At 49.1% G+C, this 282,340-nt stretch overlaps 1 protein-coding gene across 1 annotated transcript; it reads right to left on the bottom strand.

The window, feature by feature from the left end:
* Positions 1-75,970: 75,970 nt before the first annotated feature.
* fgf24 (fibroblast growth factor 24) lies at positions 75,971-241,884 on the bottom strand. Its single transcript, XM_086004960.1, has 5 exons — positions 241,058-241,884; positions 240,847-240,883; positions 133,047-133,224; positions 94,587-94,693; positions 75,971-76,608 (listed from the first exon to the last, which is right to left on the bottom strand). The coding sequence occupies exons 1-5, from the start codon at positions 241,087-241,089 to the stop codon at positions 76,342-76,344; spliced, it is 621 nt and encodes a 206-aa protein (XP_085861086.1). The 5' UTR covers positions 241,090-241,884; the 3' UTR covers positions 75,971-76,341.
* Between the last annotated feature and the right edge of the window lie 40,456 nt (positions 241,885-282,340).

Raw genomic sequence — 282,340 nt, 5'->3', positions numbered from 1 at the left:
ACCACCACTTGGGCTCGCCATGGGCTGGTGCTGCCCTCGATAATCCCTTCCCTCAGGAGTCTTTCTACTTCTGATTTAATAAAGCTCCTATCCCCGGCACTGTACCGCCTGCTTTTAGTAGCAATTGGCTTGCAGTCTTTGGTGAGGTTAGCGAACAACGGGGGGGTTTGACCTTCAGGGTGGACAGGCTGCATACTTTGCGCGGCACCGTGTTTAAATTCTGCCGGCTGCAGACTGTAAGTGGGGGCAGGGGACCGCCATATGCCATCGTGACGCTCTCCAGATGGCACTGGAAGTCTAATCCTAGCAGTACGGGAGCGCAGAGCTGTGGCAGGACGAGGAATTTAAAATCTCTGTACTCCACGCCGTTCACTGTCAGAGTCGCTACACAGTAGCCGCCGATGTCCGCCGTATGGGACTTTGAGGCCATAAAGACCTGGTGGCGTGTGGGCATAACCGATAGGGAGTAGCGTCGCACCGTGTCGGGGTGGATGAAGCTCTCCGTGCTTCCGCAGTCGAAAAGGCAATTTGTGGCATGGCCATTTACCTTTACGTTCATCATGGACCTGGCTAGTTGATGGGGCCTAGATTGGTCCAGGGTGATGGAGGCCATCGTCGAGGTCGGTGGGTCACTGTAGTATTCACCCGCGCCGGGGGCCTGGTCCCGAAATGGTGTCCAAGATGGCGGCTCCCCCGCGGCTGGTGGTGCCCAAAATGGCGGCCCGCACGGCTCACACGTGGTTGGTGGGGTCCAAAATGGCAGCCTGCATGGGTCACACGCGGCGCTGCTGGAATTGGGGGTCGATTTCGCCCTGCACACTCTCGCGTAGTGGCCTTTCTTGCCGCATTTGGAGCAGGTCGCGTCCTTTGCTGGGCATTGCTGTCTGGGGTGCTTGGCCTGGCTGCAGAAGTAGCATTTCTGGCCTCTGGTCATTGCAGCTGTAGTTGGGCTGCTGGCGGCTTGTGGCCTTACTGGGTCCCAAGATGGCTGCTCCCGTGACATCCACGTGGCCACCCGGTCAGGGGGGTAGGCGTCCATGTTCTGGAGGGCCACGTCTAACGAGTTAGCGAGGGCCACCGTCTTCTGCAGGTCGAGTCCCCTCTGTTCCAGCAGCCTCTGCCGAGTATAGTTGGACCTGATGCCGGCTACGTAGGCGTCTCGGATCAGGTCTTCCGTGCATTCCTTGGCCGTCACCGCTTTGCAATTACAGGCCCGGCCGAGGACTCTCAGTGCCAGTAAATATTCGGCGCCCGATTCCCCGGGGCGCTGTTTTCGGGTAGCCAGGAGGTGTCTGGCGTAGACCTCGTTAACAGGCCTCACGTATTGTTCCTTTAGCGTCGCGATGGTGGCCGCGTAAGCTGTGGCATCTCGGATGATCGAGTAGACTCGGTGGCTCACCCGTGAGTTCAAGACAAGCCGTTTCGCGTCATCTGTAGTGACGGTAGTGCTGGAGGCCTCCAGGAAGGCTTCGAAACAGCTCAGCCAGTGTTCAAAGTTATTGGCTGCATCTGCTGCTTGAGGATCCAGGTCTAAACGTTCCGGCTTCAAGATTTGCTCCATGTCGAAAATTTAGTCAATAAAATTGATGCACTATCAACAACACCAAAGACTACGAGTTGAACTTCTACGAAGTAGGCTTTTATTGACTAAGAACTGGAGCATGCCTCTGCTAGTGGATCCATCCTAAGAGCTCCCGGGGGAAGGGTGGTGAGTCACCTTTATACCCGGGCTTAGGGGTGGAGCCAGGGGCGGAGACATGCCCGGACCTGTACAGAGTTAACAGTGGTTTACCACACAGACATGTACAGAGTTAGCAGTGGTTTACCACATTGAGAATAAGCAATTCCAGCACATCAATGAGAAACCGACAAGGAGCTTCAATGTAGGGCAACCAGTCTTGACCCACGACTACCGAACAGAGAAATGGCAACCAGGAACGATATGCACACGGCAGGGGCCACTAATGTACACAGTGGATGTTGGGGAGAACAGTGTGAGATGCCATGTTGACCAGATCCTAGAGTCACAGGAACGAGTCAACCCCAGGTCTCGCATACCTGGTGATGAACCCGACATACAGGTAGCATCTACCCCAGAAACAGTAGCATCGGAAGCTGATGAACCAACCGACGACAGGGGGCCAGAATCACCTCCGCACCAAGAGCAGGACACTCAGGAAAGGCGCTATCCAGAAAGGATCAGGAAGCCGCCCCAAAGACTGAATTTATAAATGGACTATTTGCAGTTAATGTTGCATGTTAAAAGTGTTCATTGTTAAATGAATGTTATGGTACTGTTAATCTAAAAGGGGAGGAATTGTAGTGTATGTACCTTTAAGGGGAGAACTACTTTTTACATCTCCTGTATACTGTAGTACCAGCAGTGACCACACCTGTATATAAACACTGAGTAGGGATCTGTACTTTAGTTTTAGAGTAACCTGCATCCAGTAAATACCTGTTGATTGTTCCTCTGCAGTCTCTGTCGATTTATTGAAGGACACCATACATCAACATTCACGGATTTAACACCATCAAACACTCCCAGATCAGGTACAGCACGGGTTAGATACAGAGTAAAGCTCCCTCTACACTGTCCCATCAAACACGCCCAGATGAGGTACAGCATGGCTTAGATAAAAAGTAAAGCTCCCTCCGCAGACGTGACTCCAGGATGGTATGTTGCCTCCCTGGTGCCAGGGTCAAGGATGTCACTGAACGGCTGCAGGGCATTCTGAAGTGGGAGGGCAAACAGTCAGAGGTCATGGTTCACATTGGTACCAACGACATGGGTAGAAAGAGGGATGAGGTCCTGCAACAAGAATTTAGGGAGCTAGGTAGCAGATTAAAAAGCAGGACCTCAAAGGTTGTAATCTCTGGATTACTCCCGGTGCCACGTGCTAGTGAGTATAGGAATAGGAGGATAGAACAGATGAATGCGTGGCTAAAGAGTTGGTGCAGGAGGGAGGGCTTTAGTTTCCTGGATCACTGGGTCTGCTTCTGGGGAAGGTGGGACCTGTACAAGTGGGACGGATTGCACCTGAACCGGAACAGGACCAATATCCTTGTGGGGAGGTTTGCTAGTACTGTTGGGGGAGGTTTAAACTAATTTGACAGGGGAATGGGATACGGAGTGGAGCTATAGTAGGGGGTGATGCACAGCCAAATATAGAGGAAAAAACAAGTCAGCCTGGAAGGCAGAGCAAATATGTAATGGCACAAGGGAGTATGGCAAGGCTGGATGGCATTTATTTTAATGCAAGGAGTCTTGCGAGTAAGGCAGATGAATTGAAGGTGTTGATGAACACATGGGAGTATGATATTGTTGCTATCACAGAGACATGGTTGAGGGAGGGGCAGGACTGGCAGCTCAATATTCCGGGGTATAGAATCTTCAGGCGAGACAGAGGGGGGTAAAAGAGGAGGAGGTGTTGCAATATTAATCAAGGAGTCAATTACTGTTGTAAGGAGGGATGATATCTTAGCAGGTTCCTCTAATGAGGCCATATGGGTAGAACTTAAAAACAAAAAGGGGGCAAGCACTTTGCTGGGAGTGTACTATAGGCCCCCAAACAGTCAGGGGGAGATAGAGGAACAGATATGTAGGCAAATCTCAGAGAAGTGTCGAAATAATAGGGTAATTATAGTAGGGGATTTCAACTTCCCCAATATTAACTGGGATAGTCAGAGTGTGAAAGGCTTAGAGGGTGCGGAATTCTTAAAGTGCATCCAGGAGAGCTTTTTGAGCCAGCATGTAGAAAGTCCTACAAGAGATGGGGTGGTACTGGACCTAATTCTAGGGAATGTAGCTGGGCAAGTGGTAGAAGTGTCAGTAGGAGAGCATTTTGGTGACAGTGACCATAATTCGGTGAGATGTAAGGTAGTCATGCAAAAGGACAAAGATGGACCGGCAATAAAGGTTCTAAATTGGGGGAAGGCCGATTTTAATATGATAAGGCAGGATCTGGCCAAAGTGGACTGTATTATGTCCGTGAATGATTGAGACACGGACAGCAGGAGTTGAACAAAACAAGCCTTTACTGATGGGAGTCAATAGTGAAACTGAAAACAACAGAGGCTCACTAGCGCCTTTTATACAGGGGTGGTCACTGCCGGTACTGCAGTCTGAGACCAGTTATTCTCTTAAAGGTACATACACAACAATTCCTCCCCTTTTAGATAAACAGTACATAACATTCATTTAACAACTAAATGATAACTAATTACAATCACAATTACGGTTGCTAGATACATTGGTTAAGTTTAAGCAATTATAAGTTCAGTCTTTGAGGAGGCTTCCTGATTCTGTCCGGATAACGCCTCTTTGGGGTATCAGGTTCTTCTGGCAATGTTGAGTCGGGATCAATGTCGTTGTTTGGTTCATCTGCCTCCAATATCACCGGTTCTGCGGTAGCTGCAATTGGTACGTCGATTTCATTGCCAGGTGTATCAGATCGTGGTGTGGAGTTGACGTTTTCCAGTGACTCCAGAATCTGGTCAGCATGGCGTCTTACAATGCTCTCTCCAATGTCCACGGTATACATGAGAGGTCCTTGCCGTGTACAAATCGTTCCTGGCTGCCATTTCTCAGTGCGGTAGTCCCGGGCCAAAACTGGTTGACCTATCTTAAAACTCCTGGTCGGCCTTTCATTCATATTCTGAAACTGCCTGTTCTCCACATCTCTTCGGACGTTTGGCTTAACCAAATCCAAGCGGCATCGTAGTCTTCGATTGAAGAACATCATGGCTGGAGTTTGGTTGGTAACCGCATGTGTCGCATTCCGGTAGGCAAACAAGAAGTTGTCCACCTTGTGTTGTAGGGGTATATCTTCATTACACATTGCCTTGATAGTTTTCTTGAATGTTTGGACAAACCTCTCGGCCAATCCATTAGTGGCTGGATGATATGGGGCAGATGTGTAATGCTTAACACCATTGTTCTTTAATAACCTCCGGAACTCTTCAGACACAAACTGTGGTCCATTGTCAGAGCAAATCTGTTCAGGCAGCCCATTCCTGGCGAATATGGTTTGTAAAACTGTGATAGTTTTTTCCGTGGTGGTTGAGGACATTTTTATTACCTCTGGCCACTTTGAATGTGCATCCACCGCAATTAAAAACATCGAGTCCATGAAGGGACCAGCAAAATCAATGTGCACCCTTTGCCATGGAGATGAGGGCCACTCCCATGGATGCAGAGTAGGTTGTGGTGGGGCGTTTTGGACCTTCTGGCATCCTGCACAGCTCTTGGTCATCTCTTCGATTTCTCTATTGATTCCCGGCCACCACACAAACGCTCTGGCTAAGTTCTTCATTTATACCCCACCCAGATGACCCTCATGAAGCTCATTGAGTACTCTATCCGTCAACTTAGGTGGAATTACTACTCTGGATCCACACATCAAGGTTCCTCTGCACACTGACAGCTGTTCTCTTCTCGGCGAGAATGTTGGCAGCAGTGGTTCGCCATGTGCTGGCCATCCCTTCACTGTTAAATCATAGACCCGTGATAGTGTCGGGTCATTCCGTGTTTCCTTTTCTATGTTTGCATTCGTCACAGGGAGACATTTGACTATGGTCGAGTGGAATATCTCCATTGGATCCACTGCAAGGTCTTCTTCACCATCGGCAACGGTAGGCGTGACAATCCATCAGCATTCCCATGCTGTTTAGTTCCTTTGTACTCGATGTCATATTGGTGTGCCCCTAGGAAAAGGGACCACCTCTGCAGCCGTTGTGCTGTCATTATCGGTACGCCCTTCTGAGGGTTGAAAATGGAGACAAGAGGTTGATGATCGGTTAGTAGAGTAAATTTTTGACCGTGCAGGTAGTGATTGAACTTCTTCACCCCCCACACTAGGCTGAGGGCCTCTCTGTCAATCTGGGCGTAGTTACGCTCGGCAGAAGTTAACGAGCGTGACGCAAAAGCTATCGGCCTCTCTAAACCATCAAGGAATTTATGTGACAGTACCGCCCCAATGCCGTAGGGAGACGCATCACACGCCAGTCTGATCGGCAGTGCTGGGTTGTAGTGAGCCAATACTTCCCTTGAAGTGATTAAGTCCTTACTCTTCTGAAAGGCCCGCTTACAATCATCGCTCCATTTCCATGCTACCCCCGTTCGTAGCAGGGCGTTCAGTGGGTGCAGAATTGTCGACAAATTCGGCAAAAACTTATGGTAGTAATTCACCAATCCGAGGAATGACCTCAGTTGCGACACATTTTCAGGTGCTGGGGCCTTAACAACCGCTTAAATTTTGTCAGGGGACTTATGTAACCCCTCTTCATCAATCACGTGGCCACAATACAATATCTGTTTCTTAAAAAACTCGCACTTGGGGCGGTTGGATCGTAGCCCATGTTCCCGTAGTCTAGTGAGCACCTGTTCTAGGTTGTTAAGGTGTTCACTGTCATCTTCACCTGTCACAAGGATGTCGTCCAAGTAACACTGAGTCCCCGGAATCCCTTGCACGACTTGTTCCATCGCTCTTTGCCATATCGCCGGAGCCGATGCTACTCCGAATACCAATCGATGATACTGGTAAAGACCTTTGTGAGTGTTTATCGTGAGATACTTCCTAGAGGACTCTTCAACCTCCATCTGCAAATATGCTTGTGCTAGGTCAATTTTTGTAAAACGCTTCCCTCCAGACAGTGAGGCGAAGATGTCTTCTATCCTTGGAAGAGGATATTGTACTGTGTGAAGGAATGGGTTCACCGTCACCTTGAAATCCCCACAGATGCGAATCTTCCTTGGCTCCCCGGACTTACTGCTTAACGTTTTCTTCATGACAGGAATGATGGGTGTCGCCCACTCGCTCCAGTCGACCTTAGACAACACGCCTGCCTTCTCCAGATTCTCCAGCTCTGCCTCGACGGCTGGGCGAATTGCATATGGTACCGGTCTTGCTTTGAAAAACTTGGGAACTGCACTCTCTTCTATTTTTATCGAGGCGGTTACGCCTTTAAGCGTGCCCAGTTCTTGTTGAAATACCTCTTTGGCGTTAGCTAAGATTGTTGACAATCATCCAGGAGTGACGTCTTCATCTTTTTTACCGTCCACCGTCATTGCGTGAATGGAGTGCCAATCTAAGTTTATCTTCCTGATCCATTCACGTCCCAATAATGGTGGTCCACCATTTGGCAGTATGTAGAGATACAATTTCCGTATTTTCTTGCCGTTGTATTCGACAGGCACCCTTATTTTTCCTCTGGGGTATACTTTTTGCCCCGTATACGTCGTCAAGACGATGGATGTCTCTCTCAAGGGTATGTGTGAGAATAGCCGCTCGTAGTCTCGTCGATTCATGACGGTTAGCGCTGATCCTGTATCCAATTCCATTTTAACTTGGGACCCTGCTATCGTGAGGGTGACCCAAATGGTTCGGTGATCCTCTTTTGCGATTACATTGTGAAGTTTGAGACAGCTTAGTCTCCTGTTCCCGGATTCACTATCGCTCATCTGGTCTTCGGAACTACTGTCCGTCATCTTTTGTACTTTCTTGTACAGTCCCTTAGTAGCCTTTTTGTTGTCGCTGGTCTTCTTCCCAGACCTGCAAACTCGTGCAATGTGTCCCATCTTTCCGCATTGCCTGCATATTTTGTCTTTGGACCAGCAGTCCTTCTGGTCATGGTTAGTTCTGCCGCAGCGATAACATTTTGCAAACCCCCGTGTCATTTCATGGGTGCCGTATTCCTGTGGCTTTTGTTGAATTTCTGCAGCTCCCCTGGCTGCTGCTTCATACGATACTGCCACGCTGAAAGCCTTATCTAGCGTCAGCTCTTTCTCTGATAGTAACTTCTTCTGTGTTCCTTCACTCAGGAGTCCACAGACAAATTTGTCCCGTAGGGTATCTGCCAGTCCTTCTCCGAACTGGCAGTGCTTTGATAGCTTGCGTAGTTCCGTAAGGTACTCAGCATTGCTCTCATCTTTATGCTGAGTTCTCCTGTGGAATTTAAATCTTTCTGCTATCAACAGCGGTGCAGGGTTTAGGTGTTCCTGTAGGACAGCAACAATTTCGTTAAAACTCTTCGCCTTTGGTTTGGCTGGAGTAATCAGGTCCCGCAATAGGCCGTACGTTCTAGCGCCCATTAAGTTTAGCAATACCGATGCCTTTTTCTCATCAGCTATTTTGTTTGCCTCGAAATATACCTCGACTCTTTCCACATACGTGGTCCAGTCCTCTATTGTATTATCAAAAGCAGTGATACAGCCAGTCTTCGGCATCTTGCAAATCTAAAATGGCGCCTCCCGCGCTTTGCCTTCTTCCCCGATTTAACAAAATGGCGCCTCCCGCGCTTTGCCTTCTTCCCCGCTGTTGCTAGCGCTGCTTTCCGCGGTTCCCGTTGCAACCTGCAGCTCCTCGCGGTTTCTTGCGCGTTTAATATTTCTTTTTTTAATTATTTTCCCGTTGTGGAACAACCCTGTGGGACTCTTGCCTCCCTCTTCTCGGGTCTATACACAGCCTGGCTTCGTAGCACCGGCCGCGCCCTGTGTGCTCCACCCTCTCTCTCTCTTCTTCCCGACAACGCTGCTCGGCCCCGTTGCAAGCCACCCGCTCGAGTTCGCGACCGCCGCAGCCCAGGAAGGATCAGTGTACTACCTGCCACCAGCCCGATTAGCTGAAGCACCGTCGACAGGAACCAAGCCCCGCTTCCGACAGCTTCTCCAGCAATCTTCAACTCCGCTAACACAGGGGCGGATGCCCACGGTCGACGCCTGTTTCTACTGCCTCTTACTTTCTTTCTTTTCTGGCCTCGACCTCTGCTCACTTCGCTGTAGGAATGGATCCCAGGAGGTGGTGCAGACTGTAGGTAGGTTCGTATCTGCTCGTCGCCAGTATTATGTCCGTGAATGATTGAGACACGGACAGCAGGAGTTGAACAAAACAAGTCTTTACTGATGGGAGTCAACAGTGAAACTGAAAACAACAGAGGCTCACTAGCGCCTTTTATACAGGGGTGGTCACTGCCGGTACTGCAGTCTGAGACCAGTTATTCTCTTAAAGGTACATACACAACAGACTGGGATCAGCTACTTGTAGGAAAATCCACATCAGAGCAATGAGAGTCTTTCAGAAAGGAAATAGAGAGAGTACAATGCCAACATGTTCCCGTAAAGATCCAAGGGTGGGACCAACAAACCCAGGGAACCCTGGATGTCAAGGGATATACAAGAATGGATTAGGAAAAAAAGGGAGGCTTTTGGCAGATACAAAGGACTAAAAACAGTGGAAGCCCTAGAGGAGTAAAGAAAGTGCAGGGGGGTACTTAAAAAAGAAATTAGGAGAGCGAAAAGGGGGCATGAAAAAACACTGGCGGGCAAAATAAAGGAAAATCCCAATGTGTTTTATAAGTATATTAAGGGCAAGAGGATAACCAGGGAAAGAGTAGGGCCCATTAATGACCAAAGTGGCAATCTGTGTGTAGAGCCGGAAGATGCAGGTTTTAAATGAATATTTTGCATCTCTGTTCACTATAGAAAGGAACTTTTCCCCTTAGTAGAGGGGTCAATAACCAGGGGGCATAGTTTCAAGGTAAGGGGCAGGAGGCTTAGAGGGGATTTGAGGAAAACCTTTTTCACCCAGAAGGTGGTTGGAATCGGGAACTCACTGCCTGAAAGGGTGGTAGAGGCAGGAACCCTCACAACATTCAAGAAGCATTTACATGAGCACTTGAAACACCATAGCATACAAGGCTACGGACCAAGTGCTGGAAAATGGGATTAGAATAGGCAGGGCTTGATGGCCGGTGCGGACATGATGGGCCGAAGGGCCTCTTTCTGTGCTGCATAACTCTATGGAGAAGGGTGATGTAGGCATAGAAATCAGGTAGGGGGATTGTGATATACTTGAACAAATTAGTATTGAAAGGGAGGAGGTACTAGCGGTTTTAGCGGGCTTAAAAGTGGATAAATCCCCAGGCCCTGACGGGATTTGTCATTGGCCCAGGCAGTAGTCCCTACATGCTTCAAGACTGCCACCATCATTCCTGTGCCTAAACAAGCGGCTGTGACGTGTCTGAACGACTATCGACCTGTCGCACTCACACCCATCATAATGAAGTGTTTCGAGAGACTGGTCTTAGCCCACATCAAAGCCAGTGTTCCTGCCTCCCTTGACCAACACCAGTTTGCCTATCGTGCAAACAGATCAACGGAGGATGCAATCACAACTGCTCTACACTCGGCACTGAATCACCTAGATGGTAAGGAGACCTACATCAGAATGTTGTTTATAGACTACAGCTCAGCATTCAACACTATCATCCCCAACAAGCTGGCCACCAAACTCCAAACTCTTGGCCTGAACACTTCCCTCTGCAACTGGACCCTGGACTTCCTAACAAACAGACCCCAGTCTGTCAAATTAGGTAACCACACCTCCCCCCCCCTGACCCTGAACACGGGGGCCCCACAAGGATGTGTGCTGAGCCCCCTCCTCTACTCCCTCTTCACCCACGACTGTGTGGCTGTTAATGGTTCCAACACCATCATCAAGTTTGCAGATGACACCACGGTAGTAGGCCAGATCACCAACAACGATGAGTCAGCCTACAGGGAGGAGGTCCAGCATCTCGTGAAGTGGTGCGCCGACAACAACCTGGCCCTTAACACCAAGAAAACAAAGGAAATAATCGTGGACTTCAGGAAGTCCAAAGGCGGAAGTCACACCCCCATCCACATCAATGGGGCGGAGGTGGAAAGGGTGGCCAGCTTTAAGTTCCTCGGAGTCCACATCACGGAAGACCTCTTCTGGTCCCTCAACACCTCCTCTCTGGTGAAGAAGGCCCAGCAGCGCCTATATTTCTTGAGGAGGCTAAAGGGATGTAATCTGTCACCCCTGATCCTCTCTAACTTCTACCGCTGCACTATAGAGAGCATCCTGACAAACTGTATCACAGTATGGTATGGCAACTGTAGCTCCCATGACCGGAAAGCCCTGCAGCGGGTAGTCAAAACTGCCCAACGCATTACCGGCACCCGGCTACCGACCATAGAGCATATATATCAGAAATGCTGCCTACGGAGGGCACGGCCCATCATCAAAGACCCTACCCACCCCAGCCACAGTCTGTTCGCCCTCCTACCATCTGGAAGACGCTACAGATGCATTCGCACCCGTACGACCAGATTTAGGAACAGCTTCTTTCCCAGGGCTGTCATCCTACTGAACTCCACAAATAAACACTAAAGCCTGCACATCTGCCAATGCACTTTATTATGGTCATATTTATGCTAATATACTGCAAGCCAAATGTATAAATGTATGTTGAATGTTTAAGTGTCCTAATCCAAATTGTACACTCTCGGGAGCCGCAAGCCTACATTTCATTGTACTGCACTTGTGCACTAACAATGACAATAAAAGTTGATTTGATTTGATTTGATTTTGGGATGTATCCCAGGCTGCTGGGTGAGGCAAGGGAGGAGATTGCAGGGGCTATGACACAAATTTTCAGAACCTCTCTGGCTACAGGGGATGTGCCAGAGGACTGGAAAACAGCTAACGTAGTACCTGTACCATTGTTCAAGAAGGGTAGTAGGGATAAACGAGGGAATTACAGGCCAGTGAGCCTAACATCAGTGGTAGGGAAATTATTGGAAAAATTCTGAGGGACAGAATTAGTCTCCACTTGGAGAGGCAGAGATTAATCAGGAATAGTCAGCGTGGCTTTGTCAGGGGGAGATCATGTCTGACCAATTTGATTGCATTTTTTGAGGGGGTGACTAGGTGTGTGGATGAGGGTAGTGCAGTTGATGTAGTCTACATGGACTTCAGTAAGGCTTTTGACAAAGTCCCACATGGGAGACTGGTCAAGAAGGTAAGAGCCCATGGGATCCAGGGCAATTTGGCACATTGGATCCAAAATTGGCTTAGTGGCAGGAGGCAGAGGGTGATGGTCGAAGGTTGTTTTTCTGACTGGAAGCCTGTGTCCAGTGGTGTACTGCCGGGATCGGTGCTGGGCCCTTTGCTGTTTGTAGTGTACATTAATGATTTAGATATGAATGTAGGAGGTATGATCAGTAAGTTCGCAGATGACACGAAAATTGGTGGAGTGGTAAATAGCGAGGAGGGAAACCTCAGGCTACAGGACGATATAGATGGGATGGTAGATGGGCAGAACAGTGGCAAATGGAATTTAACCCTGAAAAGTGTGAGGTGATGCATTTTGGGAGGACTAACAAGGCAAGGGAATACACAATGAATGGCAGGACCCTAGGAAGGACAGAGGATCAGAGGGACCTTGGTGTGCATGTACATAGATCCCTGAAGGCAGCAGGACAGGTAGATAGGTAGTTAAAAAGGCAAATGGGATACTTGCCTTCATTAGCCGAGGCATAGAATATAAGAGCAGGGAGGTTATGATGGAGCGGTACAAAACGCTAGTTAGGCCACAGCTGGAATACTGTGTGTAGTTCTGGTCGCCACACTATAGAAGGGATGTGATTGCATTGGAGAGGGTGCAGAGGAGATTCACCAGGATGTTACCTGGGCTGGAGCGCTTCAGCTATGAAGAGAGACTGGACAGGCAGGGGTTGTTTTCCTTAGAGCAGAGAAGGCTGAGGGGGACCTGATTGAGGTGTACAAAATTATGAGGGGCATAGATAGGGTAGATAGAAAGGAACTTTGCCCCTTAGTAGAGGGGTCAATAACCAGGGGGCATAGTTTCAAGGTAAGGGGCAGGAGGTTTAGAGGGGATTTGAGGAAAAACTTTTTCACCCAGAGGGTGGTTGGAATCTGGAACTCACTGCCTGAAAGGGTGGTAGAGGCAGGAACCCTCAAAACATTCAAGAAGCATTTAGATGAGCATTTGAAACGCCATAGCATACAAGGCTACGGACCAAGTGCTGGAAAATGGGATTAGATTAGACAGGGCTTGATGGCCGGCGCGGACACAATGGGCCGAAGGGCCTCTTTCTGTGCTGTATAACTCTATGACTATGACTCTACACTGTCCCATCAAACACTTCCAGGGCAGGTACAGCACAAGTTAGATACAGAGTATAGATCATAAGAACATAAGGTGGTAAGAAATAGTAGCAGGTGTATACCTTTTGGCCCTTTGAGCCTGCTCCGTCATTCAACAAGATCATGGCTGATCCTCTACCTCAATCCCACCTTCCCGCATTATCCCCACATCCCTTAATTTCCTTAGTCCCCAAAAATATATCAACCTCTGTCTTGAATATACTCAACGACTGAGCATCCACAGCCCTCTGGGGTAGAGAATTCTAAAGATTTACAGCCCTTTGAATGAAAAAAATTCTCCTCATCTCAGTCCTAAATAGCCGACCCCTTATTCTGAGACTGTGACCCCATGTTCTAGATTCCCCAATCAGGGAAAACATTTTCTCAGGATTAACCCTGTCAAGCCCCTTAAGAATTTTATATGTTTCAATTAGGTCACCTCTCAATCTTCTAAACTCTAGGGAATATAGGCCTAGTCTGCTCAATCTCTCCTCACAGCGCAATCCCCTCATCTCAAGCAAGTACGCCTTTCCTTAGGTAAGGAGACCAGAACTGTACACAGTACTCCAGGTGTGGCCTCACCAATATCCTGTATAATTGCAGTAAGAGTTCTTGGCTTAGAAATTCGTCGCGGTCGGTGGCGCAAAACGGACGGTATCGGATCAGCCGCCCGTTATACGCAGCGCCTGAGATTCAGTTCCATTGACTGCAGTAGAACTGAATCTCAGGCGCTGTGTATAACGGGCAGCCAATCCGCCACCGCCCGAGAGGAATTTCTAGCCCCTTTACTTTTATACTCTAATCCCTTTATAACAAAAGCTAACATACCATTTGCTTTCCTAATTGCCTGCTGTATCTGCATGTTAACTTTCTGTAATTCAGTGTACAAGGACACCCAGGTCCCTCGGAGTGCAAACATTTGCCAGTCTCTCGCCATTCAAAGAATATTCTGTTTTTTGTTCTTCCTATCAAAGAGGATGGGCTGGATTTTCATTGAGAATTCGGGTAGGAGGCGGGACCACAACTTTCGGGGTTGTAGTCCCGCCTCCATCGAGTTCTAGCCAACCCACGCGATTTTGACTTGATTAACCTTGTTGAGCCCGCCCAGCAGGCTCAGCAGGCCAATTAAGGGCCACCCAGCAACAGGTGATGTCACAGATTGATATTTCATCTGTTAAGACTTTTTGACAGATGAAATATCAGCGTTTCACAGCTGTTTGAAGCTGTCAAACACTGACAACCTGTACTCCAAGTTAATTCCTTCCTCAGGATGATTTAGAGATCTCCCCGAAACAGAAAGCTGAATGATGCAGATTTTGACAGCTCGCGTCCATTCTGCTTTCTGTGCCAGTGAGATGAGGGACTCCCAAGACCTGAAGGAAGGAAGGGCGTAATGGTAAGTACATGTAAGTAAAACTTCTTTAAACACTTTACACACACCAAACACACTTACCTTTGCACTCATGTACCCATCACTCACCTGAACACCAGACATCTCGACCACTCCAAGCCAAGTTAGCGAGGCGGGCCGTCGGGAATCCCACATTTCACCAATGAAAATAGGGATTAGGCTAAAAACAGCCTGTTAACTACCTGTTAACAGGCAGTTAATTGGTACTAATCCCCTTCACGCCTCGGGGAGGCGGGTCCCAGTGCCTCCTTTGAAACTGGCATGGAGGCAGGTTGGGGGCGGGATGGGTTCGTGCCCCCTGATTTCAGGATTTTAACCCCCCACACGCCTCCAATCCCGCCTCCACGGTCCAATGAAAATCCTGCCCGATAACTTCACACTTCCCTACATTCTATTCCATTTGCCATGTACTTGCCCACTCAGTCAACCTGTCTATATCTCTCTGCAGCCTCTTTGCGTCCTCCTCATAGCTTACTTTCCCACTTAACTTTGTATCATCAGCAAACTTGGATATGCTACACTCAGTCCCCTCATCTAAGTTATTTATATAGATTGTAAATAGTTGAGGCCCAAGCATTAATCCTTGCGGCACCCCACTAGTTACAGCCTGCCAACCCGGAAAAATCCCGTTTATTCCTACTCTGATTTCTGTCCATTAAATAATCCTCAATCCATGCTAATATATTAGCCCCAATCCCATGAGTCCTAATTTTGTGTATTAACCTCTTGTATGGCACCTTATCGAATCCTTTTTGAAAATCCAAATACGCTACATCCACTGGTTCCCCTTTATCCATCCTACTAGTTACGTCTTCAAAATACTCTAACAGATTTGTCAAACACAATTTCCCTTTCATAAAACCATGTTGACTCTGCCTAATCATATTATGATTTTCTAAGGGCCCAGATACCACGTCCCTAATAATAGATCCTAGCATTTTGCCTACTACTGATGTCAGGCTAACTGGCCTATAGTTTCCTGTTTTTTCTTTTCCTCCTTTCTTAAATAGCGGGGTTATGTTTGCTACCTTCCAATCCTTGGGGACTGTTCTAGAATCTAGGGAATTCTGGAAGATTAATACCAGTGCATCCACTATCTCTGCAGCTACCTCTTTTAAAACCCTAGGATGCAGGTCATCAGGTCCAGGGGATTTGTCGCCACTTAGTCCCGTTAATTTCTCCAGTACTATGGCCTAGAAATTGAGTATAGCCCCGTTTGGGGCGCCAGCCTCGCCAGGGCGCTAAAAGTAGCGCCCCGGAAGCAGTCGCGGCCGCCCGCCGGAAATTCAGTTGACGCGCCCCAAAGGGAAGTGCGGCGGTACTGGAGGCACCCTGCATCCCTCTTGGGGCGCTGCGACTGAATATCGCTGCACAATGTGCCGCAGCGCCACACGCTGCGGCACGTCATGCTGCGGTACTGCAGGCCTTCCTCCCCTTCTTAAAGGGGAGGGGCCTTGTTCAGCGCGATCTGGGGCCGAGCTGGGCCCCCAAGGATCGCGAGTGCCGGCAAAAGAGCCCGGCACCGAGGAGAAGTGCCGGGCTCTTGGAACGCAGTCGGCACTCCGCGGGGGGGGGGGGCAGCGCGGAGAGGTGCTGGCAGGCCAGCAACAAAAATGGCCGCCCCGCACCTCTCCTTTAATTTGCGCCTCTACTGCCGCAGGAACGCCACCCTGAACCGGTCGCACATAGCGTCCGGCATTAAAGCAGGGGGTGTATCTAAATATCGCGATCGGGGCGTTAGCGGGGCGCTGCGCACACCGATGACGTCATCGGTAGCGGCGCAGCGCTAACGGCTAGCGCCGCCATTAGCGTCCCGCTGAATTTAGCGGGAGGCGTGGCCAGTGGCTTCCGCCCCACTTAGCGCCCTCTTAAGGTGCTAACGGGTGGCACAGCCCACTGAATTTCTAGGCCCAGGTCTTTACTTATACTGATTTCTTTAAGTTCCTCATTCTCTCTAGAACATTATTTCCGGAATGCTTTTTGTGTCTTCTACCGTGAAGATTGATACAAAGTATTTGTTTAATGTCTCTGCCATTTCCTTATTGCCCATTATAATTTCTCCTGTCTCTGCCTCTAATGGGCCAACGTTTACTTTCACTAATCCCTTCCTATTGGCATACCTATAGAAAAGCTTGCAATCCATTTTTTATGTCGCTTGCTAATTTATTCTCATATTCTTTTTTCTCTTTCATTATAAATTTCTTGGTCCTCCTTTGCTGAATTATAAAATCCCCCCAATCCTCAGGCTTACTACTCTTTTTGGCAATGTTATCAGCCTCTTCCTTTGATCTAATACTATCTTTAACTTCTCTTGTTAGCCACGGTTGGACCACTTTTCCTGTGGGATTTTTGTGCCTTAAAGGAATGTATATTTGTTGTAAATTATGTACTAATTTTTTTAATGCTAGCCATTGCTTGTCTACCGTCAGTGCAGGTCACTCTACATTGTCCCATTAAACACTCCCAGGCCGGGTACATCGCGGGTTAGATACAGAGTAAAACACCCTCTACACTGTCCCATCAAACAGGTACAGCACAGGTTAGCTAAAAAGTATAGTTCTCTCTACATTGTCCCATCAAACACTCCCTGGACAGGTACAGCATGTGTTAAATACAGAGTAAAGCCCCCTCACCACTGTCCCATTAAACACTCCTAGGCAGGAACAGCTCAGGTTAGATGCAGAGTAAATCTCCCCCTACACCATCCCATTAAACACTCCCAGGGCAGGTACAGCATGGATTAGATAGTTTAAAGCTCCCTGCTTCAAGAGGTTATTAACCAAAATTAGGGCTCATGGGATGGAGGTAATATACTAGCATAGATTGAGAATTGGTTAATGGACAGAAAACAGGGAGTAGGAATAAACAGGTATTTTTTGGGTTGGCAGACTGTAACTAGTGGAGTACTTCAAGGATCAGTGCTTGGGCCTCAGCTATTCACAATCTATATCAATGATTTGGACGAGGAGACCAAATGTAATATATCCAAGTTTGCTGATGATACAAAGCTAGGTGGGAATGTAATTTGTGAGGAGGATGCTGTAGTGATCAATAACATGTCATTCTGTGGTGGACACTAGGTGGAGCAGTAGAGCTGTATAGAACTGTATGTATAAAACTACACTACCCAGCTGTATAGATATTAAGACTACATTACCCATGAGGCTAGGCTACCCACAAGGCAACAATTAAGATGGCAGCCTGCACACAAGAGCACAATGCTGCATCTCTACAGATACTGCACCAAGTCCACATGGCTCAATAAAGTAACTAGCAAAAGCTAGCTGTGTTCATAATAAGAATGTCTAGTTATTAATGAACATAACATGGTACCAGGGTGGTGAAGATCTGCTGAAAATTGTGAAAAGCGACATGGAGAATTTGAAGCCACCAGAGCGTTTGAATCTCACAGAAAAAATCAACTACAACTGGCAGACTTTTAAACAGCAATTCGAACTCTACATTGCAGCCATCGGATTCAGTACGAAGCCAGACGCAAGGAAGATAGCGTTGCTGCTTACGGTTGCAGGCCCACAGGCGATAGAGGTATTTAATACATTTGTATTTAATCCAGCGGAGAACAGAGAAAAATTAGAAGATGTGCTAAAAAAATTTGATGCACATTGCTCTCCCAAAAAGAATGAGACGTATGAAAGATACATCTTCTGTTCTCGGACACAGCAACAAAATGAGACTTTTGTTAGCTTTATAACTGATCTGAAACTGAAAGCACAGACATGTAATTTCTCTGAGCTCAAAGCATCCATGATTCGTGACCAGATTGTGTTTGGTATTCATGATAAAAAAGTCAGGGAACGTCTGTTGAGAGAAACCGAACTAAATTTGGAAAATGCAGTGAAAATATGCAAAGCCAGCGAGCTAACTCGAAATCACGCGAAGACTTTCAGTGAAATCAATAATGATGCGAATGTAATGAGTGATAATGCTGCTGTCGGTGCTGTGTCCTACAAGGGGAAGAAACGTGGGCAGAACAGAAATGAAAAGCAATCGGAGGATGACATTTTTAATTGTAAATGCTGTGGTTACAAACACCAGTTAAGACAATGCCCAGCGTTTGGAAAAATGTGCACAAAGTGTAATGGAAAGAATCACTTTGCCAAACAATGCTTTTCAAAAGTAAAAACGACGAAAGGGCAACGAGTTAATGTGATTGAGGACACTGATGTAAGTGAGACATTTTTTGTAGGAATGGTGTCATGTGACGATATCAAAAAAGATACAGAAAATGTGCAGCCCTCAGAAATAGACAATGCTGAACATAAAGTTAATGCAGTAAAAGAGGACAAATGGATGATCCCACTGCAGATAAATGGAGCATTAGTTACATTGAAACTGGACACTGGGGCAAAAGCAAACTTAATCAGTATGAGTGACATTAACAATATGAAAGAAAAGCCCAAAATACAGAAAAAGTCAGTACTACTGAAGGACTATAATGGACAGAAAATAGATAGCTTAGGTGTATGCAGACTTAAAGTGACAGTCAAAGACAAAGTGCATCATCTCATGCTTTCTGTTGTGGCTGAAAGGCTTGATTCACTACTGGGTGACAAAGCTTGTGAGGACTTAGAACTGGTCAAAAGAGTGCCATAAGCAGACCAGATGACTCAGGTGATGAAGCAGAGAGCCCATCAAGGATGAAAAGGCCAATGGGTATCCATGTCTTCAAAAAGCCTAGTTTCTCCAAGAAGAAAGAAAAAGACTTTAAGGTCAAAGAAAAGCAGTGGAAAGAGAAAAAGAAAAAGAAGAAGCCAGCACCAGAGCAGGAAGCAGTTCTGGTGGATACTCCTTCTTCCCTCAGGCCAATCTTTGGTGTTCCATTAGCCGAGGCTGCTGAGAGGACTATGCTGTATGATGGGATCCAGCTGCCAGCAGTTTTTCGAGACTGCATTGACTACATTGAGAGTTATGGCATGAAGAGTGAAGGAAACACTGAAACCTTCTCCAAGCAAAGATCACAAGGAGACCTCGATCTATACAAGAGCAGATTGATGACAATGCCGCAACTGCATCTTGTCATTCACCGCCAGAACAATCTCATGAAGACACATCAGACTTACCAGTGTTGAGAAGATCCACACGTGAAGCAAAAGAGCCTCATAGACTTAGGCCTAGAAATTCAGTTAGGGGCGCCCAGCTCGCCTGGGCACCGGAATTACCGCTGCGCGCGGAGCCACTTGCGCCAGCGGGAAATTCAGTTTCAGCGCCCCAAGTTGAAGCCGGCCGCTAAACAAGGGTTTCAGCGCCCCGCTTGGGGCGCTGAAACTGAATATCGGCGTGTAAAGTGCCGCAGCGCCACCCGCTGCGGCATGGCAGCCTGCGGTACTGCAGGCCTTCCTCTAATTCTTAAGGGGGAGGTGCCTGCAACAGCGCGATCCCCGCTCGCGAGTGCCGGCAAATGAGCCCGGCACCAAGGAGAAGTGCCGGGCTCTCTGGAAACAGCCGGCAATGCCGCGGGGGGGGGGTGTAGGAGGCCGGGGAAGGAGGTGCGGGCAGGCGGCCGCCGAAAAAGCAGCCGGCCGCACCTCCACCTTAAATCGCCCCACTACCGGCACAGGTAGGCCCCGTGTACCGGACGCTGTTTGCGGCCGGCACGGGGGAGGCGGCAGCAACCAAATATGGCCAGCGGGGCGATAGCGGGGCGCTGCGCACACCGATGACGTCATCGGTGGCGGCGCAGCGCTAATGGCTAATGCCGCCATTAGCGCCCCGCTAAATATCACGGTAGGTTTGCACAGTGGCGCAAAAGCCCTCTTTGGGCGCAAACTGGTGGCGCAGGCCACTGAATTTCTAGGCCATAATCTTTGAGTACAATGTAAAGCTTTGAAAATGTGTTGACTTTTGAAAATGTTTATGTTTATAGAGCACTAACAAAAGTGTTACTGATATTATCTTTATTGTTTTCTTGAAAATTGATTGATATTGATTTTGTTAAACCTCCAAAGAAAGGGAGATGTAGTGATCAATAACATGTCATTCTGTGGTGGACACTAGGTGGAGCAGTAGAGCTGTATAGAACTGTATGTATAAAACTACACTACCCAGCTGTATAGATATTAAGACTACATTACCCATGAGGCTAGGCTACCCACAAGGCAACAGTCACGATGACAGCCTGCACACAAGAGCACAATGCTGCATCTCTACAGATACTGCACCAAGTCCACATGGCTCAATAAAGTAACTAGCAAAAGCTAGCTGTGTTCATAATAAGAATGTCTAGTTATTAATGAATATAACAGATGCAAGGAGGCTTCAAGGGGATATAGACAGGCTGGTGAGTGGGCAAGAACATGGCAAATGGAATATAATGTGGAGAAATGTGAAGTTATCCACTTTGGTAGGAAAAATAGAAAAGCAGAGTATTTTTTTAAATGGTGAGAGATTAGGAAATGTTGGTGTTCAGAGGGACCTGGGTGTCCTTGTACATAAGAACATAAGAAGTAGGAGCAGGAGTAGGCCATACGGCCCCTCGGGCCTGCTCCGCCATTCAATAGGATCATGGCTGATCCGAACCTGGACTCACGTCCACTTCCCTGCCCGCTCCCCGTAACCCCTAATTCCCTTATCAGCTAGGAAACTGTCTACCTCCGTTTTAAATTTATTTAATGTCTCAGCTTCCACAGCTCTCTGAGGTAGCAAATTCCATAGATTTACTACCCTCTGAGTGAAGAAGTTTCTCCTCATCTCAGTTTTGAAAGGGCAGCCCCTTATTCTAAGATTATGCCCCCTAGTTCTAGTCTCACCCATCAGTGGAAACTTCCTCACTGCATCCACCCGATCAAGCCCCCTCACAATCTTATATGTTTCGATAAGATCGCCTCTCATTCTTCTGAATTCCAATGAGTAGAGGCCCAACCTACTCAACCTATCCTCATAAGTCAACCCCCTCATCTCCGGAATCAACTGAGTGAACCTTCTCTGAACTGCCTCGAGAGCAAGTATATCTTTTCTTAAATATGGAAACCAAAACTGTACGCAATATTCCAGGTGTGGCCTCACCAGTACCCTGTATAACTGAAGCAAGACTTCCCTGCTTTTATACTCCATCCCCCTTGCAATAAAAGCCAAGATTCCATTGGCCTTCCTGATCACCTGCTGTACCCGCATACTAACCTTCTGTGTTTCATGCACCAGGACGCCCAGATCCCTTTGTACTGTAGCACTTTGCAGTTTCTCTCCATTTAGATAATAACTTACTCTTTGATTTTTTCTGCCAAAGTGCATAACCTCACACTTTCCAACATTATATTCCATCTGCCAAATTTCTGCTCACTCACTCAGCCTGTCTATGACCTTTTGCAGGTTTTTTATGTCCTCCTCACTCACTGCTTTCCCTCCCATCTTTGTATCGTAGACAAACTTGGATATGTTGCACTTGGTCCCCTCCTCCAAATCGTTAATATAGATTGTAAAGAGTTGGGGTCCCAGCACTGACCCCTGCGGAACACCACTGGTTACTGATTGCCAACCCGAGAATGAACCTTTTATCCCAACTCTCTGTTTTCTGTTAGATAGCCAATCTTCCACCCATGCCAGTATATTACCCCCAATCCCGTGATTTTTTATCTTGTGCGGTAATCTTATGTGGCACCTTGTCAAATGCCTTTTGGAAGTCCAAATACACCACATCCACTGGTTCCCCTTTATCCACCCTGTTTGTTACGTCCTCAAAGAATTCGAGCAAATTTGTCAAACATGACTTCCCCTTCATAAAACCATGCTGACTCTGTCCGATTAAATTATGCTTATCCAAATGTCCTGTTACTGCTTCCTTAATAATGGACTCCAACATTTTACCAACCACAGATGTTAGGCTAACTGGTCTATAGTTTCCAGCCTTTTGTCTACCTCTCTTTTTAAATAAGTGCGTTTCATTAGCAATTTTCCAATCTGCTGGGACCTTTCCTGAATCCAGGGAGTTTTGGAAAATTACCACCAATGCATCCGCAGTCCCTACTGCTACTTCTCTCAAGACCCTAGGATGTAAGCCATCAGGTCCAGGGGATTTATCCACCTTAAGTCCCATTATCTTACCGAGTACCATCTCCTTAGTGATTTTAATCGTGTTTAGCTCCTCCCCCCCATAGCCCCCTGTTTGTCCAGTGTTGGCATATTTTTAGTGTCCTCTACTGTAAAGACTGATACAAAATATTTATTCAGCATTTTTGCCATCTCCATGTTCCCCACTACTAATTTCCCGGTCTCGTCCTCTAAGGGACCAACATTCACTTTAGCCACCCTTTTTCTTTTTATATAACTCTTGCTATCTGTTTTTATATTTTTTGCTAGTTTACTTTCATAATCTATCTTCCCTTTCTTAATTAATCTTTTAGTTATTCTTTGCTGGCTTTTAAATGCTTCCCAATCTTCTATCCTCCCTCTAGATTTGGCTACTTTATATGCCCTTGTTTTCAGTCAGATACTATCCTTTATTACTTTACTTAGCCACGGATGGCTGTCTTTTCTTTTACGCCCCTTTTTCCTCAGTGGAATATATTTTTCTTGAAAGTTGTGAAATATCTCCTTGAATGTACACCACTGCTCATGTACCGTCTTACACCTTAATCTATTTTCCCGGTCCACTTTAGTCAACTCTGCTCTCATACCGTCATAGTCTGCTTTATTTAAGCTTAGTACGCTGGTTTGAGATCCAACTCTCTCACCCTCCAACTGAATTTGGAATTCAACCATGTTATGGTCACGCATTCCAAGGGGATCCTTTACTAGGACATTTTTTATTAATCCTGTCTCATTACACAGGACCAGATCTAAGATTGCCTGCCCCCTGGTTGGTTCAGTAACATACTCTTCAAGGACCCCGTCGCTAATGCACTCTATGAACTCTCCCTCAAGGCTGCCCTGCCCAATTTGATTTGTCCAGTCAATATGAAAGTTAAAATCTCCCATGATTATAGCTGTTCCCTTATTACAAGCCCCAACTATTTCCTGATTTATACTCCGACCAATAGAGTTGCAACTGTTAGGAGGCCTATAGACTACGCCCACTAATAACTTTTTCCCCTTATTATTCCTTATCTCCACCCAAACTGTTTCACTATCCTGATCCTTTGACCCAATATAATTTCTCACTATTGCAGTGATTCCATCCTTTATTAACATAGCCACCCCACCTCCCTTTCCTTCCTGTCTGTCCTTCCTTATTGTCAAATATCCCTGGATGTTTAGTTCCCAGTCATGGTCACCTTGCAGCCATGTTTCTGTAATGGCCACCAGATCATACCCATGTGTAGTTATTTGTACCGTCAACTCGTCTATTTTGTTACGAATGCTGCGTGCATTCAGATAAAGAACTTTTAAATATGTTTTCTGACAATTTATTCCTGCTTTTACCCCCTTTACTACTTTACCTTTATCTTTATATATTCTGTCCCTTCCTGACACGCTCTGGTTTTTAATTCCCCCACTGCTACCTTGCTCTATTGCCTTCTCCGCTGACATTTTTATTTTTCGCTCTCTTGAAACCTCCCCCCCACTAATTAGTTTAAAGCCCTCTCTACAGCCCTAGTTATTCGATTCGCCAGGATTCTAGTCCCAGCACTGGTCAAGTGAAGTCCGTCCCAACGGAACAGCTCTCTCCTGTCCCAGTACTGATGCCAGTGTCCCAAGAAGCAAAACCCATTTCTCCCACACCAGTCTTTGAGCCACGCATTTTACCCTAGCCAAATTTGCTCGTGGCTCAGGTAGTAATCCTTGTGGTTCTGCAGTACAAGAATCACTGAAAGTTAACATGCAGGTACAGCAAGCAATTAGGTAAGCAAATGATATGTTGGCCTTTACTACAAGAGGATTTGCGTATATGAGTAAAGACGTCTCACTGCAATTATATAGGGCCCTGGTGAGACCACACCTGGAGTATTGTGTACAGTTTTGGTCACCTGACCCAAGGAAGGATATACTTGCCACAGAGGGAGTGCAACGAAGGTTCACCAGACTGGTTCCTGGGATAGGGGGATTGTTAGATCCGTGGTTCAGTGGATAAATAATTACACGGATGCTGTACATAAACAAATAACAGTTCTTTACTGGAGGAGGGCCATCTCTAGACTGGAGTACAGAGGCATGCGCACAGCTTATATACCGGTGTGGTTACTGCCGGTACTACAGTATACAGGAGCTGTCAAAAGTAGTTCTGACTTAAAGCACATACACTACAATTCCTCCCTTTTTAGATTAATAATACCCCCTTAATATTCAAATAACAATTACATTTTTACATGTACATTCAATAACAAAAGTCCATTTATAGATTCAGTCTTTGGGGCGGCTTCCTGACCCTTTCGGGATAGCGCCTTTCCGGAGTTTCTTGTTCTTGGTGCAGAGGCGATTCTGACCCCCTTTCATCGGGTAGTTCATCGGGTTCCACTGCTACTGGGTCTGAAGTAGATACTACCGGTATGTCGGGTTCATCCCCAGGCACTCGAGACATGGGGTTGACGCATTCCTGTGATGCTAAGATCTGATCGACGTGGCGTCTCACAATGTTCTCCCCGACATCCACTGTGTACATTAATGGCCCCTGCCTTGTACATATTGTTCCGGGTTGCCACTTCTCTGTTCGATAGTCCCGGGCCAAGACTGGTTGCCCTACATTGAAGCTCCTTGTCGGCTTCTCGTTGATGTGCTGGAATTGTTTGTCCTCAACATTTCTTCGCACATTTGGTCTGAGCAAGTCCAGACGAGATCTCAACCTTCGGTTAAAGAACATCATGGCCGGGGTCTGGTTGGTAACTGCATGTGTCGCGTTTCGGTAGGCTGATAAGAAATTGTCCATCTTATGCTGTAGTGGAATTTCCTCGTCGCACATGGCCTTTATCGCCGCCTTAAAGGTTTGTACGAACCTCTCAGCCAATCCATTGGTGGCTGGATGATACGGGGCGGATGTGTAATGCCTTACCCCATTCCTTTTCATGAATTTTTGGAACTCATCGGACACAAACTGTGGTCCATTATCAGAGCAGATCTGCTCTGGCAACCCGTTTCTGGCAAATATGGTCCGTAGGACTGCAATCATTTTCTCTGTAGTGGTTGAAGACATCTTTATCACCTCAGGCCACTTTGAATGAGCATCCACTGCTATTAAGAACATTGAGTCCATGAATGGACCAGCGAAATCAATGTGCACCCGTTGCCATGGAGAGGAGGGCCACTCCCATGGGTGTAGAGGGGCATGTGGTGGTGCATTTTGGACATTCTGGCATCCTAAGCAGCTCTTAGTTAGGTCTTCGATTTGTTGATCGATTCCCGGCCACCACACATAAGCCCTAGCTAGGCTTTTCATTTTCACTCCCCCCAGATGACCTTCATGTAGCTCATTTAGCACTCTCTCCCTTAACTTGGGTGGAATCACCACTCTGGATCCACACATCACTGTCCCCTGGCATACTGACAGCTGTTCTCTTCTGGATGAGAATGCTGGCAACAGTGAGTCGCCATGTGTTGGCCATCCCCTCACCGTCAATTCATATACCCGTGACAGCTTCGGATCATTGCGAGTCTCCTTCTCTATATCCGCGTTTGTTACTGGCAATCGTTCAATTATCGACAAATAAAATATCTCGATAGGGTCCACTGCTGGTGCTTCCTCCACAGTAGGCAGTGGCAGGCGCGATAGCCCATCAGCGTTCCCATGCTGTCTCATGCCTTTATATTCTATTTCATATTGATTCGCCCCTAGAAACAGGGACCATCTTTGTAACCGCTGTGCAGTCATTACTGGCACGCCCTTCTTAGGATTAAAGATGGAGACAAGTGGCTGGTGGTCAGTCAGCAAGGTGAACTTCTGTCCATGCAGATAGTGGTTGAATTTTTTTACTCCCCATACTAGGCTGAGGGCCTCCCTGTCAATCTGGGCATAGTTGCGCTCGGCTGAGGTTAGTTCCCGAGACGCAAAGGCTACAGGCCTCTCCAAACCGTCCGGGAATTTGTGCGACAGCACCGCTCCAATGCCGTAGGGTGATGCATCACATGCCAAATGAATTGGTAGTGCTGGGTTGAAATGGGCCAACACCTCTTTTGATGTGATCAATTCTTTACACTTCTGGAAAGCTCGTCTACGTTCGTCATCCCACTTCCATGGTACCCCTGTTTGCAGTAGGGTGTTCAGCAGGTGTAATACCGTAGACAAATTTGGTAAGAACTTGTGGCAATAGTTTACCAGCCCGAGGAACGACCTCAGTTGTGACACATTTTCCGGTGCTGGAGCCTTGACTACTGCCTCTATCTTGTCAGGGGACTTATGTAACCCCTCTTCATCAATGACGTGGCCGCAATACGAGATCTGTTTCTGGAAAAACTCGCACTTGTGGCGATTAGCTCGTAGCCCATATTCCTTTAATCTGGCGAGCACCTTCTCCAAGTTAGCGAGGTGATCACCGTCATTTTCGCCCGTGACCAAGATGTCGTCCAAATAACACTGGGTCCCTGGAATCCCTTGCAGGACCTGATCCATCGCCCTTTGCCAGATAGCCGGAGCCGAGGCTACTCCAAACACCAGCCAGTTGTATTGATAGAGACCTTTATGGGTGTTGATCGTAAGGTAATGTTTCAAAGCTTCTTCTCCCTCCATTTGCAAGTACGCCTGGGCTAGATCAATTTTGGTGAAGCGTTTACCACCAGATAGCGAGGCGAAAATATCCTCAATTCGTGGAAGCGGATATTGCACTGTGTGAAGGACTGGGTTCACTGTCACCTTAAAATCCCCACAGATGCGGACCTTCTTTGGTTCACCAGGCATATTACTCAGCGACCTCTTCATTACAGGAACGATGGGTGTAGCCCACTCGCTCCAGTCCACTTTGGACAGTACTCCTGAACGTTCCAACCCTTCCAGCTCTGCTTCAACCGCTGGTCTGATCACATAAGGCACTGGTCTGGCCTTCAGAAACTTTGGGCTTGCATTATCCTCTATTTTAATTGTTGCTGTTATTCCTTTTAGTGTTCCTAGTCCCTCCTGGAACACTTCTTTTGCATCAGTTAGCATTTTTGACAGTCGGCCAGGTGTGACGTCGTCATCTTTTTTGGCCTCCACCTTCAGTGCCTGTATGGAATGCCAATCTAAATGTATCTTCCGGATCCATTCACGTCCTAGCAGTGGTGGTCCTCCATTTGGCAATACATATATATCCATTTTAGGTATTTCCTGACGTTTATATGTCACTTTCACCCTTATTTTTCCTTTGGGGTAGACTTTTTGTCCCGTATACGTCTTCAAGACAATCTCTGTAGCTTTCAAGGGTATGTGTGAAAATAGCCGCTTGTAGTCTCTTTGATTTATGACTGTTAGAGGTGACCCTGTGTCCTGATGCGCTATCAATTACTCATAAAAGATGGAGAGTTAGGAGAGTAACTAAAGGCTTTTATTAGCAAAGAACAGAGCATGCCTCTTGTGGTTGACTGGGTTCCAAGAAGGCAGGGGGCTGCAGGTCAATCACCTTTATACCTGGGCCTGTGGGTGGAGCCAGCCGAGACATGTTGAGGCATGCATAGGTACAACAGTGTGCAGCAACAACAACAACAGTGAATAACAATAACAGTGGGTTACCACATTCACCCCTTGTTTAAAATTGAGTCCGGCGGGGTGAAGTGTACTAAAGGTTCGTGTAAGTAAGTCTATCAGGTGGCCTTGTATGCCGTCCTGATCGTCGTGGTGGCGGCGGTGATGGTGCAGCATCCAACGTTGAATCTGGCGTCTCATTGAGTGGTTGGGTGGTCAATGACGGGTCCTGGGGCTGCGGCATGCCGTCTAGCGGGGTTGGGTTGTGGGTAGTGGTGGATGGCAATGGTAGTGTTTCAGGGGCACCCAAAGGTGCGAGATCTCGTGTGGGGGCTGTGTCCTCCCGCCCGTCCGGGTACGCTACGTAAGCGTACTGGGGGTAGGCGTGGGTAGTGGTGGGTGGCGAGGGAGGTGTTTCGGGAGCACCCGAAGGTGCGAGGTCTCGTATGGAGACTGTGTCCTCCCGCCCGTCCGGGTACACCACGTAAGCATACTGAGGGTTGGCATGGAGGAGGCTCACCCTCTCGACCAGGGGGTCCGTCTTATGGGACCTCACGTGCTTCCACAGTAGGACAGGTCCTGGAGAAGTCAGCCATGTCGGTAACGAGATCCCCGATGTGGACTTCCTGGGGAAGGAGAACATTCTCTCGTGAGGGGTAGCATTGGTGGCTGTACAGAGCAGTGACCGAATGGAATGGAGCGCCGCAGGGAGGACTTCCTGCCAGCGAGAGGTCGGAAGGCCCTTAGATTTCAAGTTTAAAAGGACTGCCTTCCAGACCGTCGCATTCTCCCTTTCCACCTGGCCATTCCCCCGGGGGTTGTAGCTGGTGGTCCTGCTTGTAGCGATACCTCTCGAGAGCAGGTACTGCCGGAGTTCGTCGCTCATAAAGGATGAGCCCCTGTCGCTATGAATATAGCTAGGGAAACCGAACAAGGCGAAGAGGTCATTCAGACATTTAATGACCGTGGTACTGGTCATGTCTGAGCAAGGGATGGCAAACGGGAAACGGGAGTACTCATCAATTATGTTGAGGAAGTACACATTGCGGTCGGAGGAGGGGAGGGGCCCTTTAAAATCGACGCTCAGCCGTTCAAAGGGGCGCGTGGCTTTGATCAGGCTGGCTCTGTCTGGCCTATAAAAATGCGGTTTGCACTCGGCACAGATTTGGCAGTTCCTGGTCATGGTCCTGACCTCCTCGATGGAGCAGGGCAGGTTACGGGATTTGATGAAGTGAAAAAACCTGGTGACCCCCGGGTGGCAGAGGTCATTGTGGAGGGTCTTCAGTCTATCGACCTGCGCGTTGGCGCATGTACCACGTGATAGGGCATCTGGGGGCTCATTGAGTTTCCCGGGCCGGTACAAGATATCGTAATTGTAGGTGGAGAGTTCGATTCTCCACCTCAAGATCTTGTCGTTCTTGATTTTGCCCCTCTGCTTATTATTAAACATAAAAGCTACTGAACGCTGGTCAGTGAGCAGGGTAAATCGTTTTCCGGCCAGGTAATGCCTCCAATGTCGCACAGCTTCCACAATGGCCTGGGCCTCCTTTTCGACAGAGGAGTGTTGAATCTCGGGGCCCTGGAGGGCCCTTGAGAAAAAGGCCACGGGTCTCCCCGCCTGGTTAAGGGTTGCAGCTAGGGCAAAGTCGGATGCGTCGCTCTCCACTTGGAAAGGGATGGACTCATCCACTGCGTGCATTGTGGCCTTCGCAATATCTCCTTTTATGAGAGTGAAGGCTGCACAGGCCTCTGCTGTCAGGGGGAAGGAGGTGGACTTGATGAGGGGTCTGGCTTTGTCCGCATAGTTGGGCACCCACTGAGCATAGTACGAGAAAAACCCTAGGCATCTCTTCAGTGCTTTTTGGCAGTGGGGGAGGGGGAGCTCCATAAGGGGGCGCATCCTGTCGGGGTCGGGGCCGATGACTCCGTTCTCCACTACACAGCCAAGAATGGCAAGGCGCTTGGTACGAAACATACATTTGTCCTTGTTGTATGTTAGGTTCAGCCGCTGGGCCGTGCGGAGGAATTTCTCTAGATTAACATCATGGTCCTGCTGGTCGCGGCCGCAGATGGTGACGTTGTCTAGATAGGGGAAAGTGGCCTGGAGCGCGTTCTGGTCAACCATCCGGTCCATCTCCCGTTGGAAGACTGAAACCCCGTTGGTGACGCCGAAGGGAACTCTGAGGAAGTGGTAGAGGCGACCGTCAGCTTCAAAAGCTGTGTACTGGCGGTCCTCAGCCCTGATGGGGAGCTGGTGGTATGCCGACTTCAGATCAATCGTCGAGAACACCCGGTATTGTGCTATCTGATTGACCATGTCAGATATGCGGGGGAGTGGGTATGCATCTAGCTGGGTGTAGCGATTGATCGTCTGGCTGTAGTCAATAACTAGGCGCTGTTTTTCGCCAGTCTTCACTACCACCACTTGTGCTCGCCATGGGCTGGTGCTACTTTCAATAATCCCTTCCTTCAGGAGTCTTGCTACCTCGGATTTAATGAAGCTCCTATCCCCGGCACTGTAACGCCTGCTTTTGGTAGCGATGGGCTTACAGTCGCGGGTGAGGTTAGCGAACAAGGAGGGGGGGGGGGACTTTAAGGGTGGAGAGGCTGCAAATGGTGCGCGTCGGGCGATTTAAAAGCTGCTGGCTGCAGGCTGTGAGTGGGGGGAGGGGTCCGTCGTACGCTAATGTGACACTCTTAAGGTGGCACTGAAAATCCAACCCCAGTAGAACGGCAGCGCAAAGATGGGGCAGGACCAGGAGTTTAAAATTTTTGTATTCTGTGCCCCTTACTGAAAGGGTCACTACACAGTAGCCACCGACGTCTGCTGACTGGGCTTTGGAAGCCAAAGAGATCCGATGTCGCGTCGGCAGGACCGGGAGAGAGTAACTGCGCACCGTGTCGGGGTGGATAAAGCTTTCCGTGCTCCCGCTGTCAAAAAGGCAGGTAGTGGCGCGGCCGTTTACCGTAATGTCCATCATGGACCTGGACAGTTGATGAGGGAGAGATTGGTCCAGCGTCACGGAGGCCAGCGTATGGTCGAGCGAGTCGATGTGGTCGTCAGATGAGGCGGTGGTTGAGTCCGGGTCCCCCGTGGTTGAAGTTGGAGACGTCCGAGATGGCGGACAAAATGGCGGCGCCCATGGTCCCGATCCCCACGCGGCTGGGGGAGCCCAAGATGGCGGACAAGATGGCTGCCCCCACGGTTCGCACGCGGCGCTGCTGGCGTTAGCGGTTTTACCTTTGCAGGCGCTGACATAGTGTCCTTTCTTCCCGCAGCCGGAGCAGGTAGCGTTTCTCGCCGGGCAGCGTGCTCTGGGGTGTTTTGCCTGGCCACAAAAATAACATTTCTGTGCCTTGGACATCGCAGCAGCAGTTGAAGGTGGCGGTCCCATGACCCAAGGTTGTGGCGTCCACGTTGCGGAGCGGTTAGGGGAGAAGGTGTCCATATTCCTGTGGGCCGCGTCGAGCGAGAGCGCGAGGGACACTGCCTTTCTCAGGTCCATTTCTCCCTTTTCCAACAGTCTCTGCCGGGAGTAGTCGGACCTTAGACCCGCAACGAAAGCATCTCGGATCAGTCCCTCCGTGTGTGCTGCGGCTGGTACTTCTTTGCAATCGCAGTCTCGGCCGAGTATCCGTAGTGCCCGTAGGAAGGCCTCCACCGATTCCCCGGGCTGCTGTCTGCGGGATCTTAAGAGGTGCCTGGCATAGACCGTATTTACCGGGTGTGCGTATTGCCCTTTTAGCAGATCGATAGCCGCCGCGTAGGTCGTCGCGTCCTGGATTATTGTATAAACTTGGTGGCTCACCTTTGAGGCCAGGATTTCCAACTTGTTTTCGTCCAAGGTCACAGTTGAGGCTTGCAGGTAGGCCTCGAAGCAACGCAGCCAATGCGCGAATTTGGTAGCCGAACCCGCTTCTTGGGGGGTCTAGGTCCAGGCATGTTGGTCTGAGGGCTCGCAGCAGCTCCTGCTGCTCAGCGTTTGGTGCAGCAGCCTGCTGTTCAGCGTTTGGTGCAGCAGCCTGCTGTTCAGCGTTTGGTGCAGCAGCCTGCTGTTCAGCGTTTGTCGACATTTTGTTTTTGCTAATAAAATTGATGCGCTATCAATTACTCATAAAAGACGGAGAGTTAGGAGAGTAACTAAAGGCTTTTATTAGCAAAGAACAGAGCATGCCTCTCGTGGTTGACTGGGTTCCAAGAAGGCAGGGGGCTGCAGGTCAATCACCTTTATACCTGGGCCTGTGGGTGGAGCCAGCCGAGACATGTTGAGGCATGCATAGGTACAACAGTGTGCAGCAACAACAACAACAGTGAATAACAATAACAGTGGTTTACCACATGTCCAATTCCATTTCCACTTGGACTCCGTCTATCTTGAGTGTAACCCAGATAGTCTGGTGATCCTCCATTTCGGTTACATTATGTAGTTACAGACAACCCAGCTCCTTGCTTCCGGAGTCTGTGTCACTTTTCTGTTCATCTGAACCACTGTCCATCACCTGGTGTACCTTTTTGTACTTCTCCTGTGGAGATTTCTTACTGTTGGTTTTCTTCCCAGACCTGCAGACTCTTGCTATGTGTCCTGCTTTCCCACATTGTCTGCACACTTGGTCCTTGAACCAACAATCTTTCTGGTCATGTGTTGTTCTGCCGCAGCGATAGCACTTCCCTGTTCCATAGGTCATTTCGTTGGTGCCATATTCTTGCGGTCTCCATTGTATCTCTGCAGCGCCCCTTGCGGCTGCTTCGTGTGATACTGCCATACTGAAAGCTTTGTCCAGCGTAAGGTCCTTTTCTGATAGAAGCCGTTTCTGGGTTCCTTCACTTTGTAGCCCACACACAAACTCATCCCTTAACGTGTCTGCTAGTCCCGCTCCAAACTGGCAGTATTTCGATAGCTTGCGCAGTTCCGTTAGGTACTCAGCATTGCTTTCGTCTTTGTGTTGGTTCCTTTTATGGAACTTAAATCATTCTGCTATCAGCAGCGGTGTGGGGTTTAAGTGGTCCTGTAGGATTTCTACTATGCTTTCAAAATTCTTGTTTACCGGCTTCTCTGGGGTTATTAGATTTCGCAGTAACCCATAAGTTTTTGCACCCATGGAATTTAACAGAACCAGTGCTTTATTAGCCTCTGGCACTTCATTCACCCTGCAGTACACCTCAATACGTTCCACATATGTCGCCCAATCTTCGACTTCATTGTCGAACGTAGAGATACTGCCACTCTTCGGCATCCTTGGTTGTGCGTTAACTATCACCAATGGCACCTCCCGCGCTTCCCCTTCTTCTCCGCTGGCACAAAATGGCGTCTCCCGCGCTTTACTTCCTTCCCATGCTCGCCCGTCTTCTCCGCTGCGGCTTCGCAAAATGCCGTCTCCCGCACTCTTCCTTCTTCTCCACGGCTCAATGGCGCCTCCCGCTCTCTCCCTGCTTCTCCACAGCTCAATGGCATCTCCCCTTGCTAAGCCCCGCGGACCCTGATCAGCCCGTGATCCCTGGCTGTGCTCTGCGCGTTCTTCTCTTGATATTTGTCGACGCCGCTCAGTCTAGAACCCGGCTGTTTCTTACCCTCTCTCTCTCCGGTTTTGCAGTATTTTCCTCGACGCCGCTCGGTGATCAACCCCCGGCTGCGCCCTGCTCTCTTCACCCTTTTTCTTACCCCGTCGACGCTGCCCGGCTCTCTCTCTCTGCCGTCGGTCGGCTCCAGCCGCTGCTGCTCGGGAAGGGTCTGCTCTGGACCTGTCGTCGGTCTCTTACTGCTCGTTGTGGCTGGGGAACCAAGCCCGGCTCTCCACAGCCTCCCCAGTGAAGTTGGATCTCTGCCTGACTGCTGGGCGGTTGCTCGCGGTCGACGCCCATGTTCCTGGACTCGACTATTTTTTTTTTGTTTAATGTTGCAGGTAGATTCGCATCAACACTCGTCGCCACTGTTAGATCCGTGGTTCAGTGGATAAATAATTACACGGATGCTGTACATAAACAAATAACAGGTCTTTACTGGAGGAGGGCAATCTCTAGACTGGAGTACAGAGGCATGCGCACAGCTTATATACCGGTGTGGTTACTGCCGGTACTACAGTATACAGGAGCTGTAAAAAGTAGTTCTGACTTAAAGCACATACACTACAGGGATTGTCCTATGAGGAGAGATTGAGTAGACTAGGCCTATATTCTCTAGAGTTTAGAAGAATGTGGGGTGATCTCATTGAAACATACAAAATTCTTACAGGGCTTGAGAGGGTAGTTGCAGGGAGGATGTTTCCCCTGGCTCGGGAGTATAGAACCAGGGGTCACAGTCTCAGAATAAGGGGTCGGCCATTTAGGACTGAGATGAGGAGAAATTTCTTCACTCAGAGGGTGGTGAATCTTTGGAATTCTCTACCCAGAGGATTGAGGAGGCTCAGTCATTGAGTATATTCAAGACAGAGATCGATAGATTTTTGGATATTAAGGGTGTCAAGGGATATGAGGATAGTTCAGGAAAGTGGAAATGAGGTAGAAGATCAGCCATGATCTTATTGAATGGCGGAGCAGACTCAAAGGGCCAAATGGCCAACTCCTGCTCCTATTTCTTATGTTATGTACCACACTGTCCCATTAAATACTCCCAGGCCAGGTACATCGCAGGTTAAATGCAGAGTAAAGCTCCTCTACACTGTCCCATTTAACACTCCCAGGGCAGGTACAGCATGGGTTAGATACAGAGTAAAGCTCCCTCTACACTGCCCCATCAAACACTCCCAGGGCAGGTACAGCACGGGTTAGATACAGAGTAAAGCTCCCTCTACACTGTCCCATCAAACACTCCCAGGGCAGGTACAGCACGGGTTAGATACAGAGTAAAGCTTCCTCTACACTGTCCCATCAAACACTCCCAGGGCAGGTACAGCACGCGTTAGTTACAGAGTAAAGCTCCCTCTACACTGTCCCATCAAACACTCCCAGGGCAGGTACAGCATGGGTTAGATACAGAGTGATGCACTATCAATAACACCAAAGACTACGAGTTGAACTTATACGAAGTAGGCTTTTATTGACTAAAAACTGGAGCATGCCTCTGCTAGTGGATCCATCCGAAGAGCTCCCGGGGGAAGGGTGGTGAGTCACCTTTATACCCGGGCTTAGGGGTGGAGCCAGGGGTGGAGACATGCCCGGTGTACAGAGTTAACAGTGGTTTACCACACAGACATGTACAGGGTTAACAGTGGTTTACCACACAGAGTAAAGCTCCCTCTACACTGTCCCATCAAACGCTCCCAGGGCAGGTACAGCATGGGTTAGATACAGAGTAAAGTTCCCTCTGCACTGACCCATCAAACACTCCCAGGGCAGGTACAGCCTGGGTAAGATGGAAAGTAAGGAGAAGCTTGCATTTGTGTAGCATCTTCCATATCCTCAGGACATGACTGTTGAGGTGTATTCGGTGTTATTCAGTCACATGCAGCAGTCAATTTGTTCGTAGCAAGGTCTCACAGACAGCATGTAAGATAAATGACCAGTCAGTTTCTTTGATGATGTTGGTTGAGGGATGATGGTTGGCTAGGACAGCAGAAGATTCCCCTTCACTTCTTTGAATAGTGCTGTGGGTGGGGTCTTTCAATGTTCATCTGAACAGGCCTCAGTTAGACATTGCAGCTGGAAATGGCACCTCGACAATGGAGCGCTCCCTCAGTCAGCCCATGTTAGGCACTCAAGTGCTGGGTGTGGCTTGAACCCACAGCCTGACTCAGACAAATGAGGGCTGCCAATTGAATCCAGTTGGCACTAAACTGCACTGGCCTGAAAATGTACCTCAGTCCCATAAGAACGTAAGAATTAGGAGCAGGAGGAACACCACCACCTCCAAGTTCCCCTCCAAGTCACACACCATCCTGGCTTGGAAATATATCGCCGATCCTTCATCGTCGCTGGGTCAAAATCCTGGAACTCCCTCCCTAACAGCACTGTGGGAGCACCTTCACCACACGGACTGCAACGGTTCAAGAAGGTGGCTCACCTACCACCTTCTCAAGGGCAATTAATGCTGGCATTGCCAACGACACCCACATCTCATGAACGAATAATTAAAAAAAATCTCTTCTGACCCCATTTTCACTTCTGACTCAGAGTGCTAACTGAGCCAATCCAACACTTATGAAACAGCTGGATACTGTGATGAAGAGCTTATAGGTTATTGTAGGCTGAATAATGTAAAATGTGAGGTTAATGAAAGCAAAAAGTAACTTTCGTATAACACCTTTCATGACCTCAGGACGTCCCAAATGACTTTACAGCCAATGAAGTACTTTTGAAGTTTAATCACTGATGTAATGTAGTGAAGGGGCAGCCATTTTGCACACAGCAAGTTGTCGCAAGCAGTAATGTGACAATGACCAGATAATTGTTTTTTAATGATGTTGGTTGAGGGAAAATTATTGGCCAGGACACCAGGGTGAACTCCCCTGCTCTTCTTTGAAATAGTACCATTGGATCTTTTACATTCACCCAAGAGGGCAGACAAGGCCTCGGTTTAACGTCGTATCTGAAAGACGGCACATCTGACAGTGCAGCACTCCCTCAGTACTGCAATGAAGTGTCAGCCTAGATTATGTGCTCAAGTCTTTGAACCCGCGACCTTCTGACTCGGAGGCGAGAGTGCTACCCACCGAGCCACAGCTGACACCTAAATACGTGTTGTCATCGGGTGAGATACAGATTAGGCTCAGGATTATTCCCCCGTCCAAGCGTTGGTCATTTCGGAAGTGGAGAAGAGAAAATTGTACGGGAGGGGTGAGGGAGGGAGTGGGAGAAGAAATGAGAGACACAGCAAGGAAACTCCCTGGGAAGAGCTTGTGATGTGTGAGGGCCTTATCTGATCAGTTGCTTCATATCTGATGCATTTCAAAGGCACCTACCTGACTGAAAATATCCTTTGAGATTCTTAACAAAATTGTGGTGAGACAGTTTCAGCAGCATCCTGCATCGATGAAATAATTCGTGATTCGAAATGGGTGAGTTGGTCATAAGGCAGAATCTATAAATGTGCTACACCCAAGATAAACATCACCCTGCTTGTCAGCACATTAGAGTTATAGGACCACCTCGATTCAGTCGTCACCAAGACTGAGTGACGCAGGTAGTCAGGACAGGCTACCAGGTTACAACTAAAGGGTTCTCACTATCACAGTGTCTCACATTGTGTCAGCCATGGCTCAGTTGGTGGCACTGTTGCCTCGAAGTCAGAAGGTTGTGAGTTCAAATCTAGGCTGGCGCTCCAGTGCAGTGCCGAGGGAGCGCTGCAGTGTCGGAGGTGCCGTCTTTCGGATGAGACGTTAAACCGAGGCCCCGTCTGCCCTCTCAGGTTGCCGTAAAAGATCCCGTGGCCACTATTTGAAGAGGAGCAGGGGAGTTATCCCTGGTGTCCTAGCCAATATTTATCTTCAATCGACATCGCTAAAACAAATTATCTGGTCATTATCACATTGCTGTTTGTGGGATCTTGCTGTGCGCAAACTAGCTGCCGCACTTCCTACATTACAACAGTGGCTACACTTCAAAAAAGTACTTCATTGGCTGTAAAGCGCTTTGGGACGTCTGCTGGTCGTGAAAGGCGCTATATAAATGAAAGTATTTCTTTTTATGACTGAACCTAAATGCAAGTCTGTATTTTTCTCCCACTACCAGTTTCCCTTAAACATGTGGTCTCACCATCATTGTGTCTCACGGTGAGATCCCCTGTTCAGGGCAGGGGAGCGGGACTAATTGGACAGCTCTTTCAGAGAGCCGGCAGAGGCACGAAGGGCCGACTGGCCTCCTCCTGTGCTGTATGATTCCATGATTCTATGATTCCCTGAATGGCAAAGCCAGTTCAGGAAAACTGGTGATGGGTTCAAACACCAGCACTGGCCACAAGATAAAGACGAGGAAGCTGGCAGACAGACGGGCAATCAGGGGCACTTCCTAAATGAGGAATAAATCCATGGAGTAAGTAATGAGGGAGTGCGGTGGGGGGGAGGGGGGGGAAATATTGGCCCTCCAATATTTACGTTAATGGGAAAATAATCCAAGAGAAATGGTTGCTGATGAAACTCTGCTTTGGTTCTCAAACGGTTAAGCATGCAGAAGTAAAAACAAACCATATCTTGTTGGAAAAGTCCAACCTCACCAGATGACTGTAGCCTTCCTGTGTAAATACTATCGCACAGGACACTCTCCAACCAGATGCAGGCTGGCAGTGTCACAATGGTGGGGAGGACTTGGCTCACGTGGATTGCCTGCGTTCCAAGTGTGATTAGGGCAACTCAGAGAACTATTCTGAGCGCAGGCGATGAATGAAAAGTTACAAACTGTTCAGTTTTAGACCATAATTGTGCCAACTCCCGTGTCTAGAGACTTGAGAGATTGAACTGGCCTCCAATCCACCCCCCACCCCCCCAGCCCACCACCACCCCCCTCACTGCGAGTGACCCCAAGGGAATGAGTGTAAGAACAAAGGCCTAGAAATTCAGTGGCCTGCGCCACCAGTTTGCACCCAAAGAGGGCTTTTGCGCCACTGTGCAAACCTACCGCGATATTTAGCGGGGCGCTAATGGCGGCGTTAGCCATTAGCGCTGCGCCGCCACCGATGACGTCATCGGTGTGCGCAGCGCCCCGCTATCGCCCCGCTGGCCATATTTGGTTGCTGCCGCCTCCCCCGCGCCGGCCGCAAACAGCGACCGGTACACGGGGCCTACCTGTGCCGGTAGTGGGGCGAGTTAAGGTGGAGGTGCGGCCGGCCGCTTTTTCGGCGGCCGCCTGCCCGCACCTCCGTCCCCGGCCTCCTACACCCCCCCCCCCGCGGCATTGCCGGCTGTTTCCAGAGAGCCCGGCACTTCTCCTTGGTGCCGGGCTCATTTGCCGGCACTCGCGAGCGGGGATCGCGCTGTTGCAGGCACCTCCCCCTTAAGAGTGAGAGGAAGGCCTGCAGTACCGCAGGCTGCCGTGCCGCAGCGGGTGGCGCTGCGGCACTTTACACGCCGATATTCAGTTTCAGCGCCCCAAGCAGGGCGCCGAAACCCTTGTTTAGCGGCCGGCTTCCACTTGGGGCGCTGAAACTGAATTTCCCGCTGGCGCACGTGGCTCCGCGCGCAGCGGTAATTCCGGCGCCCAGGCGAGCTGGGCGCCCCTAACTGAATTTCTAGGCCAAACTCTTTAAAGAGCTGGCAGTGTATTTGTAGGGCGTGATTTAAAATATCCCTGGCCCCGAGTGTCTGCAATTGCCGGAGTACACCCAGTGAAGCTAAGGGTTAATCCAACTCTGCTGGACTTTGTCACCTTCCTGACAGCATCACTAGGTTGTGTTAAAGTTAACCTAACTCCTTCATACCAAGAGCCTCCAACACTCCCCCACCTAACCTACCAACCAGTACCTACCATGGTTTGGGTCTTCAACAACAACTACTTGTATATTTATATAGCACCTTTAACGTAGTAAAATGCCCCACAGGAGCGATTATCAAACAAAATTTGACATCGAGCCACTTAAGGAGATACTCAGGCTAAAGTGAACACAGAGCTTGGTCAAAGAGGTAGGTTTTAAGGGGAGTGTTAAGGAGGAAAGAGGTAGAGAGGCGGAGAGGTTTGGGGAGGGAATTCCAGAGCTTGGGGCCTAGGCAGCTGAGAGAGAAAGTTGTCAGGCACCTTGAATTCCAAGAGCACGGGGATCCAATTAATCCATTAGTTGGCAGTTGATCCATTAACGTGAGAATGAATCTAATAGATAGCGATGACAGCAATTCACCCCCCACCCCTCCACCCCACCGTCGCCCACCCCATCTCCAATGTCCTCTTGGAATATTAAACAGGCTACAATTCTCTGTGTTCCCAGCTACCAAATTCGAATACCCCGCAGGCAATGACTGTCTCGTCTCACACATGAAGAATGACCACTTGGGTGAGATCGCCACAGGGCAATCAGCTACAGTGAAACAGTGCCTCAGCGTCAGTTAGACAAGGCGAGGGGCAAGGGGAGGAAGAAAAATGAAGAGAAAAAGTGTTTGGGGGCCTTATTTTCTTAACAATAATAAAACATGATGTGGGAGGTAGAGGAGTTAGTTACCTCAGGCCTCAGCAAGGTTCTGTTGTCACTAACCTGATGGCTGTTGCTAAGCCACCAGGGAGGCAAGGCCTGGGATTCTCTGTTGAGTACCATGGCGGTTACTCCTATGATGGATAGACCCCGGTCACGTTCTCCAGCCAGGCCTGGGCAAGCCAGCAATCTCAGCTTCGTCCCAAGCTTGTGTTGGTGTGAGGCTCCTTTAGGCTGCCCCCTCCCCTCACTACTCCCCAAATCTTATAGAATGATACAGCACAGAAGGAGGCCATTTGGACCATCGTGCCTGTGCCGGCTCTTTGAAAGAGCTATCCAATTAGTCCCACTCACCCTGCTCTTCCCCCACAGCCCTGCACATTTTTCCTTTTCAAGTATTTATCCAATTTCCTTTTGAAAGTTACTATTGAATCTGCTTCCACCACCCTTTCAAGCAGTGCATTCCAGATCATAACTCACTGCATAAAAATATTCTCCTCCCCCACCCTAACATTTTTGCCAATTATTTTAAATCTGTGTCCGTTGGTTACTGACCCTCCTGCCAGCGAAAACAGTTTCTCCCTATCTACTCTATCAAAATCCTTCATAATTTTCAATACCCATATTAAAATCTCTCCTTAATCTTCTCTGCTCTAAGGAGAACAACCCCAGCTTCTCTAGCCTCTCCAGATAACTGAAGTCCCTCATCCACGGTACCATTCCAGTAAACCTCCTCTGCACCCTCTCGAAGGCCTTGGCATCCTTCCTAAAGTATGGTGCCCAGAATTGAACACAATAGTCCAGCTGAGGCCTAATCTGTGATTTATAAAAGTTTAGTATAACTTCCTCGCTTTTGTACTCTATTCCTCTGTTAATAAAGTCAAGGATCCTGCATGCTTTTTTTTAAAAAAAAAGCCTTTTCAATTTGTCCTGCAACCTTTAAACATTTCTGTACATACCCAGGTCTCTCTGTTCCTGCACCCCCTTTAAAATGGTGCCATTTAGCTTATTATAGAATCATAGAAGTTTATGGCACAGAAGGAGGCCATTCAGCCTATCGTGTCTGTGCTGGCCGAAAAAGAGCTATCCGGCCTAATCCCACTGTCCAGCTCTTGGTCCGTAGCCCTGTAGGTTACGGCACTTCAAGTGCATATCCAAGTACTTTTTAAAGGCGATGATGGTTTCTGCCTCTACCACCCTTTCAGGCTTTACCCTTTATATTACCTCCTCATTTTTCCTTCCATATTGAATCACTTTAATCTTCAATTGGTTTTCGTCGGCGGCACCTCCCTTGCCCGTGACCTCCACCACATGGAAGGACAATGGCAGCAGATGCATGGCAGCACCATCGTAAAGAACCGACAATGTAGGATTGGCGATATATTTCCAGGTCGGGATGGTGTGTGACTTGGAGGGGATCTTGAAGGCGATGGTGCTCCCACAACATTGCTGCTGTGGCAGAGGCCACAGGGGAGGGAGCTGACTTTTTTTTTAATACCATAACAAAGCACTGTACGGATTGATTCATAGATTGGTCTACAATAACCTCGTTGGATTGGTAATGGGCTCTACGGTTGAAAATATGGTGCGCTAACTTGAGATTATTTTTAAATACATTATGCATCTTATAATATGAATTAATCCTCACACAGCCTGTATTGTGAACACATCAATATGTTCTCTGCTGCCAACGTGGATGGCCAATAATTTGGGCGAGGGGCAGTGGAGCTTCTCGCTGTATCCTAGCTCGCACCAAGTCCCGTTCACCCATCACCCCTGTGCTCACATATTGGCACCCGGTCTGGCAGTGCTTCGATTTTAAAATTCTCATTCTTGTGTTCACAACTATCTATGGCCTCGCCCCTCCCTATCTATGTAACACCCTCCAGCTCCACAACCCTCCGAGATATCTGCGCTGCTGCAATTCCGGTCTCATGCACATCCGATTTAATTCACCCCTCCATTGTCAGCCGTGCCTTCAGCTACCTCGGCCCTAAGCTCTGGAATTCCCTCACTAAACCTCTCCGCCTCTCCATCTCTCTCTCGCTCCCCGCCTTTAAGACGCTTCTTAAACCAACATCTTTGACCAAGCTTTTGGTCGCCTGTCCCAATGTCTCCTTATGTGTGGGTTCGTGTCAAATTTTATCTGATTACGTGCCAGTGAAGCACCTTGGGATATTTTACTACGTTAAAGGCACTGTACAAATGTTGTTATTCTCAACTGACCACCCCCTGAGGACTGGTAAATGAGTCTCTTCGGTGGTGTGGGCGGTGTTGCATTCACCACACCCATGCTATGGTGAGGAAGCCCCGCAGCCAGTGGTAGCGAGCACCGCAATGTGTGGGGGGGGGGTTGCGGGTTTACAGGATGACCAGCTTCCTGGATCTCCCCACCCAACAGCGCTATTGGGAGCACGTTCACCATACGGGACGGCAGCGGTTCAGGGAGAAGGCCCACCGCCAACACCACCCCTCAAGAGGCAACTAGGGATGGGCCACAAACCCCGGCTTTGCCAGCGATGCCCACGTCCCCAATAATGAATAAGTAAAAAAAAAACACTATCCACTGGTAACTGTGGAGGAGCAGGACATTCAGCTCACTCTCCCTTAAAACCCAGACCGCAGTCTAAAATAAGCGCCTGTTCCATGGCTAGGAAGGGGTTAATGGCGTTCAGACACAAAGGCCCGAGACTGTCTACCTGGAGATTCAGGAGGCTTATCTCTGCCAAAACTTTACTGGGTTTAATTGATGATGATTCCCGAGTTCCTTTTTTTTTTGCCAGCTGCATACAAAACTCGGTCTCACCAATCATCTGTGGGCCTGTATTTACAGTAAACAGGATTCAAACTCTACCAGCTCGCTTCCTTCCCTCACCACCCCCCAATACCAGCCCCCACCACCACCCCCTGGGCCTGTCCTGATAACAGATCCTGCTCCATTAGAAGATGAGACAGGTACACACGACTCAGATTACAGAGAGAGATAAACTCGCCGCAGAACAAAATATCAATCAGGACACTTAGTCAACATGTTATCACCCGGAAGGCATCTAACATTCAGGCTGAAGAGGAAGGAAGGGAGAGAAAGAGAAGGGGAGGCTGAAAGAAAGGAAATATCTTGCATTCATATAGCACCATTCACGGCATCCCAAAGCGCTTTACAGCCAATGAAGTACTTTTGAAGTGTAATCACTGTTGCAATGTAGGAAACTTGGCAGCCAATTTGTGCACAGCAAGCTCCCACAAACAGCAACGAGATAACGACTAAATCATCTGTTTTAGTGATGTTGGCCAGGACTCCCCTGCTCTTCTTCGAAATAGTGCCGTGGGATCTTTTACGTCCAGCTGAGGGTGCAAACAGGGCCTCGGTTTAACGTCTCATCTTAAAGACGGCACTTCCGACAGTGCAGCACTCCCTCAGTAATGCGCTGGAGCATCAGCCTGGATTTGGTGCTCACATCTCTGGAGTGGGACCAATGTTCCCTGCAATTTTTTTTTGGTGGGGGGGGAGCGGTGGTTGCACGGCCCCTCTAGCGGGCTGCGCGGCCCAGTCAAAATTTTGCGCATTTGTGGTTTTTTCCAAATTAAAAAAACCGGCTCACCGGGACCCCTGGAGCGCTGCGTGGCCACACAGCTTCAACGGAACATTGAGTGGGACTTGAACCCACAAACTTCTGACCAAGCTACCCACTGAGCCACAGCCAACGCCTAAAGGAGGTGACAAAAACACAGAGAAAGAGAATGAAAGAATATGATAAAGAGACATATTCAAACAGGGTACCAATCAGCGGTTTTCTCCCTCCCACTTCGGAGGCCATGAAGATGGAGGCCAATATTAGTGTCCCTACTGCCTTTCCGGCTGATACACTCCAGCTCAAGGGTTGCCAGCCCTCCAGAATTGCCCTGGTGTCTCCAGGAATTAAAGACAAATCTCCTGGACACGGCTGCAAGCAACACCCAGGGAAAAAATTTAGTTTCTTTTTACATTTTCTTTGAACCCTTCCGTTTACTACTTGTAAAAATATTGGACGTGGGGAAAAAAAAAAAGAGGCTTTGACTGACAGTGAAGAATCATCCAATGACAACTCTCTTCGCTGTCCAATTTTTTAAAAATTCATTCATGGGATGTGGGCGTCGCTGGCAAGGCCAGCCTTTATTGCCCATCCCTAATTGCCCTCAAGAAGGTGATGGTGAGCCGCCTTCTTGAACCGCTGCAGTCCGTGTGGTGATGGTACTCCCACAGTGCTGTTAGGGAGGGAGTTCCAGGATTTTGACCCAGCGACAATGAAGGATCGGCCGATATAGTTCCAAGTCAGGATGGTGCATGACTTGGAGGGGAACTTGGAGGTGGTGGTGTTCCCATACGCCTGCTGCCCTTGTCCTTCTAGGTGGTGGAGGTCGCTGGTTTGGGAGGTGCTGTCGAAGAAGCCTTGGCGAGCTACTGCAGTGCATCTTGTAGATGGTACACACTGCAGCCAAGTTGCACCAGTGGTGGAGGGAGTGAATGTTTAAGGTGGTAGAGGGGGTGCCAATCAAGCAGGCTGCTTTGTCCTGGATGATTTTGAGCTTCGAGTGTTGTTGGAGCTGCACTCATCCAGGCAAGTGGAGAGTATTCCATCACACTCCTTACTTGTACCTTGTGGATGGTGGAAAGGCTTTGGGGAGTCAGGAGGTGAGACACTCGCCACAGAATACCCAGCCTCTGACCTGCTCTTGTTGCCATAGTATTTATGTGGCTGATCCAGTTAAGTTTCTGGTCAATGGTGACCCCCCAGGATGTTGAGGGATTCTGCAATGGTAATACTGTTGAATATCAAGGGGCGGTGGTTAGACTCTCGCTTGTTGGAGATAGTCATTGCCTGGCACTTGTGTGGCGCGAATGTTACCTGCCACTTATCAGCCCAAGCCTGAACGTCATCCAGGTCTTGTTGCATGCGGGCATGGACTGCTTCATTATCTGAGGAGTTGCAAATGGAACTGATCACTTTGCAATCATCAGCAAACATCCCCACTTATGAAGGAGGGAAGGTCATTGATGAAGCAGCTGAAGATGGTTGGGCCTAGGACACTGTCCTGAGGAACTCCTGCAGCGATGTCCTGGGGCTATGATTGGCCGCCAACAACCACAACTGTCTTCCTTTGTGCTAGGTATGACTCCAGCTAGTGGAGAATTTTTCCCCTGATTCCCATTGACTTCAATTTTATTGGGCTCCTTGATGCCACACCCAGTCAAATGCTGCCTTAATTCAGCTGTTTTGTCCATGTTTGGACCAAGGCTGTAATGAGCTCTGGAGCCGAGTGGTCCTGGCAGAACCCAAACTGAGCATCGGTGAGCAGGTTATTGGTAAGTGCCACTTGATAGCACTGTCGACAACACCTTCCATCACTTTGCTGCTGGTTGAGAATAGGGAACGGTAGCGTCGTGGTAATGTCACTGGGCTAGTAATCCAAGAGACCTGAACTAATGATCCCTAAAACATGAGTTCAAATCCCACCATGACAGCTGGGGAATTTAAATTCAGTTAATTAAATAAATCTGGAATTAAAAAGCTAGTATCAGTAATGGTGACCATGAAACTATTGGATTGTTGTAAAAACTCTTCTGGTTCACTAATGTCCTTTAGGGAAAGAAAATATGCCATCCTTACCTGGTCTGGCTCCAGACCCACAGCAATGTGGTTGACTCTTAACTTTCCTCTGAAATGGCCTAGTAAGTCACTCAGTTCTAACTAACCACTACAAAACAAAATAATAAGAATGAAACTGGACTGGATCATCCTTGCAGCTGAAGATGTTTGCAAATGCTTCAGCCTTGTCTTTTGCACTCATGTACTGGGCGCCACCATCATTGAGGATGGGGATATTCTTGGAGCCTCCTCCTCCCGCTAGTTGTTTAATGGTCCACCACCATTCACGACTGGATGTGGCAGGACTGCAGAGCTTTGATCTGATCCATTGATTGTGGGATCGCTTAACCCTGTCTATAGCATGCTGCTTCTGCTTTTTAGCATGCATGTAGTCCTGTGTTGCAGCTTCCCCAGGTTGGTGTTAAGTCCGTGAATGATTGAGACACGGACTAGCAGGAGTGAAAACAAACTGATCTTTACTGGTGGAAGTTCATAACGAAACTAAACAACCGAGGCTCTCTAGCGCCTTTTATACAGGGGTGGTCACTGCCGGTACTGCAGTCTGAGACCAGTTATTCTCTTAAAAGGTACATACACAACAATTCCTCCCCTTTTAGATAAACAGTACATAACATTCATTTAACAATTAAATGATAACGAATTACAATCACAATTACTGTTACTAGATACAGTGGTTAAGTTTAAGCAATTATAAGTTCAGTCTTTGAGGAGGCTTCCTGATTCTGTCTGGATAACGCCTCTTTGGGGTAACAGGTTCTTCTGGCAATGTTGAGTCGGAATCAATGTCGTTGTTTGGTTCATCTGCTTCCAATATTACCGGTTCTGCGGTAGCTGCAATTGGAACGTCGATTTCATTACCAGGTGTATCAGATCGTGGAGTGGAGTTGACGTTTTCCAGTGACTCTAGAATCTGGTCAGCATGGCATCTTACAATGCTCTCCCCAACGTCCACGGTATACATGAGAGGTCCTTGTCATGTACAAATCGTTCCTGGCTGCCATTTCTCAGTGCGGTAGTCCCGGGCCAAAACTGGTTGACCTATCTTAAAACTCCTGGTCGGCCTTTCATTCATATTCTGAAACTGCCTGTTCTCCACATCTCTTCGGACGTTTGGCTTAACCAAATCCAAGCGGCATCGTAGTCTTCGATTGAAGAACATCATGGCTGGAGTTTGGTTGGTAACCGCATGTGTCGCATTCCGGTAGGCAAACAAGAAGTTGTCCACCATGTGTTGTAGGGGTATATCTTCATTACACATTGCCTTGATAGCCTTCTTGAATGTTTGGACAAACCTCTCGGCCAATCCATTAGTGGCTGGATGATATAGTGCAGATGTGTAATGCTTAACACCATTGTTCTTTAAGAACCTCCGGAACTCTTCAGACACAAACTGTGGGCCATTGTCAGAGCAAATCTGTTCAGGCAGCCCATTCCTGGCGAATATGGTTCGTAAAACTGTGATAGTTTTTTCCGTGGTGGTTGAGGACATTTTTATTACCTCTGGCCACTTTGAATGTGCATCCACCGCAATTAAAAACATCGAGTCCATGAAGGGACCAGCAAAATCAATGTGCACCCTTTGCCATGGAGATGAGGGCCACTCCCATGGATGCAGAGGAGCTTGTGGTGGGGCGTTTTGGACCTTCTGGCATCCTGCACAGCTCTTGGTCATCTCTTCGATTTCTCTATCGATTCCCAGCCACCACACAAACGCTCTGGCTAAGCTCTTCATTTTTACCCCACCCAGATGACCCTCATGAAGCTCATTGAGCACTCTATCCGTCAACTTAGGTGGAATTACTACTCTGGATCCACACATCAAGGTTCCTCTGCACACTGACAGCTGTTCTCTTCTTGGCGAAAATGCTGGCAGCAGTGGTTCGCCATGTGCTGGCCATCCCTTCACCGTTAAATCATAGACCCGTGATAGTGTCGGGTCATTCCGTGTTTCCTTTTCTATGTTTGCATTCGTCACAGGGAGACATTCAACTATGGTCGAGTGGAATAACTCCATTGGATCCACTGCAAGGTCTTCTTCTTCCACCGTCGGCAACGGTAGACGTGACAATCCATCAGCATTTCCATGCTGTTTAGTTCCTTTGTACTCGATGTCATATTGGTGTGCCCCTAGGAAAAGAGACCATCTCTGCAGCCGTTGTGCTGTCATTATCGGTACGCCCTTCTGAGGGTTGAAAATGGAGACAAGAGGTTGATGATCGGTTAGTAGAGTAAATTTTTGACCGTGCAGATAGTGATTGAACTTCTTCACCCCCCACACTAGGCTGAGGGCCTCTCTGTCAATCTGGGCGTAGTTACGCTCGGCAGAAGTTAACGAGCGTGACGCAAAAGCTATCAGCCTCTCCAAACCATCAAGGAATTTATGTGACAGTACCGCCCCAATGCCGTAGGGAGACGCATCACACGCCAGCCTGATTGGCAGTGCTGGGTTGTAGTGAGCCAATACTTCCTTTGAAGTGATTAAGTCCTTACTCTTCTGAAAAGCACGCCTACAATCATCGCTCCATTTCCATGCTACCCCCATTCGCAGCAGGGCGTTCAGTGGGTGCAGAATTGTCGACAAATTCGGCAAAAACTTATGATAGTAATTCACCAACCCGAGGAATGACCTGTTGCAATACATTTTCAGGCGCTGGGGCCTTAACAACTGCTTCAATTTTGTCAGGGGACTTATGTAACCCCTCTTCATCAATCACGTGGCCACAATACGATATCTGTTTCTTAAAAAATTCGCACTTGGGGCGGTTGGCTCGCAGCCCATGTTCCCGTAGTCTAGTGAGCACCTGTTCTAGGTTGTTAAGGTGTTCACTGTCATCTTCACCTGTCACAAGGATGTCATCCAAGTAACACTGAGTCCCCGGAATCCCTTGCAGGACTTGTTCCATCGCTCTTTGCCATATCGCCGGAGCCGATGCTACTCCGAATACCAATCGATGATACTGGTAAAGACCTTTGTGAGTGTTTATCGTAAGATACTTCCTAGAGGACTCTTCAACCTCCATCTGCAAATATGCTTGTGCTAGGTCAATTTTTGTAAAACACTTCCCTCCAGACAGCGAGGCGAAGATGTCTTCTATCCTTGGAAGAGGATATTGTACTGTGCGAAGGACAGGGTTCACCGTCACCTTGAAATCCCCACAGATGCGAATCTTCCTTGGCTCTCCGGACTTATTGCTTAACGTTTTCTTCATGACAGGAACGATGGGTGTCGCCCACTCGCTCCAGTCGATCTTAGACAACACGCCCGCCTTCTCCAGATTCTCCAGCTCTGCCTCGACGGCTGGGCGAATTGCATATGGTACCGGTCTTGCTTTGAAAAACGTGGGAACTGCATTCTCTTCTATTTTTAACGAGGCGGTTACGCCTTTAAGCGTGCCCAGTTCTTGTTGAAATACCTCTTTGGCGTTAGCTAAGATTGTTGACAATCGTCCAGGAGTGACATCGTCATCTTTTTTACCGTCCACCGTCATTGCATGAATGGAATGCCAATCCAAGTTTATCTTCCTGATCCATTCCCATCCCAATAACGGTGGTCCACCATTTGGCAGTATGTAGAGATACAATTTCCGTATTTTCTTGCCATTGTATTCGACAGGCACCCTTATTTTTCCTCTGGGGTATACTTTTTGCCCCGTATATGTCATCAAGACGATGGATGTCTCTCTCAAGGGTATGTGTGAAAATAGCCGCTCGTAGTCTCGTCGATTCATGATGGTTAGCGCTGATCCTGTATCCAATTCCATTTTAACTTGGGACCCTGCTATCGTGAGAGTGACCCAAATGGTTCGGTGATCCTCTTTTACAATTACATTGTGAAGTTTGAGACAGCTTAGTCTCCTGTTTCCGGATTCACTATCGCTCATCTGGTCTTTGGAACTACTGTCTGTCATCTTTTGTACTTTCTTGTACGGTTCCTTAGTAGCCTTTTTTGTTGTCGCTGGTCTTCTTCCCAGACCTACAAACTCGTGCAATGTGTCCAATCTTCCCGCATTGTCTGCATATTTTGTCTTTGGACCAGCAGTCCTTCTGGTCATGGTTAGTTCTGCCGCAGCGATAACATTTTGCAAATCCCCGTGTCATTTCGTGGGTGCCGTATTCCTGTGGTTTTTGTTGAATTTCTGCAGCTCCCCTGGCTGCTGCTTCATACGATACTGCCACGCTGAAAGCCTTATCTAGCGTCAGCTCTTTTTCTGCGAGTAACTTCTTCTGTGTTCCTTCACTCAGGAGTCCACAGACAAATTTGTCCCGTAGGGTATCTGCCAGTCCTGCTCCGAACTGGCAGTGCTTTGATAGCTTGCGTAGTTCCGTAAGATACTCAGCATTGCTCTCATCTTTGTGCTGAGTTCTCCTGTGGAATTTAAATCTTTCTGCTATCAACAGCGGTGCAGGGTTTAAGTGCTCCTGTAGAACAGCAACAATTTCGTTAAAACTCTTCGCCTTCAGTTTGGCTGGAGTAATCAGGTCCCGCAATAGGCCGTACGTTCTAGCGCCCATTAAGTTTAACAATATCGATGCCTTTTTCCCCTCCGCTATATCGTTTGCCTCGAAATATACCTCGACTCTTTCCACATACGTGGTCCAGTCCTCTAATGTATTATCAAAAGCAGTGATACAGCCAGTCTTCGGCATCTTGCAAATCTAAAATGGCGCCTTCCGCGCTTTGCCTTCTTCTCCGATTTAACAAAATGTCGCCTCCCGCGCTTTGCCTTCTTCCCCGCTGTTGTTAGCGCTGCTTTCCACGGTTTCTTGCGCGTATTCTTTTTCTTTTATTATTTTCCCGTCGTGGAGCGGACCCTCTGGGACACTTCCCTCCCTCTTCTGAGGTCTGAACGCTGCCCAGCTTCGAAACACCGGCCGCGCCCTGTATGCTCCACCCTCTCTCTCTCTCCTTGCTTCCCGACTCGCTGCCCGGCCCCGTTGAAAGGCCACCCGATCGAGCTTCAGCCCACCGCAGCCCAGGAAGGATCAGAGCACTGCCACCAGCCCGATTAGCTGGAAAACCACGGACCGAGGAACCCAGCCTGGCTCTGGAAAGTCGCTCCTGCAAAGCCTTGAACCCGATGATTGACGGTCGACGCCCGTTTCTCGAGTTTCAATGGACTCTATTTTTTTTTCTCTTTCTTCTGGCTCCGACCTTCAACAACGTCGTCAGAGCTGCTGCTGAGTTGCAGGTAAGTTCGTTTCTTACTCGTCGCCAGTGTTAAGTCCGTGAATGTTTGAGACACGGACTAGTAGGAGTGAAAACAAACTGATCTTTACTGGTGGAAGTTCATAACGAAACTAAACAACCGAGGCTCTCTAGCGCCTTTTATACAGGGGTGGTCACTGCCGGTACTGCAGTCTGAGACCAGTTATTCTCTTAAAGGTACATACACAACAGTTGGCACCTCATTTTTAGGTACACCTGGTATGCTCTTCTACTCTCGTTGAACCAGGGTTGGTCCCCTGGCTTGGTGGTAATGGTAGAGTGATGGATATGCCAGGCCATGAGGTTACAGATTGTGGTGGAATACAATTCTGCTGCTGCTGATGGCCCACAGCGCCTCATGAGTGCCCAGTTTTGAGCTGCTAGATCTGTTCTGAATCTGACCCATTTAGCACGGTGGTAGTGCCACACAACACGATGGAGGGTGTTCTCAGTGTGAAGACGGGACTTCATCTCCACAAGGACTGCGGTGGTCACTGCTGCCAATGCTGTCATGGACAGATGCATCTGCGACAGGTAGATTGGTGAGGACGAGGTCAAATAGGTTTTTCCCCTCATGTTAGTTCACTCACCACCTGTCGCAGGTCCAGACTGGCAGTTATGTCCTTCAGGACTTGGCCAGCTCTGTCAGTAGTGGTGCTACTGAGCCACTCTTGGTGATGGACATTGAAGTCCCCCACCCAGAGTACATTCTGTGCCCTGCTACTCTCAGTGCTTCTTCCAAGTGGTGTTCAACATGGAGGAGTACTGATTCATCAGCTGAGGGAGGGCGGTAGGTGGAAATCAGCAGGAGGTTTCCTTGCCCATGCTTGACCTGAAGCCATGAGACTTCATGGGGTCCGGAGTCAATGTTGAGGACTCCCAGGGCCACTCCTTCCCGACTGTATACCACTGTGCCGCCACCCCTGGTGGGTCTGTCCTGCTGGTGGGACAGGACTTACCCAGGGATGGTGGAGTTCGGAACACTGGCTGAAAGGTATGATTCTGTGAGTGTGACTGTCAGGCTGTTGCTTGTCTAGTCTGTGGGACAGCTCTCCCAATTTTGGCACAATTCCCCAGACATTAGTGAGGAGGACTTTGCAGGGTTGACTGGGCTGGGTGTGCCTTAGTCGTGTCTGAAACCTAGGTCAATGCCAGGTGGTCTGTTCGGTTTTATTCTTATTGTTTCTTGTAGTGGATTGTTACAAGAGGATTTGAGTATAAGAGTAAAGACATCTTACTGCAATTATATAGGGCCCTGGTGAGACCACACCTGGAGTATTGTGTACAGTTTTGGTCTCTTTACCCAAGGAAGAATATACTTGCCATAGAGGGAGTGCAACGAAGCTTCACCAGACTGGTTCCTGGGATGGGGGCTTGTCCTAGGAGGAGAGATTGAGTAGACTAGGCCTATATTCTCTAGAGTTTAGAAGAATGAGAGGTGATCTCATTGAAACATACAAAATTCTTACAGGGCTTGACAGGGTAGATGCAGGGAGGATGTTTCCCCTGGCTGAGGAGTCTAGAACCAAGGGCCACAGTCTCAGGATAAGGGGTCAGCCATTTAGGACTGAGATGAGGAGAAATTTCTTCACTCAGAAGGTGGTGAATCTTTGGAATTCTCTACCCCAGAGGGCTGTGGAGGCTCAGTCGTTGAGTATATTCAAGACAGAGATCGATAGATTTTTGAATATTAAGGGAATCAAGGGATGTGGGGACAGTGCAGGAAAGTGGAGATGAGGTAGAAGATCAGCCATGATCTCATTAAATGGCGGAGCAGGCTCGACGGGCCGAATGGCCTACTCCTGCTCCTATTTCTTATGTTCCTATGAGTGGCTTGCTGGGCCATTTCAGAGGGCAGTTAAGAGCCAAGCACATTGCTGTGGGTCTGGAGTCACATAGGCCAGGCCAGGTAAGGACGGCAGATTTCCTTTCCTAAAGGACATTAGTGAACCAGATGGGTTTTTAATGACAATCCGATAGTTTCATGGTCACCATTACTGATATTAGCTTTTTATTCCAGATTTATTTAATTAACTGAATTTAAATTCCCCTGCTGCCGTGAACTCACGTCTCTGGATCATTATTCCAGGCCTCTGGATTACTAGTCCAGTAACATAACAGCTATGCTACCACTGCCGACAACCACTATGCAACCATTCCCGAAATTGGTCTGGGAAGGCGATGCGTCACAAGTATCGACATGTTGGGCGGCCAATGGTAGGAGTGTGGGGGTGGGGCGGTTGGAGACAAGAGGTCACTTGACGACAGCTCCAGGAATATGTCCAATCAGATTTGGCAACCCCGTCCAGCACACACTCGGAACAAAACCAACGGGCACCAGTGCACTTTACTGGGACACTTCTCTTGGAAGGCGACCTGACCAACAGTCTCCCTTGATAAGTCCGTGTACTCCTCTGTCCCCAACCAAGAGCTTGCCTCTTGACAACCTGAAAGTAAATCAGCGTGAAGTTAGCCTAATGCTTCTCTTTCCTCACTCACCCATGACCTCCTGCCATGTTTGTGCAACCTTTCACCTTGACCTTCAGTCCTAACATTTACTGTGCATCATGTCACGTGTTCACAGTGATCTTGAAGCAGATGGAACAAAAGAAAGACAGTGGCTGATGTTGCAAAGTGCAAGAGCTTAAGTGTTTTCTCCACACTTGCCAAACGAGTGACTGCCGACCCTAGGTCACTGCCTCAGCATCAACACACCACAGTCACTTCAGCAAAATCCATGGGTAATCGGCAATGAAGCAGCCAGGTGGGCTTGTGTAAAACTCCACAGTAAACTTGGTGCTAATTGTGGCATTGACAGGATAAAGGATCTGAAAATATTAGCATTTAAACATTTAAAGACATCTGATTTCTATGCGGTGTTACTGGGTGGGGGGGGAGTGGGGGTGGGGGTAGGCGATCGATTGCTGTAGTAGTATAGTTGGGATGGGATCTGATTTCTAAAGAAAAAGAAAGAACTTGCATTTAAATAGCTCCTTTCACGACTTCAGGACGTCCCAAAGCACTTTACAGCCAATGAAGTACTTTTTGAAGTGTAGTCACTGTTGTAATGTGGGAAATGCAGCAGCCAATTTGCACACAGCAAGCTCCCACAAACAGCAATATGATAATGACCAGATTATCTGTTTTAATGAGGTTGATTGAAGGGTAATGTTTGGCCAGGACACCGGGGATAACTCCCCTGCTCTTCTTCGAAATAGTGCCATGGGATCCTTTACGTCTTTAGTAATCTCAGGATTGCTACCAGTGCCACGTGCTAGTCAGAGTAGAAATAGCAGGATATTTCATGATGAATACGTGGCTAGAGGAATGGTGCATGGGGGAGGGATTCAAATTCCTGAGACATTGGAACTGGTTCTGGGGGAGGTGGGACCAGTACAAACTGGACGGTTTGCACCTGGGCAGGACCGGGACCAATGTCCTGGGGGAGTGTTTGCTAGTGCTGTTGGGGAGGGTTTAAACTAAAATGGCAGGGGGTTGGGAACCTGCGCAGGGAGACTGAGAAAAGGGAAACAAGGATAGAAGCAAAAGATAGGAAAGAGAAAAGCAAAGGTGGAAGGCAGAGAAATCAAGGGTGTAAATCAAACAGGGCCACAGTTAAAAATAATTCTAAAAGGACTAAGAGTGTTAAAAAAACAAGCCTGAAGGCTTTGTGTCTTAATGCGAGGAGCATTCGTAATAAGGTGGATGAATTAGCTGTGCAAATAGATGTAAACGGATATGATATAATTGGGATTACAGAGACATGGCTCCAGGGTGACCAAGGCTGGGAACTCAACATCCAGGGGTATTCAATATTCAGGAAGGACAGGCAAAAAGGAAAAGGAGGTGGGGTAGCATTGCTGGTTAAAGAGATTAACACAATAGTAAGAAAGGATATTAGCTCGGATGATGTGGAATCTGTATGGGTAGAGATGCAAAATACCAAGGGGCAGTGGGAGTTGTATACAGACCCCCAAACAGTAGTGGTAAGGATGGGGATGGCATTAAACGGGAAATTAGAAATGCGTGCAACAAGGGTATAGCAGTTACCATGGGTGACTTCAATCTGCATATAGATTGGGCTAACCAAATTAGTAAAAATACTGTGGAGGAGGAATTCCTAGAGTGTATTCAGGATGGTTTCCTGGATCAATAAGTCGAGGAACCAACTAGAGATTAGGCCATCTTAGACTGGGTATTATATAATGAGAAAGGATTAATTAGCAATCTTGTTGTGCGAGGTCCCTTGGGGAAGAGCGATCATAATATATGATAGAATTCTTCATTAAGATGGAGAGTGATGGAGTTGAATCAGAGACTGGGGTCCTGAATTTAAATAAAGGAAACTACGATGGTATGAGGCACGAGTTGGCTAGGATGGATTGGGGAATGTTACTTAAAGGGTTGATGGTGGATAGGCAATGGCAAACATTTAAAGATCGCATGGATGAACTACAGAATTTGTTCATCCCTGTCTGGCATAAAAATAAAACAGGAAAGGTGGCTCAACCGTTGCCAACAAGGGAAATTAGGGATAGCATAAGATCCAAGGAGCAGACATATAAATTGGCTAGAAAAAGCAACAAACTTGAGGATTGGGAGCAGTTTAGGATTCGGCAAAGGAGGACAAAGGGATTAATTAAGAGGGGAAAATAGAGTACGAGTGTAAGCTTTCAGGGAACATAAAAACTGACTGTAAGAGCTTCTATAGATATGTGAAGAGAAAGAGATTAGTGAAGTCAAGCATAGGTCCCTTGCAGTCAGAATAAGGTGAATTTATAATGGGGAACAAAGAAATGGCAGACCAATTAAATACATACTTTGGTTCTGTCTTCACAAAGGAGGACACAAATGACCTCCCAGAGAGGTCGGGGAACATAGGGTCTAATGAGAGGGAGGAACTGAATGAAATCAGTATTTGTAGGGAAATGGTGTTAGGGGAATTGATGGGATTGAAGGCCAATAAATCCCCAGGGCCTGATAATCTACATCCCAGGGTACTTAAGGACGTGACCCGAGAAATAGTAGATGCATTGCTGGTCATCTTCGAAAATTCTATAGACTCTGGAACAGTTCCCATGGATTGGAGGGTAGCTAATGTAACCCCACTATTTAAAAAAGGTGGTCAAGAGAATACAGGTTAGCCTGACATCAGTAGTGGGGAAAATGCTACAGTCTATTATAAAAGATGTAATAGCAGAGCACTTGGAAAACAGTGACAGGATCGGACAAAGTCAACATGGATTTACAAAAAGTAAATCATGCTTGACAAATCTCCTGGAATTTTTTGATGATGTAACTGGTAGAATTGATAAGGGAGGCCCAGTGGATGTGATGTATTTGGATATTCAGAAAGCTTTCGACAAGAGATTAGCATGCAAAGTTAAAGCACATGGGATTGGGGGTAAGGTACTGACTTGGATAGAGAACTGGTTGGCAGACAGGAAGCAAAGAGTTGGAATAAACTGGTCTTTTTCCGAGTGGCAGGCAGTGACTAGTGGGGTACCGCAGGGATCGGTGCTAGGACCCCAGCTATCCACAATATATATCAATGATCTAGACAAGGGGACTAGATGTAATATCTCCAAGTTTGCAGACGACACAAAGCTGGGTGGGCGAGTGTGCTGTGAGGAGGATGCAGAGAAACTCCAGTATGATTTGGACAGGTTGGGTGAGTGGGCAAATGCATGGCAGATGCAGTATAATGTGGATAAATGCGAGGTTATCCACTTTGGTGGCAAAAACAAGAATGCAGATTATTATCTGAATGGCAATAGATCGGGAAAAGGGGAGGTGCAACAAAACCAGGGTGTCCTTGTGCACCAGTCGCTGAAGGTAAGCATGCAAGTGCAGCAGGCGGTTAAGAAGGCAAATGGTATGTTGGCCTTCATAGCGCGAGGATTCGAGTACAGGAACAAGGATGTCTTACTGCAGTTGTACAGGCCCTTGGTGAGACCACACCTTGAGTATTGTGTGCAGTTTTGGTCACCTTATCTGAGGAAGGATGTTCTTGCCATGGAGGGAGTGCAGCGAAGATTCACCAGACTGATACCTGGGATGGCAGGGATGACGTATGAAGAGAGATGAGGCTTATAGTCGTTAAGAGTTTAAATGAATGAGAGGAGATCTCATTGAAACGTATAAAATTCTAACAGGACTAGACAGACTAGATTCAGGAAGGATGTTCCCGATGACCGGGGAGTCCAGAACCAGGGGTCTCAGGCTAAGGATAAGGGGTAAGCCATTTAGGACTGAGATGAGGAGGAATTTCTTCACCTAGAGAGTGGTGATCCTGTGGAATTCCCTACCACAGAAGGCAGTTGAGGCCAAATCATTAAATATATTCAAGAAGGAGTTAGATATAGTTCTTAAGGCTAAAGGGATCAAGGGATATGGGGAGAAAGCAGGGACAGGGTACTGAATTTGGATGATCAGCCATGATCTCATTGAATGGCGGAGCAGGCTTGAAGGGCCAAATGGTCTACTCCTGCTCCTATCTTCTATGTATCTATGTCCACAGACTATATAATCTGTGTCTATAGGCATCTCTTCACTTCACCTGACGAAGGAGCAGCGCTCTGAAAGCTTGTGATTTCAAATAAAACTGTTGGACTATAACCTGGTGTTGTGTGACTTCTTACACTTGAGAGAGCAGACGGGGCCTCAGTTTAGCAACTCATCCGAAAGACGACACTTCCAACAATGCAGCATTCCCTCAGTACTGCGCTGGAGTGTCAGCCTAGATTTTGTGTTCAAGTCTCTGGAGTGGCACCTGAAACCACAATCTTCTGACTCAGAGGTGAGAGCCCTAACAACTGAGTATTAGCTGACAAAGCCAAAAAGTTATGTAGTTCTACAGTTGGTGTGAGGTTTGATTTCTGCAGTTTATAATTGGTTATTTGACTTGTTAGAACAACTGAGCAGATTGACCTAAATCATGTAAGATCTGATGCCAGATATAAATCAACTTTTTTTTGTGTTAATTTCAACAAGCAAGGTTATACATCTATATACTTACAAGTAGGAACTGCATAAGGTCATCAAACCAGCAACCAATCCAAGCAAGTTCTCTGCACAGAATACCAAACAATTACTGAAAGTCAGCCTATTTATACACCAAGTTGAACAATGTCAGATGACTTGCTCTGAACCTATCCATTCGAAGATTATTGTCATGTGATCTTTATGTGTCATATGCTGCTACACCAGTAGATGGAGATGTTGCACCACATACAATCCATTCTCACCGGAATGTGGGTGACGTTTATTTCTTATCTCTAGAAGACGAGACAATGTGTGCACGGTTATAACCATCACACCTCACCAAAATATTAACAGCCAAAACCTGGACAGGTTGGCCTAGAAACTGGGCAGTGTGGTGCATGTTTTTCAGGTGCTACATGGCCAACTTTCTTTTTCATTCACGGGATGTGGGCATCGCTGGCAAGGCCAGCATTTATTGCCCATCCCTGGTCGCTAAGGACCCAAAATCGCAGGTTAGACGCACGGGCTCACTTTCCACCGGAAGTGCGCCGCCCGCACACTTGCTACAGGAGGGAGCACTCGCGTTGTGATCGCACGCTGGCAGCATTTGAAGCCAAAGGTAATTTGTTCCAATGTTGTGTGCAGGATGCACTCACCATTTTGGACTGCTCATCACAACAAGACACAAACCAGAATGAAGGACCCCTGCCCCCCACCCCCCCTCCCCCACCACCGCCAGCAATATTGAAAGGGAACGTGTAGTACTTTCAGGTTAGTCGCTGCTTCACAACTTCTGGCTACTGTTTCAGTTCTAGGCGTTTTTTGGGCTGTGTTCTGCCGCTCAGCAGACTTCACTTTCTCTACACAGAGAGAGGTTTGGCTGCCTTTGCCCTTCTCTCACTGTTAGCCTCACAGATAGTCCACCTGCAAAGAAATGGTTGGTCTGGTAAAGCTGCCTCTGGGCATGGAGCACCACTGGGAGCACCAAGGAAGACACTACAGAGCAGGACAAGTCGGCAGAAGAGGGAGGAGGAGGAGTAGGAGGGCTCTCAACAGGAGGCCATGGCCACAGAGGATCTTCAGGGAGCATTTCTCCTACCTCAACTTCAGTGAGGAGCAATGTATGAGGCACTTCGCTTAACCAAGGCGGTTGTTACTGAGCTATGTCACCTGCTGTAGCCACACCTGCAGCCTCACACCTGTAACTGTCACGGTCACCGTCACTCTCAACTTGTATGTCAAGGGCTCCTTTCAGACTGAAACAGGTGACATTAGCAACATCTCTCAGTTCACAGTGCACCAATATATCAAGAAGGTCATCTAGGCTGTCCACACTAAGAGAAACACCTACATCTCATATGATGTATAGGCCCATTCTCCTTGTAGGACAGCCCTCTCCGCATCTACCCTGTCAAATCCTCCATCCCAACTGTCGTGCTGAAGACTTGTGCTCCAGAACTAGCCGTGCCTCTAGCCAAGCTGTTCCAGTACAGCTACAACACTGGCATCTACCCGACGATGTGGAAAACTGCCCAGGTATGTCCTGTCCACAAAAAGCAGGACAAATCCAATCTAACCAAGTCCTCTAAAAATTTTACATGTTTCAATGTCATCACCTCTCGCTCTTCTAAACTCGAGAGTATAGTCCCATTCTTCTCAAACTCTCCTCATAAGAACATAAGAACATAAGAAATAGGAGCAGGAGTAGGCCAATTGGCCCCTCGAGCCTGCTCCGCCATTCAATAAGATCATGGCTGATCTGATCCAAACCGCCAATCCACTATGACAGGACTATCTCCTGAATCTAACAGAATTAGACACACGAAACAGGAGCAGGATCAGGCTACACGGCCCCTGGGCCCGCTCCGCTACCCACAGGGCCATGACCGATCCGAACCTAGACTCATGTCCAAATTCCTGCCCGCTCCCCGTAACCCTTAATTCCCTTTTCTTCTAGGAAACTGTCTATTTCTGTTTTAAATTTATGTAATGATGTAGCTTCGACAGCTTTTTGGGGCAGCATATTCCATGGACCTACCACCCTCTGAGTGAAGTAGTTCCTCCTCATCTCAGTTTTGAAAGAGCAGCCCCTTATTCTAAGACTATGCCCCCTAGTTCTAGTTTCACCCATCATCTGGAACATCCTCCCTGCATCCATCCGATCCAACCCCTTCATAATCTTATATGTTTCAATAAGATCGCCTCTCATTCTTCTGAACTCCAATGAGTAGAGTCCCAATCTACTCAACCTCTCCTCATATGTCCATCCCCTCATCCCCGGGATCAACCGAGTGAACCTTCTTTGTACTGACTCGAGAGCAAGTATGTCCTTTCTTAAGTATGGACACCAAAACTGTATGCAGTATTCCAGGTGCGGTCTCACCAATACCTTGTACAACTGAAGCAATACCTCCCTATTTTTATATTCTATCCCCCTAGCAATGAAAGCCAACATTCCATTGGCCTTCTTAATCACTTGCTGCACCTGCATACTAACCTTTTGAGTTTCGTGCACCAGGACCCCCAGATCCCTTTGTACTTCAGTACTTTCCAGTTTCTTGCCATTAAGATAATAACTTGCTCTACGATTTTTCCTGCCAAAGTGCATAACCTCACACTTTCCAGTATTGTATTCCATCTGCCAAATCTCTGCCCACTTACTTAGCCTGTCTATGTCCCCTTGCAGGTTTTTTATGTCCTCCTCACTCACTGCTTTCCCTCCCATCTTAGTATCATCTGCAAACTTTGATGTGTTACACTCGGTCCCCTCCTCCAAATCGTTAATATAGATTGTAAAGAGTTGGGGACCCAGCACTGACCCCTGCGGAGCACCACTGGTTACTGCTTGCCAGTCTGAGAATGAACCATTTATCCCAACTCTCTGCCTTCTGTTAGATAGCCAATCCTCTATCCATGCCAGAATATTACCCCCAATCCCGTGATTTTTTATCTTAAGCAATAATCTTTTGTGTGGCACCTTGTCAAATGCCTTTTGGAAGTCTAAATACACTACGTCCACTGGTTCACCTTTATCCACCCTATATGTTACTTCCTCAAAGAACTCCAGCAAATTTGTCAAACATGACTTCCCCTTCATAAAACCATGCTGACTTTGTCTTATTAAATTATGATTATCCAAATGTCCTGTTACTGTCTCCTTAATAATGGACTCCAAAATTTTACCTACCACAGATGTTAGGCTAACCGGTCTATAGTTTCCAGCCTTCTGTCTGCTGCCCTTTTTAAATAAGGGTGTTACATTAGCAGTTTTCCAGTCTGCCGGGACCTTTGCTGAGTCCAGGGAGTTTTGGAAGATTATTACCAGTGCATCCACAATCCCTACCGCCACTTCCCGCAAGACCCTAGGATGTAAGCCATCAGGTCCAGGTGATTTATCCGCCTTGAGTCCCATTATTTTACCGAGTACCACTTCCTTAGTGATTTTGATCGTGTTTATCTCCTCCCCTCCTATAGCCCCCTGCTTGTCCAGTGTTGGGATATTCTTGGTGTCCTCTACTGTAAAGACTGATACAAAATATTCATTCAGTGTTTTTGCCATCTCCATATTTCCCACCATTAATTTCCCGGTCTCATCCTCTAAGGAACCAACATTTACTTTAGCCACCCTTTTTCTTTTTATATAAGTATAAAAACTCTTACTATCTGTCTTTATATTTTTTGCTAATTTACTTTCATAATCTATCTTCCCTTTCTTAATCAATCTTTTTGTTATTTTTTGCTGTCTTTTAAAGTTTTCCCAATCCTCTATCCTCCCACTAGATTTGGCTACCTTATATGCCCTTGTTTTTAGTCGAATACTATCCTTAATTTCTTTACTTAGCCACGGATGGCTGTCTTTTCTTTTACACCCTTTTTTTCTCAGTGGAATATACTTTTTTTGGAAGTTGTAAAATAACTCCTTAAATGTGGACAGTCCTCTCATCCCAGGAATCAATCTAGTGAACCTTTGTTGCACCGCCTCTAAGGCAAGTACATCCTTCCTCAGGTAAGGATACCAAAACTGCACACAGTACTCTCACCAAAGCACTATATAATTGCAGCAATACTTCCTTACTCTTATACTGCAACCCCCTTGCAATAAAGGCTAAGATACCATTTGTCTTCCTCATGCACTTTAGGGAAGGAAATCTGCTGTCCTTACCTGCTCTGGCCTACATGTGACTCCAGTCCCACAGCAATGTGGTTGACTCTTAACTGCCCTCTGAAATGGCCTAGCAAGCCACTCAGTTGTCTAGATGGCGGCTCACCACCACCTTCTCAAGGGCATTTAGGGATGGGCAATAAATGCTGGCCTTGCCAGCAACGCCCACACCCCGTGAATGAATAAAGAACATTCCAGAGCTGCCATGGTGGGATTTGAACTCATGTCTCTGGATTATTAGTACAGTAACATAACCACCATGTTACTGTACCCGTCCGAGAGACTTGAGCGCATAAAGCTAGGCTGACACACCCAGCACAGTACTGAGGGAGTGCTGAACTGCCGGGGGTGTTATCTTTCAGATGAGACGTTAAACTGAGGCCCCGTCTGCTCTCTCAGGTGGATGTAAAAGATCCCACAGGGTCTATTTCGAAGAAGAGCAGGGGAGTTCTCCCCGGTCTCCTGGGCCAATATTTATCCCTCAACTAACATAACAAAATCAGATTACCTGGTCATTATCACATTGCTGTTTGTGGGACCTTGCTGTGCACAAATTGGCTGCTGCGTTTCTCACATTACAACAGTGACTTCACTTCAAAAAGAAGTACTTCATTGGCTGTGAAGCGCTTTGAGACGTCCGGTGGTCGTGAAAGGCGCCATATAAATGCAAGTCTTTCTTTCTTTTCTCAACCAACATCCCTAAAAAACAGATTATCTGATCGTTATCTCATTGCAGTTTGTGGGATCCCGCTGTGCACAAATTATCTGCCGAGTTTTCCTACATTACAAGAGTGACCACACTTCAAAGGTGCTTCATTGGCTATAAAGAGCTTTGGGACGTCTTGAGGCTGTGAAAGGCGCTATAGAAATGCAAGTTCCTTCCTTCTTACTTCTCTCCTGCCTCATGCAGGTGGTATGGTTCCACGGGCAATGGCAAATTCTGGTACCTGTCAATATGCCAAGTGTCAGTGTTTGCCGCGAATACCCTGTCAAATCAGCACTGATCTCCCCAGTCCCCCAGGCTCCTTTCTCCTGCTGCTGCTGAACAGCATTGCACACATGATGTGGGAATCCTGACAGGTCACCACCCTGACTAGGACATAGATTGTCGTCGCTGGGTCAAAATCCTGAAACTCTCGAGTACCTACCAGCATTGTAGGGGGCTTGAAGCCACAACCTTGTGACTCAGAGGCGAGACTGGCACCGCTGAAATTCTGCTTGTTAATTCGACTCCAGGATATCGCTGCTTTGAGGGGAGGGGTACGGCGTGCTGATGCTGCTGGTGGTGTAGTAATTACCTCCAGGAACCAGACAGATATGAGTGGAATGATAATAAAGATGATAGATAATTTCTGCGCAGTTACTTCAAAGCTTTCGGTGGTTTTTAAGGTCCCTCTGTGCACCAATTCAGCAATCCCATAACAACAAACCAAAGCTGGTCGGAGGCCCAAGTTACTCACCGGGTTTCTGTGCATCGCAGGCACTTTCTTTTCCATCTCTGTTGAAAATCCCTGGTGGCTCAGCTGATAAATGTGCTGCCCCCTTCCCTATCTCTGCAACCTCCTTTAGCCCTACAACCTTTACAGAAAACTCTATGGCCTAGAAATTCATTTTGGGGCGCCCAGCTTGACTGGGCGCCGGAATTACCGCTGCGCGCGGATCCACTTGCGCAAGCGGGATATTCAGTGTCAGCGCACCAAGTGGAAGGCGGCCGCTAAACAGGGGTTTCGGCGCCCCGCTTGGGCGCTGAAACTGATTATCGGCGCGCTAGTGGCCGCAGCGCCACCCGCAGTGGAGCGGCAGGCTGCGGTACTGCAGGCCTTCCTCCCTCTCTTAAGGGGGAGGTGCCTGCAGCAGCCGGAGCCCCGATCGCGAGTGCCGGCAAAAGAGCCCGGCACAACGGAGAAGTGCCGGGCTCCCAGAAACCAGCCGGGGGGGGGTGGTGGAGGAGGCCGGGGAAGGAGGTGCGGGCAGGCGGCCGCCGAAAAAGCGACCGGCCGCACCTCCACTTTAATTACCGCCACTACCGCCACAGGTAGGCCCTGTGTGTACCGGTCGCTGTTTGCGGCCGGCGCTGAAGAGGCGGGCGCGACTTAATATGGCGTTCTTCGCGGAAACGGGGCGCTGCGCACACCGATGACGTCATCGGTGGCGGCGCAGCGCTACAGCCTAACGCCGCCATTAGCGCACCGCTGAATTTCACCTGAAGTTTGCAGACTGGCGCAAAAGCCCTCTTTGGGCGCAAACTGGTGGCGCAGGCCACTGAATTTCTAGGCCTATGATCCTCCAACTCTGACCTCTTGTGCGTCCCCCGCTGCTTTCACTCCACCATTGGCGGCCATGCCTTCAGCTGTCGAGGCCCTAAGCTCTGGAATTCCATCCTACAACAACAATAACTTATAACTCTATCCTCTGACACTAGGGATCAACTACAACACCAACTTGCATTTAACTTGCACTTATATAGCGCCTTTAACGTAGCAAAACGTTTCAAGGCGCTTCACAGGAGTGTCTTAAAGGAGGAGAGAGAGGTAGTCTACTAGAGAGGCGGCGAGATTTAGGGAGAGAATTCCCGAGCTTAGGGCCTCGGCAGCTGAAGGCACGGCTGCAAATGGTGGAGCCATTAAAATCGGGGATGCTCAAGAGGCCAGAATTAGAGGAGCGCAGATATCTCGGGGGGTTGTAGGGCTGGAGGAGATTACAGAGATAGGGAGAGGCGAGGCCATGGAGGGATTTGAAAACAAGGATGAGTATTTTAAAATCGAGGCATTGCTTAACCGGGAGCCATTGTAGGTCAGCGAGCGCAGGGGTGATGGGTGAACGGGAGTTGATGCAATTAAAATCTACACCTCTCCACCTCTCTCCTCCTTTAAGACGCTCCTTAAAACATATCTCTTTGACCAAGCTTTTGGTCACCTGTCCTAATCTCTCCTTATGTGGCTCGGTGTCAAATTTTGTTCAATAACACTCCTGTGAAGCAGTTTCTGACATTTTACTATGTTAAAGGCGCTATATAAATGCAAGTTGTTGATGTTGATGTTGCCTGGTGTGGCACTGGGCTAGAAAGGACAGGAAACCATAGGTTTCCATTCCTAGTCTGCACTGAGTCAGCTAATCTCAATCGGGTGGGGTAAGAAAGGATCTACAGTGGGTCTGAATGGTCTTGGAATGGGTTGGGGGAGGAAACAATTCTGATGCTGTTTGGTGCATGCTGATCCCTACTGAAGGGTATGCATTCAAGCAGCTGGTTGAGGAAATGACCGGGTATCATCTCCCAAAACACAAGGCCACATGGTTAATTAGTCTGCCAATTCCTACTCACATGTGAAGGCAGGTCTCTTGTGCCAGTCAATAGAGGGCTACTGCCACTCCAGTAGGAAGCTTGACACCATCCAGGACAAAGCAGTTCGCTTGATTGGAAGCCCATTCACCACCTTAAATATCCACTCCCACCACTGTGTCTGCAGTGTGTACTATCCATAAGATGCACTGCAACAACTCGCCAAGGCTTCTTCGGCTGCATTCCCCAAACCCTCGACCTCAACCACCTAGAAGGACAAGGGCAGCCGGCGCAGGGGAACACCACCACCTCCACGTTCCCCTCCAAGTCACACGCCATCCCGACTTGGACACATATCAACCATTCCTTCATCGTCGCTGGGTCAAATTCCTGAAACTCCCTCCCTAACAGCCCTGTGGGAGTACCTTCACCACACGGACTGCAGCGGTTCAAGAAGGCGGCTCACCACCACCTTCTCGAGGTCAACTAGGGATGGGCAATAAATGCCGGCCTTGCCAGCGACGCCTGTATCCTGCAGAATGAATTTTTAAAAAAGAGAAGAGGGAAGAAATTTGTGTGGACAAAAATAAAGGGTCACCGTGTTTATGACAACTTGTTTTTTATTTGTGTAGAATACACTGTGATGACTTTAATTGAAGTTGTGTCAATTGGGTCCAATGGAATGATGACAACGACACACTTTTCTGACTCTCCTTCCTTACGCAAAAAAAACTTTGCAAACACTTTGCTCACAAAGTGGGAAAAGCAAGAAGAAAACACATAATAAAAGTCACACCCTCCTACACCGCAACTCTCCCATTATATCTCTCATCTATCTCCCGCTCCTCTTCCACCTGACGGGCTATTCCAAACATGTCTTACTCTTTGAGCAAAGATAGTTCTTCCTGAAATTGCGATTGCTAGATTTTGGTTCAGTAAGGGTATTAAGGGTTAGGGAGCCAAGGCGGGTAGATGGAGATGAACTACAGATCAGCCATGATCTAATTCAATGGCGGAACTGGCTGGACGGTCTGAATGGCCTCCTCCTGTTCCTGAAATCTGCTTTAAAACCATGGGGGCCGAAATTGGTCTTGGGCGGTAGCAAATTGACAGGCTGTTTTACACCCATTGGATTCAATGAAAAAGCAAATGGTGCAGAACATAAGGTGGGCTACTGATTCACTAGTGCCCGTTTTGTGTTACTGCCCATGATGAACTTCATGCCCCATTTCTTGCTATGATTTAAATGTGTCTCCTCTGCTTCTGCAACTTTGGTTTAACTTATTATTCTGGATTTCTGGTCCCTTTCTACTTTGGTGCACTTCCATGAGCTTCGCCCTTTAAGCCTTTTCTTTCTCTCCTCCTTTAAGAGGCTCCTTAAAACATATCTCTTTGACCAAGCTTTAGGTCACCTGTCCTAATATCCCCTTATGTGGCTCGGGGTCAAATTTTGTCCGATAACACTCCTGTGAAGAGCACTTCGGGATGTTTTACTACGTAGGACTACAAATGCTTTTGTTTCTCTCACAGCTCATGCTCCTTTATGCTCAGTATCGGTCGTGTTGCTCCTCTCAGCAGTGTCTTTAGTGTGTTTGCTGTGGAATGGTGAGCAGGGTTGAATGGAGAGGATGGGAGACGAGTGGTTTTGGTACTGGACTAGCAATGGAGAGGCTTGGGAGTTCACATCCCACACATGCCAAGCTGTGAAATTTAATTCAATAAATCTGGTCATTTTTAGACTGGCATCAAAAAAAACTACCATGAAAGCTGCCGATTGTTGTAACAACACAACTAGTTCATTATCATAGGATCTCACAGCACAGAAGGAGGCCATTCGGCCTATCGTGCCTGTGCCGGCTCTTTGAAAGAACTCTCCAATTAGCCCCACTCCCCGCCTGCTTGTTCTCCATAACCCTGCCAATTTTTTCCTTTTCAAGTATTTATCCAATTCCCTTTTGAAAGTTACTATAGAATCTGCTTCCACCGCCCTTTCAGGCAGCGCGTTCCAGCTCACAACAACTCGCTGTGTAAAAAATATTTCTCCTCATCTCCCCCCTGGATTTTTTGGCAATGATCTTAAATCTGTGTCCTCTGGTTACCGACCCTCCTGCCAGTGGAAACAGTTTCTCCTTATTTACACTATCAAAACCTTTCATAATAAATACCTTATAAATGCAAATCTATCTATCTTTTGATACATTTTGGTAGGAAGAATTAGGAGAGGCAATATAAACTGAATGGTATAATTTTAAAGGGGATGCAGGAACAGAGATCTCTTCCCTTATTCTTTCATTCCTTCCCCCCCCCCCGCCATCCCGATCTTTTTTCCTGGCTCTGTACTTGTTTAAAAACTGGTAAACTTCTAACTGCTTCCAGTTCTGATGAAGGGTCATTAACTTTATTTCTCTCTCTCTCTCTCTCTCTCCAGAAGCTGCCTTCCCTTGCTCTTCTTTGCATAATGCCACGGGATCTTTTATATCCACCTGAAAGCCAGCCCCTCCAACAGTGCAGCACTCCCTCCATACTTCACTGGGGGTGTCAGCCTGGATGTACGTGCTTCAAGTCCCTGGAGTGGAGCTTTCGAACTTGCAACCTACTCACTCAGAGGGGAGAGTGCGACACACTGTGAGCCACGCCTGACACCGTAAGGCAGTGAAGATATCCTGGCCCTCATGTCACGGCACCCTAACACCTCCAGGACAGAACATATGGGAAACGAGGGCACGTGGGCTATTGGAAACAGCCCAGCCTGCCCCGAGCTCTGCCAGCACGGATACAAGTCCTTTCGCCAGCTGGTTCGGACGGTGCAGGGGGTTAAGGGGGGACATTTCCTTCGAGAGGCCCTCGTTCTCCCATCCTTTCAGATTCTCAGTAGGGAGAGGCCTGCACGTATTTTAAAGCAGTCACTCTGACAGAATCTCAAAAGACAAAAGAGGTAGATGGTTCCGGGAGATTGCACTGAAAATATGCAGTGTTCTAATGGAAGGGACGGTGGGGACACTTCTCGGGAGAAATGACGTCTTTGTACATACTGCATTCCTTGTCTCCACAGAGGTGTTACTGGGCCATGACATTCCAGACATTTGTGGACTGGGCAGTCTTAACTGTCTCACGCCAAAAGTGTTATCATCTGAGGAAGTTAATTGTAGTTCTTGTTTCCCACTGTTTTTCCTCCAATTCCTCTTCCCACCCTCTCACCTCCTCCCCCCACCCCCCCCCCGCCCCACCGGTACTTTTCCATTTGGATTCAAACAGATTATCCATTTGCTGCTTGTGGGGAGCTTGCTGTGCGCAAAATTGGCTGCCGCGTTTCCCACATTGCAATGGTGACGGCCCTCCAAAAAAGTGCTTCATTGACTGCAACACGCTTTGGGACTTCCCGAGTTTGTGAAAGGCGCTGTAGAAATGCAAGTTCTTTTCTTTTTTTCTTTCAGAGGGAATTTCCATCCCGTACAATCACAATCGGTTAAAAAAAAAGCCATTTGTGGCGAGTGGAATGAGGCGTAATGTGCCTTTAAGGCGACTGTCCAACACAATACCTTTAATACAATACAGAAATAAATCAATACGGAAGAAGGAGAAAAGGACTGCAGCGCAGCTCTGGGAGGGGGGGGGGGAGGGGTGCTTGAGCAAAAAGCTTTTGCAAGTGACTTGTTTGCAAATAAGTGGTATTCAATGTTAAATATTTGAAAATATTTGCGATTCCTTGGCGTCACTCAGCTCGGTGACGTTGCATAACACGGCTGTGGGTGTATATTTTCGAGAATACATTCCTTGAGTTTAGAAGTTGGAAACATTTCAGGCAGTTTCTCATTGATTTTCCTGAAAATCTCTGTCTGGAGGCCACTAGGGTCATAAAACAAGATTTGTGTTAGAAATGGGCTTTTTAATCCAAAAGCACCCTTCTCCCCTACCGCCCCCTCCAAACACCAACCTGTTTAAAAGTTACTGTGTAAAAAAGAGCCGGCGCAGACTCGATGGGACGAATGGCCTCCTTTTTAAAAATTAATTTGTTCCTGGGATGTGGACGTCACTGGCAAGGCCAGCATTTATTGCCCATCCCTAATTGCCCTGGAGAAGGTGATGGGGAGCTGCCTTCTGTGAATCGCTGCAGTCTTTGCGGTGAAGGTGCTCCCGCAGTGCTGACTCTGTTGTAGCGGTTTGTTACAGGCTAGGCCATTTTATAGGACAGTTAAGAGTCAACCACAACACCCGGTCTGGCCTATATGTGTCTGGAGGACAGCAGATTTCCTCCCCTAAAAAACATTAATGAACCAGATGGGCTTTTACAACAATCCGCTAGTTTCATGGTCACCATTACTGAGACTATCCTTTTCTTAAAATTCCAGATTTATTTCATTAACTGAATTTAAATTCCTAGCCGTCATGGTGGGAATTTGAATTCACATCTCCGATTATTAGTCCAGGCCTCTGGATTACTAGTCTAGTAACACAACCACTATACCAACTTGCCCCTACTGTGTTTGCTTCTTTGCTGATTTAATGATGGTTGTCACTGAAGCATCGGATTTAGCTGAATGTTAGTTTGTTGGTCTCAGCGCTCTAAATGTACCAGCTGAATTGCTGACTGTTCTCGCTGACCTGTATTGGCTCCCGGCCCAGCAATGCCTCGATTTAAAAATTCTCATCCTTGTTTTCAAATCCCTCCGTGGCCTCGCCCCGTCCCTCCCTATCTCTGTAATCTCCTTCAGCCCTACAGCCCTCTTAGATATCTCTGCGCTCCTCCATGTCTGGCCTCTTGTGCATCCCCGATTTTAATCGCTCCACCATTGGTGGCCGTGCCTTCAGCTGCCGAGGCCCTCAGCTCTGGAATTCACTCCCTAAACCTCACCACCTCTTTTTCCTCCTTTTAAGACGCTCCCTAAAACCTACCTCTTTGGCCAAGTTTTTGGTCACCTGTCCTATTATCTCCTTATGTGGCTCGGTGTCAAATTTTGCTCGATAGTGCTCCTGTGAAGCACCTTGGGACGTTTTACTACGTTAAATGTGCTATATAAATACAAGTTGTTGTTGTATACAATATATACAGGAGTGAATTACCCAGCAACATACAGGAAACTTTCTGGTATCCGGCACGGACGGGACCGAGCTGGTGCCGGTCTATCAACAATGCCGGATAACCGAACGCTATAGTTAAAACATACGGAGCTTCTGAGCTCCGTATCTAGCAACAAACCCTGTTGCTTAGCAACAGCTTCAGTTAGACACTTGCACAGCCAGAAATTAGTTTAAAAAAAGTAACTAAAAGTAAAAAAGGTTATCTGAACCGACTCCTGAATTTTGCCGGTTAACCGACATTTCCGGTTATTTAGTGGCCGGTTAGTCGAAAGTTTCCTGTACAGTGTATTATGCTATAATATAGACTGTGGGTGTTATACCCAGTAACACTATTATATATAATATATAAAGGAGTGTTATAGATAAGAGTGTTAGACAATAACACAGTGTGTTATTATATAGTAAATGTACAAGATTTTTAAACCCGTTAATACCACATCAAGATATTATATAACATATACAGGAGTGTTATACCCAGTAACACACGGTGTGTTATTATATATACAGGTTGAGCGTCCAAAATCCGGAGTTCCGGAATCCGGGACGATTGGTGGCAGGGTCGTCCAGAATCCGTAAAATGTTCCGGAATCCGGACACCCTCTCAAACCGCAACCTGGGCCCAGGCATTTCCGGACTCGGAACGTGTTTCTGATGTCCGAAGTCCGGAAACGCCCGAGCCCAGGTTGCGATATTTCCGGACTTCGGACATCAGAAACACGTTCCGAAGTCCGGAAAAACACGAAAACCGGCTCGGCCTCGGTCCCGAGGTTGCCGGATTCAGGACATATTCTGGAGTATTATAAACAGTTACGCACAGTGTGGAATAAAATACACACAGGAATATTATGCCCAGTAACTCACAGCGTGTTGTTACGTATTGCTAATAAATTTCACCCAGCATTACCCAGGGTCCGTTGATGGATATAAGTTGTTTTACACACAGGATGTCAGCAGAGTTCTGTGAGAGATTTCAGAGCCACCGAGTTGCCATAGCCTGTGACAACATGCTGGAAGCAATTCTGTCTTCACATAGAAACATAGAAGATAGGAGCAGGAGTAGGCCATTCAGCCCCTCGAGCCTGCTCCGCCATTCAATGCAATCATGGCTGATCATCCAAATTCAGTACCCTGTCCTTGCCTTCTCCCCATATCCCTTGATCCGTTTAGCCTTAAGAAATATATCTAACTCCTTCTTGAATATATTTAATGAATTGGCCTCAACTGTCTTTTGTGGTAGAGAATTCCACAGGTTCACCACTCTCTGGGTGAAGAAATTCCTCCTTAAGTTCTATTCTGCATAGGTTTGGTCTGGCTGCTGATGAGCTGTGCACAGACGACTCTGCTTTCTTGTTCTGCTCTGACCTGAATGGTTTTCCCACAACTTTCATATTTTGAATGCTGGAAACATTATGCAGTATTAATTCCCGCAGAAATAGAATTGAGGTACAGATCGGCCATGATCTCAATGATCGGCGGAACAGGTTCAAGGGGCTGAATGGCCTACCCCTGTTGATACCTCCCATGGGTATGGCTTAACCAGCACCCCATGACTCTCCTCCCCTCCCACCATGAAAATACTGTCCAAACCGGAGCTTGTTGTGTGCCGAACCTCCGACACGATGCTGGCACGTGATCTGTGTCAAAGCGCCACGCTACTTAAACAGGTGCTTTAATGTTGCTCTTCAGCAAGTAGTGAAATCAGGGCCTTTGGTTTACGGAGGCTGAATAAAATCAAATTGTATTTCCTGGTGATTGAATTTGCAAAGCCAGTAAGTCAGTGGCCTTAATTATCACCGTACAGTCCTGGAGGGTGCCAGGTTTGATTGCCGGTTTGTGCTGAGTTATCTGATCTCAGTTTAGGACATTAGGACTAGAAATTCCGTATCGCCCCGTTTTGAGGCGCTAAATTTTCAAAAGTTGAAAAAGTAGTGCCAGGCCCTAATCCTTCTCTCCTACTGGGAACTTCGGCTTTAGCGCTCCAAGAGGGGAGTGGAGCGCTAAATCAAGCGCTATTACTTCCCATAGAGCACTAAAGTGTGTGAGAGGGGCGGCAGCGACAGAGAGCTGCACCATGTTCCGTGCAGTGCTGCCGGCATCAGAGGCTCCGTCCCTCGCTTAAAGGGAAGGGCCACTGATGGGATGCAAGATTCCTCCTCGTGTTTCTGTGGGGCCACGGGGCCTGCGCGACTTGCATTACAGCCCCAAGCACTCTCAGAGAGTTGGAGGGCTGAGTAATCGAGCATCAATCAGGTGTGAAAAACATTCAGCCAGGCCCCAGACTGGTGCGAAGGATAAAGTTTGCCCTAGCTGACCGCCACTGCCTTTAAATATCGCTCCCCAAACGGCCGGCCACGGTGACGATGCCTCCTGCAGCTGCCGTTGTTGACGCCCGGCGATGCCGCAGGGGGGCAGGAGCGAATATCCGATCCGGGGCGCTGTGCACCTGATGACGTCACGATCTACGGGGCACAACAGAGCGAGGCGGTAAGTGTTAGCCAGGGAAGTTCGCGGGCGTCGGTGAATTTGCCGCGCCCGGTCGCTAACCCCTTAGCGCCCCGTTACCACCCCCTGCAGCGCTAACGGGAGGCACAAACCAGGTGAATTTCTCCCCCTAAGCGTCAGCTGTGGCTCACTAGGAGGCGCTCTTGCCTCTAGGTCAGACAGTCGTGGTTTCAAGTCCCACTCCAGAGACTTGTCGCACAAAATCTAGGCTGACACTCCCAATGCAGTACTGAGGGAGTGCTGCAGTGTTGGAGGGACTGTCTCTCAGGTGGATGTAAAAGATCCCATGGCATTCATAGAATCCTAGAATCCTAGAAATTTATGGCACAGAAGGAGGCCATTCGACCCATCGTGTCTGCGCCGGCCAAAAAAGAGCTCTCCAGCCTAATCCCACTTTCCAGCTCTTGGTCCGTAGCCCTGTAGGTTTCGGCACTTCAAGTGCATATCCAAGTACTTTTTAAATGTGCTGAGGGTTTCTGCCTCTACCATCCTTTCAGGCAGTGAGTTCCAGACCCCACCGCCCTCTGGGTGAAAGAAATTCTCCGCAACTCCCCTCTAATCCTTCTACCAATTACTTTAAATCTATGGCCCCTGGTTATTGACCTCTCTGCTAAGGGAAATAGGTCCTTCCTATCCACTCTATCTAGGCCCCTCCTAATTTGATGTGAAGAAGAGCAGGGGAATTCTCCCTACTGTCCTGATCCTTCAAGCAACATTTAGAAACAGATGATCTGGTCATTATCTGGACATTGCTGTTTGTGGGAGCTTGCTGTGCGCAAATTGGCTGCCGCGTTTCCTACATTACAACAGTGACTGCACTTTAAAAATACTCCATTGGTACGAAAGCGCTTTGGGACGTCCTGAGGCCGTGAAAGGCGCTATAGAAATGCAAGTTTTTCTTTTACAAGTGGCCTCACCTTGCCCTGTTGAGGGAAGGGGAATAAAAGTCAACCAACGTCCCTACTCTTGGAAACACCACGTGCTATATAGGTTTTCACATAAAGAATGGTCAGTAGAGCAAGGTAGCAAAGGATTCCCAGTACTGCCTGAATAATAACTCGGCATAAATCACCACACACAGGAGAGTAGGGGTTAAAACTTGAGGCAAGATCAGGCGGGGGCGAAGGGACAATTATCCACAAAGGGGATCACAACTTCTCTCAGCCCACAAAGCATAAAACGGCGCATCACATACTTCCATGTAATCCTCATTCTTTAATCATGAGGGCACGTTAATCTCCTCAAATTGTATTTTACGTACAGATGCAATAAATAGCGATCTTTATAATAGTCATAAAAATTATTTTCATACACTTTACACTGTATCTAAATGAATCAAGCTGTTGCTGGAAACTATTTTCCAAGCCAAGGTTGATGAATGATGGCCGAGATGTAAAACTTGGGGACGATCTGGGCCGTTGGTTCCAATGATAGCAAGCCATGGTACAACTGTACCAGTCCAATAACAAACCAACCAGTTCAAATCCTTTCAGCAGTTTTTGCATTGCCCTTAATAGAGTTGCTGACCATTGCACCAGTTCTCAAAAAGAAACGACTCCTTTAACACATCAGTGTCCATTTTTGATACCTCGCTCCGGCTATGTCCTTTCACAATCGACCATGTGAATCTCTTGCCGATAGTTCTGCAATAGTACCATTGAGCACTATCGCTATTTCCTCAGGGCTTCTTCACCGTATGTGTGTACAATGGAACCTAGAGCAATAGTGTGCCCAAAGGAAAGCTTTATCCTAGGATTTGTTCACAGTTGGTCAAGAACCTCCTTCTCAGAAGGCCCTGTTTGTAGATCTGAAGATGTGCAGAAAAGAATCTGATCTCTTTCACAGTAAAAACATTTTCATCTAACCACCTTTCTAGTATCTCCAAAGTATCTCCACACATTGGGCACTGTCGTAGCTTTTCGTTGATCACCTTCTGAACATGCCCAGAGTACAGCCTGTTCTCTAGACTCCTTCCCAGCACGTACACAGTGGAATCCTCCCTCTAAACAGCTCGGCGATGCTTTCCACCCTGTAACATTTGGGTATCCTGGCAGTTTTTCCACGGTGGAATCTTTCCCTGTGGACAGTTGGCCAGCGATTCCATCAACCCATTGCCAACACTTCCATGGCAAGCTCTTGTGTGGGCCTCTTATATTTGCAGGAGAGCCTTGTCAGACCAAAGACAGTTTACACAGCTTAAAATTATGTACAGAATTGATGATTCTTTTTTTTTCCCGAACTCTACTATCCCATGGCCTCTCCATAAACGGGAAAGCTTGAGAAGATCAGCTCTCAATGCGAACAGATATAGCCACATAGGCGATAAGAATCCTCTCTTTCGAAAAAGGGTCGTTAACAGAACTCAAAAGGCAAGCAATACTCCCTTACTCTTAATCCAGCCTTGACTTATTGTTGATCACATTAATGTAAATAATAATAATTGAAAGGAGATAATATGACTACAATAAAAATGATACATATTTTTACAGATTCTGTACAATTTGTTTTCCTGAATTAAGTCTAAACATTATCAAACAGCAGAAGGTCAGAGAAGGGATGGAGAATGTTACAGCAGCAGTAGACTAGAGGCAAAACGTTCGAGGTGGAACTTGTCTATTTTTTGTCATCGGGAAACCTCGGTGAAGGGTCAGGGGTCAGAGTGCAGGACACCACCAAGATTGAGAAAAGGTGGGGAGAGAAGACAAGCAGGAAGTGGTGATTAGGTGACGCCAAGCGTGGGTTTAAAAAGGATATAGGAGGGAAGGAAAGACTGATTGTCGAGGAGAGGTCAAAACACAGCGAAACCAGCCTGAGATGAAATTGAAGGGAGAAGCTCACTGTTGTCACTAGGCCTCAGTGTGTTGATACCAATACACCATAGGCGGGGGGGCGCGGGAGGAGTCACACTTCAGCCACTATGTTTCAGCATTTGTGCACGGCAAATTTCTCCCAACACTACCACTGTAACAACCAGTACTTCACCCCAGTGCTTCACAGTTCAAAATGCTCTCTGCAGAGCGCAGCCCAAGTTTGGAAGGATGCAATTCGGAATTGCATTACTGGGTGTTTTTCACAGTTCAAGCGGACTCAGTAGAAATTTAAAAAATGACCCCCCTCCCTCCCACCCCCCGCCCGACTCCACCACTGTGTGCTTCACTGTGGATCCTGGTGACAGAATTTGGATAAGAGCCGAATGCAACGGAGACATTTTTTTTCATGGTTTCCGTCAATCTTTTAAACTGCAGCCTAGCTGCAGGCCAACAACAAGAGGCACTTATCCTTTTCAGGACACTGATAGAGAAATGGCCATTTTATAAATAACCTACGCACACACACACACACACAAACACACACACACAGCCACGCCCAGTTTCCCTTTAAATATAGGTCAGTTCAGAGCAGTTCCTTTCACGAGTATAAAAATAAAGTATCTTTAGTTTTTTAAAAAAAAAAACCCAAATGCAAATATTTATCCGAGGCAGCCAGCAGGCCGTTGATAAAGGTCCCTTAGGTCCTAGCTGGTCTTGTGGTGACGAGCTCGCTTAGTCCTTTTAGTGACTGTGGTGTATTTGAAAGGTCTATGGTGGTCCCCTTTGTCTTTGGGGAGTCTTTTCATGAAGTGGACCTCCCTCTGGTTCTGCTCGGTTTTCGATCCCTTCCTGGGACGTCCTTTCCTGGTGAAGCCCAGGTACCAGCCTTTGTACTTGGCAGACATCAGGGCCGTGTAGTTATTCTCCAGGACCTCTTCCACAAACACACACTCCCGGTTCTTCCCATTGAGCTGTAAAGGGAAATTAAAAGTGTTACTGGACAGAGAGAAGGAGAACTAAAAATGGGCAGGTGCCCTCAAAGGCAGCTAAACTATAACGCCCTGGTCAGACCTCATCTGGAGTGCTGCGTTCAGTTCTGGGCACTGCACTGCACCTCAGGAAGGACATATTGGCCTTGGAGGAGGTGCAGTGCAGATTCAACAGAATGATACCAGGGCTTAAATAGTTAAATTATGAGGTCAGGTTGCCTAAACCTAGCTTGTATTGAGCAGAACGGGCCTATATTCTCTGGAGTTTAGAAGAATGAGAGGTGATATCATTGAATTCTTAGAGGGCTTGACTGGGTAGATGCTGAGAGGCTGTTTCCCCCTGGCTGGAGAGTTCAGATCTAAGGCACATAGGCCTAGGAATTCACTTTGGGGCGGCCAGCTCGCTCACGCCCAAAAGTTAGCGCTGGGCGGGGAGCCATTAGCGATCGTCAGATATTCAGTGTTTGCGCCCCAATTCGGAACCGGGCGCTATACCAGGGTGTGCCCGCCTCCGCTTGGGGCGCTGACACTGAATTTCAGCGCTCTTGGCGCCGCTGCGCCAGCCGCTGCGGAGCGGCAGGCTGCGGTACTGCAGGCCTCCTCCTTCTCTTAAGGGGGAGCTGCCTGCAACGGGGAGATCGCCGCTGGAGAGTGCCGGCAAATGAGCCCGGCACCACGGAGAAGTGCCGGGTTCGCGGAAAGCAGCCGGCAATGCCGCGGGGGGGGGGGGGGGGGGGTGGTGGAGGAGGCTGGGGAAGGAGGTGCGGGCAGGCGGCCGCCGAAAAAGCGGCCGGCCGCACCTTCCCCTTTAAAGCGCCCCACTAAGGCTACAGCACGGCCCCGTTTTCTGGTCGCTGTTTGCGGCCGCTTCGGAGGAGGCGGCCGCTACTAAATATGGGGATTGGGCCGGTTTCGGGGCGGAACCGAGGCACTGCGCACACCGATGACGTCATCGGTGCCGGCGCAGCGCTAACGGCTACCGCCGCCAATACCGCTGTGCTGAATATCAGCGCAAACTCATTTTTGGCGCAGAAGCCCTCTTTAGGCGGTAACTGGCCGCAAAGCTGGCAGCGCCTTAATGAATTTCTAGGCCATAGTCTCAGGATAAGGGATTGGCCATTTAGGACTGAGATGAGGAGAAATTTCTTCACCCAGAGGGTTGTGAATTTTTGGAAATTCTCTACCCCAGAGGAGTATGGATGCTCAGTCGTTACGTATATTCAAGGCTGAGATCGATAGATTTTTGGAGACTAAGGGAATCAAGGGATATGGGGATAGTGCAGGAAAGTGAAGTTGATGTAGAAGATCAGCTATGATCTTATTGAATGGTGGAGCAGACTCAAGAGGCCATATGGCCTACTCCTGCTCCTGTTTCTTATGTTCTTATGTATTTCCTTGAGTTTACAGAATTGAGGGGTGATCTGTTTGAGGTGTTCATAATCTTAAAATTAGAGCTAGGCCGTTCAGGGGTGAAATCAGGAAACACTTCTTCACACAAAATCTGGAACTTCCACCCCGAAAGGTTATGGATGCTTGGGGGTCAACTGAAAATTCAAGACTGATATTTTTGTTGGGTAAGGGTATCAAGAGCTATGATGGGTAGATTGAGTCAGCCATGATCTAATTGATTGATGGAACAAACTCGAGGGGCTGAATGGCCTACTCCTGAGATAGTGACCAGGGTGGAGGATGGAGTTGGTGGGGAGGGTATAGAGTTGCCTAAGATTATGGCTTTAGTCTTCCCAATGTTTAACTAGAGAAAATTGCAGCTCATCCAAGACTGCATGTCAAACAAGCAGCTTGACTACACAGTGGCCGTGGAAGGGTTGAGAGAGGTGGTGGAGAGGTTGGGAGAGGTGGTGGAGAGGTTGAGGGAGGTGGTGGAGAGGTTGGGAGGTGACGGAGAGGTTGAGGGAGGTGACGGAGAGGTTGAGGGAGGTGGTGGAGAGGTTGAGAGAGGTGGTGGAGAGGTTGAGGGAGGTGGTGGAGAGGTTGAGGGAGGTGGTGGAGAGGTTGAGAGAGGTGGTGGAGAGGTTGAGGGAGGTGGTGGAGAGGTTGAGGGAGGTGGTGGAGAGGTTGAGGGAGGTGGTGGAGAGGTTGAGGGAGGTGGTGGAGAGGTTGAGGGAGGTGGTGGAGAGGTTGAGAGAGGTGGTGGAGAGGTTGAGGGAGGTGGTGGAGAGGTTGAGGGAGGTGGTGGAGAGGTTGAGAGTGGTGGTGGAGAGGTTGAGAGTGGTGGTGGAGAGGTTGAGGGAGGTGGTGGAGAGGTTGAGAGAGGTGGTGGAGAGGTTGAGGGAGGTGGTGGAGAGGTTGAGAGAGGTGGTGGAGAGGTTGGGAGGTGGTGGAGAGGTTGAGAGAGGTGGTGGAGAGGTTGAGGGAGGTGGTGGAGAGGTTGAGAGAGGTGGTGTAGAGGTTGAGGGAGGTGGTGGAGAGGTTGAGGGAGGTGGTGGAGAGGTTGAGGGAGGTGGTGGAGAGGTTGAGGGAGGTGGTGGAGAGGTTGAGGGAGGTGGTGGAGAGGTTGAGGGAGGTGGTGGAGAGGTTGAGAGAGGTGGTGGAGAGGTTGAGGGAGGTGGTGGAGAGGTTGAGGGAGGTGGTGGAGAGGTTGAGAGAGGTGGTGGAGAGGTTGAGAGAGGTGGTGGAGAGGTTGAGGGAGGTGGTGGAGAGGTTGAGGGAGGTGGTGGAGAGGTTGAGAGAGGTGGTGGAGAGTTTGAGAGAGGTGGTGGAGAGGTTGAGAGAGGTGGTGGAGAGGTTGAGAGAGGTGGTGGAGAGGTTGAGAGTGGTGGTGGAGAGGTTGAGGGAGGTGGTGGAGAGGTTGAGAGAGGTGGTGGAGAGGTTGAGGGAGGTGGTGGAGAGGTTGAGAGAGGTGGTGTAGAGGTTGAGGGAGGTGGTGGAGAGGTTGAGGGAGGTGGTGGAGAGGTTGGGAGGTGGTGGAGAGGTTGAGAGAGGTGGTGGAGAGGTTGAGGGAGGTGGTGGAGAGGTTGAGAGAGGTGGTGTAGAGGTTGAGGGAGGTGGTGGAGAGGTTGAGGGAGGTGGTGGAGAGGTTGAGAGAGGTGGTGGAGAGGTTGAGGGAGGTGGTGGAGAGGTTGAGAGAGGTGGTGGAGAGGTTGAGAGAGGTGGTGGAGAGGTTGGGAGGTGGTGGAGAGGTTGAGGGAGGTGGTGGAGAGGTTGAGAGAGGTGGTGGAGAGGTTGAGAGCTGGTGGAGAGGTTGAGGGAGGTGGTGGAGAGGTTGAGGGAGGTGGTGGAGAGGTTGAGAGGTGGTGGAGAGGTTGGGAGGTGGTGGAGAGGTTGGGAGGTGGTGGAGAGGTTGAGGGAGGTGGTGGAGAGGTTGAGAGAGGTGGTGGAGAGGTTGAGAGTGGTGGTGGAGAGGTTGAGGGAGGTGGTGGAGAGGTTGAGGGAGGTGGTGGAGAGGTTGAGAGAGGTGGTGGAGAGGTTGAGGGAGGTGGTGGAGAGGTTGAGAGGTGGTGGAGAGGTTGAGAGAGGTGGTGGAGAGGTTGGGAGGTGGTGGAGAGGTTGAGGGAGGTGGTGGAGAGGTTGAGAGAGATTGTAGAGAGGTAGAGAGAGGTGGTGGAGAGGTTGAGAGAGGTGGTGGAGAGGTTGAGGGAGGTGGTGGAGAGGTTGAGAGAGGTGGTGGAGAGGTTGAGAGAGGTGGTGGAGAGGTTGAGGGAGGTGGTGGAGAGGTTGGGAGGTGGTGGAGAGGTTGGGAGGTGGTGGAGAGGTTGGGAGGTGGTGGAGAGGTTGAGAGAGGTGGTGGAGAGGTTGAGGGAGGTGGTGGAGAGGTTGAGAGAGGTGGTGGAGAGGTTGAGGGAGGTGGTGGAGAGGTTGAGAGAGGTGGTGGAGAGGTTGAGAGAGGTGGTGGAGAGGTTGGGAGAGATTGTAGAGAGGTAGAGATGGGTGTCGTCAGTGTACATGTGGAAGCTCACCCCATGTCTTCGGATGGATGGTGTCACTAAGGAGCAGTATTTTGATGAGGAAGAGGAGGGGCTAAAGATAGATCCTTGGAGGACGACAGTGGTGACATTGATTGGTTAGCTAAAATTGGAACCAAGTGAGAGTTGGACAATGGAGGAAAGGCATTGGAGGAGGATGGTTTAATTGACTATGTCAAAGGCAGCAGAGAGGTCGTTGTGGACAAGGAGTGATAATGTACCATGGCTACAAGCACAAAGAATGTCATTTGTGAGTTTGGTTCGGGCTGTGGGAGGGGCAGAAACCTGATTGGAAAGATTCAAACAGGGACTTGCAGGAAAGGTGGGCACAGACCTTGGAGGGGTCAACACATTCAAGGACGTTGGAAAAGAAAGAGAGGTTGGAGGCGGGGCGGTCGTTAGCAAGGGTAGAAGTGTAGACCATGGTATTTTTTTGGGAGGGGGTGATGACAGTGGCTTTGCAAGCGAGGAGGACAGTAACTAAAGGGAGGGAACCACCTACAATGTTAGCTAGCATGGGGGCCGGGAAGGGAAGTTGGGTGGTCAACAGTATGATGGGAATGGGTTCAAGGGAGCAGTAGGTGGATCGCATTGATGAGATGATCTCAGAGAGGGCATGGGCGAGCTGGGAGAGAAACTAGAAAGAGATGGGGGTTTAGGGCTGCGGTAGCACGAATACTTGGGGGGAGGATTAGCTTGGTGGGTATAGAAAATGGGGGGAAAGCAGCAGGATAGCTCAATGATGGTCTCAATCTTGGTGATAAGGATAGTCATTAGCTCCTGACACTAGTTGTTAGAGGTAATGATGGAGGGAATGGGGAAAGGCACTCAAGGGAGTGATCAGTGGTGGGGAAAAGAAGCCAAGGGTTATTTTTTTTATCTCCAAGTTAATTCTAGAGAAGTAGGCTGATTTGGCAAAGGAGCTCCAGGCCCATTGGAACATGATGTGGTCGAGCCAGATCTGGCGATGGATGGCTAAGTCAGTTATGCACTACTGTAAAGAACGAACGTGCATTTATACAGCGCCTTTCGCGATCTCAGGATGTGCCAAAGCGCTTTACAGCCAATGAAGCACTTTTTGAAGTGTAGTCACTGTTATAATGTAGGAAACGCGGCAGGCAATTTGCGCACAGAAAGAGCCCACAAACAGCATTGTGATAATGACCAGATCATCTGTTTTAGTGATGTTGGTTGAGGGATCAATATTGGCCAGTACACCGGGGAGAACTCACCTGCTCTTCCTGGAATAGTGCCATGGGATCTTTCACTTTCACCTGAGAGGGCAGGTGGGGCTTTGGTTTAAGGTCTCATCTGAAAAACGGCACCTTCGACAGTGCAGCCCTCCCTCAGTACTGCCCTGGAGTGTCAGCCTAGATTATGGGCTCAAGTCTCTGGAGTGGGACTTGAACCCACAAACTTCTGAATCAAAGGCGAGAGTCCTTAGCCACTGAGCCACAGCTGAAACTAGAGTACGCTCTGTAATGATATCAGCAAATAGAGATGGTATTTGCCTGTTCGATTATGATGCCTTAATTGCATGTATTGATTGCTTGTGCCTGACCAGCAGAGGGCATGTGACCGAGAGAAGCAAGGCAGTTAGTTTAGTTTCGGTTTCGTTCTAGATGCATCACAGCATCGTGTCTCCTGTAGAAGCTGTATAAAAAAGTTGAACAGACTTTAGATTAAAACTCATTCTCTTTCATAAATGTCTCGTCATTGAACCCACAAAGAAATCAATACACGCTCAACCTCACGACTCATGGACGTGAGGAAGTTAGGGAGGCAGTTGTCCCAGAGATGGTTAAGCCTTGCTGGGAATGAGGGCCTCAAAGGTGGAGCTGAGAGACTGGTTGACTGGTTGAGCAAATCAGCAGCTGCAGAGATATTGTGGCAAATGGAACAGGCAGTTTAAGTTTATATTTACTCCACTGCTCACCATGGGCAAAGTAAGTTGCCAGTTTTAAGACAGGAAGTAGCAGGGAAATGGAAAGAGAGAGGTACCAGGAAATAGTTATGGGCAATGCTATCATTACTTCGACCTAATCAATGCAGAAACCAACAGTGCTGAACCTTTGCACAAATAGCGGTGTTGTGCCAAATGTGACTCTAGTATGCCAAAGCCCATTTGTGTACAATATTTGAATTTCCATTGTAGTATCATGCTGGGTCTTAAAGAAACACATTTAGGGTCGAGGGTAAAAAGTAAGTAAGAGAGATTTACATTTATATAACATTTTACATTGTGTTTCAAAATAAGCTTCACGTACAATTTATTACTTTGAAGTGCAGTAATTGTTGTGATATAGGCAAACATGGCTGCCATTTGTGCACAGCAAGATCCCACAAACAGCAATTAGATGAATGAACATTTTTTTAAGTGGTGGTTGTCAGTTGAAGAATGTTGGTCAGGATACAAAGAGAGCTCCTGGTCTTCTTTGAATAGTGCCATGGGATCTTTACCATCCACCTGAGCAGGCAGCTGGGGTCTCGGTTTAACGTCTCGTCCGAATGACAGCACCGCTGACACCTGGGAGGTGCTCAAGGAATTCAAAACTTCTATTCTGGAACTGAGGACTTCGAAATAATGAAAACATTCAGAATATGTAGTGTCAGCTGTGTCTCAGTGGGTAACACTCTTGCCGCTGGGTCAGAAGGTTGTGAGTTCATCGTTCCACTCCAGAGACTTGGGCACAAAAATCCAGGCTGATGTTCCCAGTGCAGCGCTGAGGGAGTGCTGCACTGTCGGAGGTGCCATCTTTCGGATGAGACATTAAACAGAGGCCCCGTCTCAGGTGGATGTAAAAAATCCCATGACACTATTTCGAAGGGCAGGGGAGTTCGCCCCGGTGTCCTGGCCAATATGTATCCCTCAATTAACATCACTTAAACAGATTGATAGCAAAATACTGCGGATGCTGGAAATCCAAAATAACAACATAAAATGCTGGAAAAACTCAGCAGGCCAGGCAACATCCGTGGAGGGAGAAATAGAGTCAACATTTCAGGTCGAAACCCTTCATCAGGACTGGCGAAGGGTTTTCGACCCGAAACGTTGACTCTATTTCTCTCTCCATGGATGTTGCCTGGCCTGCTGAGTTTTTCCAGCATTTTATGTTGTTATTTCACTTAAACAGATTATCTGGTCATTATCACATTGCTGTTTGTGGGATCTTTCTGTGTGCAAATTGGCTGCCGCGTTTCCTACATTACAACAGCGACTACACTTCAAACGAACACCAGTGCTTGTAAAGCGCTTTGGGTCATGAAAGGCACAATATAAATCCAAGTCTTTTCCTTTCTTTCTTAATACATGCTAAACACTTACTTGGCTCAATCATCCTGTTTTTACCGACTGTCTCTTTATTTATCCAACATGGAGCCAACTCTAGTCATACACCACAACCTCATACCTTGGCTCGTGCTGTGTGCTTTAGTCAGCTCAACTTTCTCCTCATTAAACACAGGACCATTACATTCAGCAGCTGCTGCGTTTCGAGCCTCCAGGTGAACAGGTGAGTTAGTCTGAGCAGACATTGTTTATTATCAGGGTTTCATTGGAAAGCCTTTGTTGAATTACAGATTGACTTAAAGACAAGTTTGTGTTAGTTGGCAACCATTGTGAAACTCTTAAATATGCCTGACTGTACTGGGCCTTGATGATTTTCATTAGGCTGCCTTAATTATTCTGTTTTCTCAGGACACTGCCTGGTCTGATCCTGACCGATGTTCCCTCTAATTTTTTTTAACGGGCTGCGCGGCCCATTCAAATTTCCACGCACTCGTGGTTTTTCCATTTGACAGCCGGCTGCACGGAACCTCCAGAGCGCCGCGCGAATGGGAACATAGATTCTGACCCGCACGAACCTGAAGGGACCAGATTCAATCCTTCCAGTGCCTGCTGAGACAGCTGGTCTCAGTTTTTTTTTAAATTCATTCTCGGGATGTGGGCGTTGCTAGCCCTGAGAAGGTGGTGGTGGTGGTGGGCCTCCTTCTTGAACCGCTGATAGCGGTCTGATACAACTGAGAGGCTTGCTCGGCCACTTCAGAGGGCAGTTAAGAGTCAACCACATTGGTGTGGGACTGGAGTCACATATAGGCCCAAACTGGGTAAGGACGGTAGGTTTCCTTCCCTGAAGGACATTAATGAACCGGTTGGGTTTTTAGTCCAATCCGACAGCTTTATGGTCACTTTTACCGACACCAGCTTTTTATTTTAAACCGGATTCAAATTCTCAAATGATCACGGTGGGATTTTTCAGTTCAGACGAGACAGCGTCATCCCTGGGTTGGGAAAGAGGTGGTGGGGTGGGAAATCAGCTTGAGTTCCTGCTGATTGCTACCCATGGACCCCTGCTGTATAAGTGCAGACGTGGTGACGTCAAGGTCAGGTTTTGAGTGTGTTTGCCCAGGATGGGCTGCCGACACACCCTTGGCCATGTGGAGCACGTACCAGAGGACTGCTGGTGCGGGCGGGGATGTGAAACAAAGTCAGATAGTTAGGGGGACTCACAGACAGAAAGGATAAGTGATCAAGGAATTAAACAAAGTCAACCACACTTATGCATGCGGCTGTGGTGGTAAGAAATGGTGATCAGGGGCCATCATGAGTAGCGTAAGGCTGAGTCCCACCTCACCCATTGTTGCACAGCCACTGATAAGTGTACAGCTAGTTGCTGCAGTACAAAAAAATACACTGCGGTTATTGAAAGGATACCGAAAAATTACTCCCGAGGTCCCCACCATCACAGAAGCCAGTCTTCAGCCAATTTGATTCACTCCACGTGATATCAAGAAACAGCTGAGCGCACTGTATACAGCAAAGGCTGTAGGCCCCGACAACATCCCGGCTATCGTGCTGAAGACTTGTGCTCCAGAACTAGCCGCGTCTCTAGCCAAGCTGTTCCAGTAAAGCTACAACACTGGCATCTATCCGACAATGTGGAAAACTGCCCAGGTATGTCCTGGCCACAAAAGGCAGTTCAAATCCAACCCGGCCAATTACCGCCCCATCAGTCTACTCTCAATCATCAGCAAAGTGATAGAAGGTGTCATCGACAGTGCCATCAAGCGGCACTTACTCACCAAAAACCTGCTCACTGATGCCCAGTTTGGGTTCCGCCAAGACCACTCGGCTCCAGACCTCATTACAGCCTTGCTCCAAACAAAGGAGCTGAATTCCAGAGGTGAGGTGAGAGTGACTGCCCTTGACACCAAGTCTGGCAACAAGGAGCCCTGGTAAAACTGAATTCAATGGGAATTGGGGAAAACTCTCCACTGGCTGGAGTCATACCTAGCACAAAGGAAGATGGTTGTGTTGATTGAAGGTCAATCATCACAGCCCCAGGACATCGCTGCAGGAGTTCCTCAGGGCAGTGTCCAAGTCCCAACCATCTTCAGCTGCTTCATCAATGACCTTCCCTCCAACATAAGGTCAGAAATGGGGATGTTTGCTGATGACTGCACAGTGTTCAGCGCCATTCACAACTCTACAGATAATGAAGCAGTCCATGCCCGCATGCAACAAGACCTGGACAACGTTCAGGCTTGGTCTGATAAGTGACAGGTAACATTCGCGCCACAGAAGTACCAGGCAATGACTATCTCCAACAAGCGAGAGTCTAACCACCTCCCCTTGACATTCAACGGCATTACCATTGCCGAATCCCCCACCATCAACATCCTGGGGGTCACCATTGACCAGAAACTTAACTGGACCAGCCACATAAATACTGTGGCAACAAGAGCAGGTCAGAGGCTGGGTATTCTGCAGCGAGTGTCTCGCCTCCTGAATCCCCCAAAGCCTTTCCACCATCTACAAGGCACAAGTCAGGAGTGTGATGGAATACTCTCCACTTGCCTGGCCGAGTGCAGCTGCAAAAACACTCAAGAAGCTCGACACCATCCAGGACAAAGCAGCCCGTTTGATTGGTACCCCATCCACCACCTTAAACATTCACTCCCTCCACCACCGGTGCACCGTGGCTGCAGTGTGTACCATCTACAAGATGCACTGCAGCAACTCGCCAAGGCTTCTTCGGCAGCAGCTCCCAAACCTGCGACCTCTTCCACCTAGAAGGACAAGGGCAGCAGGCGCATGGGAACACCACCACCTCCAAGTTCCCCTCCAAGTCACACACCATCCTGACTTAGAAGTATATCGCTGATCCTTCATCGTCGCTGGGTGAAAATCCTGGAACTCCCTCCCTAACAGCACTGTGGGAGTACCTTCACCACACGAACTGCAGCGGTTCAAGAAGGCAGCTCACCACCACCTTCTCAAGGGCACTTAGGGATGGGCAATAAATGCTGGCCTTGCCAGCGACACCCAGATCCCATAAGTGAATTAAAAAAAAGATAGAATTTATAGCACAGAAACAGGCCATTCAGCATTTATGGTGCACACAAACCGCCCTTTTTTAAATTCGTTAAGAGAAGCCTTGGCAAGTTGCTGCAGTGCATGTTGTAGATGGTACACACTGCAGCCATGGTACGCCGGTAGTGAATGTTTAAGGTGGTGGATGGGGTGCCAATCAAGCGGGCTGCTTTGTCCTGGATGAAGTCGAGCTTCTTGAGTGTTGTTGGAGCTGCATTCATCCAGGCAAGTGGAGAGAATTCTATCACACTCCTTACTTGTGCCTTGTAGATGGTGGAAAGGCTTTGGGGAGTCAGGAGGTGAGACACTCGCTGCAGAAGACCCAGCCTCTTGTTGCCACAGTATTTATGTGGCTGGTCCAGTAAAGTTTCTGGTCAATGGTGACCCCCAGGATGTTGATGGTGGGGGATTCGGCGATGGTGATACCGTTGAATGTCAAGGCGCGGTGGTTATTCTATTTACTTCATCTCACCCTATCAACATATCCTTCTATTCCTTTCTCCCTCATGTGCTTATCCAGCTTCCCCTTAAATTCATCTATACTATTCGCCTCAACCACTCCCTGTGGTTGCGAGTTCCAGATTCTCACCACTCGCTGGGTAAAGAAATTTCTCCTCAATTTATTAATGAAGAGATCAACCAGAATGATTGAGGGGATGAAAAGGGGGGGGGCGATTATATGAATTGAACATGTTCTCACTGAAACAGAGAAGGTTGAGAGGTGATGTGATTGCTGTTTTTAGGATTCTAAAGGGACTAGATGACGCCGACCATGACGAGCTGTTTCTCCATTTCCAGGACAGTAGAACCAGAGGACATGGCCTGCGGTTGAAGGGGGGTAAAATCAAAAGTAATCTGCGGAAACAATATTTCAGTGAGTGAGTGGTCAATCTCTGGAACAGGCTCCCTGGAGAGTGTGGAAGCAGTTAGTATTGATTCATTCAAATGCAAAGTAAGATAGATTTCTTTCAGAAAATAATATCTTGGGATCCGGTATATGAGTAATTTGGGATGTGACGTGTGGTGAGTGTAACGTACTTGGGAGGAACAGGTGACACTGGACCTATGGTTCCCAAAGCTCTCCACCACTGGGGTTTTCCTTGCCTCATGTCTGTTTTAGGCTAATTGATAGAGTTTGATTGCTATAATTAGCCAAGAACTTCATTACCATTGTATCGTGCGACTACCAGGAATGTAGAAGGTGGTCTTCTTTCGTCTCACAATTCCTATGTTCTTATGTCAAAGGATGCCTGGGCAGAAGGTTAGCCTAACATCAGTAGTAGGGAAAATGCTAGAGTCTATTATAAAGGATGTGATAACAGGGCACTTAGAAAATATCAATGGGATTAGACAAAGTCAACATGGATTTATGAAAGGGAAATCGTGTTTGACAAACCTACTGGAGTTTTTTGAGGATGTAACTGGTAGAATAGATAAGGGAGAACTAGTGGATGTGGTGTATTTGGGTTTTCAGAAGGCCTTTGATAATGTCCCACATAAGGGGTGAGTATGTAAAATTAAAGCACATGGGATTGGAGGTAATATACTGGCATGGATTGAAAATTGGTTAACAGACAGGAAACAGTAAGAATAAATGTGACTTTTTCAGGGTGGCAGGCAGTGACTAATGGGGTACCGCAGGGATCAGTGCTTGGGCCCCAGCTATTCACAATATATATCAATGATTTGGATGAGGGAACCAAATGTAATATTTCCAAGTTTGCTGATGACACAAAACTAGGTGGGATTGTGAGTTGTGAGGAGGATGCAAAGAGGCTTCAAGGCGATTTAGACAAGTTGAGTGAGTGGGCAAATACATGGCAGATGCAGTCTAACATGGATAAATGTGAAGTTATCCACTTCGGTAGGAAAAACAGAAAGGCAGAGTATTATTTAAGTGGTGATAGATTGGGAAATGTTGATGTACAAAGGGACCTGGGTGTCCTTGTACACCAGTCACTGAAAGCAAACATGCAGGTGCAGCAAGCAGTTAGGAAGGCAAATGGTATGTTGGCCTTCATTGCAAGAGGATTCGAGTACAGGAGCAAGGATGTCTTACTACAGTTATACAGGGCCTTGGTAAGACCACACCTGGAGTACTGTGTGCAGTTTTGGTCTCCTTACCTAAGAAAGGATATACTTGCCATAGAGGGAGTGCAGCGAAGGTTCACCAGACTGATTCCTGGGATGGCAGGACTGTCGTATGAGGAGAGATTGGGTCGACAAGGCTTGTATTCACTAGAGTTTCGAAGAATGAGAGGGGATCTCATTGAAACGTATAAAATTCTGACAGGGCTAGACAGACTGGATACAGGGAGCATGTTTCCCCTGGCTGGGGGGTCTAGAACGAGGGGTCACAGTCTCAGGATACGGGGTAGGACATTTAGGACTGAGATGAGGAGAAATTTCTTCACTCAGAGGGTGGTGAACCCGTGGAATTCTCTACCATATAAGTCTGTGGAGGCCAAGTCACTGAAAATATTTAAGAAGGAGATAGATAGATTTCTAGACGCAAAAGGCATCAAGGGTAATGGGGAGAGAACGGGAATATGGTATTGAGATAGAGGATCAGCCAAGATCATATTGAATGGCGGAGCAGGCTCGAAGGGCTGAATGGCCTACTCCTGCTGCTATTTTTCAATGAGAACATGGCTGATCATGCAAACTCAGTACCCTGTCCCTGCTTTCTCCCCGTATCCCTTGATCCCTTTAGCCTTAAGAAATATATCTAACTCCTTCTTGAATATATTTAATGAATTGGCCTCAACTGCCTTCTGTGGTAGAGAATTCCACAGGTTCACCACTCTCTGGGTGAAGAAATTCCTCCTCATCTCTGTCCTAAATGGCTTACCCCTTATCCTTAGACTGTGACTCCTGGTTATGGACTCCCCCGCTATCGGGAACATCCTTCCTGCATCGAGTCTGTCTAGTCCTGTTAGAATTTTATAAGTTTCAATGAGATTCCCTCTCATTCTTCTAAACTCTAGCGAGTATAAGCCAAATCGACCCAATCTCTCCTCATACATCATTCCTGCCATCCCAGGTATCAGTCTGGTGAATCTTCGCTGCACTCCCTCCATGGCAAGAACATCCTTCCTCAGATAAGGCGACCAAAACTGCACATAATACTCAAGGTGTGGTCTCACCAAGGCCCTGTACAACTGCAGCAAGACATCCTTGTTCCTGTACTCGAACCCTCTCGCTACGAAGGCCAACATACTGTTTCTATGATGATACCAGTTGGTACAAGGGCATAGAGAAGAGGGAATGCCGTAGCCACCGCCCTTGCCCCTCCTGGTGAGGTTGTTTTTTATTTGTAGCCATTACTTTCGGGCAGCGTTGTTGGCATTTATACTTCCCGCCACCTCCTGCGATGCTCTTCAGCCCCTTCCCCTCCTATCATTGAGACCACGCGGTCGATTGATTGTGATCAATCGTCATGATTAGTCAACAACTCCAGTATCGTTGTAGCATGTGACTACCTGGATGGTAGAAGGCAAACTAGATGGGCGCTGGTCTTTTTCTGTCCAGCAATTCCTATGTCCCTAAATAGAATTGGTGGAAGGCATGTAACAGGTCACCTGCATAATGGATGGGCTGAAGGCAGCGTATGGCTAGTGGAGATGAGAAGAACGGAGAGAAAAAGGTTACAATCTCTACCATTCCTAAACAAACAAGGTTTAGTTAATAAATACGAGAAGCAATTGATAACTCACTATATTAGGAGCTTCCATTGTTATAATTTGCTTTGACACAAGGGGAAGCCAAACTCTAAGTGGGAACTGGCATAGTAATTCCTCAGATACACACACCTTTGCTTATCAGATCCCACTACAGTAAATACTCAATCAAGCAAAAATTCTCATTGAACTTGGATCTTTAGTCAATGAGTGGCTGGGTCATATGGACTAGAAGGGTCCCGTGTTTGATTCTCTTATCTGTGCTGGGTTGACTGATCGGGAAATTTTCAGAATGCTTCCCATAACTTTCCATCCATGTGCGAGCCAGAAGATCATGTGTTCAAGTCCCATTCCAGAGGCCTGAGCCCATAATCTAGGCTGACACGCTAGTGCAGTACTGAGGGCTATACAAATGCAAGTCTTTTCTAATGGGCAAGACTTCTTGACGCGAACATGATACCAATGTTGGAAGGACAAAGAGTCACATTTAGGACAGATGTAAGGATGGTTTTCTTCAGAAAGAGTGATCAGTAGGTGGAATGGACTTTCGGGAAGAGTAGAAAAAGCAAACACCTTGGAGTCATTTAAGAGATGGTTGGAGAGTTTGGGGCGAAGAGGAGGGAAGGGAGGTTCTTTCTGGATGCGTGGTGTTAGGGGGATTAAATACGTGGGTTTACGGGGATAGGGTGGAATATGTGTTGGTGTAGGGGTTACAGGGATCGGGTGGGATATGCGTCAGTGCAGGCTCGATGGGCCGAAATGGCCTCTATCTGCACTGTGGGGTTTCTGTGATTCTGTGATCTGTGGGCTGAATAGCTTCTGTCATCAGTATCGATCTTAAGATAAAAACAGAAAAGGCTGGAAATACTCAGCAGGTCAGGCAGCATCTGTAGAGAGAAAAACTGAGTTAACATTTCAGGTCGACGACCTTTCATCTCAACTCAAGATCTACCTTGAGATCTTATTGATCACTGAAACGTATAAAATTCTGACAGGGCTAGACAGACTGGATGCAGGGAGGATGTTTCCCCTGGCTGGGGGCTCTAGAACGAGGGGTCACAGTCTCAGGATACGGGGTAGGACATTTAGGACTGAGATGGGGAGAAATTTCTTCACTCAGAGGGTGGTGAACCTGTGGAATTCTCTACCACAGAAGGCTGTGGAGGCCAAGTCACTGAATATATTTAAGAAGGAGATCGATAGCGTTCTAGACGCAAAAGGCATCAAGGGGTATGGGGAGAGAGCGGGAATATGGTATTGAGATAGAGGATTAGCCATGATCATATTGAATGGTGGAGCAGGCTCGAAGGGCCGAATGGCCGACTCCTGCTGCCATTTTCTATGTTTCTTAGGGTAGATTCATCGACCTAATGCTCCCAGTGGGAAGCTATGTTCAAAGGGAGCTCAAGTCAGAGACAGGGCTACAACAGCGTAACATTGATTCTCTGACCCATGCTCCCATCAAATGTGGCCCCCCCCCGGAAGTAAACAGAATAAGTGAATTTTCCCATTTGTGTCATCTCACGGGGCATTTTAACTAGCGTGCCATGATGATTGACATAAGAAAACTACTAGGCACTTGGTCTAAGCGTTAAGCAAAGCTTTAATTGACTGTTTTACAACATGGAGGTCTAGTTGTGTCCTTCACTAGTTCCTGTTAAGAATGTCCTGCGCAAGCTGGGCCCGTGCCCGAGTATTTATACTCTCCCTGGACAGCGCCACCCGCAGGCTGCTCAGTTGATTCGTGTCAATGATGTTTAGCATTATAGTTCCAATCTATTGTGCCACCTGCAATCTAATAGGGTTTAAAATTTTAACATGAGTTTTATCTAGAGTGAGAGCATGAAGTATTTGGAATTGAGATCCAATGATGTCTGTCTGGCTTCAGCGTAAGAGCCAGCTTCCCTTGGCTCTGGTAACAGCACACACTGTTTGTTCCTTCTCACTTTACTCAGGCATTTGCAGTGAGCCTTAACACAAATGGGCACAAAAAATGTTGATCTGGGGTTTTACATTTAACTCTGTCGGCACCATGTTCCCTCATGATGATAATTCTATAGTAAAAATTTTCCGCCGGGAATTTCCTCAAGAGTTACTCCTGATCTTCCTAGTGGAAAATTGCCAGAAACACTAATTATCTCTGTATTTGGGAATTCTGCCTTAGTTGTGGCGCCCAATCAGGACTACTCCCGAGGACTACTCACTTGCCTGGATGGGTGCAGCTCCAACAGCACTCAAGAAGCTCAACACCACCCAGGAGTCGGTGTCAAATTTCGTCTGATAACGCTCCTGTGAAGCGCCTTGGGATGTTTTACTACATTAAAGGTGCTATATAATTGCAAGTTGTTGTTGTACTGGATGAGCAGAAATTTTCCCGAATTAAATATTGGGAAGACCAAAGCCATTGTTTTGGGGCCCAGCCACAAACTCCGTTCCCTAGCCACTGACTCCATCCCTTTCCCTAACATCTGTCTGAGGCTGAACTGCACTGTTCGCAACCTTGGTGTCATATTTAACCCTGAAATGAGTTTCCGAGCACACATCTGCGGCATAACTAAGACCGCCTACTTCCACCTCCGTAACATCGCCCGTCTCTGCCCCTCCTCAGCTCTTCTGCTGCTGAAACCCTCCTCCATGCCTTTGTTAACTCTAGACTTGACTATTCCAATGCACTCCTGGCCGGCCTCCCACATTCCACCCTACATAAACTTGAGGTCATCCAAAACTCGGCTGCCCATGTCCTAACTCGCACCGAGTCCCGTTCACCTATCAACCCTGTGCTCGCTGACCTACATTGGCTCCCGGTTAAGCAACGCCTCGATTTCAAAATTCTCATCCTTGTTTTCAAATCCCTCCATGGCCTCGCCCCTCCCTATCTCTGTAATCTCCTTCAGCCCCACAACCCCCCGAGATATCTGTGTTCCTCCAATTCTGCCCTCTTGAGCATCCCTGATTATAATCGCTCAACCATTAGTGGCTGTGCCTTCAGCTGCCTCGGCCCTAAGCTCTGGAATTCCCTCCCTAAACCTCTCCACCTCGCTACCTCTCTTTCCTCCTTTAAGACGCTCCTTAATACCTACATCTTTGACCAAGCTTTTGGTCCCGGAAATTTCCCGGAGATTTAGCAGGTCGGTTGGACCCGGCTTCCAGACACACTTTGATTTTTTGCCTATTTTCCCTCACTACCCCCCACCCCCTCCACACTTATCCAATCCCAACTGCTCCCGTATGTTAAAATTCCCCCCATTGCGTCTAATTCTGCGTCCACTTTAGGAGGGACATGAAGGCTTTGAGCCATAGGTCGGAAATTTCCTTGGAATAGCTCCTGCTCCGCCGCCATAATTTTGTGCCAGATTTGTGCCAGATAAACCCCAGTTACGCACACGTTTCCAACCCACTTTCGGCAAAGTTGCGGTTTCAGAACGGGAGCTGCTCCAAGTAAATTCTTGGCCATAAGGTCGTGGTGTTCTAGCCTCTTACCAGGGATAAGGCTACATAATCTAGGCTGTCACTCAAGTGCAGTACTGAGGGGGTTGCTGCAGCTGAGACATTAAACCAACAGTACATCAGGTTGGTGTTAAAGATCTCATGTTAAGAGAGTTGACCTGGCCAACATTACTCCCTCATCACAGATTAACAGAGATATCCTATATCGATAGGTCTTTGCTCGCCACGGGTATGAAAGTATATGGAGCCAAGGCAGGTGGATGGAGTTAAGATACCGATCAGCCATGATCTAATTGAATGGCAGAACAGGCTGGAAGGGCTGAATGGCCTCGTCCTGTTCCTATGTTCCTAACAGGTCATTCAAGTCCCTGTTTTGGGGACACTGATGGTGCAGAATGACTGCCGTCTTAGTTTACATAGTAGTGCTCTCTCTGCTCTGAAGGAAATTCGTCATGTAAAGGGTTGTTTCAGTGAGATAAGGCGATATATTATTTGAGGACTTGATAGTAGGACCACCTTTCACAGGATAATGGTTACCTTGCCAAGAATCTTTCCTCGCTTGCTCATACAGATGTAATGACCTGTCTCTTTCCCCTTGATTCTCACATGGCTGCCGAACGTGTCTGTCTCCACCACAAGAAGAGCTGGATGGAGAAGGGAAGAAAAGACATGTTGAATAAGAACATAAGCAAAACCAAGGATGAGACAAGTCTATTTGGCCGATTGAAGATCATCCCATTAGTACCTTAACTACCCGATGGAATCGCATCCCTCTCGTACCCTAATTATCCCATTAAGGCCATTAGTATCCTAACTATTCGATGCCACCTCATCCCATTAGTCCCTTAACTACCCTATGGAACCTCCTCCCTCTTGTGCCCTAATTATCTCATTGAAACTCATCTCTCTAGTACCCTAGCTCTCCCACTGAAGCTCATCTCTCTAGTACCCTAGCTCTCCCATTGAAGCTCATCTCTCCAGTACCCTAGCTCTCCCATTGAAGTTCATCTCTCTAGTACCCTAGCTCTCCCATTGAAGCTCATCTCTCTAGTACCCTAGCTCTCCCATTAAAGCACATCTCTCTAGTACCCTAACTCTCTGGGGTACTAGAGAGATGAGCTTCAATGGGGGAGTTAGGGTACTAGAGAGATGAGCTTCAATGGGAGAGTTAGGGTACTAGAGATATGAGCTTCAGTGGGAGAGCTAGGGTACTAGAGAGATGAGTTTCAATGGGAGAGCTAGTGTACTAGAGAGATGAGCTTCAATGGGAGAGCTAGGGTACTAGCTCTCCCATTGAAGCTCATCTCTCTAGTACCCTAACTCTCCCATTGAAGCTCATCTCTCTAGTAGCCTAGAGCACAGCTGGGGTACTGTGTGCAGTTCTGGTCGCCTCACTATAGGAAGGATGTGATTGCTTTGGAGAGGGTGCAGAGAAGATTCACCAGGATGTTACCTGGGATGGAGCGCCTCAGCTATGAAGAAAGACAAAACAGGCTGGGGTTGTTTTCCTTGGAGCAAAGAAGGCTGAGGGGGGACCTGATTGAGGTGTACAAAATGATGAGGGGCATAGATAGGGTAGATAAAGAGGAACTTTTCCCCTTAGTAGGGGGGTCAATAACAAGGGGGCATAGATTCAGGGTAAGGGGCAGGAGATTGAGAGGGGATTTGAGGAGGAACTTTTTCACCCAGAGGGTGGTTGGAATCTGGAACTCACTGCCTGAAAGGGTGGTAGAGGCAGGAACCCTCACAGCATTCAAGAAGCATTTGGATGAGCACTTGAAACGCCATTGCATACAAGGCTATGGACCAAATGCTGGAAAATGGGATTAGACTGGACAGGGATGGATGGGCGGCGCAGACACAATGGGCCGAAGGGCCTCTTTCTGTGCTGTAAAACTCTATGACTCTATGACTCTATGACTGAAGCTCATCTCTCTAGTACCCTAACTCTCCCATTGAAGTTCATCTCTCTCGTACACTAGCTCTCCCATTGAAGCTCATCTCTCTAGTACCCTAGCTCTCCCATTGAAGCTCATCTCTCTAGTACCCTAGCTCCCCCATTGAAGCTCATCTCTCCAGTACCCTAGCTCTCCCACTGAAGCTCATCTCTCTAGTACCCTAACGCTCCCATTGAAGCTCATCTCTCTAGTACCCTAGCTCTCCCATTGAAGCTCATCTCTCTAGTACCCTAGCTCTCCCATTGAAGATCATCTCTCTAGTACCCTAGCTCTCCCATTGAAGCTCATCTCTCTAGTACACCAGCTCTCCCATTGAAACTCATCTCTCTAGTACCCTAGCTCTCCCACTGAAGCTCATCTCTCTAGTACCCTAGCTCTCCCATTGAAGCTCATCTCTCTAGTACCCTAGCTCTCCCATTGAAGCTCATCTCTCTAGTACCCTAGCTCTCCCATTGAAACTCATCTCTCTAGTACCCTAGCTCTCCCATTGAAACTCATCTCTCTAGTACCCTAGCTCTCCCATTGAAGATCATCTCTCTAGTACCCTAGCTCTCCCACTGAAGCTGATCTCTCTAGTACCCTAGCTCCCCCGTTGAAGATCATCTCTCTAGTACCCTAGCTCTCCCATTGAAGCTCATCTCTCTAGTACCCTAGCTCTCCCGTTGAAACCCATCTCTCTAGTACCCTAACTCTCCCATTGAAGCTCATATCTCTAGTACCTGAGCTCTCCCATTGAAGATCATCTCTCCAGTACCCTAGCTCTCCCATTGAAGCTCATCTCTCTAGTAGCCTAACTCTCCCATTGAAGCTCATCTCTCTAGTACCCGAGCTCTCCCATTGAAGATCATCTCTCTAGTACCCTAACTCTCCCATTGAAGCTCATCTCTCTAGTACACTAGCTCTCCCATTGAAGATCATCTCTCTAGTACACTAGCTCTCCCATTGAAGCTCATCTCTCTAGTACCCTAGCTCCCCCATTGAAGATCATCTCTCCAGTACCCTAACTCTCCCATTGAAGATCATCTCTCTAGTACCCTAGCTCTCCCATTGAAGCTCATCTCTCTAGTACCCTAACTCTCCCATTGAAGCTCACCTCTCTAGTACACTAGCTCCCCCATTGAAGATCATCTCTCTAGTACCCTAGCTCCCCCATTGAAGATCATCTCTCTAGTACCCTAACTCTCCCATTGAAGCTCATCTCTCTAGTACCCTAGCTCTCCCATTGAAGCTCATCTCTCCAGTACCCTAACTCTCCCATTGAAGCTCATCTCTCAGTACACTAGCTCTCCCATTGAAGATCATCTCTCTAGTACCCTAACTCTCCCATTGAAGCTCATCTCTCAGTACACTAACTCTCCCATTGAAGCTCATCTCTCTAGTACCCTAACTCTCCCATTGAAACTCATCTCTCTAGTACCCTAGCTCTCCCATTGAAGCTCATCTCTCTAGTACCCTAACTCTCCCATTGAAGCTCATCTCTCTAGTACCCTCACTCTCCCATTGAAACTCATCTCTCTAGTACCCTAACTCTCCCATTGAAGCTCATCTCTCTAGTACCCCAATTCTCCCATTGAAGCTCATCTCTCTAGTACCCTAACTCTCCCATTGAAACTCATCTCTCTAGTACCCTAGCTCTCCCATTGAAGCTCATCTCTCTAGTACCCTAGCTCCCCCATTGAAGCTCATCTCTCTAGTACCCTAGCTCTCCCATTGAAGATCATCTCTCTAGTACCCAAACTCTCCCATTGAAGCTCATCTCTCTAGTACCCTAGCTCTCCCATTGAAGCTCATCTCTCTAGTACCCTAGCTCTCCCATTGAAGCTCATCTCTCTAGTACCCTAGCTCCCCCATTGAAGCTCATCTCTCTAGTACCCAAACTCTCCCATTGAAGCTCATCTCTCTAGTACCCTAGCTCTCCCATTGAAGCTCATCTCTCTAGTACCCTAGCTCTCCCATTGAAGCTCATCTCTCTAGTACCCTAGCTCTCCCATTGAAGCTCATCTCTCTAGTACCCTAGCTCTCCCATTGAAGCTCTCCCATTGAAGCTCATCTCTCTACTGCCCTAACTCTCCCATTGAAACTCATCTCTCTAGTACCCTAACTCTCCCATTGAAGCTCATCTCTCTAGTACCCTAACTCTCCCACTGAAGCTCATCTCTCTAGTACCCTAGCTCCCCCATTGAAGATCATCTCTCTAGTACCCTAACTCTCCCACTGAAGCTCATCTCTCTAGTACCCTAACTCTCCCATTGAAGCTCATCTCTCTACTGCCCTAACTCTCCCATCCCAATTCTTATGTTCTTATGTTATGTTCATTAAGGATGTATTTATTTCAACATTTTTTTAATAGGTAGTGGGAGAGTATTTGAACAAATAGCACACCCAATGGACTTTCCATCCCCTTTTAACAACAACAACTTGTATTTATATAGCACCGTTAACATAGTAAAATGTCCCAAGGTGCATCTTAAAGGAGGAAAGAGAGAGAGGGAGAGGCTTAGGGAGGGAATTCCAGAGCTTAGGGCTTCGTCAACTGAAGGCATGGCCGCCAATGGTTGAGCGATTAAAATCAGGGATGCTCAAGAGGGCAGATTGGAGGAGCGCAGATATCTCGGGGACGTTGTGGGGCTGGAGGAGATTACAGAGATCGGGAGGGGCGAGGCCATGGAGGGATTTGAAAACAAGGAAGAGAATTTTAAAATCGAGGCGTTGCTTAACCAGGAGCCAATATAGATCAGCGAGCACAGGGGAAATAGGTGAATGGGACTTGGTGCAAGTTAGGACATTGGAGCTTATTAATGAGTTTAACAAAGAACTTGCATTTATATAGTGCCTTTTGATTGCTCAGAACATCTCAACACAATTCATAGCCACCGATTGCTTTTGAAGTCTAGTCACTGTTGTTATATACGCAAATGCGGCAGCCTATTTGTGCACAGCAAGCTCCCATGACCAGCAATGAGTTGAATGGGCAATTAATCGTTATGCTGATCTTGGGCAGGACACTAGGTAGAATTCCCTGCCCTTCTTTGAAAAGGAGCAATTGGATCCTTTAGAATCATCTCCATTTTTCCCTAAACCCCTCTGACTTTCTACACCTCTCCCATTTTTCAAACCCCCCCTCAAGGCGTACCGCTTTGACCGCAGGTCAAGTCTTCTTCCAACTCTTGCTTGATATCCTGACTTCCCTCTTCCCCTCTGCCCTTGTGAAGTCAAAGCCATAAACACTATATAAGTGTACGTTATTACAAGCTGATTGCAGGAAAGATAGAAATTAGAGACCTTTTAGAATACAAGTTGACTGACGGGTTTAACCGAGAGAGCACTGACAATAAATCAGACTGTCCTGTAAGAGAGTCTCCGGTCTATTCTCGTCCAAAACCTTCCCCTCAAAAAAAAGTTAGCTTTTTTAGCTCTGAAAGTATATTTATGCAGCTCTTGTGAGCTGGGAAAACCTTTCCGATATAGGTCAGGTAGAATAAAATTACCGAGGCTATTAAATGATTTTAAAAAAACATTGAGAAGAATTTCCAACCAAAAATTAAAATAGATTGAAGGAAGCTAGAAAATTGTTGTGCAACTAAAAGTCAAATAGAACTAAGTTCTTTATTTAAAAACAAAATAGAGGAGATACTGTAGGTACAAGACAAGTTCAGGACTGGCGCCAGGAAGGGTGTCTTCATGCAGTGATTAATACACGGATTGGGCTCTGGGTATGGGAGTGGTGGCAAAAACGTTGGATTTCTTCCAGAGCAGTTGATGCGGGGTCGTAGGTGTCAGTGGTGGAATGAGCTAGGTGGGCTGAAATGGCCTCCATCATCTCTACTTATCTCTGTGATATTATCTGCTTATCTCACTGACCTACATTGGCTCCTGGTCCTAGAAAATAGACCATGGGGGAAAAATTTTGTCCCCGTAGCACCTCCCATTAGCGCCATCTGCTGGCGCTAACGGGACGCTAGAACATTATCACCGGGGCGAGGCGAATTTAGCGCCGCATGCCAAATCCCGCGCCCCCGTAGCGCTGCTGCTAACAGTTATTGCCGGAAGCGTCAATGCGAGATGGATCATGACGTCAGCGAGTGTGCAATGCTCACTGACTGACTGATCTGCGAAATTGATTGTCGCCACCTACCTTAGCACCTGGAGGAAACAGTGACAGGGAGAGCTGGTGTGAAGCAGCAGGAAGCTGGCTCCATAGATGTTATTTAAAGGGATCATCAGTAATCACTCGCAGCTGTCAGGTTAGTATAGTTTCAGTGGTTTCTTGTCAGTATCACATCCTCCAACAATTTCATTCAGTAATTTGAAGTTTCTTTTGTATCAGGAGTGTTGTGGCAACTAAAAAGTAGCTACATTTATTCTTCAAAAAATCAAACTGCTACTCATTAGTACGGTGGCATAGTGGTTAGCACTGTTGCCTCACAGCGCCAGGGACCCGGGTTCAAATCCGGCCTCGGGTGACTGTCTGTGTGGAGTTTGCACATTCTCCCCGTGTTTGCGTGGGTTTTCTCCGGGTGCTCCGGTTTCCTCCCACAGTCCAAAGATGTGCGGGTTAGGTTGATTGGCTATGATAAATTGACCCTTAGTGTTAGGGGGATTAAATACGTGGGGTTACGGGGATAGGGTGGGATATGTGTTGGTGTAGGGGTTACGGGGATCGGGTGGGATATGTGTCGGTGCAGGCTCGATGGGCCGAAATGGCCTCTATCTGCACTGTGGGGTTTCTGTGATTTCTGTGATTAATGTGGGGCTGTACTGGCATGCCAACTCGCCCTCCAGGCTCTTCGGCGGAGGGAGTATAGTCAGCGAGAAAGACAGGAACGTGTGCGCAAAGAGATGAAGAGGTACATCAGGGCTCTCACCAGGAGGCTTTACCCTCCGAGCGTATTCCAAAACCACTTCTCCAACCTCAATGAAGCGAGGAGCAGTGTATTAGATGGCTCTGCCTCACCAAGGAGGTGGTCACAGAACTCTGCCACCTCCTCCAAACAGACCTCCAGCCTCACATCAGGATGACTAAAAGCCCACATCCCTTTTGCTCACCACACCCCCAACATTCCACCCCTCTCACAGGCCCTTTCACACCGCAAAGCTGAAATGACAGACACCACAAAAGAATGATAAATGAATGAATAAATTTATCAAAAATTAGTGAACACACATGTACAACAAAAGTATTAACTATTCACCCTTGTGCAATCCCTGAGTGCCTCTCGTTACTGTACCTTTGCCTACTCTAGTGCTCCTACGAAGTGTTGGCCCAATGGCTGCAGCAGGACTGGTGGAAGGCTGCTGAGTGTCCATGCGGGAGACTTCAGATGGCCACGAAGGACACCCTCGACCAGCTCTGGGCCTGGAAGGCCCGGCTGTAGACAGCACCACCTCAGCATGGGCGGCTGCAGTTTGGGCTGGCTGGCTGACAGGCGACGACAAGGGCAATGGCGGAGTGGCAGTTGTGGGAGCAGGAATGCTGTAATTCTGAGAGAGGACAGCAGGTTCCTGTTCCACTGACCCATGGCCACTCCCCCAGGGCAGCACCTCAGCATCCTCAGCAATCTGTTGGAGCACGGATTGCTGGCCTGCTGCAATACCGTGAAAGCCCCGTCAAACGATGGTAGACCCAGCCACGATGGCAGCAGTCAAAGCTTGTGTGGCATCAAGCTGAGACTATATGAGAGCAGTCTGAGATTGGATGACACCACATAGACTACATTACAGCAGTAAGGCGTTGCATCGCTTCAGCCTGTGCTGCAAAGGAAGCTGCCAGATCGCCCATCACACGCGGCATCAGGTCTGGGTGGCCGCGGTCTCTCTGGGAGTCTACCAACCTTTGCAGACTGGAAATGATGGGCTCCATGGTGTGCGCAGAACCTTGTGCAATGTTGGAGGTGGACTCCTCCATGCTCCTTACCATTGCTGAGAGGCTCTCGGGCACCCTTGCCATTGCACTTATCATCTCTGTGTGCATGCCCATCACCCTTCTTCTAAATGCCTCCCATTGAGGTCCTCATCTGAGTCCTGTGCAGCAGAACGCACGCGCGAACTCGCCCTCCAGGGAGCTGGCCCCGAACTACCCTTTCCCCCTGGACTTGCTGCAGCCCCCTCGACCCCGGTGCATCACCCTGTGCAGATCCCACTACTATACTAGCCTCTAAAGAACGCCTAGTGCCAGTATCTGAGCTGGTGCCTGCGGGTGAGACATGCAGTGACGCGATGTGTTCTTCCTCCTCCTCTTCTCCCGCCTCGCTCTCTACAGTGCCCTCAGAGACAGGCTGCTCAGGTGCTTGCTCATTATCTGAAAGCATAAAGGCACAAGAGTCGGGTTAAGGTGAGGGGATGGGGGCAGGAAGGGAGAAATGCATGCATTCAGCATGATTAGCTGGAAAGTGGGGAATGCTGATGGGGTGAGGGGGAAGTGGGATGTGATAAGAAGGAGTAGGGATGAACATACCGTTGCTGTTCCCAAGGAGGTCAATGTCGCCGGTGGCCATGGCGCCCACCACCTGACGCCCAATAATCGGCAGCACTCTATTCTCCAGTGCAGACAGTGATTGGGTGTCAGCTTGTCCCCCACCTGTGTGCTCCCGCTCCCTCCTGTTGTGAGCCACCTTGATCTGCAAGAGAAAGGAAAGTGTGTGAGTGAGTGTGGAGCAATGTGTTTGGGTGATGTGCCTGCCATAGTTGAATAGCTGTCATCGTGTGCAAGGTGTGAGATGTGGGTGTGAGTGTTGGTAGGTAGAGATTGTTGGTGGGTGAGTGCTGGGGGTGTGGTGCTTTGGGCAGTGTGTGAAGCTTGTGGTACAGATGGTGGTGTGTAGCATTTGTTGAAGCATTGACTCACCCTGACCACCCGAGTGAGGTGGTTAAATTTCTTCCTGCACTGTGTGTGGGCCTGGGGACCACAGTGCTGCCCGAGACGTGCTGCGCTACCTCCCTCCACATGGTGCAGAAGACATGCGGCGAGAGCCTCCTGCCACTTGCCGGGTAGAGCGCCGCCCTCCGTCTCTCCACAGCGAACACCAACGCCTCCAATGCATGATCGCAGAATCTGCGGGGGGCTGTCTCCCTGGGGTGTGGATCTGCCATGAGTACAGCTGGTTCATTCCTCTGGATCCTTCTCCTTGTCCTGCTTCTGCTATAGCAGACCAGGATTCATCCTTTGGAGAGAATTTAGCTTTCCAGAGAGCTAAGAGTTGTTAGAAAGGAAGAGAAGCGTTTGGCACGGAAAAGGAAACCGAGGATATAAGAAAAAATCATTTCTGTTCGGCAACTGCTCTCTTACGTCTAGATTTGAACCCCCGTCAGCCGTAGCTCAGTGGGTAGCACCCTCGCCTCTGAATCAGAAGGTCAAGTCCCACCCCAGAAACTTGAGCACAAAAATCTAGGCTGACACTCCCAGTGCAGTGCTGAGGGAGGTGCTGCACTGTCGGAGGTATTTATTCTCGCCAATATTTATCCCTCAACTAACATCACTAAAAATGATTATCTGGTGATTATCACGTTGCTGTTTGTGGGACCTTGCTATCCGTTCATTGGCTGTAAAGTGCTTTGGGACATTCTGAGATCATGAAAGGTGCGACATAAGTGCAAGGTTTCTCTTTCCATCACAGCCTGTCTGGTCTCTTCCTGTTTCAGTGATACTGCTTTGATCAGCGTTACCAGTGAGCTGCAAATCATAGAATCATAGACGTTTACGGTAGAGAAGGAGGCCATTCGGCCCATCGTGTCTGTGCCGGCCAAAAAAGAGCTCTCCAGCCTAATCTCACTTCCCAGCTCTTGGTCCGTAGCCCTGTAGGTTTCGGCACTTCAAGTGCATATCCAAGTACTTTTTAAATGTGATGAGGGTTTCTGCCTCGACCACCCTTTCAGGCAGTGAGTTCCAGACCCCCACCACCCTCTGGGTGAAATTTTTTTCCTTAACTCCCCTCTAATCCTTCTACCAATTACTTTAAATCTATGCCCCCTGGTTATTGACCCTTCTGCGAAGGGAAATAGGTCCTTCCTATCCATTCTATCTAGGCCCCTCAGAATTTTATACACCTCAATCAAATCTCCCCTCAGCCTCCTCTGTTCCAAAGAAAACAACCCCAGCCTATCCAATCTTTCCTCATAGCTAAAATTCTCCAGTCCTGGCAACACCCTCGTAAATCTCCTCTGTGCCCTCTCTAGTGCAATCACATCTTTCCTGTAATGTGGTGGCCAGAACTGCATGCAGTACTCTAGCTGTGGCCTAACTAGTGTTTTATACAGCTCAAGCATAACCTAAATGCTCCAACCCTGGCTCTCCTGCCTCTTCCCTGCAAATCAAGACTCATTGCGCTGTGTCCTACTGTAACTCGCCCTTCTCAAGGCTTTAGAGCTGTGGAATTCTTCCCTCCCTCAGCCTACCCTTTCTCCTACAATGTTTAGATTTGGGAAACCCAGGCATGGTGCCGCTACATCGTGATTGACCTCACCTTCTTTCCAAGCTTGCCGGTGTCCTGCTACTGTGGGCCATGGGCTTTTCACTTGGGTTACCCAGCTGGGAAAGCGCAGGCCCAAGTAACTGCCGGCAGTTATGGGCAAACCCATTTTATTTTTGTTTTCTGTACCGCGGTCTCACTATCTAAACAGTACGGTTAAGTACACCAGTGGTATGTGTTTCTTTATACTGTAAACAGTCAAATACTGGCTGAGCCGCAATTTTTTTGGTCAGCAACTTCTTGTAACCGGCGTTCACACAAACACAGGCAACGTTCTGTAGCCAAGCTGTCGGCATGGTGGCATTCCGCCTCTCCAGTCCTGCTGCTAGTATTTGATGATAGAAGGGGGAGATGGTGAAGCGTCACAATGGGGCGGACAGGGAGGGAGAAGAAAGTACTTTTTAATTCATTCTGGGGATGTGGGCACCACTGGCAAGGCCGGCCTTTATTGTCCATCCCTGGTTGCCTTGACTGAGTGGCTGGCTGGGCCACTTCAGAGGGCTTTTAAGTGTCAACCACGTTGGCAGTGGGACTGGAGTCACATATACGGAGTGCAGGTTTTCCTTCCCTAAGGTGACATGAGTGAACCAGTTGGGTTTTTACGACAATCCGACAGCTTCATGGCCACTTTTACCGAGACCAGGTTTTTATTTCCAGATTTTCTTTTTCAAAACTGAATTCAAATTCTTAAACTGTCACAGCGGGATTATGAGCTCACATCTTCCTGAGTTACTAGTACAGCTCTAGTGGATTATTAGCCCAGTAACATAACCACTGCACTATCGTAATCCCTATGAAGTGTCACGGCATCTGACGGGGCCTCGGTTTAACGTCTCATCTGAAAGACGGCATCTCCGACAGTGCGGCACTCCCTCAGCACTGCACTGGAGTGTCAGCCTAGATTTTTGTGCTCAAGTCTCTGGAGTGGGACTTGAACCCACGACCTTTTTTTTGTATTCGGTTATGGGATGTGGGCAATTGCCCTTGAGAAGGTGACTCAGAGGCGAGCATGCTACCCACTGAGCCATGGGTGATACTGCCCCTTGTCATTTATTGTCAGCTTGCCTCAGTTAGTAGCACGCTCACCTCTGAGGCCGAAGGTTGTGGGTTCAAGTCCCACTCCAGAGACTTGAGCATGGAATCTAGGCTGACACTCCCAGTGCAGGGCTGAGGGAGTGCTGCACTATCGGAGGCGCCGTCTTTTGGATGAGACGTTAAACCGAGACACCCCCGACCAACACTCCTGCTAAGATGGCGGTCTGGAGGTCCCGCGCAGGCCACTCACTGGCTTTTCAATGGAAGAAACCACGTCTGCCTGAAAATTTGAATGAACCGCGCACGAAAAAAAAATTAGAGGGAATATAGAAACATAGAAGATAGGAGCAGGAGTAGGCCATTCGGCCCCTCGAGCCTGTTCCGCCATTTAATGAGATCATGGCTGATCATCCAAATTCAGTACCCGGTCCCTGCTTTCTCCCCATTGCCCCTGATCCCACAGCGCTGTTCGATGGAGAGGAGGGGGTTCCCTTGGTGTCCTGGTCACCATTGTAGAGTCATCTGAAGGGCCTCATCCCTTCAGTACTGCACTGGGGTGCCAGCTTGGATTATGTGCTCAAGTCTTCTGGTGGCGCTGAAACAACAGGCTTCTGACTGAGGAGCGAGAGTGTTACCAACTGAGCCAAGCTGAATTTGGTGGTGGGGAAATGAAGTAGCACATCACCATCAGCAGTGTAGATTTCCCTTTACGAAGTCCCAGAGTGCCACAATACGATTAACCCACTTAATTCTGTGATGAGTGAGTGTTTTCATGAACCTAAATGGCCCAGTGTAAATATATACAGCTCTAGGCACACACCTGAAATCAGCGCACACACCTGACTCAGCCCTGGCTTCCCAGATACACACTGTTGATTCATGCCACAGGAACTGATGTTTCATTATTGGGACTGGCCGACTTATAATAAGCTGCCAGAGATCAAAGTGCACACTGGGTGCGTTAAAGTGAAACGCTTCCATAATAAATTAAAAAGGGAGAAAGGCAATTGTGCAATATCGCACTGGGCCTACTACTGAGGAACGAGCCAAATGTGGCCATCTTTAGCTGTTTCTATGTTGCCCGTTGCTACCAAGCAGGTCTCGGGTAGCCGAGGTGACACTTGAAAGTTAAACAGACTGGGAGTCTGGAAGATCGCCATTGGTCTCCTGAGAGTGGGAGTGGGCTGTAAAAAGGCAGAAAAAAGACTTGCATTTACATAGTGCCTTTCACAACTGTTGTAATGTAGGAAACGCAGCAGCCAATTTGCACACAGCAAGATCCCACAAACAGCGATGTGATATAATCTGAGTTCTTTTAGTGATGTTGGTTGAGGGATAAATATTAGCCAGTACGCCGGGAAGAACTCCCCTGCTCTTCTTCGAAATAGTGCCATGGGATCTTTTACGTCCACCTGAGAGAGCAGACGTCGGTTTAACGTCTCATCCAAAGGACGGCACCTTCGACAGTGCGGCACTCCCTCAGCACTGCACTTGAGCGTCAGCCTGGATTTCTGTGCTCAAGTTGCTGGCGTGGGACTTGAACCCACAACCTTCTGACTCAGAGGCGAGGGTGCTACCCATTTAAAAAAATATATATATATCATTTATTGAATATTAAAAACAATTACATCAGCGTGATCATTCCATTGTATCATACAAATCGCTGCTCTGCACGGCCATTCCTCCACCACATATTAACATCAAAACCTGAAGAGGGTGCTACCCACTGAGCCACAGCTGACCCTGTACTGAGCAGCAACTCTGTCAAAAGCTTAGTTAGGGTTGCCAACCCTCCATGATTGTCCTCGAGTCTCCAGGAATTCAAGGTGTATCTCCTGAAAATGGCTGCGAGCAAAAACACGGGAGAAAATTTAGAGGAGCAGTAAAAATATTTAGATTTTTTCATTTTCCTTGAACCCCACTTTTGTTCATTAATTATAAAAAATATTGGAGGGAGGTGGGGGCGGGGGTGGGTGGCGGTTGTGTGGAAAGCTGTTTGGCTGGGTGGGGGCAGTTGGAGGTGAGAGGTCGTGTGATGAAGAAACACAGTTGGCAACCCTAGGCTTAATGCAGTCATTAGGGGAAGGTCCCAGATTGGGTCTTTTTTTAAAATTCGTTCATCGGATGCGGGCATCGCTGGCAAGGCCAGATCCCTAATTGCACTTGAGAAGGTGGTGGTGAGCCGCCTTCTTGAACCGCTGCAGTCCGTGTGGTGAAGGTGCTCCCACAGCGCTGTTAGGGAGGGAGTTCCAAAATTTTGACCCAGCGACGATGAAGGAACGGCCGATATATTTCCAAGTCAGGACAGTGTGTGATTTGGAGGGGACTTGGTGATGGTGGTGTTCCCATGCGCCTACTGGTGGTAGAGATGGTAGAGGTCGCGGGTTTGGGAGGTGCTCCCGAAGAAATCTTCAATTGTGTATCTCAGTTTGGGTGATGGTAGGAGGACTACCATGAGCCTCAGCATTCCCAGGCTGGCCGCCAGGGTTCCCTTTCTTCACCACTATCCAGCGGATCCTATCATATGTATATCGGGATGAGGAGAGGAGCGGCTTCGCTACGGGTCCCCCTCACACGAGGAATGGCCACGGGTGAGTTACTGGAGGGCAGCGGGCATCTGTGGAACTGTAACCCTAGGATTGAGTCAGCGCCTTCAAGAGAGTAAGGGAGAAAAAACAGGCAGGAAAATAAACGGATGATACCTTTATTGGTAAGCAGTGTGAAAAGGTTGAATCGCTGGCTAAGGAATGTTAAAGGGGAGGATATCTCAGTGGCTGAGCCTTATTAAAGGAAAGGTTAGTTCTATGGGTAAGCACTGTTGAAAGAAGGTTGGCGCTAGGCGTAAACAATGTTAAAGGGGAGGTTGGTTCTGGGTAAGCACTGTTAAAAGGTAGGTTGACTGTAGGTAACCGTTGTTAACAGAAAGGGTGACTCTATTGATAAACACTCTTAAAGGGGAAGGTACTGTAACTATACATCAATACTATTAAAGGGGAGGGTGGCTCTACAGTTCAGAACAATTAAACAGAAGAGTAACTCTATGGGTATTAATTATTGGGGGTGGGGGGTGATGCTGTAGCTAATCATTGGAAAAGATGTGGCTGTTCCCCCTGGCCCCACTAAAATACGCTTTTGAACTTACGCTTTGGTGCCTTCACTGGGTTTCCAGAAGCTTCTACTGAGCAATGTGTCCATGTGGGACTTTCCACTCAGTAGACCTTTAAAATAATAGAGGAGAGAACCAAGCTGAATATAGAAAGTACAGAGTTGATCTAAAAAAGGGAATAAGAGGGGCAAAGAGAGAGTATAAGAATAGATTAGCGGTTAACATAAAATGGAACCCAAAAGTCTCTTGTAGTAAAAGGGTCGTCAAAGGAAGGTGGGGCCAATTAGGGACCAAAAAGGAGATCTTCTTGTGGAGGCAGGGGGCCTGGCTGAGGTACTAAAGGTGTCCTCTGCAGCTGTCTTCACTAGAGAAGAGAATGCTGCCAATGTCTCAGTGAAGGAGCAAGCAGTAGCGATATTGGATAGGATAAAAATAGATAAAGATGATGTACAGGAAACTCTCGTTTAAACGGCACCTAAATATCCAGAATTCTCTATTAACCGGCAAAATTCTCACTCCGAAAACAACACCTCAATAACCGGCAATGTTGCCGAGTCCGAGCCTCCCGCAGTGGCCGAGTTAGTCAGTGGGGGTAGTTCTCCAAACTGCCACTACTCGGCTTCTTGGCGCCGTCGGGAGTCGGAACACCTCGATACCCCTGTAACAGGAGTTTGACTCTCCCGCGCTGCCGGTAGTCTCTTCTGATCCCCCATTTTACAGGGGTACTGTGTGTCTCCCGTGCTGCTGGTTGTCATTGCATTGCATTACCCTCAACTGGCAGTACTGTACTTAATCAAGCATCTTCCACCATCCATTTAACACAACAGTCTGTAGGTGAGTACCCAATTACTTAACACTGCACATTTCTTAATTTTTTAATTTTTCTTTGTTAAAAATAGCCTCGGTAGATAACCCTCTCCGTCATCCAGAAATGTTGATAAACCGGCAACACACCGGTCCCGTCGGTGCCGGATAAAAAAGAGTTTCCTGTACTTAAAACGTTAGCAGTCCTCAATGTAGAAAAGTCACCCGGTCCAGATGGGATGCATCCTAGGTTGCTGAGGGAAGGAAGGTTGGAAATTGCGGAGCCTCTGGCCACAATCTTTCAATCCTCCTTAGATATGGGGGTGCTGCCAGAGGACTGGAGGATTGCAAATGTTACACCCCTGGTTAAAATGGGGAGAGGGATAAACCCAGCAACTACAGGCCAGTCAGCCTAATGTCGGTGGTGAGGAAACATTTAGAGACAATAATCTGGGACAAAATTAATTGGCATTTGGAAAAGTATGGCCTAATAAATGAAAGTCAGCAAGGACTTGTTAAAAACAAATTGTGTTTTTAACAAGTCCGTGCTGTGGAGGCTCAGTCGTTGAGTATAATCAAGACAGAGATCGATAGTTTTTTGAATATTAAGGAAATCGAGGGATATGGGTGTTAGATCCGTGTGTTAATGGAGACACGGAATGCAGGAGTTGATTTAACAAGTGTTTACTGAACAAAGTCTGGAGGTGAACTAACTATACAAGATGCTATACATGCTTATATACCCGAGTGGTCACTACCGGTACTACAGTACACAGGGGCTTCAAAAAAACATAGTTCCTCTTAAAGGTACATACACCACAATTCCTCCCCTTTTAGATAAATAGTACATAACATTTTAAGTAATCATTAAATAACATTTTTACAAGAACAATAATCTACACATTTGCTGAAGTTAATCAATTACAAATTCAGTCTCTCTGGAGGCTTCCTGACTCGGTCCGGATAACGCCTCAGTGGTGTAGTAGGTTTCGGTAGTGTAGTAGGTTCTTTTGGCAAGGTCGATTCGGCTTCAATGCCAGTGTCGGGTTCATCTGGTTCCAGTATCACCGGATCGGAGGTAGATACTATGGGTATCTCTGCTTCATCACTAGGCGTATAGAGTTGTGGTGTAGGTTGTGCTTTTTCGGATGACTCTATGATCTGGTCAGCATGGCGCCTTATTATGCTTTCTCCAATGTCCACGGTATACATCAGCGGTCCTAGCCGTGTGCAAATAGTTCCAGGCTGCCATTTCTCGGTACGGTAGTCCCGGGCCAAAACTGGTTGACCTATCTGGAAGGTTCTAGTTGGCCTTTCATTCATGCTTTGAAATTGCCGGTTCTCTACGTCCCTTCTGACGTTTGGCTTGACCAAATCCAGCCGGCATCTTAGTCTTCTATTGAAAAACATCATGGCGGGGGTTTGGTTTGTAACCACGTGTTGCATTCCTGTACGCAAACAAGAAGTTATCTACCTTATGTTGTAGATTTATGTCTTCATTACCCATGGCCTTTATGGCCTTCTTGAAGGTCTGGACAAACCTTTCAGCCAATCCATTGGTGGCGGGATGGTATGGGTCGGACATGTAGTGCTTAACCCCATTGTTTTTTTAAGAACTTCCTGAATTCTTCGGATACAAATTGCGGTCCATTATCAGAACAGATCTGTTCAGGCAGCCCATTCCTGGCGAATATGGTCCTTAATACTGTGATGGTTTTTTCCGTGGTGGTGGAGGACATCTTTATTACCTCCAGCCACTTGGAGTGTGCATCCACCGCGATTAAGAACATTGAGTCCATAAATGGACCAGCAAAGTCGATATGTACCCTTTGCCATGGAGATGAGGGCCACTCCCATGGATGTAGAGGGGCTTGTGGTGGGGCGTTTTGGACCTTCTGGCATCCTAGACAGCTCTTGGTCATTTCTTCGATGTCTCCATCGATACCTGGCCACCACACAAACGCTCTGGCTAAGTTCTTCATTTTCACTCCACCCAGATGCCCCTTGTGAAGCTCCTTTAGCACTCTATCCTTGAGTTTGGGTGGAATCACCACTCTGGATCCACACATCAAGGTTCCTCGGCACACTGACAGCTGTTCTCTTCTTTGCGAGAATGCTGGCAACAGTGGTTCGCCATGTGCTGGCCATCCCTTCACCGTTAAATCGTAGACTCGTCAGAGAGTCGGGTCATTTCACGTTTCCTTTTCAATGGTAGAATTTGTCACCGGTAGACATTCCACTATGGTCGAGTGGAATATCTCCACTGGGTCCACTGTAGGCGCCTCTTCCACCGTTGGCAACGGTAGACGCGATAACCCGTCAGCATTCCCATGCTGTTTTGTTCCTTTGTATTCTATGTCATATTGGTGTGCCCCTAGGAAAAGGGACCACCTCTGTAACTTTTGCGCTGTCATAATGGGAACGCCCTTTTTAGGGTTGAATATGGAGACGAGGGGTTGATGGTCAGTCAACAAGGTAAATTTTTGTCCGTGTAGGTAATGGTTGAATTTCTTCACCCCCCACACCAGGCTGAGTGCCTCCCTGTCGATCTGGGCATAGTTACGCTCAGCTGAGTTCAATGGGCGTGACGCAAAAGCTATCGGCCGCTCCGAGCCATCAGGGAATCTATGCGATAATACCGCTCCCACGCCGTAAGGGGATGCATCGCACGCCAATCTGATTGGCAGTGATGGGTTGTAATGAGCCAACACTTCCCTGGATGTGATCAAGCCTTTGCATTTATGGAAGGCACGTTTACAGTCTTCGCTCCATTTCCAAACTACTCCCGTTTGTAGCAGTGTGTTAAGCGGGTGCAGAACCGTCGACAAGTTTGGTAAAAATTTATGATAGTAATTTACTAATCCCAGGAACTACCTTAATTGTGAGACATTTTCAGGTGCTGGGGCCTTTACGACCGCTTCAATTTTTTCAGGTGACTTATGCAACCCTTCTTCGTTAATGACATGGCCACAATATGATATTTGTTTCTGGAAAAATTCGCACTTGAGGCGATTTGCTCGTAGGCCCCGTTCTCTCAGCCTCGTGAGCACCTGCTCCAAGTTGGCAAGGTGCTTGTTGTCGTTTTCTCCTGTTACAAGGATGTCGTCTAGGTAGCATTGAGTCCCCGGAATCCCTTGCAGGACTTGCTCCATAGCTCTTTGCCAGATAGCCGGAGCTGATGCCACTCCGAAAACCAGTTGATTGTACTGGTACAGGCCTTTGTGTGTGTTTATCGTGAGATACTTTTTAGAGGCCCCCTCAACCTCCATCTGTAGATATGCCTGTGCTAAGTCAATTTTGGTGAAACGTTTCCCTCCGGATAGTGAGGCGAAAATATCTTCTATCCTCGGAAGAGGATACTGTACCGTGTGAAGAACCGGGTTTACAGTCACCTTGAAGTCCCCACAGATGCGAACTTTTCTCTGTTCTTCAGATTTATTATTCAACGTTTTCTTCATGACCGGGACGATGGGTGTTGCCCACTCGCTCCAATCTACCTTGGATAACACGCCTGCTTTTTCCAAATTCTCCAGCTCTGCCTCGACGGCTGGACGAATTGCGTATGGCACCGGCCTTGCCTTAAAAAACTTGGGAATTGCCGCATCTTCCACTTTTATTGAGGCGGTGGCGCCTTTCAGGGTTCCTAGTTCCTGTTGAAACACTTCTTTGGTGTTAGCCAAGATTTCTTTTAATCGTCCAGGTATGACGTCATCATCGTTTTTTTTCTTACTGGTCACCATCAGTGCCTGAATGGAGTGCCAGTCTAAACGTATCTTTCTGATCCATTCACGTCCCAACAACGGTGGACCACCATCTTGCAGAACGTATAAATACAACTTCTGTATTTCCTTGCCGTTGTATACAACAGGCACCCTTATTTTCCCTCTGGGGTATACTTTCTGCCCCGTATATGTCTTCAAGATAATGGATGTGTCTTTCAAAGGTATATGCGGAAATAGCCGCTCGTAATCCCGTCGACTCATGACGGTCAGAGCTGATCCTGTATCTAGCTCCATTTTGACTGGGGACCCCGCTATCGTGAGGGTAACCCAAATGGTCTGGTAATCTTCTTTGGCAATTAAATTATGTAATTTGAGACAGCTTAGTCTCTGGTTTCCGGAGTCACTATCGCTCTTCTGGTCTTCGGAGCTACTGTCCGTCATCATTTGTACCTTTCTGTATTTTTCCTTATTGACCTTTTTACTGTCAGCGGATTTCTTTCCAGATCTGCATACACGTGCAATGTGTCCCATCTTTCCGCATTGCCTGCATGCTTTGTCCTTGAACCAGCAGTCCTTCTGGTCATGGGTGGATCTGCCGCAGCGATAACATCTCTCGAAACCCCGTGTCATTTCATGGGTGCCAAAGTCCTGCGCCTTTTGCTGTATCTCTGCAGCTCCTCTTGCTGTTGCTTCGTATGATACAGCCACACTGAAAGCCTTGTCCAGTGTCAAATCTTTCTCAGAAAGTAGTCTTTTCTGTGTTCCTTCGCTTAGGAGACCGCAGACGAATTTGTCTCGTAGAGAATCTGCCAGTCCTGCCCCGAATTGGCAGTGCTTTGACAGCTTTCGTAATTCGGTGAGATAATCAGCGTTACTTTCATTCTTGTGCTGATTCCTCCTGAAGAATTTGAATCGTTCCGCTATCAGCAGCGGTGTTGGGTTTAAGTGCTCTTGTAAGGTATCAACAATCTCCTTTAAATTCTTGTCCATCGGTTTGGCTGGAGTGATCAAGTTTCGTAACAGCCCGTAAGTCCTTGCGCCCATCAGATTTAGAAGTACCGATGCCTTTTTATTATCCGCTACTTCATTCGCCTTGCAATATACCTCCACTCTTTCCACATATGTGGTCCAATCTTCTATATCACTATCGAAAGCAGTAATATTGCCAGTCTTCGGCATCTTGAAAATCTAAAATGGCGCTTCCCGCGCTTTTCCTCCGTCCCCGATGGATCAAAGTGGCGCCTCCCGCGCTTTTCTTTCTTCTCCGCCGAGTTGAGATGGCGCCTCCCGCGCTTTCCCGCTGCTGCCGCTGCTGCCAACGCTGTTCTCCACGGTTCCCGTTGCGACCTGCAGTTTTTCGCGGTATTTCTATTTTTTTTTAAAAAATTTATATATCGCTTCAATAGTTTCTCCGTTACTTGGAGAACCGTTCCCGTCGTGGAGCAGACCCTCTGGGACTTTCCCCTCCCTCTGCTCGGTCCGAACGCCGACCTGCTTTGCAGCACCGGACGCGCCGAGTGCCGGATGCGCCCTGAGTGCTCCACCCTCTCTCTCTCTTTGCTTTTCCTTCCCGACTCGCAAAAGCCCCGTTGCAGAGCCACCCGATCGAGCTCTAGCCCGCCGCAGCCCAGGAAGGATCAGTGCACTACCTGCCACCAGCCCATTTAGCTGGGGAAACCACAGACTGGAGACCAAGCCTGGCCCTCGTTTTCGAGTTTCTTCGAGTTATTTATTTATTTTATTTTTTTCTTCTTGCTTCTGGCTTCGACCTTCGTATGAGGAATCGATCCCCTTGAGGTGCTGCCGAATTGCAGGTAAGTTCGTTTCTAACTCGTCGCCACTGTTAGATCCGTGTGTTAATGGAGACACGGAATGCAGGAGTTGATTTAACAAGTGTTTACTGAACAAAGTCTGGAGGTGAACTAACTACACAAGACGCTACACAAGCTTATATACCCGAGTGGTCACTACCGGTACTACAGTATACAGGGGCTTCAAAAACATAGTTCCTCTTAAAGGTACATACACTACAATGGGGATAGTGCAGGAAAGTGGGGATGAGGTAGAAGATCAGCCATGATCTTATTGAAGGCGGAGCAGGCTCGAAGGGCCAAATTGCCGACTCCTGCTCCTATTTCTTATGTTCTTATGTTTGACTAACTTGATCGAGTTCTTTGATGAAGTAACGGAGAGGGTTGATGAGGGTAGTGCGGTTAATGTTGTGCATATGGACTTTCCAAAGACATTAGAAAAAGTACCACGGAATAGACTTGTTAGCAAAATTAAAGCCCACAGGATTAAAGGGACAGTGGCTGCATGGATACAAAATTGGCTAAAGAACAGAGAGTAGAGAGTAGTGGTGAACGGGTGTTTTTCAGACTGGAGGGAAGTATACAGTGATGTTCCCCAGGGGTCAGTATTAGGACCACTGCTCCTTTTGATATATATTGATGATCCTTGACTTGGGTATACAGGGCACAATTTCAAAGTTTGCAGATGACATGAAAATTGGAAATGTAGTAAACACTGAGGAGGATAGTAACAGACTTTAGGGGACATATAGACAGACTGGTGAAATGAGCAGACACATGGCAGATGAAATTTAATGCAGAGAAGAGTGAAGTGATACATTTTGGTAGGAAGAATGAGGAAATATGAACTAAATGATACAATTTTAAAGGGGGTGCAGGAACAGAGAGACCTGGGGTGTGTGTACAGAAATCTTTGAAGGTGTCAGGACAAGTTGAGAAGGCTGTTAAAATAGCCTGTGGGATCCTTGGCTTTATTAATAGAGGCACAGAGTACAAAAGCAAGGAAGTTATGCTAAACCTTTACAAAACACTGGTTAGATCTCAGCTACAGTATTCTGTTCAATTCTGGGAAGGGAGGATGTGAAGGCCTTGGAGAGGGTGCAGAGGAGATTTACTAGAATGGTACATGGGATGAGGGACTTCAGTTACATGGAAAGACTGAAGAAGTTGGGGGTTTTCTCCTTAGAGCAGAGAAGGTTAAGGGGAGATTTAATAGAGGTGTTCAAAACCATGAAAGAACCAGAGGCGACACAGCGAGTTGTTGTGATCTGGAACGTGCTGCCTGAAAGGGCGGTGGAAGCAGATTCAATAGTGACTGTAAAAAGGGAATTGGGTATATAGTTGAAGGGAAAAAATTTACAGGGCTATGGGGAAGAGCAGGGCAGTGGGACTAGTTGGATAGCTCTACCAAAGAGCTGGCACAGGCACAATGGGCCGAATGGCCTCCTTCTGTGCTGTATCATTCTATGATTCTATGAAAATGGCTTTGAGGTTCTATCTAAGTAATAGGATCACAATTTGTATATATTCATCAGTCAGGCACCCGGCTTGATATAGCCCTGGGACGGAACCAGATCCTTAAGTCTACCATTTGGATATTAACTCCGATTCCACAGTTTTTATCTGGTGGATGGAGTTAAAATCCACCCTAAAGACAGTACAACAACAACTTCCATTTATATAGTGCTTTTAATGCAGTAAAACATCCCAAGGTGCTTCGCAGGAGTGTAATCAGGCAGAATTGGACAGTGAGCCAAAGAAGCAGACATTAGGACAGGGGACCAAATGCTTAGTCAAAAGGGTAGGTTTTAAGGAGGGTCTTAAAGGAGGAGCGAGAGGCTGAGAAGTTTAGGGAGGGGATTGCAGAGCTTCGGGCCCAGGCAGCTGAAGGCACGGCCGCCAATGGTGGGGTGACGGTATTGGGGGATGGACAAGGGTCCAGAATTGGAGGAGCGCAGAGTTCTCGGAGAGTTGTAGGTCTGGAGGCGGTTAGAAATATGGGAGGGGCTGAGGCCATGGAGTGACTTGAACTACAGAGACTATTTGCACTGGAGCAGAGAAGGAGATTCGATCGAGGTTTTTAATGTTATGAAAGATTTTGATGGAATTATCACTAAGAGTGTGAGGAGAGAGGTGAGGAGAATTTGCTTTACACAGATGGAGAATGGAATGCTTTGCCACAGGGAGTGGTTGTGACAGAAACCGTTGCATCTTTAAAGGAACAATTGGATTTGTTTTGGATTGCTCGACCAAAGAGCTGGTACAGATGTGATGTGCTGAATAGAATCATAGAATGGTTACAGCACGGAAGGCGGCCATTCGGCCCATCAAGCCCATGCTATCTCGCTGCCAGTCCCACTCCCCCGCCCTTTCCCCGTAGCCCTTCAGATACCTATCCAATTCCCTTTTGAAAGCCGTGACTGAATCTGCCTCCACCACCCTTTCAGGCAGTGCATTCCAGATCTTAACCACTTGTTGCATAAAAAAGTTTTTTCTGACATCGCCTTTGGTTCTTTTGCCAATCACCTTAAATCTGTGTCCTCTGGTTCTCGACCCTTCCGCCAATGGGAACAGTTTCCCTCTATCTACTCTGTCCAGACCCCTCATGATTTTGAACACCTCTATCAAATCTCCTCTCGATCTTCTCTGCTCCAAGGAGAACAACCGCAGCTTCTCCAGTCTATCCACTTAACTGAAGACCCTCATTCCTGGAATCGTTCTCGTAAATCTTTTCTGCACCCTCTCTAAGGCCTTCACATCCTTCCTAAAGTGTGGTGCCCAGAATTGGACACAATACTCCAGTTGAGGCCGGACCAGTGTTTTATACAGGTTCATCATAATTACCACACTTTTGTACTCTATACCTCTATTTACAATTTCACCTAAAGCAGCTATCCAACGGCCAACCTGCAGCGAGCATCTAAAGTAGAACCAGATCCCCTACCCGTAGTGTTACTTTATCCGAAAATGAAACATTTACATCAAAAAAGAAACAGTCACAAAGGCTGGTGAGATTTGAAAGGACACTGCGTTTAAGGATGAATGCTAAATCCACCTTTAAAGTATTGCCAACACGAAGAGATAGCATCTTATCACAAAGCAACGCTACTTCACTTGCTCTACACAGGCTGTATTGAAAAACTATCCACCATGCAATCTATCAAGTACATATTGAGTTAGCCTATGTTCGCTTGGGTAGCAATAGTAGGGGTGCTGCATTTACCCTCAGCGCTGCTAGTCTTTGCGACACATATTATCAGACAATAGTTCATAGTACAACTTTAAATAACGTGTTGGTCATTACTGACTTCAGGGGCTAAAAGCAGGACCCTAGGTCTTCCAGAAATAATTCCTAGAAAAGAAAAAAGAAAAGAAAAGATTTGCATTTCTATAGCGCCTTTCACGATCCCTGGATGTCCCAAAGCACTTCACAGCCAATGGAAGTACTTTTTGAAGTGTAGTCACTGTTGTAATGCAAGAAACGCGACAGCTAATTTGCCACAGGAAGCGCCCACACACAGCAATGTGATAATGATCAGATAATCTGTTTTTGTTATGTTGATTGAGGATTAAACATTCAAAGTGATTATCTGCACAAATATTTCTGTGTCCTTCCGCGCATGCGCATGGTGCACTGGAGCCGCACATGCGCAGTACCCAACAGTTACGGCCTGCAGTGCAGTGTGGGCCATGCTTTCCTCAAGCTTCTTGGGAGAAAGCCCATCACTGGATCCATACTGGCCGGGGGAGAAGAGAGGATCGGAGGGAGAGAGAGAGAGAGATATGGGAGGGGGGAGAAGATCAGCAACTCAGTGGTGGGGGAGGGGTGGGGAGGAGGTCAGGATCTTGTCGGGGGGAGAGAGAGAAAAGGTCAGGAACTGGGGGGGGAGAGAAAGTCAGGAACTGGGGGGAGAGAAGGTCAGGAACTGGGGGGGGGAGAGAAAGTCAGGAACTGGGGGGAGAGAAGGTCAGGAACTGGGGGGAGACAAGGTCAGAAACTAGCGGGGGCATAGAAGGTCAGGAACTGGGGGGAGAGAAGGTCAGGAACTGGGGTAGAGAAAGTCAGGAACTGGGGGGAGAGAAGGTCAGGAACTGGGGGGAGACAAGGTCAGAAACTAGCGGGGGCATAGAAGGTCAGGAACTGGGGGGAGAGAAGGTCAGGAACTGGGGGGAGAGAAGGTCAGGAACTGGGGCATGGAGAGATGGTCAGGAACTGGGGGGAGAGAAGGTCTGGAACTGGGGGGAGAGAAGGTCAGGAACTGGGGGGGAGAGAAGGTCAGGAACTGGGGCATGGAGAGATGGTCAGGAACTGGGGGGAGAGATGGTCAGGAACTGGGGGAGAGAAGGTCAGGAACTGGGGGGGACAGAAGGTCAGGAACTGGGGGGAGAGAAGGTCAGGAACTGGGGGGAGAGAAGGTCAGGAACTGGGGCATGGAGAGATGGTCAGGAACTGGGGGGAGAGAAGGTAAGGAACTGGGGGGGGGAGAGGTGGTCAGGAACTGGGGGGAGAGAAGGTAAGGAACTGGGGGGGAGAGGTGGTCAGGAACTGGGGGGAGAGATGGTCAGGAACTGGGGGGAGAGATGGTAAGGAACTGGGGGGAGAGATGGTCAGGAACTGGGGGGAGAGATGGTAAGGAACTGGGGTGGGGGAGAGATGGTCAGGAACTGGGGGGAGAGAAGGTCAGGAACTGGGGGGAGACAAGGTCAGAAACTAGCGGGGGGATAGAAGGTCAGGAACTGGGGGGAGAGAAGGTCAGAAACTGGGGGGAGAGAAGGTCAGGAACTGGGGGGAGAGAAGGTCAGGAACTGGGGGGGATAGAAGGTCAGGAACTGGGGGGAGAGAAGGTCAGGAACTGGGGGGAGAGAAGGTCAGGAACTGGGGGGAGAGAAGGTCAGGAACTGGGGGGAGAGAAGGTCAGGAAATGGGGGGAGAGAAGGTCAGGAACTGGGGGGAGAGAAGGTCAGGAACTGGGGGGGAGAGAAGGTCAGGAACTGGGGGGATAGAAGGTCAGGAACTGGGGGGAGAGAAGGTCAGGAACTGGGGGGAGAGAAGGTCAGGAACTGGGGGGAGAGAAGGTCAGGAACTGGGGGGAGAGAAGGTCAGGAACTGGGGGGAGAGAAGGTCAGGAACTGGGGGGAGAGATGGTCAGGAACTGAGGGGAGAGAAGGTCAGGAACTGGGGGGATAGAAGGTCAGGAACTGGGGGGAGAGAAGGTCAGGAACTGGGGGGAGAGAAGGTCAGGAACTGGGGGGAGAGAAGGTCAGGAACTGGGGGGAGAGAAGGTCAGGAACTGGGGGGAGAGAAGGTCAGAAACTGGGGGAGAGAAGGTCAGGAACTGGGGGGAGAGAAGGTCAGGAACTGGGGGGAGGGAAGGTCAGGAACTGGGGGAGAGAAGGTCAGGAACTGGGGGGAGAGAAGGTCAGGAACTGGGGGGAGAGATGGTCAGGAACTGAGGGGAGAGAAGGTCAGAAACTGGGGGGAGAGAAGGTCAGGAACTGGGGGGAGAGAAGGTCAGGAACTGGGGCATGGAGAGATGGTCAGGAACTGGGGCATGGAGAGATGGTCAGGAACTGGGGGGAGAGAAGGTCAGGAACTGGGGGAGAGAAGGTCAGGAACTGGGGGGAGAGAAGGTCAGAAACTGGGGGGAGAGAAGGTCAGGAACTTGGGGGGGAGAAGGTCAGGAACTGGGGGGGAGAGAAGGTCAGGAACTGGGGGGGAGAAGGTCAGGAACTGGGGGGGAGAGAAGGTCAGGAACTGGGGGGAGAGAAGGTCAGGAACTGGGGGGAGAGAAGGTCAGGAATTGGGGGGATAGGTCAGGAACTGGGGGAGAGAAGGTCAGGAACTGAGGGGAGAGAAGGTCAGGAACTGGGGGGAGAGATGGTCAGGAACTGGGGGGAGAGAAGGTCAGAAACTGGGGGGAGAGAAGGTCAGGAACTGGGGGGAGAGAAGGTCAGAAACTGGGGGGAGAGATGGTCAGGAACTGGGGGGAGAGATGGTCAGGAACTGGGGGGAGAGATGGTCAGGAACTGGGGGGAGAGATGGTCAGGAACTGGGGGGAGAGAAGGTCAGAAACTGGGGGGAGAGAAGGTCAGAAACTGGGGGGAGAGAAGGTCAGGAACTGGGGGGAGAGATGGTCAGGAACTGCGGGGAGAGATGGTCAGGAACTGGGGGGAGAGATGGTCAGGAACTGGGGGGAGAGAAGGTCAGGAACTGGGGGGAGAGAAGGTCATGAACTGGGGGGAGAGATGGTCAGGAACTGGGGGGGAGAAGGTCAGAAACTGGGGGGGAGAGAAGGTCAGGAACTGGGGGGGAGAGAAGGTCAGGAACTGGGGGGGAGAAGGTCAGGAACTGGGGGGAGAGAAGGTCAGAAACTGGGGGGAGAGAAGGTCAGAAACTGGGGGGGAGAGAAGGTCAGGAACTGGGGGGAGAGAAGATCAGGAACTGGGGGGAGAGAAGGTCAGGAACTGGGGGGGAGAGAAGGTCAGGAACTGGGGGGAGAGAAGGTCAGAAACTGGGGGGAGAGAAGGTCAGGAAGTGGGAGCGGAGAGAGAAGGTCAGGAACTGGGGGGAGAGAAGGTCAGAAACTGGGGGGGAGAGAAGGTCAGGAACTGGGGGGAGAGAAGGTCAGAAACTGGGGGGAGAGAAGGTCAGGAACTGGGGGGAGAGAAGGTTAGAAACTGGGGGGGAGAGAAGGTCAGAAACTGGGGGGGAGAGAAGGTCAGGGACTGGGGGGAGAGAAGGTCAGGAACTGGGGGGAGAGAAGGTCAGAAACTGGGGGGGAGAGAAGGTCAGGAACTGGGGGGGAGAGAAGGTCAGGAACTGGGGGGAGAGAAGGTCAGAAACTGGGGGGGAGAGAAGGTCAGGAACTGGGGGGAGAGAAGGTCAGGAACTGGGGGGAGAGAAGGTCAGAAACTGGGGGGGAGAGAAGGTCAGGAACTGGGGGGAGAGAAGGTCAGAAACTGGGGGGGAGAGAAGGTCAGGAACTGGGGTAGAGAAGGTCAGGAACTGGGGGGAGAGAAGGTCAGGAACTGGGGGGAGAGAAGGTCAGGAACTGGGGGGAGAGAAGGTCAGAAACTGGGGGGGAGAGAAGGTCAGGAACTGGGGGGAGAGAAGGTCAGAAACTGGGGGGGAGAGAAGGTCAGGAACTGGGGGGAGAGAAGGTCAGAAACTGGCGGGGAGAGAAGGTCAGGAACTGGGGGAGAGAAGGTCAGGAACTGGGGGGAGAGAAGGTCAGGAACTGGGGGGGAGAGAAGGTCAGGGACTGGGGGGAGAGAAGGTCAGGAACTGGGGGGAGAGAAGGTCAGAAACTGGGGGGGAGAGAAGGTCAGGAACTGGGGGGGAGAGAAGGTCAGGAACTGGGGGGAGAGAAGGTCAGAAACTGGGGGGGAGAGAAGGTCAGAAACTGGGGGGGAGAGAAGGTCAGGAACTGTGGGGGAGAGAAGGTCAGGAACTGGGGGGAGAGAAGGTCAGAAACTGGGGGGGAGAGAAGGTCAGAAACTGCGGGGGAGAGAAGGTCAGGAACTGGGGGGAGAGAAGGTCAGGAACTGGGGGGAGAGAAGGTCAGGAACTGGGGGGAGAGAAGGTCAGGAACTGGGGGGAGAGAAGGTCAGGAACTGGGGGGAGAGAAGGTCAGGAACTGGGGGGAGAGAAGGTCAGGAACTGGGGGGAGCGAAGGTCAGGAACTGGGGGGAGAGGTCAGGAACTGGGGGGAGAGAAGGTCAGGAACTGGGGGGAGAGAAGGTCAGGAACTGGGGGGAGAGAAGGTCAGGAACTGGGGGGAGAGAAGGTCAGGAACTGGGGGGAGAGAAGGTCAGGAACTGGGGGGAGAGAAGGTCAGGAACTGGGAGGAGAGAAGGTGAGGAACTGGGGGGAGAGAAGGTCAGGAACTGGGAGCGTGGAGAGAAGTTCAGGAACTGGGGCCGTGGAGAGAAGGTCAGGAACTGGGAGCGGAGAGAGAAGGTCAGGAACTGGGAGGGGGGAGAGAAGGTCAGGAACTGGGAGCGGGGAGAGAAGTTCAGGAACTGGGGCCGTGGAGAGAAGGTCAGGAACTGGGGCCGTGGAGAGAAGGTCAGGAACTGGGAGCGGGGAGAGAAGGTCAGGAACTGAGGGCGTGGAGAGAAGGTCAGGAACTGGGGCCGTGGAGAGAAGGTCAGGAACTGGGAGCGGAGAGAGAAGGTCAGGAACTGGGAGGGGGGAGAGAAGGTCAGGAACTGGGAGCAGGGAGAAAAGTTCAGGAACTGGGGCCGTGGAGAGAAGGTCAGGAACTGGGGCCGTGGAGAGAAGGTCAGGAACTGGGAGCGGGGAGAGAAGGTCAGGAACTGAGGGCGTGGAGAGAATGTCAGGAACTGGGGCCGTGGAGAGAAGGTCAGGAACTGGGAGCGGGGAGAGAAGGTCAGGAACTGGGGGCGTGGAGGGAAGGTCAGGAACTGGGAGCGTGGAGAGAAGGTCAGGAACTGGGGCCATGGAGAGAAGGTCAGGAACTGGGAGCGGGGAGAGAAGGTCAGGAACTGGGGGGAGAGAAGGTCAGGAACTGAGGGGGAGAAGGTCAGGAACTGAGGGGAGAGAAGGTCAGGAACTGGGGGGAGAGAAGGTCAGGAAATGGGGGGAGAGAAGGTCAGGAACTGGGGGGAGAGAAGGTCAGGAACTGGGGGGACAGAAGCTCAGGAACTGGGAGCGGGGAGAGAAGGTCAGGAACTGGGGGGAGAGAAGGTCAGGAACTGGGGGGGAGAGAAGGTCAGGAACTGGGGGGGAGAAGGTCAGGAACTGGGGGGAGAGAAGGTCAGAAACTGGGGGGAGAGAAGGTCAGGAACTGGGGGGAGAGAAGGTCAGGAACTGGGGGGGAGAGAAGGTCAAGAACTGGGGGGAGAGAAGGTCAGAAACTGGGGGGAGAGAAGGTCAGGAACTGGGGGGAGAGAAGGTCAGGAACTGGGGGGTAGAGAAGGTCAGGAACTGGGGGGAGAGAAGGTCAGGAACTGGGGGGGAGAGAAGGTCAGGAACTGGGGGGAGAGAAGGTCAGGAACTGGGAGGAGAGAAGGTGAGGAACTGGGGGGAGAGAAGGTCAGGAACTGGGAGCGGAGAGAGAAGGTCAGGAACTGGGAGCGGGGAGAGAAGGTCAGGAACTGGGAGCGTGGAGAGAAGGTCAGGAACTGGGAGGGGGGAGAGAAGTTCAGGAACTGGGGCCGTGGAGAGAAGGTCAGGAACTGGGGCCGTGGAGAGAAGGTCAGGATCTGGGAGCGGGGAGAGAAGGTCAGGAACTGAGGGCGTGGAGAGAAGGTCAGGAACTGGGGCCGTGGAGAGAAGGGCAGGAACTGGGAGCGGGGAGAGAAGGTCAGGAACTGGGGGCGTGGAGGGAAGTTCAGGAACTGGGAGCGTGGAGAGAAGGTCAGGAACTGGGGCCGTGGAGAGAAGGTCAGGAACTGGGAGCGGGGAGAGAAGGTCAGGAACTGGGGGCATGGAGAGAAGGTCAGGAACTGGGGGCGTGGAGAGAAGGTCAGGAACTGGGAGCGGGGAGAGAAGGTCAGGAACTGGGGCCGTGGAGAGAAGGTCAGGAACTGGGAGCGTGGAGAGAAGGTCAGGAACTGGGGCCGTGGAGAGAAGGTCAGGAACTGGGGCTGTGAACAGAAGGTCAGGAACTGGGGGCGTGGAGAGATGGTCAGGAACTCGGGGGAGAGAAGTTCAGGAACCAGGGGGAAGAGAAGGTCAGGAACTGGGCGGGAAGAGAAGGTCAGGAACTCAGGGGAAGAGAAGGTCAGGAACTGGGCAGGAAGAGAAGCTCAGGAAGTGGGGGGGAGAGGTCAGGAACTGGGCGGGAAGAGAAGGTCAGGAAGTGGGGGGAAGAGAAGGTCAGGAAGTGGGGGTGGAGAGAAGGTCAAGAACTGGGGGGAGAGAGAAGTTCAGGAAATTGGGCAGGGGGGAATGAGGTCAGGAACTTGGGCAGGAGTGAGGTTAGGAACTCGGTGGGGGGCGGAGGGGGAGGAGGTCAGGAACTTGGGCAGGAGTGAGGTTAGGAACTCGGTGGGGGGCGGAGGGGAGGAGGTCAGGAACTTGAGCAGGGGGTGGGAGAAGGTCCAAACCCGCCAGGGTGAGCCCTGTTCTATGTGAGCTCTGTTCTGTCTGGAGACTGGCAGTCAGAATGGCTCGAATTACACTTTGCAAACTAACTGATCACGTAGGCAGGCAGGATCTAATTACACATTCCAGAGAAACTGTTGGGTGTGCCTTGTCCTCCAAGGGGACCAATCAACAATCAGGTCTTGTCATCCAAGGGGACCAATCAGAACTTTGGTGTTGCGAATAGACACGTACATAAATATTGGCCAGGACAACGCGGGGAGCTCCCCTGCTCTTCTTCGTAATTGTGCCTTGGGATCTTTTACGTCCAGCTGAGAGGGCAGACGGGGACTCGGTTTAATGTCTCATCCGAAAAACATCACCTCCGACAGTGCGGCGCTCCCTTAGCACTGCACTGGAGTGTCAGCCTAGGTTTTATGCGCTCAAGTCTCTGGAGTGGGACTGTGACCCCACAACCTTCTGACTCAGAGGCGAGGGTGCTACCCACTGAGCCACAGCTGACACTAATTAATTTGTAGGGACAAAGTTAACAAAATATTGGGCCCCAATTTGCCGTAAGAGTGAATCTAACGCCATCTGCCGAGAGTTAGACTTGCCTTTTCCCGTTTAATCCCAACGATATTTTGCACCGCAAGTAGCTGGAAGCGCGAGCTGATAACGGCGCAGCGAGGGAATCCGGGACCTGAGTGAAGAGGGCAAGCAACTGTGTATCTCCTTAACCAATGAGATTGAAGGATTGTGAAATAAACAGCGCAAGGACTGAGAAGGAAGAGTAAATTAGAGTGGGTGAATTCAATGTTAAATCAGGTACAAGTAGAGAAATAAAGAGAGGGACACAGGAACAGGAGGAGGCCATTCAGCCCCTCGAGCCTGTTCCGCCATTCAATGAGATCATGGTTGATCTGCGACCTAACTCCATATACCCGCCTTTGGCCCATATTGCTTAATACCTTTGGTTAACAGAAATCTATCAATCTCAGATTTAAAATTAACAATTGATCTAGCATTAATTTGCTAAAGAGAGTTCCAAACTTCTACCGCCGTGCAGATTTCCTAACTTCACTCCTGAAAGGTCTGTCCCTAATTTTTAGACTATGCCCCCTAGTCCTAGAATCCTCAACCAGCGGAAATAGTTTCTCTCTCTCTACCCTATCTGTTCCCCGTAATATCTTGAAAACTTCGATCAAATCACCCCTTAACCTTCCAAATTCTAGGGAATACAACCCTAATTTGTGTAATCTCTCCTCGTAACTTAACTCTTGAAGTCCGGGAATCATTCTGGTAAACCTAGGCTGCACTCCCTCCAAGGCCAATATATCCTTCCTAAGTAACAACAGAAAATGCTGGAAAAACTCAGCAGGTCAGGCAACATCCATGGACAGAAATTTGAGTTGACGTTTCGGGTCGAACCCTTCTTCAAAACTGGAAAGAAAAGATAGATCGGAGGCAGGGCTGCGATCGGACAAAAGAATAAAAGAAACAAAAGAAGTAAAAAAGAGACAATAAAAGGTGTTAGAAGCTAGACGAGATGGTAATAGGCTGAGATTGGGTGTAAAGTGTACTGGTAGGGCAAGGGATAGCTGCCAGGTGTGAGAGCGAAACAAAAGGAAAGGAGGAGGGGGGGAAAGGAGTGGAAAAATTACAAGAAAAAATGAAATAGGGGCCGAGGTTATGATCTGAAATTGTTGAACTCGATATTGAGTCCGGGAGACTGCAGAGTGCCTAATCGGAAGATGAGGTGCTGTTCCTAAGGTGTGGTGCCCAGAACTGCTCACAGTACCAAAGGGGACTAGAGGGAAAGAAAGATTGGATTAAGAGAGAGAAAAAAAGAGACAGAAAGGAAAAGTATATAAAAAAAAAAAATTTTTAATTTTACTTTTTAAAATATCCAACAGCAATTGAAACCTGAAGGAAGGAGTCTTCACATTTGTAATAGTTAATTTTCGGTGCCAGAGAGGTTCATTGGCAGTAATTTACACTTAGCACATCATTAAAAGAATCTCTGACGGTTAATCCAGGCTTAATTAACTATGCGCGGGCCTTAAATGGCTCCAAAACAGGTTCCTTGCGTCACTTCAGACCAGCTCTAACTTCCTGTGGAGAGTTTAGTTCGTATCTTCCCACCGTTCAATGCATTTCAATGGTGAGGTCGGCAGCGAGAGGCCGTTTTCACAAAGTTAATAGTGGAGCAGCGCATCTTGGACAGCAGCTTCTGGATTTCCACAGTTAATTGCGCATCTACCCTCGCCTGAAGTTGCTACAGCATTCGCACGTAAGTAACGCCGAGCACCATTAGCCTCACTGTTATTTTGACAGCAAATTATGGGCCAATAATTCGGGTCAAGTAGTAAATACCACCCTCGGCTTCAGGACCACCACTGTGCTGCCATTGATTGTCTGTCATCGAGTTCCGAACAAGCCAACCTTTCCTTCCAAATGAAACCACATTGTTCAGCTTTAACCAAAAACTACACATCCTCATCTTGACTCCACCCCCTCCCTGGCTGCTCGCTCTATCCTAACGGTGTAGAACCTTTAGTGTCCTGATTGACCCTGAGCTGAGCTTCAAACCTGCTATTCTATTTATCGTTAAGGCCACCAAATCCATCTGCACAATAACGCCAATCTCGGCGATGACTTCACTCCCACCACTGTCGCATGAGGAGAGATTGGGTTGACTAGGCCTGTATTCACTAGAGTTTAGAATAATGAGAGGGAATCTCAATGAAACATATAAAATTCTGACAGGGCTAGACAGACTGGATGCAGAGGGAGGATGTTTCCCCTGGCTGGAGTGTCGAGAACAAGGGGTCACAGTCTCAGGATATGGGGTAGGACATTTAGGACTGAGATGAGGAGAAATTTCTTCACTCAGAGGGTGGTGAACCTGTGGAATTCTCTATCACAGAAGGCTGTGGAGGCCAAGTCACTGAATATATTTAAGAAGGAGATAGATAGATTTCTAGACACAAAAGGCATCAAGGGGTATGGGGAGAGAGCGAGAATATGGTATTAAGATAGAGGATCAGCCATGATCATATTGAATGGCGGAGCAGGCTCGAAGGGCTGAATGGCCTACTCCTGCTCCTATTTTTATATGTTTCTAACCTTCATGGGAGGGAAAGTAGTGCGTGAGGAGGACATAAAAAACCTGCAAAGTGACATAGACAGGCTAAGTAAGTGGGCAGAGATTTGGCAGATGGAATACAATACTGGAAAGTGTGAGGTTATGCACTTTGGCAGGAAAAATCACAGAGCAAGTTATTATCTTAATGGCAAGAAACTGGAAAGTACTGAAGTACAAAGGGATCTGGGGGTCCTGGTGCACGAAACTCAAAAAGTTAGTATGCAGGTGCAGCAAGTGATCAAGAAGGCCAATGGAATGTTGGCTTTTATTGCTAGGGGGATAGAATATAAAAACAGGGAGGTATTGCTGCAGTTATACAAGGTATTGGTGAGACCGCACCTGGAATACTGCACACAGTTTTGGTGTCCAAACTTAAGAAAAGACATACTTGCTCTCGAGTCAGTACAAAGAAGGTTCACTCGGTTAATCCCGGGGATGAGGGGGTGGTCATATGAGGAGAGGTTGAGTAGATTGGGACTCTACTCATTGGAGTTCAGAAGAATGAGAGGCGATCTTATTGAAACATATAAGATTGTGAAGGGGCTTGATCGGGTGGATGCGGTGAGGATGTTCCCAATGATGGGTGAAACTACAACTAGGGGGCATAATCTTAAAATAAGGGGCTGCTCTTTCAAAACTGAGATGAGGAGAAACTTCTTCACTCAGAGGGTGGTAGGTTTGTGGAATTTGCTGCCCCAGAAAGCTGTGGAAGCTACATCATTAAATAAATTTAAAACAGAAATAGATAGTTTCCTAGAAGTAAAGGGAATTAAGGGTTACGGGGAGCGGGCAGGAAATTGGACATGAGTCTAGGTTCGGAATGGTCATGGCTCTGTGGGTAGTGGAACGGGCCCAGGGGCCGTGTAGCCTGGTTCTGCTCCTACTTCTTGTGTTCTAATTCTGTGTTAGATTTCAGGAGATGGTTTTATTCCTGTTCCTGGCTGGGGTGGAGATCGCCTTTACAGAAGGTAAGTACTGTAGAAAATATAGGGGCAGAGTGATCTCCTGGAAGAATTTCGATCGCCTAGATGGGTTGGAGAGGAATTTCCCAGATTTTTTCTCCCAAATTGGCCATTGGGTTTTTTATCTGGTTTTTCGCCTCTCTCGGGAGATCACATGGGTTCGGGTGGGATGGAGAGTGATAGAAGATTTGAGGTTAGGATCAGATCAGCCATGATCTTATTGAATGTTGGAGCAGGCTCGAGGGGCCGATTGGCCTACTCCTGCTCCTATTTCTTATGTTCTTATGTTCTTATCCATGCTCTCTTCACTTCTCCTCATAGATGTCCGGTGCTCCACCTCACACTAACTCCAACGTAGCCACAACTTTGACACCCACATCCTATCTCCTGATCTCTTATCACTCCCATACCTACCAGCTGCCCAACAATCTCGGAATCTTCATCCTCATTTACAAATGCCACCTTGCCCGCTTTGAACTCCCCCTGCCCGACATGTAAGTGCGCGCCATCCACTTTTCTGACCCTGGCCTTCTCTGCATCCTCCCTTGTTCTGTTTCACTATCGCTGGCAGCTGAGCCCGACAGTCCAGAACCTTCTACCTAAACCCCACTGTCTTGCTACCTCTTCCCCCAGCACCTCCTCAAAGCCTACGTCTATGACCAAGCTTTAAATCACCTCCCCAAATGTCTTCGTACTACTGCTGGCTATGTGTCCCGCCTCTGTGACGTGAAGCGGGAGAAGTACTATGTTAAGGAAGCTCTGTAAATGGAAATTGAGACTGCTTCAAAACTTGGTATTACTCGTTAGTAGCTTGACTCCTAAACACGGTGATAGGTTTTCATGCATGTCAAACACCCGTTCTGATTTACTCCACTCATTTCTTGAGGCACCCTGAGTCACGTTGTTATACAGCTCCGCTGTTTGCCCTCCGAACTTCATCAAAGCACAGCCATTATTCGGTAATGAGCCTGGACAGTGCGTGTTGGCAGGCTTTTTTAAAAATTCATTCTCGGGATCTGGGCGTCGCTGGCAAGGCCGGCATTTATTGCCCATCCCTAGTTGCCCTGGGAAGGTGGTGGTGGGCCTGCTTCGTGAACCGCTGCAGTCCATGTGGTGAAGGTGCTCCCACGGTGCTATTCTTATTATTCTTTGTAATGGTTTGATATAATTGAGTGGCTTCCTAGGCCACTTCATAGGGCAGTTAAGAGTCAACCACGTTGATGTGGGATAGGAGTCACATATAGGGCCAGACCGGGTAAGGACGGTAGGTTTCATTCCCTAAAAGACATCAGTGAGCCAGTTGGGTTTTACGACAATCCGGCAGCTTTATGGTCGCTTTTAATGATACCAGCTGCTTAATCCAGGACAAGGGATTGGGTACCACAGAGAAGTGCCTATCCGGTCTTCACACATACCCTAGCAGAGATAGCAATTAGATGTAGAAAGTCCTAGCCAATTTTCTCCTCCGTAGCCCAAGGACGATGAAGAAAATTGCATTGCCTCTAGTGCCACATTGGCCGAAATCATCATGGACTAGGGATTGAACCTGAGATCCTCCTAATTTGAAGAACTCAGACGAACTGGTCTGGCCTGTATGTGACTCCAGACCCACAGCAATGTGGTTGACTCTTAACTGCCCTCTGAAATGGCCTAGCAAGCCACTCGGTTGTACCAAACTGCTGCAAAGACCTTCACCACGTGGACTGCAGCGGTTCATGAAAGTGGCTCACCACCACCTTCTCAAAGGCAAATAGGGATGGGCACTAAACATAAGAACATAAGAAGTAGGAGCAGGAGTAGGCCATTCAATAGGATCATGGCTGATCCGAATCTAGACTCACGTCCACTTCCCTGCCCTCTTCCCGTAACCCCCAATTCCTTTATCTGCTAGGAAACTGTCTATCTCCGTTTTAAATTTATTTAATGTTGCAGCTTCCACAGCTCTCTGGGGTAGCAAATTCCATAGATTTACTACCCTCTGAGTGAAGAAGTTTCTCCTCATCTCAGTTTTGAAAGGGCAGTCCCTTATTCTAAGATTATGCCCCCTAGTTCTAGTCTCACCCATCAATGGAAACATCCTCACCGCATCCACCCAATCAAGCCCCCTCACAATCTTATATGTTTCGATAAGATCGCCTCTCATTCTTCTGAACTCCAATGAGTAGAGGCCCAACCTACTCAGCCTTTCCTCATACGTCAACCCCCTCATCTCCGGAATCAACCGAGTGAACCTTCTTTGAACCGTCTCGAGAGCAAGTATATCTTTTCGTAAATATGGAAACCAAAACTGCACGCAGTATTCCAGGTGTGGCCTCACCAATACCCTGTATAACTGCAGCAAGACTTCCCTGTTTTTATACTCCATCCCCCTTGCAATAAAAGCCAAGGTTCCATTGGCCTTCCTGATCACCTGCTGCACCTGCATACTAACTTTTTGTGTTTCATGCACCAGGACCCCCAGATCCCTTTGTACTGTAGCACTTTGCAGCTTCTCTCCATTTAGATAATAACTTGCTCTTTGATTTTTTCTGCCAAAGTGCATAACCTCACACTTTCCAGTATTATATTCCATCTGCCAAATCTCTGCCCACTCACTTAGCCTGTCTATGTCCTTTTGCAGGTTTTTTATGTCCTCCTCACTCGCTGCTTTACCTCCCATCTTTGTATTGTCGGCAAACTTGGATATGTTGCACTCGGTCCCCTCCTCCAAATCGTTAATATAGATTGTAAAAAGTTGGGGTCCCAGCACTGACCCCTGCGGAACACCACTAGTTACTGATTGCCAGCCCGAGAACGAACCATTTATCCCAACTCTTTGTTTTCTGTTAGATAGCCAATCTTCCACCCATGCCAGTATATTACCCCCAATCCCGTGATTTTTTATCTTGATCAGTAATCTTTTGTGTGGAACTTTGTCAAATGCCTTTTGGAAGTCCAAATACACTACATCCACTGGTTCCCCTTTATCCACCCTGTTTGTTATGTCCTCAAAGAATTCGAGCAAATTTGTCAAACATGACTTCCCCTGCATAAAACCATGCTGACTCTGTCCTATTAGATTATGTTTATCCAAATGCTCTGTTACTGTTTCCTTAATAATGGACTCCAACATTTTGCCAACCACAGATGTTAGGCTAACTGATCTATAGTTTCCAGCTATTTGTCTACTTCCCTTCTTCCCGACGCCCACATTCCATGAATGAAATAAAAAAAATAAAACACGTTTACTCAATGAGACTTTAAGGGCATTAATTGAAAGACTCCCTTTTGCCTGGAACCTTAAAGACGCAGGTGGCCAGATGCATCTATGTTGTAGTTATTTATATCTGGTTAGACCACATCTGGAATAATGCGTTCAGTTCTGGGCCCCGCACCTCAGGAAGGATCGATTGGCCTTGGAGGGGGAGCAGCGCAGATTCACCAGAATGATACCGGGGCTTAGAGGGTTATATTATGAGGACAGGTTGCATAGACTGGGCTAGTATTCCTTCGAATATAGAAGATTGGGGTGATCTAATTGAGGTGTTTAAGATGATTAAAGGAGTTGAAGGGGTAGATCGAGAGAAGCTATTTCCCCTGGTGGGGGAGTCTAGAACAAGGGGGCATAACCTTAAAATTAGAGCTAGGCTGTTCAGCAGGTGACGTCAGGAAGCACTTCTTCACACAAAGGGTAATGGAATCCTGGAACTCTCTCCCCCAAAAAGCTGTCGAGGCTGGGGGGGTCAATTGAAAATTTCAAAACTGAGATTGATGGATTTTTGTTAGGCAAGTTTATTAAGGGTTACGGAGCCAAGGCGGGTAGATGGAGTTAAGATACAAATCACCCACAGATCATCCATGGTCTAATTGAATGGTGGAACAGGCTCGAGGGGCTGATTGGCCTCCTCCTTTTCCTATGTTTCTATCTTTCAAGCCTCACTGAACAAGACGTTTACCGTATTTGCCACCATCTTCCCCGTTGGCATTGATCTTTTTGCCCAGCACCTGGACATGTTTGCCACTGGTCCTGCTGTAAAGCTGGTAGATTCTGATCTGCTTCCGGCTCAGGTCATCTGAGTGTCTGGTATGGTTCTCCACGTAGGTCCTGAAGTGCGCCGTGGTCTGCTTTGATTCCTGTTAAATTAACGAATAGCAAGAATGAGGGTAAGGGGCTGAGCGAGGATGAGACACTAAGAATTGAGGGTAAGGAGCTAAGAGTGAGGATGAGACACTAAGAATCAGGACAAGGGGCTGAGATTACTAAGGAGGTGGATGCTGACAAAATATCGGTAGAAGTGGAAAAGGTAGAAGCAATGGAAGGGGTGAAAATTGATAGACATAGAAAGACTGGGTATGCTTAGAGTGGACAAGTCGCCTGGTCCAGGTGGCTTGCATCCCAGGTTGCTAAGGGAATTGGGGGAGGAGATAGCGGAAGGACTTGCCATAATTTTCCAATCTTCCCTAGATGCGGAAGAGGTGCCTGAGGCTTGGAAAGTGGCAAATGTGACACCATTGTTCAAGAAAATATGTAAAGACAATCCTAGTATCTACAGGCCGGTCAGTTTAACATCAGTGGTGGGTAAAGTTTTAGAAACAATAATCAAGGAAAAAATTAACGGGCATTTGGAGAGGTTTAAGCTAATTATGGAGAGCCAACACGGATTTGTAAAAGGCAGATCGTGTTTGACTAATCTAATTGAATTTTTTGATGAAGTAACAGAGAGGATTGAGGAAGGGAATGCCATGGATGTTGTCTACATGGATCTTCGGAAGCTGTTTGACAAAGTATCACATAGAAGGCTGGTTAACAAAATTGAGGCTCATGGAATAGGTCAGTGGCAGCTTGGATAAGGAATTGGCTTAAGGACAGAAATCATCAAGTTGTGGTAAATGGCTGTTTTTCAGACTGGAGGATGGTAGACAGTGGTGTTCCCCAAGGGTCAGTGCTGGGGCCACTGCTTTTTTTGATATATATATACCTGGATATTGGAATACAGTGTAGAATTTCTAAATTTGACAATGACACCAAACTTGGGGGCGTGGCAAACAGTGATGATGATACCAATCGACTGCAACAGAACATCGAAAGGCATTTTGGCAGAAGGAACAGGGAGAGGCAATATACACTTAATGGCACAGTTTTAAAGAGTGTGCAGGGACAGAGGGACCTGAAGGTGGCAGGACATATTGAGAAAGTGATTAACAAAGCATATTGAATCTTGGGCTTCATAAATAGAGGTATTGAGTACAAAAGTAGAGAAGTTATGCTGAACCTTTATAAAGCGCTGGTTAGGCCACAACTGGAGTATTGGGTCCAGTTCTGGTCACCACACTTTAGGAAGGATGTGAAGGCCCTTGAGAGGGTGCAGAGGGGATTTACCAGAATGGTTTGGGGGATGGGGGATCTTAGCTACAAGGACAGGTTGGAGAAGCTGGATTTGTTTTCATTAGAACAAAGGAGGTTGAGGGGTGATTTGATAGAGGTGTACAAGATTATGACGGGTTTGGATAGGCTAGACGGGGAAAGGCTGTTCCCACTAGTTGATGGTACAAGGACTAGGGGACACAGATTTAAGGTTTTGGGCAAGAGATACAGGGGGGATGTGAGAAAAAACATTTTTACGCAGCGAGTGGTGAGGACCTGGAACTCGCTGCCAACGGAAGTGGTGGAAGCGGAGACACTCAATGTTTTCAAGGGGAGACTGGATAGGCACTGGAGGGAAATAAACTTGCAGGGCTACGGGGATAGAGCGAGGGAATGGGACTGACTGGATTGCTCTACAGAGAGCCAGCACCGACTCGATGGCCTCCTTCTGTGCTGTTATGACTCTATGATTCTATGGGTCACTAAGAATGAGGATACGAAGCTGAGAGTGAGGATCAGACATTAAGGTGCCGATTTTTTCGCAGGTGCGGGGAATTGTCGGGTTCCCCGAATGTCGGGTTCCGACCCGAATCTAAATGGGTCAGCCAGCTGCACGCAATTTTCGCTCAATTGGCCAATTTATTTCCAGCGTGTGGGCACCCTTGCTAATTGTCCATTTCCAGTCAGAAAGCCCCACAGTATGATGTCATCATTCGTGGTACTTTTAAAGTGTCCAGCAAGCTTCTCAACCTCTGCAGGCTTCCCAACCAGTCGTACAGAATGGCAGAGGAGCCTGCACCAGCTGCTGCCAGCGGCAGAGGCCGAGCTGCCGCCAAATTTGATGAGACGTCATTGCAGACATTGGTGGATGGGGTTAGGGCCCACAGGGAGGTCCTCTTCCCTAGCTCAGGGAGGAAGAGGCCTCCCAAAGAGACCAGGGCTGCATGGATGGAGCTGACTGCAGGGAGTCGCCCGCCGGACCGGGATGCAGTGCAGGAAGCGCTTCCATGACCTTCACCGTACAGGAAAAGTATGAAGTTTCCATCACCCTCAACCTGATCCCCATTGCCTTTCCCCAACAGCACTCGGCTTCAGCAATCTCTTCCTCCACATCCCACTTCACAGTCACATCCATGCACCCTTACCCATTCCCTATCTCTATGCTCACATTCACATAACTATTCCACCATGCAGCCCTCACACTGCCTCTCACTCTGATGCTTGGAACACAACTGACAACACACAGGGAGGGCCCTTGGTCTTGCAGCCTCACACCATCTTTGTCTCCTTCTAAGTATCTATGCTATGCAATCTCTACACTCACTCCTGCACTCTCACTCAAACTCCACTTGTCTCCCTCATTGCAGGATAAGAGAGCTCACAATAGGAGAGAGCGAGCGAGGACTGGAGGAGAACCACCCTCAATCGCGCACCTGACCCCCTGGGAGGAAGCAGTGATGGAGATTGTTGGGGGTGACGTCGCTCCGGAAGCTGGGGAAGGAGAGACAGGAGCAAGCCCACAAGCTGGTGACAGAATAGTTTTCCATCTCTCTCATTGACATAGCATGATTCACTGTAATGGTTCTGAAGCTACATCATTTGGCCTTACGAGCATCTGCAAAATCCAATGTGCATGTAACCTTGGCATCACATCTCTAACTCTTTCCTTTACTTCCCCACAGGACCATCCAAAGCCCCCGTCTCCACTGCGGAGGAGGAAGAGCAGCCAGACGCCTCAGAGGAAGTTCCAACCTCTGAGGGCGCAGCATCAGCAAAATTTAGCGCACCCAGCACCAGCGCAGACACTCACACCTCGGTGGGGCCTTCGCGAGATAGAGTAGTGTGGTCACCTGGTGTATCACAGCTCACAAGTGAGCATCAGCAGATTGTGGAGACAGGGACAGCAGTGGAGAGTACTCGTTGGAGGGCGCAGGCCTCTGCCAGCTCAGCTCAGCTGCATGTCGACCCTATGCCTTTGGGTCCGTCTGCAAGAGAGAAGGTGATGGATCTCCATGCACAGATGCATGCCTGTCTCTGGCGGGTTTTATCTCCATGGTCGCTGCGAGTGTGGAGCGAATGGAGGAGTCCATGGCGAGCATGAGCAGAGCCTTATTGGAGTCATTGGCGCATGAAAGCATCACCACAGAAAGGATGGCTACCTCCGTGGTAAGGCTGGCTGCAGCCGAGGAGAGGAGGGCTGCAGCCGAGGAGAGGAGGGCTGCAGCCACGGAGGAGCTTAGTCGCCAGGGTATCGAAAACATGGTGAGTGCTCAGAATAGAATGACATCTTCTGAGGAGCGATGGGCATCTATTGAGCACCGAAACCAGACCTTCATGGAAGACCCTCTGAGCAGGACTTCCAGTGCAGATATGGGTCCCCATGGCCCCACTGATGTGCATTAAGGTGCTCTCCAGCCACTTGCAGGCACTGAGGGGGAGCTGACCCATGAGAGGGAGGTTGTTGGCACACCTCAAGGAAGTGGGGGCTCCTCTCCACGCGCTCACATTTCCATGCCACTTCAAAGCCCTCGGTCAGAGCCCCGCCGGAGTCCACACCCAAGTGAGATAGGAGTCTCAACCCCTGCACAGCCGCAGGAGCAGCAGACTGCTGGCGAGCCCTCACAGGCTCGCCACCCCAGAGGACGCCCGCCAAAGGTGTCGAGACAGGAGCAGCAGGAAAGTGAGCAAGGGACCTCCACATCTGCTGAAGCCACAGGGGTACCACTACGTAGGAGCACGCGTAAGAGAAAAATAAAGCACCACTAATCACAAGGGTAGTCACTTGGGTGCAAAGTCTTGTATATAGTTTTAATGCCATCAGTTTCTTGTACATAAAAAATCTGGTGGCAACTGCTGCAGTTATGGCGTCTGTCATTTGGCAAATGGGGATTTCACATTGAGGCCTTAGGATTACTTGCAGGTGTCGGCGGGAGGTGCGAGCGGGAAGCTTAAAAAGGCTTCAGAGACCCAGGTAAGGCCTCAGACCGCGGGTGTCGGTGGGAGGCGCGAGCAGGAAGCTTAAAAAGGCTTCAGAGACCCAGGTAAGGCCTCAGACCGCGGGTGTCGGCGGGAGGTGCGAGCGGGAAGCTTAAAAAGGTTTCAGAGACCCAGGTAAGGCCTCAGACCGCGGGTGTCGGTGGGAGGCGCGAGTGGGAAGCTTAAAAAGGCTTGAGAGACCCAGGTAAGGCCTCAGACCGCGGGTGTCGGTGGGAGGCGCAAGTGGGAAGCTTAAAAAGGCTTGAGAGACCCAGGTAAGGCGTACCAATCTCCAGTCTCCGAAGTCAGAGGGAAGGAGAGAGGTAAAAAGTAATCCAAGTGTGACGTCACCGGAAAGCGGGTAAGTGATTGGTTGGTAAGTATTTCTCTCTTTTTAAGCTTAAACTCTGTGGTTTATAGTTTCTAAGGTGCGATATTCATCATCTAGAATCGGAGCAGACGGTATTTAAAAATAATATTAATAAATTTAATAAATACATAGAATGGGAGATCAGGTGATGTGTTGCTGCTGCAATATGTGGGAGCTGGTGGACACCATTGATGCTCACAGTGATCACATTTGCAGTAAGTGTTGGCTGCTCGAGGAATCCTGGTTCCATGTTGAAGAGCTGGAGTCCGAGCTTCAAACACTGAGACACATCAGGGAGGGGGGGTGTGACTAGAAGTGAGGCAGGTACGGGGATCCAGGAGGTAGTGTTGGAGGAGCCGCAGCCCTTGCTCTTGTCCAACAGGTTTGAGGCTCTTACTCCCGTGAGGATGGGAACAGGGACTGCAGGGAGGATGAGCAACCTGGCCACAGCACCGTGGAGTGGGGGGCCATTCAAGTGGGGGGATTTAAAGGAATGTTGTAGTGGTAGAGGATAGTATCGTTAGTGGGATAGATAGAGTTCTTTGCAGCCGAGGGCGAGAGTCCTGAAGGCTGTGTTGCCTGCCCGGTGCCAGGGTTAAGGACATCTCCTCTGGGCTGGAGAGAAACTTGGAGTGGGAGGGGGAGGATCCAGCTGTCGTGGTCCATGTTGGTACCAACAACATAGATAGGACAAGGAAGGAGGTTCTGCTGAGGGAGTTTGAGCAGCTAGGGGCCAACTTAAAAAGCAGAACCACAAGGGTAATAATCTCTGGATTACTACCTGAGCCACATGCAAATTTGGCTAGGGTAAATAAAATTAGAGAGTTAAATGCGTGGCTCAAAGACTGGTGTGGGAGAAATGGGTTTTGCTTCCTGGGACACTGGCATCAGTACTGGGACAGGCGAGAGCTGTTCCGTTGGGATGGACTTCACTTGGCCAGTGCTGGGACTAGAATCCTGGCGAATCGAATAACTAGGGCTGCAGAGAGGGCTTTAAACTAATTAGTGGGGGGGAGGTTTTGAAAGAGCGAAAAATAAAAATGACAGCGGAGAAGGCAATAGAGCAAGGTAGCAGTGGGGGAATTAAAAACCAGAGCGTGTCAGGAAGGGACAGAATGTATAATGATAAAGGTAAAGTAGTAAAAGGGGTAAAAGCAGGAATAAATTGTCAGAAAACATATTTGAAAGTTCTTTATCTGAATGCACGCAGCATTCGTAACAAAATTGATGAGTTGACGGTGCAAATAACTACACTTGGGTATGATCTGGGGGCCATTACGGAAACATGGCTGCAAGATAATCATGAATGGGAACTAAACATACAAGGGTATTTGACAATTAGGAAGGACAGACAGGAAGGAAAGGGAGGTGGGGTTGCTATGTTAATCAAGGATGGAATCACTGCAATAGTCAGAAATGATATTGGGTCAAAGGATCAGGATAGTGAAACAGTTTGGGTGGAGATAAGGAATAATAAGGGGAAAAAGTCACTAGTGGGCGTAGTCTATAGGCCTCCTAGCAGTTGCAACTCTGTTGGTCGGAGTATAAATCAGGAAATAGTTGGGGCTTGTAATAAGGGAACAGCTATAATCATGAGGGATTTTAACTTTCATATTGACTGGACTAATCAAATTGGGCATGGCAGCATTGAGGAAGAGTTCATAGAGTGTATTAGGGACGGGTTCCTTGAGCAGTATGTGATACGCTTATCAATTACTCCATAAAAGGCGATGAATTAGGAAAGTAATGAAAAGGTTTTTATTAACTAAAGAACAGAGCATGCCTCTCGTGGACGACTGGTTCCAAGAAGGAAGTGGGTTGCCGGGCAGCCACCTTTATACCAGGTCATGTAGGCGGAGCCAGCTGAGGCATGCATTGGTACACAGTGAGTAGCAAAAGGTAACAATGTGCAATAACGATAACAGTAGTGAACAACAATGAAAACAATAACAGTGGTTTACCACATTCACCCCTTGTTTAAAATTGAGTCCGGCGGGGTGAAGTGTACTAAAAGTTTGTGTAGGTAAGTCTATCAGGAGGCCTTGTATGCCGTCCTGATCGTCGGAGCAGCGGCGGCGGTGCTGCAGTATCCAACGTCGAGTCTGGTGTCTGAGTGGTCGACGAAGGGTCCTGGGGCTCCGGCATGCCGTCTACAGGGGTTGGGTTGGGAGAAGTGGTGGATAATAACGGTGGTGATTCAGGGGCGCCCGAGGGTGCGAGGTCTCATATGGAGACCGTGTCCTCCTGCCCGTCTGGGTATGCCACGTAGGCATACTGGGGGTTGGCGTGTAGGAGGTTCACCCTCTCGACCAGGGGGTCCATTTTATGGGTCCTCACGTGCCTCCGCAGTAGGACGGGCCCAGGAGAAGTCAGCCATGTCGGTAGCGAGGTTCCCGATGTGGACTTCCTGGGGAAAACGAACAGTTGCTCATGAGGGGTGGCATTAGTGGCAGTACAAAGCAGTGACCGGATGGAGTGGAGCGCCGCAGGGAGGGCCTCCTGCCAGCGAGAGGTTGGAAGGCCCTTAGATTTTAAGGCTAAGAGGACGGCCTTCCAAACCGTCGCGTTCTCTCTTTCCACCTGGCCGTTCCCCCAGGGGTTGTAGCTGGTGGTCCTGCTCGTAGCAATACCTCTCGCGAGCAGGTACTGACGAAGTTCGTCGCTCATGAAAGATGAGCCCCGGTCGCTATGTATATAGCTGGGGAACCCGAACAAGGCGAAGAGGTCATTCAGACATTTGATGACCGTGGTACTGGTCATGTCTGGGCAAGAGATGGCAAACGGGAAACGGGAGTACTCAACAATGTTGAGGAAGTACACGTTGCGGTCAGAGGAAGGGAGGGGCCCCTTAAAGTCGATGCTCAAGCGCTCGAAGGGGCGAGTGGCCTTGATCAGGCTTGCTCTGTCTGGCCTATAAAAATGCGGTTTGCATTCGGCACAGATTTGGCAGTTCCTGGTCATAGTTCTGACCTCCTCGATGGAGTAGGGCAGGTTGCGGGACTTAATGAAGTGGCAGAATCTGGTGACCCCGGGGTGGCAGAGGTCATTGTGGAGGGTCCGCAGTCTATCAACTTGCGCGTTGGCGCATGTACCTCGTGATAGAGCATCTGGGGGCTCATTGAGTTTCCCGGGCCAGTACAAGATATCGTAATTGTAGGTGGAAAGTTCAATTCTCCACCTCAAGATCTTGTCGTTCTTGATTTTGTCCCTCTGCTTATTATTGAACATAAAAGCAACTGAACGCTGGTCAGTGAGAAGGGTAAATCGTTTTCCGGCCAGGTAATGCCTCCAGTGTCGCACCGCTTCCACAATAGCCTGGGCCTCCTTTTCGACAGAGGAGTGTCGAATCTCGGGGCCCTGGAGGGTCCTTGAGAAAAAGGCCACAGGTCTCCCCGCCTGGTTAAGGGTTGCAGCTAGGGCGAAGTCGGATGCATCGCTCTCCACTTGGAAAGGGATGGACTCATCCACTGCGTGCATTGTGGCCTTCGCAATATCACTCTTGATAAGAGTGAAGGCAGCACCCGCCTCTGATGTCAGGGGGAAGGAGGTGGACTTGATGGGCACCCACTGAGCATAGTAAGAGAAAAACCCCAGGCATCTCTTCAGTGCTTTTAGGCAGTGGGGGAGGGGGAGCTCCATAAGGGGGCGCATTCTGTCGGGGTCGGGCCCGATGACTCCGTTCTCCACTACGCAGCCGAGGATGGCAAGGCGCGTGGTGTGAAACATACATTTCTCTTTATTGTATGTTAGATTCAGCCACTGGGCCGTACGGAGGAATTTCGCTAGATTAACGTCATGGTCCTGCTGGCCGTGGCCGCAGATGGTGACGTTATCCAGGTAGGGAAAGGTGGCCTGCAGCGCGTTCTGGTCAACCATCCGGTCCATCTCCCTTTGGAAGACTGAAACCCCGTTGGTGACGCCGAAGGGGACCCTAAGGAAGTGGTAGAGGCGGCCGTTTGCCTCGAAGGCAGTATACTGGCGGTCCTCATGGCGGATAGGGAGTTGGTGGTATGCTGACTTAAGGTCAATGGTGGAGAATACCCTGTATTGCGCAATCTGATTGACCATATCAGATATGCGGGGCAGGGGGTATGCGTCCAGCTGGGTGTACCGGTTTATGGTTTGGCTGTAGTCGATGACCAGGCGGCGTTTATCGGCGGTCTTAACAACTACAACCTGGGCTCACCATGGGCTGGTGCTCCCTTCGATAATGCCCTCCTTCAGGAGTCGCTCCACCTCAGCGCTAATAAAAGCTCTGTCCCCGGCGCTGTACCGCCTGCTCTTGGTAGCGATGGGTTTACAGTCGCGGGTGAGGTTAGCGAACAAGGGGGGGGGGACTTTGAGTGTGGAAAGGCTGCAAGTGGTGCGCGGCGGGCGATTTAAAAGCTGTTGGTTGCAGACTGTGAGTGGGGGGTGGGGTCCACCGTATGCCAATGTGACACTTTTGAGGTGGCACTGAAAATCCAACCCTAGCCAAACGGCAGCGCAAAGACGGGGCAGGACAAGAAGTTTAAAATTTTATATTCAGTGCCCCTAACCGAAAGGGTCACCACACAGTAGCCGCCGACGTCCGTTGAATGGGACTTGGACGCCATAGAAATCCGATGGCGCGTTGGCAGGACCGTGAGGGAGTGGCTACGCACCGTGTCGGGGTGAATAAAACTCTCCGTGCTCCCGCTGTCAAACAAGCAAGTAGTGGCGCGGCCGTTTACCGTAATGTCCATCATGGACCTGGACAGATGATGAGGGAGGGCTTGATCCAGCGTAACGGAGGCCAGTGTATGGCTGAGTGAGCTGATATGGTCGCCCGACGAGACGGTGGTCGAGTCCGGAGACAAATTGGCGGTTGAGTGCGGCGGGCAAAATGGCGGCGGCCATGATTCCGATCCCCACGCGGCCGGAGGTGCACAAAATGGCGGAGAAGATGGCTGCCCCCACGGTTCACACGCGGCGCTGCTGGCGTTCGCGGGTTTCCCTCTGCAGGCGTTGGCGTAATGGCCTTTCTTCCCGCAGCCAGAGCAGATAGCGGTCTTCGCCGGGCAGCGCGCTCTGGGGTATTTTAACTGGCCACAGAAATAGCATTTTTGGGCCTGGTTACGGGACATCGTTGCAGTAGTTGGTACCGGGGGCGGCGGTCCCGGTTGCTTTCGGGACATCGCTGCAGTAGTTGGTACCGGGGGCGGCGGTCCCATGTCCCAAGGTCGCGATGACCATGGCGCGGCCCCGTTACGTGCGTATGCTTGGAGGTTTCGGTGGGCCGCATCTAGTGAGAGCGCGAGGGCTACGGCCGTCTTCAGGTCGAGCTCCTTGCTTTCGAGCAGTCTCTGCCGGGAGTAGTCGGATTGGAGGCCCTTAACGAAGGCATCACAGGTAAGTCCCTCCGCGTGCGCCGCAGCCGTTACCGCCTTACAGTCGCAGTCCCTGCAGAGCGTCTGTAACGCCCGTAAAAATGCCTCTACCGATTCCCCCGGTTGCTGCCTGCGGGATCCCAGGAGGTGTCTGGCGTAAATCGTATTCACTGGGCGCGTGTATTGCCCTTTTAGCAGGTCGAGAGCCGCCGTGTACGTAGTAGCGTCCCGGATGAGTGTATATACTTGAGGGCTCACCTGGGCGGTCAGGACTTTTAATTTGTTCTCCTCCGATGTCACGGCGGAGGCTTCTAGGAAGGATTCAAAGCAGCTCAGCCAGTGTTCGAAATTGGTAGATGAACCCGCTGCTTGGGGGTCGAGGTCCAGGCATGCTGGTCTGAGGGCTCGCAGCAACGCCTGCTGTTGTTGCTGCTCAGTTCCGGACATTTTACTTTTAGTTAATAAAATTGATACGCTTATCAATTACTCCATAAAAGGCGATGAATTAGGAAAGTAATGAAAAGGTTTTTATTAACTAAAGAACAGAGCATGCCTCTCGTGGATGACTGGTTCCAAGAAGGAAGTGGGTTGCCGGGCAGCCACCTTTATACCAGGTCATGTAGGCGGAGCCAGCTGAGGCATGCATTGGTACACAGTGAGTAGCAGGAGGTAACAATGTGCAATAACGATAACAGTAGTGAACAACAATGAAAACAATAACAGTGGTTTACCACAGTATGTAACTGAACCAACCAGGGGGCGGGCAATCTTAGATCTGGTCCTGTGTAATGAGACAGGATTAATAAAAAATGTCCTAGTAAAGGATCCCCTTGGAATGAGTGACCATAATATGGTTGAATTCCAAATTCAGTTTGAGGGTGAGAGAGTTGGATCTCAAACCAGCGTACTAAGCTTAAATAAAGGAGACTATGGAGGTATGAGAGTAGAATTGACTAAAGTGGACTGGGAAAACAGATTGAAGTGTAAGACAGTACAAGAGCAGTGGTCTACATTCAAGGAGATATTTCACATCTTTCAAGATAAATATATTTCACTGAGGAAAAAGGGGAGTAAAAGAAAAGACAGCCATCCATGGCTTAGTAAAGTAATAAAGGATAGTATTCAACTGAAAACAAGGGCATATAAATTTGCCAAATCTAGTGGGAGGATAGAAGATTGGAATGCATTTAAAAGCCAGCAAACAATAACTAAAAGATTAATTAAGAAAGGGAAGATAGATTATGAAAGTAAACTAGCAAAAAATATAAAAACAGATAGCAAGAGTTTCTACAGCTATATAAAAAGAAAAAGGGTGGCTAAAGTGAATGTTGGTCCCTTAGAGGATGGGACTGGGAAACTAGTGGTGGGGAACATGGAGATGGCAAAGACGCTGAACAAGTATTTTGTATCAGTCTTTACAGTAGAGGACACTAAAAATATCCCAACACTGGACAAACAGGGGGCAATGGGGGGGGAGGAGCTAAACATGATTAAAATCATGAAGGAGATGGTACTCAGTAAAATAATGGGACTTAAGGCAGATAAATCCCCCGGACCTGATGGCCTACATCCTAGGGTCTTGAGAGAAGTGGCGGTAGGGATTGTGGATGCATTGGTGATCATTTTCCAGAACTCCCTGGACTCAGGAAAGGTCCCGGCAGATTGGAAAACTGCTAATGTAACACCCTTATTTAAGAAGGGAAGTAGACAAAAAGCTGGAAACTATAGACCAGTTAGCCTAACATCTGTGGTTGGCAAAATGTTGGAGTCCATTATTAAGGATACAGTAACAGAGCATTTGGATAAACATAATTTAATAGGACAGAGTCAGCATGGTTTTACGAAGGGGAAGTCATGTTTGACAAATTTGCTCGAATTCTTTGAGGATGTAACATACAGGGTGGATAAAGGGGAACCAGTGGATGTAGTGTATTTGGACTTCCAAAAGGCATTTGACAAGGTTCCACACAAAAGATTACTGATCAAGATAAAAAATCATGGGATTGGGGGTAATATACTGGCATGGGTGGAAGATTGGCTATCTAACAGAAAACAAAGAGTTGGGATAAATGGTTCGTTCTCGGGCTGGCAATCAGTAACTAGTGGTGTTCCGCAGGGGTCAGTGCTGGGACCCCAACTCTTTACAATCTATATTAACGAGTTGGAGGAAGGGACCGAGTGCAACATATCCAAGTTTGCCGACGATACAAAGATGGGAGGGAAATCAGTGAGTGACGAGGACATAAAAACCTGCAAAAGGACATAGACAGGCTAAGTGAGTGGGCAGAGATTTGGCAGATGCAATATAATGTTGGAAAGTGTGAGGTTATGCACTTTGGCAGAAAAAATCAAAGAGCAAGTTATTATCTAAATGGAGAGAAACTGCAAACAGTACAAAGGGATCTGGGGGTCCTGGTGCATGAAACACAAAAAGTTAGTATGCAGGTGCAGCAGGTGATCAGGAAGGCCAATGGAACCTTGGCTTTTATTGGAAGGGGGATGGAGTATAAAAACAGGGAAGCCTTGCTGCAGTTATACAGGGTATTGGTGAGGCCACACCTGGAATACTGTGTGCAGTTTTGGTTTCCATATTTAAGAAAAGATATACTTGCTCTCGAGGCGGTTCAGAGAAGGTTCACTCGGTTGATTCCAGAGATGAGGGGGTTGACGTATGAGGAAAGGTTGAGTAGGTTGGGACTCTACTCATTGGAGTTCAGAAGAATGAGAGGCAATCTTATCGAAACATATAAGATTGTGAGGGGGCTTCATCGGGTGGATGCGGGGAGGATGTTTCCACTGATGGGTGAGACTAGAACTAGGGGGCATAATCTTAGAATAAGGGGCTGCTCTTTCAAAACTGAGATGAGGAGAAACTTCTTCACTCAGAGGGTAGTAAATCTATGGAATTTGCTACCCCAGAGAGCTGTGGAAGCTGCAACATTAAATAAATTTAAAATGGAAATAGACATTTTCCTAGCAGATAAGGGAATTAGGGGTTACGGGGAGAGGGCAGGGAAGTGGACGTGAGTCTAGATTCAGATCAGCCATGATCCTATTGAATGGCGGAGCAGGCCCGAGGGGCCGTATGGCCTACTCCTGCTCCTATTTCTTATGTTCTTATGTTCTTAGATGTCAGCAAGCTGGTCCAATAGGTAGAAATGAGCAGGGATGGGCCACTGTCCATGGTCAGTTAAGAAGCAGCAAGGCTATAGTGTTTGAGGTACCAGGCTTCGCAAATCTGGCCAGGATGAGTACGTTCCTTGCATTCCGCCCAGCAATGTTCTCGCGCACTGGTGCCGCTGGTTGACGGGCCTCTGCAGGATGCTCGTTTCCGTCCTCCTCCTCCTCCTCCTCCTCAGCATCATCCTCATCCGAGGCAGCTCTGTGAGGAGCCTCTTGGTCCTGCGGAATTGGCAAGCCACGACGCTGTGCCATGTTGTGAAGCACACAGCATACCACAACGATTTTGGAGACCCTGGCTGATGAGTACTGTAGGGCTCCACCTGATCTATCGAGGTATCTGAAGCGCATCTTTAGCAATCCGATGGCTTGCTCGATAATGCATCTGGTGGAAATGTGGCTGGAGTTGTAGCGCTCCTCAGCTTCGTTGGCTGGTCTCCTCACCGGCGTCATTAGCCAAGTCCGCAGGGGATATCCCTTGTCTCCAAGTAGCCATTCCTGAAGTTCGTTTGGCGGGCTGAATAGCGGAGGCACAGTAGACTGGCGCAGTATGAGGGAGTCATGGCAGCTGCCAGGGTACTTGGCACAAACATGCAAAATCACCTTCTTGTGGTCACACACCAGCTGAACGTTAAGGGAGTGGAAGCCCTTGCGGTTGACAAAAACTCCTGGATTGCGATGGGGTGCCCTAAGGGCCACATGTGTGCAGTCAATGATGCCCTGCACCCTTGGAAAGTCTGCCAGCTGAGCTAACCCACGCGCTCGCGCCCTCACACTTGCGCGATCCCGGGTGAAATGGATGTGATTGTGTGCGAGGGCAAAGAGGGCATCGGTTACCTGAGTGATACAAGTGTGTGCGGCCGCCTGAGAGATGCCGCTGATGTCTGCTGCTGATCCCTGGAAGGAGCCTGAGGCATAAAAGTTGAATGCGGTGGTGACTTTGATGGCCACTGGTAAGGAGTGTCGACCTGGTGCTCTGGGCTCCAGGTCTTGCTGTAGCATTGCGCAGATGTCAGTCACTACCTCTCGCGAAAGTCGGAGCCACCTTTGGCACTGCTGCTCAGTCATGTTGAGGTAGCTCACCCTGTGTCTGTAGACCCTGTTTGGGGGGTATCTCCTGCGCCGACGGCCTTCCATGCGCTGGCCCCTTCTGGCCTGTGCTGCCTCAGGTGGCTGAGCTGCAGCCTGTCGCTCCTGCTGGTGCTGCTGTTGCTGGTGCTGCTGTTGCTGGGGCTGCTGTTGCTGGATCTGTTGTTGTTGCTGGTGCTGCTGTTGTTGCTGGATCTGCTGCAGCCTCCTCTGCTGTTGGGGAACCTCTAATGCCAAGAAGGGAAGGAACAAAAGGCCTCCCATGCTTCTGGCAGATGCCTCCGTTGAGGAAGCGCTGAGTTAGGGTGCAGAGAGGAGCTTCCCAGGAGCTCACACTGGAGAAGTGTGTGAGGCTCCAACCTTCCACAGCTGTGCCTAAGCCTTCAACAAGTTACCCCAAGCCTGGAGCAACAAGGTCCTGCAGCCTACAAATGCTGGCTGATTAAATCTCTTCATTCCTGATTGACCTGCAGCTGAAAGTAAGCAAGCCGACATTGTTCACGCCAGGTTTCATCAGCGGTGTTCCCACCAGGTGTGGTTTACATGGGGAAAGGCTGAAAATTCCAAGGGCTCCTGAAAATAGGAAGTCACACAACACCAGGTTATAGTCCAACAGCTTTATTTGAAATCACAGAGCTATAACCTGGTGTTATGTGACTTCCTACATTTGTCCACCCCAGTCCAACACCGGCATCTCCACATCATGGTCCTTAAAATAGGATTACAGATGCCAGTTATTGCTCATTAGGCTCCCGCCGACCAGTCCCGCTTGCTGCGGGCGGGTCTGATTCGGGTCGCGCTGAAACAACGGGGCGAAAGTCGGATGGGGCGGGGAATCGGGCGGGGGGGTCGCAACCCCCTATTTCTGCGATTTTCAACCCCCGCCCACCTGAAACCCCGCCTGACGGCTCCAGGAAAATCAGGGCCTAAGAATGAGGGCAAGGGGCTGAGAGTAAGAATGCAACACTAAGAATGAGGGTGCAGAGCTGAAAGTGAGGGTCTGACTAAGAACGAGGGTAAGATGTCGAAAAGGAGGATGATGAGGGTGAGATGTTGAAAATGGTCTAAATCTGGAGAACAAGGATGAGAAACTAAGTGTATTATTAATAAGAATGAAGTCCGGAAGCTAGACTGAGAGCGAAATACCGAGAATAAGAGTTAGATGGGCAACAGTGGGGGTAACATGTTGCGCATGATGGGGAGAGTCTGAGAACGGGAGTGAGATGTGGCTGAACTATATTGCTAGTTATATAGCATAGGTTTGGTCAGCAAGACAGAAGGAAGCTCTGGAGGCCGTGTAGAGGAGAGCCTAGTGTCAGGTAATTGAGTTATGAAGAAAGACGAGAGAAACAGTGAATCTTTAGCTTTTAAAGGAGACAACAGAGAGGGATCCTTCTCGAGGTATACTTGACATAAAGGCCATTGATAGTTTAACCTGGAGCGCTCCCCTCGGTTAAGCCAGGATAGTAGAACAAGAGGCGCAGGTAAAAACTGGTGAAGAGAAAGCTGAAAAGTAGAAAGACTTGCATTCATACAGCGCCTTTCATGACCACTGGATGTCCCAAAGCGCTTTACAGCCAATGAAGTATTTTTTGAAATGTAGTCACTGTTGTAATGTAGGAAATGCGACAGCCAATTTGCGCACAGCAAGCTCCCACAAACAGCAATGTGATAACCAGATAATCTGTTCAGTGATGTTGATTGAGGGATAAACATTGGCCAGGACACCAGGGATAACTCCCCTGCTTTTCTTCCAAATAGCACCGTGGGATCTTTTACGTCCACCTGACAGGGCAGACGGGGCCTCGGTTTGACGTCTCATCTGAAAGATGGCACCTCCGACAAAGCAGCGCTCCCTCAACACTGCACTGAAGTGTCAGCCTGGATTTTTGTGCTCAAGTGGGACTCAAACCCACAACCTTCTGACTCAGAAACACGAGTGCTACTGACTGAGCCACTGGCTGACATAATAAATAGCAGAAGATACTTCAACAAAGAATGATAAACGCTGGTTAGCGAAACTCATTCAAGAGAACACCTACCCAAATTTATTGAAAATTACTCTCCATTTGGCCATTTGTAAACTTGATATTTTAAAATGTCTTTCTCCAAGTAGCCACGGATAATCTATTACAGGAAACTCTTTTTTATCCGGCACCGACGGGACCGGCGTGGTGCTGGTTTATCAAAAAGTCCGGATTACAGAGAGTTATAGTTAAAAGGTACGAGAGCTCCGTACACAGCAACAAATCCAGGCTTCCCTGTTGCTTAGCAAAAGCTGCAAGAACCCTGGCCACAGACCAAGCATCCCTGTTGCTTAGCAACAAGTGCAGAAACCCCCGATTACACAGCCAAGAATCAAGAAACGGCCACTAATATGAAGAAAAACTTAACTGAACCTACTCCTGAATTTTGCCGGTTAACCGAGATGTCCGGTTGTTTGGGTGCCGGTAAATCGAGAGTTTCCTGGTACTAGGAGAAAGTGCCTAGTAGCAAATGGGGGATTCAAACTCCATCAGCTTGACCATTCTAGTCAATGCTGTGGGCAGCGAATTAAGAATTGCACACATTGAACCATCAAGGTTATTTGCTTGTATCCAACTTTCATATAACTGCAAGTCGCTCAGCTTTCTACTCCTGTTCTGATTAATCAAGAGGAAAGGAGTAGTCAGGATAACTGGCAATACGACCCCTGTCTCCACCAGCCTGTCTCACTGGAAAACCAAGTGCACTGAATCTCGTGTCATGGTTCAGACGAGATGTTAAACTGATGAGAGAGTACAAGAGCTACGGGATCAATCACGTCAGTATGATTCCACAGCAATATTCCTGACCCGTGCTGGGCATTCAGCGGAGGGATTAAGGTTATTCCTCTGATCTGTCTGTCGGATGAAAGAAAGAAAGACTTGCATTTATATAGCGCCTTTCATGACCTCAGGGCATCCAGAAGCGCTCAACAACCAATGAAGTACTTTTTGAAGAGGAGTCACTGTTGTAATGTAGGAAATGCGACAGCCTATTTGCGCACAGCAAGTTCCCACAAACAGCACTGTGATAATGACCAGATAACCCATTTTAGTGATGTTAATTGAGGGCTAAATATTGGCCAGGACACCGGGGTGAACTCCCCTGCTCTTCTTTGAAGTGCTGCCGTGGGATCTTTTACGTCCACCTGAGAGAGCAGACGGGGCCTGGGTTTAACGTCTTATCTGAACGATGACACCTCGACAGTGCAGCACTCCCTCAGCACTGCACTGGATGAGAAACTAAGCCAGGGACCCATCTGCCTGTCCAGATGGATGTGAAAGATCCCATGGCACTATTTGAAGAAGTGTTCTCCCTCTGTCCTGGGGAACATTGCTTCCTCAACTACCACTACTGAAAGCAAATTAACTAGCTGTTCATATCATTCTTCTGTCTGTGGGCTCTGGCTATATACAATTCCCTCATAATAACAGCATTTCAAAATAAATGTTCTCATGATCATATCACCGTTTTACGACATTTATACCTTACTGCGGGCATTTGGTAGAAAAACAGGATTACGCCAGTAACTACATTGTTACTACAGTTTTTAGACAGGCTGTGCATGTTGCAGAGATTAGCAGCCCCTGTGTATATTATAAAGAATAGCAGCCCCTGTGTATATTATAGGGAATAGCAGCCCCTGTGTATATTATAGAGAATAGCAGCCCCTGTGTATATTATAGAGAATAGCAGCCCCTGATGTATTATAGAGAATAGCAGCCCCTGTGTATATTATAGAGAATAGCAACCCCAATGTATATTATAGGGAATAGCAGCCCCAATGTATATTATAGGGAATAGCAGCCCCTGTGTATATTATAGAGAATAGCAGCTCTTGTGTACATTATAGAGAATAGCAGCCCCTGTCTATATTATAGAGAATAGCAGCCCCTGTGTATATTAGAGAGAATAGCAGCCCCTGTGTATATTAGAGAGAATAACAGCCCCTGTCTATATTATAGAGAATAGCAGCCCCTGTCTATATTATAGAGAATAGCAGCCCCTGTGTATATTATAGAGAATAGCAGCCCCTGTGTATATTATAGAGAATAGCAGCCCCTGTGTATATTATAGGGAATAGTAGCCCCTGTGTATATTATAGAGAATAGCAGCCCCGTCTATATTATAGAGAATAGCAGCCCCTGTGTATATTATAGAGAATAGCAGCCCCTGTGTGTATTATAGAGAATAGCAGCCCCACTGTATATTATAGAGAATAGCAGCCTCTGTGTATATTATAGAGAATAGCAGCCCCTGTGTATATTATAGAGAATAGCAGCCCCTGTGTATAGTATAGAGAATAGCAGCCCCTGTGTATATTATAGAGAATAGCAGCCCCAATGTATATTATAGGGAATAGCAGCCCCTGTGTATATTATAGAGAATAGCAGCTCTTGTGTACATTATAGAGAATAGCAGCCCCTGTGTATATTAGAGAGAATAGCAGCCCCTGTGTATATTATAGAGAATAGCAGCCTCTGTGTATATTATAGAGAATAGCAGCCCCTGTGTATATTATAGGGAAGAGCAGCCCCTGTGTATATTATAGAGAATAGCAGCCCCTGTGCATATTATAGAGAATAGCAGCCCCTGTGTATATTATAGAGAATAGCAGCCCTTGTGTATATTATAGAGAATAGCAGCCCCTGTGTATATTGTAGAGAATAGCAGCCCCTGTGTATATTATAGAGAATAGCAGCCCCTGTGTATATTATAGAGAATAGCAGCCCCTGTGTATATTATAGAGAATAGCAGCCCCTGTGTATATTATAGAGAATAGCAGCCCCTGTGTATATTATAGGGAATAGCAGCCCCTGTGTATATTAGAGAATAGCAGCCCCTGTGTATATTATAGAGAACAGCAGCCGCTGTGTATATTATCGAGAATAACAGCCACTGTGTATATTATAGAGAATAGCAGCCCCTGTGTATTTTATAGAGAATAGCAGCCCCACTGTATATTATAAAGAACAGCAGCCCCTGTGTATATTATAGGGAATAGCAGCCCCTGTGTATATTATAGAGGATAGCAACCCCTGTGTATATTAGAGAATAGCAGCCCCTGTGTATATTATAGAGAACAGCAGCCGCTGTGTATATTATCGAGAATAGCAGCCCCAATGTATATTATAGAGAACAGCAGCCCCTGTGTATATTAGGGAGAATAGCAGCTCTTGTGTACATTATAGAGAATAGCAGCCCCTGTGTATATTAGAGAGAATAGCAGCTCTTGTGTACATTATAGAGAATAGCAGCCCCTGTGTATATTAGAGAGAATAGCAGCCCGTGTATATTATAGAGAATAGCAGCCCCACTGTATATTATAGAGAATAGCAGCCTCTGTGTATATTATAGAGAATAGCAGCCCCTGTGTATATTATAGAGAATAGCAGCCCCTGTGTATATTATAGGGAATAGCAGCCCCTGTGTATATTATAGGGAATAGCAGCCCCTGTGTACATTATAGGGAATAGCAGCCCCTGTGGATATTAGAGAATAGCAGCCCCTGTGTATATTATAGAGAACAGCAGCCGCTGTGTATATTATCGAGAATAACAGCCCCTGTGTATATTATAGAGAATAGCAGCCCCTGTGTATATTATAGAGAATAGCAGACCCTGTGTATATTATAGAGAATAGCAGCCGCTGTGTATATTATCTAGAATAACAGCCCCTGTGTATATTATAGAGAATAGCAGCCCCTGTGTATATTATGGAGAATAGCAGCCCCTGTGGATATTATAGAGAATAGCAGCCCCTGTGTATATTGTAGAGAATAGCAGCCACTGTGTATATTATAGAGAATAGCAACCCCTGTGTATATTATAGAGAATAGCAGCCCCAATGTATATTATAGAGAACAGCAGCCCCTGTGTATATTAGAGAGAATAGCAGCTCTTGTGTACATTATAGAGAATAGCAGCCCCTGTGTATATTAGAGAGAATAGCAGCCCCACTGTATATTATAGAGAATAGCAGCCTCTGTGTATATTATAGAGAATAGCAGCCCCTTTGTATATTATAGGGAATAGCAGCCCCTGTGTATATTATAGGGAATAGCAGCCCCTGTGTATATTAGAGAATAGCAGCCCCTGTGTTTATTATAGAGAACAGCAGCCGCTGTGTATATTATAGAGAATAGCAGCCCCTGTGTATATTATAGAGAATAGCAGCCCCTGTGTATGTTATAGAGAATATCAGCCCCTGTGTATATTATAGAGGATAGCAACCCCTGTGTATATTATAGAGAATAGCAGCCCCTGTGTACATTATAGAGAATAGCAGCCCCTGTGTATATTATAGAGAATAGCAGCCCCTGCATCTATTATAGAGAATAGCAGCCCCTGTGTATATTATAGAGAATAGCAGCCCCTGTGTATGTTATAGAGAATATCAGCCCCTGTGTATATTATAGAGGATAGCAACCCCTGTGTATATTATAGAGAATAGCAGCCCCTGTGTACATTATAGAGAATAGCAACCCCTGTGTATATTATAGAGAATAGCAACCCCTGCATCTATTATAGAGAATAGCAGCCCCTGTGTATATTATAGAGAATAGCAGCCCCTGTGTATATTATAGAGAATAGCAGCTCCTGTGTATATTATAGAGAATAGCAGCTCCTGTGCATATTATAGAGAATAGCAGCTCCTGTGTATATTATAGAGAATAGCAGCCCCTGTGTATATTATAGAGAATAGCAGCCCCTGTGTATATTATAGGGAATAGCAGCCCCTGTGTATATTATAGAGAATAGCAGCTCCTGTGTATATTATAGAGAATAGCAGCCCCTGTGTATATTATAGAGAATAGCAGCCCCTGTGTATATTATAGAGAATAGCAGCCCCTGTTTATATTATAGAGAATAGCAGCCCCTGTGTATATTATAGAGAATAGCAGCCCCTGTGTATATTATAGAGAATAGCAGCTCCTGTGTATAGTATAAAGAATAGCAGCCCCTGTGTATATTATAGAGAATAGCAGCCCCTGTGTATATTATAGAGAATAGCAGCCCCTGTGTATATTATAGAGATAAGCAGCCCCTGTGTATATTATAGAGAATAGCTGCCCCTGTGTATATTATAGAGAATAGCAGCCCCTGTGTGTATTATAGAAAATAGCAGCCCCTGTGTATATTATAGAGAATAGCAGCCCCTGTGTACATTATAGAGAATAGCAGCCCCTGTGTATATTATAGAGACTAGCAGCCCACTAGTTTCTCATCCAGTACAGTGCTGAGAGAGTGCTGCACTGTAGATGTTAGACTGAGGCCCCATCTGCTCTCTCAGGTTGGTGTAAAAGATCCCACAGCATTATTTCGAAGAAGAGCAGGAGCATTCTCCCTGGTGTGCTGGCCAATATCACTCGCCTCCGTGCCAGCTCCATCCAGCTTACATCGGCTTTGTCCCTCCATGGGACCTCTGACTTTGACCCTGGTCTCCTACTTTTGTCTCCAACCTATTACCTGCTACCAGGAAATATGTATCCCATTAATTACTACAATTAACCAGGTCTATGTAACCTGAGCTTTTCCCCTGTGTCCATTTGTGTGCGCACTTTGGCTGCCGCCCTGGACCCGAGCCGTTCATTTCTTTTTCCACTTTTTCTCCCCTTTTCCTTTTCTCTCTATCCCTCCCTGACCACTCTCTCCTGTCGTCACGCCTCCTTTCATCTCTCCTCTCTCAGATACTCTGCCCTCCCAAATCCCTACCCCAATCCTTCATTACTCTTCAACCTTCCTACTCTCATCTCGCCGCCCCAGGCTTGACTCCCTCTTAGATAAGCCCACAGCTTCCCTCTGTGGCTCATTTGGACTTCTACGAAGGGCCCATCGAGGCACTTGTCTCTGCCTCCTTACAAGCCGCAACCCCAACTGTGCCATCCTACTCCCTCGCCGACCTTCCTGCCCCAGCGTGCCCACTGGGGGCTAATCTTGCCAATCTCCTCGCATCCAACTCACCCCCCCACCCCCCAGCGCTGACCCTGTGGACTCTGGCCGTGGGTCAGCCATCACTGCCCCTCTCTGCATCTCCCTCCAGAATGTCTGTTCACTTGCGAACAAGGCCCTTGCCATCCCTGAGCTTATCGTGGATGACTGCATCGACATCATGGCCCTGACGGAAACATGGTTGAGGGGTGATGACACCTTACCCTTAAATGAAGCCTCCCCACCTGGCTATACTTTCCACTTTCCCTGCTCAGACCGCCGTGGTGGCAGTGTGGCTCTCATCACCAAATCACACCTTGGTCTGTCCCCCTGCTCCTCCGGCACTTTCTCCTCCTTTAAGCATCTCATCTTATTTCACAATTCTCACCTCTCATTTAAAATTCTCATTCTCTACTGCCCACCCAAGTACCATAAAAACTTTATTTCCGAGATATCTTCACTGCTTTCCTCCCTCAGACTATGCACCGAACGAGTGCTCATCCTCGGTGATTTCAACCTTCATCTCAATTCATCATGCTCTCTCTCCTCTGAGTTCACTAGCCTGCTATCCTCCCTTAACCTCTCCCCTCATGTAAACTCCCCAACCCATTTTCACGGCCACCCCCTCAACCTTGCCATCTCTCGTGGCCTCGCTACTCCCATCATGTCAATCGCTGATAAGGCCATCTCTGACAACTTCCTTGTATCGTTCTCCACCCACATCCCCCTTCCAACAGGTTATTTTAGATCTAGTATTGTGCAATGAGAAAGGGTTAATTAATATCCTTGTAGTAAAGGGCCCTTTAGGGAAGAGTGACCATAATATGATAGAATTTTATATTGAGTTTGAAAGTGACTTAGTTAAATCGGAAATTAGGGTCTGAAATCTAAATAAACACATAGGTATGAGGGGTGAGTTGGTTAAGGTAGATTGGGAAACTACATCAAAAGGTATGAGTGGACGAGCAATGGCTAGCATTTAAAGAATTAATACATAATTTACAACAAATATACATTCCTTTAAGGCACAAAAACCCCACAGGAAAAGAGGTCCAACCGTGGCTAACAAGAGAAGTTAAAGATAGTATTAGATCAAAAGAGGTTTATAATGCTACCAAAAACAATAGTAAGCCTGACGATTGGGAAGATTTTAGAATTCAGCAAAGGAGGACCAAGAAATTGATAAAGAAAGGGATAATAGAATGAGAGTAAACTAACGAGAGACATAAAAACAGACTGCAAAAGCTTCTATAGGTATGTAAAAAAAAAGATTAGCGAAAGTAAATGTGGGTCCCTTACAGGCTGAGACAGGAGATATTATAATGGGGAATAAGGAAATGGCAGAGAAATTAAACAAATACATAGAAACATAGAAGATAGGAGCAGGAGTAGGCCATTCGGCCTCTCGAGCCTGTTCCGCCATTTAATGAGATCATGGCTGATCATCCAAATTCAGTACCCTGGCCCTGCTTTCTCCCCATGTCCCTTGATCCCTTTAGCCTTAAGAAATATATCTAACTCCTTCTTGAATATATTTAATGAATTGGCCTCAACTGCCTTCTGTGGTAGAGAATTCCACAGGTTCACCGCTCTCTGGGTGAAGAAATTCCTCCTCATTTCTGTCCTAAATGTCTTACCCCTTATCCTTAGACTGTGACCCCTGGTTCTGGATTCCCCCGCCATCGGGAACATCCTTCCTGCATCTAGTCCTGTTAGAATTTTATATGTTTCAATGAGATCCCCTCTCATTCTTCTAAACTCTAGTGAATATAAGCCTAATCGACCCAATCTCTCCTCATACGTCATTCCTGTCATCCCAGGTATCAGTCTGGTGAATCTTTGCTGCACTCTCTCCGTGGCAAGAACATCCTTCCTCAGATAAGGTGACCAAAACTGCACACAATACTCAAGATGTGGTCTCACCAAGGCCCTGTACAACTGCAGCAAGACATCCTTGTTCCTGTACTCAAATCCTCTCGCTATGAAGGCCAACATACCATTTGCCTTCTTAACCGTCTGCTGCACCTGCATGCTTACCTTCAGCGACTGGTGCACAAGGACACCCAGGTCTCATTGCACTTCCCCTTTTCCCAATTTATTGCCGTTCAGATAATAATCTGTCTTCCTGTTTTTGCGACCGAAGTGGATAACCTCGCATTTATCCACATTATACTGCATCTGCCGTGCATCTGCCCAATCACCCAACCTGTCCAAATCATATTGGAGTTTCTCTGCATCCTCCTCACAGCACACACGCCCACCCAGCTTTGTGTCATCTGCAAACTTGGAGATATTACATCTAGTTCCCTCGTCTAGATCATTTATATATATTGTGAATAGCTGGGATCCTAGCACCGATCCCTGCGGTACCCCACTAGTCACTGCCTGCCACTCGGAAAAAGACCCATTTATTCCAACTCTTTGCTTCCTGTCTGCCAACCAGTTCTCTATCCAAGACAGTACCTTACCCCCAATCCCGTGTGCTTTCACGGAAGAAGACGCAAAAAACTTCCCGGATAAAAGTGGACAACCAAGGGTCTAGTGAGAATGAGGAACTGAAAGGTATTATTATTAGTAAAAAAGTAGCACTGGAGAAATTCATGGGACTGAAAGCCGATAAATTCCCTGGACCTGATGGCCTACATCCTAGGGTTTTGAAAGAGTTGGTTATAGAGATAGTGGATGCATTGGTAGACATTTTCAAAATTCCATAGCTGCTAGAACGGTTCCCTCAGATTGGAAGGTAGCAAATGTAACCCCACTATTTAAGACAGGAGAGAGAGAGAAAACGGGGAACTACAGACCAGTTAGCCTGACATCAGTAGTAGGGAGAATGCTAGAATCTATTATTAAGGACGTGGTAACAGGGCACTTAGAAAATAATAATAGGGTTGGGCAGAGTCAACATGGATTTATGAAAGGGAAATCGCGTTTGACAAATCTGCTAGAGTTCTTTGAGGTTGTAACTAGCAGAATAGATAAGGGGGAACCGGTCGATGTGGTGTATTTGGATTTTCAGAATGCATTCGATAAGGTGCCACACAAGAGGTTATTAAACAAAATTAGGGCTCATGGAATTGGGGGTAATATATTAGCATGGATTCTGGATTGGTTACCGGACAGAAAACAGAGTAGGAATAAACGGGTCATTTTCAGGTTGGCAGGCTATAACTAGTGGGGTACCGCAAGGATCAGTGCTTGGGCCTCAGCTATTCACAATCTACATCAATGATTTGGATGAGGGCACCAAATATAATATATCCAAGTTTGCTGATGATAAAAGCTGGGTGGGAATGTAAGTTGTGAGGAGGATGCAAGGAGGCTTCAAGAGGCTGTAGACAGGCTAAGTGAGTGGGCAAGAACATGGCAAATGGAATATAATGTGGAGAAATGTGAAGTTATCCACTTTGGTAGGAAAAATAGAAAAGCAGAGTATTTTTGAAATGGTGAGAGATTGGGAAATGTTGGTGTTCAGTGGGACCTGGGTGTCCTTGTACACGAATCACTGAAAGTTAACATGCAGATACAGCAAGCAATTAGGAAACCAAATGGTATGTTGGCCTTTATTACAAGAGGATTTGAGTATAAGAGTAAAGGCATCTTACTGCAATTATATAGGGCCCTGGTGAGACCACACCTGGAGTATTGTGTACAGTTTTGGTCTCCTTACCTAAGGAAGGATATACTTACCATAGAGGGAGTACAACGAAGGTTTACCAGACTGGTTCCTGGGATGGGGGGATTGTCCTATGAGGACAGATTGAGTATACTAGGCCTATATTCTCTAGATTAGAAGAATGAGAGATGATCTCATTGAAACATACAAAATTCTTACAGGGCTTGACAGGGTAGATGCAGGGAGGATGTTTCCCCTGGCTGGGGAGTCTAGAACCAGGGGTCACAGTCTCAGAATAAGGGGTCGGCCATTTAGGACTGAGATGAGGAGAAATGTCTTCATTAAAAGATCGATAGATTTTTGCATATTATGGGAATCGAGGGATATGGGGATAGTACGGGAAGGTGAAGTTGAGGTCGAAGATCAGCCATGATCTTATTGAATGGAGGAGCAGGCTCGAAGGGCCGAATGGCCTACTCCTGCTCTTATTTCTTATGTTCTTATCTCCAAGCCTAGATATTCAGTTCCTGCTGCAGGAAACATGTTCACACACAGGAACCTCCAGCCTTGCCTCACGTAACACACCCCTCACTATAATACTGATATCACACACCCCTCACTATAATACTGATATCACACACCCCTCACTATAATACTCTGATATAACACACCCCTCACTATAAAACTCTGATATCACACACTCCTCACTATAATACTCTGATATAACACATTCCTCACTATAATACTCTGATATAACACACTCCTCACTATCATACTCTGATATCACACACCCCTCACTATAATACTCTGATATCACACACCCCTCACTATAATACTGATATAACACACCCCTCACTATAATACTCTGATAACACACACCCCTCACTATAATACTATAACACACTCCTCACTATAATACTCTGATATAACACACCCCTCACTATAATACTCTGATATCACACACCCCTCACTATAATACTATAACACACCCCTCACTATAATACCCTGATATAACACACCCCTCACTATAATACTCTGATATAACACACTCATAGAAACATAGAAGATAGGAGCAGGAGTAGGCCATTCGACCCCTCGAGCCTGTTCCGCCATTTAATGAGATCATGGATGTTCATCCAAACTAAGTACCCTGTCCCTGCTTTCTCCCCATATCCCTTGATCCCTTTAGCCTTAAGAAATATATCTAACTCCTTCTTGAATATATTTAAAAAGTTGGCCTCAACTGCCTTCTGTGATAGAGAATTCCACAGGTTCACCACTCTCTGGGAGAAGAAATTCCTCCTCATCTCAGTCCCAAATGGCTTACCCCTTATCTTTAGACTGTGACCCCTGGTTCTGGACTCCCCCGCCATCGGGAACATCCTTCCTGCATCTAGCCTGTCTGGTCCTGTTATAATTTTAAAAGTTTCAATGAGATCCCCTCATTCTTCTAAACTCTAGCGAATATAAGCCCAATCGACCCAATCTCTCTTCATACGTCATTCCTGCCATCCCAGGTATCAGTCTGGTGAATTTTCGCTGCACTCCCTCCATGGCAAGAACATCCTTCCTCAGATAAGGTGAACAAAACTGCACACAATACTCAAGGTGTGGTCTCACCAAGGCCCTGTATAACTGCAGCAAGACATCCTTGTTCCTGTACTCGAATCCTCTCGCTATGAAGGCCAACATACCATTTGCCGCCTTAACCACCTGCTGCACCTGCATGCTTACCTTCAGCGACTGGTGCACAAGGACACCCAGGTCTCGTTGCACTTCCCCTTCTCCCAATCTATTGCCATTCAGATAATAATCTGTCTTCCTGTTTTTGCCACCAAAGTGGATAACCTCGCATTTATCCACATTATATTGCATCTGCCATGCATCTGCCCAATCACCCAATCTGTCCAAATCATACTGGAATTTCTCTGCATCCTCCTCACAGCACACACGCCCACCCAGCTTTGTGTCGTCTGCAAACTAGTAGATATTACATCCAGTTCCCTCGTCTAGATCATTAATATATATTGTTGTGGCAGAGCCAATGAATGACTCTGGGCAACTGTATATAATTCCCTTTAACAATGTTCTAACACCAGCCTAAGCCGGTACCATTGTGTTAGACATTACTGTGTTTTGTATATAGTGTTTGTATGTACGGGGCGTGGCCCCTTTAAGAGCGCGGGAAAACGCGGGCAAACGCGATGACGTCACGTCGCAAACCAAGTGACTGCTGAAGCAGTCCTCGTGGAATCTCCATCTTGTTAAGACCTGTTTTTGTGGTTCTCCTGTATCGATCTCAACAAACGGTTCGAACTCGTTTAGTCTTACATTAAAGACCTGTTTGTTTGATCTCCTGAGTCGACCTCAGTTATTAGTTAGGAATTCGATGATTCCTACATTGGTGACCCCATTTTTTGTGAACGTTTTTCGCAAAAAGAACACAACATGGAGGCTAACGCCGTTTTGCTGAAGCTACCGCAGTTCTGGGAGCAGCAAGTGACCTCGTGGTTCATTCAGGTCGAGGCCCAGTTCGCCCTGAGGGACATCGTTGTGGATCAGACCAAATATCTCTATGTGGTCTCCGCACTCGACGGCTCTACCGCCTCGCGGATCATCAGCCTCCTCGAGAACCCTCCAATGGAGCGCAAGTATGAAACCCTCAAGGCGCGGTTGCTGCAAGTTTTCGGGCTCACTACATTGGAGCGCACCCGTCGATTGCTCGTTATGCCCGGGCTCAGGGACTCCAAGCCTTCGGAGTTGATGAGCCAAGTGCTCATACTCCTGGGCTCAGAACCGGAATGTTTCCTTTTCCGTGAACTATTCCTCAGCCTGCTGCCTGAGCAGGTGCAAGCTGCCCTGGCCAGATCCGAGGTGGAAGACTGCGCAGCACTCGCGGCAGAGGCAGACAAAATTTTCACGGTAACGCAGCAGTACTGCGCAGCCACGAGGCGCCCATCCCCCACTGACGCCGCCCCAGCTTGTCAGCCTGCTGGGCTGTGTTTCTACCACGCGCAGTTCGGCGTGAAGGCGAGATGTTGCCGCCCTCCCTGCAGCTTTCCCCCGCAAAAAAACAACCGCGACTACTGAGGAACGGGTCTAACAGGCGCCCCGCGGCTGCCATGGCGATCGGCAATGCGGGCAAGTGGCTTTTCATCACCGATACGCTCTCCGGTCGTCGTTTTCTGTGCGACACCGGAGCGCAGTGCAGCATTTTACCCGCGTCCGCCCTCGATGTGCAGGCAGGGAATCACGGCCTCGCCCTTGAAGCGGCCAATGGCGGAGCAATTCGGACCTTCGGCAGATGGCGAGTGGAGGTGTGCTTCGGGGGGCAACATTTTCACTGGGAGATTGTTACGGGCAAGGTTTCTCAACCCATTCTCGGCGCGGATTTCCTGTGTGCCAACAGCCTCCTGGTCGACGTGAAGAACCGGCGGTTGATCAACGCGGCAACTTTCAATTCTATCCCTTGTTACCGCAGTAACACTACGTCGCGCACCGTCGCCTGTGCTTTCCCGACTCCTGATGAGTTCGCTCGTTTGCTTGCTGAATTTCCCGACCTGACAAGACCCACGTTCTCCTCCACAGTCATGAAACATGGTGTTGAGCACCACATCACCACCAACGGCCCCCCGGTCTACACGCGAGCCCGGCGCCTGGAACCTGGCAAGCTGGCGGTCGCAAAGGCGGAGTTCGCGACCATGGAATGGTTAGGGATTATTCGCCGGTCGAATAGTCCCTGGTCTTCACCCCTCCATATCGTCCTGAAGCCTGGCGGCGGATGGCGACCATGCGGCGACTATCGACGGCACCACTCCTGATCGGTACCCGATCCCCCACATCCAGGATTTCTCTGCCCATTTGGCAGGGAGCTGATATACCTATCAATTCCTCCAATAAAAGGCGAAGAGTTACGAAGGTGACTAAAGGTTTTTATTGACTAAATAACAGAGCCCACTCTCGTGGGTGATCCGATCCAAGCAGGAGGAATACCAGCCAGTCGCTCACCTTTATACCTGGCCTGGTGGGTGGAGCCAAGGCGGAGTCGGCAGTGGTCATCCCAGGTATAGCAGTGTGGCAAGAGGCGACCTCGTACCGTGATACAATAGTGGTCAGTGATACAGTTATAACGAACAGTGGTGAACAGTGCTAACTACTAACAGTGATACGATAGTGAACGTGGTTTACCACATTCACCCCTTGTTTAGAATTAAGTCCGGCGGGGTGAAGTGTACTACCAATTCTGGTAGGTCAGTCTGTCCGGAGGCTTCGTAAGCCTCTCCGATCGCCGCAGCGGTGGTGTTGCCTTATCCGGTGCTGGTGCCTTATCCGGTGTTGATGCTGGTGTTTGCGTGGTCGGCGAGGGCTCGTGGGGTTCCGGCATGCCGTCTACCTGGACTGAGGCCGTGCAAAGTAATGACCGGATGGAGTGCAGCGCTGTCGGGAGGACTTCTTGCCAGCGGGAGGTTGGGAGGCCCTTAGACTTTAAGGCTAAGAGGACGGCCTTCCATACCGTCGCGTTCTCTCTTTCCACCTGACCGTTACCTCTGGGGTTGTAGCTGGTGGTCCTGCTTGCTGCAATACCTCTCTCTAGGAGGAATTGCCGGAGTTCCTCGCTCATGAAGGAGGAGCCCCGGTCGCTGTGTATATAGTTCGGGAACCCGAACAAGGCGAAGAGGGCATTCAGGCACTTAATGACCGTGCTACTGGTCATGTCGGGGCAGGGGAAGGCAAAGGGGAAACGGGAGTACTCATCAACGATGTTGAGGAAGTACACATTACGGTCAGAGGACGGGAGGGGCCCCTTAAAGTCGATGCTCAGGCGCTCGAAGGGGCGGGTGGCCTTGATCAGGCTTGCTCGGTCCGGCCTATAGAAGTGCGGTTTGCACTCCGCACAGGTCTGGCAGTTCCTGGTCATGGTCCTGACCTCCTCGATGGAGTAGGTCAGGTTGCGGGCCTTAATGAAATGGTAGAGTCTGGTGACTCCGGGGTGGCAGAGCTGGTCGTGGAGGGTCTGAAGCCTATCGATATGCGCGCTGGCGCATGTCATTCGTGAAAGGGCATCAGGGGATTCGTTCAGCTTGCCTGGCCGGTACAAGATCTCATAATCGTAGGTGGAGAGCTCGATTCTCCATCTCAAAATCTTGTCATTCTTGATTTTGCCCTTCAGCTTGTTATTAAACATGAAAGCCACCGAACGCTGGTCGGTGAGGAGGGTAAATCGTTTGCCTGCCAGGTAGTGCCTCCAGCGCCGTACTGCCTCCACGATCGCCTGGGCCTCTTTCTCGACCGACGAATGTCGGATCTCGGGGCCCTGTAGGGTCCTTGAGAAGAAGGCCACTGGCCTCCCCTCCTGGTTTAGGGTGGCGGCTAAGGCGAAGTCGGATGCGTCGCTCTCCACCTGAAAGGGGATGGACTCGTCCACTGCGTGCATCGTGGCCTTGGCTATGTCTCCCTTAATGAGGGAGAAGGCCGCGCACGCCTCCTCCGTGAGGGGGAAGGAAGTGGCTTTCAGGAGGGGTCTGGCTTTGTCCGCGTAATTGGGTACCCATTGGGCATAGTAGGCGAAAAGCCCCAGGGTTCTCCTAAGTGCTTTAGGGCAGTGGGGGAGGGGTAGCTCCATGAGGGGGCGCATTCTTTCTGGGTCGGGGCCGATGATTCCGTTCTCCACTACGCAGCCGAGGATGGCAAGGCGCGTGGTGTTAAACACGCATTTCTCCTTATTGTAGGTGAGGTTCAGCCGTTGGGCCGTACGGAGGAATTTCTCCAGATTCGCGTCATGTTCCTGCCGGTCGCGGCCGCAGATAGTGACGTTATCTAGGTAGGGGAATGTAGCCTGCAGTTCGTTCTGGTCAACCATCTGGTCCATCTCCCTTTGGAAGACCGAGACCCCATTAGTGACACCGAAGGGGACCCTAAGGAAGTGGTATAGGCGCCCATTCGCCTCGAAGGCGGTATACTGGCGGTCCTCAGGGTGGATAGGGAGTTGGTGGTAGGCCGACTTCAGGTCGATGGTCGAGAATACTTTATACTGTGCAATCTGATTGACCATGTCAGATATGCGGGGGAGGGGGTATGCGTCCAGCTGGGTATATCTGTTTATGGTCTGGCTGTAGTCGATGACCAGGCGGTTTTTATCGCCGGTCTTTACGACTACGACCTGGGCACGCCAGGGGCTGCTGCTCCCCTCGATAATGCCCTCTTTCAGGAGGCGCCGCACCTCAGAGCTAATGAAGGCTCTGTCCCCGGCGCTATACCGCCTGCTTTTGGTAGCGACGGGTTTGCAGTCAGGGGTAAGGTTAGCAAACAGAGAGGGTGGCGGGACCTTGAGGGTGGAGAGGCTGCAGGTGTTACGCGGTGGGCGGTTTAACGTTTGCTGGTTGTTGACTGTGAGTGGGGGGAGGGGTCCACCGTATGCTAGGGTTACGCTTTGGAGGTGGGATTGGAAGTCCAGCCCTAGTAGGACGGCAGCGCAGAGATGGGGGAGGACGAGGAGTTTAAAGTTTTTATACTCCGTGCCCTTAACCAACAGGGTCACGACACAGTAGCCGCTGATGTCCGTGGCGTGGGACCTCGATGCCATCGAGATTCGGCTGCGCGTTGGTAGGACAGAGAGGGAGTAGTGGCTCACCGTGTCTGGGTGGATGAAGCTCTCCGTGCTTCCGCTGTCGAACAGGCAGGTCGTGGCGTGGCCGTTCACTTTGATGTCCATCATTGACTTGGACAGATGGTGCGGGCGGGCTTGGTCCAGGGTGACGGAAGCTAGTGTGTAGCTGAGCGAGTCGTTGTCATCTGCGGGCGAGGCGGTCGGGCGTGGTGAGTAAAATGGCGTCTCCCACGAGGTAGGGCCCCATGAGGCACTATTGGGGTCGGTTGCCTTAATCAAAGATGGCCGCCCCCATGACTCATGTGTGGGGATGCTGGCCTCAGTTGCCCTAAACAAAGATGGCCGCCCCCATGACTCATGTGTGGGGATGCTGGCCTCAGTTGCCCTAAACAAAGATGGCCGCCCCCATGACTCATGTGTGGGGATGCTGGCCTCAGTTGCCCTAAACGAAGATGGCCGCCCCCATAGTTCGCATGCGGCACTGCTGGCCTCTGAGGATCCGCTCCTGCAGGCCTTGGAGAAGTGGCCTTTCTTCAGGCAGGTTTTACATATGGAGTTCTTGGCTGGGCAGCGCGACCTCGGGTGCTTCTCCTGGCCACAAAAAAAACAGCCGGCGGCCCGATCGCGGATGCCCGATGTCGGGGCCGGTGCCGGGGGTGGCGGGGCCGGTCGGGTCCGGGACGCCGACGCAGAGGTAGGTCCCGGGGGCGGCGCTGGGAAGGGTGCTGTGGTAGGGGTCGGGCCCGAGTCCCAGGGTCGCGAGCAGTACCTGGTGAATGCTTCCTGATCTTGGTGGGCCACTTCCAGGGAGATAGCGAGGGCTTCAGCTTTTTCCATGCTGAGGTCTTTAGCTTCCAGCAGTCTTTGCCGTGAGTACTCGGACCGTAGGCCTTTCAGGAATGCGTCGCGGATATTATCTTCAGTATTTTCGGCTGCCGACACCGATTTAAACTCACAGTTCCTGGCGAGTGCATATAGCGCCTGTGAGAATTCGGCTACTGATTCTCCTGGCTGTTGCGGCCGTGATCTTAGGAGGTGCCTAGCGTACATGTAGTTTACCGGGGTCCGGTACTTCTGTTTCAGCAGGTTGATGGCGGTCTCGTAGGTAGTCATGTCCTCGATGAGAGTGTATACTCTCGGGCTCAGTTGTGCCTGCAGGACACTTAGTTTGGATGCCTGAGGGACGCTGGATTCTCTCAGGTATGATTCGAAGCAGACCAGCCAGTGTTTAAAGTCTGCGGCTGAGTTTGCTGCTCGTGGGTTCAGGTCCAGGTACGGCGGTCTGAGGGCTCGCAGCCAAGCTGGCTGGTGTGGCTGTGCTCCTGGGAGCTGCGCTGGTGGCTCCTCCGCCGGTTGTGACTCGTTGTCGGACATCATTAAATTTAGTCAATAAAATTGATATACCTATCAATTCCTCCAATAAAAGGCGAAGAGTTACGAAGGTGACTAAAGGTTTTTATTGACTAAATAACAGAGCCCACTCTCGTGGGTGATCCGATCCAAGCAGGAGGAATACCAGCCAGTCGCTCACCTTTATACCTGGCCTGGTGGGTGGAGCCAAGGCGGAGTCGGCAGTGGTCATCCCAGGTATAGCAGTGTGGCAAGAGGCGACCTCGTACCGTGATACAATAGTGGTCAGTGATACAGTTATAACGAACAGTGGTGAACAGTGCTAACTACTAACAGTGATACGATAGTGAACGTGGTTTACCACAGGAGCACCGTCTTCTCGAAAGTCGACCTCGTATGGGGCTACCACCAGGTCCTAGTGCACCCACAGGACGTCCAGAAGACTGCAGTCATCACCCCATTCGGCCTCTTCAAGTTTTTGCGAATGCCGTTTGGGTTAAAGAACGCCGCCTAGGCCTGATGGACTCCGTGCTGCGGGACCTCAAGTTCCTCTTCGTCTACCTGGACGATATTCTCATTGCCAGTCCTACTAAAGAGGAACATATCTGTCACCTACGCACTCTTTTTCGACGCCTCAGCCAACACAGCCTGATTATCAACCCGGCCAAGTGTCAGTTTGACCTGCACCAAATTGATTTCCTGGGGCATCGCATCACCGCAGAGGGAGCGGTTCCTTTAAAATGAAGGTAGAGACGGTGATATCCTTTCCATGCCCGCAAAACATAAAGGCCCTGCAGGAATTCCTAGGCATGGTAAACTTTTACCACCGTTTCGTGCCTGAGGCAGCACTACTCATGCAGCCCCTGTACGAGGCCCTCAAGGGCAAGACTGGCAAGAACCCGGTAGACTGGACGGATGACATGGCCCGAGCGTTCGCCGACACCAAAAGCGCCTTAGCCAATGCAACCATGCTGGCGCACCCGCTGCCAGGAGCCACCATCGCCCTCACCACCGACGCGTCAGACTACGCAATTGACGCCGTGCAAGAGCAGTGGGTGAACGGGACGTGGCAGCCGTTGGCATTCTTCAGCCGTCAACTATGGCGGAACGAAAGAGCATATAGCACGTTCGACCAGGAGTTGCTCGCCCTTTTTCTGGCCATCCGCCATTTTCGCTTCCTCCTGGAAGGACGTCCTTTCACCGCCTTTGTGGACCATAAGCCACTAACTTTTGCCATGGCCAAGACCGCCGAACCGTGGTCATCCCAACAGCAACGTCAACTGACCTACATATCCGAATTCACCACAGACATACAGCACGTGGCCGGTAAGGACAACCTGGTGGCAGACTGCCTCTCCCGCGCGACCGTCAATACGGATCATTTGGGCATCAATTACGCCCTCATGGCAGCGGACCAAGCCTCAGACCCAGAAGTCCAAGCCTGCAGAATGGCCGTCACTGGCCTCCGGTTGGCTGACGTCAAGTTCCATTCGGCAGGTACAACGCTGTTGTGTGACGTCTCCATACGGGACCCTCGCCCGGTCGTGCCGGTCGTCTGGTGCCGTAAAGTGTTCGACGCCATATATGGGTTGTCACACCCAGGAATGAAGGCCTCTCAGAAGCTGATGTCAGCGAAATTCGTATGGCATGGCATACACAAGGATGTCCGTGACTGGGCCAACACCTGCGTGGTCTGCCAAAACGCCAAAGTACAGCGCCACGTCAAAGCCCCGTTGGCCACCTTCACAGTTCCGGAGCGACGTTTCAACCATGTCAATGTGGACCTGGTAGGGCCACTCCCACCCTCCCATGGTTTTTCACACATCCTGACCATGGTTGACCGCACCACCAGATGGCCGGAGGCGGTTCCCCTGTCATCCACTACTTCGGCGGACGTGGCCAGGGCATTCATTTCCATCTGGGTCGCCCGTTTCGGAGTGCCCGCAGATATTTCTTCCGACAGAGGACCGCAGTTTTCCTCCGAACTCTGGAATGCAGTGGCCCATGGACTTGGTGTCAAATTGCACTGCACCATGGCCTACCACCCACAGGCAAATGGCCTCTGTGAACGCTTCCACCGATCACTGAAAGCCGTCCTGAGGGCCAGCCTCCAAGACGCTGGATGGGCAGACAAGCTACCGTGGGTCCTGTTGGGCCTTCGCACGGCCCCCAAGGAAGACCTTCACTCTTCATCAGCGGAGCTGGTGTACAGTCAGCCGCTGCGAGTCCTGGGGGATTTCCTGCCAGCATCGACGAAGCCATGCTCCGCGTCTGACCAGCTTACTAGTCACCAGGAGGCGGCCAGATGCTTCGCACCGGTGCCCACTTCGCATCATGGGCTGCAGAGTCCGCACGTTCCCCCGGAGCTTCACAAGGCTGAGTACGTCTTTATTCGCCACGCTCAAGGCCCCATATACCGGTCCCTTCCACGTGTTGGAGGCAGGGGACAAAACCTTCACGGTAGATGTCGGTGGTAAACCGGACCACATTTCAGTCGATCGATTAAAGCCGGCACATCTGGACCTCGACCGCCCCGTCGAGACAGCATAACCGCCGAGACGAGGTCAGCCACCCATCGCCGTTACAGCAGACCAAGTGCAACCGCCCGCCAGACTGCCAGCCTCCACCTCAGGAGCACAGGAGTCATTCTGACATGCGCATCAGACCCCCTCACTGCTTGACTTTGTCCGTTAAAGCGAATTCTGGGGGGGCGCATGTGGCGGAGCCACTGAATGACTCTGGGCAACTGTATATAATTCCCTTTAACGATGTTCTAACACCAGCCTAAGCCTGTACCATTGTGTTAGACATTACTGTGTTTTGTATATAGTGTTTGTATGTACGGGGCGTGGCCCCTTTAAGAGCGTGGGAAAACGCGGGCAAACGCGATGACGTCACGTCGCAAACCATGTGACTGCCGAGGCAGTCCTCGTGGAATCTCCATCTTATTAAGACCTGTTTTCGTGGTTCTCCTGTATCGATCTCAACAAACGGTTCGAACTCGTTTAGTCTTACATTAAAGACCTGTTTGTTTGATCTCCTGAGTCGACCTCAGTTATTAGTTAGGAATTCGACGATTCCTACATTGTGAGCATTGCGGTACCCCACTAGTCACTGCCTGCCACTCAGAAAAAGACCCGTTTATTCCAACTCTTTGCTTCCTGTCTACCAACCAGTTCTCTAGCCAAGTCAGTACCTTACCCCCAATCCCATGTGCTTTAACTTTACATGCCAATCTCTTATGCGGGACCTTATCGAAAGCTTTCTGAAAGTCCAAATACAACACATCCACTGGTTCACCCTTATCTATACTACGAGTTACATCCTGAAAAAATTCCAGTAGATTAGTCAAGCATGATTTACCTTTTGTAAATCCATGTTCACTTTGTCCGATCCAGTCACTGTTTTCCAAGTGCTCTGCTATTACATCTTTTATAATGGACTCTAGCATTTTCCCACTACCGATGTCAGGCTTACCGGTCTATAATTCCCCATTTCTCTCTACCACCTTTTTTAAATAGTGGGGTTACATTAGCTACCCTCCAATCCATGGGAACTATTCCAGAGTCTATAGAATTTTGGAAGATGACCAGCAATGCATCTACTATTTCTAGGGCCACTTCCTTAAGTATCCTATGATGCAGATTATCAGGCCCTGGGATTTATCGGCCTTCAATCCCGTCAATTTCCCTAACACAATTTCCCTACAAATACTGATTTCATTCAATTCCTCCCTCTCATTAGACCCTATGTTCCCCGACATCTTTGGGAGGTTATTTGTGTCCTCCTTTGTGAAGACAGAACCAAAGTATGTATTTAATTGGTCTGCCTTTTCTTTGTTCCCCATTATAAATTCCCCTGATTCTGACTGTAAGGGACCTACGCTTGACTTCACCAATCTTTTTCTCTTCACATATCTATAGAAGCTTTTACAGTCAGTTTTTTTGTTCCCTACAAGCTTACTCTCCTATTTTATTTTCCCCCTCTTAATTAATCCCTTTGTCCTCCTTTGTTGAATCCTAAACTGCTCCCAATCCTCAGGTTTGCTGCTTTTTCTGGCCAATTTATATGTCCTCTCCTTGGATCTTATGCTATCCCTAATGTCCCTTGTTAGCCACGGTTGAGTCACCTTTTTTGTTTTATTTTTATGCCAAACAGGGATGAACAAATTCTGTAGTTCATCCATGCGATCTTTAAATGTTTGCCATTGCCTATCCACCATCAACCCTTTAAGTAACGTTCCCCAATCCATCCTAGCCAACTCACGCCTCATACCATCGTAGTTTTCTTTATTTAAATTCAGGACCCTAGTCTTTGAGTCAACTACTTCACTCTCCATCTTAATGAAGAATTCTATCATATTATGATCGCTCCTCCCCAAGGGGCCTCGTACAACAAGATTGCTAATTAATCCTTTCTCATTACATAATACCCAGTCTAAGATGGCCTGATCTCTAGTTGGTTCCTCGACATATTGGTCCAGGAAACCATCCCATATACACTCTAGGAATTCCTCCTCCACAGTATTGTTACTAATTTGGTTAGCCCAGTCTATATGTAGATTAAAGTCACCCATGATAATTGCTGTGCTCTTATTGCATGCTTCTCTAATTTCCCATTTAATTCCATCCCCAACCTCAGCATTACTGTTTGGGGGTCTGTATACAACTCCCACTAACGTTTTCAGCCCCTTGGTATTTCTCAGCTCTACCCATACAGATTCCACATCATCAGAGCTAATATCCTTCCTTACTATTGTGTTAATCTCCTCTTTAACCAGCAATGCTACCCCACCTCCTTTTCCTTTTTGCCTGTCCTTCCTGAATATTGAATACCCCTGGATGTTGAATTCCCAGCCTTGGTCACCCTGGAGCCATGTCTCCATAATTCCAATTACATCATATCCATTTACATCTATTTGTGCAGCTAATTCATCCACCTTATTACAAATGCTCCTCGCATTATTTACTGTAGCCTTGTTTGATTTACACCCTTGATTTCTCTGCATTCCACTTTTGATTTTCTCCTTCCTGTCTTTTGTTTCTATCCTTGCTTCCCTTTCCTCTGTCTCCCTGCACAGGTTCCCAACCCCCTGCCATTTTAGTTTAAACCTCCCCAACAGCACCAGCAAACACTCCCCCTAGGACACCGACCCCAGTTCCGCCCAGGTGCAAACCGTCCAGTTTGTACTGGTTCCACCTCCCCCAGAACTGGTTCCAATGTCCCAGGAATTTTAATCCCTCCCCCTTGCACCATTCCTCTAGCCACGTATTCATCAGAAATATCCTTCGATTTCCACTCTGATTAGCACGTGGCACTGGTAGCAATCCTGAGATTACTACCTTTGAGGTTCTATTTTTTAATTTACCTCCTAACTCCCTATATTCAGCTTTTAGGACCTCATCCCGTTTTTTACCTATATCGTTGGTGCCTATATGCACCACGACAACTGGTTGTTCACCCTCCCTCTCCAGAATGCCCTGCAGCCGCTCCAAGACATCCTTGACCCTTGCACCAGGGAGGCAACATACCATCCTGGAGTCTCGTTTGCGGCCGCAGAAATGACTATCTATTCCCCTTACAATAGAATCCCCTATCACTATAGCTCTCCCACTCTTTTTCCTCCTGTTGCGTGCAGCAGAACCACCCATGGTGCCAGGAAGTTGGCTGCTGCTGCCTTCCTCTGATAAGCCATCTCCCTCAACAATATCCAAAGTGGCATATCTGTTTGAGAGGGGGATGGCCATAGGGACCCCTGCATTACCTGCCTGCACCTACTACTCTGCCTGGTGGTCACCCCTTCCCTTCCTGCCTGTGTAGCCTTTACCTGCAGTGTGACCAACTCCCTAAATGTGCTATCCACGATGCCCTCAGCATCGCAAATGCTCCAGTATGTATCCATTCGCAGCTCCAGTGCCGCAATGCGGTCTGTCAGTAGCTACAGCTGGATACACTTTCCGCACACATGGTCATCAAGGACAGAGGAAGTGTCCCTGATTTCCCACATAGCGCAGGAGGAGCATGCCACGAGGCCAAGCTGTCCTGCCATGACTTACCCTTTAATTAATTTTAATTAAATTAAATCAAATCAATACCACACTACAATTAAATGATATACTCAAGGACCCTTGGTTACTAGCACTCCCCGATACACAACAGAGACTTTAGAAACTATTCAGTGGGCTGCGCCACCCGTTAGCGCCTTAAGAGGGCGCTAACTGGGTCGGAAGCCACTGGCCACGCCTCCCGCTAAATTTAGCGGGACGCTAATAGCGGCGCTAGCCATTAGCGCTGCGCCGCTACCGATGACGTCATCGGTGTGCGCCCCCTGCTTTAATGCCAGACGCTATTTGCGAACGGTTCAGGGGGCCTACCTGCGGTGGTAGAGGCGCTAATTAAAGGAGAGGTGCGGGGCGGCCATTTTTTTTGCTGGCCACCTGCCAGCACCTCTCCGCGCTGTTGTTCCCGGCCTCCTGAGCACCCCCAACCCCACCCCCCCCCCGTGGAGTACCGACTGCATTCCAAGAGCTCGGCACTTCTCCTCAGTGCCGGGCTCTTTTGCCGACACTCGCAATCCTCGATCGCGCTGCACAAGGCCTCTCCCCTTTAAGGAGGGGAGGAAGGCCTGCAGTACCGCAGCGCGTGTGGCGCTGCGGCACATTGCGCAGCGATCTTCAGCTGCAGCGCCCCAAGAGGGATGCGGGGCGCCTCCAGTAGCGCCGTGCTTCCCTCTGGAACATGCAGAGTGAATTTCCGGCGGGCGGCTGCGACTACTTCCGGGGCACTACTTTTGGCACCCTGGCGATGCTGGCGCCCCAAACAGGACGCTACTGAATTTCTAGGCCTATAACTCCTCACTATAATACTCTGATATAACACACCCCTCACTGTAATACTCTGATATAACACACTCCTCACTATAGTACTCTGATATAACACACTCCTCACTATAATACTCTGATATAACACACCCCTCACTGTAATACTCTGATATAACACACTCCTCACTATAGTACTCTGATATAACACACTCCTCACTATAGTACTCTGATATAACTCACCCCTCACTATAATACTCTGATATAACATGCCCCTCACTATAATACTCTGTTGAACAAATCCCTCACTGTAACATTTCTGGTTAACACACTATGGCCTAGAAATTCAGTTGGGCGCCGTTTGGGGCGCCAAGCTCGCCTGTGCGCCGGAATTACCGCTGCGAGCAGAGCCACTTGCGCCATCCCGATATTCAGTTTCTGCGCCCCAAACGGAAGCGGGCCGCTACTCGAGGCTCCCTGCGCCCCGCTTGGGGCGCTCACCCTGAATATCGCCGCGCTAAGGGCCACAGCGCCACACGCTGCGGCACGGCACACTGCGGTACTGCAGGCCTTCCTCCCACTGTTAAGGGGGAGGTGCCTGCAGCAGCGCGATCCCCGCTCGCGAGTGCCGGCAAATGAGCCCGGCACCAAGGAGAAGTGCCGGGCTCTCGGGAAACAGCCGGCAATGCCGCGGGGGGGGGTTTAGGAGGCCGAGGACGGAGTGCTGGCAGGCGGCCGCCGAAAAAGCGGCCGCCCCGCACCTCCACCTTAACTTGCGCCACTACCACCACAGGTAGGCCCTGTGAACCGGGCGCAATTTGCGACCGGCGTTAAAGAGGCGGGCGCGACCAAATATAGTGATCGGGGCGGGAGCGGGGCGCTGCGCACACCGATGACGTCATCGGTGGCGGCGCAGCACTACAGGCTAACACCGCCATTAGCGCCCCGCTAAATATCGCAGGGGGCGTGGCCAGTGGCGCTAAAGCCACTGAGTGCCCTCTTTGGGCGCAAACTGGTGGCGCAGCCCACTGAATTTCTAGGCCTATATACCATAACAATTTATGATATAACATACTCTGTGTATTATACCCCTCACTGTAACACTCTCTGCATAGCATACCGCTCCTGCAGAGCTCCCGACTCGTAAATGGGAGGTACCTTTGATGAACGCTGATCTACTGATGCTGAAAAATGTAGGCTGCCAGGGTCCTCTTTCCTCCGACAGTACTGCAGAGGGGCTGGTAGAGAAGGTGACCTGGAGGAAGGAGGTATTGTTCCCTCGCAGACGGGCTTAAATTGCCCTGGCAGATAGCCTGGCAAAAGTGGGCAGAGGTAGCTGAGCACATGACTGCCAGGAGTCAGACACCACAGGGCTGGCAGCGATGTAGAAAGAAATTCAATGACTCGACCAGAGCTGCTAAGGTAAGATTCCCATTCTCAGCTTTCTTACAATCCACACAGCCCTGCACCTCTCTATTGTAGTCCCAACATGAACACCTCGCTCTCCTGCTACCCATCTCTTTCCTCCAACCACAGCAACACACATCAATGTACCTCCTCCTACTTCCACTTGCGCACTCTGTACCTGTGACAGCCCTCGCAATCACTGGCCCCTCTCCCACATACCTGTTACTGCCCCTCACCACGCTCCACTATGCTAAGCTGCACAGAAATCTTCGCATCCCTTCAACAGGCCCCACACTAACATGCTCCCACACTTCATGCAGGACGGGCTGGCGCACAACAGGAAGAAGATCTCAGAAACCGGATGGGGCCAGCAGTAATGCAGCAGCTGAAACCAATGCAATGGGCAGAGGGAGACCGTGCAGTTTGGCAGATGGCAAGGATGGTGGAAGCGTCCCGCAGGGCGCTCGCCCAGCTTCCTCACTTAGAATCGTACCGCACAGCAGGAGGCCATTCGACTCATCCTGCCTGTGCCGGCCCTTTGGTACAGATATTCAATTTTCCCTACTCTTTGCCCCGAGTCCTGCAAATTTTTCGCCTTCCAAGTATTTATCCAATTCCCTTTTGAAAGTTACTATTGAATCTGGTTCCTCTGCCCTTTCAGGCAGCGCATTCCAGATCACAACAACTCGCTGCGTAAAAAAAATTCTCCTCATCTCATAGAAACAGGAGTAGGCCATTTGGCCCTTCGAGCCTGCTCCGCCATTCAACGAGATCATGGCTGATCATCCAAACCCTAGCACCCGGTCCCTACACCGACAGCCATCCCACCCAAGCCCTATCCCCATGTATTTAATCCCCCCTAACACTAAGGGCCAATTTTTAGCATGGCCAATCAACCTAACCCGCACATCTTTGGACTGTGGGAGGAAACCGGAGCACCCGGAGGAAACCCACACAAACACGGGGAGAATGTGCAAACTCCACACAAGCAGTCACCCGAGGCCGGATTGGAACCCGGGTCCCTGGCGCTGTGAGGCAACAGTGCTAACCACTATGCCACCGTGCTCCCCTCTGGTTCTTTCGCCAATTATCATAAATCTGTGTCCTCTGGTTACCGACCCTTCCAACAGTGGAAACAGTTTCTCCTCATGTAATGTATCACAACCCCTCATAATTGAACACCTCTATTAAACCTACCGTTAACCTCCTCTGCTCTAAGGAGAACAATCCCAGATCCTCTAGTCTTGAGACTGAACTCACTTCCTCACACACGCTAACTGAAACACTGGCGGTCCATACTGCTCCGACTGCTTTCCTCCTCAACTGAGTGCTAATTCTTTTCTACCTCCCCTCTTTCCAGGCCCCTTACAAATCCGAGGACCGACTGCAGAAGTGGAAGAGGAGGACAGCATTCCTGAAGAAGCACCGCCACTATACTACCAATAGCAGACCTGTACCTCAGTGTTAGTGACAGACCTGTACCCCAGTGTTACAGTGACATACCTGTACCCCAGTGTTACAGTGACAGACCTGTACCCCAGTGTTAGTGACAGACCTGTACCCCAGTGTTACAGTGACAGACCTGTACCCCAGTGTTAGTGACAGGCCTGTACCCCAGTGTTAGTGACAGACCTGTACCCCAGTGTTACAGTGACATACCTGTACCCCAGTGTTAGTGACAGACCTGTACCCCAGTGTTAGTGACAGACCTGTACCCCAGTGTTAGTGACAGACCTGTACCCCAGTGTTACAGTGACAGACCTGTACCCCAGTGTTAGTGACAGGCCTGTACCCCAGTGTTAGTGACAGACCTGTACCCCAGTGTTACAGTGACAGACCTGTACCCCAGTGTTACAGTGACGGATCTGTACCCTAGTGTTACACTGACAGAACTGTACCCCAGTGTTACAGTGACAGATCTGTACCCCAGTGTTACAGTGACAGACCTGTACCCCAGTGTTACAGTGACAGACCTGTGTAAAGTCTGCGCCTCAATAAAAGACGGACTTCGGGAGAACAGTTTAACAGGTACTTTACTGAACAAGAGGCAGCTTGAAACTGAAACTACAGAAGCCTGCTAGGGCCTTTTATACAGGGGTGGTCACTGCCGGTACTGCAGTCTAAGACCAGTTATTCCCTTAAAGGTACATACACAACAATTCCTCCCCTTTTAGATAAACAGTACATAAAATTCATTTAACAACTAAGTAATAACTAATTACAATTACAATTTTCTCAGTAATATGTACATCAACTGAAATAGTCATTTACAAGTTCAGTCTTTGAGGAGGCTTCCTGATCCGGGCTGGAGAGCGCCTTTCTCGAGTATCCTGTTCTGGCGGTGGAGTCAATTCTGGCTCATTGTCATTGGTTGGTTCGTCAGCTTCCAATACCCCTGCTTCTGAGGTGGACGCAATCTGTACTTTGGGCTCATTACCAGGTGCACATGCTTGTGGTACAGGTTTGGCTTGTTCCTGTGACTCTAGAATCTGGTCAGCATGGCGTCTCATGATGCTCTCTCCAACGTCCACTGTGTACATTAGTGGTCCCTGCTGTGTGCATATCGTGCCTGGCTGCCATTTTTCTGTTCGGTAGTCGCGGGCCAAGACTGGTTGCCCTATCTTGAAGCTCCTGGTTGGCTTCTCATTTATGTGCTGGAACTGCTTATCCTCAACATCTCGTCTTATGTTTGGTTTGAGCAAATCCAAACGACATCTTAGACTCCGGTTGAAAAACAGTGCGGCTGGAGTTTGGTTGGTTACTGCATGTGTCGCATTCCGGTAAGCAAACAGGAAGTTATCCACCTTGTGTTGCAGTGGTATGTCGTCATTATACATTGCCTTTATGGCCTTTTTAAAGGTCTGAACAAACCTCTCAGCCAATCCATTTGTGGCTGGATGATATGGGGCAGATTTGTAATGTTTCACCCCATTATTCTTCAAGAACCTCCGGAAATCCTCAGACACAAACTGTGGGCCATTGTCGGAACAGATCTGTTCTGGCAACCCATTCCTGGCGAAGATGGTCCTTAGGGCTGCAATAGTTTTCTCCGTGGTGGTGGAGGACATTTTAATGACCTCTGGCCATTTCGAATGGGCGTCCACAGCGATTAGAAACATTGAGTCCATAAATGGACCAGCGAAATCAATGTGTACCCATTGCCATGGAGATGAGGGCCACTCCCATGGATGTAGTGGGGCCTGTGGTGGAGCGTTTTGGACCTTCTGGCATCCTGTGCATCTCTTGGTCATATCCTCGATTTCTTTATCGATTCCCGGCCACCACACAAACGCCCTGGCTAGGCTCTTCATTTTTACCCCTCCCAGATGACCCTCGTGAAGCTCATTGAGTACTCTATCTCTCAACTTGGGTGGAATTACCACTCGGGATCCACACATCAAGGTTCCCCGGCACATTGACAGCTGTTCCCTCCTTGGCGAGAATGCTGGCAACAGTGAGTCGCCATATGCTGGCCATCCCTTCACCGTCAAATCATAGACCCGAGAGAGTGTCGGGTCATTTCGGGTTTCCTTCGTTTGTAACAGGCAAACATTCGACTATGGTCGCATGGAATATCTCCACAGGGTCCACTGCAGGTGCTTCTTCCGCCGTAGGCAACAGTAGGCGTGACAGCCCATCAGCGTTTCCATGTTGTTTCGTACCTTTGTACTCTATGTCATACTGATGTGCCCCTAGAAACAGTGACCATCTTTGCAGCCGTTGCGCCGTCATCACCGGAACGCCCTTCTTTGGGTTAAAAATTGAGACCAGGGGTTGATGATCAGTCAGTAGGGTGAATTTCTGCCCGTGCAGATAGTGATTGAACTTCTTCACCCCCCCCCCCCCACACCAGGCTGAGGGCCTCCCTGTCAATCTGGGCGTAGTTACGCTCGGCTGAGGTTAGCGAGCGCGATGCAAAGGCTATTGGCCTCTCTGAACTGTCATGGAATTTGTGTGACAGCACCGCTCCAATGCCGTAAGGTGACGCATCACATGCCAACCGAATCGGTAGCGTTGGGTTGTAGTGGGCCAATACTTCTTTTGAAGTGATTTGGCATTTACATTCCTGAAAGGCACGCTTACACTCATCACTCCATTTCCATGTTACACCAGTTTGAAGGAGGGCATTCAGTGGGTGCAGAATTGTAGATAAATTCAGCAAGAATTTATGGTAGTAGTTCACCAACCCGAGGAACGACCTCAGTTGCGACACATTTTCTGGTGCTGGAGCCTTGACTACAGCCTCAATCTTGTCCGGCGACTTATGCAACCCTTCCTCATCAATCATGTGGCCACAATACGAGATTTGTCTCCTGAAGAACTCTCATTTGGGACGGTTGGCTCGTAGCCCATATTCCTGCAATCTCGTGAGCACCTGTTCCAGGTTGCAAGGTGTTCATTGTCATTTTCGCCCGTAACCAGGATGTCGTCCAAATAACACTGGGTCCCCGGGATCCCTTGCAGGACTTGTTCCATTGCCCTCTGCCACATAGCCGGGGCCGATGCTACCCCAAATACCAATCGATTGTACTGGTAAAGGCCTTTGTGAGTGTTCATCGTGAGGTATTTCCTAGATGCTTCTTCCACCTCCATTTGCAGATACGCTTGAGCCAGGTCAATCTTTGTAAAACGTTTCCCTCCAGATAGTGAGGCGAAAATATCTTCTCTCCGCGGAAGCGGATGCTGTACTGTGTGCAGGACTGGGTTCACAGTCACCTTGAAGTCCCCACAGATGCGAACCTTCCTTGGCTCCCCAGGCGTGCTGCTCAATGCTTTCTTCATTACAGGAACGATGGGTGTGGCCCACTTGCTCCAGTCTACCTTAGACAGCACCCCCGAACGCTCCAGACTCTCCAATTCAGCTTCCACAGCTGGGTGTATCGCGTATGGCACCGGTCTGGCCTTGAAAAATTTTGGGTTGCGTTATCCTCAATCTTTATGGTTGCCTTTACTCCTTTTAGAGCCCCAAGTCCTTGTTGGAACACCTCTTCCGCGTCAGATAGAATTTGTGACAGACGTCCAGGTGCGACGTCATCATCTTTTTTGTCAGTCACAGTTAGTGCCAGAATGGAATGCCAATCCAATTGTAGTCTTCGGATCCATTCACGTCCCAATAATGGTGGTCCTCCATCTCGTGGTATATACATGTATAGTTTCTGTGTTTCCTTTCCGTTATATTCAACTGGCACCCTTATTTTTCCTCTGGGGTAGACCTTTTGCCCCGTGTATGTCTTCAATACAATGGACGTGTCCTTTAAGGGTATGTGTGAGAATAGCTGCTCATAGTCTCGTTGATTCATGACAGTTAGGGCTGATCCTGTGTCCAATTCCAGCTTCACTGGGGACCCTGCTATCATGAGGGTGACCCAAATGGTTCGGTGATCTTCTTTTGCGATCACGTTGTGTAACTTTAAACAACTTAGTCGCCTGCTCCCGGAGTCCTTATCACTCTCCTGATCTTCTGAACTACTATCTGTCAGTTTCTTTACTTTCCTGTACTGTTCCTTAGTAGTTCTTGTCGTGTTGGTCTTCTTTCCCGACCTGCAGACTCTTGCTATATGTCCCATTTTCCCGCATTGCCTGCATATTTTGTCTTTAAACCAGTAGTCCTTCTGCTCATGGGTTGTTCTGCCGCAGCGATAGCACTTTTCGGCTCCATACGCCATTTCGTTAGCGCTGTATTCTTGTGGTTTCTGTTGTATTTCCGCAGCTCCCCGTGCTGCTGCTTCGTAGGATGCTGCCATGCTGAAAGCCTGTTCTAGCGTCAGGTCCTTTTTTGAAAGTAGTCGTTTCTGGGTTCCTTCACTCTGGAGCCCGCAGACAAACTTATCCCGTAAGGTGTCTGCCAGTCCTGCTCCGAACTGGCAGTGCTTCGATAACTTGCGTAGTTCCGTAAGATAGTCAGCATTGTTCTCATCTTTGTGCTGGTTTCTTTTATGGAACTTGAATCTTTCTGCTATCAGCAGTGGTGTAGGGCTTAGGTGTTCCTGTGAGATATGAACAATCTCCTCAAAATTTTTCTCCATTGGTTTAGCTGGGGTAATTAAATTCCGCAATAGGCCGTACGAACTCGCACCCATCAGATTTAATAATACCGATGCCCTCTTTCCATTGGCCACCTCATTTGCCTTGCAGTACACTTCAATTCTTTCCACATACGTGGTCCAGTCTTCTACCTCATTGTCGAAAGCAGTGATACTGCCACTTTTCGGCATCTTGGGCGATTTAAAATGGCGCCTCCCGCGCTTTTGCTTCTTCCCCAATGGAATAAAATGGCACCTCCCGCGCTTTTGCTACTTCCCCAATGGGATAAAATGGTGCCTCCCGCGCTTTTGCTTCTTCCCCTTACTGCCACGCTGCTCCTAGCATTCTACGGGGTAATGGCGGCGACCCGCAGCTTCGGTGCGTCTCGCTTTCCTTCCCCCCACGTTTAGTTTCTCTCCGCTGTCCTGTTCTCGAGCACCGACCGCGCCCTGCGCGCTCCACCCTCTCTCTGTTGTTTTCTTTTCCCGGCGACACTGCGCGGCCCAATTTGCAGAGCTGCTCGATCGAGCTTGAGCCCGCCGCAGTCCGGAAGGGTCAGCGCGCTACCTGCTACCAGAACGATTCGCTGGAACCACAGTCTCTCCCGCAATTCTCCAAACACCGATGGATTCTTTGGGCGGTTGCCCTCGGTCGACACCCGTTGCTCAGACTACGACCTTCCAGGACCTTCCTTTCAGGCGAGATCCCCGTGAGATGATGCCACACTGCAGGTGAGTTCGAACTTACTCGTCGCCACTGTAAAGTCCGCGCCTCAATAATACACGGACTTCGGGAGAACAGTTTAACAGGTACATTACTAAACAAGAGGCAGCTTGACACTGAAACTACAGAAGCCTGCTAGGACCTTTTATACAGAGGTGGTCACTGCCGGTACTGCAGTCTAAGACCAGTTATTCCCTTAAAGGTACATACACAACAACCTGTACCCCAGTGTTATACATTGACAGTCCTGTACCCCAGTGTTACAGTGACAGACCTGTACCCCAGTGTTACAGTGACAGATCTGTACCCCAGTGTTAGTGACAGATCTGTACCCCAGTGTTACAGTGACAGACCTGTACCCAAGTGTTACAGTGACAGACCTGTACCCCAGTGTTATACAATGACAGTCCTGTACCCCAGTGTTATAGTGACAGACTTGTACCCCAGTGTTTCAGTGACAGACCTGTACTCCAGTGTTACAGAGACAGACCTTTACCCCAGTGTTACAGTGACAGACCTGTACCCCATTGTTTCAGTGACAGACCTGTACCCCAGTCTTACAGTGACAGGCCTGTACCTCAGTGTTACAGTGACAGACCAGTACCCCAGTGTTATACAGCGACAGACCTGTACCCCAGTGTTAGTGACAGACCTGTACCCCAATGTTACAGTGACAGACCTGTACCCCAATGTTATACAGTGACAGTCCTGTACCCCAGTGTTAGATTGACAGACCTGTACCCCAGTGTTACAGTGACAGATCTGTACCCCAGTGTTACAGTGACAGACCTGTACCCCAGTGTTACAGTGACAGATCTGTACCTCAGTGTCAGTGACAGACCTGTACCTCAGTGTTATACAGTGACAGACCTGTACACCAGTGTTAGTGACAGACCTGTACCCCAGTGTTAAAGTGACAGACCTGTACCCCAGTGTTATACAGTGACAGACCTGTACTCCAGTGTTATACAGTGACAGACCTGTACCCCAGTGTAACAGTGACAGACCTGTACCCCAGTGTTAGTGACAGACCTGTACCCCAGTGTTATACAGTGTCAGACCTGTACCCCAGTGTTACAGTGACAGACCTGTACCCCAGTGTTATACAATGACAGACCTGTATGCCAGTGTTACAGTGACAGACCTGTACCCCAGTGTTACAGTGACAGACCTGTACCCCACTGTTATACAGTGACTGACCTGTACCCCAGTGTTACAGTGACAGACCTGTACCCCAGTGTTATACAGTGACAGGCCTGTACCCCAGTGTTGACAGACCATTACCTCAGTGTTACAGTGACAGACCTGTACCCCAGTGTTACAGTGACAGACCTGTACCCCAGCTTTATACAGTGACCAACGTGTACCCCAGTGTTAGTGACAGACCTGTACCTCAGTGTTAGGGTGACAGACCTGTACCACGGAGTTATACAGTGACCGACTTGTACCCCAGTGTTACAGTGACAGACCTGTACCCCAGTGTTACGGTGACAGACCTGTACCCCAGTGTTGCAGTGACAGACCTGTACCCCAGTGTTTCAGTGACAGACCTGTACCCCAGTGTTACAGTGACAGACCTTTACCCCAGTGTTACAGTGACAGACCTGTACCCCAGTGTTACAGTGACAGACCTGTACCTCAGTGTTACAGTGACAGGCCTGTACCTCAGTGTTACAGTGACAGACCTGTACCCCAGTGTTATACAGCGACAGACCTGTACCCCAGTGTTAGTGACAGACCTGTACCCCAGTGTTAGTGACAGACCTGTACCCCAGTGTTATACAGTGACAGTCCTGTACCCCAGTGTTACATTGACAGACCTGTACCCCAGTGTTACAGTGACAGATCTGTACCCCAGTGTCACAGTGACAGACCTGTACCCCAGTGTTACAGTGACAGATCTGGACCCCAGTGTTACAGTGACAGACCTGTACCCCAGTGTCAGTGACAGACCTGTACCCCAGTGTTAAAGTGACAGACCTGTACCCCAGTGTTATACAGTGACAGACCTGTACCCGTGTTATACAGTGACAGACCTGTACCCCAGTGTAACAGTGACAGACCTGTACCCCAGTGTTAGTGACAGACCTGTACCCCAGTGTTATACAGTGTCAGACCTGTACCCCAGTGTTACAGTGACAGACCTGTACCCCAGTGTTATACCATGACAGACCTGTATGCCAGTGTTACAGTGACAGACCTGTACCCCAGTGTTACAGTGACAGAACTGTACCACAGTGTTATACAGTGACAGACCTGTACCCCAGTGTTACAGTGACAGACCTGTACCCCAGTGTTATACAGTGACAGACCTGTACCCCAGTGTTATACAGTGACAGGCCTGTACCCCAGTGTTAGTGACAGACCATTACCTCAGTGTTACAGTGACAGACCTGTACCCCAGTGTTATACAGTGACAGGCCTGTACCCCAGTGTTAGTGACAGACCATTACCTCAGTGTTACAGTGACAGACCTGTACCCCAGTGTTACAGTGACAGACCTGTACCTCAGTGCTATAGCGACAGACGTGAACCGCAGAGTTATACAGTGACGTACCTGTACCCCAGTGTTAGGGTGACAGACCTGTACCGCGGTGTTATACAGTGACCGACTTGTAACCCAGTGTAACGGTGACTGACCTGTACCCCAGTGTTACAGTGACAGACCTGTACCCCAGTGTTAGTGACAGACCTGTAGCCCAGTGTTACAGTGACAGACCTGTACCCCAGTGTTACGGTGACAGACCTGTACCCCAGTGTTACGGTGACAGACCTGTACCCCAGTGTTACAGTGACGTACCTGTACCCCAGTGTTACGGTGACAGACCTGTACCCCAGTGTTACGGTGACAGACCTGTACCCCAGTGTTACGGTGACAGACCTGTACCCCAGTGCTACAGTAACAGACTTCTACCCCAGTGTTGTACAGTGACAGACCTGTACCCCAGTGTTACAGTGAGGGACCTGTACCCCAATATTAGTGACAGCCTGTACCCCAGTTTTTCAGTGACAGACCTGTACCCCAGTGTCACAGTGACAGACCTGTATCCCAGTGTTACAGTGACCGACCTGTACCCCAGTGTTAGTGACAGACCTGTATCTTAGTGCTATAGCGACAGACCTGAACCGCAGTGTTATACAGTGACCGACCTGTACCCCAGTGTTACAGTGACAGACCTGTACCCCAGTGTTAGTGACAGACCTCTACCCCAGTTCTATAGTGACGGACCTGAACCGCAGAGTTATACAGTGACAGACTTGAACCGCAGTGTTAGTGACAGTCCTGTACCCCAGTGTTACAGTGACAGACCTGGACCCCAGTGATACAGTGACAGACCTGTACCCCAGTATTACAGTGACAGACCTGTACCCCAGTGTTACACTGACAGACCTGTACCCCAGTGTTAGTGACAGACCTGTACCCCAGTGTTACACTGATACACTGACAGACCTGTACCCCAGTGTTGTACAGTGACAGACCTGAACCACAGTGTTATTGACAGACCATTACCTCAGTGTTACAGTGAAACATAGAAACATAGAAACATAGAAGATAGGAGCAGGAGTAGGCCATTCGGTCCCTCGAGCCTGCTCCGCCATTCAATGCAATCATGGCTGATCATCCAAGTTCAGTACCCAGTCCCTGCTTTCTCCCCATACCCCTTGATCCCTTTAGCCTTAAGAAATATATCCAACTCCTTCTTGAATATATTTAATGTATTAGCATCTACTGCCTTCTGTGGTAAAGAAATCCATAGGTTCACCACTCTCTGGGTGAAGAAATTACTGCTCATTTCTGTCCTAAAAGGCCTACCCCTTATCCTTAGACTGTGACCCCTGGTTCTGGACTCCCGACCATCGGGAACATCCTCCCTGCATCTAGTCTGTCCAGTCCTGCCAGAATTTTATAAGTTTCAATGAGATCCCCTCTCATTCTTCTAAACTCCAGCGAGTACAAGCCCAATCGTCCCAATCTCTCCACATACGTCATTCCTGCCATCCCAGGTATCAGTCTGGTGAATCTTCGCAGAACTCCTTCCATGGCAAGAACATCCTTCCTCAGAAAAGGCGACCAAAACTGCACACAATACTCAAGATGTGGTCTCACCAAGGCCCTGTGCAACTGCAGCAAGACATCCTTGTTCCTGTACTCAAACCCTCTCGCTACGAAGGCCAACATACCATTTGCCTTCATAACCGCCTGCTGCACCTGCATGCTTACCTTCAGTGACTGGTGCACAAGGACACCCTGGTCTCGTTGCACATCCCCTCCTCCCAATCTATTGCCATTCAGATAATAATCTGCCTTCCTGTTTTTGCCACCAAAGTGGATAACCTCACATTTCTCCACGTTATATTGCATCTGCCATGCTTCTGCCCAATCACCCAACCTGTCCAAATCATCCTGTAGTTTCACGGCATCCTCCTCACAGCATACACGCCCACCCAGCTTTGTATCATCTGCAAATTTGGAGATATTACATCTAGTTCCCTTGTCTAGATCATTAATATATATTGTGAATAGCTGGGGTCCAAGGACCGATCCCTGCGGTACCCCACTAGTCACTGCCTGCCACTCGGAAAAAGACCCGTTTATTCCAACTCTTTGCTTTCTATCTGCCAACCAGTTCTCTATCGAAATCAATACCTTGCCCCCAGTCCCATGTGCCTTAGCTTTACATGCTAGTCTCTTATGTGGGACCTTTTCGAAAGCCTTCTGAAAGTCCAAATACACCACATCCACTGGTTCTCCCTTATCTACTTTATTAGTTACAGCCTCAAAAAATTCCAGTAGATTAGTCAAGCACGATTTACCTTTTGTAAATCCATGTTGACTTTGTCCGATCCTGTCACTGTTTTCCAAGTGCTCTGCTATTACATCTTTTATAATGGACACAAGCATTTTCCCCATTACCGATGTCAGGCTTACCGGTCTGTAATTCCCCGTTTTCTCTCTACCACCTTTTTTTGAATAGTGGGGTAACATTAGCTACCCTCCAATCCATGGGTACTGTTCCAGATTCCATCGAATGTTGGAAGATGATCAGCAATGCATCTACTATTTCTGGGGCCACTTCCTTAAGTGCCCTAGGATGTAGATTATCAGGCCCTGGGGATTTATCGGCCTTCAATCCCATCAATTTCCCTAACACCATTTCCCTACAAATACTGATTTCTTTCAGTTCCTCCTTTTCATCAGACCCTATGTTCCCCGACATCTCTGGGAGGTTATTTGTGTCCTCCTTTGTGAAGACAGAACCAAAATATGTATTTAATTGGTCTGCCATTTCTTTGTTCACCATTATAAATTGAGAGACCTGTACCCCAGTGTTACAGTGACAGACCTGTACCCCAGTGTTACGGTGACAGACCTGTACCCCAGCGTTATAAAGTGACCGACCTGTACCCCAGCGTTAGTGACAGACCTCTACCTCAGTGCTATAGCAACAGTCCTGAACCGCAGAGTTATACAGCGACGGACCTGTACCCCAGTGTTACGGTGAACGACCTGTACCCCAGTGTTACAGTGACAGACCTGTACCCCAGTATTACAGTTGTTGTGTCTGTGTATAATAAGACACAGACTGCAGGAGAATGGTACAACAGGTGTTTACTCAACGTGGCTCACACGGGAACTGATCTGTACAGATTACTACTCAGTGCTATATACAGGTGTGGTCACTGCCGGTACTGCAGTATACATGAGCTGTAAAAGATAGTTCCCCCCTTAAAGGTATATACATTACAATTCCTCCCCTTTTAGATTAACAGTGCCATAACACTCATTTAGCAATGAACTATCAAACTAATTACAATTAACACTTTTAACATGCAACATTAGCTGAAAATAGTCTATTTATATATTCAGTCTTTGGGGAGGCTTCCTGATCCTTTCTGGATAGTGCCTTTCCCGAGTGTCTTGCTCTTGGTGCGGAGGCGATTCTGGCCCCCTGTCGTCGGTTGGGTCATCAGCTTCCGATGCTACTGTTTCTGGGGTAGATACGATCTGTACATCAGGTTCATCACCAGGTACGTATGGGCGAGGCATGGGGTTGACTTGTTCCTGTGACTCTAGGATCTGGTCAGCATGGCGTCTCACGATGCTCTCCCCAATGTCCACTGTGTACATTAGTGGGCCCTGCCGTGTGCATATCGTTCCTGGCTGCCATTTTTCTGTTCGGTAGTTGCGGGCCAAGACTGGTTGCCCTACATTGAAGCTCCTTGTTGGCTTCTCATGGATGTGCTGGAATTGCTTACTCTCAACATCTCTTCGTACGTTTGGTCTGAGCAAATCCAGGTGAGATCTTAACCTTCGGTTAAAGAACATCATGGCTGGGGCCTGGTTGGTGACTGCATGTGTCGCATTCCGGTAGGCGAACAGGAAATTGTCCACCTTGTGCTGCAGCGGAATGTTGTCATTGTACATAGCCTTTATTGCCTTCTTAAAGGTTTGTACGAACCTCTCAGCCAATCCATTTGTGGCTGAATGATACGGGGCGGATGTGTAATGCCTTACCCCATTCTTTTTCAAGAACCTCCGGAACTCTTCGGACACAAACTGTGGTCCGTTGTCGGAGCAAATCTGTTCTGGCAAGCCATTCCTGGCAAAAATGGTCCGTAGGACTGCAATAGTTTTCTCCGTGGTGGTGGAGGACATTTTGATGACCTCAGGCCATTTCGAGTGCGCATCCACGGCTATTAAAAACATTGAGTCCATGAATGGACCAGCAAAATCAATATGCACCCGTTGCCATGGAGATGAGGGCCACTCCCATGGGTGTAGAGGGGCCTGTGGTGGTGCATTTTGGACTTTCTGGCATCCTGAGCAGCTCTTCGTCAGGTCCTCGATTTGTTTATCGATTCCCGGCCACCACACTTAAGCCCTGGCTAGGCTTTTCATTTTTACCCCTCCCAGATGACCCTCATGAAGCTCATTGAGCACTCTATCCCTTAACTTGGGTGGAATTACCACTCGGGATCCACACATCAAGGCCCCCCGGCACACTGACAGCTGTTCTCTCCTTGTCGAGAATGCTGGCAACAGTGAGCCGCCATGTGCTGGCCATCCCTTCACCGTCAAATTATATACCCGAGACAGTGTCGGGTCATTTCGGGTTTCCTTTGCGATACAAGCGTTAGTAACCGGTAGGTATTCAACTATAGTCGAATGGAATATTTCAACAGGATCCACTGCTGGTGCTTCCTCTGCAGTAGGCAGTGGCAGGTGTGATAGCCCATCAGCATTTCCATGCTGTTTCGTGCCCTTATGTTCAATCTCATAGTGGTACGCCCCTAGAAAAAGTGACCAATTTTGTACTCGTTGCGCAGTCATCACCGGAACGCCCTTCTTCGGATTAAAAATGGAGACAAGAGGCTGGTGATCAGTCAGCAAGGTGAATTTCTGCCCGTGCAGATAGTGATTGAACTTTTTCACTCACCACACTAGGCTGAGGGCTTCCCTGTCAATCTGGGCGTAGTTACGCTCGGCTGAGGTTAGTGATCGTGACGCAAAGGCTATTGGCCTCTCTGAGCCGTCCGAGAATTTGTGCGACAGCACCGCTCCAATGCCATAGGGTGACGCATCACATGCCAACCGAACTTGTAATGCCGGGTTGTAATGGGCCAATACCTCTTTCGATGTGATTAGTGTTTTGCTCTTCTGGAAAGCTTATCTACATTCGTCACTCCACTTCCATGGCACTCCAGTTTGCAGTAGGGTGTTCAGTGGGTGTAGTATTGTAGACAAATTTGGCAAGAACTTATGGTAGTAGTTTACCAGCCCGAGGAACGACCTCAGTTGTGACACATTTTCCAGTGCTGGAGCCTTGACTACTGCCTCAATCTTCTCTGGGGACTTATGTAACCCCTCTTTATCGATAACGTGGTCACAATACGAGATCTGTTTTCTAAAAAACTCGCATTTGGGGTGGTTAGCTCGGAGCCCATATTCCTGCAATCTAGTGAGCACCTGCTCCAGGTTGGCAAGGTGATCACTGTCATTTTTGCCCGTGACCAGGATGTCGTCCAAATAACACTGGGTCCCTGGGATCCCTTGCAGGACTTGTTCCATTGCCCTCTGCCAAATAGCCAGAGCTGATGATACCCCGAATACCAGCCGGTTGTATTGGTAGAGACCTTTATGGGTGTTGATTGTGAGGTATTTTTTTGATGCTTCTTCTACCTCCATTTGCAGATACGCCTGGGCCAGATCAATCTTAGTGAAGCGTTTCCCTCCAGATAGCGAGGCGAAAATATCTTCAATCCACGGAAGTGGATATTGTACGGTGTGAAGGATCGGGTTCACTGTTACCTTAAAGTCCCCACAGATGTGAACCTTCCTTGGTTCCCCAGGCGTGCTGCTCAATGACTTTTTCATCACAGGGACGATGGGTGTAGCCCAGTCACTCCAGTCTACCTTGGACAGTACACCTGAACGTTCCAGACTCTCCAGCTCTGCTTCGATGGCTGGGCGGATCGCATAAGGTACTGGTCTGGCCTTACAAATTTTGGGCTTGCGTTTTCTTCAATTTTAATCGTCGCTGTCATGCCTTTTAGTGTTCCGAGTCCTTGCTGGAACACTTCTTTCACGTCAGTTAGGATCTTTGACAGTCGCCCAGGTGTGACGTCGTCATCCTTTTTGTCAGCCACAGTCAGTGCCTGTATGGAAAGCCAATCCAGTTGTATTTTTCGGATCCATTCACGTCCCAGTAATGGTGGTCCTCCATCTTGCAATACATACAGGTCTAGTTTTGGTGTTTCCTTACCGTTATATATAACAGTCACCCTTATTTTTCCTTTGGGGTAGACTTTTTGCCCCGTGTACGTCTTCAAAATAATTTTTGTGTCTCTCAAGGGTATGTGTGAGAATAGCCGCTCGTAGTCCCGTCAGTTTATGACTGTTAGGGCTGATCCTGTGTCCAATTCCATCTTTACCTGGACTCCTGCTATCTTGAGAGTGACCCAAATGGTTCGGTGATCCTCCGTTGTGATCACATTATGTAGTTTCAGACAACTCAGTTCCCTGTTTTCGGAGTCGTTATCACTCTTTTGTTCGTCTGAACTATTCTCCGTCATCTTATGTACCTTCTTGTACTTTTGTTTGGTAGGTTTCTTATTGCTGGTTTGCTTTCCCGACCTGCAGACTCGTGCTATGTGTCCTACTTTTCCACACTGTCTGCACACTTTGTCTTTGAACCAGCAATCATTCTGGTCGTGTGTTGTTCTGCCGCAGCGATAGCACTTCTCTGTTCTATATGACATTTCGTTTGTGCCATATTCTTGCGGTCTCTGTTGTATCTCTGCAGCGCCCCGTGCTTCTGCTTCATATGATACCGCAATGCTGAAAGAGTTTCCCAGCGTAAGGTCCTTTTCAGATAAAAGCCGTTTCTGGGCTCCTTCACTTTGAAACCCACACACAAACTTGTCCCTTAAGGTATCTGCCAGTCCCGCTCCAAACTGGCAGTGTTTCGATAGTTTGCGCAGTTCTGTTAAATAATCAGCATTGCTTTCATCCTTATGCTGGTTCCGTTTGTGAAACTTGAATCTTTCTGCTATCAGCAGTGGTGTGGGGTTTAAATGTTCCTGTAGTATCGTTACTATGTCTTCAAAACTCTTTTCCATTGGCTTCATTGGGGTTACTAGATTTCGTAATAAATCATACGTCTTTGCACCCATTAAATTTAACAATACCAACGCTTTCTTGTCATCTGACACCTCATTTGCCTTGCAGTACACCTCTATTCGTTCGACATATGTAGTCCAATCTTCGACTTCATTGTCAAACGCGGTGATACTGCCACTCTTCGGCATTTTGGGTGTGGTTTAAAATGGCTTCTTCCCAATGGCTTAAAATGGCGTCTCCCGCGCTTTCCCTGCTCCCCCGCTGCTGCCAATGCCGCTCCCAGCGGTTCTCGTGGCAATGGCGGCGCCCTGTAGGTTTCGCGCGCTTCTCCTGCGCTGCTGCCAACGCCACTCTCGGCGGTCCTCGTGGCAATGGCGGCGCCTTGTGGGTTTCTACGCGTCTCTCTCTCCCTCTCTTCGACGCTGCTCGGCCCCTGAACACCGGCTGCGCCCTGTGCACTCTGCCCTCTCTCTCCCCCGTCGACGCTGCTCGGCCCTTTGCTGTGCCGCTCGGTCGGGCGCTAACCCGCCGCTGTCCGGGAAGGGTCTGCGCACTACCTGTTGCAATCCTGTTTCGCTGGACCACCTCGACTGGAAAGGCAAGCCTGGCTCTCGACAGCCTCCCCCGCAATTCTCGAGTCTCTGCTGGATGACTGGGTGGTTGCTCGTGGTCGACGCCCGAGTCTCTGGCCTTGACCTCCGATCCACTGATCTCCAGGAACGAATCCCCGGGAGGTGATGCAGAGTTGCAGGTAGGTTCGAACTTGCCTCGTCGCCAGTGTTGTGTCTGTGTATAATAAGACACAGACTGCAGGAGAACGGAACAACAGGTGTTTACTCAACGTGGCTCACACGGGAACAGATTACTACTCAGTGCTATATACAGGTGTGGTCACTGCCGGTACTGCAGTATACATGAGCTGTAAAAGATAGTTCCCCCCTTAAAGGTATATACATTATAACAGTGGCAGGCCTGTACCCCAGTGTTACAGTGACAGATCTGTAACTCAGTGTTACAGTGACAGTCCTGTACCCCAGTGTTACAGTGACAGTCCTGTATCCCAGTGTTATACAGTGACAGGCCTGTACCCCAGTGTTACAGTGACAGTCCTGTACCCCAGTGTTATACACTGACAGATCTGTACCCCAGTGTTACAGTGACAGTCCTGTATCCCAGTGTTATACAGTGACAGACCTGTACCCCAGTGTTACAGTGACAGACCTGTACCCCAGTGTTACAGGGACAGACCTGTACCCCAGTGTTACAGGGACAGACCTGTACCCCAGTGTTACAGAGACAGTCCTGTACCCCAGTGTAATACAGTGACAGACCTGCACCTCAGTGTTACAGTGACGGACCTGAACCACAGTGTTACAGTGACAGATCTTTACCCCATTGTTACAGTGACAGACCTGTACCCCAGTGTTACGGTGACAGACCTGAACCACAGTTTTACTGACAGTCCTGTACCCCAGTGTTACAGTGACAGATCTGTACCTCAGTGTTACAGTGACAGACCTGTACCCCAGTGTTGTTTTATACCCTTACCTATATAACAATTAAGAAGGACTCCGGGGTGGAGAGTTTAGTTAACGGCCATTTTATTTACAATGTGCTTCTTCACTCAATGCACTACATTTCCCGTAGTGCATTGCAAATCACCACTACGGTATCCCATTTGGGACAATTCTAATACACATTCAAAATACACAACATATTTCCTCCCCCTTAAAATAGAATGTCCACAAAACAGAATAACTGAAAATGACTATTACTTTGGAAGAGAGGGTAGACTGCCTCTACATTCCGCTAACCCTGGGGATTATTCTGCCCCATGCACACAGGTTAGCACTAACTGTAACTAAGGCGCTCTGGAGGCTGCCTTTCTCTTTGGGGGTAACGCCTAGTCTCAGGAGCAGGCTCTGGCTGGCTCTCTCGTGACCCTGCAGGCGTGGCTTCCTCCCTCGATGGCATAAGAGTGGATGGTGCCACCATCTCAGGGTCGGACGACCAGTCCCTGCTGGAGCCCCCAGCAGGTCCTTGATCCTCTGTTTCTTGGGTTACCTGTGACGACTGTCTTGGCAGTAACTGGTCTACATGCCGTCTCCATGTTCGGTCGTCTCCGGTGCGGAATCGGTATGAAATGGGGCCCGTCTTTTGAATGACCGTAGCCGGGACCCACCGCTCCGGGGTGGTGTAGTTACGCGCGAGGACTTTGCCCCCACTACAAAGTGTCATTCTTTGGACCTCTGAGCTCGTCTGCTGACTTGATCCTGCTGATTGGCATGCACCACTACTTCTGTGGATGTTGGCCTCAGCAGGTCAAGGCATGTCCGTAGCTGCCTTCCCATGAGTAGGTAAGCAGGAGATGCTCCAGTCGTAGCATGAGGCATGTTTCGGTATTTCAGCAAGAAAGCATTCAGGCGCTGTTTTAGAGGAGCATCACTTCTTGCCGCTTTCAACGCGCGTTTCAGCGTTCTGACAAATCTCTCCGCCAATCCATTCGTGGATGGATGATAAGGCACGGAGAATGTGTGCTGGATTCCATTGCTCTTGAGGAACTCCTCCATCTCCTGGGATGTGAACTGTGTTCCATTGTCAGTTACGATCTGCTCCGGCAGACCAAATCGCCCGAACATCTCTCTTAAGAGTCTCGATGGTTTTCTCCATAGTGGTAGTGGACATTACTGCAACCTCCGGCCATTTGGAATGGGAGTCCACCGCGACCAGGAACATCATTCCTTCCACTGGTCCCGCGAAGTCCAGACGGATCCGTTGCCACGGTGTCGCCGGCCATTCCCATGGATGCAGTGGCGCTGCTCTTGGTGTATCCCTGGTTGTCTCGCATGATGGCCATGATTTTGCTTCAACTTCAATTTCATGATCCAGACCGGGCCACCAGAAGTAGCTTCGTGCCAGCTCCTTCATCCGGACAATACCACAATGTCCTGAGTGCAGCTCGCTGAGGACATGTTTCCGCAGCTTTGGTGGTATGATCACTCGCATGCCCCAAAGGAGGCATCCTGACGTGACAGACAACTCCTTCCCTCTTGACAGGTAAGGTAGGAGCTCAGGTGGTGTGTCTGACACCCGTGATCCGTCTCCTCGCATCACCCGATCCAGCACCTCGGATAGCGTAGGGTCCACTCTGGTCTCTTTCTTGACCTGCCGGGCCGTGACAATGGCATTACTCACCATGTCAAAGTGGAAAATCTTCTGCTCACAGCCTTCAGAGGGCACAGGCAGTGGAAGTCTTGACAATCCGTCCGCATTGCCATGTGCTGCTGACCTCCGGTATTTGATGTTGTAATTGTGAGCGTTTAACATCAGCGCCCAGCGCTGCATCCTGCGCGCTGCCAGGGAGGGTATTCCTGTGTGTGGACCAAAGATCGATGTCAGAGGACGATGATCCGTCAGCAAGGTGAATTTCCTTCCGAACAAGTAGTGATGGAACTTTTTGATTCCAAAGATGATGCCCAAAGCCTCTTTTTCGATCTGCGGGTATTTCACCTCCGCCTTGCTCAGGGACCGTGACGCGAATGCAATCGGCTTCTCTTCGCCTGAGGGAAAGATGTGGGACACGACCGCGCCGACGCCATAAAGGCGACGCATCACAGGCCAGCTGAATCTGCAACGACGGGTCAAAGTGTGTCAACACTCTGGGGTCAGTCAAAGCTGCTTTGGCTTTCTTGAATGCAGCTTCGCACTCCTTCGTCCACGCCCAGGCCTTGCCCTGACACAGCAACTCATGTAATGGCTTCAACAGTGATGCCAGCTGTGGAATAAACTTTCCATAATAGTTCAGGAGACCTAAGAATGACCGCAGCTGGCCGACATTTGTAGGTGCAGGAGCGTCGGCAACGGCTTTCACTTTCGACGATGCTGTGTGTAGGCTGTCCACTTCGATGACATGGCCTAGGTACTCCACTGATGGCTTGAAAAATTTGTATTTGTCCTTGTGAACGCGTAAGCCATATTCTTCAAGTCTTCCCAGTGTCTTCGTCAGGTTCTGCAGATGCTCGTTGTCGTCCTTTCCTGTGACAAGGATATCGTCGAGATAACATTGTACCCCTGGAATTCTGCTTAAGATCTGGTCCATAGCCCGCTGAAACAATGCTGGTGCTGACGTTATACCAAAGGGTAGGCAGCAGTACCTGTAGAGGCCCTTGTGGGTGGTGATGGCGAGGTACTTCTGTGAGTCCTCTTCTACATGCATCGAAGTGGACAGCCTACACACAGCATCGTCGAAAGTGAAAGCCGTTGCCGACGCTCCTGCACCTACAAATGTCGGCCAGCTGCGGTCATTCTTAGGTCTCCTGAACTATTACGGAAAGTTTATTCCACAGCTGGCATCACTGTTGAAGCCATTACATGAGTTGCTGTGTCAGGGCAAGGCCTGGGCGTGGATGAAGGAGTGCGAAGCTGCATTCAAGAAAGCCAAAGCAGCTTTGACTGACCCCAGAGTGTTGACACACTTTGACCCAAGTAGGCTTGGCATAGATCAATCTTGCTAAACTTCTGACCGCCTGCTAGACCCGCGAAAAGATCTTCAATGATGGGGAGGGGGTACTGTTCAACTGAGAGCACAGGATTCACTGTTACTTTGAAATCCCCACATAAGCGAAACGCGCCGTCACTCTTCACCACTGGTACCACGGGCGTGGCCCACTCACTGTGCGAAACCGGCACCAGGACCCCTATCTTGACCAGACGCTCCAGGTCAGCCTCCACCTTTGGTCTGAGGGCGTAGGGAACGTTCCTTGCCTTCAGGAATCGTGGCTGGCTGTCAGGCTTCACCTTGAGTTTGACCGTAATCCCCTTCATACTCCCCAATTCTCCGTCAAAGACAGCCGCATGCTTTGTCAACACTGCCGCTAGCCCCGCCTCTTCGACTGACACCGCATTCACTTTTTTCCAATCCAGATGAATTTTCTCCAACCATGGCCTGCCCATCAGGGATGGATAGTCACCCTTGACCACGTAAACTGGCAGCATCACGGTTTGTCCATTAAGCTCCACCTTGACCTCCGCCTTACCCAGCATTGGGACTGTTTCCCCAGTGTAGGTCTTTAAGATGAGCTTGGCCGGCGTCAGTGGTTCAGTTTTTCTTTGAATAGCTTCTCTGAAATCAAGGAGACAGCGGCCCCCGTATCCAGCTCCATTTTGACCGGTATTCCCTCTAGTAGTGGAGTGACTCCATAGCCTGATGAGCCTCCATTCACCGTTAACACATGGAGATTCAGCTCCCCATCAGAGTCTGTGTCACTGTCTTCCTGTTCTTGTTTCACCATGTGTAGGTTTTTCTTTTTAGAACGCCAGTTGGATGTGTTTCCTTGTTTGTTTTTGTGTGTCTCTGTGTAGGATTGTTTGCTTTGCCCTTTACACACACGTTCAATGTGTCCTTTCTTTTCACATTTCCGACAGGTCAGGTCTTTACACCAGCAGTCAGATGGCTGATGACCTGACCTTCCACATCTGTAACACTCTCTGGTGCCCCTTGCATGCTTATCCGGTGTAGCTGCTACCCTGTGCACTCTTGTTGCAGCCCCCAACAGCTGTGCATCTTTAGCTGCTAACTCCATAGACACAGCGAGCTCCACTGCTGATTTAAGCATCAGTTTGTCAGTCGTGAGCAAGCGCTTCTGTGTTGTTTCACATCTTAATCCACACACAAACCTATCACGGACAGTGTCATTTAGAGTTTCACCAAACTCACAATGCTCAGTTAGCTTCTTTAGCACTGCAACATATTTGGCTATGGACTCACCCTCCCCTTGGTTTCGTTTGCGAAACCTGAACCTCTCGGCAATCAGCAGCGGCTTGGGTGCGAAATGTGTTTCCAAAACTTCCACAATCTGGTCATATGTCTTAGCGCCGGGCTTATCTGGGTGCATCAAACTCCGTAACAAGCCAAATGTTTTTGCTCCGATCACACTGAGGAACGTCGCCACTTTCACGTCATCTTTAATGCCATTTGCAGTCACGAAAAATCCGAAACGCTCTGTATAAGCCCTCCATTGCTCTGCCGTTTCATCAAATGGTCCAAACGCTCCGGTTAGCATAGCCATTTTGTTATTTTTTAAAAATCTTTACAGTCCTTTACCTCCACTTTTAAAAATTATTTTTACAGTCCTTTTCCTCCACTTCGTTTCACTGTATCGTTACTCTCCCCCTTCTTATTTGTGTAACACACGAACCACCACCTTTACGAGGCGATTGCATCAGCACTAAACTGCGGGCACGCCATTAAGAAAAGACAGGAACTTCTTACTTTAAACATCGCCGATTCCAGCGCAAAGTGATGCGCAAGTCCGTCGTCCTCATCGCCAGTTTTATTGTGTCTCAAGGGGTTTTATACCCTTACCTATATAACAATTATTAAGAAGGACTCCGGGGTGGAGAGTTTAGTTAACGGCCATTTTATTTACAATGTGCTTCTTCACTCAATGCACTACATTTCCCATAGTGCATTGCAAATCACCACTACGGTATCCCATGTGGGACAATTCTAATACACATTCAAAATAAACAACAGTTATACAGTGACAGACCTGTACCTCAGTGTTACAGTGACAGACCTGTACCCCAGTGTTATACAGTGACAGACCTGTACCCCAGTGTTATACAGTGACAGACCTGTACCCCAGTGTTACAGTGACAGACCTGTGCCCCAGTGTTACAGTGACAGAGCTGTACCCCAGTGTTACAGTGACAGAGCTGTACCCCAGTGTTAAAGTGACAGACCTGTACGCCAGTGTTAGTGACAGACCTGTACCCCAGTGTTAAAATGACAGACCTGTACCCCAGTGTTATACAGTGACAGACCTGTACACCAGTGGTACAGTGACAGACCTGTAACCCAGTGTTACAGTGACAGACCTGAACCACAGTTTTACTGACAGTCCTGTGCCCCAGTGTTACAGTGACAGACCTGTACCCCAGCACTACAGTAACAGACCTGTACCCCAGTGATATACAGTGACAGACCTGTACGCCAGTGTTAGTGACAGACCATTATCTCAGTGTTACAGTGACAGACCTGTACCCCAGTGTTACAGTGACAGACCTGAACCACAGTTTTACTGACAGTCCTGTACCCCAGTATTACAGTGACAGATCTGTACCTCAGTGTTACAGTGACAGACCTGTACCCCAGTGTTACAGTGACAGACCTGTACCCCAGTGTTACAATGAGAGTCCTGTACCCCAGTGTTATACAATGACAGACCTGCACCTCAGTGTTAGTGATGGACATGAACCGCAAAGTTACAGTGACAGATCTGTACCCAGTGTTACAGTGACAGACCTATACCCCAGTCTTACACTGACAGACCTGTACCCCAGTGTTATACAGTGACAGTTCTGTACCCCAGTGTAACAGTGACAGACCTGTACCCCAGTGTTACAGTGACAGACCTGTACCCCAGTGTTACAGTGACAGACCTGTACTCCAGTGTTACAGTGACAGTTCTGTACCCCAGTGTTACAGCGACAGACCTGAACCACAGTTTTACTGACAGTCCTGTACCCCAGTATTACAGTGACAGATCTGTACCTCAGTGTTACAGTGACAGACCTGTACCCCAGTGTTACAGTGACTGACCTGTACCCCAGTGTTACAGTGACAGACCTGTACCCCAGTGTTATACAGTGACTGACATGTACCCCAGTGTTAGTGACAGACCTGTACCCCAGTGCTATGTTGAAGGACCTGTACCGCAGTGTTATACAGTGACAGACCTGTGCCCCAGTGTTGCCGTGACAGACTTGTACCCCAGTGTTACAGTGACAGATCTATAGCCCAGTTTTACAGTGACAGGCCTGTACCCCAGTGTTACACTGACAGACCTGTACCCCAGTGTTATACAGTGACAGACCTGTACGCCAGTGTTATACAGTGACAGGCCTGTACCCCAGTGCTACAGTAACAGACCTGTACCCCAGTGTTATACGGTGACAGACCTGTACCCCAGTGTAACAGTGACAGACCTGTACCCCAGTGTTACAGTGACAAACCTGTACCCCAGTGTTATACAGTGACAGACCTGTACCCCAGTGTTACAGTGGCAGTCCTGTACCCCAGTGTTACAGTGAGAGTCCTGTACCCCAGTTTTACAGTGACAGACCTGTACCCCAGTGTTACAGTGACAGACCTGTACCCCAGTGTTACAGTGACAGACCTGTACCCCAGTGTTACAGTGACAGACCTGTACTCCAGTGTTACAGTGAAAGACCTGTACCCCAGTGTTACACTAACAGACCTGTACCCCAGTGTTACACTAACAGACCTGTACCCCAGTGTTACAGTGAAAGACCTGTACCCCAGTGTTACACTAACAGACCTGTACCCCAGTGTTATACAGTGACAGACCTGCACCTCAGTGTTACAGTGACAGACCTGTACCCCAGTGTAACAGTGACAGTCCTGTACCCCAGTGTTACAGGAACAGTCCTGTACCCCAGTGTTACAGTGACAGATCTGTACCCCAGTGTTACACTGACAGACCTGTACCCCAGTGTTACAGTGACAGACCTGTACCCCAGTGTTAGTGACAGACCTATACCCCACTGTTACAGTGACAGTCCTGTACCCCAGTGTTACAGGAACAGTCCTGTACCCCAGTGTTACAGTGACAGATCTGTACCCCAGTGTTACACTGACAGACCTGTACTCCAGTGTTACAGTGACAGTTCTGTACCCCAGTGTTACAGCGACAGACCTGAACCACAGTTTTACTGACAGTCCTGTACCCCAGTATTACAGTGACAGATCTGTACCTCAGTGTTACAGTGACAGACCTGTACCGCAGTGTTACAGTGACTGACCTGTACCCCAGTGTTACAGTGACAGACCTGTACCCCAGTGTTATACAGTGACTGACATGTACCCCAGTGTTAGTGACAGGTCTGTGCCCCAGTGCTATGTTGAAGGACCTGTACCGCAGTGTTATACAGTGACAGACCTGTGCCCCAGTGTTGCCGTGACAGACTTGTACCCCAGTGTTACAGTGACAAACCTGTACCCCAGTGTTACAGTGACAAACCTGTACCCCAGTGTTATACAGTGACAGACCTGTACCCCAGTGTTACAGTGACAGTCCTGTACCCCAGTGTTACAGTGAGAGTCCTGTACCCCCGTTTTACAGTGACAGACCTGTACCCCAGTGTTACAGTGACAGACCTGTACCCCAATGTTACAGTGACAGACCTGTACCCCAGTGTTACAGTGAAAGACCTGTACCCCAGTGTTACACTAACAGACCTGTACCCCAGTGTTACAGTGAAAGACCTGTACCCCAGTGTTAAACTAACAGACCTGTACCCCAGTGTTATACAGTGACAGACCTGCACCCCAGTGTAACAGTGACAGTCCTGTACCCCAGTGTTACAGGAACAGTCCTGTACCCCAGTGTTACAGTGACAGATCTGTACCCCAGTGTTACACTGACAGACCTGTACCCCAGTGTTACAGTGACAGACCTGTACCCCAGTGTTACAGTGACAGATCTGTACCCCAGTGTTACACTGACAGACCTGTACCCCAGCATTACAGTGACAGACCTGCACCCCAGTGTTATACAGTGACAGACCTGTACCCCAGTGTTACAGTGACTGACATGTACCGCAGTGTTAGTGACAGACCTGTACCCCAGTGCTATATTGACAGACCTGTACCGCAGTGTTATACAGTAACAGACCTGTACCCCAATGTTACCGTGACAGACTTGTACCCCAGTGTTACAGTGACAGACCTGTACCCCAGTGTTACAGTGACAGACATGTACCCCAGTGTTACTGTGACAGACCTGTACCCCAGTGTTTTACAGTGACAGACCTGTACCCCACTGTTACAGTGACAGACATGTACCCCAGTGTTACAGTGACAGACATGTACCCCAGTGTTACAGTGACAGACCTGTACCTCAGTGTTTCAATGACAGACCTGTACCCCAGTGTTACAGTGACAGTCCTGTACCCCAGTGTTACAGTGAAAGACCTGTACCCCAGTGTTACGGTGACAGACCTGTACCCCAGTGTTACACTAACAGACCTGTACCCCAGTGTTACAGTGAAAGACCTGTACCCCAGTGTTACACTAACAGACCTGTACCCCAGTGTTATACAGTGACAGACCTGCACCTCAGTGTTACAGTGACAGACCTGTACCCGTGTAACAGTGACAGTCCTGTACCCCAGTGTTACAGGAACAGTCCTGTACCCCAGTGTTACAGTGACAGATCGGTACCCCAGTGTTACACTGACAGACCTGTACCCCAGTGTTACAGTGACAAACCTGTACCCCAGTGTTACAGTGACAGATCTGTACCCCAGTGTTACACTGACAGACCTGTACCCCAGTATTACAGTGACAGACCTGCACCCCAGTGTTATACAGTGACAGACCTGTACCCCAGTGTTAGTGACAGACCTGTACCCCAGTGTTATACAGTGACTGACATGTACCGCAGTGTTAGTGACAGACCTGTACCCCAGTGCTATATTGACAGACCTGTACCGCAGTGTTATACAGTAACAGACCTGTACCCCAGTGTTACCGTGACAGACTTGTACCCCAGTGTTACAGTGACAGACCTGTACCCCAGTGTTACCCTGACAGACCTGTACCCCAGTGTTTTACAGTGACAGACCTGTACCCCACTGTTACAGTGACAGACATGTACCCCAGTGTTACAGTGACAGACATGTACCCCAGTGTTACTGTGACAGACCTGTACCCCAGTGTTTTACAGTGACAGACCTGTACCCCACTGTTACAGTGACAGACATGTACCCCAGTGTTACAGTGACAGACATGTACCCCAGTGTTACAGTGACAGACCTGTACCCCAGTGTTTCAATGACAGACCTGTACCCCAGTGTTACAGTGACAGACCTGTACCCCAGTGTTACAGTGACAGACCTGTACCCCAGTGTTACGGTGACAGACCTGAACCACAGTGTTAGTGACAGTCCTGTGCCCCAGTGTTACAGTGACAGACCTGTACCCCAGTGTAACAGTGACAGACCTGTACCCCAGTGTTACAGTGACAGACCTGTACCCCAGTGTTACAGTGACAGACCTGTACCCCAGTGTTATACAGTGACTGACATGTACCCCAGTGTTAGTGACAGACTTGTACCCCAGTGCTATAGTGACAGACCTGTACTGCAGTGTTATATAGTGACATACCTGTACCCCAGTGTTAAAGTGACAGACTTGTACCCCAGTGTTACAGTGACAAACCTGTACCCCAGTGTTAGTGACAGACCCGTACCCCGGTGTTAGTGACAGACCTGTACCCACTAGAACTGTAATCCAGTGCTATACAGTGACAGACCTGTGCCCACCATACTGTAATCCAATGTTATACAGTGACAGACCTGTACCCACCAGTACTGTAATCCAGTGTTATAAAATGACTGACCTGTACCCACCAGTGCTGTACTCCAGTTTTATAGTGACAGACCTTTACCCACCAGCACTGTGCCAGTATAATACTGAAAGACCTGTACCCACCAGCACTGTGCCAGTGTAATATTGATCAACTTGTTCCCACCAGTACTGTACCAGTGTAATACTGAAAGACCTGTACCCACCAGCACTGTGCCAGTGTAATGCTGAAAGACCTGTACCCACCAGCACTGTGCCAGTGTAATACTGAAAGACCTGTACCCACCAGCACTGTGCCAGTGTAATGCTGAGAGACCTGTACCCACCAGCACTGTGCCAGTGTAATACTGAAAGACCTGTACCCACCAGCACTGTTCCAGTGTAATGCTGAGAGACCTGTACCCACCAGCACTGTGCCAGTGTAATACTGAAAGACCTGTACCCACCAGTACTATACCTGTGTACTGTTGACAGACATGTACCCACCATATTGTACCCCAGTGTTATAAAATGACCAACCTGTACCAACCAGCACTGTGCCAGTGTAATATTGACAGAGCAATACCCACCAGTACTGAACCCTGGTATCATACGGTTGAAAATACTGTCTCCAAACACAACCCAAGATTAGTCGAGCTAAATCTATAATTAGACGTTTGGGTATTTTTCATGATTCAACTGGACAAAACATTAACATTTCACTCACCCGCCCATTCCCCCGGGCGTCCTGGTTGTCAGCTATGATAAAGTAACGTTGAATGAGCCTTTCTCTCCCTCCTGCTACTCTTTACCTGTCTGGGAGTACGTGAGCACAGTCCCGAGGAGGTTTCTCTCCGCATGTTTAATCACCCGGTTGCAGCCAAGAAACCACAGCAGATTCATTACCTCTGGAGATTGAGGTCAGCTCAGGTTCCCTCCACAGGCCAAACAACCAGCTCATCCCTATAGGCAGAGATCTTTTTAATGGCCCTCCTCCACTGGAGGTGAGGCTTTTTGCCAGGATTGGTTTTGGTGGGCGGGAAACAGTGGCCAAATTCTCGCTACACATCAGCGACACACGAGGGAAGGAAAGAAGGAAAGAAGGAAAGGAAGAAAAAAAGAAAGGCTGGCATTTCTATAGCACCTCACAAAGTCCCATAGCGCTTTACAGCCATTGAAGTACTTTTTGAAGTGTTGTAATGTAGGAAACGCGTCAGCCAATTTACGCACAGCAAGATTATACAACCAACAATCTGATAATGACCATATAATCTGTTTTAGGTGATGGTTGAAGGATGAACCTGGGGAGAACTCCCCTGCTCGTCTTTGAAATAGTGTCGTGGGATCTTTTATGTCTACCTGCGAGGGCAGACGGAGCCTCGGTTTAACGTCTCACCCGAAAGACGGCACCTTCCGACAGCGCAGCACTCCCTGCACTGGCATGTCAGCCTCGATCACATGCTCAAATCTCTGGAGTGAGACTTGAAGTCACAACCTTTGGACTCAGAGGCGAGGGTGCTACCCACCGAGCCACGGCTGACACAAAGCTCTGCGTTAGGAGTATTAAAGGCAAAATATTTTGCCTTTTAATGTCCTTTAGGGAAGGAAATCTGCCGCCCTTACCCGGTCTGGCCTATGTGTGACTCCAGACCCACAGCAATGTGGTTGACTCTTAACTGCCCCTCTGAAATGGCCCAGCAAACCATTAATTTGTATAAGGTGGACCACCACCACTTTTTCAAGGGCAATTAGGGATGGGCAATAAATGCTGGCCTTGCCTGCGACGCCCACATCCCGTGAACGAATAAAAAAATAAATTTACCCCCAAAGTGTCTGGCTCAGTTATCCGTTATATGACTGTAGCAATGATTTGGGAAGGATCGTGTGTGTGTGTGTGTGTGTGTGTGTGTGTGTGTACGTGCGTGTGTGTGTGTGCGTGCGTGCGTGCATGCGTGCGTGTGTGTGTGTGTGTGCGTGTGCGTGTGTGCATGTGCGTGTGTGTGTGTGTGTGCATGTGCGCGTGTGCGTGTGTGTGTGTGTGCGTGCGCGCACGCATGTATCTGTATGTATGTAGATGCGTTTGTATATGGGTGTATATATAAACATATAAACATTTGTACATTTAAATTTGTGTGTGTGTGTGTATATCTGTGTCCTGTAGCCATATAAAACCTTAAAAAAAGGCCAACAGCATCTTAAGTTTTATAAATAGGAGCATAGAGTACAAATAATTATAAACTAGTGGTTAGACCACGGTTAGAGTACTGAGTGCAGTTTGGGGCATCCCATTATAGCCATGGAAAGTGTACGGTGTAGATACACAATGATGATGCCAGGAATGGGAAACCCTAGCTATGAGGATGAATACTTGAAGCAGAGGACGACACGAGCATCCAGGGCAGTGGGATTAGTCTTGGATTGCTCTAGTAAACACCTGATGGCCCCCTTTCTGTGTTGTAAACTATCCTTGGCATCCTGAAGTCTGCTGTTGTTTTCGCTGCTTGTTAGCTTGAGGGGTTTTGGGAATGAATTTCTCAAGAGTTTTTTTTATTGAATTTGGCCACATGTTTATTTTTGGTTTCTTTGCCTCCCCTGGGAGTTAGCGTTCCTAGCAGTTGGAGAGGGTTGTGTACAAAGTTGCACCATCGAACAGACTGAGTGACCATTGATGGGCCAGATGGTCTATTCTTGTCCTTTCCATGTGTACACATGTACCTCAGAAGAGTCCCACCAACTGCAGCAGTGTGGCATTTGTCCAGTTCCCTGAACAGCCATCATTATGGTCTTTCTAAAGTGGGAATGCCAACTACATCAATCATTCCCTTTGGAAAGTTACAGCAGACAGGGTGGGGGGCGGGGGGGTGGTGGCAGTGGCAGGAGAGAAACCCAGCAGATATTCCCCCCTCCCCCATGTCCTCATGTAAAGACATTTGGCAAAATGGAAAAAATGCTTTTACATTTTTGATGCTTGTGGAGTTTGATTCAGGGCACCAGTACTGGCTTCCTGCAAAGAACCATCTCCCTTATCCTGAGGGGCAGAACCATAGACCCACATGGATGGAACGCCACATTCGTACCACAGCTACTGGTCTCAGGCTGGCAGTGCCACTTCCAGTCTGGCAGTACCCCGTTTACACTCTCCAGCTGGAACTCCAATTCTCCTGCCCTGGAGAGAGCTCCGCAGTTAGAATTTAGAACCCATGAAGTTAAGGGGAAAGTGACGGTATGGATATGGAATTGGCTCAGTGACAGGCAGCAGAGGGTGGTGGTGGATGGATGTTTTGCAGACTAGGAGGTGGTTTGCAGTGGTGTCCCTCAAGGGTCAGTTTTGGGTCCATTACTCTCTTCAATTTTTATAAACTGTCAGGGCGAGGCTGGTTCTGGACCCAAGTGCAGACAGACGAGGTGAGAAGCAGGTATGCAGTCTTAAATAAAAGTACTTTACTAGAATCACACAGGTAAACAGTTACAAACATAGGAGCTCAAGACAAGCTACCACTAGGCAAACGGCTTGTCAAGACTGAGCACAGAGGGAAGAAACCACAGCAAAAACAGGTGAAACTAATAAACCTGATAAAAGGCAGTTAAGTAATAAACACAGGAGAAACTAGTAACAATTTGCAAAGGGAAAAAAACAAGTGAAGGTGCCATCTAGGGGTTACTGAGGGAAGTAACCTGCACCCTCACATAAACGACCTGGACTCAGGTGTAGGGAGCAACATTATAAAGTTTGCAGATTATACAAAACTTGGCAAAGTAGTAGATCATGATGAGGATAGTTGTAGACTTCAGGAGGACACAGACAGGATGGTGAAATGGGCAGAAGCATGGCAGATGGAGTTCAATGTGGAGAAGTATGAAGCGATGCACTTTAGGAGGACTAATATGGAAAAACAGTATACTATAAATGGCATGATTTTGAAAAGTGTAGATGAGCAGAGAGATTTTGGTGTCCATATACACAAATCCTTAAAGGTGGCAGGGCAAGTTGATAAGGTGGTTAAAAAGCATTGGGGTTACTTGTGTTTATAAATAGAGGAATTGAATATAAAAGCAAAGAGATCATGCTCAAACTTTATAAATCACTGGTTAGGCCTCAACTGGAGTATTGTGGACAATTCTGGGCCCCACACTTCAGGAAAGATGTAAAGGCCTTAGAAAGGGTGCAGAGGAGGTTTACCAGGCGTGAGGGGCTTCAGTTATGAGGAGAGGTTGGAAAGGTTAGGACTGTCCTCCTTGGAACAGAGAAGGTTAAGAGGTGACCTAATAGAGGTTTTCAAAATGATGAGAGAATTTGATTCCCTCTGGCGAGTGGGTCAATAACCAGAGGTCGTAGATTTAAAATCATTGGCAAAAGATCGAGAGGGGAGATGGGGAGACATTTTTTCACTCAGAGAGTTGTCAGGATCTGGAACGCTCTATGTGAAGAGGTGGTGGAAGCTGATTGCATGAATAATTTTAAAGGGGAGTTGGACGGGTTTTTGAGGATGAGGAACTGACAGGGTGTGGTAAACCACTGTTGTTCACTTCACTGTTCACTGTTGTTCACTCTTGCCCATTGTTGTACCTGTCTGTGCATGCCTCAGCTGGCTCCGCCCCTGGCTCCACCCATATGCCCTGGTATAAAGGCGGCTGCTCTGCAGTTCCCCAGGCATTCAGGACCGGTCGACCACTAGAGGCATGCCTTCGTTCTTTAGCTAATAAAAGCCTGTTTGTTACTCTCTTAACTTCCAGTCTTTCTCAGTAATTGATAGCGCATCAATTTTATTAGCTAAACTTTTTTTGGATGGAGCAAATCCTCAAACCAGCACGCCTGGAACTAGACCCTCAAGAGGCGGATTCATCTACCAAGTTCGCACACTGGCTGCGATGCTTCGAATTTTTCCTAGAAGCCTCCGTCGAAACTGTTCAAAACGATGGCGACAAACGAAGGGTTCTGACCTCCAAGGTGAACCACCAAGCTTGTTCGCTCATCCAAGATGCGACTACCTACAAGGGTGCTCTAGACCTCCTTAAAGAACAGTACGCACGCCCGGTAAATGAGGTTTATGCCAGACACCTCCTGGGGTCCCGCAAACAGCAACCTGGGGAATCGATGGAGGTATACCTACGGGCGCTGAAGGTGCTCGGCCGGGCCTGCAAATGTAAAGAGGTGTCGGCCGCGGTGTACACGGAGGAACTTGTCCGGGACGCCTTCGTCACGGGCCTCAGGTCCAACTACACCCGGCAGAGACTGTTGGAGCAGGGCGAACTCGACCTGAAGAAGGCCACGGCCCTCGCACTCTCGCTAGACGTGGCCCACCGGAATATGGACGCCTACTCCCCTGACCGCGCGGCCGCATCGTGGATGGCGCGGGCTACGCCATCCTGGGACACGGTAGGACCGCCACCCTGCGCCGCGCCACCCCCGTCACATCCCGCCAACAGCCCAACTTCTGCAGCGATGTACCGGGGCCCGAAGTGTTACTTCTGTGGCCAAGCCAAACACCCCAGAGCGCGCTGCCTGGCGAAAAACGCTACTTGCTCTGGTTGTGGGAAGAAAGGGCACTACACCAGCGTCTGTAAGGCTAAACCTACCCCAAACTCCAGCAGTGCCGCGTGTGGGCTGAGCGGGCCGCCATCTTGGACGCCGCCATCTTGGACGCCATCTTGTACGCCTCCAGCCGCGTGTGGATCATGGGCGCCGCCATCTTGGATGCCATCTTGGACGCCTTCGACCGTGGGTGATCCGTTCCGGCCGCCATTTTTGCAACGGGCCCCCGACTCACCCACCGCCTCACCTGATGACTGCAGCGACACGCCTGACCCTACGCTGGCCTCCGTTACACTGGACCAATCTCGACCTCACCAACTAGCCAGGTCCATGATGGACATTAAGGTAAACGGCCGCGCCACGACCTGCCTTTTCGACTGCGGGAGCATGGAGAGCTTTATCCACCCCAACACGGTGCGGCGTTACTCTCTCCCGGTCCTGCCAGCGCGTCACCGGGTCTCTATGGCCTCCAAGTCCCATTCAGCGGACGTCGGCGGCTACTGCATGGTGACCCTTTCGGTGAGGGGCACAGAGTACAGAAACTTTAAACTGCTTGTCCTGCCCCATCTCTGCGCTGCCGTTCTACTGGGGTTGGATTTTCAGTGCCACCTTAAGAGTGTCACGATGGCGTACGGTGGACCCCTTCCCCCACTCACAGTCTGCAACCAGCAGTTTTCAAATTGCCCGCCGCGCACCTTTTGCAGCCTCTCCACGCTTAAAGTCACCCCCCCCCCGTTGTTCGCTAACCTCGCCCACGACTAAGCCCATCGCCACCAAAAGCAGGGGATACAGCGCTGGTGACAGAGTTTTTATTAAATCCGAGGTGGAGCGGCTCCTGAAGGAGGGGATTATTGAAGCTAGCACCAGCCCCTGGCGAGCCCAGGTTGTGGTCGTCAAGACCGGCGAGAAGCAGCGCCTGGTCATTGACTACAGCCAAACAATTAACCGATATACCCAACTGGACGCATACCCCCTCCCCCGCATATCTGATATGGTCAATCAGATCACACAATACCGCATATTCTCCACCATTGACCTTAAGTCAGCATATCACCAACTCCCTATCCGCTATGAGGACCGCCAGTATACTGCCTTCGAGGCAAACGGCCGCCTCTACCACTTCCTTCGGGTTCCCTTCGGCGTCACCAACGGGGTCTCCGTTTTCCAAAGGGAGATGGACCAGATGGTCGACCAGAATGCGTTGCAGGCCACTTTTCCCTACCTGGACAATGTGACCATCTGCGGCCATGACCTGCAGGACCATGACGCCAACCTCGACAAATTCCTCCGCACTGCCCAACTCCTAAACCTTACGTATAACAAGGAGAAGTGCATATTCCGCACAACCCGCCTCGCTATCCTTGGCTGTGTTGTGGAACACGGAGTCATCGGCCCCGACCCCGACCGGATGCGTCCCCTTATGGACCTTCCCCTGCCCCACTGCCTCAAGGCCCTGAAGAGATGCCTGGGGTTTTTCTCCTACTACGCCCAGTGGGTCCCTAATTATGCGGACAAAGCCCGTCCACTTATCAAGTCCACCTCTTTTCCCCTGGCGGCAGAGGCCGGCTTAGCCTTCCACCGTATCAAAGAGGACATTGCTAAAGCCACCATGCACGCGGTGGACGAGTCCATCCCTTTCCAGGTGGAGAGCGATGCGTCCGACTTTGCCCTGGCCGCTACCCTTAACCAGGCGGGAAGGCCCGTGGCCTTCTTTTCATGAACCCTCCAAGGCTCCGAAATCAGACACTCCTCTGTCAAAAAGGAGGCCCAGGCCATTGTGGAAGCTGTGCGACATTGGAGGCATTACCTGGCCGGAAAACGATTCACCCTACTCACTGACCAGCGTTCAGTTGCTTTTATGTTTAATAACAAGCAGAGGGGCAAAATCAAAAACGACAAGATTTTGAGGTGGAGAATTGAACTTTCCACCTACAATTACGATATCTTGTACCGGCCCGGGAAACTCAATGAGCCCCTGGATGCTCTATCGCGTGGCACCTGCGCCAACGCACAGGTTGATAGACTGCGGGCCCTCCACAATGACCTCTGCCACCCGGGGGTCACCAGGTTCTTCGATTTCATCAAGGCCCGCAACCTGCCTTACTCCATTGAGGAGGTCAGGACCATGACCAGGAACTGCCAAGTCTGCGCTGAGTGCAAACCGCACTTTTATAGACCAGACAGGGCTCACCTGATAAAAGCCACTCGCCCCTTCGAGCGTCGGAGCGTTGATTTTAAAGGGCCTCTCCCCTCCTCCGACCGCAATGTGTACTTCCTCAATATTATTGATGAGTACTCCCGTTTCCCGTTCGCCATCCCCTGCCCGGACATGACCAGTGCCACGGTCATTAAATGGCTGAACGACCTCTTCACCCTGTTCGGTTTCCCCAGCTATATCCATAGCGACCGGGGCTCATCGTTTATGAGCGACGAACTCCGTCAGTACCTGCTCGCTAGAGGTATTGCCACAAGCAGGACCACCAGTTACAACCCCCGGGGGAACGGACAGGTGGAAAGAGAGAATGCGACAGTTTGGAAGGCCGCCCGGCTAGCCTTAAAGTCTAGGGGCCTTCCGACCTCCCGCTGGCAGGATGTGCTCCCCGATGCGCTCCACTCTATTCGGTCACTGCTCTGCACTGCCACTAACGCCACCCCTCATGAGAAAATGTTTGTCTTCCCAAGGAAGTCCACATTGGGGACATCGCTACCACCATGGCTGACGTCCCCAGGGCCGGTCCTACTGAGAAGACATGTGAGGACCCATAAAATGGACCCCCTGGTCGAGAGGGTCGACCTCCTCCACGCCAACCCCCAGTATGCTTACATTGCGTACCCGGACGGGCGGGAGGACACAGTCTCCATACGAGACCTCGCACCCTCGGGGGCCCCTGAAACCAACATCACCGCTACCCACAATACACCGGCGGCAACAGACCCATACCTAACCCCTGTAGATGCCACGCCGTGGCCCCGTGACCCGCCATTGATCACCAACCAACTCAACACCCATGAGGACGACACGCCAGTGCTCCGGCCCACGCGGGACTCGGTGTCGGAAGCTGCACCACCTCAGCCGTCGCCACGACGATCACGACGGCATACAAGACCCCCAGAAAGACTTAATTATACGAACTTTTAATACACTTCACCCCGTCGGACTCATTTTTTAAGTAAGGGGTGAATGTGGTAAACCACTGTTGTTCACTGTTGTTCACTTCACTGTTGTTCACTGTTGTTCACTTCACTGTTGTTCACTCTTGCCCATTGTTGTACCTGTCTGTGCATGCCTCAGCTGGCTCCGCCCCTGGCTCCACCCATATGCCCTGGTATAAAGGCGGCTGCTCTGCAGTTCCCCAGGCATTCAGGACCGGTCGACCACTAGAGGCATGCCTTCGTTCTTTAGCTAATAAAAGCCTGTTTGTTACTCTCTTAACTTCCAGTCTTTCTCAGTAATTGATAGCGCATCACAGGGTTACGGACATAAAGCAGGGGGAGTGGGACTGAGCACCACTGTTCTTTCAAAGACCCAGCACAGGCACGACGGGCCGAATGGCCTCCTCCTGTGCTGTAAGTTTCTACGATTCTATGATTCACGTGCAACTGTGCCCACTGTGGTAAACCACGTTCACTATTGTATCACTGTTAGTAGTTAGCACTGTTCACCACTGTTCGTTATAACTGTATCACTGACCACTATTGTATCACGGTACGAGGTCGCCTCTTGCCACACTGCTATACCTGGGATGACCACTGCCGACTCCGCCTTGGCTCCACCCACCAGGCCAGGTATATCAATTTTATTGACTAAATTTAATGATGTCCAACAACGAGTCACAACCGGCGGAGGAGCCACCAGCGCAGCTCCCAGGAGCACAGCCACACCAGCCAGCTTGGCTGCGAGCCCTCAGACCGCCGTACCTGGACCTGAACCCACGAGCAGCAAACTCAGCCGCAGACTTTAAACACTGGCTGGTCTGCTTCGAATCATACCTGAGAGAATCCAGCGTCCCTCAGGCATCCAAACTAAGTGTCCTGCAGGCACAACTGAGCCCGAGAGTATACACTCTCATCGAGGACATGACTACCTACGAGACCGCCATCAACCTGCTGAAACAGAAGTACCGGACCCCGGTAAACTACATGTACGCTAGGCACCTCCTAAGATCACGGCCGCAACAGCCAGGAGAATCAGTAGCCGAATTCTCACAGGCGCTATATGCACTCGCCAGGAACTGTGAGTTTAAATCGGTGTCGGCAGCCGAAAATACTGAAGATAATATCCGCGACGCATTCCTGAAAGGCCTACGGTCCGAGTACTCACGGCAAAGACTGCTGGAAGCTAAAGACCTCAGCATGGAAAAAGCTGAAGCCCTCGCTATCTCCCTGGAAGTGGCCCACCAAGATCAGGAAGCATTCACCAGGTACTGCTCGCGACCCTGGGACTCGGGCCCGACCCCTACCACAGCACCCTTCCCAGCGCCGCCCCCGGGACCTACCTCTGCGTCGGCGTCCCGGACCCGACCGGCCCCGCCACCCCCGGCACCGGCCCCGACATCGGGCATCCGCGATCGGGCCGCCGGCTGTTTTTTTTGTGGCCAGGAGAAGCACCCGAGGTCGCGCTGCCCAGCCAAGAACTCCATATGTAAAACCTGCCTGAAGAAAGGCCACTTCTCCAAGGCCTGCAGGAGCGGATCCTCAGAGGCCAGCAGTGCCGCATGCGAACTATGGGGGCGGCCATCTTCGTTTAGGGCAACTGAGGCCAGCATCCCCACACATGAGTCATGGGGGCGGCCATCTTTGTTTAGGGCAACTGAGGCCAGCATCCCCACACATGAGTCATGGGGGCGGCCATCTTTGATTAAGGCAACCGACCCCAATAGTGCCTCATGGGGCCCTACCTCGTGGGAGACGCCATTTTACTCACCACGCCCGACCGCCTCGCCCGCAGATGACAACGACTCGCTCGGCTACACACTAGCTTCCGTCACCCTGGACCAAGCCCGCCCGCACCATCTGTCCAAGTCAATGATGGACATCAAAGTGAACGGCCACGCCACGACCTGCCTGTTCGACAGCGGAAGCACGGAGAGCTTCATCCACCCAGACACGGTGAGCCACTACTCCCTCTCTGTCCTACCAACGCGCAGCCGAATCTCGATGGCATCGAGGTCCCACGCCACGGACATCAGCGGCTACTGTGTCGTGACCCTGTCGGTTAAGGGCACGGAGTATAAAAACTTTAAACTCCTCGTCCTCCCCCATCTCTGCGCTGCCGTCCTACTAGGGCTGGACTTCCAATCCCACCTCCAAAGCGTAACCCTAGCATACGGTGGACCCCTCCCCCCACTCACAGTCAACAACCAGCAAACGTTAAACCGCCCACCGCGTAACACCTGCAGCCTCTCCACCCTCAAGGTCCCGCCACCCTCTCTGTTTGCTAACCTTACCCCTGACTGCAAACCCGTCGCTACCAAAAGCAGGCGGTATAGCGCCGGGGACAGAGCCTTCATTAGCTCTGAGGTGCGGCGCCTCCTGAAAGAGGGCATTATCGAGGGGAGCAGCAGCCCCTGGCGTGCCCAGGTCGTAGTCGTAAAGACCGGCGATAAAAACCGCCTGGTCATCGACTACAGCCAGACCATAAACAGATATACCCAGCTGGACGCATACCCCCTCCCCCGCATATCTGACATGGTCAATCAGATTGCACAGTATAAAGTATTCTCGACCATCGACCTGAAGTCGGCCTACCACCAACTCCCTATCCACCCTGAGGACCGCCAGTATACCGCCTTCGAGGCGAATGGGCGCCTATACCACTTCCTTAGGGTCCCCTTCGGTGTCACTAATGGGGTCTCGGTCTTCCAAAGGGAGATGGACCAGATGGTTGACCAGAACGAACTGCAGGCTACATTCCCCTACCTAGATAACGTCACTATCTGCGGCCGCGACCGGCAGGAACATGACGCGAATCTGGAGAAATTCCTCCGTACGGCCCAACGGCTGAACCTCACCTACAATAAGGAGAAATGCGTGTTTAACACCACGCGCCTTGCCATCCTCGGCTGCGTAGTGGAGAACGGAATCATCGGCCCCGACCCAGAAAGAATGCGCCCCCTCATGGAGCTACCCCTCCCCCACTGCCCTAAAGCACTTAGGAGAACCCTGGGGCTTTTCGCCTACTATGCCCAATGGGTACCCAATTACGCGGACAAAGCCAGACCCCTCCTGAAAGCCACTTCCTTCCCCCTCACGGAGGAGGCGTGCGCGGCCTTCTCCCTCATTAAGGGAGACATAGCCAAGGCCACGATGCACGCAGTGGACGAGTCCATCCCCTTTCAGGTGGAGAGCGACGCATCCGACTTCGCCTTAGCCGCCACCCTAAACCAGGAGGGGAGGCCAGTGGCCTTCTTCTCAAGGACCCTACAGGGCCCCGAGATCCGACATTCGTCGGTCGAGAAAGAGGCCCAGGCGATCGTGGAGGCAGTACGGCGCTGGAGGCACTACCTGGCAGGCAAACGATTTACCCTCCTCACCGACCAGCGTTCGGTGGCTTTCATGTTTAATAACAAGCTGAAGGGCAAAATCAAGAATGACAAGATTTTGAGATGGAGAATCGAGCTCTCCACCTACGATTATGAGATCTTGTACCGGCCAGGCAAGCTGAACGAATCCCCTGATGCCCTTTCACGAATGACATGCGCCAGCGCGCATATCGATAGGCTTCAGACCCTCCACGACCAGCTCTGCCACCCCGGAGTCACCAGACTCTACCATTTCATTAAGGCCCGCAACCTGACCTACTCCATCGAGGAGGTCAGGACCATGACCAGGAACTGCCAGACCTGTGCGGAGTGCAAACCGCACTTCTATAGGCCGGACCGAGCAAGCCTGATCAAGGCCACCCGCCCCTTCGAGCGCCTGAGCATCGACTTTAAGGGGCCCCTCCCGTCCTCTGACCGTAATGTGTACTTCCTCAACATCGTTGATGAGTACTCCCGTTTCCCCTTTGCCTTCCCCTGCCCCGACATGACCAGTAGCACGGTCATTAAGTGCCTGAATGCCCTCTTCGCCTTGTTCGGGTTCCCGAACTATATACACAGCGACCGGGGCTCCTCCTTCATGAGCGAGGAACTCCGGCAATTCCTCCTAGAGAGAGGTATTGCAGCAAGCAGGACCACCAGCTACAACCCCAGAGGTAACGGTCAGGTGGAAAGAGAGAACGCGACGGTATGGAAGGCCGTCCTCTTAGCCTTAAAGTCTAAGGGCCTCCCAACCTCCCGCTGGCAAGAAGTCCTCCCGACAGCGCTGCACTCCATCCGGTCATTACTTTGCACGGCCACTAACACCACCCCCCATGAACGAATGTTCGTTTTCCCCAGGAAGTCGACTACGGGAACCACTCTACCAACCTGGCTGACCGCCCCGGGGCCGGTCTGGCTGCGGAAACACGTGAGGACCCATAAAACGGACCCCCTGGTCGAGAGGGTGAACCTCCTGCACGCCAACCCCCAGTACGCCTACGTGGCGTACCCAGACGGGCGGGAGGACACTGTCTCCCTACGAGACCTCGCACCCTCAGCCGATCCGGAAACACCGCCACCACCCCCCCCAACCTCAGTCCAGGTAGACGGCATGCCGGAACCCCACGAGCCCTCGCCGACCACGCAAACACCAGCATCAACACCGGATAAGGCACCAGCACCGGATAAGGCAACACCACCGCTGCGGCGATCGGAGAGGCTTACGAAGCCTCCGGACAGACTGACCTACCAGAATTGGTAGTACACTTCACCCCGCCGGACTTAATTCTAAACAAGGGGTGAATGTGGTAAACCACGTTCACTATTGTATCACTGTTAGTAGTTAGCACTGTTCACCACTGTTCGTTATAACTGTATCACTGACCACTATTGTATCACGGTACGAGGTCGCCTCTTGCCACACTGCTATACCTGGGATGACCACTGCCGACTCCGCCTTGGCTCCACCCACCAGGCCAGGTATATCACCCACACTGTCCAAATCATTTAAATTAACTCCTGGATTTGGGGTGGGGCGCTGATCCAAGAAAGCCACTTCGCACCCATGCTACAGATGGAGTACAAACCCACTGTTAGTCTACAATCTGCCCATTTGAGATGAGCTCCTAATGCGAAAGGGCCTTGTGGCTGAATTATGTGAACCTCATCCAGACGCAACAATGCACCACTTGTATCCAGTCGTGTTAGAATTGATCTGTGGTTTCCGGCTCTCTCGCTCCCCCAAAACATTTGAAAATACTTTCTCATGAGCACGACGTCCTATAACAGGTGTCAGGTGTGGCTCAGCGGGTAGCACTCTCGTCTCTGAGTCCGCAGGTCATGGATTCGAGCCCCGTTCCGGAGACCCGAGCACAAAAATTGAGACTGGCACTCCCCCAGTGTAGTACTGAGGGAGTGCTGCACTGCCGGAGGTGCCGTCTTCCAGACGAGATATTAACTGAAAACCCCGTCTGTCCTCTCAGGTGGACATAAAGGATCCCACAGCACTTTTAAAAAATGTTAAATTATGAAAGGATGGGAGATGGCAGCCTGCTTCCAGTAGTTGAGGGGTCTCGAATGTGGGGTCACAGGTACAAGACTAAGGGGGAAAAATTGGGTATCGCCCATTTTGGGGCGCTAAACGCAAAGTTTAGCGCCCGACGCTAATTATCACCTCCAACTGCAAAATTCTCCTCTATCGCCCCGGAGGTGATTCGAGCGCTAAATCAGGCGCTACACACCTCTCTTAAGGCGCTAACGTCGGGGAGCGGGGCGCTGCCTCAGAACTCTACCGAAGCTCAGGCGATTTCAGTGACCATGGAAGCCAGACAGGCTGGCGCCGTTCAGTTCTTAAAGGGAGGGGCCATCTCGCTGGCCAGCCACACCCTGCTCATTGCAGCCTTGAATCTCGGCCCGGAGAGACCTCTAAAGCAATTGTGTTGGAAGCACTAATGGATCTGCCCAGGGAAAGAGCTCGGCGCTTAGGAACCGCAAAAGTGGTGCTGAAGGCCAAAACTCCTTAGGACAGCATTAAATCCCTCCAGACGCCTCTCTCCCTCTCAACCTGCGTGTACCAAGAAAAGGCCGACAAGAAAAGGCAGGAAGCGCCCGCCTTTAAATAGCGTTCCCTCAGCCCCTTCCTGACTTGAAAACTTTCCCCTCTACCTGTCGTTCCTAGCGGCAGGCGCTAAGGCAGAGGGCGCGACTCAATATCCAGTCTGGGGCGTTGCACGCTTGACTGACGTCATGATCTGCAGGCGCAGGAGATCGTGGCGGTAGTGTTTAAGCGCCAGTGCGAAATGACTGGTCAATTTCGCTCGGGCGATAAAATCGCCGCGCTCAGGCGCTAAGTTCCTAGTGCCCCGTTAGTGCCTCCGGAAGCACTAACGGGAGGCGCTAACCAACTGAATTTTTCCCCCTAAAAGTAAGAGATTTAGAACAGAGGGCAGGAGAAACGTCTTCACACAGAGAGTTGTGAGGCTGTGGAATTCACTTCCAGGGATAGAGGTTGAGGCAGAAACTGTGGCCGAGAATTTCCTCAAAGCTGCTCCACCTCCGCTTCCGTAACTTCATCAGAGGAGAGACAGCAATCTCGTTAATGACATTCTCAGCCGATGTTCAACATTCAGGATTAGATTGGATAGGTGGATGAAGGAAAAAGGGGGAGAAGGGAAATGGGAACTATGGACATCTGGGAGACAGTACAGATGAGGCTCATCTGAATGGCTGGAGTGTCAGTGGCAGCGAAAGCAATCGGATTGAAATACAACCCAGGCACGCTTTTGTGATTTTGTTTTCTGAATTCTGGATTATCTATGTGATTGTTCTGTTTTAAATATTATTTCTGTGCAGTACGTGGTGAGATGAGTGTCAAACTGTCAATGGAGCAAAACCATCATGGATCGAATTATTTCCCTGGAAAGTAATTAGGTAGAACTGTCTTTGCTTAAATATGACTGGCTATAGTGTTTCTTGCCTTGAAAAATGAGGAAGTAGAATTTATTTCCTAAAATGTAACTGGGTACAATTTATTTTGCAAGAAAATGTTGGGATGAAATTGACAAAGGAATGATGAGAAATGCACAAAAGGGTGAGAGTTGATATTCACCAGTGGTTCAACACACATAACATATATCATGTAACAAACAGATACAAAAAGGATTAGTGCATAGTTGTCTTATAACATACATAGAAAAATAGAATGTGCTGCTATTCTCTATAATATACAAAGTGGATGCTATTCCCTACAATATACACAGGGGCTGCTATTCTCTATAATATACACAGGCTGCTATTCTCTATAATGTACACAGGGGCTGCTATTCTCTATAATTTACACAGGGGCTGCTATTCTCTATAATATACACAGGGCTGCTATTCTCTATAATGTACACAGGGGCTGCTATTCTCTATAATTTACACAGGGGCTGCTATTCTCTATAATATACACAGGGGCTGCTATTCTCTATAATATACACAGGGGCTGCTATTCCCTATAATATACACAGGGGCTGCTATTCTCTATAATATACACAGGGGCTGCTATTCTCTATAATATACACAGGGGCTGCTATTCTCTATAATATACACAGGGGCTGCTATTCTCTATAATATACACAGGGGCTGCTATTCTCTATAATATACACAGGGGCTGCTATTCTGTATAATATACACAGGGGCTGCTATTCTCTATAATATACACAGGGGCTGCTATTCCTATAATATACACAGGGGCTGCTATTCTCTATAATGTACACAGGGGCTGCTATTCTCTATAATATACACAGGGGCTGCTATTCTCTATAATATACACAGGGGCTGCTATTCTCTATAATATACATAGGGGCTGCTATTCTCTATAATATACAAAGTGGATGCTATTCCCTACAATATACACAGGGGCTGCTATTCTCTATAATATACACAGGGGCTGCTATTCTCTATAATATACACAGGGGCTGCTATTCTCTATAATATACACAGGGGCTGCTATTCTCTATAATATGCACAAGGGCTGCTATTCTCTATAATATACACAGGGGCTGCTATTCTCTATAATATACACAGGGGCTGCTATTCTCTATAATATGCACAAGGGCTGCTATTCTCTATAATATACACAGGGGCTGCTATTCTTTATAATATACACAGGGGCTGCTATTCTCTATAATATACACAGGGGCTGCTATTCTCTATAATATGCACAAGGGCTGCTATTCTCTACAATATACACAGGGGCTGCTATTCATAGAAACATAGACACATAGAAGATAGGAGCAGGAGTAGGCCATTCGGCCCCTCGAGCCTGCTCCGCCATTCAATGCGATCATGGCTGATCATCCAAGTTCAGTACCCGGTCCCTGCTTTCTCCCCATACCCCTTGATCCCTTTAGCCTTAAGAAATATATCCAACTCCTTCTTGAATATAATGAATGAATTGGCCTCTACTGCCTTCTGTGGTAGAGAATTCCACAGGTTCACCACTCTCTGGGTGAAGAAATTCCTCCTAATTTCTGTCCTAAAAGGCTTACCCCTTATCCTTAGACTGTGACCCCTGGTTCTGGATTCCCCGACCATTGGCAACATCCTCCCTGCATCTAGTCTGTCCAGTCCTGCCAGAATTTTATAAGTTTGAATGAGATCCCCTCTCATTCTTCTAAACTCCAGTGAGTACAAGCCCAATCGACCCACTCTCTCCTCATACGTCATTCCTGCCATCCCAGGTATCAGCCTGGTGAATCTTCACTGAACTCCTTCCATGGCAAGAATATCCTTCCTCAGATAAGGCGACCAAAACTGCACACAATACTCAAGACGTGGTCTCACCAAGGCCCTGTACAACTGCAGCAAGACATCCTTGTTCCTGTACTCAAACCCTCTCGCTATGAAGGCCAACATACCATTTGCCTTCTTAACCGCCTGCTGCACCTGCATGCTTACCTTCAGCGACTGGTGCACAAGGACACCCAGGTCTCGTTGCACTTCCTCTTCTCCCATTCTATTGCCATTCAGATAATAATCTGCCTTCCTGTTTTTGACACCAAAGTGGATAACCTCGCATTTATCCACGTTATATTGCATCTGCCATGCTTCTGCCCAATCACCCAACCTGTCCAAATCATCCTGTAGTTTCTCGGCATCCTCCTCACAGCACACAGGCCCACCCAGCTTTGTGTCATCTGCAAATTTGGAGATATTACATCTAGTTCCCTTGTCTAGATCATTAATATATATTGTGAATAGCTGGGGTCCAAGGACCGATCCCTGCGGTACCCCACTAGTCACTGCCTGCCACTCGGAAAAAGACCCGTTTATTCCAACTCTTTGCTTTCTGTCTGCCAACCAGTTCTCTATCCAAGTCAATACCTTGCCCCCAATCCCATGTGCCTTAACTTTACATGCTAATCTCTAATGTGGGACCTTATCGAAAGCCTTCTGAAAGTCCAAATACACCACATCCACTGGTTCTCCCTTATCTATTTTACTAGTTACAGCCTCAAAAAATTCCAGTAGATTAGTCAAGCATGATTTACCTTTTGTAAATCCATGTTGACTTTGTCCGATCCTGTCACTGTTTTCCAAGTGCTCTGCTATTACATCTTTTATAATGGACTCTAGCAATTTCCCCACTACCGACGTCAGGCTTACCAGTCTGTAATTCCCCGTTTTCTCTCTACCACCTTTTTTAATAGTGGGGTAACATTAGCTACCCTCCAATCCATGGGTACTGTTCCAGATTCCATCGAATGTTGGAAGATGATCAGCAATGCATCTATTATTTCTAGGGCCACTTCCTTAAGTATCCTAGGATGTAGATTGTCAGGCCCTGGAGATTTATCGGCCTTCAATCCCATCAATTTCCCTAACACCATTTCCCTACGAATACTGATTTCTTTCAGTTCCTCTCTTTCATCAGACCCTATGATCCCCGACATTTCTGGGAGGTTATTTGTGTCCTCCTTTGTGAAGACAGAACCAAAATATGTATTTAATTGGTCTGCCATTTCTTTGTTCCCCATTATAAATTCCCCTGATTCTGACTGCAAGGGACCTACGCTTGACTTCACCAATCTTTTTCTCTTTATATATCAATAAAAGCTTTTACAGTCAGTTTTTATGTTCCCTGCAAGCTTACACTCATATTCTATTTTCCCTTTCTTAATTAATCCCTTTGTCCTCCTTTGCTGAATCCTAAACTGCTCCCAATCCTCTGGATTACTGCTTTTTTTGGTCAATTTATATGTCCTCTCCTTGGATCTTATGCTATCCCTAATTTCCCTCGTTAGCCACGGTTGAGTCACCTTTTTTGTTTTATTTTTATGCCAAACCGGGATGAAGAAATTCTGTAGTCGGTCTATGAATGTTTGCCATTGCCTATCCACTGTTAACCCTTTGAGTGACATTCCCCAATCAATCCTACCCAATTCGCGCCTCAGACCATCGTAGTTTCCTTTATTTAAATTGAGGACCCTAGTCTCTGAGTCAACTACTTCACTCTCCATCTTAATGAAGAATTCGATCATATTATGATCGCTCCGACCCAAGGGGCCTCGTACAACAAGATTGCTAATTAATCCTTTCTCGTTACATAATACCCAGTCTAAGATGGCCTGATCTCTGGTTGGTTCCTCGACATATTGGTCCAGGAAACCATCCCGTAAGCACTCCAGAAATTCCTCCTCCACAGTATTGTTACTAATTTGGTTAGCCCAATCTATATGTAGATTAAAGTCACCCATGATGACTGCTGTGCCCTTTTTGCAGTGCCCTTATTCCCTATAATATACACAGGGGCTGCTATTCTCTACAATATACACAGGGGCTGCTGTTCCCTATAATATACACAAGGGCTGCTATTCTCTATAATATACACAGGGGCTGCTATTCTCTATAATATACACAGGGGCTGCTATTCCCTATAATATACACTGGGGCTGCTGTTCTCTATAATATACACAGGGGCTGCTATTCTCTATAATATACACAGGGGCTGTTATTCTCTATAATATACACAGGGGCTGCTATTCTCTATAATATACACAGGGGCTGCTATTCTCTATAATATACACAGGGGCTGCTATTCTCTATAATATACACAGGGGCTGTTATTCTCTACAATATACACAGGGGCTGCTATTCTCTATAATATGCAGGGCTGCTATTCTCTATAATATACACAGGGGCTGCTAATCTCTATAATATACACAGGGGCTGCTATTCTCTATAATATGCAGGGCTGCTATTCTCTATAATATACACAGGGGCTGCTATTCTCTATAATATACACAGGGGCTGCTATTCTCTACAATATACACAGGGGCTGCTATTCTCTATAATATACAGGGCTGCTATTCTCTATAATATACACAGGGGCTGCTATTCCCTATAATATACACAGGGGCTGCTATTCTCTATAATATACACAGGGGCTGCTATTCTCTATAATATACACAGGGGCTGCTATTCTCTATAATATACACAGGGGCTGCTATTCTCTATAATATACACAGGGGCTGCTATTCTCTATAATATACACAGGGGCTGCTATTCTCTATAATATACACAGGGGCTGCTATTCTCTATAATATACACAGGGGCTGCTATTCTCTATAATATACACAGGGGCTGCTATTCTCTATAATATACACAGGGGCTGCTATTCTCTACAATATACACAGGGGCTGCTATTCTCTACAATATACACAGGGGCTGCTATTCTCTACAATATACACAGGGGCTGCTATTCTCTATAATATGCAGGGCTGCTATTCTCTATAATATACACAGGGGCTGCTATTCCCTATAATATACACAGGGGCTGCTATTCTCTATAATATGCAGGGCTGCTATTCTCTATAATATACACAGGGGCTGCTATTCTCTACACTATCTCTATAATATGTTGTAATAATATATTTTAATAGGGTGGTTTATCAGGGGGGCAGATGAGAGGAGCTGTTTCCTTTCTCCTTTCCCCATCACCCACCAACTTCCACCATAATAAATTATTTATAACCCTAAATTCTGAATCACAGTACACTTCAAAATGCTGGAAAATGCACCAAAATAATTTCTTGGAGGGCATGTCCCCTCCCAGATACTCCTGGAAATACATTTGCACCATCAGAATTCATGTTCTCTATAAAAGTGAAGACTGAGGGGTGACCTGATAGAGGTCTTTAAGATTATCAAAGGGTTTGAAAGGGTCGACGTCGGGAAGATCTTTCCACTTGTGGAGGAGGCCATAAACCATAGAATCATAGAATGATATAACACAGGAGGCATTTCGGCCCATCGTACCTGTGCCGGCTCTTTGAAAGAGCAATCAAATAGGTCCCACTCCCTCTGCTCTTTCCCCATAGCAATGTTTTCCTTTTCAAGTATTTATCCAATTCCCTTTTGAAAGTCGTTACTGAATCTGCTTCCCCCGCCTTTTCAGGCAGTGCATTCCAGATCACGGCAACTCGCTGCGTAATTGGGTTTTTTCCTCTTGACGCCTCTGGTTCTTTTGCCGATGACCTTAAATCCGTGTCCTGCAATTACCGACCCTTCTGCCGCTGATATCAGATAGTCACCAATAAATCCAATACGGGAATCAGGAGAAACTTTAACCCAGAACGTGAAACATTCCACCACATGGAATTTAAGAAGTTGCTAGACAAGCACATGAGGGAGGAAGGAATAGAAGGATATAATGCTAGGGCGAGACGAAGAGGGGTAGAAGGAAGCTTGTATGGAGCATAAACGGCTGCGTAGACCAGTTGGGCCGAATGGCCGGTTTCTATGCTGTACATTCTATAACTCTTTGTAAACATTCTAAAACCACTGTTGCAAAAACTGTACTGTTGTGTACTTTAGATTCACGGCTCATTCTCATTCTCTACGGGACCTTGCATTGTGCAATTTGTGTTTGCCTGCAGGACAGTGCCTGCGCTTCAGAAATCATTGGAGGTGTAGCACTTTGGGCTGCACTGAGGATGTGGCAAGTTGCTGAATGAAAACATTTCTTTCTTTAATTAACAAGTCTACAATTGTTTTCAAAAAATTGTCAATTCAATTCACAATTTTTGAGTTAACACGTCAAGCAAATTTCTAAATGCGATGGAGTCGAAGAGCATCCAATACAGACACTGCGATCGTGGTCTGAGGCAGGTTGTGTCAGGGTGTTTTCCTTCATCAAAGGTACAGTAAACAAAGAAAGCAACAACAACTTGCATTTATACAGCGCCTTTAATGTAGTAAAACGTCCCAAGGCGCTTCACAGGAGCGTTATCAGACAAAATTTGACACCGAGCCTCATAAGGAGATATTAGGACAGGTGAGATGGTTTTAAGCAGCGTCTTAAAGCTGGAGAGAGGGGTAGCGAGGCGGAGAGGTTTAGGGAGGGAATTCCAGAACTTAGGGTCCAGACAGCTGAAGGCACGGCTGCCAATGGTGGAGCGATTAAAACCGGGGATGCGCAAGAGGCCAGAACTGTAGGAGCGCAAAGATCTCAGAGGGTTACAGTGCTGGAGGAGGTTACAGAGCTAGGGATACAGTAACATCTGTTACGAGGTTTGGAATAAACAAGAGGGGAGCAAAGAGTCATCCTTATCGCTCCCATGGTATTCACTGTGAAACTATTTGAAGGTTTGGCTGTGTTTTTTTCAACTGAGAAATCCAGCTCAAGGAGCAAGGTGCTTGGAGAAAGTACAAAACAAAACAATAATTAATGCTTGAGTGACAACGATCTTGGATTTTAAAAGCCTGTGGACTGTAGGATGGAAGAAAGTAGAAAGAAAGACTTGCATTTATGTCCTCAGGACATCCCAAAGTGCTTTACAGCCAATGAGGTACTTTTTGAAGTGGAGTCACTGTTGTAATGTAGGAAGCACAACAGCGAATTTGCACACAGCAAGCTCCCACAAACAGCAATGTGACAATCACCAGATAATCTTTTTTTAGTGATGTTTGTTGGTTAAGTATTAAATGTTGGTTAGGGCACCAGCGACCACTCCATTGCTCTTCTTCGAATAGTGCTGTGGGATCTTTTACATCCACCTGAAAAGGGCAGACGGGGTCTCGGTTTAACGTCTTATCCGAAAGGCGGCACCTCCGACAGTGCAGCACTCCCTCAGCACTGCACTGGAGTGTCAGCCTAGATATTAGGCTCAAGTCTCTGGAGTGAGGCTTGAACACACAACCTTCTGACTCAGAGGCGAGAGCGCTACCCACTGAGCAACGGCTAAACAATTTGAGGGTGGGATGGAGAATTGATTTTTTTCAATTGAGGAATCAAAGTCAAGGAGCAAGACCCATGGTGCTTGGAGAGAGTCAGAAACCTGTGGATTATACAATGAAAGGAGGACTGAGGGAAGTGAGGACTACCACAGTTTTTGAGACCCACTGAAAGAATGAGTTAGAGTTGGAGACAACACGATGAGTTTTGATTTTGAAAAAAGTGAGGACTCAGGGAAAGAAAGAAAAAGAAAGTCTTGCATTTCTATAGCACCTCTCATGGCCTCAGGGCATCCCAAAGCGCTTTACAGCCAATAGAAACATAGAAGATAGGAGCAGGAGTAGGCCATTCAGCCCCTCGAGCCTGCTCCGCCATTCAATGCGATCATGGCTGATCATCCAAATTCAGTACCCTGTCCCTGCCTTCTCCCCATATCCCTTGATCCCTTTAGCCTTAAGAAATATATCCAACTCCTTCTTGAATATATTTAATGAATTGGCCTCTACTGCCTTCTGTGGTAGAGAATTCCACAGGTTCACCACTCATCTCTGCCCTAAATGGCTTACCCCTTATCCTTAGACTGTGACCCCTGGTTCTGGACTCCCCGCCATCGGGAACGTCCTTCCTGCATCTAGTCTGTCTAGTCCTGTTAGAATTTTATAAGTTTCAATGAGATCCCCTCTCATTCTTCTAAACTCCAGCGAGTACAAGCCTAATCGACCCAATCTCTCTTCATACGTCATTCCTGCCATCCCAGGTATCAGTCTGGTGAATCTTCGCTGCACTCCCTCCATGGCAAGAACATCCTTCCTCTCTCTCAGGTGAACGTAAAAGATCCCATAGCACTATTTCGATAGACGTGCAGGGGAGTTATCCCCGGTGTCCTGGCCAATATTTATCCCTCAACCAACATCACTAAAACAGATTATCCAGTCATTAACACGTTGGGACCTTGCTGTGTGCAAATTGGCTTCCATGTTTCCTACATTACAACAGTGATTACACTTCAAAAGGTGACCAAAACTGCACACAATACTCAAGATGTGGTCTCACCAAGGCCCTGTACAACTGCAGCAACACATCCTTGTGCCTGTACTCAAACCCTCTCGCTACGAAGGCCAACATACCAATGAAGTACTTTTGAAGTGTAATCACTGTTGTAATGTAGGAAACACGGTAACCAATTTGCACACAGCAAGGTCCCAATGTGATAATGACCGGATAATCTGTTTTAGTGATGTTGGTTGAGGGATAAATATTGGCCAGGACACCGGGGATAACTCCCCTGCTCTTCTATCGAAATAGCGCTATGGGATCTTTTACGTTCACCTGAGAGAGCAGACAGGTCTCAGTTTCGTCTCATCGAAAGACGGCACCTCCGACAGTGCAGCACTCCCTCAGCGCTGCACTGGGAGAGTCAGCCTAGGTTTTGCGCTCAAGCCTTCTGACTCCGAGGTAAGAGTGCTACCCACTAATCCACGGCTGACAGCAGGAGCGGGGAAGCATACGTAGCACCATGGATTTACGACCTAGGAGAGGGGATGTTTAGAAACATAGGAATGGGAGTAGGCCATTCAGCCCCTCAAGTCTGTTCCACCATTCAATTAGATCAGGGTTGATCTGTACCTTAACTCCATCTAGCCGCCTTGGTTCTGAATCCCTTAATACCCTTGCCTAACAAAAATCTCTCAATCTCAGTTTGGAAATTTTCAATTGACTCCCAACCTCAACAGCTTTTTGGGGGACAGAGTTCCAGATTTCCACGACCCTTTGTGTGAAGAAGTGCTTTCTGACATCACCCCTGAACGGCCTGGCTCTAATTTTAAGGTTATGCCCCCTTGTTCTGGACTCCCTCCCACCAGAGGAAATAGCTTCTCTCTATCTACCCTAGCAACTCCTTTAATCATCTTAAACACTCAATTAGATCACCACTAAATCTTCTATACTCGAGGGAATACAAGGCTAGTCTATGCAACCTGTCCTCATAATTTAACCCTTTTAACCTCGGTATTGTTCTGATGGGACCATTGATTATATCAATAGAGAGGTAGAGGGGAGCGGTTCGAAGTGAGACAAGGATGGCCTACCCTACAACAACGCTTCACAGGGAAATAACAAAATAGACACAACATGAAAAATATCTGCCAGTTGTTTGTGGACAGCTGTGGGCTAAAATGTTGCTCGCAGATAAAATCAGCACTCACCACCTTTTCACCGTCCCCCCGCCCCCGCCCCCCCCACCACCACCCCTCCCCACCCAGGCCTCCTGAGACCTTCACAGCTCCAGCCTCAATTACAGTTTGCAAACTTCAGAGATCACAGAGGCACAGCGAGGCCAGCTGATCTTATCTGAGGCTAATGGCTCGCAAATGTGTTATACGCCACTGCACAGCACACTAACCGTGCAGCCTACCTGCCGGAGGAGCAGGGTGCAGTGCAAATAGGCAGTCTCACTGGTGGGTCCCTTTTTTAAACAGAGGATCCCTTTTAGGAAGGGGATCACGCCTTCAGGAAAACCTTTTAAACAGGGAGTCATACAATCATGAAACCCCTTTTAAATATCAGTTTCTTTTACAAAACCGGCAATAAAACATCTTTCTCACAGATTTTATCGACAACTCTGTGTAACAATGACTTGCACTTATATGTCTCTCAGTCATGTAACTTCACATTCAAATGAATTACTTTGAAGTATGGTGGTTGTTGTTATGGAGGTGAATGGTGAATTTACCCACGTATCTTGACTGATGTTAATCCAGCTCCCTCACAGTGTCACTCAGTAACCCCTCTCCCCCAGCGCCCTATGTTACTGACTGTATCTCTACTGATGTTAATCCAGCTCCCTCACACTGTCACTCAGTAACCCTTCTCCCCCAGCACCATGTTACTGACTGTATCTCTACTGATGTTAATCCAGCTCCCTCACACTGTTGCTCAGTAACCCCTCTCCCCAGCACCATGTGTTACTGACTGTATCTCTACTGACGTTAATCCAGCTCCCTCACACTGTCACTCAGTAACCCCTCTCCCCCAGCGCTCTGTGTTACTGACTGTATCTCTACTGATGTTAATCCAGCTCCCTCACACTGTCACTCCGTAACCCCTCCCCCCAGCGTCCTGTGTTACTGACTGTATCTCTGCTGATGTTAATCCAGCTCCCTCACACTGTCACTCAGTAACCCCTCTCCCCAGCGCCCTGTGTAACTGACTGTATCTCTGCTGATGTTAATCCAGCTCCCTCACACTGTCACTCAGTAACCCTTCTCCCCCAGCACCGTGTTACTGACTGTATCTCTACTGATGTTAATCCAGCTCCCTCACACTGTTGCTCAGTAACCCCTCCCCCCAGCACACTGTGTTACTGACTGTATCTCTACTGATGTTAATCCAGCTCCCTCACACTGTTGCTCAGTAACCCCTCTCCCCCAGCACCCTGTGTTACTGACTGTATCTCTACTGATGTTAATCCAGCTCCCTCACACTGTCACTCAGTAACCCCTCTCCCCCAGCGCCCTGTGTTACTGACTGTATCTCTGCTGATGTTAATTCAGTTCCCTCACACTGTCACTCAGTAACCCCTCTCCCCCAGCGCCCTGTGTTACTGACTGTATCTCTACTGATGTTAATCCAGCTCCCTCACACTTTCACTTAGTAACCACTCCCCCCAGCGCCCTGTGCGACTGACTGCATCTCTACTGATATTAATCCAGCTCCCTCACACTGTCACTCAATAACCAATCTCCCCCAGCGCCCTGTCTTACTGACTGTATCTCTACTGATGTTAATCCATCTCCCTCAGACTGTCACTCAGTAACCCCTCTCCCCCAGCGCCCTGTGTTACTGACTGTATCTCTACTGATGTTAAACCAGCTCCCTCACACTGTCACTCAGTAACCACTCTCCCCCAGCGTCCTGTGTTACTGACTGTATCTCTACTGATGTTAATCCAGCTCCCTCACACTGTCACTCAGTAATTCCTCTCCCCTAGCACCCTGTGTTACTTACTGTATCTCTACTGATGTTAATCCAGCCCCCTCAGACTGTCACTCAGTAACCCCTCTCCCCCAGCGCCCTGTGTCATTGACTGTATCTCTACTGATGTTAATCCAGCTCCCTCACACTGTCACTCAGTAACCCCTCTCCCCCAGCACCCTGTGTTACTGACTGTATCTCTATTGATGTTAATCCAGCTCCTTCACACTGTCACTCAGGAACCCCTCCCCCAGCACCCTGTGTTACTAACTGTATCTCTACTGATGTTAATCCAGCTCCCTCACACTGTCACTCAGTAACCCCTCTCCCCCAGTGCCCTGTGTTACTGACTGTATCTCTACTGATGTTAATCCAGCTCCCTCACACTGTCACTCAGTAACTCCTCTCCCCCAGCGCTCTGTGTTACTGACTGTATCTCTACTGATGTTAATCCAGCTCCCTCACACTGTCGCTCAGTAACCCCTCTCCCCCAGCACCCTGTGTTACTGACTGTATCTCTACTGATGTTGCATTGGTCCCGGTCCAGCAGTGCCTCGATTTTAAAATTCTCATATTTGTTTTCAAGTCCCTCCATGGCCTCGCCCCTCCATATCTCTGTAACCTTCTCCAGCCCTACAACCCTCTGAGATCTCAGCACTCCTCCAATTCTGACCTCTTGTGCATCCCTGATATTCCTCGATCCACCAGTGGCGGCCGTGCCTTCAGCCGCCTGGGCCCTAGGGGCTTCAGCAGCAGGTGGGCTGAGGCAGGGGTGGACAGGGGTGATATTGCGCTGGTGATGGACAAGCTGTGGGTTTGGAAACTCAGCTGTCGGATGCCATGGTTGCAAACTGCCTGCCTCAACCTGAGAAAGTGGTCGGGAAGATGGACGGATTCAGAGGCGAGTGAACGGAGTTGGTGGCAGGGGGCAAAGACATAGAAAATGACAGACCTTGTTTCTGGGGATGTGATATATTTAGATTTCAACAGGGCTTTTGATCCCATGCGACACAAGAGATCAGTTTAGAAGGTAGGTGGCATGTATTAAGAAGCAGGTTCCTGAGGTAGACGGAAACCTGCCTAAACCTGAGGAAGTAAAGGGTGGCTGTGAATGGACTGGTGTTGCCATGGGCAAGGGGGTCAGTAGCTGGTTCCACAGGGATTGGGGCTGGGGCCATTGCTGTTTTGAGTGTATAGAAATAGTCAAAGGTACCATCTTTTGCCTCTGCATCTGATGATTCTGAGTTTAAATCTCACTCCAGAGACTTGAGCACAAAATCTAGGCTGACACTCCCAGTGCAGTGCTGAGGGAGGTGCTGCCTTTCGGGTGAGACATTAAACCGAGGCCCCGTCTGCACTCTCAGGCGGGTGAAAAAGATCCCACGGCTACTATTTGAAGAAGAGCAGGGGAGTTCTCCCCTGGGTCCTGGGCCAATATTTATCCCTCAACCAACATCACTAAAACAAATTATCCAGTCATTATCACATCGCTGTTTGTGGGAGCTTGCTGTGCACAAATTGGCTGCCGCGTTTCCTACATTACAACAGTGACCACACTTCAAAAGTACTTCATTGGCTGTCATGCGCTTTGGGAAATGCTGAGATCATGAAAGGAGTTGTATAAATGCCCGTTCTTGTTTTCTTTGTGTCTTAGAAATGATTTGAAGTTGTATAAGTTTGCTGATGAAACCACATTTAGAGGGGAAAGGATTCAAACAATAGGGAACAGGTAAACCAAGTACAAGAAACTCCCTTTTAACCGGCACCTAATATCCGGAAATCTCTCTTAACCGGCAAAATTCAGGAGCAGGTTCAGGTAAGTTTTACTGTATATTAGTAGCCATGTAACCGGGGTTCCTGGACCTGTGACCGTGTAACCGGGGTTCCTGGATCTGTGGCCGTGTAACCGGGGTTCCTGCACCTGTGGCCGTGTAACCGGGGTTCCTGGATCTGTGACCGTGTAACCGGGGTTCCTGGATCTGTGACCGTGTAACCGGGGTTCCTGGATCTGTGGCCGTGTAACCGGGGTTCCTGGATCTGTGGCCGTGTAACCGGGGTTCCTGGATCTGTGGCCGTGTAACCGGGGTTCCTGCACCTGTGGCCGTGTAACCGGGGTTCCTGCACCTGTGGCCGTGTAACCGGGGTTCCTGGATCTGTGGCCGTGTAACCGGGGGTTCCTGGATCTGTGGCCGTGCAACAGGGACTCCTGGATCTGTGGCCGTGTACCCGGGACTCCTGGATCTATGGCCGTGTACCCGGGACTCCTGGATCTGTGGCCGTGCAACAGGGACTCCTGGATCTGTGGCCGTGTAACCGGGGGTTCCTGGATCTGTGGCCGTGCAACAGGGACTCCTGGATCTGTGGCCGTGTACCCGGGGTTCCTGGATCTGTGGCCGTGTACCCGGGGGTTCCTGCACCTGTGGCCGTGTACCCGGGACTCCTGGATCTGTGGCCGTGTAACCGGGGGTTCCTGGATCTATGGCCGTGCAACAGGGACTCCTGGATCTATGGCCGTGCAACAGGGACTCCTGGATCTGTGGCCATGTACCCGGGACTCCTGCACAAGTGCCGTGTACCCGGGACTCCTGGATCTGTGGCCGTGTAAGCGGGGCTCCTGCACCTGTGGTCGTGTACGGGGCTCTCGTACCTTGGTAAGTATACCTCTCTGTAATCCGGACTTTTTGATCAACCGGCACCATGCCGGTCCGGTCGGTGCCGGATAAAAAAGAGTTTCCTGTACAAAGGGACCGGGATAGATTGGGAAGGTGGAGTGAGGAGTAGAAAATTACAGTTAATGGGGATAAATTAAAGGTATTGCGACCAGAGGAGGCAAATCAGTGAAAATATTGCCTAATCTAATTTATTGAGCAAATAAGGAGAAAGTGTTTCCAGTGGCAGAAAGGTCGGTAACCAGAGGACACAGATTTAAGGAAATTGGCAAAAGAATCAGAGGGGAGACGAGGAACAATAAATTTACGCAGTGAGTTGTTGTGATCTGGAACGCGCTGCCTGAAAGGGCGGTGGAAGCAGATTAAATAATAAATTTCAAAAGGGAATTTGATAAATACATGAAAAGGAAAAATAATGCTGGGCTATGGGGAACGAGCAGGCGAGTGGGACTAATTGGAGAGCTCTTTCAAAGAGCCACCACAGGCACGATGGGCCGAAAGGCCTCCTTCTGTGCTGTATCATTCTATGATTCTATAAACAGCTGTAGGCTACAGGACCCAGAACAGGATTGACGGTATAACTCACTGAAACCTTAGCGCAGTGTGCAGCAACAGTCAGGAAAGCTAACCAGATCTTGGGATGTACCCAGAGGGATAGAATACAAATCCCAGGTGATGATGAGTCACTCCAAGGCACTGGTTAAATCCATACCTGGAGTGATGGGTATGGGGTACGGTAGCCTAGTGATTATGTCACTGGACTAATAATCCAGAGGCCTGGACTAATGATCCAGAGACGTGAGTTGAAATCCCACCACGGCAGCTGGGGAATTTAACTTTAGTTAATTAAATAAATCTGGAAAAGCCAGTATCATGAAACTGGATTGTCGTAAAAACCCATCTGGGTCACTAATGTCCTTTAGGAAAGGAAATCTGCCGTCCTTACCCGGTCTGGCCTATAGGTGATTCCAAACCCACAAGCAATGTGCTTGACTCTTAACTGCCGTCTGAAATGGCCTAGCAAGTCACTCAGTTGTCTCACCACCACCTTCTCAAGGGCAATTAGGGAGTGATAATAAATGCTGCCAATCGATATCTTGCCAGTAAATGAATAATGAACAAATTCTGGGAACAGTACTACATAGAATATACAGCACAGAGGCCATTCGGCCCAACCAGTCCATGCCGGTGTTTATGCTCCACTCGAACCTCCTCCCGTCTTTCCTCATCTAACTCTATCAGCATAACCCTCTATTCCCTTCTCCCTCATATGCTTGTCTAGCCTCCCCTTAAATGTATCGATACTATTCGCTTCAACCACTCCCTGTGGCAGCGAGTTCCACATTCTCACCACTCTCTGGGTAAAGAAGTTTCTTCTGAATTGCCTATAAAACCACCCGAACCCCTCGATTCGATTCCAGTCTGTAACTCACTCCCGGGTATCCGTTATTCTATATATAAACTCCCCGAACCCCTCGATTAGACTCCAGCCTGTAACTCACTCCCGGGTATCCGTTATTCTATATATAAAACCCCCTGAACCCCTCGATTAGATTCCAGCCTGTAACTCACTCCTGGGTATCTGTTATTCTATATATAAACCGCCCGAACCCCTCGATTAGATTCCAGTCTGTAACTCACTCCCGGGTATCTATTATTCTATCAATAAACCACCCGAACACCTCGATTAGATTCCAGTCTGTAACTCACTCCCGGGTATCCGTTATTCTGTATATAAACCACCCGAACCCCTCGATTAGATTCTAGCCTGTAACTCACTCCTGGGTATCCGTTATTCTATATATAAACCACCCGAACACCTCGATTAGATTCTAGCCTGTAACTCACTCCTGGGTATCCGTTATTCTATATATAAACCACCCAAACACCTCGATTAGATTTCAGCCTGTAACTCACTCCCGGGTATCCGTTATTCTATATATAAACCACCCGAACACCTCGATTAGATTCCAGCCTGTAACTCACTCCCGGGTACCAGTTATTCAATATATAAACCCCCCGAACCCCTCGATTAGATTCCAGCCTGTAACTCACTCCCGAGTATCTGTTATTCTATATATAACCCCCCCAAACCCCTCGATTAGATTCAAGCCCGTAACTCACTCCCGGGTACCAGTTATTCAATATATAAACCCCCCAAACCCCTCGATTAGATTCAAGCCCGTAACTCACTCCCGGGTATCCGTTAATCTATCTATAAACCACCCAAACATCTCGATTAGATTCCAGTCTGTAACTCACTCCCGGGTATCCGTTATTCTATATTTAAACCCCCCGAACACCTCGATTAGATTCCAGTCTGTAATTCGCTCCCGGGTATCCGTTATTTCTATATATAAACCAGCCGAACCCCTTGATTAGATTCCAGCCTGTAACTCAGACCTGGGTATCTGTTATTCAATATATAAACCAACTGACCTGCTCGATTAGATTCCAGTCTGTAACTTACTCCTGGGTATCCCTTATTCTATATATAAACTAGCCAAACCCCTCGATTAGATTACAGCCTATAACTCACTCCCGGGTATCCGCTATTCTATATATAAACCACCTGAAGCCCTTGATTAGATCCCAGCCTGTAACTCACTCCCGGGTATCTGTTATTCTATATATAAACCCCCTGAACCCCTCAATTAGATTCCAGTCTGTAACTCACTCCCGGGTATCTGTTATTCTATATATAAACCCCCCGAACCCCTCGATTAGATTCCGGCCTGTAACTCACTCCTGGGTATCTGTTATTCTATATATAAACCCTCCGAACCCCTCAATTAGATTCCACCCTGTAACTCATTCCTGTGTATCTGTTATTCTATATATAATCCCACGAACACTTCGATTAGATTCCAGCCTGTAACTCACTCCCGGGTATCTGTTATTCTATATATATACCACGCGAACCCCTCGATTAGATTCCAGCCTGTAACTCACTCCCGGGTATCCGTTATTCTATATATATACCACGCAAACCCCTCGATTAGATTCCGGCCTGTAACTCACTCCCGGGTATCTGTTATTCTATATATAAACCCCCCGAACCCCTCGATTAGATTCCGGCCTGTAACTCACTCCCGGGTACCTGTTATTCTATATATAAACCCCCTGAACCCCTCGATTAGACTCCAGCCTGTAACTCACTCCCGGGTACCTGTTATTCTATATATAAACCATCCGAACCCCTCGATTAGATTCCAGCCTGTAACTCACTCCCGGGTACCCGTTATTCTATATAAAAAAACCCCGAACCCCTCGATTAGATTCCAGCCTGTATCTCACTCCCGGGTATCCGTTATTCTATATATAAACCCCCCGAACCCCTCGATTCGTTTCCGGCCTGTAACACTCCCGGGTATCCGTTATTCTATATATAAACCCCCCGAACCCCTCGATTAGATTCCAGCCTGTAACTCACTCCCGGGTATCCGTTATTCTAAATATAAACCCCCCGAACCCTTCGATTAGTTTCCGGCCTGTAACACTCCCGGGTATCTGTTATTCTATATATAAACCCCCCGAACCCCTCGATTAGATTCCAGCCTGTAACTCACTCCCGGATATCCGTTATTCTAAATATAAACCCCCCGAACCCTTCGATTAGTTTCCGGCCTGTAACACTCCCGGGTATCTGTTATTCTATATATAAACCCCCCGAACCCCTCGATTAGATTCCAGCCTGTAACTCACTCCCGGGTATCCGTTATTCTATATATAAACCCCCCGAACCCCTCGATTAGTTTCCGGCCTGTAACTTACTCCTGGGTATCTGTTATTCTATATATAAACTCCCCGAACCCCTCGGTTAGTTTCCGGCCTGTAACTCACTCCCGGGTATCCGTTATTCTATATATAAACCCCCCGAACCCCCCGGTTAGTTTCCAGCCTGTAACTCACTCCTGGGTATCTGTTATTCTATATATAAACCCCCCGAACCCCTCGATTAGATTCCAGCCTGTAACTCACTCCCGGGTATCCGTTATTCTATATATAAACCCCCCGAACCCCTTGATTAGTTTCCGGCCTGTAACTCACTCCCGGGTATCTGTTATTCTATATATAAACCCCCCGAACCCCTCGATTAGTTTCCGGTCTGTAACTCACTCCCGGGTACGTCATTTCCCAGATAATCCACATCCTGTTCTTACAATATGTGGTAACTAAAAATATTCATCTAATTTTACAAGATTGCAAGGTGTTCCGTTTTTCTCACTTCCAATGCACAAAACTGCTTTCTAAGCAGATGAAACAATCCTTTCAGGTACTTCAGCTCTGTGCACAGAGTATTAACCTCCCCTGCCCTGTTCCCCACTGTACCCGGAACTGGTGAAAGTGTAAGAGGTGGCTCATGCTGGTGACAAGCGAACATGGCCTGTCCCAGTGGCTGGATTGGACAACTGACTGGCTGGGACGTTAACAGTCTCCCACCAAGCTCAAGTTACAGAAAATGCTGCAAATGCATCGTAGGTCCATCAGCATTTGGAAGAGAGAGAGAGAGAGAGTCGGCTCCTCAATTTTTGGTTACATTTTAGCCCTACGCTCCTGATCTTTGTCCACACGGTATGGGGAGGGTGGTGGATTAGTTTCGCTGGATGGGGCGTCGATTCACTCTTTCGGTGCTGCTCCACCTCCACCACCAGAGGACAATCTCCTGGCTCTGCCCCTAGGCCTGATGAAGACGGCCTACTCACAAGTCCAGGGTGTGCCTGGTCTGTGGGGTGAGGGTCGCTCTGGTTGCCCGCATCTCTTCTGCAGTCTTGTTCGTGCTCGGGTGACCCTAGGAAGGGAGCTTGCGGTGCCCACCAGTACTCTCGAGGTATTCCTCGACCGGTGGGCACCGCAAGGTATAGAGAGTCTAATAGACAAAAGTATTGGGCCAGATTTTGCTGTGAAAGCTAATGGCACTCTCCGTTATTTATGCGTGAATGGCACAGCTTCATCAGGAGGATGCGCGGTTAAACGCCAATATCCAAAAATTGCTGTCCGTGTTGCGCCGCTCTGCTGTTAGCTTCGCGGAAACAGCATCTCACTATCTGGCTCAGCACTGAAATGCATAATAGGGCAGGTGACCAAAAGCTTGGTCAAAGAGGTAGGTGTTAAGGAGCGTCTTAAAGGAGGAAAGAGAGGTGGCGAGGCGGAGAGGTTTAGGGAAGGAATTTCCTACATTACAACAGTGACTACACTTCAAAAGTACTTCATTGGCTGTAAAGTGCTTTGGAACGTCCAGTGGCCATTAAAGGCGCTGTATAAACACAAGTTTGTTTGTTTGCTTGTTTGAATTCCAGAGCTTTCTGTCTTTCTCTCTCTTAATCCAATCTTTCTTTCCCTCTCTTTATTTCTCCTTCTGTACCTGATTTAACATTGAATTCACCCCCTTTAATCCATCCTCCTTCTTAATCCTTCTGCTGATTATTTCCCAATCCTTCAATCTCATTGGTTAAGGAGATACACAGTTGCTTGCCCTGTTCACTCAGGTCCCGGATTCCCTGTTTCCCTCGCTGCGCCGTTATCAGCTCGCACGCTCAGAAATTTATTTGGGCAACATATTTTGATTTAAAGGGTGCAGGGGCAAATCTAACTAATGGCAGACGCTACAGCATAATCTGGCCCATTATGATTTAGGTTATGAGTTTCCTTTGTATTGTTCAAACTAGACTCATGTCTAAATTGGGATGTCTGAATAAGAGGTGTTTAAGATGATTAAAGGAGTTGATAGGGTATAGTTAGAGAGAAACTATTTCCTCTGGTGGGTGCGGGGGGGAGGTGGGGGGAGTCCATAACCTTAAAATTAGAGCCAGGTCATTCAGGGGTGATGTCAGGAAGCACTTCTTCACACAAAGGGCAATGGAAATCTGGAACACTCTCCCCCAAAAGGCTGTTGAGGCTGGGGGTCAATTGAAAATTCAAAACTATGATAGACTCTTGTTAGGCAAGGATATTAAGGGATATGGAGAAAAAGCAGGTAGATGGAATTGAGGTACAGATCAGCCATGATCTAATAGAATGGCGGAACGGGGTTGAGGGGCTGAATGGCCTCCTCCTGTTCCAATGTTCCTCCTGTGTTGATAATTATTCTATTATTTGTGTCTCGTGATCAGAATCATTGGTTTTCTGTCGATGATACTGACATAACTGATTTGGCAAACAAAACATTTGAAAGACAGAAGAGGGGAGAGGAGGTTCATTTATTTTATGCAGCGAGTTGTCATGATCTGGAATGCGCTGCCTGAAAGGGCGGTGGAAGCAGATTCAATAGCAACTTTCAAAAGGGGAATTGGATATATATTTGAAAAGGGCTACGGGGAAAGAGCAGGGGAGCGGGACTAATTATAGATCGCGCTTTCAACGAGCCGGCACAGGCACGATGGGCCAAATGGCCTCCTTCTGTGTTGTAAGGTTCTATGAATCAAAGAGGACAAGTTGACATTGTGGTGAGGGCCTTCGTCGTGAATGATCAGTTCTGACAAAGGGTCTTCAGTCCAAATCTTTCCCTGCTTATACGTGATCTTACCGTTTAGTGCAACACCCCCTACTTCGGAATTCATAATATCGTCTGTTTCCACCCCTTTCTCAGCCTATCTGCTGCTGCAAACCTCATCCAGCCTCGTTTACCTACAGACCCGACTATTCCAATGCTCTGCTGGCCGGCCTCCCACCTACCACTCTCCATAAACCTGAGCTCATCCAAAACTCTGCTGCCCGTGTTCTGACTCGCACCAAACCCCGTTCACCCATCCACTTATGTGGCTCGGTGTCACATTTTGTTTGCTATCGCTCCTGTGAAGCGCCTTGGGACATTTTACGACGTTAAAGGCGCGATATAAAAGCAAGCTGTTGTTTTATTTTTTGACCCTGTTTTGGGACCCACTCTCCTTTACGTTCAGCGCTGGGAGATGGTCTCGGTTGTGCTACCTTCTGTTGTACAATACAGAGCGACCCAGCGGGCCACCAAAAGCCTCACATTTACTTTACTCAAATCGGTGACTTTTGTCACAGCACATTTTCCAGGGTCAACGCTTAAGGTCAACACAGAGGGTCAACACATAACGTCAACATAGAGGGTTCAGAGGATCCACAGGTGTGGATCTGCCAGCAGCCCTTCAGTGTAAAGGCACCATTACTCTCTCAGGTGCCAGAGGACCTGGTGTGAATACTGCCTCTGTACACTGGGTGTTGTGAAATCGGGAAGCCTCCCTTTATAAACCACATTTTGATTAAACTGTTGGGGGCCCACAGAACATCATGCACTTTCAGTTTTTATTTTCATCTTTAGTTTGTGTGTGTGAGAGCACCTGTGTCTGTGTTTGGAAGTGTCTGTGTGTTTGTATGTGTCTGTGTGTGTCTGTGTTTGGAAGACTGTCTGTCTGTGTATCTGTCTGTGTGTCTGTCTATGTCTTCCTGTCTCTGTGTGTCTGTCTATGTCTTCCTGTCTGTGTGTGTCTGTGTGTGTGTGTCTGTCTATGTCTTTCTGTGTGTGTGTGTGTCTATCTGTCTATGTCTTTCTGTGTGTGTGTCTATCTGTATGCCTGTGTGTGTCTGTCTATGTCTTTCTGTCTATGCGTGTGTCTGTCTATGTCTTTCTGTCTGTGTGTGTGTCTGTCTATGTGTGTGTGTCTGTGTGTGTCTATCTGTCTATGTATGTGTGTGTGTGTCTATCTGTCTGTGTATGTGTGTCTGTGTGTGTCTGTCTCTGTGTCTGTCTGTGTGTGTCTGTCTATGTGTGTGTGTCTGTGTGTGTCTATCTGTCTATGTATGTGTGTCTGTCTGTCTCTGTGTCTGTCTGTGTGTCTGTCTGTCTCTGTGTCTGTCTGTGTGTGCGTGTCTATCTGTCTATGTCTTTCTGTCTATATATTTCTGTCTGTGTGTGTGTCTGTGTCTATCTGTCTATGTCTTTCTGTCTATGTATGTGTGTCTGTGTGTGTCTGCCTATGTCTTTCTGTTTGTGTGCTTCAATCCTTTTGTGTCCCGGCCCCTAAACTTATTTCAGTGTGAGCTCGGAGTGCTGGATCAGGCACCGTGCGGTTGATAACCACCTGCACACAGCCTTGCCACGGATAAAATTAACACTTGATATAACCACCTTGGTTTTAAATAGACGTTACTTTTTTTTGTCGACATACTCGCTTGGAAACTTACCCAAAAGAATTACGTCTACACAACCCTAACCTTGAGTCGGGAATTCAAGTACCTGTACGCTGGGCACAAATCTTGTGCCAGTACAGTTCAGGACAGGTGAAGGGGCAAGATAATCGATAAACTGATAATTGCTTTAAAAAAGTCGCTTTAAATCTCTCTCTCTCTCTCACACACACACGTATCAAAGTTTACCAAAGGTGAGGTGACACCCGCATTAATAACGAATGCCCTCCAGGATTATGCCTTTTGTGATTAATATTATACAGCTTCAATACAACAATTTAAACAGAACGCAGGGGCGGCAACATGCACCAATGCGGAAATATACATCGTTACACAGTGAGAATTTTTTTTTGAAATGCCATCTCTCACCTGGAATTGGAAATACAGCATCAGAAAATGCAGGCATCTGCAGGACAGGAGGGGGGAAAAACATACCGTGAATGTCAGGCAGTCTAACATTTACCAAACAAACAAACAACCACCCAAAAATGCTCCCAGCCAAGGTGAACAGTTGGTTGGAGGGAATGTTACCGATAAAACATACAACGCGGCGCAGAAGGTAAAATATCTTAAGACTTACATGCACATAAACCTCGCAGGCAGAGGAAACATCCTTGATCTGCTGTCTCGAATGAAGATCGGAAACAGGTTTTAGGTCCAAGATATGAGGAGGAGGAAGCTGGGGCGGGGGGAGTGAGTGAGTGGGGAGGAGGGGGGGGGGGAAGAGATTATCTCACTTTTTGGGGGGTAATAAGAAATTCCACCAAGTTCTCTCTCTCTTTCTCTCGCACCGGCGTGTGATAAACGGAGAAGTCCTTTCCGACAGACTTTTGCTCGAAGCTTCAACCTTTCTGTGTTTGTTTGGGGCTGGGGGTGGGTGCTAGAGGGCTAAAGAGACATGCACACAACACACATCGCAGGGTCCCGGGAGCGTCGCTGGATTGCTGCTGCTGAGTGGCGGCGGGGGAATTAAAAACAATCCAAACAAACGGGTAAATATTTGTTCCAACAGAAGCAATGGATTGCCAACCTGTGTTTGTTGTGTGTGTGTGTGTTGTGTGTGCGCGCAAGTTCCCTTTAACAAATCCAAGGGCTTGCGCCCCCTCCGAACAGTCCTCAAGTCAAGCTTGAGCGGTCCCTCCGTCTAAAGCCCTTCGACATGTAAGTGACTGAAACGGCCTGAAATTGACATTGGAGATGTTCTTCCTCTGGGAATGTGCGTGTCCGAAATCTTCCTTTTTTTTTATCCCCCCCTGCTCTCAACCAACTTCACTCTTTTAAGGTAGCCTGTTTCACACAAGAGCATCTGTGCAGCCTGCGGGAGCTTGAGTACTAGCTGTCCCAGCATCGAGCGTGAGAGGTGCTGAGAAAGCGATTCACCCCTTTTTTTCCGAGGGGAGGTCACTTCACTTGTGCCTTGATTCGTACCTGCGATAAGCCCATCACAGATCGTAAACCTGCATGGGTTTTTTTTTAAAAGGGGGCAGAACTACAAAGATGAGCCTGGTAATAGACTCAAAGAATTGCATTTATACCAGCATTGTATGTGTGTGTGTATAGATATATTTATGAGTTTTTGGTATATATCTACATTTATATAAGTTTGTGTGTGTGTGCATATACAGATATATATATATAATATATAATTTTTTGTGTACTGCTATCAGCGATGTCAGCCGTGGCTCAGTGGGTCGCTCTCTCTTGTCTTTGAGTCAGAAGGTCGTGGGTTCAAGCCCCCACTCCAGAGACTTGAGCACAAAATCCAGGCTGACACTTCCAATGCAGTTCTGAGGGAGTGCTGCACTGTCAGAGGTGTCGTCTTTTGGATGAGACGTTAAACCGAGGCCCTGTCTGCACTCTCAGGTGGATGTAAAGGATCCCACAGCACTATTTTGAAGAAGAGCAGGGGGAGTTCTCCCCGGTGTCCTGGGGCCAATATTTATCCCTCAACCAACATCACAAAAACAGATGATCTGGTCATTATCACATTGCTGTTTGTGGGAGCTTGCTGTGCACAAATTAGCTGCCGCGTTTCCCACATTACAACAGTGACTACACTTCAAAAAGTACTTCATTGGCTGCAAAGTGCTTTAAGATGTCCGGTGGCCGAGAAAGGCCCTATAGAAATGCAAGTCTTTTTTTTATATAAGGCTTTTGTGTGTGTGTATATATATTTATATGTTTTTTGTGTATATATTTACATTTTTGTCTGTTTTTAAGATTTTGAAAACTAAATTTGTATATTCTTGCAATGTCATTTAAAAATGAACATTAATTCGAAAGCAGTGTTTATTCACCCAGGTTATCTTGTAAAGGCAATTTTAAAAATCAGAACATTTAATATAACCAATTTTAGTCTATCCTTTTATTTTGAAATTTGAAAATATGGTTTCAATAAACCTGAAGGTTGATTTCTGCCAGTTTTAATTCATGGTGCTTGTGGCAAGCAGCTCCCTATGATCAGGATTGGGTGCTTTTTAAAATAACTTTTGCAATAAAATAACTGAGTCAAATAAGGACCTGGCTTAACTGAGAGGCGGCTCTCTAGCAAGCAGAGGTAACTGCCTTGTGTTTAGATTCTGAGAACTAGAATTGTTTCAAAGCTCCCTCTTGTGTGAAACAGAACAGAAGATGCCCAAAGCACACAAGTCCGTTAGCATGTGTGAAGAGACAGGACAGGTTGATGATTCAGATTTAAGCAAAAGGCCAGTCAAAGCCTACTTTCATAGACTCTTACAGCACAGAAAGAGGCCAGACTAATACTTTGTGTATGTCTGTGTTTGTACATGTCTGGTGCTTATATGTTTGTATGTGTGTCTGTCAGTGTACGTTTGTGTGTGTGTGTCTGTCAGTGTATGTTTCTACATATTTGTGTGCATGTCTGTCAGTGTACGTTTGTGTGTGTGTGTGTCTGTCAGTGTATGTTTCTATGTGTTTGTGTGTGTCTGTCAGTGTATGTTTCTACGTGTTTGTCTGTGTGTCTGTCAGTGTATGTGTATGTGTCTGCATGTTTGTTTGTGTGTCTGCACATATATGTGTCTGTCAGTCTGTGTATGTGTTTGTCTGTGTTTGTCTGTGCGTATCTGTGTATATTTTTGTGTATGTATCTCTGTGTGTGTCTGTGTATGTATCTGTGTGTCTGTGTGTATGTCTGTGTGTGCATGTATCTGTGTCTGTGTGTGTATCGGTGTGTGTGTGTGTATCGGTGTGTGTGTCTGCATATATCTGTGTGTGTCTGCCTGTGTGTGTCTGTGCGTGTATCTGTGTGTGTGTGTGTGTCTTAAAATACACCTGTGCAGCGCCTTGGGATGTTTTACTACGTTAAAGGCACTATATAAATACAAGTTGTTGTTGTTGTGTGTATCTTTGTGTGTGTGTGTGTCTGTGTTTGTGTGTGCATGTGTGTCTGTGCATGTATATGTGCTTGTGTTTCATTTAAATGGTAATAATTACAGCAGCTGTCAACAGAGATCTCAATTTTCACTTATTTTAGATAACTTAAAAACTATTTACAGGAAGATCAAAAGATTAAGCGTGGATGCAGGTTACACCTGAAATAAGAACTGTTTCAAACAATGTAAGGCTAGAATTACTCTTGGTGAGGTTAGCCAACGTAGGGTTGATATTAAATCCCTCTAGCGGCTGTTTTGAGTTGATTAAGAACTCAGTTGAAATAGCCGACAGAAAAATATATGAACGTGTTAAGTGCTCACTAATTTCACACGCAGTATATTCCAGTCTTTACTCTTTAAATAAACATCATTTTAAAATTAAGAATGCACGTCTCGGTATTTAAACATCATTCCAATCTGCCCTAATTCTTAGTAAATAATAATCATTTTAGACTTCGCTCTTGGCTGATTCGGTGCCTTTTCCCCTGCTGCTGTGGTTTTTCTTTTTGCTGTTGTACAACTTGACAGTTTGCAGGCTGCCCCTTTAAGAAAATCAGACGGATTGACTGTTTGTGTACTGGGTCTCCGCAGACGATACTGAAATGTAGCAGATATTGAGCCCACCTGAATAATGCACAAGGCCATCTACATATAGACTTAAAGCAGCCCATCCTCGTCTCAGCTTTGTAATGTAAAGTGAAACGAGATGGACAGCAATCAAGCAGCTTTGGTTTTTCTGACTATTTAGCAAGAGATTACAACGTTTGCTCTGAAGCGAACTATGTGGAATCACTAGTACGATAGCAAAATACTGCAGATGTTGGAAATCCGAAATAACAACAGAAAATGCTGGAAAAACTCAGCAGGTCACTCCCTCATTTGCAGTGACCCTTTCTAATAATCCCGAGGTGTTGCTGCCGTGGACATTGTATTCATTCCCCATTGCGAGTCGTTTATACACAGACACAGTACAGTGCAATACACTGAATTCATTTTCCTTTAGTACAAATATTAAGATGATACAAGAATATCGGTAAAAGGTGTTCACCATGGGCATTGCAAAAAATCCTAGCACTGGAGTTATTTTGCACGAAAAGTAATTGAGTTAAACTCTTACCCGAAGGGCCAAATGGCCGACTCCTGCTCCTATTTCTTATGTTCTTACTGCATGTGAGTGCGTGTGTGTGTGTATCACAACATAATTACAGATGGCAGAAGCCATTCGGCCCATCCTAATACCTGTATATCTATCCAGAGATCTCGCGTGGAGCATAAACGCCAGCATAGAAACATGGAGCAGAAGTAGGCCGTTCGGCCATTCGAGCCTGCTCCACCAATCAATGAGATCATGGCTGATCATCCAAACCCTAGCACCCTACACCGACAGCCATCCCGCCCAAGCCCTATCCCCACATATTTAATCCCCCCTAACTAAGGGCCAATTTTTTATTTTTTTAATTTATCATGGCCAATCAACCTAACCTGCACATCTTTGGACTGTGGGAGGAAACCAGAGCACCCAGAGGAAACCCATGCAAACACAGGGAGAGTGTGCAAATTCCACACAGACAGTCACCCGAGGCCGGATTTGAACCCGGGTCCCTGGCCCTGTGAGGCAACAGTGCTAACCACTATGCCACCGTGCCACCGGCATGAACTGCTTGGGCTGAAATGCCTGTTTTTGTGCCGTATGTCCTATGTAATCCTAAGTAGATCTTAATGCACACCCTCCCTCCACCCTCACCTCCCCCCTCACCCCCCCACAACACATTGCAGCACCTAATTGCCTCTTAAATCTTTCCAAGGTCTTTGCCTCCACTATTCTATCAGTAAATCTATCATGTGTGCATACAGGTATATCATAGCATCATACAGCACAGAAGGAGGCTATTCGGCCCATGCCGGCTCTATGGTCAAGCTGTCCAATTAGTCCCACGCCCCTGCTCTTTCCCCAATAGTCCTGTAAATTTAAGTATCCAATTCCCTTTTGAAAGTTCCTATCGAATCTGCTTCCACCGCCCTTTCAGGCAGCGCATTCCAGATCGTAACAACTCGCTGCGTAAAAAAAAATAGCTCCTCACGTCGCTTCTGGTTCTTTTGCCAATCACCTTAAATCTGTGTCCTCTGGTTACCGACCCTCCTGCCACTGGAAACAGTTTCTCCTTATATAGTCTATCAAAACCATTCATAATTTTCAACACCTCTATTAAATCTCCCCTTAACTTTCTCTGCTCTAAGGAGAACAAACCCAGCGGCCTAGAAATTCAGTTGGCGCCGCGCCAGGGCTTTAGCGCCGGAAAGTTAGCGCCGGCGCTAAGTCCCCCTGCGTGCGCCAAAAATTCAGTAGCGCCGTGCCCAAATGGCTGCCGGCGCTACTGAAGGGTGTTTGCGCCTGAAAATGGGTGCTACCTGCCGCATTGCGGCGCTATTCCGGCGCTGCGGCGCCCGATGCGGTGCGGCAGGCTCGGGAAGTGCAGGCCTCCTCCTTCAGTTAAGGAGGAGCTGCCTGCACCCGCCCGCTGGCCGGTAAAATCTTCACAAAAATGAGCCCGGCACCTCGGGGAAGTGCCGGGCTCGCAGCCCAGAAGCATCTGTTCCGCGGGGGGGGGGGGTGGAGGAGTCCAGGGAGGGAGGTGCGGGCAGGCGGCCGGCGGGAAAGCGGCCGGCCGCAGCGCGACCTTAATGCGCCGGCGCAAACTCCTGTAAGACTCGGTTGCCAGAGTCTTAGTTGCGGCTGCCACGGGCGAGGCGGCCGCAACTCAATTTCGGCGCTGGGGCCCGTCACCACGGCAACCGGGATGCTGCGCACACCGATAACGTCATCGGTGCCGGCGCAGCGCAACCGGTCTACCGCCAATGGTAGGGCCCCAGGGAATTTCTGAATCGGCTGTAAGTCCAGCGCAATGACCTCTAGCGCCGCAAAATGGGCGCAAAGCCCACTCAATTTCTAGGCCAGCTTCTCCAGTCTCTCCACATAACTGAAGTCCCTCATCCCTGGTACCATAAATCTCTTCTGCACCCTTTCCCAGTCCTTGACATCCTTCTTAAAGTGTGGAGCCCAGAATTGAACACAATACTCCAGCTGAGGCCAAACCAGTGTTTTATTAAAGGTTTACCATAGCTTCCTTGCTTTTGTACTCTAAGGGCTAGAAATTCATTATAGCCCAGGAGTGGGCGCTATCTTTAGAAAAGTTTGAGAATTAGCGCTAGGCACTAATGCTTTAGCCTGCACGCAAAATTCATTCTCACTGCTCAAAGAAATGATTGGGGTGCTAAATCAAGTCTTAAAGGCCTAGCTCAGTGGCGTTACACTCAAAGGGTGGACCAATATCTGGTGCAGTCTAATCTCAACTCATCATTGCCACAGGCTTTACCCAGTACTTAAAGGGGAGGTTCATTGATGCTGCAGCACCTCATTCTTAGCATTAACATGGCAGCTGTCCTTCATTCTCCCAGCGCAATTCACACTCCATCTAGAGCCATCCTTTGTTCCTTAACCTGTCCCATTACCACCTCCTCTTGCCTTGAATATCTCTTAATGTCTCTCAATGTCTCTTAATCTCTCCTGCCTTCCATCCTATCACTGACCTTCCCTTTTGTCCTTTCATCCCCTCCCCCTTTTCCCAGCCCCTAAACTTGCTTTAAAATCTATTCCATTTCCTGCTTTTTTCTCAGTTCTGACGAAGGTTTTCGACCTGAAACGTTGACTCTCTTTCTCTCTCCACGGATGCTGCCTGGCCTGCTGAGTGTTTCCAGCGTTTTCTGTTGCTATTTCATTCTCAGCACGGCTGGCTGTGCAGCTCCCTCAGCAAGGAGAAGCACAACAAGGAGGAGGAGCCAGAGGACTGAAGCAGGTGAGCTCACGGCAGATCCACCTCAGTCGGGTGGTCAGGGTGATTGAATGCTTCAACAAATGCTACATCCCACCATCTGTACCACAAGCTTCACACACTGCCCAAAGCACCAGACCCCCAGCACTCACCCACCAACAATCTCTACCTACCAACACTCACAGCCACACCTCACGCCTTGTACACAATGACAGCTATTCAACTATGGCAGGCACAAGGGTCATTAGTTATTAGAATGAATGTGATATGTGTGATATGTTTATGCATAAATTTATTAATGGAGTTTGCAATATTTTGTGGTCTCTCTCATTTCATCTTTGCGCCCAGGAGGATGATGTGATATGGCATGACACGGGGATGGTATGATGGGCATGTGGTGAGCAAAACAGATCTGGGATTTAAGTCATCCTGCTGTGAGGCTGGAGGTCTGTTTGGAGGAGGTGGCAGGGTTCTGTGACCACCACCTTGGTGATGCGGAGCCGTCTAATACACTGCTCCTCGCTTCATTGAAGGTAATCAGAGGGTAAGGCCTCCTGGTGTGAGCCCTGATGTCCCTCCTCATCCCTCTGCGCACATGTTCCCGTATTTCTGGCTGCCTACACTCCCTCCACCGTAGATCCTGGAGGGCGAGGTGGCGCCAGTACAGCCCCCATTAATGTTGCCAAGTGTAGCCGTTTGAATCTTTGAACAATAAATGTAGCCACTTTGCACTTGCCAGAAGACTGCTGATAAAAAAGAAGTGTGAAATTACTCACACAAAGTGCTGCACTGGCTGAAACTGACAAGAAGCCACTGAAACTAACCTGCCCTGACAGCTGCAGGTGACTAATGCTGCTGCCTTTAAATAACGTTCCTGGAGCCGGCTTCCGTCAGCTGTGCGCCTGCTCTCCCTGTCGCTGTCTGGTCGAGACGCAAAGGTAAGTGGCGATAATTAATTTTGCAAATCGGGCGCCAGTGCTGATGTCATGATCTGCCTGGTGTTGAAGTTCCCAGTGGTACCTCGTACTGGCGGTGCAACCGGGGTGGGGGTGGGGGTCGGATTTGCCATGCAGTGCTGGATTTGCCTCGACTCGGCGCTGCTGCAACAGCGCCCCGTTACCGTCCTCTGCAAGCACTAATGGGAGGCATTAACCTAACGAATTTTTCCCCCTAAGTCTCTGTTAATAAAGCCAAGGATCCCAATGCTTTAACAGGCTTCTCAACTTGTCCTGCCACCTTCAAAGATTTGTGTATGTAAACCCCCAGGTCTCTCTGTTCCTGCACCCCCTTTTAATTGTACCATTTAGTTCATATTGCCTCTACTACCAAAATGTATCACTTCACACTTCTCTGCGTAAAGTTTCATCTGTCATTTCACCAGTCTGTCTAAGTCCTCTTGAAGTCTGCTACTATCCATGTGGTGTATGTACCTTTAAGACAGAACTACTTTTACAGCTCCTGTATACTGTAGTACCGGCAGTGACCACACCTGTATATAAGCCTTGCGCATGCCTCTGTACCCCCAGTCTTGAGACTACCCTCCTCCAGTAAATACCTGTTTATTGTTAAGTTACAGCATCCGTGTGGTTATTGAAAAACATCATACTCTTAGAATCACGGATCTAACAATCCACCTCATTGCTTATTACGTTTTTTAAGTCATCTGAAAACTTTGAAATTATGTCCGGTATAGCCAAGTCCCAGTCAGTAATAGAAATCAAAAAGAGCAGTGGCCCTAATACCGACCCCTGTATACCTCCCACCAGTCTGAAAAACAACCGCTCACCACAACTCTCTACTTTCTGTCCCTGGGCCAATTGTGTATCCATGCAGCCACCGCCCCTTTAATCCCATGGGCTTTCATTTATGTGGTATTTTGCTAAACATCTTTTGAAAGTCCATATGCACAACATCAACCACGCTACCCTCATCAACCCTCTCCGTTACTTCATTAGTCCCACCCCTCCACTCTTTCCCATAGCCCTGCAAATGTTTCCTTTTCAAGTATATAACCAATTCCCTTTTGAAAGTTAATATCGAATCTGCTTCCAACACCCTTTCAGGCAGCGCATTCCAGATCACAACAACTCGCTGCTTAAATTATTTTTCCCAAATTTCCCCTCTGAATTTTTTGTCAGTTATATGCATATGTATTTGCACTGTGTGTGTGTGTACAAGCATGCATGAGGGGCGGAGGGCTGGTACCTGTATTTATAATACTGTTTATTTGTCTGGACTATTCCAATGCAGTCCCGGCTGACCTCCCACCTTGCACCCTCCATAAACTTGAGCTTATCCAAAGCTCGGCTGCCCGTGTCCTAACTCGCACCAAGTCCTGTTCACCTGTCACCCCCTGTGCTCGCTGACCTACATTGCCTCCCAGTCCCGCAACGCCTTGATTTTAAAATTCTCATCCTTGTTTTGAAATCTCTCCACAGCCAAACCCCTCCCTATCTCTGTAACCTCTGCCAGCCCTACAACCCCCCCCACCCCCCAAGATCTCTGCGCTCCTCCAATTCTGGCATCTTGCACATCCTCAATTTTCTTCGCTCCACCGTTGGTGGCCGTGCCTTCAGCCGCCTGGGCCCCAAGCTCTGGAATTCCCTCCCTAAGCCTCACCGCCTCTCTACCGCTCTGTCTTCCTTTAAGACGCTCCTTAAAACCGACCTCTTTGACCAAGCTTTTGGTCACATGTCCTAAAATTTCCTTTATGTGGCTCAGAGTCAAATTTTGTTTGATAATACTCCTGTGACGCGCCTTGGGACGTTTTACTACGTTAAAGGTGCTATATAAATACAAGTTGTTGTTGTTGTATAAATGGCAAATTAACTTCAATATAGAGAAGTGTGAGGTTGTGCATTTTCGTAGGAGCAATAAGGAGGCCACCTACTCCATGGAAAATAAAAAACTAGTGAACTAGAGGCACAAAAAGATCCAGGGGTACAGATTCGCAAATCACTAAAAATAGCAACGCAGGTTAACAAAGCCATAAAAAGTGTAATCAAAGAACTAGGGTTCATTTCTAGAGTGATAGAATTCAAAAGCAGAAAAGTTATGTTCAACTAGTATCGAACCTTGGTTAGACCACACTTGGAGCACCGTGCACAGTTCTGGTGGCCATATTACAATGATATAGAAGCACTCAAGAAGGTGCAAAAAAAAAGTACAAGGATGCTACCAGAACTGAGAAGATACAATTATCAGGAAAGACTGAACAGGCTGGGGCATCTTTCTCTAGAAAAGAGAAGACCTCGAGGTGAGCTGATAGAGGCCTTTAAAATTATCAAGGAATTCACTAGGGTAGACATAAAGAAGACGTTTGCATTTGTGGGGGGAGTCCAAAACTAGGGGCTATAAATATAAGATAGTCAGTAATAAATTCATTAAGGAATTCAGGAGCAACGTCTTTACTCAGAGAGTAGCGAGATTGTGGAATACTTGAGGCAAATATCATTTAAGGGGGAAGCGACATAAGTACATGAAAGAGAAAGGAATAGAAGGGCATGTTTATCGGGTGGGGGTAGAGGTAATTAAAGTTGCATGAGGCTCGTGTGGGGCGTAAACACCAGCATGGATTGGTTGTGCTGAATGGCCTGTTTCTGTGCTGTAAGTTCTATGTAATGCTTCTGCATATGTATATGGGTGTGTATATCGACATATATACATGTGTACATACTTTTACGTATATTTCTGTGTGTGTATATATCTGCGTTCTGTATCCACATGTGTCTTTTTGCTTCAGTACGGTGGTGTAGTGGTTCTGGTACTGAACAAAATATCCAAAGATCATGAGATCGTGGCAAGTTGTGAAATTGAATTCAAATAAACCTGGCTATTTATGAGCCATCAGATTGTCATTAAAAACTCATTGGCCTAGAAATTGAGTTTTGGCTTAGCCAGGGCTTTAGCGCCGGAAGTTAGTGCCGGCGCTAAGTCCCCCTGCGCGCGCCAAAAATTCAGCAGGGCCGCGCCCAAACGGCTGCCGGCGCTACTGAAGGGTCTTTGCGGCGGTAAATCGGCGCTAAGGGCACTCAATTTCTAGGCCAATGGGTTCGCAAAAGTTCTTCAGGGAAGGGAACCTGCCACCCCTGCACGGTCTGGCCAACACGTGACTCCAGTCTGACTGGATTGTGGCTGACTGTTAATACCTTCTGAAACGCAGCCAGAGCATCTCCAGCAATGGCTTCACTTTCCGTCCCCTCGTCTTCCTCATCGACCTGCTGCCTCTTGGTGACATCATCTAAAGACATGGGATCATCTTCCACATGTCCACTGACGACACCCAGCTCTCCCTCTCCATCACCTCTCTCGGCCCCTCCACTGACTCTGTTGTTGTCGGACTGCTTGTCTTGGATGAGGCCCAAGTTCCTCTAGAGAAGACACTGGAGAAGACCAAAGCAATTATTGTCTTTGGCTCCTGGCACAAATCCCCTACTCTTGCCACCCCTGTCCCTGCCCATTGTCTCAAGCCGGACAAGACTGTTTGCAATCTCGGCATCCTATTCGACCCAGAGCTGAGCGTCCGACTGCATATCCTCTCTCCATCACAAAGGCCACCTACTTCCACCACCATAACATCACCTGCATCCACCCCTAATTCAGCCCACCTGCTGCTGAAACTCCTCCAGATGACTATTAAGGTGCTCTCTGACTGGCTTCCAATCCTTCACCATCCATAAACTTCAGCTCATCCAACTTCTGAATGTCCAAGAGGGCACATGTTCAAGGTATGAATGGCAAGCTTAGGATCGGTGTCAGGAAGTATTTCTTGACACAGAGGGTAATCGACAGCTGGAACAGGTTACCAGGAAGCATGACTCAGGTCATTACACTGGACTCATTTAAGAAATGACAAGGTGCTTTAATGGGATGATACTGGTGTTGGTCTTCTGAAAAGGTGCGATCAAATGGGTTGAAGGATCTTAATCATCTGAACCTACTTTGTGACCATATGACTTCAGTGAGACACCTGATCCTGATCATATTCCTCCTGTTGTCTAAGTTCCTAAGACACTGTCCTACACATTGTGGGTTCAAGTCCTGAATCTTGAGCGTAACATCTGGACTGACACTCCAGTGTAGTACTGAGGGAGTGCTGCACTGTCGGAGGTGCCGGCTTTTGGAAGTGACGCTAAACCAAGGCCCCATCAGCTCTCTCAGGGGGACGTAAAAGCTCGGCACTATTTGAAAGAAAAGCAGGGGAGCTCTGGCCAACATTAATCCCTCAACCAACATCACTAAAAACAGATGAGCTGGTCATTACCAGTCTGCTGTTTGTGGGAGCTTGCTGTGCGCAAATTGGCTGCCGCGCTTCCTATTTTAAATGAGTGACTATGCTACAGAAGCACTTCATTGGCTGTAAAGTGTGTTGGGATGTCCTGATGTTGTAAAAGGTGCTGTATAAAGGTACGTTCTTAATTTCTTTCCATCTGTTCCTGGCAATGGCTGGCAGCTAGGGTTGACAACTCTGGTAGGACATCTTCCTAGAGGTTTCATCAGGTGACCTCCCACCACCGCACTCCCGCCCCCGCACTCCCACACCCACCCCCCCGCCCCCTCACTCCCGCCCTCGCACTCCCGCACCCACCCCCACACTCTCGCCCCCGCCCCCGCACTCCCGCACCCGCCCCCTCACTCCCGCCCTCGCACTCCCGCACCCACCCCCACCCTCGCCCCCGCACTCCCGCACTCGCCCCCGCACTCCCGCACATTCCTGCTCCCGCCCCCGCGCTCCCGCCCCCACGCTCCCGCACTCCCATACTCCCGCACACTCCCGCTCCCGCCCCCGCACTCCTGCCCCCACACTCCCGCACCCGCATTCCCCCGCACTCCCGCCCCCGCACTCCCGCACATTCCTGCCCCCCCGCTCCCGCCCCCACGCTCCCGCACTCCTGCCCCCACACTCCCGCACCCGCATTCCCCCACACTCCCACTCCCGCCATCGACCACCTAAAACATCCATCCTCGCGGTTTAACACCTTCCCCCTCCACCAATTGGAAGGCAAACAGATTCTTCATTATCCCATTGGATGATTCTTGACTGTCAGTTAAACCACCTTTTTTTCCCCCATCGCCAATATTTTTGTAACTAATAAATGAAAGTGAAAGAGAAACATTTTTTTTAAAATTCCCCTGTGATTTTTCTCCTGGGTTACTCGTAGCCAGTGTCCTGGAGATGAGTTTAATTCCTGGAGACTCCAGGGCAATCCTGGGGGTTGGCGGCCCTACTGACAGCCCTGCTCACTTTCCATACCCAGCTGTTGTTACTGACAAAAGGGTGTTGGTTGGGCCAGGTGTGGCATCGCCCTGTTAGACAGAAGCTTGATCCGTACCTACTCCTGCCATGCCCCTGCTGTTGGGCATCCCTCAATATGTCCACTGGTCTGCATGGGAACAGACCTCTGCTCAGAGATGAGATCTGTGAATCACTGCCTCAAGGTGTCCTCAAGTCTGAAATCGCAACATGATGAAGCCACACGGGACAGTCTTCTTTAGCTTGTGGATTGAGCCCAAAGTCTCTATCGCAGCAACAGTATCTGAATCTCTTCACGGCCAAACCTCTCTCTTTCTCTGCAAGCTTCTCCAGCCCTACAACACCCCTGCCATCGCCACCCCGCTCCCGATTTCTTAGTTCCTCTGAGTCCCCACCATTGGCGGACGTGCCTTCAATCGCCTGGGCCCTAAGCTCTAGAATTCCATCCCTAAAACCCTCCACCTCTCCCCATCCATCTCTTCTTTTAGGACCTTCCTTAAAACCTACTATGACCAAGCTTTGAGCTACCCATCTTAATATCTCCTTTGGCTCATTGTCCACTTGTGTGAATATGGATCTGTGAAGCACTTTGGAATGTTTCACTGTATTAAAGGCGCTGGATAAATGGAAGTTGTTGATGATGACGATGATGAAGTTGAACATTTGGGCAAGTTGAGATCGCCAAGGCAGGACGGTAGTGAAAGGACATAAGAGCATAAGAAATAAGAGCAGGAGTAGGCCATACGGCCCCTCAAGCCTGCTCCGCCATTCAATAAGATCATGGCTGATCATCGACCTCAACTCCACTTTCCTGCTCGATCTCCATATCCCTTGATTCCCCTAGAGTCCAAAAATCTATCGCTCTCAGCCTAGAATATACTCAAAGACTCAGCATTCACAGCCCTCTGGGGCAGAGAATTCCAAAGATTCACAACCCTCAGAGTGAAGAAATTCCTCCTCATCTCAGTCTTAACAGGGCTGTCCCTTATCCTGAGACTATGCCCCCTAGTTCTAGACACTCCAGCGAGGGGAAACAATCTCTCAGCATCTACCCTGTCAATCCCCTTCAGAATCTTGTATGTTTCAATGAGATCACCTCTCATTCTTCTAAACTCCAGAGAGGCCCTGTACTATTGTAGCAAGACTTCCTTACTCTTATACTCCAACCCCCTTGCAATAAAGGCCAACATGCCATTTGCCTTCCTTATTGCTTGCTGTACCTGCATGCTAGCTTTCTGTGTTTCTTGCACGAGGACACCTAAATCTCTCTGAACACCAACATTTGAAAGTTTCTCACCATTTAAAAAATATTCTGTTTTTCTATTCTTCCTACCAAAGTGAATAACCTCACATTTCCCGACATTATACTCCATCTGCCACCTTACTGCCCACTCACTCAGTCTATCTATATTCCTTTGCAGACTCTGTGTTCTCCTCACAGCTTACTGTCCCACCTAGCTTTGTATCATCAGCAAACTTGGATACATTACACTCGGTCCCTTCATCTAGTTCATTAATATAGATTGTAAATAGTTGAGGCCCCAACACTGATCCTTGCGGCACCCCACTAGTTACAGCCTGCCAACCTGAAAAAGATCCATTTATCCCTATTCTCTGTTTTCTGTCCATTAACCAATCCTCTATCCATATTACCCCCAATCCCATGAGCCCTAATCTTGTGTAATAACCTTTAATGTGGCACCTTATCAAATGCCTTTTGGAAATCCAAATATACTACATCCACTGGTTCCCCTTTATCTACCCTGCTAGTTACATCCTCAAAAAACGCTGATAAATTTGTCAAACACGATTTCCCTTTCATAAAACCATGTTGACTCTGCCTAATCATGTTATGATTTTCTAAGTGACTTGATACCACTTCCTTAACAATGGATTCCAGCATTTTCCCAACGACTGATGTCAGGCTAACTGGCCTGTAGTTCCCTGTTTTCTCTCCCTCCTTTCTTGAATAGCGGTGTTACATTTGCGACCTTCCAATCCGCTGGGACCATTTGAGAATCTAGGGAATTTTGGAAGATCAAAACCAATGCATCCACTATCTCTTCAGCCACCTCTTTTAGAACCCTAGGATGTAGGCCGTCAGGTCCAGGGGATTCGTTTCTCTAGTACTTTTTCTCTACTTATATTAATCACGTGAAGTTCCTCCCCCTCATTAGACCCTTGGTTCCCCACCATTTTTGGTATGCTGTTTGTGTCTTCTACTGTGAAGACAGATACAAAATATTTGTTTAACGTTTCTGCCATTTCCTTATTCCCCATAATCATTTCTCCTGTCTCAGCCTCTAAGGGACCAACGTTTACTTTTGCTACTCTCTTCCTTTTTACATACTTGTAGAAGCTCTTACAATCTGCTTTTATATTTCTTGCTAGTTTTCTCTTGTGTTCTATTTTTTCCCTTTTAATCAATTTTTTGGTCAACCTTTGCTGGTTTCTGAAACATTCCCAATCCTCAGGTTTACTATTATTCTTTGCAACATTATAAGCTTCTTCTTTCAATCTAATGCATTCCTTAACTTCTTTAGTTAGCCATGGTTGGATCACTTTTCCCGTGGAGTTTTTGTTTCTCAATGGAATGTATTTTTGTTGAGAATTATGAAATATTTCTTTAAATGCTAGCCACTGCTTATCTACCGCCATACCTTTTAATCTATTTTTCCAATCTACCATAGCCAACTTGCCCCTCATACCCCTGTAATTGGCTTTCTTTAAGTTTAAGACTGTAGTTTCAGACTTAGGCAAGTCACTCTCCAAATTAATGTGAAATTCTATCATATTATGATTACTATGCCCCAGAGGATCCTTTACTATGAGATTGCTAATTAACCCTGTCTCATTACACAATACAAGATCTAAAATAACCTGTTCCCTGGTTGGCTCCATGGCATATTGTTCTATGAAACTGTCCCAAATGAATTCATAAACTCGTCCTCCAGACTACCTTTGCCAATTTGATTTGTCCAGTCTATATGAAGATTAAAGTCCCCCACGATGATTGCATTATCTTTGTTGCAAGCTCCTACTATTTCTTGATTAATATTCTGTCCAACATTATAGCTACTGTTAGGGGGGCCTATATATTACTCCTACCAGTGTTTTCTGCCCCTTGTTATTCCTTATCTCCACCCATACTGATTCTACTTCCTGATCTTCTAAGCTGAGATCCTTTCTCGCTACTGTCCTTATGTCATCCTTTATTATCAGGGCTACTTCCCCTCCTTTTCCATTCTGCCTGTCTTTTTGAAACGTCAAGTACCCTGGAACATTTAGTTCCCAACCTTGGCCACCTTGCAACCATGTCTCTGTAATGGCTATTAGATCAAACCCATTTATCTCTATTTGTGCCACTAGTTCATCTATATTGTTACGAATGCTTTGTGTATTCAGATAAAGAGCCTTTAATTTAAATTTTTTACCATTATTCCCTGCTTTGACCTTATTCTCTGCTGCACTGCTACCATTAAACTCTCTGTCCCTTCCTGTCACACTCTGTTTATTTTTACCCAAATCGCCACAGTGCTCTATTGCCTTGACCTTTCTCTTTAGATTTCTAAATTTCCCCTCACCTGACCCCTACCCACCTTTTTTAATTTAAAGCCCTATCTACAGCCCTAGTTATTCGATTTGCCAGAACGCTGGTCCCAGCCCGGTTTAAGTGGAGCCCTTCCTGACGGAACAGCTCCCTCTTTCCCCAGTACTGGTGCCAGTGCCCCATGAATTGAATCCCCTTTTTCCCACACCACTCTTTGAGCCAGGCATTTAACTCTCTGATCAACTTGACCCAATGCCAATTTGCACGTGGCTCAGATAGTAATCCAGAGATTATTGCCGCTGTGGTTCTGCTTATTAATTTAGACCCTAGCTCCTCAAACTCCCTCAGCAGAGCCTCATTCTTAGTTCTACCTATGTCATTGATTCCTACATGGGCCACGGCAACTGGATCTTCCCCCTCCTGATCATCCAGGGCTGCACAGATTCTGCTGATCCGCTTTACTCTGCCAGACCTTTCTGGGTAAATGATTCATGATTGATTTTGCTCAGCTAGTAATCTCGTTTTCTAAACACCCTATATGGTTGAAATCACCAGCCACTGCAGCTGAGACAGGAGCCTCTGGTCCTTGGGCACTAGGCGTTCACTCTCCAGCTGCTACCGTTATTCATTCTGACCACCTGCAGCTACCTCCTCAACAACAGCAACTTGCATTTATATAGCACCTTTAATGTAGTGTAACAACCCCAGGCGCTTCGCAGGAGCGTTATCAGGCAAGAGGGTATCAAGGACACCCTCAAAGCCTCCTTGAAAAAGTGTAACATCCCCACCGACACCTGGGAATCTCTGGCCCAAGACCGCACAAAGTGGAGGACAAGCATTCGGGAAGGCGCCGAACACCTCGAGTCTCTTCGCCGGGAGCAAGCGGAAGCCAAGCGCAGGCAGCGCAAGGAGCGCACGTCAACCCAAGCACCCCACCCACCTGCTCCTTCAATCACTGTCTGCCCCACCTGTGACAGAGACTGTAGGTCCCACATTGGACTCATCAGTCACCTGAGAACTCATTTTTAATGTGGAAGCAAGTCATCCTCGGTTCTGAGGGACTGCCTAAGAAGAAGAAGAAGAAGAAGAATCAGACAAGAATTCACACCAAGCCACATAATAATGCCATGGAATATTCGGACAATTAGACATAATTTTCCAATCTTCTCTAGATACGGGAGAGGTACCTGAGGATTGGAAAGTGGCAAATGTGACACCATTGTTCAAGAAAGGGTGTAAGGACAATCCTAGTAACTACAGGCTGGTCAGTTTAACATCAGTGGTGGGTAAAGTTTTAGAAACAATAATCAAGGAAAAAATTAACAGGCAGTTGGAGAGGTTTAAGCTAATTAAGGAGAGCCAACACGGGTTTGTGGCAGATAGAATTTAATACAGTGAAGTGTGAGGTGATGCATTTTGACAGAAGGAACAGGGAGAGGCAATATACACTTAATGGCACAGTTTTAAAGAGTGTGCAGGGACAGAGGGACCTGGGAGTTAATGTGCATAGGTCCCTGAAGGTGGCGGGACATATTGAGAGAGTGGTTAGCAAAGCATATGGGATCTTGGGCTTCATAAATAGAGGTATTGAGTACAAGGGGAGACTGGATAGGCACTTCAGGGAAATAAACTTGCAGGGCTACGGTGATAGAGCGGGGGAATGGGACTGACAGGAGTGCTCGACAGAGAGCCGGCACGGACTCGACGGGCCAAATGGCCTCCTTCTGTGCCGTTATGACTCTGTGACTCTGTGACAGGTGACCAAAAGCTTGGTCAAAGAGGTAGATTTTAAGGAATGTCTTAAAGGAGGAGACAGAGGTGGAGAGGTTTATGGAGGAAATTCCAGAGCTTAAGGATTAGGCAGCTGAAGGCATGGCTGCCAATAGTGGGGCGGTGAAAATCGGGGATGCGCAAGAGTCCAGAATTGGAGGAACACAAGTTCACTATCTGCATATTACAGGTGTGTGCGTGACTGTGCCGATGTGGTGTCAGCTGTGGCTCAGTGGGTAGCACACTCACCTCTGAGTCAGAAGGTTGTAGGTTCATAGGCCTAGAAATTCAGTATAGCCACTTTTGGGGCGGAAAAGTCGGGCGGCCGCTAAAGTTTGCGCCCGGCGCAAAGTCGAGGCCACTTCGCCGATATTCAGTAGCTTCGCCCTAAGAGTTTGCTTGAGCGCTAAAACTGGCGTTCCACAACTATCTTTAGGCGCAAAGCCGGCGGTGCTGAGCTAAACCGCCGAGGCCGGGCGCAGCGCAGGTGCGGTCATTTCTTGATTGACAGCAGACACCCTGGCGCCGGCCAGCTCTTAAAGGGGGAAGGGTCGAGTTCGTCTGCTGCCACGCCCTGGACACTGCAGCCCTCCAGCTAGGCCTAAACACTGCTGCTGAACAGAAATAGCGCCGGGAAAGATGCAGAAGGCCCGTGAACGAGCGCAGCGCTTCTCTGGCCATGATTTGAAGCTGCTGGTTGGGGCTTTGGAGAGGAGACGCAAAGTCCTGTTCCCGGACAGTGGGAAGAAGCCTGCGACCAGCGTCTACAGGAAAGCCTGGAGGGAGGTCGCCATCAGGGTGACAGCCAACAGCGAGGTCCCCAGGAACTCTGTCCAATGCAGAAAAAAGTTCAATGACCTCACCAGGATTGTCAGGGTGAGTACCCTTTCCAGTGTCCTCCTCATCCTTGCATGTGCACCTCACATTATGGGCAAAGGGACCTGAAAGCCCTAATGGCCAGCCCTCATCCAGCAGCTATGGGACTGGCATGAACATCAATTGCACATTCTGCACTTTCCACACTGGCCAAGCTATTCGACCATGGGAGGCAGTGCACACCAGATCAGGGCTCCACACTGGCCAAGCTATTCGACCATGGGAGGCAGTGCACACCAGATCAGGGCACCACACTGTACTTAGAGGCCATCCTTTCTCTTGCAGGCCAAGCTGGCCCACAATCAGAAGAGCCGGACTGAGACCGGGGGAGGCGGTCCCCAGATCCAGCAGCTCACTGACCTGGAAGAGCGCGTGGGTCGCGTCATGGGAGCCCGGGTGATTGGGCCCGTTGCCAGTGGAGATGCCGACCCTGTTCTGGGCACCAATGGTAAGGACATCACCTTTTGGACCTCTCTCGTCCCACTTGCGCATCAGATCTACATCCTTTGCCACTGTCCGACCAATGCGCTGAATGCCACCACTCATGCCTCCCTCGCTGACGCCCTCTCCTCAATCTAAAGCTACTCTTGTCCCTTCCTGCTTTCAGATGGTGAGGAGGAGGTCCCTGAAGCTGCCAGTGACAGCCCCTCGGAAGAGGAGGAGGAGGGAGAGGAGGAGGAAGGCGGCCCATCAGGGGAACCCTCACCCGCGCCAGGGGATGCCAATGTAGGGGACACGTCTTCCCTGGAGGAGAGCCTGGGGGAAGTGTTGGAGGGGAGTGTCGCTCCTGGGACCAGTGGCGTGCAGCAACGCAGGGGGTGTGCGGTTGCTCAGCGGCCTTCTTCCCAGAGGGGTGTAGTTGCTGGGCCCAGTGGCATCCAGCAACGCAGGAAGGGTCGGCCAGCTCGGCGGCCTTCTCCCCAGAGGGAGAGTCCGGCCTCCAGTCCGGCGACGGTCAACTCCGAGGAGCTGCGCCTCCTCGATCAAATGTCCGTGGACTCGGAGCGCCGGCACACCGAGCTCATGGGGGTTGTGGCACGGATGCCTGAGGCCATCGAGTCCCTGGCTCATAGTGTGGCCGAGTTCGGGGCCTCACAGGCCAGGAATTTGGAGCAATTCGGGGCAGCACAGGCCGCGAGTTGTGCCGAATTCATGGCAGCACAGGCAGCGAGTTGGGTGGAATTCGGGGCAGCTCACGCAGCGAGTGGGCAGGTGATCAGTGGTGCCGTGCAGTCACTGGCTGGTCTGATGCGGTCACAGACCAGGGCAGCACGGGCACTCACTGCTGCCACACTCGCTGCATCAGCCAGGCATCGCCAGGACACCCGCCGCGCTGTAGCAGCACAGCGGTCTGTCGTTCGGCACATTGCAGCGCATGCTGCAGTGCGGGCCCGGGCGAGTGCCAGTGTGTCACTTGACCAGCGGCCGCCTGCCATACGCCAGCTTGCCCCCATTCCTCCAGCCGCCACTGTCACTCCCCCAGTGGTGCTGCCACGAGATGCTGGTCCGACTGATGCTGGCCAGCCACAGCTGCAGCATTCACCAGCCGGCCCCTCGAGGCCCAGACCTCGTCTAGGCCGACCCCCAAGGGCATCTGCCGTGACAACATGTGCCCCTCAGGAGCCTTCCCCCAGCCTTGCAGGAGCCACTGGGCACGGTTTGAGGAGGAGCAGCAGGGCGGCCAGGGGCCGCCAAAGGCTGGACAAGGAATCGCCCTCGCGGGCCACAAAGTAGAGGGTGTGGACAAATGTTTTTTTATATTGGGATGGTTGTTTTGTTTCTGGGGATGGTTGTTTTGTTAAGGCCGAGGATGAAGGCCATTTTTGTTTAAATGTTTTGTTATTCCTCCCCAGGTTGTGGGAGTGAGTCATGTGTGTGACTGTTTTTTGGGGGGTGTTGTCTGTTTTTGGGTTTCATGTGGGAAGGGCCCTGAGTTTGTTCAATAAAGCATTTTATTTATTCATATTGTCCACGTTTGATCTTTGAAGTGTTTGTTGCCTTAAGCGGCTGAGGGCTTGCGGAGCGGCTGCATTCATGTTCTTTCATTGGCACAAGCCATTCCCTGACAGGGGGCCTAGAAGTGACGTTCAATAAGCCGCCGACGGGCGGCCCTTGGACCTTGTGCCTCCCTCCTGGCCTGGTACTCCTCCTCCTCCTCCTCCTCCTCATGCTCCTCCTGCTCCTCCTCCTGAGGTGGTGCTCCAGCGTGAGGTGGCAGTGCCTGAGTCCTGCGGATAGCCAGGTTGTGCAGCATGCAGCAAACGACCACGAACTGAGAGACTCGCTCCGGCGAATACTGCAGAGATCCGTGGAACGATCCAGGCAGCGGAACCGTTGCTTGAGGACGCCAATTGTTTGTTCTATGATGTTCCTAGTCGCTTGATGGCTCTCGTTGTATGCCTCTTCAGCAGGGGTCCTGGGCGCGCGGAGCGGGGTCATGAGCCAGGTACACAAAGGATAGCCTTTGTCCCCGATAAGCCATCCTCTTGGGTGAGGCTGTGCCTGGAAGATGTCAGCCACAGTAGTCTGTCGCAGGATAAAGGCATCGTGGCTGCTGCCTGGAAAGCGGGCATTGACAGCTAGGATGCGCTGCCTGTGGTCACACACCAGCTGTACGTTGAGGGAATAGTAGCCCTTCCGGTTGCGGTAATCCTCGGGATGGTCCAGAGGTGCCCGCAAAGCCACATGCGTGCAGTCAATGGCGCCCTGCACCATGGGGAAGTCCGCGATTCTTGCAAATCCCACTGCACGCTGCTGCTGCCTCTCCAGGGTCATGGGGAAGGAGATGAATTGGCGTCTCCTTCTGAAAAGGGCATTGATGACCTGGTGGATGCAGCAATGCACGGCGAACTGGGATATGTTAGCAATGTCCCCAGCAGCTGATTGGAAGGAGCCGGTGGCATAGAAGTTCAGAGCCACCGTCACCTTCACTTCCACCGACAGAGACGTCCTGCAACTCAGCTGTGGACGCAGATCTCTGTGAAGCAGATGGCAGATCTCTGCAACCACCTCCCTTCTGAATCGCAGCCTCCTAACACATTGCGCGCCAGTCATGTTGAGATACGAGACCTGCTGGCGGTATTGCCTGAGTGGGTAAGGCCCACGTTGCCGACGCCTGTTGCCCCCTCTGTGTCTAGCCAGGGCTGCCCCTCTCACACAGCGTCTGCGAGCCCTTCCGACATAATCCTGAAACTCAGCATTGGCACCCCATGCAGCCCCCATAATATACTGGCAAACAATGAGATATCAGTGAAGGCGAATTGCAAAGCTCTGGCCTGAAGCCAAAAATACCTGTCCTAGTGTTGGGCCAAAGCAGTAAGCTCCCTTCCTTGGTTTTTTTCAAAAAATACGTTGCACAAGAGTGATTGCTGCAAAATGGCTTCCCTTTATAGTGCAGAGTAAGTGCCCTTTAATTTGCGCTCCCCGCGGCCCGCTTCGGCTGTGCACCGTTCCACTCCACAGTCGTTAGGGCTGCCCGGCGCACAATGGGCCGGCGTGACTGAAGTTCCGGTTTGGGGCGCACAAAGGGCGTTGCATGAGGAAATGACGTCATAATCTGCACGCGCAGCAGGGCGCGCGCAAAGACTTTGCGCCGGCGCTAAATGTCTACTGAAGTTGGGGCGAGGCGCAGATCGCGCTGCGCCCGGGTGCTAAGCGCCTAGCGCTCGAGATCTACTCCTCCTAAGGCGCTAACGGCTGGCGCAGCCAACTGAATTTCTAGGCCATAGTCCCACTCCAGGGACTTGAGCACATAAAGCTAGGCTGACACACCAGTGCAGTGCTGAAGGAGTGCTGCACTGTCAGAGGTGTCGTCTTTCGGGTGAGACGTCAAACCGAGGCCCCGTCTGCTCTCTCAGGTGGACGTAAAAGATCCCGTGGCACTATTTCGATAGAAGAGCAGAGGAGTTATCTCCGGTGTCCTGGCCAATATTTATCCCTCAATCAACATAACAAAAACAGATTCTCTGGTCATTATCATATTGCTGTTTGTGGGAGCTTGCTGTGTGCAAATTGGCTGCCGCGTTTCCTACATTACGACGGTGACTCCACTTCAAAAAGCACTCCATTGGCTGTAAAGTGCTTTGAGACATCCGGTGGTCGTGAAAGGCGCTATAGAAATGCAAGTCTTTCTTTCTTATAGGTGCCGAGGATTGATTGTGCCAAGCCCCTTTAAGACACAACCGCAGGACATCCCAATGAAGTACTTTTGAAGTGTCGTCACTATTGTAAAGTAGGAAATGTGACAGACAATTTGCGCACAGCAAGCTCCTGCAAACAGTAATAAGATCATCTGTATTATTTTTGGTGATGTTGGTTGAGGGATAAATTTTGGCCACCAGGGAGAACTCCCCTGCTCTTCTATGAAATAATGCCATGGGATCTTTTACATCCACCTGACAGGATAGACAAGACCTCGGTTTAACATCTCATCCAAAAGATAGCAGTGCAACTCTCCCTCAGCACTCCCCTGGAGTTTCAGCTTAGGTTTTGTACTCAAATCTCCGGAGTAGGTCTTAAATCGCTTAAATCTACAACCTTCTGACTCAGAGGCCAGAGAGCTACCAACTGAACCACGACTGACACCTATTGTTTGAATAACACACTTGTTATTTGTATCTGTCCTTTCCCATAAGCATTCAGTACTCTTTTTCTCCCATGGACAGATTGCGCAGGATAAGCTTCTACTGATATTATGATGGTTCAAAAGAAAATGATTTGTTACTTCTATACTTGGCTATTCCAACGCTCTCCTGGCCGACCTCGCACCTTGCACCCTCCATAAACTCGAGCTCAACCAAAACCTGCTGCCCGTATCCTAACTCGCACCAAGTTCCATTCAATTCAATTCAATTTTATTTGCCATATGTAACCAGTACAAGTACAAGTACAATGGAATGCTTACTCCCCGTAGGGACACGTCAGCTATTCTTACAGCGCCGTGTTCTGAAAGTCAATTCAATGGCATCCAGTGGCAGTGGGAGCACGATGTCCCTCAGCCGCTCCGTCCTCATCACCGCGGCCTCCTCCTCACTGTTGCCGGCTCCATGCGTGGTGGCCTGCTTCTCCCGCTCACGATCCGACCTCTGGCCACCATGCCCGGCTCCCCTCCTCCCAGTCGGACTGCGAGCTTCCCGCCAAGGAGCTGCCGGCCGACGTGCTGTAGCGGGTCGTCGTGGCTGCTGCTGCTGCTCGTTGCGCTGCGCTGCCTCCGCCCGACTCGCCGAACACATCGTCGGGATGTAAATGCTCCGGTCGCCGCGGCCTCCTCCTCACCGTCGCCGGCTCCACGGTCCGACGGCCCGGGGCCTGCTTCTCCCGCTCACGGTCCGGCCTCTGGCCGCCATGCTCGGCTCCCCTCCTCCCAGTCGGAATGCCTTCCCGCCGAGGAGCTGCCGGCCGACGTGCTCTAGCGGGTCGTCGTGGCTGCTGCTGCTGCTCCTTGCGCTGCGCTGCCTCCGCCCAACTTCACCCATCACCCCTGTGCTCCCTGTGCTACACTGGCTCCCTGTCAGCAACGCCTCAACTTAAAACTTCTCAACCTTGTTTTCAAATCCCTCCAGGGCCTCGCTCCTCCCAATCTCTGTAACCTCCTCCAGCCCTACAACCCTCTGAGACTTCTGCGCTCCTCCAATTCTTGCCTCTTGCAAATCCCCGATTTTCATTATGACCACAGCCTTCAGCTCTAAGCTCTGGAATTACCTCCCTAAACCTCTCTACCTCTCTCTCCTCCTTTAAGATGCTCATTAAAGCCTACCTCACCAGGTCTAATATCTCTTTATGTTGATAATGCTCCTGTAAAGCAGCTTGGGATGTTTTACTATTTTAAAGGCACTTTCTGGTTTTATTTCAGATTTCCAGCATCCGCTGTATTTCCAGGTCGACACGCCCAGTGCAGTACTGAGGGAGCGCTGCACTGTCGGAGGAGCCGCCTTTCGGATGAGACGTTAAACCGAGGCCCCGTCTGCCCACTCAGATGGTCGTAAAAGATCCCACAGCCCTATTTTGAAGACGAGCAGGCGGGGGGAGTTCTCCCCAGTGTTCTGGGGCCGATATTTATCCCTCAGACAACATCACTGAAAGAGATTATCTGGTCATTATCACATTGCTGTTTGTGGGAGCTTGCTGTGCACAAATTGGCTGCTGTGTTTCCCACATTACAACAGTGACTACCTTCAAAAAGTACCTCATTGGCTGTAAAGTGCTTTGGGACGTCTGGTGGTCGTGAAAGGCGCTATAGAAATGCAAGTTCTTTCTTTTCTTTCTTACCTGCCTTTCTTTAAGAAATGTCATTCTCTTTCCATCCAAAGCAATGCTCCCTGTGAGCTGCGCTTTGTTCTGTGCGGCCTGTTTCTTTTAGTGCGCTGTCCCTTTAAAAGTTCTGCTCATTTGCGGTATTTACAATGTAAAAGTCGGTGCGAGGGACCTTTCAGGTTACTGCGCAGCCACACGCACGCACCTTAGCAGGAACATTGACCCGAAGTCTTCTCCTTTTTTCTCCACTCCAGCCCCAAAATTGCTGGTCGGGGTGTTCCACCTCTGTGCTGGCTAGCCCGCGATTCTCCCCCTCCCCTCCTCGCGGGAAAATGAATGAGCAGAATATTGGGTGGCTAGGCAGAGCAGAAGCTGACTCCTGCTTGGGGACGGTTCTGCTGGTGCCAATCCCCCGGCACCAGTACTTCACCCGAGTGGTGATTCATCGGGCTGGATTTTCATTGAGGAGTCGGGTAGGAGGCGGGACTACAACTTTCGGGGCTGTAGTCCCGCCTCCATTGAGTTCTAGCCAACCCACGCGATTTTGACTTGATTGACCTTGTTGAGCCCGCCCAGTGGGCTCAGCAGGCCAATTAGGGGCCACCTGGCAACAGGTGACATCACAGATTGATATTTCATCTGTCAAGACCTTTGGACAGATGAGATATCAGCGTTTCACAGCTGTTTGAAGCTGTCAAACACTGACAATCTGTACTCTAAGTTAATTCCTTCCTCTCAGAAAGCTGAATGCTGCAATTTTTGACAGCTCACGGCCATTCTGCTTTCTGTGCTGGTGAGATGAGGGACTCCCGAGATCTGAAGAAAGGAAGCCTGCATTAGTAAGTAAAGGTAGGTAAATCTTCTTTAAAGACTTTACACACACCAAACACACTTACCTCTGCACTCATGCACCCATCACTCACCTGAACACCGGACATCTCGAACCCTCCAAGCCCTTCAGCCCGACAGTCTGCCTCCTCTAACTTGGCGTGGTTTGGAACCGTCGGGAATCCCACATTTCAACATTTAAAATAGGGATTAGGCTAAAAACTGCCTGTTAACTACCTGTTAACAGGCAGTTAATTGGCACTAATCCCTTCCCGCCTCGGGGAGGTGGGTCCCATTGTGGGTACCCACCTCCTTTGAAACTGGCATGGAGGCAGGTTGGGGGCGGGATGGGTTCGGGACCCCTGATTTCGGGATTTTAACCCCCCACACGCCTCCAATCCCACCTCCACGGCCCAATGAAAATCCTGCCCATCGTGTGCAATTCCGGACAGCGAGTGTTGACAGGGCGTTTGGCCATTGACAGCATCCCAGACAAGTCCGATCCGGTCCTCATTCCAATGTCCACTCGTGGGCACTTTGCTGCAGGGGTCACTGGATAGCAATCCGGAAGCCTAGCTCTAGGTTATTTTGTTTTCTCCTCATTTCTAGTCTAGGGACACTGAGAATATTCTATCATGACACAAGACAGGCATTTAAGATCTGAAGGCGGTCCAGAGAATACACATAAAGAAAAAAAGGATAGTCTGTTTTAGTGATGTTGAGTGAGGGTTAAATATTGGCCAGGACACCCGAGAGAACTCCCCTGCTCTTCTTCGAAATAGTGCCGTGGGATCTTTTACATCCACCCGAGAGGGCAGATGAGGCCTTGGTTTAACAACTCATCTGAAAGGTGGCACCTCCGACAGTGCAGCACTCCCTCAGCACTGCACTAGAGTGTCAACTTAGATTTTGTGCTCAAGTCTCTGGAGTGGGACCTGAACCTACAGCCTTCTGACACACAGGCGAGAGTGCGACCCACCGAGCCAAGGCTGACACCTGAGAAGGGAAAACATTGAAGAAAGAAAACATAGTAACAGGGCTTCACAATGGTCCTTTCATCTGTCACCGTCTTTCCCCCAGTTCATGCTTTCCTCTTTCTTCAAACCATTCAGTTTGTTTTTTTCCCTCTGATTATTGTGTGCTGTCAAGTGTCAACCATCCACTAATGGTTATAAGATTGGGCTGTTAAAAGATAAGCCTTTTCTTATAGGATAACAACAGTTACAATGCAGGGAGCCCTCTGAGCCAGTGCAGCAGCTAGTCCCAACCTGTAACTCCCTGTGTATAATGGCTGGGCCCAATCCATTATACCTGTCTAACACCTCCTTTATAAAAAAAAACGCGTTGCTTTGTTCTGACAATACACAAATAACCACAGGATGAAGCCCTGTAATCACCTTGGTACTTGCCTCAGGCAAGTTGATATACCAAAGAAGTATCACAAAGTTCTTAAGCTTTCTGTCTGGTTTCTCCGTGTTTTTTTTCCCGTCAATTTACAGATGTTAGTTTGTAAACCAGACACTGCGATGAAAGTTGGCAGCGGGCAGCTTGCCAGAGACTTGAAAGGGCAAAGGGAAACAGTTCAACTTTATTTTCCACGAGGCTCCTGCGACGGCTCGACTGGTACATGCGCTGCCCAGTGAGGCGCCTCGCGAGTGCCGCTTTGATACAGCACTGGGTTCATTATCTCACCATTAGCTGCTTTGATTCAGTACCACTTTGATACAGTACCAGGTTCAGTGTCTCTCCGGTGCTGCTTTTTCTGATATTGGTCCTAATTTTGTCTTTCAACTATTTTGAACCGGTGTCCTCTTGTACTACTCTGTCGTTTAGTTGGAAGTAATGTTCCAAGTTTATCTTTCCTATACCATTTATACCTCTATGAGATTAACTCAAGCACTGCCTTTCAAGACTGAAAAGCTCAAATTTCCTCATTCAACCTCCTCATTCCTCATGGGCACGGTGGCATAGTGGTTAGCACTGTTGCCTCACAGCACCAGGGACCCGGGCTCAAATCCGGCCTCGGGTGACTGTCTGTGTGGAGTTTGCACATTCTCCCTGTGTCTGCGTGGGTTTCCTCCAGGTGCTCCGGTTTCCTCCCACAGTCCAAAGATGTGTGGGTTAGGTTGATTTGGCTATGATAAATTGACCCTTAGCATTAGGGGATTAAATACGTGGGGTTACGGGGATAGGGTGGGATATGTGTCGGTGCAGGCTCGATGGGCCGAAATGGCCTCTATCTGCACTGTGAGGATTCTGTGATTCTGATTCTGTGAACCTCAAACCTAAAACCCGCCCCTGAGTCGGAGGGCTGTGGGTTCAAGCCCCACTCCATGAGACGTGAGCAAAAATCTAGGCTGGCGTTCCAGTGTAGCGCTGAGGGAGTGCTGCATTGTTGGAGGTGCTGTCTTTCAGATGAGATGGTAAACAGAGTTTGCTCTCTCAGGCGGATGTAAAAAAAAATCCCGTGGGCACTATTTCGAAGTAGAGCAGGGGGAGTTCTCCCCGGTGTCCTGGGGCCAATATTTATCCCTGTACCAACATCACTAAAACAGATTATTTGCTCATTACCTCATTGCTGTGTGTGAGAACTTACTGTGCACAGATTGGGCTGCTGCATTTCCTACATTACAACAGTGACTACACTTCAAAAAAATTTCAGTGCAAAGCACTTTGGGGCGTCCTGAGGTTGTGACAGGCGCTATATAAATGCAAGTCTTTCTTTCTTTCCTCGCCTGACTTGCGGGGGTAAAGTTGAATTCACCTACTGAACCTGAGAGCCTGCTATGTGTCAGCCTGGCTCAGCGTGTTCTGGGTCCAAGTCCTGCACCAGGACCAAAGTACTTAAAAAGATTCCCAACCCTCCGGGACTGTCCTGGAGTCTCCAGGAATTGAAGATTAACCTCCTTGACACTGGCTGCGAGCAAAAAACCCAGGGAGAAAAATCACAGGAGCAGTAAAAAAAATTGTCTGTGTTTTTTTCGTTTTCTTTGAAGACGTTCATTTATTAGTTGTAAAAATATTGGAGGTGCATCAATCACTAACTCCAGTAATGCGTTCAGTCTCACAACCTGCTGTGTAAAAGGGTTTCTTCTGCTCTCCGTCCCAAATCTCTTGCTGTTAATCTTGTATCTATGTCCCATCGTTCTCAACTCCCTCAACCACTGGAAGCAGTCTCGCCAGGAATTTTCTAGGAGGGTTCTCTCGATCAGGCACCGTAACTTGGCTCACGGGTGGCAAACACCTTATCAAAACTTCCACGCTTGGCTATTCTTTCCACCACCTGCCCTGCCCAAACTAATGTGGTGATGTTGTGGCTCTTATCACCAAGTCACATCTTGACCCCTCCCCAGGCGCCTTATCTTACTTCAAGTATTTCAACCTGTCGACTCCTCCCAGCTCCTTCAAAACTCTTGTTGCCTATTGCATTCCCCCCCCCACCACACACACACCCCAAGGTATCCTCCCCTCTTTTCTCCCTCAGCTTCTGCACTGTCTGACCCTTCATCCTGACTTATTTCAATCTCCATCTCGAGTCTCCTTGCCATCTGTCTGCTCCAAATCTACTGCCCTTGCTAAACTCCTCCCTTCAGTTAAACATTCCTATATATATTCATGACCATTCCCTTGACCGTGCCAGCTCCTATGCCCTCTCTGCCATGGAAGCCTCAATCACTGACAAGGCCATCTCTGCCCACTTACTATCTTGTATCCCTCACCAACCACATCAATGACACTTTTTCAACCCCACTTCCTTCTGCGTCTGTCCCTGGAAAAAACTCTCCACCAAATCACTTTCCACTGCCTAATTTCCAACTGCCTAGTCTTTGGACCTCCACTTGCCATCAGCAGCTGTTGCTTTGCTCAACCATTCCCTCAACTTCAATGCCCTCATCCCAGCAAGACCATCACCCATCCCAATCGTGCCCTCTGGTACAGCCTCCATCTCCCAAGGACTGCAAACTTAAGTGTATCTGGAAGAATGGTGGATGAGAAGAATACATGAGTTTGGTGGAATAGGATTGGTATGGTAACCCACTGCTGTAGGATCAACCTGAGGGGCAAAGTTCACCCCCGATCTTTTTCTCTACTACCAACCGCCTCTTTAAACGCCCCTCCTGTGCGCTCTCCTCCCTCACTTCTAACAAGAAGATTGTGACCATCCAGTAAGCTGCCTCGCTCCTTCCTCTAGCCTACCAAGCTAAACATGCCTCCTTTCTGCCTTCCTACCCTAGCCCTGAACTCCCATCTTTTGTTTCTCCAACATGTCCTCTCCAAGCTCATCTCATCCACGAGACCGATCTCTTGTTCCCTGGACCCCATTCTCACTGAACTGCTGAGCAGTACTTTCACCACCAAGTTACCACCAGACTATTCCAACGCACTCCTGGCTGACATCCCACCTTACACCCTCCGTAAACTAAAGCTCATCCAAAACTCTGCTGCCAGTGTCCTAACTCGCACCGAGTCCCGTTTGCCCATCACCCCTGTGCTCGCTGACCTACATTGGCTCCCGGTCCAGCAACGCCTCGGTTTTAAAATACTCATCCTTGTTTTCAAATCTCTCCATGGCCTCGCCCCTCCCTATCTCTGTTACCTCCTCCAGCCCCACAACCGTCCAAGATTTCTGTGCTCCTCTTATTCTGGTCTCTTGCGCATTCCTGATTTTCATCGCTGCCTTCAGCCTTCAGCTGCCTAGGCCCTAAACTCTGGAGTTACCTCTCTAAACCTCTCCGTCTCTCTCTCTCCTCCAAACCTACCTCTTTGACCAAGCTTTTGGTCACCTTTTTAAAAATTCATTTATGGGATGTGGGCATCGCTGGCAAGGCCAGCATTTATTGCCCATCCCTAATTGCCCTTGAGAAGGTGGTGGCGAGCCGCCTTCTTGAACCGCTGCAGTCCGTGTGGGTGGAGGTATTCCCACAGTGCTGTTAGGGAGGGAGTTCCAGGATTTTGACCCAGCGATGATGAAGGATCGGCGATATACTTCTAAGTCAGGATGGTGTGTGACTTGGAGGGGAACTTGGAGGTGGTGGTGTTCCCATGCACCTGCTGCCCTTGTCCTTCTAGGTGGAAGAGGTCGCGGGTTTGGGAGGTGCTGCCGAAGGAGCCTTGGCGAGTTGCTGCAGTGCATCTTGTAGATGGTACACACTGCAGCCACGGTACGCCGGTGGTGGAGGGAGTGAATGTTTAAGGTGGAGGATGGGGTGCCAATCAAGCAGACTGCTTTGTCCTGGATGGTGTCTGTGATGAAATATGCCATTCATCAGACTCTGTATTTAACTACATATATTGTATTGCCTGCTCCTATGTTTGTATTGCCTGCTCCTGTATTTTACCTTGTATTGTATATAGTGCACCGCCCCCTTTCTCCCCATTGGGTGTGTCGGCTCCGCCCATACCTGGCCCTACTTAAGACAAGCCCAAGCTTGTCTCGCAGCAGAACAGCAGAATGCTAGGTGAAGACACAGGCATCTTTCTTTGCAAATAAAAGCCTTGTTTTATCCAGTTAACTTTGAGCCTTGAAGTTATTGAGGCGCATCAGTGTCGAGCTTCTTGAGTGTTGTTGGAGCTGCACTCATCCAGGCAAGTGGAGAGTATTCCATCACACTCCTTACTTGTGCCTTGTAGATGGTGGAAAGGCCTTCCTAATTTCTCCTTGTATAGCTCTGTGTCAAAATGTTGTTTGATGACGCTCCTGTGAAGTGCCTTGGGATGTTTTACTATATAAATGCAAGTGGTTGTTGTTACTGTACCCTGAAGTGTTAAACTATGGTCTGGTCTACCTGTTTGATGTTGAAAATCCAATGGTACAAGATTGGTGAGTTCTTCCAGTATCCTGAACAACATTCATTCCACCATCAAAAAAGAGTAACATCTCTTCGCTGTTTGAGATGTTCCTGATGCCAATGACTACTGTGTTTGCCTACCTAACAACAGTTACAATACTGAAATAAAAGTATATATATTTCTATTTGCTGTTCAAAAATAACGGCTTCATCAATACTGATTGCATTTTTTTGATTCATTCTCAGGATGTGGGCATCGCTGACAGGGCAGACATTTATTTCCGCCATCCTTAGCTGTCCTGTTTTGATACTGCTGAGTGTCTTAGAGCCAGGAGTGTGTTGGAATTACAATATGCAGACGACACTTGCGTCTGCGCTCACTCGGAGGTCGAACTCCAAACCATCGTCAACACCTTTACCGAAGTGCACGAGAGCATGGGCCTTACACTAAACATCCGTAAGACAAAGGTCCTCTACCAACCTGCCCCCGCCACACAGTACTGCCCCCTGATTATCAAAATCCACGACAAGGCCTTGGACAACATGGACCACTTTCCATACCTCGGGAGCCTACTGTCAACAAGGGCAGACGACGAAGTCCAACACCACCTTCAGTGTGCCAGTGCAGCCTTCGGTCGCCTGAGGAAGAGAGTGTTTGAAGACCAGGACCTCAAACCTGGCACTAAGCTCATGGTCGACAGAGCAGCAGTGATACCCGCCCTGCTGTATGCCTTAGAGATATGGACCATATACAGCAGGCACCTCAAAGCACTGGAGAGGTACCACGAACGCTGCCTCCGTAAGATCCTGAAAATCCATTGGCAGGATAGGCGCACTAACATCAGTGTTCTTGCTCAGGCCAACATCCCCAGCATTGAAGCTTTGACCACGCTCGATCAGCTCTGATGGACGGGTCACATTGTCTGCATGCCCGATACGAGACTCCCAAAACAAGCGCTCTACTCGGAGTACCGGCACGGCAAGAGAGCCCCAGGTGGGCAGAGGAAATGCTTCAAGGACACCCTCAAAGCCTCCTTGAAAAAGTGTAACATCCCCACCGACACCTGGGAATCCCTGGCCCAAGACTGCACAAAGTGGAGGAGAAGCATCCGGGAAGGCGCCGAACACCTCGAGTCTCTTCAGGAGCAAGCGGAAGCCAAGCGCAGGCAGCGCAAGGAGTGCACATCAACCCAAGCACCCCACCCACCCCCTGCCCCTTCAACCACCGTCTGCCCCACCTGTGACAGAGACTGTAGGTCCCGCATTGTGTAGTGTCCGAGTATCAATAATACACGGACTGCAGGAGAACAATAATAACAGGTATTTACTGAACAGAGGGTACTCTTTTATTTGGACCCAAAAAAAAAAAAAAAAAAAAAAAAAAAAAAAAACACAATTCGACTGTAAATAAACAAAAGTTCAACTAAAGCTTAACAAATCAAATTAAAATTTGGTTATCTGTGTTGATGATGCACTCCAGTCCCCGCGGCGCCCACCGGTCGCGGAAATACTCAAGCGCACCGGCGGACACCGCGTGCTCCATCTCCAGGGCCACCCGGGCGCGAACATGGCCGCGGAAGAGATGCAGGCAATCCGGCTGGACGACCCCCTCGACCGCCCGCTGCCTGGACCAATTGATGGCTCTTTTAGCCAGGCCCAGGAGCAGGCCCACAAGGAGGTCCTCCAACCTGTCCGCTCCCCTCCGCACCGGGTGACCGTAGATCAAGAGCGTGGGACTGAAGTGCAACCAAAAATCGAGGAGCAGCCCCTTCAAGTAGTGAAAGAGGGGCTGCAACCTCTCACAATCCATATAAACGTGAAACACGGACTCCTCCAGGCCGCAAAAAATGCAGGCGGCCTGGGAGTCCGTGAACCTACTTAAAACCTTATTGCACGGGACCGCTCCGTGCAACACCCTCCAGGCCAAGTCCCCGATGGAACAAGGGAGGACTCCCGCATAGAGAGCCCTCCATTGGGGACCTCCGCTACCGCCGGTCGGCAAAACGCCACGCCAAGGCGTGTCCGGACGGTAGACGAAGATGGCAAAGTGGAGAGTGTGCAGGAGCAGCCCGTACAGGAAACCCCTCCGCGCGGACTGAAAAGGCACGGAGGGTATTTCCTCGAGACGGCTCAAGTTGTGAGGTGCCGGTTCCCGAGGGGAGTTTCGGGGCCGGGCGCCGATGAGGAATTCCGTCCGAACGGGGGTAAGCTCGGACGGGATCGCCCCACGTGCTTGAGCCGCCTCGATACACCTAGTGGAGTCGGGGCCCAGTGCCGCTTTTACCGATTCGATGGTTTCGACCGCGAGCCGGACGTTGGCCCAGGACAGGCGCCGCGCCAGCTCCTCCGGCGCCATCCAGCCCGCTCCTCCGCCATCGAGCAGGTCCCCGACTCTGGTCACCTTGCCAGCCACAGCCCTACCCTCCGCCAGCCGCCCAAACCCGTGTTCGTGGAGGTGCGGATTCCTGAGCAGCGGCTCCCGAAGGAGAGCCGCCGCTCCTGACGGGGGAGAGCTCCGCCTGGAAGCGACGTAGTTCCAAACCCATAGTAGTTCCTGGTAGAAGACAGGCAGCTCCCGCAGGCCGGCACGCCTGCTGCCCACTTTCGCAAACAGGAGCTGCGTGTCGTAATTGAGGCCATGCAGCTGGCGGAAGAAAAACGTCGCCAGCGCACACCATCTCGGAGGATTCTCGACGTACAGGTATCTCTGCAGCGTCTGAAGACGGAAAGTCGCAGCCTGGGTGCGAAGGCACACCAGCGCCTGACCGCCCTCCCTAAGCGGGAGACACAGAACCGCGGCAGAGACCCAGTGCTTCCTTTTGTCCCAGAAGAAGTCGATGAGCTTCTTCTGAATCTTGGCGACAAACGCAGGGGGAGGGATCAAAGTGACCAACCGGTACCACAACATGGCGGCCACCAGCTGGTTTATGACCAGCGCTCGACCCCTGTAGGACAACACTCGGAGCAGTCCTGTCCAGCGTCCTAGGCGAGCGGTGACTTTGGCCTCCAGCTCTTGCCAGTTCGCCGGCCAAGCGTCCTCGGCAGGGCTAAGGTAGACTCCCAAATAGAGGAGGTGCGTGGTGCTCCAGGCGAAAGGCCTGAACTCCTCCGGCAGGGAGTCCACCCGCCACTGACCCACCAGGAGTCCGGAACATTTCTCCCAGTTGATCTTGGCGGAGGATGCGTCCGAGTAAATCTGCTGGCATTCCCGCATCCTCCGCAAGTCAGCGGGATCCGTGACCGTGAGGAGCACGTCATCGGCGTAAGCCGAGAGGACCACCTCCACGCCCGGCCCTTGCAGAGCCAGTCCCGTCAACCTCTTCCGCAAGAGGCGCAGGAAAGGCTCCACGCAAATGGCATATAACTGGCCGGACATGGGGCATCCCTGACGCACCCCCCTCCCGAAGCGAAGGGGCGCCGTCAAGGACCCGTTAACTTTAATCAGACACTCCGCGGCGGCGTACAGAAGTCGGATCCGGGCGACGAAATGCGTCCCGAACCCGAATGCGCGCAGAGTCCCGAAGAGATACTCGTGATCCACCCTGTCGAACGCCTTCTCCTGATCCAGGGAAAGGAAGGCGACCGACAGACCAGCCCTCTGGGAGTGGTGGACCAGGTCCCGGACCAGATGGATGTTATCGTGGATGGTCCGGCCCGGGACCGTGTAGGACTGGTCGGGGTGGATCATGTGGGCCAGCACGGTGCCAAGGCGAGCAGACATGGCCCTGGCAAAGATTTTATAGTCCGTGCTGAGGAGGGAGACCGGGCGCCAGTTCTTAAGGAGGCGGAGATCGCCCTTCTTAGGCAGCAGGACAATGACCGCCCTGCGCCAAGAGAGGGGCATCTCCCCGGTCGCCAAACTTTCCCCCAGGACCCGCGCGTAGTCGCCCCCCAAGACGTCCCAGAACGCCCTGTGGAACTCCACGGTCAGCCCGTCCAGCCCCGGGGACTTTCCCCTAGAGAGCTGGCGGAGGGCGCCGGTCAGCTCCGCCAGACTTAGCGGAGCGTCCAATTTTTCGGCGCCCTCCGGGCCAACCTTCGGCAGGTCCTCCCACAAAACTCTGCGCGCATCCTCGCTGGACGGATCCGGAGAGAACAGAGCCCCGTAATAGGCGCGGGTCTCCGCGCTGATTCCCTCCGGATCCGAGACCAGAGATCCGTCGTCGGCCAGCAGCCCCAAGAGCTGCTTACGGACCCCCCGTCTTTTTTCCAGCGAGTAGAAGAAGGGGGAGCCGCGGTCCAGGTCCCGCAGGAGCTGGATCCGCGACCTCACGTACGCGCCTCAGGACCCGACGAGCTGCAGGTCCATCAGCGCGCCCTTCTTCTCTTCGTACACCTTCCGCAGGGCCGGGTCCTCGACGACCTGACCGAGACGGGACTCCAGGTCGAGCACCTCCTTCTCCAACCGCCCGACCCGGGCCTCCCGCCTCTTGGTCGACCCCTTCGCGTACTCCTGACAGAAGAGACGGATGTGAGCCTTGCCCACATCCCACCATAGCCTCAAGGAGGGGAAGCCCCCCTGCTTCCTTCTCCAGTCGGCCCAGAATCGACGAAACGAATCCCGGAACCGTGCATCCTCCAGCAGCAGGTTGTTAAAATGCCAGTACACGGACCCCCCCCGCGCGCGCAGCGGAGCGAGCTCCGCCCACACCAGGTGGTGGTCCGTGCACGGCACCGGCCGCATGGAAGCTGCCGGAACGCAGGAGACGAACGCCCGGGAAATGTAGAGGCGGTCGATTCTGGACCTTCCTCCCCCAGACCTCACGCTAGTGAAGGCGCTGGAGTCGGGGTGGAGATTTCGCCAGACGTCCACCAAGTCGAAGGACCCAACCAGGTCCCTCAACTTCTCCATCGCCGCCGGGCTTCGCGGGGGACCCGAACGGTCCCTCGCCTCGAGGGTGCAGTTAAAATCCCCCCCGAGGATGACGCACTCGCCCACGTCGATGGAGCCCAAGAGAGCGGACACTTCTTCGAAGAAGCGCACTTGCTGCGCACTGGTCTGAGGGGCGTACACGTTCACTAGATGGAGCGGCACGCCCCCCAGGCGAACAGTGACATGGAGCAAGCGGCCCGGCACGTGCTCCTTGACCCCCAAGATCTCCGGCTGAAAATGCGGGGCCAGCAAGATAGCCACCCCGCTGGAATTGTTGGAGAGGTGACTCATGCTGACCCCTCCTTGCCACTCCAGGAGCCACGTGGCTTCATCTCCCGGAACGGTGTGGGTTTCTTGCAGGAAGCACACCGCATACTTCCCGTCCCGAAGGACCGAGAAGTTATTGAATCTGCGGCGCGCCTCCCTGCTGCCGTTGATGTTGAGGCTGGCTATGGTTATCTTCATGTCAGAAGCATAGTGCAACCTCTACCTACACCTAACGGGGCGAGGAAGCGCAGCCGCTGGTCCGCCGCCACTTCCTCAGCAGCCCAGTGAGAAACGTTGTGAGCCGACGCAGCTCGAGCGGGTTCACACCCTCGTCCGCGCCCAAGATCTTAACGGCGGCGCGGACGGAATCGATGAGCAGCGCCAGCTCCGACCACCTGTCGAGGGCCAGCCGGACCTTATTGCGCTGACCCAGGCACGTGGCCATAAAATCCCGGAGTTCCCTTACGGAAATGAGGGGAGACTTGGCAAGGGGCACGAGGTCATCCATCGCCACGTCGGCGCTGGAGTCCGAATCGTCCTCCGTGCCCATCACCGAGTCCCCATCCTCCTCCAGGGGGTCGTCACCAGCGGCCAACCCGTCCGCCGCGCAGTGCGAAGCGAACGACTCGGCCGCGCCAGCCAGCCCCGCCTCCGCCCGGATCCCACCCCCAGGATCGGCGGCAGAGGATTTCTCCCTGGGCTCCTCTAGGGGTGCCGGGCCAGAAGACGGCGGCGGTTCAGAGCTCCCCTCCGCCTCAGACGCCGGAACGACCGGAGAAACCGGGGAGAGAACAATTTCCAGCTCCTCCAGTACGTCCGGCACCAGAGACGCAGCCAGGGGGCCATCCTCCTCCCCGCCACCAACCTCCGACCCAGCGGACGGGGAGTTTTGAATTAAAAGCTCTACCAGGACGAGCATCCCCTGGGAGACGTCCGGGTCGCATTGGGCGAGCTCATTATCCTCGAGCTCGCCCGACCCAACCCCCAGGCTGCCCGACCCGGCGAGGGGTAACGACACCGATAAAAGGTCAACTTCAATTACTGCCGCGGGTTGTTCCACAACCCCCCCCACGGGCAGGGTCTCATCCCCATCCCCGGGAGGCACGTGCTGGACAGACACATCTGCCTCAGCCTCCCGAGGGACAGGCGACCCCTGCCGATCGCTGGTGATGACGACAGCGCTGGGGGGGCGGGGGGGCGCAGTACCCGCGGCGGGCGACGACTCCCCCTGCTCGGAGGGACCTTCCTCCTCCCGGTCCTCCTCCTCATCCAGGGGGTTGCGCCTTCTTTTTAGCACGGAGGGAGCGAGGGAGACCTCCATGTCTGCAAAGGCCTCCTCCTCGACTCCCTCCGGCGGAGCAGGTTTGTCGGGTTCCTCGGGCCCGAGCCCGGCCGCAGGTATTGGCATTACCGCTGCGGCGGTTGCGGCCACAGGCTCGGGCACGGGGCCCCTCCCGCTCACATCTGCCCTGATCAACTCCGCGAGGAGCGCGGGTGTAAGGGGCTCAAGGGGCAAGGGCTCACCATCCACGGGGGGACCTGCCCTAAGGTGCTTCTTTTTTCCCCGCGCCTTCTTTCCGGCCGGACACGCTCCCTCCCCCCCGCCGGAGGCCTTGGTGGCATCGGCCCCCGACGTCAACCGCGCATCAGACGTACTTGACGCGTGGGCAGATCCGGGGGGAAGGGCGGCGGCGGCGGCGCCAGCCTCGGCCGCACGAGATGATCCGGCGGCCTTGGAGGCAGGGCAGTTCCTCCTGATGTGCCCCACCTCCCTGCAGGCATGGCACCTCACACCGTCCGACGTCCAAAAGGCGCGGTAGGCGGTCCCCTCGTGGAGGACGACGAACGCCCCTTCAGTGTCCTCCTCCCGCGCCAGCTGGATAAACAGCTGGCGCCGGAAGGAGAAGACGTGGCGAAGGCTGGCCTCCCGGAAGCCGAGCGGGATGGGCATGATCCCCGACCTCACCTCCCCAAGTTGTCGCAAATGGGGAAGGAGGAGCTCACCAGGAACATAGGGCGGGACGTTGGAAATAATGATCCTCTGCGCGGTGGCCTCGAGAGGATCCACCGGCAGGAAGGTCCCGCCCACGGTGAGCCCCTTGGCGACAGCCAGGGACACCGCCCGCTCCGACCCCAGGAAGAACACAGCCTTCCCATACATTTTCGAGGCCGCGACGATGGCTGAGGGGCCGACAACCCCAGCCATGGCCTTGACGCAGGCCTCGATGGTCATAGTGGGGTGAGTGTAGCTCTTCACCCCAAGCTTTTTTGTTATTAATCGAAAAGGTGACGGGGCAGCAGGAACAGCGGGAGCAGCTGTGGCCGTGGCTACCACTCTCGCATAGGTCCCGGCTGGCCCCGCCACCAGCGAAGACGCAGTCGCCATTCTGGGGTGCTTTTTTTAAGGGCTACACTCACCCCAAGTCACAGGCCTGAAGGTGTTAATGGCCTCGGTGTATATATATTTTTTTTGTCCTCTATTGAGCAGAGGGAGCTGATTAAAATGAGGACACACCTCTCTCCTTATTGATTTAAATTGGGAGAGTGGCCTCTCCCCTCTGCTCAATTGGCAATTAATAAAATAGATGAAACTAAGGTGCCTTAGAAAGACAGGCAGAGAGAGACAAAGAGAGAGAGAGAGAGGTTGGGGGGGGGGGGAAGGAGGGAGGCCGCAAAGGGCAGTGTTGCCACTCAGGATGGTGGGTGGGTGTTGGCAGGGTTGCACTCTCCGATGGAAAAAGTCTTTGGTGATGGTGGTCTTCTGGCAGGGGGAGAAGACGTCTTCACCTGGAAAAGCTGGAGAAGCCCAGGCTTAGTCCTGCAACAGGTCTTAACGATGTAATTAAATTAAATTAAGGACTTCACCTTGGGCAGCTCCAAGCTCTCCCAGGGCAGGCAATAGAAGGGATGCTAATTAGTGGTGTGTGTGGCCTAGCTTTTAACAAGAGCACACACACACACTACACCCCTTGATGATCCGGCCTTGCTTCTTCTTTTCTCCCCCCACCTAAAATACAAAGTCTTGGGAGAGTGCCCCAAATAACACCCACCTGTAGATGTTCCGGATGAAGTTTTCTTCCCTCCTTTCAAGCAGTTGGTTTCTCTCCCCTCTCTCCCTCTCCTGAAGTGGAGGCCAATTTGGGGAGGCAGTGATAGAAAGGCCTCTCCCCTGGTTGATGTTGATGTAGGCCTCCTTTCTCCTTCTCCTCCTCTGTCCTCTCTCTCCAGGCACCTCAGTTGATGTAATGATGGTGGAGTTGGTGGTGGTGGTCCAACGTTCTCCTCCTCTTCCTGGTCAGGGGACCACCACTTTAATCCACTCTCCAAAGTCTGGCTGCTCCCTCTGCTCGTGCTTGCAGCTGAACAGAGGGTACTCTTTTATTTGGACCCAAAAAAACCCAATTCGACTGTAAATAAACAAAAGTTCAACTAAAGCTTAACAAATCAAATTAAAATTTGGTTTTCCGTGTTGATGATGCACTCCAGTCCCCGCGGCGCCCACCGGTCGCGGAAATACTCAAGCGCACCGGCGGACACCGCGTGCTCCATCTCCAGGGCCACCCGGGCGCGAACATGGCCGCGGAAGAGATGCAGGCAATCCGGCTGGACGACCCCCTCGACCGCCCGCTGCCTGGACCAATTGATGGCTCTTTTAGCCAGGCCCAGGAGCAGGCCCACAAGGAGGTCCTCCAACCTGTCCACTCCCCTCCGCACCGGGTGACCGTAGATCAAGAGCGTGGGACTGAAGTGCAACCAAAAATCGAGGAGCAGCCCCTTCAAGTAGTGAAAGAGGGGCTGCAACCTCTCACAATCCATATAAACGTGAAACACGGACTCCTCCAGGCCGCAAAAAATGCAGGCGGCCTGGGAGTCCGTGAACCTACTTAAAACCTTATTGCACGGGACCGCTCCGTGCAACACCCTCCAGGCCAAGTCCCCGATGGAACAAGGGAGGACTCCCGCATAGAGAGCCCTCCATTGGGGACCTCCGCTACCGCCGGTCGGCAAAACGCCACGCCAAGGCGTGTCCGGACGGTAGACGAAGATGGCAAAGTGGAGAGTGTGCAGGAGCAGCCCGTACAGGAAACCCCTCCGCGCGGAATGAAAAGGCACGGAGGGTATTTCCTCGAGACGGCTCAAGTTGTGAGGCGCCGGTTCCCGAGGGGAGTTTCGGGGCCGGGCG

Source organism: Somniosus microcephalus, chromosome 2 (assembly GCF_052327205.1).
Source record: "Somniosus microcephalus isolate GS21.2 chromosome 2, FLI_Smic_1.0, whole genome shotgun sequence".
Taxonomy (NCBI): Eukaryota; Metazoa; Chordata; class Chondrichthyes; order Squaliformes; family Somniosidae; genus Somniosus; species Somniosus microcephalus.
This window is presented reverse-complemented; position numbering and strand designations above follow the sequence as displayed.

Bases quoted from the DNA above. Each gene is read 5' to 3' on its own strand.
- fgf24 (XM_086004960.1), bottom strand. From the start codon at position 241,089: ATGTTTCCTCTGCCTGCGAGGTTTATGTGCAT. The intron at 240,884-241,057 runs GTAAGTCTTAAG...CCTGTCCTGCAG, and splicing joins CCTGCGAGGTTTATGTGCAT to ATGCCTGCATTTTCTGATGC. The intron at 76,609-94,586 runs GTAACCATTATC...TTCCCTTTACAG, and splicing joins GAGGAAAGATTCTTGGCAAG to CTCAATGGGAAGAACCGGGA.